The sequence below is a fragment of the Onychomys torridus genome, chromosome 16 (genome assembly GCF_903995425.1).
Source record: "Onychomys torridus chromosome 16, mOncTor1.1, whole genome shotgun sequence".
In the NCBI taxonomy this organism is placed as follows: Eukaryota; Metazoa; Chordata; class Mammalia; order Rodentia; family Cricetidae; genus Onychomys; species Onychomys torridus.
The window spans coordinates 65,330,466-65,577,457 of NC_050458.1; the positions used below are offsets into that span (position 1 = coordinate 65,330,466).

General features: G+C 48.6%; 7 protein-coding genes across 19 annotated transcripts; 1 reads left to right on the forward strand and 6 right to left on the reverse strand.

Annotated features, from left to right (window-relative positions):
• Nucleotides 1-7,205: 7,205 nt before the first annotated feature.
• Nucleotides 7,206-45,614, reverse strand: Tfcp2 (transcription factor CP2). 4 transcript variants are annotated; one of them, XM_036208629.1, is made up of 15 exons: nt 44,983-45,614; nt 31,096-31,247; nt 30,580-30,656; nt 28,391-28,496; nt 27,067-27,173; nt 25,132-25,284; nt 23,554-23,664; nt 23,099-23,187; nt 20,258-20,306; nt 19,580-19,673; nt 18,730-18,820; nt 15,109-15,263; nt 14,557-14,699; nt 9,329-9,380; nt 7,206-7,621 (listed from the first exon to the last, which is right to left on the reverse strand). In XM_036208629.1, exons 1-15 carry the CDS (start codon nt 45,102-45,104, stop codon nt 7,587-7,589), a joined length of 1,536 nt encoding a protein of 511 aa, XP_036064522.1. In that variant the 5' UTR covers nt 45,105-45,614; the 3' UTR covers nt 7,206-7,586. The 4 variants fall into 4 exon arrangements, with proteins under 4 accessions (XP_036064522.1, XP_036064521.1, XP_036064524.1 ...); XM_036208628.1 differs by having other exon boundaries at nt 7,206-7,624; nt 44,983-45,613; XM_036208631.1 differs by lacking the exon at nt 9,329-9,380.
• A 24,295-nt stretch (nt 45,615-69,909) lies between these two features.
• On the reverse strand, nt 69,910-90,885 carry Pou6f1 (POU class 6 homeobox 1). 5 transcript variants are annotated; one of them, XM_036208088.1, is made up of 12 exons: nt 90,199-90,885; nt 85,324-85,457; nt 84,989-85,081; nt 82,731-82,926; nt 79,999-80,120; nt 78,650-78,875; nt 77,877-78,130; nt 77,180-77,308; nt 76,320-76,523; nt 73,330-73,471; nt 72,420-72,588; nt 69,910-71,721 (listed from the first exon to the last, which is right to left on the reverse strand). In XM_036208088.1, the coding sequence occupies exons 3-12, from the start codon at nt 85,034-85,036 to the stop codon at nt 71,376-71,378; spliced, it is 1,836 nt and encodes a 611-aa protein (XP_036063981.1). In that variant the 5' UTR covers nt 85,037-85,081; nt 85,324-85,457; nt 90,199-90,885; the 3' UTR covers nt 69,910-71,375. The 5 variants fall into 5 exon arrangements, with proteins under 5 accessions (XP_036063981.1, XP_036063978.1, XP_036063980.1 ...); XM_036208085.1 differs by having other exon boundaries at nt 84,989-85,145; nt 90,199-90,882; XM_036208087.1 differs by lacking the exon at nt 85,324-85,457 and having other exon boundaries at nt 90,199-90,884.
• A 12,628-nt stretch (nt 90,886-103,513) lies between these two features.
• On the forward strand, nt 103,514-108,357 carry Dazap2 (DAZ associated protein 2). Of its 2 annotated transcripts, none has more exons than XM_036208886.1 (4): nt 103,514-103,640; nt 104,846-104,964; nt 105,647-105,815; nt 106,953-108,357. In XM_036208886.1, the coding sequence occupies exons 1-4, from the start codon at nt 103,628-103,630 to the stop codon at nt 107,276-107,278; spliced, it is 627 nt and encodes a 208-aa protein (XP_036064779.1). In that variant the 5' UTR covers nt 103,514-103,627; the 3' UTR covers nt 107,279-108,357. The 2 variants fall into 2 exon arrangements, with proteins under 2 accessions (XP_036064779.1, XP_036064778.1); XM_036208885.1 differs by having other exon boundaries at nt 103,521-103,640; nt 105,647-105,892.
• A 1,050-nt stretch (nt 108,358-109,407) lies between these two features.
• LOC118597371 (small cell adhesion glycoprotein) lies at nt 109,408-128,916 on the reverse strand. 4 transcript variants are annotated; one of them, XM_036208889.1, is made up of 4 exons: nt 128,763-128,916; nt 127,767-127,835; nt 110,607-110,687; nt 109,408-110,057 (listed from the first exon to the last, which is right to left on the reverse strand). In XM_036208889.1, exons 2-4 carry the CDS (start codon nt 127,798-127,800, stop codon nt 109,876-109,878), a joined length of 297 nt encoding a protein of 98 aa, XP_036064782.1. In that variant the 5' UTR covers nt 127,801-127,835; nt 128,763-128,916; the 3' UTR covers nt 109,408-109,875. The 4 variants fall into 4 exon arrangements, with proteins under 4 accessions (XP_036064782.1, XP_036064781.1, XP_036064780.1 ...); XM_036208888.1 differs by having other exon boundaries at nt 128,638-128,916; XM_036208887.1 differs by having other exon boundaries at nt 128,354-128,916.
• Nucleotides 128,917-135,743: 6,827 nt separating this feature from the next.
• Nucleotides 135,744-163,853, reverse strand: Bin2 (bridging integrator 2). Its single transcript, XM_036208402.1, has 12 exons — nt 163,719-163,853; nt 156,347-156,427; nt 150,957-151,011; nt 150,654-150,748; nt 150,101-150,196; nt 146,967-147,074; nt 146,150-146,235; nt 145,113-145,188; nt 144,154-144,236; nt 141,097-141,796; nt 136,570-136,644; nt 135,744-136,090 (listed from the first exon to the last, which is right to left on the reverse strand). The coding sequence occupies exons 1-12, from the start codon at nt 163,797-163,799 to the stop codon at nt 136,061-136,063; spliced, it is 1,566 nt and encodes a 521-aa protein (XP_036064295.1). The 5' UTR covers nt 163,800-163,853; the 3' UTR covers nt 135,744-136,060.
• A 3,799-nt stretch (nt 163,854-167,652) lies between these two features.
• Cela1 (chymotrypsin like elastase 1) lies at nt 167,653-181,120 on the reverse strand. Its single transcript, XM_036208970.1, has 8 exons — nt 181,081-181,120; nt 180,385-180,467; nt 178,187-178,287; nt 176,371-176,496; nt 174,636-174,772; nt 173,260-173,405; nt 168,426-168,575; nt 167,653-167,870 (listed from the first exon to the last, which is right to left on the reverse strand). Exons 1-8 carry the CDS (start codon nt 181,118-181,120, stop codon nt 167,853-167,855), a joined length of 801 nt encoding a protein of 266 aa, XP_036064863.1. The 3' UTR covers nt 167,653-167,852.
• Nucleotides 181,121-186,094: 4,974 nt separating this feature from the next.
• On the reverse strand, nt 186,095-224,968 carry Galnt6 (polypeptide N-acetylgalactosaminyltransferase 6). Of its 2 annotated transcripts, none has more exons than XM_036208640.1 (12): nt 224,831-224,968; nt 216,834-217,059; nt 211,071-211,659; nt 209,326-209,498; nt 198,725-198,874; nt 197,146-197,380; nt 193,128-193,245; nt 191,714-191,914; nt 191,150-191,281; nt 190,569-190,670; nt 188,586-188,738; nt 186,095-187,752 (listed from the first exon to the last, which is right to left on the reverse strand). In XM_036208640.1, the coding sequence occupies exons 3-12, from the start codon at nt 211,562-211,564 to the stop codon at nt 187,639-187,641; spliced, it is 1,872 nt and encodes a 623-aa protein (XP_036064533.1). In that variant the 5' UTR covers nt 211,565-211,659; nt 216,834-217,059; nt 224,831-224,968; the 3' UTR covers nt 186,095-187,638. The 2 variants fall into 2 exon arrangements, with proteins under 2 accessions (XP_036064533.1, XP_036064532.1); XM_036208639.1 differs by having other exon boundaries at nt 216,834-216,939; nt 224,831-224,967.
• Between the last annotated feature and the right edge of the window lie 22,024 nt (nt 224,969-246,992).

Here is a 246,992-nt window from a genome sequence, read left to right on the forward strand (position 1 = left end):
GCTACACATCGGCACTAACTAAACGAACTCTCCTATAAAGCCCTCCTTCTCCCCGCACCAGGACCCCATGCCCATGCCCCAGGAACGTGATACTCACGTTCACGGGCTTGTCCCCATATGACTTGCTGCAGCTGGCCTATATTAATCAAAGAAATTACAAACAATGACCTTTTTTCTTCTTGTTCGTGTGTGTGTGTGTGTGTGTGTGTGTGTGTGTGAGAGAGAGAGAGAGAGAGAGAGAGAGAGAGAGAGAGAGAGAGAGAGAGAGAGAGACAGGGTCTCACTATGTAGCCCTGGCTGTCCTGGATCTCGCTCTATAGACTAGGCTGACCTCAAACTCACAGAGGATCCGCCTGGCTCTGTCCCCACCTCCCCCAACCCCTCCTCCCCACCCTCGCATGCTGGGATTAACGGCATGCGCCACTTTGCCGATTTTTCCGTGTTCTTAATTCTTTGCAGCTCATCTTGAGAATGGGCAAGCAAGATAAGGACCAAGAAGTTATTTGGCACTTGTCCGTGACCTATAGCCTTTCTTACCGTTTCTCCGTTGACGTAAGGCAAGATCTAGGTCCATCCTGTGATACCGCCTCCCATAATCCCATCCTATATCCTGCTACTCTCCTCGCTTCATACTTTGCTTCGATAAACTGGCTTTTCCTGTAGCCCCTTCAACAATCATGCTTCTACCTGGTGCTTTTAGCTTCAACGGTCTTATGCCAACCAGTCATACGCTGGCTCATTTAGTAACTATTCAAATGTCTCCATATTAGCGAGGTCTCTCTCTCTCTCTCTCTCTCTCTCTCTCTCTCTCTCTCTCTCACACACACACACACACACACACACACACACACACACACACACACACACCATCCACTCCGTTTTTGTTTTGTATAAAGATGGCTTTGAATTTTTCTTTTTCTTTTCCCTTTCTTTCTCCTCAAAACAGGGTTTCTCTCTGTAACAGCCCTGGTTGTCCCGGAACTCACTCTTTAGACCAGGTTGGCCTCGAACTCAGAGAGATTTGCCCGCCTCTGCCTCCCGAGTGCTGGGATTAAAGGTTATGTGCCACCACCGCCAGAATCAGCTTTGAATTCTTAGTGCTCCTGCTTCATCTTCTTGAGCACTGGAATCGTAGCCATAGTTGGAAACAACTGCGTCTCCTGGTCTCTTTCTTGTACTTCTCTGGCATTACTACTGATTGAGTTTGTTATTTTTTAGTCTTCCATCACATGACACCATCACATGACACCACAAGACTAAGCAGTTCTTTGTGTCCTTTATTCCCAAAACCAAGTTTTAAAAAAGCTGGTTCTGTGATGTTTAGGATCACAGTAAATATTTATGGGCTCCATGGACGGACGGCAGGATTACATTGCGTGTAGGTGTGTGTGGTGGTTCTAAATCCTAGTGCATTTTTCCTGTAGCCAAGAAACTATGACGCCAGCTCTACCAGCTCCCAAGCCATCTCCCTTTTGGAACTCAGAAGTTAAGGGCTTTGAAAAAGTGCCATGAATTCTAATGTTCTTCCCCAGGTGACATCGGAGACTTTTACATTGTCTAGGGAAAAACAGCAGACCATGGAAAAGTATCTTTAGGATCGCACGCACTGATCATCTACCTGTCAGAACTTTAGAAGAGACAGGATGAAAGCCAGGGATCCTTGGGCTGCACTACCTGAAGATGAACCTGTGTGCTCGACTCTGAACAAGCTTCTCTATCTTAACACCCACATGGTGACTTACAACCACCTGAAACTCCAGTTCCAGGGCATCGAATACCTCTGGTTCCTGCAGGTACCTATGCTCATGTGTACATACCCACATGCATGGGATTGTGTACCTGTGTGTGCACACACATCTATACATGATTAAAAATAATAAAAATAAACCTTAAAAAAAGAAAAACAATTGGGCGGTGGTAGTGCACACCTTTAATCCCTGCACTGACCAGGCAGATACAGGTGGATCTCTGAGTTCGAGATCAGCCTGATTTAGAGTGAGTTCCAGGATAGCCAGAGCTACACGGAGAAACCATCTCGAAAAATGGATAAGAAAACAAATGAACAAAAGCCCAAAATGTCGGGCTGGGAGTGGTGCCACACATCTTCAATCCCAGCAGAGGCAGATTTCTGTGAGTTTGAGGTCAGCCTGGTCTACATAGTGAGTCCCAAGCCAGCCACAGCTATAGAGGAGGTCCCTGCCTAAATAAATTAATTAATTAAATATCGGTCATTTACATGAAAGGCTGGGAAGATAGCTGTCAGTGAAGTGTTTGCATTGCATGGGGAGAGATGTGTGCCATTATGCCCAGCTAAATCGCTTCTTATTTATGTGAGCAAACATTCTCTTTTTAAAAAATATTTTTCAAATTGTTTTTAAGGATTTTATGTTTATGGGTTTGCCAGCATGTATGCACACACAAAGATGTCAGAAGAGGGCATGAGATCCTGAAGCTGGAGTTATCAATGGTTATGGTCTGCTGTGTGAGTGCTGGAAACCAAACCGCAGTCATCTGTAAGCACGGCAAGTGCTCTTAACCATTGAACCCCCTTCCCAGCTGACAAGGGAGTCAGATCCCCCAGAATGGGAGTTAGACAGCTGAGAGCCACCAAGTGGGTGCTGGAGGGGCAGCGTATGCTCTCACCACTGAGCCAACCCTGCTGTCCCTGGGTAAACAGTCTTATTGGGCCATAAAAATCAGACAATCTTATTACTGACAATCAATGCACTTAGTGTTAGTGCTGGGCAGTTTTGTGCCAACTTGACACAAGCTAGTCATCAGAGGAGAGAACCTCAAAATTCAGAAAATGACTCCATAAGATCAGGATGTAGGCAAGCCTGTAGGGAATTTTCTTAATTAGCAATTGATGGGGGATGGCTCAGACCATGGTGGGTGGTGCCATCCCTGGGCTGGTGGCCCTGGGTTCTAGAAGAAAGCGGGCTGAGCAAGCCATGGGGAGTAAGCCAGTAAGCAGCACCCCTCCATGGCCTCTGCATCAGCTCCTGCCTCCAGGTTCCTGCCCTGTGTGAGTTCCTGTCCCCAGTGATGAACAGTGATGCTGAAGTGTGAGCCAAATAAACCCTTTCCTCCCCAGTTTGCTTTGGTCATGGTGTTTCATCGCAGCAATAGTGACCCTGCCGAAGTGAGTCACTAACAATTCTTGGAGTCCTGCAATGACCCTCTTTCCCCTCTTATTTCCCAGGAAGTCTCATTCGACTATTATGTTTCTATACATCTGTTTCTACAGGGATCCCATTCTATTTTGGGGAAAATATAGACAACAGTAAGTCAAAACAGGGCATGATTTCATTTTTCACATGTTCTCTTTTGAATGGGATGGTTAAGCGTTAATATCTATATCAATCAGTCACATAAACATAAAAGTCCACTTTTCTTTCAAAGCAGGGTCTCACTGGAGCACAGGATGACCCCAAACACTGGCAGCATTTGAGCTTTTTGCCTTTCTGCCTCCGTCCCCAAGTGCTGGGACGGCAGGTATGCCTGCCTGATTATATGTGGTGCCAGGGATTAAACCCAGAGCTTCCTGGATTCTCCGTTTTATCTCCGGCCACCATCAAATCTTGCTTCCAGAATATATCTGAAATACGTGGAAAATGTATGAGGAAATCTTTCCAAATGTATTTAACTTAAATGACATCCTGAGAATCTGCTCTTTACAAAAACACAAACAAACAGAAAACTCAACAACCCACTCAGAAATAGGGGCAGTTTACTTAGAAGGAAAGAGGTACCTCTAAGAAGAGAGGTGGGTTAGTGAGTTGGGAAGACAGGTGCTTAGGAGCAGAGAATTCACTTCACAAAACAATAATGTAGAACTATCAATTCTAGTATAGAGAGATGTTCAAGACGTGTTAAAAACTAAATCATGGTTTACTAGCATCTCTGAGATAGATGTGCATAAATGTGTTGAGGAAAAATTTCTTGCAATGATTTTCATTTACTTACTTACTTACTTATTTATTTTTTAGGCTTGAATGAGAACGGTCTCCACAGGCACCTGTGTTTGGATGTCTGGTCCCCAGTGGTGTGGCCTGTCACTGCGGTGGGTTTTGAGGTTTCAAAGCCCACATCATTCCCAGTTAGCCCTCTCTCAATGCTTCCTGCTTGTGGATCAGATGAAAGCTCTGAACTACGTACGGTTCCAGCCCCATGTCTGCCTGTCTGCCACCATGCTCCCTGCCATGATGGTCATAGAAAACCTTCTGGAACTGTGAGCCCCCAAATTAAAGGCTTTCTTTTACAAGTTATTCTGGTCATGATGTTTTGTCATGGTAATTAAAATAAAAATTAAGACGGTCTTGTCACACAGTCTTGTGCCTGTTTCCTGAGTGTTGCGATGAGGAAACCACCCCAGTCAATGACTACCTCTTTAGCGTAGGACGAGGAGAAAAGAAAAAGTTGTAACCTTATTATCCATATTTATAATAATTTTACAATGGAAAAGCCAATGAAAATTGTTCACTGAACTGAAAAGGTCAGTCATGGAATGTATTTTGTAAGCAATCACAATGGTCTATCACTAAGCAGTTACCCAGCACAGGCACGGGGATTCAAAAGCAGCCCAAGGGGGCTTCTGTTAGTTTAAAGTTCCGAGCCAGGTGCGACACAAGTGAGGAACTCCAGAATCTGGGCCGAAGAGACAGAGGGTCAGTGCAAGTTCCAGGCCATCCTAGCTACAACTGCAGTTCCTGGATGTCCTAGCCTTAAAAAACAAAAACCAAACACAATCTAACAATAGTATATACAGTCACTTCTATCATTTTGAAGGCTGCTCCAATAAGAAGTAACTTGAAATAAAAATTAGAACTACAAATTATGACCAATGTTAACAGAATCATCATTTGTACTTCACAAGAACATGAGAACCACCCATTTGGAAGGAACCTGAAGTCACCGACTGATCCAAATCCAGGCATGGTGGCAAACACCTTTAGTGGGAGGCTGAGGCACAAGACTGGGGCCAGCCTGGGCTGTATATCATGTGCGAAGCCAGCCAGAGCAACAGATCTTGTCTCCCACAAGTCACCCACCTAGGGAACTCTTCACTATCCAGACAGGGCAGGATAGTAGCCCACAGCAGCTTATGAGGACAGAAGCAGCTGTACAAACTGGGAAACCGCCCCCATAACACAGCTAGAATGTCACCTCAAAACGGGATAACGGGTAATCACGCACTAGGAAAGTCAAGCTGTTTGCGTCAATGCCAGCAATTTCCAGGGTTTAAGGTTTTAAACTTGTTTCAAACCAAAAGAAATTAGAAACCACATTACAGGTTGATTTTAATGAACATCAACAACAAAAAACTCTGTACATATAAAAAGTAAGCTTTATCAAATGCTTCAAAAACACACATAAATTCAAACCCAATACAGAATAGTTTAACATTGTCTTTGTTCATCTCAACAAAATCTGAGGAAATTTCTAGATAAAACTTTATATGTGGCCAGGTGGTGATGACACACACCTTAATCCCAGCACTCAGGAGGCGGAGGCAGGTGGATCTCTGAATTTGAGGCCAACCTGGTCTACAGAGTGAGTTCCAGGACAGATAAGGCTACACAGAGAAACCCTTTCTCAAAGAAACAAAACAAAACAAAAATCCAAATGTTACATGTGAAAAAAGAAGACCCATAATGCTTTACAAGTCTACACATGCACACAGACATACAGTCATTTGGAAGGCAGAACATAGACACAGCATGAGTTTGAATGGGAAAACAATGTATTTTCTGTAAAGCCTAAAAACATAAAAAAACACACTATGCCAAAATAAGATGGGAGGGGAAGGTGGAGTTGGAGTAGCTCACTTACACACAGTGTGAGAATGTCATCCAAGAGCAGTGAGCTCTGGCGGTGAGACTCCAGCTCTCCACCTCCAGCTGTGTTTCAGCTGCATGGTGACACTGAGCGGGCACTGGTTTGGTTTGTAGGTCTCAATTATCATTACTTATGGTGATATTTTATTTGTGCTGAAATGTGACTTTATTTGTATGTTAATAAATAAAGTTGCCTGGGGATCAGAGCTAAGAGCAAGCCATTTGGCCGAAGTCCAACAATGGTGGCACCACGCCCTTAATCCAATCACATGGCAGGCAAAGTCTCTGAGTGTTCAAGGACACGGCCAGCATGGTTAATCCCAGTACCAACCATAGAGACCAGAAGTCTGTATAGACAGGCAGTGATGAGGAAGTCATGTGGTTGGGTTTAGAACCAATGAGAAGGCTGAACAGAAAGGCAATAAAAAGACAGGACACAGGAAGAAGGTCTCTCTCAGGGGAAGGAGAGCAGCGAGTGGTAAGATAAGGTGGTCTTAGCTCTTGGCTGCTGCTCCACCTCTGGGCTTTTGACCCTTATTTTGACTCTGTTTCTTATGTAATAGGACTGTTTAGAATTTCACCTACGTCTACTGAGGTGTGCTCTTCCTCCTTCGGTAGCTAGTTTATCGTCTCCAGCGTGGCCCCCGAGAAGTGATGAGAGTGGCATTTGGTGGAGTGAGCCATGGAGGAGTGAGGGCCCCGAGAGCGCCACTGCCTGCTGGCTGCCTGTCCCGCTATACCGCCACTTTCTCTGGGTTTCCTTATCTTCAGTTAGGGGTCACTCTCTCCCCTAATTGTTATGGGTTTATTAAGGGAATGGAAACAAGAGACTCCATCTACAGAATTCATCACTCTGCCCACTCCAATAAATATTAGCCCAATACTCAGTGTGGTATTGCAGGTTAACAAAAACATAAAATCCTGAGACGCCGTCCTAACATAAAAGGGAAGGGCCTGCTGGAGTTCAGCTGGAGGAGTGCTTGCCAGCATACATGAGGCCCCGGGTTCAAGTCCAGTCCTGTAGAAATAGGCAAGGTGGAGAATGCTTATAACTCCAGCACTTGGGAGGTAGAGGCAAGAACATAAAACTGTCTCAACAAAAAATCTGTATTTCTCCTCACTGAAGAAGCTGTCAAAAAAAAAAAAAAGTGAACAAAGCAGAGCTGACCACATGCTTGAGACAAAGGAATCGATGACATCGTCTTATGAATACAGACGTTCACTTTCATATTAGAAAAATGGCAGGGGGTGGTGATGCACACCAGCACTCGGTGGCTGCCAGAGGCAGGCAGATCTCTGTGAGTTCGAGGCCAGCCTGGTCTACAGAGCGAGATCCAGGACAACCTGGGCTACACAGAGAAACCCCGTTTCAAAAAACAAAATAAAATGGAAAAAAAAACCCAAACAAACCAAAGGAAAGGACAACGGCAAGAGCTCTGTCACAGGATTAACGTCACACCACTCCACGGTCACTGTGCCCTCGGTACCCCCTAATGATGGGAGTTCACACTGGTCTCCAACAGGGGCCAGCACCAAGCAGACTCCAGTCTGGCAGGATCTGAGGGTGCCACACAGCTTGGGCCAATACAGGGGGCTGGGATTCCACTTTAGGGCCTGGTTGCCCAGCATGCCCTCTCCAACATTCACATCGCCGGGTTCCAGAAGACCTTCAGTCTCCAGTCATGACCCCTTCAAAGGGCAGCCATCAAGAGGAAGGAAGCAGCAGCCAGCAAGTGTGGAACGCTCCTCCTACTTCAGAATGACGTGATAGCTATCACTGGTTTCTGCTGTCAAAAAGATGGGAGAGAAGGAGTGATCTTTGTTGTTGTTTTTTCGAGACAGGGTTTCTCTGTGTAGCCTTGGCTGTCCTGGAACTAACTATGTAGATGAGGCTAGCCTCAAACTCACAGAGATCTCCCTGCCTTTCCTTCTGAGTGCTGGGATTAAGCAGTATTGATTTCAGTATTTTCACCTCATATGGGGCCTCACTGTAAATTAGTAAGGAGTGATACAACAACACGCCTTGATTTCCTCATTTGCTAAGGGAAGATTTAAGGCAATGGTGGCGTGGCCAGGTGTGCTTTCCTCCTATTCCTCAGGAAGCCACTTCACACAGAGAACCATATCAACAATAATGCCTCTCTCTCAGATGTTCTTCCCATCCCCCTTCTCAAAGGGAGACTATACCTCCGGAAGTGATGTGATGTGAGTCAGGAGTTTGCTGGTCTGAAGCCAGCCTGCACCTCACAGAGACCACATCAAAAAAAGTCCCCACATTTTACCTCAAAACGGTAAAACATTAAAGATCTTTTTCATTGTTTAGGAACCAGGATCCATCCCAAGGCCTTGTGTATGCTAAGCATATATCTACCCAAGTGAAAACCCACAGTCTGGAAAACCTTTAAAATTCCTTACAAAGGGGGCTGGGGAGTTAACAACCTAATAAACTACTTAAACTTAACTTAAAAATGTCTTGCATTGATGGTGGTGAATGATTCTAATCAGAGTGTTAGGAAGGATAGAAACTTGAGTCCCTCTGGCCAGCTAGTCTAACCTTCTTGGCAAATTCTAGGTCAGTGAGAGAGCTTGTATCAAAACAAACAAAACCAAACAACGCAATGGAGCTGGAAAGATGGCTTAGTGGTTAAGAACACTTGTTGGCCAAGGTTCAGTTCCCAGTGCTCATAGGGCAGCCAGCTCACAACAGTTTTTAACTCCAGGTCTGACCGACACAGTCTCCCTGCTTGCACATGGTACACATTATATATACTCAGCACACAAAATAAATAATTTTTTAAGGGCTAGAGAGATATCTCAGTGGTTAAAAGCACTGGTTGTTCTTCTAGATTCACAGTTCAATTCCCAGTACCCATTTGGTAGCTCACAACATTTGGAATTCTCATCCAGGGTATTTGAGGTCTTTTTCTGGCCTTTCAGGGCACTACACACATGTGGTGCACACATATACACGCAGGCAAAACAGCTATACACGGGTTGGGGATTTAGCTCAGTGGTAGAGAGCTCACCTAGCAAGCACAAGGACCTGGGTTCGATCCTCAGCTCAAAAACAACAACAACAACAGCAACAACAACAACAAAACCAGCTATACACATAAAAAGAAAGCTTTAAATATAATTTTGATAGATTTATATTAAAGTAGAAAAATAAATTTAAAAAGGTGGATAGTGCCTAAGTAACATACCTGAGACTGTCCTCTGGCCTCTACACATACATGTGCACCCAGATGCATGCACTCACACTCTCTTACAAGGACATTTATTTTGGGTTGGCAATAAGGTTCAGTGGAGTAAGGGAACTTGCTGCCGAACCAAATGACTTGAGTTTGGTTCCCAGAACCCACAAGGTGGAAGGGCAGAACCAACTTCTGCAGGTTGTCTAATGACCTGTGTGTGCCACGGCACGTAATAACCCACCTCACAGACATGCCAACAGATAATAAGTGCTAAAGTATGTTCTACTATTTTATTACCTTTCATTGTGTCCAGAATAAAACAGGCTTCTTCCTGGAAGTTCTGTATCATCTGGAAAAAGCAACAAGATTTGTGATCATGCCAGGCAGTGGTGGCACACACCTTTAATCCCAGCACTTGGGAGGCAGAGCCAGGCGGATCTCTGTGAGTTCGAAGCCAGCCTGGTCTACAGAATGAGTTCCAAGACAGGTGCCAAAGCTACACAGAGGGAAACCCTGTCTCGAAAAACAAACAACCCAAAACAAACAAAGAAAATCAGATTTGTGATCATTTACACCCTGGTGTGCAGGTTATTTTGAATATGAGGCTTTTCATGACACTGTTCCGAAGTAGAGATTTAGCTCCCTCGGTTCTTCTGAATAGTGTACGAATTCTGTTTACAACTAAGCTTGTGGACAGAGTGAGGATGACGCTGAAGCTCTAGTGGTTTAGTTCAGAGACATCTATAGTCAGCAAGCTCCAAATTAAAGAGTCTGTACATCCTGTAAGCCAGAACAACTGACGCTGAATAGTGCCTTAATATTGCTTACTTTGGAAGGCATTGGTAACATCTGAAACGAAGTCAAGAATTTTTCAAAATAAATTATAATTTTACAAACTAGTCTATTTTAAACTAAAATAACTTTGCTAGGGCCTTCCTTCTAAAACAACAGTAAAAGAAACAAAGCATTTTGGAAAATGTGGTGCTTAACATGCCATGGTAAAAAAAAAAAAAAAAATCAATGTACTTAACTTCCACCTCCACTCCGACCACTTTCTGTTCCACAGCCTTGAAGAAAGGCGAAGCACATCCTATCAGCAACCCAGGGCAGCAACTGCCACAAATAAGCTCTATCAGCTGACCATGGACACCTTACAAGGTTTGGGGAGCATGACCAAAGGAGCCAGATTAAAAAAAAATTACTTATTGTTCATGTTTGACTGTTCTACCTGCATGCCTGACTGTCACATGCATGCCTAGTGCCTGCAGAGGTCAGAAGAAGGTATTGGATCTCCTGGAACTGGAGCTGCAGGAGGTTGTGAGCTAACATCTATCTGAGTGCCTGGAACTGAACTTAGGTTCTCTCAAAGAGCAACGAGCGAGCACTCTAAACCACTGAGCCCTCTCTCCAGCCTCTGTCCAGACTCCACCTTTCAAACTGATGCGGGATTGAAGTGGCCCCCCGGAAGTGCTGCGGCCTCCAAACACCTTTTCTCGACAGCTCTCTGATGATGTGGTGAGGTCGGCACAGGTCCCAGGAGGTGAACACTACCAGAGGATCACAAACTCCAGGGCTGCTTGGGCTACAGAGTGAGACTGTCTAAAAAGTAGAAGAAGGGCGGGGCTAGAGCTCTGAGTGTGGGCCCGCCATGCACGCCTGTCCCGGGCTCTAGGCTCAAAGCCAGCACTTCAAAGACAAAAATCAAAGACACTCCTTTCTTTCCTGAGACAGGCTTTCTCTGTGTAGCCCTGACTGTCCTGGAACTCACTCTGTAGACCAGGCTGGCTGCAAACTCTAAGATCTGCCTGCCTCTGCCTCCAGAGAACTGGGATTAGAGGCTGAAACACTTCTTTCTAATTTCTGTGTTCCTTCCAACCACACCACATAGAGGGTTTGTCTACATGAGAGACTCCTCACTCCATGACAACATATGGCTAGGCCCAGCTGTATGTAGGTAACCACAGTTGCTGAGAGAGATCAAGGGTGTAAGAGCCTTGTCATAAAGTCTGGGGTTTGGAACAAGTTCCTCCTTAGGGCTATCTAGAACAGTGGTTTTAAAAGTGGAGCATGCACTTCCTTGGGTGAACCCCAAGACTTTGCAAGAGGTACAAAGACATGAACAGGCCCATATAGAGACCTGACTACCAGATCTCCAACTTCCATATACCTTTCTCAGACCTCTACATGTGAGTGTCATGGTGTCTAACTTGAGTGACCCAATCACAGTTGCCAAAACATGAATGACTTGAAGCAACATTATTATGTAATTTTTGGTACATAATGTAGATGTTCAAAAATAAATTCAGTGATTCTGTCATAGCAAAACCCCATCCATTCCTGCCTCTAAAAGTCCAAAGCACTATCCACTGCGCAACAGTCACCTCCCGTCCATCCCTATGTATCAATTTAGGAAATCAAGTTCACAGTGCTTCCATCCAGAGCAGAAAGTGGGACGGATGCTGAATTGTGTGCCATCTTCAGAGTCAGGGGGCAGCACTCAACTACAGATGAATTAACCATGTTCTACTAGCATGGCGAAGGGAATGGAGTCACTCCATCAATTTCTCTAATAGATGACGAGGGGCTGGGATGAGGCCTAGTTGGTACAGTAATGGTCTATCAGGCAGTAAGCCCTAGGTTTGGCCCCAGCACTGCATAAACTAAGCATGCTCGTGCGTGCTATAATCATAACCACAGCACTTAAAGATGGAGGCAGGAGGACCAGGAGTTCAAGATCATTCCAAAGTGCACAGTGAGTCTGAAGCTGGCCTGCCATGAGATCCCATCTTAAAAAAACAAAACCAGAAACTAACCACACCCACACAAGAGATGCATGTCTAATTTCTTTTCTTCTCCTCTTTTGAAGTTTTAAGGATTAAATCTAGTGCCTTCTGCATGCTAAGCATGTTTTACCTCTGAGCTAATCCTCAACCCTTTAACTTGAGGTCTCATAAATACCAACTTGCTATTTTTGATCACCTCTGTGTGATAATTCTGTTCAGAAGATGTAAGTTTTCAACTTTCATTGAAGAAAGTTATTTGGTTGAAACAAATTTTTGCTTCAAGGAAGTATAGCAGGACAAACAATGAGATTTTCAAACATAAAATGTAAATTTAAAAACACTGGAGGGCTAGGGAGTGGTCACGGGTACTTGCTGTTTTTCCAGAGGACTCAGGTTCAGTTCCTACCACTACCAAACAGCTCACAACCACCTGTAACAGCAGCTCCAGAGGCCGACACCCTCTTCTGACCTCCACTTGTACCCACACCACACCCACACCCACCATTTAAAAAACAAGAACAAAGACAACTCTGTGGGAGCCAGAAAGCACACACGTATAATCCCAGCATTTGGGAAGCAGAGCCAGGAGGATTATCCTTAGCTACACAGGGGGTTTAAGGCTAGCCTTGGCTACAAAGACCTTATCTTAAAAAATGTAACGCCAATAAAGACTGGCAAGGGGCCTGGGAGACATTAAGTCGGTGGTAAAATACTTGCTGTGCACTCTAAGGACCCGAGTTTGGACTCCTAGCACCCACATGAAAAGCTGAGCACAGTGGCATGTGCCAGTAATCCAGCAGATCCTGGAGCTCAGTGGCCAGCCTAGTGGAACTGGGAAGCTTCCAATTCAGTGAGAGGGAGAGAGGGCTCAGGAAAACACTCAAACTCAACCTCTGATCTCCACAAGCATATGCATGGGTGGGGACACACCTGCATGCACACGCACATGACAGACAGACATGCACGCACACACGCATAGAGCATACTTTTATTTTTTAAATGAATAATTGTATTAAATCATTAAAAAATAGATTTATTTATTTTATGAGTATGAATACTTGCCTGCCAAGTACATCTATGCATCAGGTGCCTGCCTGGTACCCATGGGGGGTCAGAAAAGTGTGTCGGATCCCCTAGGATTGGAGTTATGAATAGCTATGAGCCACCATGTAGGCTCTGGAAATCAAACCTGGGTCCTCTGGAAGAGCAGCCAGTGCTATTAACTACTGAGTCACCTCTCTAGCTCCTAAATTACTATTATAATTTTGATTACAGTTCCAGTACTGGGAAAAAACAAAGATTTGTATTTAGGTTAAAAGGAATGTAACCAGAACAATACAATCTCTCTCTTGCTCTCCCTCAGGCTGGCACTAAACTGGCCAGGGATGGCACTAAACTCCTAATGCTGCTGCCTCTGCCTTCCAGATGTTGAATTACACATCCTCTCTCCCTGCTTAACCATTCTGTGTGGGGGTGGAGGGTGTGCCAGCATGCACATGTGGAAGCCAGCGGTTAACATCTGCTGTCTTCCTAAATTGCTTTTCATCTTTTTGAGACAGTCTTTCACTGAGCCTGGAGCTCACCATCTGAGTAGACTGAATGGTCAGTCATCTCCAGAGATCTTCCTGTCTCTGCCTCCTTAGTGTTGGGATTACAGGCACACACTGCTGTGACTGGCTTTTTACATGGGTAATGGGATCCTAATTCAGGTCCTTAGATCTGCAAGCTCTTTGAGCCGTCTCCCTAACCCACCATCTCTTATCAAAATGGTGTGTGTGTGTGTGTGTGTGTGTGTGTGTGTGTGTGTGTGTCTAGGAATGACAATTTTTACATATTTACTCAAGTAAGAAATTACCATTGTTCAAACTTTTTAAAATTGACCTAAAAATGTGCAAAGGATAGTTGTGTGTATGTGAGTGTGTGTGTGCAAGCGTGCACATGAGATGTATGTTTATGTGTGGTATATTGGTATATATGTGCATGTGTAGGAGTACACAATCACACAGAGGCCAAATTCCAATATCAGGTAGTCTCTATCCCTGATCACCTCCTCTTTTTAAACAGGTATCAAGCTTACTTCCCTATCTAGCCGTACCAGCTAGGCTGGCGGAGTGCAAGCTCCCATGATCCTCCTGTGCTGGGGTTACAGGCATGGGGACCATAACCATCTTTAAAAACAAAACAAAATAACACAACACAACAGTGCTGGGATCGGAACTCTTGTCCTCACACCTGTGCAGCAATTACTCGCCACTGCTAAGCCACCTCGCCCTCACCAGTTTTTGGTTTTGCCTTTTTTTCTTGGGGAAGGGGTGGGTGACGACACCATCTCATGTAGGCCAAGTGGGCCTTGAGATGAACTTGAATTCATGATTTTCCTGCCTCCAGTTCACCTTGTGCTGGGGCTATAGGGCTGCATCACTACCCCCAACTTTATACATAAAATTTTTAAAAATTAAGAGGTACAAGCAAACAATAAAATCTAAGCCAGACATAGAGTTTCATGCCAATACTCCCAGAAAGCCAGGATGCAGAGGCAGGAGGATCATGTAAACCCACAAGTTCATGGTCCATCAGGCCAAAATAGCAAGACCACATCTGTTAAAATTTTTACAAAGAATTAAAATAAAAAACCTAAGCCTCTCTGTAGACAACGGAGTCCAGCCCTGGCAGAGTGCTCTTGGCCTTGCCACATGCCCTAACAAACTATGGATGGTAATTCAACAGGACTGAGAAACTGACCTCATCACTGATGAGCACATGGATCCCTGTTGGCCCTTGTTTGTAAATCTGGCTGATCTGGTGAGGAGAAATACTGAAAAGCTGAGCAATTTTTTCTGTTAATTCAGCAGCTGTCAGTTCTTCTAGATAGATAGCGTGGTATACTGCAAGAGAAAGCACACAGTCAGTGCACGGGCCGTCTGCATCTGCAGGCAACCTGCTCATTTTTCAGAGACTCATAAATCATACAGCCTGGCTTCAGATCCTGCCTCAGTTACTCTTTTCCAATGTGAACTGGGCAAAGTTACTCAATACACCTAGCCATTCCCTCTTCTAGAGATGGAGAGGAGAGAACCTACAGCACTGTGGACATTACTAGCTTTAAGAATTTAAGCATACAAAAAGTACTGGGACTACCAGCATTCGGCACAGGTTAAGAGCTCAAAAAATGTGGGCAACTGCCATGACTCTAGAACTCTAATGCTGAACTGGTCTAAACTCCCATCACACCTGCCCATGGGTTATTGTTGCCCCTTTCTTCCTACCTGTCCTGGGCTGCCCAGAACAACCTACCGAAGAAAGTACCATCTGAATCTCCATCTTCCTGCTTCTGCTGTGGTGGCGGCGGTGGCGGCGGCGGCGGCTGCTGCTGCTGCTGCTGCTGCTGCTGCTGCCTCAACTGCAACGATTCCTGACAGACATAAATGGTTAGCCTTGGACGAACCATCCTATGTGGGAAGAAAAGGGACTGTCAGCTTTCTTCCCACGGTAAGCACACCCATGGGTAGGGTTTGAGTCCCTACATCACTTTAACGAGCAGAGATGAACTCTATTAATGCCACTTGTCTCCTTATCTCCCAGGAGGGGCTTTGTTTTTTAAGCTCATTGGTTCCAACAGGAGGCGCCTAAATTTAAGCTTCTAAACTCTGCTTTCCCCAAGAAGTTAGATGCTGAGAGAGGGGCTCAGGAGTAGACTGTTGGCCGGGCATGCTTCAGGCCCTGGGTTCTGGTCCCAGCACTGAAAGGGGAAGGGTAGATGAGGAGCCGTAGGAGAGAGGGAAGAGAACCCTGGTGCTAGCTTAGACGTGGCCACTCAGGGTCCTCATTCTCCCAAGATTTGTTCACTAAACCCTGACTTTGACTATTGGTCCTTTACAGGACCATGTAGCTCCTGGAGTCAATGGAGTTTGGGAGCTTTGGAGTTATGGTTAGAACTATTTAACATGCAAGAGTCACTGTTTTATAAAAAGGTCAGGTTCTAGATATGCTGTTTACTTAAAAAATACTAACATATGGTGGGCAAGATGGCTCAGCTGGTAAAGACCTTGCCAGTTGATTTTAATCCCTGAGACTCCCATGGTAGAAGGAGAGAAATGACTCCTGCAAGTTGTCCTCGATCTCCATATGACCCCAGACACCACCTCCCCTGCCACACACAAAACCTAAGAAAGAGGGGAGGGAGGAGGGAGGGAGGAGGGAGGGAGGAGGGAGGAGGAGGGAGAGAGGGAAGGAAGGAGGAAGGAGGGAGGAAGGAAGGAGGAGGGAAGGGAAGGAAGGAAGGAGGAGGGAAGGAAGGAGGGAGGGAAGGAAGGAGGAGGGAGAGAGGGAAGGAAAGAGGGAGGGAAGGAAGGAGGAGGGAGAGAGGGAAGGAAGGAGGAGGGAGAGAGGGAAGGAAGGAGGAGGGAAGGAAGGAGGAGGGAGAGAGGGAAGGAAGGAGGGAGGGAAGGAAGGAGGAGGGAAGGAAGGAGGAGGGAAGGAAGGAGGAGGGAGAGAGGGAAGGAAGGAGGGAGGGAAGGAAGGAGGAGGGAGAGAGGGAAGGAAGGAGGAGGGAAGGAAGGAGGGAGGGAAGGAAGGAGGAGGGAGGAGGGAAGGAAGGAGGAGGGAAGGAAGGAGGGAGGGAAGGAAGGAGGAGGGAGGGAGGAAACACTGGCACAGTGAAGTGGATGATCTGATCTCCCTCAGGCCCCCAGCAGCCTCTCTCCCCATCTGCTTCCTCCCTCAGGGCTTCTTCATCTGGTCACCCCGCTCTTTTTCATTTTGAAATACTCCTAGGAGAACACCCTTACAAATAAAGGATCTATTACTAACCTTTAAATTCTTACTTCTATTACCTATTATATTTGATTTGTGGTGCCAGAGATTGAGCCCAGGGCTTCGCACATGGAGGCAAAAGCTTTTCCACTGAGCTACATTCCCAGCCTTTGAAAGATCTCCTTCTTTCCTTAGGTCACTAACCCTCGGATTTCTAGCCACTAAGTCATCTTTCCAACCCCATCCTTGAATTAAAAACAAACAAACAAACAAAAAGGTGTGTGTATGTGTCTGTGTGTATACCTGTATACCCATCGAAGCCAGAAAAGGGCTTCAGATCTCCTGGAGCTGGAGTTCTAGGTAATTGTGAGCCTCCCATAGTGGGTGTTGGGAACCAAACACAGGTTCTCTGTAAGAGCAGAAAGCACTATGAACTCTGAGCCATCTCTCTAGCCCTTAATCCTTGAATTTTTATCTATCTCTGTGGTGGATTGAAAGAAAATGGCCCCTAAAGGGAGGTGTGGCACTATTAAGAGGTGTGGCCTTGTTGGAGGAAGTGTGTCACCGTGGGGGTGGGCTTTGAGGTCTCAAGCTTCTCACTGTGTCACTGAGACCATTCCTGACGAGATCAGACGCATTTAGGGTGGTATGGCCGTGAGGCCATTTCCTGTTGCCTGTAAGATGTAGGACTCTCAGCTACTTCTCCAGTACCATGTCTGCCTGCACACGGGCTGCTCCCTTCTATGATAATGGACTGATTCTCTGAAACTGTAGGTGAGCCACCCCAATTAAATGTTTGCCTTTAAAAGAGTTGTCATGGTCACGGTGTCCCTTCACAGCAACTGAAACCCTAAGATACTTTCCTTTAAGTTTTCCAATACTGCCAAGGTGGTAGCACACTCCTGTAACTTCAGCATCAGGAGACAAAGAAAGGAAGACCAGGAATTCAAAGCTTATCCTCAGCTACATACACAGTTTGAGGCCACTGAGACATAATGAGAGCTTCTCTCACACAGAATTCCTAATGCAGTATGTGTGTGAGGGATAAAATACAAATCTTTCTCAATTGATTCGGTCCTGTTGTTGTATATCTTATTTTCCCCCTATCAATTATTATTACTAAGCCAAACATGGTAACACATGCCTGTAATTCCAGCACTTAAGTGGTTGGGGCTGGAAGTTCTGAGTCCAAGGCTAACCTAGGTTACACAGCAAATTCAATTCCAGCCTGGGCTATGTAGCCAGACTCTGTCTCAAAAATAAAAAACATTAAAAAACAAAAATAAAACAATACCCCCCCCACACACACACACACACAAACTCAAAAAGGACTACAATTACTCTTTTTTGTTGTTTTTTCAAGACAGGGTCTCAGTACATAGCTGGTCTGAAACTTGAATACACACACACTCCCCCCCCCCTTAGTGTCTTTTCTGACTACATCAGGGTATTCTATAGACCACAAACTTGCTTCATTCTGTGTTTATTTTGTTGAGATGGAGTCTCTGGTAGTCCAAGTTAACCTTGAAGCTACTACAAAGTCCAGGGTAGCCTTGAACTCTTGATCTTCCTGCCTCAGCCTCCTAGGTTCTGGGATTAAGAGCTGAGCCAGCCACACCCAGTTGTCTGTCTGGTTCCCTTCAAAGCTGCTAGCACTATCTACACTGCTCACTGGTTTTCTTTGTGGGTACCTCCAGAGCCTACAAAGTACCTATCTTACCATGAGGACAGGAGCCATTGATGGGAGGAGCTGGAAGCAAGAACTGCTATCACAAGGCGCTCTTGGAATCAAATGTAAGAAACGATATTTTTCATTTGTGTTTATTTGGTACATAGTGGGATTTTTTTTTAAAATAAAGTGTTTTTTCCTTAAACCAAAGCATTGATTTAGCATGTACACATGCTGTGTGTATGTTTGTGTGTTTGTAGTGGAGACACATATCAGAGTCCCTGTGGGGTGGAGGCCAAAACTTCTGAGAGTTGACATTTCCCTGTACCATTTGCCTTTACCTACCCAATTCACTGGCCCACAACTAGAATTTATTTTAATGTTTAGACAAGATATATTTATCTTGCAGAGTATTGTGAAGAATTCAGGATATAAATACATCTGAAATCCAATCTCACTGGTATCTTAACCATGGGTATCTTGAAAGTACATACCGGCCTTTTAATGCATTGAAAAGTCTGATCCCATCTGCGGGGCCGCAGATTTGGATCACATCGTCTCTAGTTAGTTTCAGCAAATCTGCCCCTGGAATAAACAGGGGAAAAAAGGTTAATGATAAAGGCAGAAATTACTTCTGTAAGAGATTTTAAAATGGGCTCTACTCTGAGGACACCTCATCAGCAGTCTGTCACAGTCTTTACAGTAGACACAGCCCTGTGCCTTGGCCTCTGCCTCACCTTCTGTCTCAGTTCTCAGGCAATTAACTTCTTCACTTAACCCTACGCTTTCATCAGATGGAGGGTGCTGAGCAGCCAGTGGCTCTTCCTGTGAGAAACACCCTTCCACAGTCTGACAGACTCCCCCCAGATCCCCCCAGTCTCACCCATCCACTCCTGCTGTAGTACTTATCTAGCAGGTTCCATTCTGATGGAATCTTTCTTCTGCACAGATGATGACAGGTTCTCACCAGTACATCTCATCACCTGCATGTTCCTACTCAGAGTACACAGTACACAGAGGCTGCATAAGGCGGACTGTACAAGTAATACGGACAGTCTGTCTGTGAATGTCCCTTGGTCAATCACTGCATGAACACACGCTTTCAGTGCTATACAGAACAAACATGTTCAGACTATGAAACTGCTTCTCCCTAGGAGTCTCCCAGTATGGCTATAGACAGCTGAAAGTCTGAGGTGATGAAATTCATTTTATTTAAAAAAAAAAAAAAAAAAAAAAAAAAGACTGAGACACCCCCCACCCCCACACTCATATAGACATCAAGAGGCCCTAGAAGGCACATGAATACCCCATGCTGGAGAAGGCAAAAGGAAAAACTAATCTAACCTGAGAAGTTGGTGAAGAGCCTTGTGAATGTGGAAAACCGGTTTCGATGCAACCACTGTTGGGCTTCCTGAGGCGTGGTTGTTGGCAAGAGGTTCTAAAAGAGAACGTGTTCTTTTGTCTCTGAACAGTTCACCTGCTACCTCACTAGATAACATCACCAAACTCTTCTGCACCCTACAACCACACAGGTAGTGTCCAGGAACTGTTTCTATCACACAGGCTCTCTGCCACAAGACACTTCACTGGCAGACTGTAAGCTCTTCACAGTCTAGGGATCCTGCAGTGGCAGCTCTTTCAGAAGTCACAAAGCTCACACTAGACCACCCCGGGCAACACGATGAGCTCCACAGAAAGAGAAGCAGCAGCAGCCAGGTAGGGTGGTGTGACCTGCAACCCCAGCACTTGAGAGGCTGAGGCAGGACGACCACTCTGCATCCTGGGCTGCACAGTGAGTTCAAGGACAGCCTGTGATGCACAGTTAAAGTCTGGCTAATAACAAGCAAACAAAACTGCTTTCAAGGTCCTCCTCTTGTCTCTATTCTGTTTCCAGTCCCTTGTACAATTTCAATAAGGAAGGGAATGAATGAGTAACAGTCTCTAGTCCACTAGCATCTGACAGAATCATGGTCACCGCAGTAGTACTACCCGTACGAACAACTGACATTGGCTTAGACTTACGTCAGTGACTGGAGGGGGCGGCTCTGGCTGATGGTTTGGTGAGCCATTTCTAGGAGAGATATTGAAGATGAAAGGATGAGTCCATGGTACGTTCTGGTCTATTACCTCATGCTTCAGTTAGAGAGCTAAAAGACTCTCTACTTTGTCTCCAAACACGCTCTCAGAGTGCTGCTTCAGGTGTGAGTGTGTGCTGATTAACTCAGGAATTTCAGGGAAGGGGAGAGACTATGTCACTGAAACTATGACTGAGGACCTAGGAAAAATACCAAAATTTCAGTAAACAGAAACTGACAGATTAAATTATGGCATACAAAATAGCTGTGAGGGGCTAGAAATATAGTTAGCAGTAAAGTGTCTGCCCAGGAGGCACAAGGCTGAGTCCAAAAGAGGAAAACGAGCACTGGACACGAAGTCCTGGCACTTTACTGCTGCAAGCATGCACCAGTCCTGTATTAAACACACAACACGAGAGAGTCAGAAGAAAATACATGCTATGACCACACACTGGACTGGGCATGGTAGTCCAGCCCTTTAATCCCAGCACTCAGGAGGCTGAGGCAGGTGGTCTCTGAGTTCAAGGCCAGCTTAGTTTACAGACTTCTAGGTCAGCCAAAGCTAAGTGAGACCCTGCTAAAAAAAAAAAAAAAAAAAAAAGACAAACAGCAACACCAAACTATTTTGCTGTCCTGGGTGGAACCCAGTTCCTTCCTTGCATGTGCTAGCAACTGCTATCCCACTGCACTGCCTCAGTTCTGAAAAACAATTCTTTCTGTGAGCTGCCATGTGAACTGAACTGGGTCCTCTGCAAGAGCAGCCAATGCTCTGACTGCCGAGCCATCTCCCCAGTCCCTACTTACTGGCTTTGAAATTTTGGTTAATTGTTGCTGTGTGTGTACAGGTGAGAGGTCAACTCTGTAGGGTCAGTTCTCCTTCCATCCTGCTGACCCAGTTCATTTTACATCTACTTTCTCTCTCTCTCTCTCTCTCTCTCTCTCTCTCTCTCTCTCTCTCCCTCCCTCCCTCCCTCCCTCCCTCCCTCCATCCATCTAATGTTATCTATCATCTATCTTATCTTTCTATCTGTGTGTGTGTCTGTGTGTCTCTGTGTGTGTGTGTGCCTGTGTGTATACCTAATGTGGAGTCCAGAAGAGAGCTAGATTACAGGAGTTGTGAGAAGTCTGGTTGATTTCATGGGTGTAGGTATATCCAAGCTCTTGTTCTCACAACTGAGAAGCCAGCACTCTTACCCACTGAACCATATCTATAGCTCCCCAACCATTATGGTTAAAGTTGATTCAAAATTAATTCTAATTTGTTATTCAACATTTATCTCCACACTTTTGGTTTTCCTTACAGTTTCTTTTGTTTAGTGTTTATTTTCTTTATGAGAGAAAAAGTTGAGGGAAAAATGTAAAACACAACCCTTAAACTGCAGATATTTTAAATTGCCTCCAAGTGGACAGCATCACCCCCCTAAGGATAATAAGAAAACCCTTTATTCCAAGAGCTCCTCTGGGCCAGATGGAGTGGTGCAAGCCTTTAGTCAGCTACCTGAGGCTGAGGGAGGAGGATTGCTTGCTTAGAAACACAGCTAAGACCCCCAAACCCAAACAAACAAACAAGAAACATGGTGTAGCAATGGCAATTCATGCCTGTAACCCCAGGATTAGAGTCTGGCAGCAGGACTGCTGTGAACTGAGGGTAGCCTGGAATATACAGCAAGACCCTGTCTTGAACAACTGACAACCCCCCTTTCTTCTTTATTTCTGTCATAGTTGAAAAAAAATTTTTTTAGTCTCAAAAAAAGGTATATTTAAACAAATAGAAGTTAGAAAACAAAATGGAAGAGACAATTCAATTTATGTGAGTAGCTGAAAATTTCAACCTTGATATTCAAACTTAGCAATGACATCGGGGTTATAGACAGAGATATTACTTTTATAACTAATACCAAAAAAGGTATTAGTTCTTAACTGTTACTTTTCAAATATTTAAGCTACTTTTTAAATCTTTTAAGAAGTAGGTTGAACATAGTATAAACAAATCCAACTGAAACATCACAGCCAAACAGTTTGTTCCTTCTTTTATGTGCTTCTTAATTGTGATACCAAAGAGCAAACCTAAGGCCTAATGCACTACAACTGAGTTATACCTCAGGCCTCACAAGGATTTTTAACAAGAAAAAAAAAGTGTTCATACAACTGTGCTTCCATTTCCCAGGCCACTCTCTGAGGCAAACATGAAAAGGAAGTGCAATAACTACAAAACAAACAAAACACAGTTGACAAGAAACCAAACTATCAGTCTCATCACAAGATTGTCCTGTAGAAGACACCGTCTGATGCTACCTGTCACTATGTGATGTTACCCGACACTGTCTGATGCTACCTGAGGCTGTCACCGTCTGATGCTACCCGACACTGTCCAGTGTTACCTGACACCATCTGATGTTACCCGACACTGTCTGATGCTACCTGAGGCTGTCACCGTCTGATGCTACCCGACACTGTCCAGTGTTACCTGACACCGTCTGATGCTACCCGACACCGTCTGATGCTACCCGACACCGTCTGATGCTACCCGACACCGTCTGATGCTACCTGACACTGTCCAGTGTTACCTGACACCGTCTGATGCTACCTGACACTGCCTGAGGGTAAAAGTTCTTAGATAAATCTCCATCTCTTTTCAGGAGAGTGCAAACCTCAACCAGTACAAAAATTGGTCAAAGGATGGCCAAATGGAAGCACTTACTAATCTGGAAAGAACTTGTTGATGGAAATGTAATCAAAGAACATATATTTAGTACAAACACAATCCAATTACATTTCCTAGACTTACCCTTCCCCAAGAAAGAAACTGCTATGGGAACTGTTGAAGCCAGGTGATGGGGAATTGTTGACATAGGTGATCTCAGGCCATGGGGAACACTAAAAACAAAGAAGAACTTAGGGAACCAGAAAGCGTGTTCTGTCTCTTCAAAACACTCACTTTACCAGCACATCTTCATCAGTCAGGAAATATGCTCAGGACCAAGTTCAGACTAGGCTGGAAAGGAATATATACACATGTGTTTTCTTAAGTTTATTTTGTCTTTTGGGAATGGCACTTATAGGGACGGAGATGCGGTTCAGTAATAGAGAGCTTGCCTAACACACACAAGGCCCAGGTCTGGTCCCCAGCACCACAGACCAACCGACCGACTGACTGACTGACCGACTGACCGACTGACTGAATGGATGGATGGATGGATGAAGGAAGGGGGTTACAAATCATGAACTGGAAAATCCTTTCACCTCTGTGAGTATGGTTGTCTCATAGGAAGGCTGGTATTTCTCTTTTTCATGGGGTGTTCGCTTCTCCATTTTCTCTCTGTCCGTTTTTTGTTTTCTGTCTGCACCTTTAGGCTGAAATGATAAACAGGCTGAGTTAAAGTACTCACACTCTGACCCGGAAATATGACTTTAAAACACTTATTCACACATAAAACACGTGTGTGTGTATATAATGTAAAGTATGTGCATCACACTCACTGTCTGAAAATAGGATGTTTAAATATTTGATGCAGTTGGAAAGATTGATAGATAGAAAGACCACTAAAGTACATACCTAACTGGAAAAAAAAAAAAAATCAAGTCTCAAAACCACCCCTACAGTACACTCCCACTTACATTTCCAAGAAAGGAAAATGTATATGTACCTATGTATGCAGGCTCACTAAAGAGCAGAAGGACCAGAAGCACGTTTAACAAGTATGACAATGTTACCTCTAGAACTGGGAAGAGTAACTGCAGTGGAGCAAACCAGGGCCATTACAGGACACTGACCCCACGGCCTCACCCTCCCTGCTTCCTTCTTGTTTGCTTTCGAGAAGGAGGACGTGCTGTGTTCCCCAGGTTCATCTGACCTTGATACACAGCCCAGGGCAGTGCTGATCTTGAAGCAATCTTGCCTTAGGCTCTTAAGTGCAAAGATTATAGGCCGGAGCCACCAGGCTTGCCCTGAATTTCTTGCAATGAGAATTTATTTATCCATGTGATAAAAACAAAGACTAAGCAGAGAGTGGTGACTCATGTGGATAGTCCCAGTACTTGGAAGCAGAAGCAGAATTATTCGGAGTTCAAGCCTACCTTGGCTACTTAGCAAATCTGAGGACACTCTAGGCTACCTCAAAACCTATTTCTGCCTCATGACTGTCTCAAAACAACAAAAATAATAAATAAGTAGAAACACAAACGATTAATGTACCTAAATCAGTCAAGTTTGCATGATTTCCGAGGTATAGAAAAGCTTACAAGTCAACAGGCTTTAAAGAGAACCCGGTTTTGCCTGCAGCCTGCTTTACAAGTTCTTGTTACCCCATGCCAATCCCCATGTAAACTACCTTAAGTGGCATTCCAGAGGTTGCCTAAGCATCTAGCTCAGACAATTTGCAGTTTTATTTTATTTTATTTTTTAAATTTATTTATTATATACAGTGTTCTGCCTGAACATCAGAAGAGGGCACCAGATCTCATTACAGATGGTTGTGAGCCACCATGTGGTTGCTGGGAATTGAACTCAGTACCTCTGGAAGAGCAGCCAGTGCTCTTAACCCCTGAGACATCTCTCCAGCCCCAATTTGTAGTTTTAAAAGCATACAAGTTGACTTACTACCTAGACACCTCCTGTTAAAATGGAATGATAAAGAGGTTTTAGCTGGATGTGGTGCTGCACACCTTTAATCCTAGCAGAGGCAGGCAGATCTCTGTGAGTTTGAGAACAGCCAGGTCTACAAAGTGGGTTCCAAGACAGCCAGGGAACCCTGTCTCCAACCACTCCTACCCCCACTCCCTCAAAAAAGAGGCTTAAGGCCAGTGCATGGCCCGGGACACCTTGAAGACTTTGATCTGGCAGCTGGCCGAGTGCAGGTGCTCAGTGTACTCCCCGTTCTCATTCTCCTTGAAGGTATCAATTTGTACTCGGAAAGGCACCCCCTTCTCTCCACCGTGCTTCCTCATCGTGAACTCCGTGCTGATGCAGTGCACCTGGAAGGAAGGGACACCAAGGCTCCAGTGCCACCAGCCACACCAGCCAGCAATGTTTGGGGCAGCTGACAGAGGCAAACCTTCAACAGGCGTTTATCAATTCATACTAAATTCTTTTCATTTCTTACAGTCTAATGGGGGAAATTAGAAACATATTAGTAATTCACAAATGTAAGCAAGTAAATGTACAAACCTAATGCCTCCAAAAAACTAACAAAAATGGCTGCTTGAGGGACGAAAATCAGATGGAATGGGGGAACACTGGTTTGGTTACTGCTGAAGTCTAAGGCTGCAGTTCATAAGTGGAGCCCTGTCTAGCTGGCCACTTACTACCTTGGATTAGTTGCAGACTCTCTCTAAGCCTCAAACTATTCCAGGGGCTACGGAGATGGCTCAGCAATTGAGAACACACACTATTCTTATAGAGGATCCAAGTTCAGTTCCCAACACCCACATCAGGTGGCTCACAGCTGCCCAAAACTCCAGCTCTAGTGAGATTAGATGCCTCTGGCCTCTGTGGGCACCTACACTCATGCACAAATCCACACTCTAACACACATAAACATAATCCAAAAATAAATATATATATATTTTGGTTTTTTTGAGACAGGGATTCTCTGTGTAGCTCTGAGCCTTTCCTGGAACTCACTCTGTAGCCCAGGCTGGCCTGGAACTCACAGAGATCTGCCTGTCTCTGCCTCCCCAGTGCTGGGATTAAAGGCGTGCGCCACCACCACCTGGCTAAAAATAATTTATTTATATTTACTTTATAAATATAAAAGTTAAAATTAAATATTTCAGAGACTATTCCTGTTCCAAAGGACTATTGTTCAAAGTCTTAAAATAATGTTTACAAAGTATTAACATAGCGACAACCTCAGTTGTAAGTATTTAATGAATTATCGGTTGAAATTAGAAGATTTCTAAGGAATTTACCCAAAGGACATAATCACATATGCAAATCAAACTTTATGTACATTACAAATAACTATGGATGACAATATAAACAGAACAATTTTCCTGTTAAATAATTGTTTGACAAATTATCTGCAATCAAAGAATGGTACATTATGTAAACAACAGCAAACATTCCAGAGAGATATAAGAAAATAGATTTCATAAAATCAGAAGCAACAATGAAAAAATTCTTCCTATTGAGCTGCCTGAGCTTGATTGGCTGGAACTCTGAGAAACAGTTGCAGCTCAGCAGAAGAATATGTGCTTAGCACACAGAAGGCCACAGGCTCAATCCCCAGCATGCATGTTCTTGCACAGGTGCACACACACAACTCACACTCAAACAAGATTCTTCTGTTTGTTTTGAGATGGGAGTCTCTCTGTGTAGCCCTGGCTGTCCTGGTCTCCCTATGTAGACCAGGCAGGCCTCAAATTCATAGAGATCTGCCAGTGCTGGAATTAAATGCGTGCACCACCATGTCTACCTACACAAAAGGATTTTAAGTTTAATAGATCTTATTCTTTATTTTTATTGTTGCTAGTTTATTGTTTGAGACATCAGCTCACATACCTCAGACTGCCTTGAACTCACTATGTAACTCTTGATTTTCCTACTTTTACTACGCAAGTGCTAAGATCAGAGGTGTGTACTACTACACCAGGTTTATGGGGTGCAGGGGATCAAATCCAGGACCTCATGCACGCTAAGCAAGCACTCTACTAACTGAGCTATACATCTCCAGCCCTGATATGTTTTAGTCTTTCAAAACACATGGGTAGTAACAGGTGCTCTCTCTAACTGTAATGGCAATTGGGATGCCTTACCTGAATAAATACCGATGTCCTCTTTGCTGGGTCCCACAGGAACTCCACTGTATTTAGCTGGGTGGGATTGGCCCTGGGATCAATTATACCCACAGACATTGGGATATCTGAGAAATACAATGGGAATCACTGAACAATTCTGAGGGCTCCTTGTTTTTGTTTTTAAGACGAGGGTCTCAATGTATTGCCTGGACTCAAGCAACTCTGCCTCTACCTCTAGAGTAGCTGGGACTATAGGCATGTGGCTATGACTACTGTGGTTTTATGTAAGAAAGCAACTTATATGAAGTCTACATACTAACTCTAATATGAAAATTATGAAACTTTTTGAGACATAATCCTCCTGCTTCTACCTCTTGAGAACTGGGATCAGAAAATTATAAATATTGTCAAATAAAGACAGTACTTGAATGCTACTGGTAAAAAGCAAGACAGGCATTTCTCAAAAGAAGATTAAAACTAGAACTGGCATATGGCCCAACACTCCCACTTTTTAATGCAAACAGAAGCCTCTGAGTGTGGTGGCTGATATCAGCAGTCTACACTCAAAAGACCATCAGGAGGACCACCATGAGCTCAAGGCCAGCCTGGGCTACAGAGTGAGATCTTGTTTCAGACAAACAAGAAACCAAGGCAGAGGCTCAAACAAATATTATCATGTCCGTGTGCACAGGAACATTACTCAAAAGAGCCCAACAGTAAACACTATCGGTGCCCCTCACAGGTGAGTGAGTAAACAGAATGTAGTGGACACGAGACTCTTCAGCCTTGAAAAGGAAAGAAACTCTGACATATGCTACAACATGGGTGAATCTTGAAAGGCTACTGCCAACTCACAGAAGCCAGTCACAAAGGACAAACACCCCCATGGGGTGCCTGGAGCAGACAGTGCCAGGGCAGGAGAGTGGCTAACGGCATGGGGAAAAATAGAATGCAAAGCTACTACTACATAGAGTATAGATTTTAGTCTCATAAGACAAAAAAAGTTCTGCAAACAGATAATAGTGATAATTAGACAAAGTAAATGCACTTAATATTATTCAACTGTCTAAATGGAAAAAATAAAATTTTATACTATATATGAATACTTGTTTTATATTACTACAGTTCAAAACAAAAGCACTCTGAAACAACGGACCAACTGCTTTGGAACTTGACGTTCATGTGCTACTTCAGCCCTGATGTCATCTGACAAGTGATTTTCTTATGCTTAGCAGGAATCACTTCATCCCGCTCACTTAGCCGGAAGCACACAAATCAGGGGGGTCAAGCAGGGAACCAGCTCTCAGCCAGATGTTTTCCGCGCAGCAGCTTCCCGACTCACCTATGTCAAGAATCCTGTCTCCAGGCCGGTTCCACCTCCAGCCCTCCAGTTGCTGGTGCTCCGTGTACTGCAGGCGCCTGTCGTGGAACACCACCCGGAATATGCTCTAAAGGAAGGACAGCGTCAGGCCAGAGTCCAGACAGCCAGTTCAGACGAAGGAAGCTAACCGAGTTAATGCTAGCCGGCTTCGACACACCATTTAGACTGCATGTGTGAGTCTCAGCGGCTCTCCCGCACAGCCTCTGGGTGAGTGTGGGGTGGGGTGCACATGAGCGTTCGTGGACACACCTCAGGACTCATGGGCAGCAGACAAAGGGAGGGGACTCCTCTCTCCTTCCACCACGGGAGTCCCAGGAATCAAAGTCAGGGTAGCACGTGCTTTTATCCAAAGAGCCGTCTCTCTAGCCCTGGCATCAGATTCTGGATCCTCCTTCCTCAGCCTCCCAGGTGCTGGGATCACACATCACTTCTACAGTTAACTGAGAATATACTTGAGCTGTTGACGGACTCCTAAGTGCAGCTGAGAGGGTCTCACTATGTAGCCTAGCCTGGTCTCAAACTCACTGCACAGCCCGGTCTAGCCTTGAACAGTCCTCCAATCACTGTGCCACCATAACCACTATGTCAAGTACTTTTTCTTTTTTGTAATTCTTATTATATTTCCTTCTTTATTTCCTTCCTGGGGGCAGTGTATGCACACCACAGCGTCCTTACACCAGGAGGTGTGGAGGACAGAGTTCAAGTCACCCACCCTGGGCAGCAAGCACTTGCACCTGCTGAACCATCCTGTCAGCACACAGACACCCTATAAACACCAAGGGTCATACGGCTACTCCCAGCAACTTTCCTTGTTATCCTCACTTTGTGGGGGTAGCTATCACCTTCCCCCACACTTTTACAGTGGCTGATAAAACCTCTACCAAGCATGCTGTGATTCTCCACATCCTTACCATCAGTCGACAAAGAAAACGCTATTCATCAACAGCAGCTGTTGGGGTTCTGGTTTTATTATAAATTTTTTTTAAAGATTTATTAATTATGTATACAGAAGAGGGCACCAGATCTCATTACAGATGGTTGTGAGCCACCATGTGGTTGCTGGGAATTGAACTCAGGACCTCTGGAAGAACAGTCAGTGCTCGTAACCGCTGAGCCATCTCTCCAGTCCAGTTATAAATCTTTTATTTTGTAGACAAGAGTGTGCATGGTCCCTTCAGTGGGTAGGCAGTCCTAGACAATGCATTCCATTTACTGAAGTCAATATCCTTGTCGTACTGTTGGAAACACTGTTGGCTCCTGTGCTGCCCTTATCTTCAGGTCAGACCACACAAGTCAACAGTGAGAGAACACTGAGCCCTTTTCCGTGGTGACCCCAGTAAACTGCTGCAGACTCAGCTCACATCCCAGATGCAACAAAATGAAAGGAGGGAGAGGCATCGACAGCGGTTTCGGCTTTCCCTGTTATAAGCCCAGGTAGCCAAAGAACCAGAAGCCTAACCCTTAAGGAACAGCTTAAGGAACAGCTCAGTGGCAGAGATCTGCTCAAGATACAGTAGGCTCTGGCTTCGATCCCCAGCACCAAACACACACAAAATTATCATTAAAATTAAAACCCTCAAGGAGCTGATTTTATACGACACAAAACAACTCCACTAGGAGGCTGTCCTGAGAAGGACTGGCAAGCCTTCTGCAATAGAGAAACCTGTGAAGCCCAGCAAGACGGCTTAGCAGGTAAGACGGACAACCCTGAATTCAATCCCTGGAACCCACATGGTAGGAAGAGAAAACTGACTTCATCAGGATGTCCCCTGACCTCCACACTCAAACTGTGGCATGTGTACACCTACACAGCCACAGTTAGTTAATTAAAAACTCCATATGAACAGCACGGCTTAATCTGACCCCAAAGATTGTCAGTTTATCTCTCAGTCAGCCAACTATGGCAGACAAAAAGATATCATCGAGCCCTGCCTGTAAGGATCCAAAAGAATATGAAACAGAAAGACTAACAGCTGTGCAGATGGTGCATCCTGGAATCCCAGCGTTAACACTCTGCTCAGCTGGGGCAAGACCCAGGGCTCAGGCCGGCCGAGACAGAGGAGGAGACTGCCAAGAAAACGGACAGCCACAAAGGAAAACTGAAAGGCGCAGTGAAAGGCTTTTAGTGGAAGAACAGGTTCTTGTTTTACCTTCACCAACTTGCCATTGATTTCTGGAAGTTCTCCAAGTTTCCTATTGTCTAACATTCGGATTTCATAAGACTGTCCTAGAAGAAAATTACAAATTACACCCATCACAATTCACTTATCTAGACTCAGAAAAAAAAAAAAAGAACACGGTTGCTGAATATACAAATAACACCATTAATACCAAACAGTGGCTAGGCACTGTGCTAGCACTTTCCTATCCTATTACATGTAATAGACACAACTTTCTAAGTTATCATCAATGCCATTTTTTACAGCCAAGGAAAGTAAAACAAAAAGCCAACGCAACCTGTCCAAGGCTGGGTAGAGTAATACTAATGGGGATAACCAAGGATCATGAATTGGAAATGGGCAGACAAAATGAGTCGGTGACAGCATCTCATAAGGCTCTAGAGTGACAGGTCACACTACACAGGTCTACCCTCTGTCATGTAAGTATCTACAGTCACACGTCCTAAGCCCTGCAGTCTCCACGGTCCGAAGGGGAAAGCATCTGACCTTGGTTGAGGTATGTCAGGGTCTCATCGTGGAGCTTCACTGCTGGAGAGGTGGCCGCACAAAGCACATACTGGAAAGGTAGGACCTCATTCTCATTATCAAGAGGCAAACTTGACTCTTCTTGCTTAAAAATGGGCAATGCAAGGACATCACTAAAATAAAACAAACAACTTCTATTAACATCTGATAACAATGGTACAAAAGCAGATTCACTGACTTAATAAAAGAATTAACCACAAAAGTCTTTGAAAAGCCATGAACACTATTTACCTGGTGAAACTGTCCAAACCACCAGTATGATTACCGTGACAAAGACTGTAATTAATGACAACATCCTCTGCTAGCACATGTGTGTCAAGACTGTGTTACAGGACTCACAGAAAATGCCAGTCTAGGACGTCAGGGGCAGTGTTTAGCGATGGGCAGTCTCCCCAGCTGTGTGTTTGCTCCTTGTGTGGGAACACCGAGACAGCAGAATTGTTGAAAATGAATCAGACATAAGGCTGAGGGCTGCACACTGAGAGAGAAGCAAAGTCCTGTGGAGCAGTTCCTGACAGCATGGTGTTTTACAAGGGCCTTCTCTAACTCCCTGTGTGATGCTACCTACCAAGCAGCCCTAAACAGAGCAGAGCAGGTGCCAATACCTGACTGGCCAATCCCGGAACAGTGTACTAAGTAAAGCTCGTTCTTTATTCACTATCCAGCACTGGGTACTGTTTAAGCAACATTCTGAGATGGCATTTGGTCTCAAAAGCAACTACAGCAACTTTATATAAACACATGAGCTGATCTACAGTAAGGACTTTGTAGTATGAATTACTAAATGGTCTTTTAATTAAAAAAAAAAAAGAAAAAAACCCCAAACCAGATATTGGGGTGGATGCTGAAAGATCAGAGAGACAAAGGAACAAGCCACAGCCATCTCTTACTTCCTGTTTCAACCTTCCTAATGCTGGGATTAAAGGCGTGTGACTTTCAAGTACTGGGATTAAATGCATGTGCCACCACTGCCTGGCTTTGTTTCTCTCCTAGACTGAAACCATCTCATCTAGTCTAGGGTGGCTTTAAACTCAGAGATCCAGACAGATCTCAGCCTCCCGAGTGCTAAGATTAAAGGCATGTGACATCACTGTCTGGCTTCTTTGTTTAATCTAGTGGCTTGTTCTGTCCTCTGATCTTCAGGCAAATTTTATCAGGGTACACAATATATCACTACAGGACTTGTCTCTGCTGTTTTGTCTGATTAGTTTTGGTTTTTCAAGACAGTCCTAGATGACCTGGATCTCACTCTGTAGACCAGGCTGGCCTGGAACTCACAATATGCACACCACCACCACCCAGCTTTGTTGTTGTTGTTTTTTATCTTATGTGTGTGGGTGTTTTCACTACATGTATGTCTGTGCATTGCATGTCTGGTGTCTAGAGGCCAGAAGAGGGTGTAAGATTCCCTGGAACTGGAGTTACAGCATGTTATGAGCAGCCACGTGCACACTGGGAATCAAACTGTCCCTCTGGAAGACTCTGAAACTACTCAGCCATCTCTCCAGCAACAACAACAACAATAAAACAGAACAAAATAGGGCCTCACCATACACCACAGACTGGCCTCGAATTCCCCGTGTCACCAAGGATATCCTTGAATTCCTGACGTTGTTATCTTTACCTTCCAAGTGCTGGGTTTACAGGCACACACTGTCACACCCAGCTACAACATTTATAATTCCTCAAAAGTCACAAGAAAGTCTGCTTATGCCTATCTCAGCTACCAGGATGCTGAGGCACGTCTGTGAGTTCATGGCCAGCCTGGCCTACACTGTAGATACTATCTCATAACAGATCAAGAACAAATACATCAGAAATATTTTAGAAACCATGAAATAATAAAATAGATGTAAACAATCAGCAAAATCTTTCTCTCACAAACTTTAACTATAGATACTATGGGTATTACTCTGAATCTTGATGAACAGTCGCTCTAGTTTGTGTTTTAAATGTTCTTAGAATCTACCAAATCATAGTGCATTTCCAATGATCTGAAGACAAATCATAAAACTCTCAAAATAAAATGTATTTCAATTTCCCCTGAAGAATATGTACACACTAGAACCCTAAGATTTAAATGAACAAGAACTCGGGCTAGAGAAATGGCTCAGAGGTTAAGAGCACTGGCTGTTCCTCCAGAGGTCCTGGGTTCAATTCCCAGCAACCACATGGTGGCTCACAACCATCTGTAATGAGATCTGGCTTCCTCTTCTGGTCTGCAGGTACATATGTAGACAGAACACTGTGTACATAATAAATATTAAAAAAAAAATGAACGAGAACTCAAAGTGTTGGTGAGAAGATGAAGCAGCCGTGACTCAGGTCTACCAATGGAAATGTACAATGATAACGTCTTTAGAAAAGGCAGTGCCAGTCATCGGATCCCTAAAGGATGACTAGTCAGGAAGTCTCTGGAGGCCCCAAATAACACAGGCTACTGACATTGCTCTTTATCGCCCCTAACTAGATGATGAGACCCCGCTGAGAAGACACCACACATTTTCACTGAACGATAAAGAAACATCGATCTGGGACTGGTCTCGAAGCTCCCGACTCACCTTCATGGGGCTGAAAGGTGCTGTGTGGCTGCTGAGGAGGAAAGTTATCAGTCACCTTCCTCTCAGCCCTGGACCTACCCGGGAAGATGTGCCCAACGGAGGAATGATGGCATGAAGGTTATGGTGGCGACCAAGTGCTTTCTGAAGAGATCTCACAGCTGCTCCACAGGAGGAAGTCACCCCTGTACTGTAAGTCTGGTCAGAAGCCTATGGTGAGGCGGTCACAGGCCCTCAGGGAACCTCCTCCTATTGCTGTTTTGCTAAATGGCCATACAGTCAAACTGCTTTCTAAGTATGATAGTCACAGATTTGTGCTGCGATCAACCTTTGTCATGGAAGCTTTTTACAGCAGGCAACAGTCAACACAGAAAGTCACAACTGGCCAAAGTGTGGGAATGAGTGGCTGTGCTCACTAAGTGGGACATTTATACAACCCCCCATCCCAAGGCTCAGGGAACATCACAGGAGGCAGGAAAACATGTAAGAGACACAAAGAAGTGCTCTGAAACACTGTCTTCTGGACATGCCATGGCTGTTGCACTCATGAGCTCCACAGCAGCCGTGGTGAGCACAAGACTCAGATGAGACCAGGCCAGTCAGGACTCCAGCACGTGTCAGGAGGTGTGCACAAGGCCCATGGCTGGCTGCGGGGCTACGGTGGTGGCTCTGAAAGAGGGCAAGACATTTTCATTGTGGGGTGTGGCCATGCTCTAGCAGATGATCCCACAGTCCATGTGCACACAGGCAGAACTATCCAGACTCACTGGGGAAAAGGATGCGAGGTAGGAAAGTGGGGGTAGAAATGGAGGTGACCATGATCAAATACACTGTATACATGTATAAAATTGACAAGAAAAAACAAAGGAAGAGAAGAAAGAATTTAAGGGGCTGGAGGGATGACGTAACAGTTAAGGACAGTTAAGGACACTGGCTGCTCTTGCAAAGGACCAGGGTTTAATTGACAGCACCCACATAGTGACTCACAACATTTTGTAACTCCAGTTGCAGGAGATCCAATGCCTCCATAGGTACCAGGCACAACACGTGGTACACATACATGCGTGCAAACATCCATATACATAAAATAAAAAATAATTATTTTATTTTAAAAAATCGAGAGTAAGAAGGGAAATTGGCAGAGGTATAAATGATACATTTAATGTTAAGGGCCCCCAAACAGGGTTCTGAGTATATGGTGCTTATTATCTTATATGTTTACTTTGTTGTGTATTTGAAGCTTTCTACGATAAAAATTTTTTATAAATAAGAAAAATCATAGTCAAGTGTGGTGGTGCATACTTTTAATCTCAGCACTCAGAGGGTTGGCCTTGACCTCCAGGTCTGTAGTTCCAATCCAGCCATGGCTAGACTGTGAGACCCTGTTTCAAAAAACAAACAAAAAACCTACCCCAAAACAACAACAACAAAACCTCTGGAAAAAGGGGATGGTACTGAAGAATTTAAATACTCAATCTTTTTGTTTGTCTACATTAAAAAATATTTATTTATTCTATAAATACGCTGTATTTAAAGGCAGAATCTCCTACATAACCCAAGCTGGCCCCAGTCTAGAGATCCTCTTGTTTCCACCTCCAAGAGCTGGGACAGAGCCCAACATCACTACATCCAGTTGTGAGTTTTTTGTTTTTTGGGTTTTGTTTTTTTGTTTTGTTTTGGTTTTTTTTGTTTGTTTGTTTTTTGAGACAGGGTTTCTCTGTAGTTTTGGAGCCTGTTCTAGACTATCTCTGTAGACCAGGCTGGCCTCGAACTCACAGAGATCCACCTGCCTCTGCCTCCCGAGTGCTGGGATTAAAGGCATGCACTGCCACTACCACCCGGCTACACCCAGTTTTTAATGAAAGTTGCTGGTAGGTAAGAAGTACTGAGAAGAACAGACATGAAAGGTGTTCTCATCTCCCTCAGGCCTGTAACTGTATGTATTCTGTCCAAATAGGTCAGTTAAAAGAGGAAAGTGAGGCTGGAGAGAAAACTCAGGGGTGAGTGGCCGCTTGGGTTGGACTCCCAGCACACCCATGGTGGCTCACAACCATCTCTAGCTCCAGTCCTGGGAATCCAACACCTTTCTGGCCCCCACTGGCACCAGGTGCACACACAGCGCATACATATATGCAGGCAAAACACTCCTACATGTAAAATAAAAATAAATAATACCTGTCTAAAAAACGAGTGGAGAAGCCCAGTGTGATGGTGCACAGCTCTAACCCAGCACTAACTAGGAGGCTGAAGGAAGAGGACCATAAACTCAGAGCCAGGCTAGGCTGTAGGAGACCTAATGAGAATGAGCACATAAGGTGGGAAATCTCCATCCTAGGCATATCAGTCAGAGAAAAACACTCTTGTTCCCTGGAGACTATTTCAAACCACAGAAGTATGGAGTTTTCTAGAAAAGAACTCTGTCACAATTCTCAAGATCAGCTACAACAAATACTGTGGAAAACAGAAAGCAAGGTGACAAAAGGCGTTGGGAGACTTCACTGTGACAAACGTCACCTCTGCTGATTTCTATGAAAGATTAATGAAGGGTACCAGGAATCGAGGTAAACTGGACTCTGACATGGCGACAGCTCAACCCTCATTAACGTAGGTTGGTATCTTCTTCCTCCAAGCTCAGTGCCTAGGTAGGCTAACATACAACAACAGGTCCTGGTCTGCACTGTGTGGCACCTCACTTAAGTCTCCATGACTAAGCAAAGATCTGTCACTTAAGGCTGAGATTCTAAAATTTCCAAAGCACAGTACAGCTGCCCCAAATATATCTATATTTACACACACACACACACACACACACACTCTGCACATATGAGGGAGAGCGGACAACTTTCTGGAGTCTGTCCTCTCCATCTATCATGTTGTTTCCAGGGACAGAACTCAGATTATTAGACTTAGCAGTAAGTGTCTGTACCTACTGAGCAATCCTACCAGCCCTTCATCAGAGATTTCACATTCTAGAATTACCTATGTTTTTCTATACTACATTTCTTTACTGCTGGAGCAAAAGAAATCCAGTTCCACAATCCTAGAGATGGAGACTAAAGACCCCTGGTAAACACAGTCCAAGGCCCCTACTTCTTTTTTTAGTTTTATTTATTTATGTATTTTGTTCTTTTAGGTACGAGTGCTCTGTCTGCATGTATGCCTACATGCCAGAAGAGGGCACCAGATCCCATTATAGATAGATAGTTGTGAGCCACCATGTAGTTGCTGGGAATTGAACTCAGCACCTCTCTTAAACAAAATGCATTCAAAATAAAACCAATTTGGAAGTATAAAAGCCAGTGTACTGGCTAGCTTTACGTCAATTTGACACAAGCCAGAGTCATCAGTGGGGAGGAAACCTCAATTTAAAAAAAGGCTCCACAAGATCAGGCTGCAGGCAAGCCTGTAGGGCATGTTCTTAGTGATTGACGGGGGAGGGACTAGCCCCTTGTGGGTGGTGCCATCCCTGGACTGGTGGTCCTGGGTTCTGTAAGAAAGCAGGCTGAGTAAGCCATGCGAAGCAAGCCAGTAAGCAGCATCCTTCATGGCCTCTGCATCAGCCCCTGCAACCCACCCTGCTTGAGTTCCTTCTCTGGCTTCCTTTGGTGATGAACTGTGATGTGGAAGCCAAATAAACCCTTTCCTCCCCAGGTTGTTTGGTCATGGTGTTTCATCAGCAGCAATGGTGGCCCTGACTAAGACACCCAGCTCTTGTCGCATACTCACACACATGACATGAAATAGGATTAGCTGGAAAGAGGGAAAAGATCAGTGGAGTACAAGAGAGAGTAAAGCAGGGTGAAAATTATCAAAATGAACATGTCAGAAGAAAACCTATTACGTATAATTAATACATGCTAAAGCAAGGGGAAAGTCTGCTCTGTTCTCAAGGGTAAGCTGATTACAATTAGGAAAACCCATTCTGGAAGACTCTCTGTAGTTTCTGCCTATGCATAAGTAAGCAGTTTATTACATTATCAAATTGCTTCATTCATTTAACCATTTCAGGGAAGCTATTTGAAGGGATGACTTCTATGCTGTGATAGTTTGAATGTAATTGGCCTCATAATCTCACAGGGAGTGGCACTATTAGGAGGTGTGGCCTTATTGGAGTGGGTATGGCCTTGTTGGAGGAAGTGTGTCACTGTGGGGGTGGGCTTTAAGGTTTCCTATGCTCAGGATACCACTCAGTGTCTCAGACCACTTCCTGTTGCCTGCAAGATGTAGGACTTTCAGCTACTTCTCCAGCAACTCTTCGCCTGCACACTGCCATGCTCCCTGGCATCATGATAATGGACTGAACCTCTGAAACTGTATGCCAGCCCCCTCAGTTAAATGTTTTCCTTTACAAGAGTTGCCACGATCATAGTGTCACCTCACAGCAATAGAAACCTAAGACTTAGGTGCTTAGTAAATATTACTGACGGGATTTTATACTTCTGTTTCAACTCTGCAGAATCAGTGCTATATATACTGTTGTCAATTTGGCACATCATTTTCTTTTTGTTGTTTTTTTGAGACCATCTTTCTACACAGCCCAGCCTGTCCTGGAACTCATTTTGTAAACCAGGCTGACCTGGAACTCACAGAGATCTACCTGCCTTTGCCTCCCGAGTGCTGAGCTTAAAGGTGTGTGCCACTATGCCTGGCCAATTTGGCCTATCTTTAATCAAACATAAGGTATAGAAAGTTCAATTTTTAAAGGATGAGATGGGTACTGGAGATGTGGATCAGCTGGTAGAGTGCCTCTCTAGCATGACAAGACCCTGTGTTTGGTCTGTAGCGTAAACTAAGCATGTCAGAATATTCCTACAGCCTACACTTGAGAGGTAAAGGCAGGAGGAGCAGAAGTTCAGGCAGACTAGTGGAATGGCTCAGCAGACAGAAGCACTTATCATAAACACACATACATACACAAATAATTAAATGTTAAAAAATAGATAGTCGTTTGGATCATCCTCTACTACACAGAAAACTCATGGCCAGTCTGGGACACAGGAGACCCTATCTTGAAAAACCAAAAGAAAAAACAGAAAGAAAGAAACATAGGTTTTGCCTTAAAGTAAAACAAAGGATGAACAAAGTACTCCAATCAAGCAGGCATGGCTACCCTACTGTCTGACAAAACAGACTTCAACCTAAAACTAATCAAAAGAGATCAAGAGGGACACTTCACTCCAACCAAGGGACAGTTAACCAAGAAGACATCACTATCCTAAACACATGTACACCTCATCTCATGAAAAATGTTAACATCAATCCATTAATAGTAGTTGGTTTCAATACTCCACTCTCTCCAGTAGACAGGTCATTTGTACAGAAAAGGAAGAAGAAACATCAGAAATAACTGACATCAGACTTCAAATGAACTTAACAGATGTCTACAGAATATTCTATCCAAACACCAAAGAATACAATACACATTCTATTCAGCAGCACATAGAAGCTTTTCTAAAACAGATCACATTCTGGGACACAAAACAAATCTTTCCAAATTCAAAAAGACTGAAATCACTCCCTGTATCCTATCTGATCACAATGCAATCCAACTTAAAATTGGCAGCAAAAAAATTAAAAATTAAAAAAAACTCTAGTAAATATGCAAATTCATGAAGATTAAACAACTCATTACTAAATTATGAGTGGGTCAAAGGAATCAAGAAAGAAAGAAACTCCCTGGAACTAACTGAAGATGAGAACAAAGATGCCCTGCAGACAGTCCTCCATGAGAAATCTGTTCTACATGCCCACATTAAAAACCAGAAAGAGCACAGATAAAAATGGCTTAATGATGCAACTCAAAAAACTGGAAAAAAAAAAAAAAACAAGAACAAAACAAATTCAAACCCAGTTGGTGGCAAGAAATATCAGAGCAGAAATCAACAAGACAGAAACAAAGAAAACAATGCAAAGAATCAGCAAATTGTAGAAACCAAGAAGTCAACAACCTAAACAGACCCCTAACAATGAGAAGTAACAGTAACCAAAAAACCTCCAACTATGAAGAAAAAAAGTCCAGGGTCAGACGGGTTCATGGCAGAATTCTATAAGACAGTCAAAGATCGACAGCCAGCCCTTCAACTATTAAAATAAAGAAGAGAAGAAGGAAACAGAACACCCCCAAACTCCTACTGCGTCAATCTAATCCTCAACCAGGGAAAGAGGCAACAGAGAAAGAGAAAACCATAGGCAAAAAGCCCTGATGAACACAGACTCAAAAACACACAATAAAATACTTCCAAACAGAATATAGAATACATCACAATTATACACCATGACCAAGTAGGCTCTATACCTGAAATGCAGGGATGGTTCAACACATACAAGTCAATAAAGGCAATAAACCACATTCATGGACCTAAAGACAAAAATCACAAGATCATTCAAGGGATGCAGAAAAAGCCTTTTGTAAAATCTAGCATACGTTGATAATAAAGGTCCTAGAGAATGTAGGGCTCAGAGGGAACACACTTCAAAATAATAAAAGCTACATACAAGGAACCCACAACCAGCATCATCCTAAAGCAGGGGTTCTCAACCTTCCTAACGCTGCAACCCTTTACTACAGTTCCTCATGCTGTGGTGACCCCCAACCATAACATTATTTCATTACTACTTCCTAACTGTAGTTTTTCTACTATTATGAATTGTAATGCAACTATCTGATATACAACCCCAAGGGGGTCTCAATCCACTGTCCTAAATGAAGCCAAGCTTGAAGCAATCCCACTGAAGTCAGGAACGAGACAGATATCCACTATTCCCATTCCTTTTCAACACCGTTCCAAGTTCTAGCTGGAGCAGTAAGACAAGAGAAAGAATTAAAGCATACAAATATGGAAAGAAGCAGTCAACCACCCCTGCTTGCAGGGAATATGATGCTATGAGATCCCAAAAACTCTACTAGAACTTCTAGGAATAATAAACAAATTCAGGAACGTGGCAGGCTGCAGAATCAACTTGCACAAATGGATAGCTTTACTATACACCAACAATAAACATACAGAGAAGAACGTGGACATATTCCCATTCACAACAGACTCAAAGAAAATGGAATGTCTAGGAATAAATCTGACCAAGAAATGAAGGACCTCTACACTGAAAACTTTAAACCTCTGAAGAAAGAGCTAAAGATACTGGAAAAAAGGAAAACATCCCGTGCTCATGGATCAACACTGTGAAAATGAGCACTTTACCAAAAGCTGTGTACAGATTCAATGTAATCCCAATCAAAATCCCCAGCTTCACAGAAAAAGAAAATAAAAACAAAAAACTATCCTAAAATTCATATGGGACCATGAAGACCCCAGACAGCCAAAACCATCCCGAACCAAAAGAATGATGCTGATGGGAATATAATTCCAGGTCTTGAGAGCCATCAGAGAGCACGGCAATAAAAACAGCATAGCACCGCACAGAAGAGACACACAGACCCATGAGGCAAAACCGAGACCCAAGCGTCAAACATGACATCAGCTACTTTATTAGACAGTGATGCCAAAAACACGTGCTAGAGAAACGAACGCATCTTCAACAAATGATGTTGGGAAAACTGGTTGTTCACAAGCAGAATGAAATTAGACCTGTACCCATCACATTGCACAAAAACTCCAACTGATCTAAAACCTACACATCAAACACTGGAACTGCTAGAATAAACAAACCATGTACCTGCATTTCCTATTCCTACATGACATAGGTATCGGAAAGGACTTCCTCAATAGGACTCCATTTGCCTAAGAATTAGTGACAACTGACAAGTGGGACTTCATGAAACTAAGAAGCTTCTGCACAGTGAGAGAAACAATCAAGCCAGGCGTTGGTGGCGAATGCCTTTAATCCCAGCACTCGGGAGTCAGAGGCAGGTGGATCTCTGTGAGTTCAAGGCCAGCCTGGTCTACAAAGCAAGTCCCAGGAAAGGTGCAAAGCTACACAGAAAAACACCATCTGGGGGGGGGGGGGAGAAAGAAAGAAAGAAACAATCAGCTTGGGCTGGGGAGATGGCTCAGCACTGGCTGATCATCCAGAGAACCTGGGTTCACTTCCCAGCAGCATCCACATGGTGGCTCATAACCATCTGTAACTCTAGTTCCAAGGGATCCCACACCTTCTGACTTCCATGAGGAAAACATGACATCAGCCTCTGACCTCCACCTGCATTTACACAGGCATGCTAGTCAGGTCCCAGTGATCCTGGGGTAGGTAGGGAGTGCTCTGAGGCAGCTGTACCAGCTTTTCCATGTGCATGCTGAGGATGCAAACTCAGATGCTCCTGTACAGCACAGGCCTGTAAAGCAGAATCCACTGGGCATCTCCCCAACCCTGAAAATGCATTTTAGATAGTAGTATGGTCCTAAAGATTTTTCCAAAAAGGAAACAGAAAAAACAGTCAAAAGAAAACCAAATTTAAGCACGTCCAAAAAGTCTGATTAGCTTACTTTAAAAAAAAAAAAAAGGACTTATAAAAGATAAACCCTATAGTTTGGGACTTCTGCTTCCTGGATAGCTAGGGTCTGCAACTTTATCCAACACCAAAGTAGTTCTAGAAAACAGATTTTTAGCCTTAAAAGTGTCAGAGGGAGCCGGGCAGTGGGAGAGCATGCCTTTAATCCCAGCACTTGGGAAGCCGAGGCAGATGTAATCTGTGAGTTCCAGACCAGCCTGGTCTACAGAGCGAGTTCCAGGACAGCCAGGACTACACAGAGGAACAAGCCAGGAAACTACAACAGGAAGGGGAGGGGTGTGGCTAAAGCTCCAGGCATTGAGAGCCCATGGCCAGTGAGTCCAGGCCCTGGCCACCGAGTCTGAGGACCTGAGTTCCATCCTGGAACCCACATGGTGGAAGACCAGTTCCTCAAAGCTGTCCCGACCTCCACAAGTGCCATAGCATGTGTACACACACACACACACACACACACAAAATGGGGGGGGGGGCTTCTAACACAAGCAACCATATTTGGTGTGAAGACTAGCAACACAGAAATAATATTCTCTTTATATAAGAAGACTGCTATCTCCTCCCAGGTGTAGCAGCTAGAAGTGAGTTTACTTCAGCTGTGGTTAATCATTCGCCTCTATGAAAAACACAGGTTTTTCCCTTGTGTGGCCTGTCTGTGTGATTGGACACCTTATTCATAGGATTCCTCTTAACTCTCAGGGTGTAAATTGCCTGATGCTTTAAATGAAGTTGCTATTGCTTGAGACTTTAGTCCACTTCACCTATCATTTATTATCATTTATTCTCCCAGGCCCCACTGCCTTTAGAGCTGTAAACAGTAGTCTACACTGTCCCTTCACCTGGATCAGCTAAAGAGGTGCTTCTGATAGATGCCTCACTGCCCAGCCTTTGACTAGCCTTTCAGCCTTCCCAGGCTCTGACAACTGATGCCCCAATTTCAGCTGGAAGTAGTTACAGAAAAGAGTACATCATCCCTGCTTCCTTAACATCCTGATGTTAAGTCAAAGGCAAATTCCTTTTGGGGAAACCTGTTGTTTTTATGCCAATCATTCTGAAATAATCCTAGACACCTTAGCAAAACCAAAACAAAACCTATCAGATAGGAAGGAACAGAGGAGCCACGCTGGCAACCGGTTCCTGACCCTCTGACTGGCTAACCCCCTGGCTAACCCCCTTGCTCATGCCTTAGCAGGACAACTGTTCCTTCTTTTCCTCCTGCTCCCCATAAGGCTTTCCATCCTGAATGCTTTAAGCTTGTTCAGTCTAAAGTTAATTCAGTTAAGCCCAGGGTCCTAAGGACCCAGTGCAATCCCTTTTACTCAGAAATAGTCAATCAAGGATTTGAATAATGTACCAAGACAAGGAGGGAATAAAAGAAGGAACCAGACTGGAGCCATTTTGAATCAAACTTCCATCTTGAATAGGGGCCAGATAAAGTTTAAGTCCCAAGACCTCCCTAGACTTCTCTGGGTAACTGATGTCACTGACATCCTGGTTGGCAAGTGGAAACATGAATGGTGGGCAAGCTTGCTCCAGGCAGTGTGGGGTACAGTATAGTGATATTTGTGCTGAAATGTGATTTTATATGTATGCTAATAAAGTTGCCTGGGGATCAGAGCTAAGAGCAAGCCATTAAGCAGAAGTCTGGTAGAGGTAGCACATGCCCTTAATCCGATCACATGGCAGGCAAAATCTCTGTATGACACATGCCTTTAATTCCAGTACCAACCATAGAGACCTGGAGGTCTGTATAAACAGGCAGTGACGAAGAAGTCATGTGGTTGGGTTTAGAACCAATGAAAAGGCAGAACAGAAAGGCAATAAAAAGGACACGCGCGGTGGTGGCGCACGCCTTTAACCCCAGCACTCAGGAGGCAGAGGCAGGTGGAACTCTGTGAGTTCGAGGTCAGCCTGGGCTACCAAGTGAGTTCCAGGAAAGGCGCAAAGCTACACAGAGAAACCCTGTCTCGAGAAAAAAAAAAAAAAAAGACAGGACACAGGAAGGAGGTCTCTCTCTCTCAGGGGAAGCAGCGACAGCGAGTGGTAAGATAAGGTGGTCTTAGCTCTTGGCTGCTGCTCGATCTCTGGGTTTTTAACTCTGCATGTGGCTGTGTTTCTTATTTAAACAAGACCGTTTAGAATTACATCTACAGCATAGCCGCCACCCCACCTTCCCTGACAATGAGTTCAATACACAGGTGTCTAGAAACATCTAGACGTTACCTTTGCCACATTTTTTGAGACAAGATTTCATGTAGCCCATGCTGTCCTTGCTATGTAGCCAAGGATGGCCTTGAACTCCTGATTCCCCGAGTGCGGGGGGAGTTGCTGGTATTTCAGAGCTACACTAGTACACATGGCTTTTTGTCAATTTTAAAAAACTTCTCAGCTGAAGTTTCTAAAGACAGAAACCCCGGAAGAGAAGCCTTATAACAAGTTTGTCGTAACAGCAGCTATGTGTGGACTTCTTGCCCAAGCAGTCAACTTAAGCCCCAGTTCCCAACTCTCCTACTTCCCAGATACCCCTCACTTGCTCAATGTAACCCTTTTCCTCACGTGAATCCAGGCATACCCACATACACATACACAGCCAGTGCCCGAGCCTCCCACACCTTCTGGATGCTAATCAAGAGGCATTCCGTCTCCTTCCAAGGGCCCCGCAGAGTTGACACTTCCTACAGTCTTTTTCCAGCTCTCCTACACCTCACTACTCAAACCCACAGGAGAAAAAAGAAGTCTCGGCAGCTTCTTAAACTCTGTACCCCCGCCTCCCCCACTTCCAAGCCTTTGTTATTCAGAAGGTAAGGAAGGTCTGAGGAAAATGGCACTCACCTCATGCTATAAGCACCGGCACCCAGTTCCTGGCCGATGCCGGACAGGCTAGCATCAAAGTCCTGCACCAGCCCCGACTCAATCACTTCATCCGCCAGCGGCAGCTTCAGAGCCCAGGCCATCCCGGCTCCTTCCTCGCCCTGTGCAAAGGCACGGAGCGTGTCTCTACGCGCAGGGACACCGCCGGAGTCGCGTCCCTCGCGCAGCGCACCGGAACGCCAAGCCTGAGCTGCAGGCTGCACCCCGGCTGCTCCTCGGGTGCCCCGGCGGCAAAAACCCCTCCCGTTGGGCTCTCGGGAGCGTGAGGCGCCCGGGTCTCCACTCCTCCGGACTTGCCAGAGCTCAGCCCCGCTGCTCCTAAGCGCCCTCCACGCAGCCTCTGCGCCAAGACGCGCAGCCACGCCAACTGCTCCGAGCCTCCCCTCCGTTCCCTTCCCCCGAAAGCTCCACCCTCGGAGGGGCGGGATCCGCACTTTCCCCTCAGGCCTCGCTTCCGGTCAATCAGATCACTTCCGGCTAGCGGTTCTCCGGGAGTCGGCCCTGAGAACAACACCCAGGTTTCCGCGGAGCCGTCTCCACGCCCTCCGCAGCCCCTACGACCGCGGAGAAACCTGGACGGAGAAAGTTCGGCGCAGACTCGAAGCGCAAACCCCACGCGCCAACCAATCACGGTGCTCTCTTCCGCCCTGGCGTGACGTCACCTTGCCTCTCACCAATGAAGAGGAGACTGGCTCGGCCCCCGCCGCGCTGATAGGCTTTCGGTGCGAAGGTTCTCCGCCCCCGAGGCGGTGGGCGGTCTCCGTGTGAACCCGTGTTGCACGCACCTAAGGGATTGTAACCTGTGTTCTAGTCCTTGTCCGCTTCCATCCTTGGAGGGACTTTCTGCCCCAGCCCTCCGTCTTGAACTATCTGCACTTACTGCCCCTTATCTTCACCCTTCTCCCTAATGCATTCGAGCAGGAGAAGGGGAAAACTCGTGTTTTCGTTTTTGTTTTTTGGTTGGTTGATTGGTTGGTTGGTTGATGTTTTGATGCAGGGTCTCTACATAGCTTGGACTGGCCTGGAACTCAGAGATTCGAAACCTCTGCCTACCTCTTTTTTAAGGCTATGGTGGAGGAGGAAAAGATCTGCAGAGCAGGGTCAGGGTTGGCGTCTTTATAGTTCGATAACTTCAGAATAGTCTCACAGAGATTGAATTTACTTAATTGTAAATAAATTAACCATGGCCAGACATGGTGGCTCATGCCTTTGATCCCAGTATTCTAGAGCCAGACGCAGGCTGATCTCCTGATTTCCAGGCAAGCCAGGGCTACATATGGAAGACCCTGGAGCAGGTGGATGAAATGGTACCAGCTCTACCTTGCTATTTTGAAGATTAAGCAATTATGGCCATTTTTATTAAGCATTGGCTGTATATCTGTGTGCTATGAACTTTACTAGAACGCCTCAAGACAGGGCTGTAATTAGAACGCTAATAGGGTGTGGGGGTGTGCTCCTATAACTCTAGCACTCGGTAGGCTGAGGCAGGAGGATTACCACAATTTCAAGCCAGCCTAGCCTACATAGCAAATTCCAGAACAGCGGGTCTACTTAGTGTGTTAAAACAAATTCTAACGGTAAATGGCGCTTACTTTACCCATCAGAAAACAGGCTGAGGGCCAGAACTAAATTGTCATGATAGACTTGCCTCTCACTGGAAGATACTGCCTGTGTGTGAAAGTGCACTTCACTGTTGAAATTCATCTTAACATTTTACAGTCTGCTTTGACTTATAAAACTACTTCTCCCTCTGGATTTCTACCTCCTAAAATCGGGAAATTACTTAGTGTGGTGGCCCACACCTTTAATCCCAGAATTCAGAAGGCAAATGCAGGAGAAACTATGTTTGAGGCCAGCCTGGTCTACAAGGGCTACTAAACTCTGTGTTAAAAAGAATAGGTAAGGGGCTGGAGAGATAGCTCAGAGGTTAAGAGCACTGGCTGCTCTTCCGGAGACCCTGAGTTCAATTCCCAGCAACCACATGGTGGCTCACAACCATCTGTAGTGAGATCTGGTGTCCTCTTCTGGCCTGCAGTCATACATGCTGTATGCATAATAAATAAATAAATCTTTAAAAAAAAAAAAGAATAGGTAAAAGGCCAAGGCTGGTAGCACATACCTGTAGTTCCAGCACTTGAAAAAATGAGGCATAAGGATCATGAGTACTTGCAAGGCCAGCCTGGGCTATATAGGAAGCTGGTGGCTAACCTTCACTATAGAGTGAGACTCTATCTCAAAAAAGAAAAAGAAAAAAGGAAAGAAAATGGGGGAGTGGCTGGAGAGATGGCTAAGAGGTTAAGAGCAAAAACTGCTCAAAACCTTGTGTAACTCCAGCCCAAGAGTGATCCAATTCCATTGACTACTGTGGGTGTTCACATGCACCTATCCCGCCCCCCACCCCATGGTTAAAAATAAAATTTTAAAAGGACATGGAGTGATGGCTCAGTGGTCAAGAACACTGGCCACTCCTCCAAGGACCAGGGTCCAATCTCCAGCGCCGATCAATATGACTGCTTACAACAGTCTATAACTCCAATCTCACGAGATCCAACATCCCGTCTGGCCTCCTGAGGGCACCAGGAACACACATAGTACACAGATACACATACAGGCAAAACATCAACACACATAAAATACATTTTAAAAAAAATTTTTTTAAAGGGAACAGGTATTGACCCTTGCTCTCCATCCATTCCGATGGCTGAAAACTTACTCTCCATCCCTAGGAGTTAGGGTCCTCTGGTGGAAGGGATTTCCAGTGCAAGAGCATCTTGGCTATTAGGAGCCAAGGAATACCACAAAGTCACACCATGCAACAAACTTCACACAAGAGATTTATTGGGGAGAAACACAGAATGTCGGCTGCCTCTGAGTAGGAACAGAAATAACAGTGGGCTGGGCACGGGGGCGGGCTTTTATGAGGTCTTTGGAGCATGCACAGTGAGCTAGTGGAAAAGGACAGCGTGGGTGAAAGCATTGCTTGCCTTTAATTGTGAGTCATGGGTTGGGGGTTTCCAAGTCTCGGGTTTGGGCACAGCCAGGGGCAGGGAGGTTTTCCACCAGCCTGTTAACCTACATTCCACACTTTTTAGTTTACTATTGATAACTAATCAGGGGTCAGGAAAGAGGGCAATGTTATAATTAGACTACTTCCTGCTGTGTGGAGCATCAGGGTCCTTGGGGCAAGCTTGGTCTTCGCTGTTAGGGTGCAATGGGGGTTGTGGGCCTCTGATTCTGTAGGTAGGGGCTGCTAATCCTGTAATAACAACCGATTAAAGGTTTGGTTAGAAGTTTTTTTTTAATTTGTCGTTGAGGAAATCTAGATAAGAAGTTTATAAGACAGGGAAAAGGAGAAGGGAAGTTAAGAAACGTCCATATTGGAACATCAATGATCTACCAGCCAGAGACATTGAGTTGTTCCTTATGACTTGGAGATCTGTCTGGAGTGTTGGGTCTTCTTGTTTTTTGCTACACTCTCTTGATTGACACAGAAGTAACATTCCTCCCTGAGGAGAAGGCCACCCTTCCCCAAAGTCAGAAGATCTAATCCTCACGAATTTTGTGGCCCTGTGGTGGCTCGTGAGTCTATTTGGTCCTGGAGGGTAAAGATGGTCTGAGCCACCGGTTGATGAAATTGTGACCCAGCAAGGGTTCTTTACTGGGTATCACCCCTAATTTAGGGAAGAGAACAACAGGGTACAAGTCTCAGACCATTCCTGCAGGTAGGCAGCAGCAAATTTGAGTGCTGTGAATAGTGGAGGCGTTGTGAACATTCAGGGATATGGGCTGGATGGTGGTGCTGAGGGTTGGGGTAGTACTACAGTCTGAAGAATCCAGTGTGCCCATAAGATGAATCCCTGAGGAGTTAAAGCAGTCTTCCATACTGAAGAGAGAGATGTGGGAAAGATAAGGGGTGGCAGTGATAACTGGTTCAGAGCAGTTAATGAGCAGCGAGGTAAGAAATTCTAATAGGCTAATGGGCGAGGCCACTAATGCCAGCTGTGAATTTGACCCAGGAGGGACACAGAACCAGCATTCTCCAAGGTGGCCAGGCAGAAGTTAAGTTCTGAATCGAGATAGAGTGACCATGGGGACAAAGAGGTGGGATCAGTGTCATCCACAAGGGGAGCCATTAGGGAGGTAAGAAGCTTTGATGAATGCTAGATCACAGCTTCTATTTTTTTCTATACCTAGGTGTTGGCGGAGGGATGTTCTCTTTGTATTTAGACAATGCTTGTAGTCTACTTACTGAACAGGTCATAATACAGTTTGCCAATGACACCTCCCATCTGGTGTCCCATAGGTCTTGAATGTAGAGGTGGATTGCTCCTGTATGTAAAGATGAGAAAGGGGAGTTAGGACGGCCCAGATTTGTCTCGTGGTATTTGCGGGACAAATATGGGCAACATCCATAAGTTTCTGGCCATTTCGTACGTAACATTCCCTTTGGTCATAGAGAAAACAGGCATGAGGGTAAGCCCCAGTGAAGGAAAGATGGATTGGCCTTTGATAGCCTGATATAAAGCAATCTCCCAACCCTTATAGGGTGGGCTGTTGGTTAGAGGTAGAGGGGTCTTTTGGACGTTAAACACCTAATATGTAAGAGCCACCCCAGACAGCTATAAATAAGAAATAGAGGAGGAGAGAGCAAGTTTAGATATAAGAGATTTTCGGATCATCTGTTTGTACGGTAGCAGGAAGTGTTACCATATGAGAGAATTTGAAAATTGAGCATGCCAATTTTGGTCATTGGGCTGTACTGAGATCAACCTGTTTGTATCAGAGCAAGCCTTTAATAAAATCCGAGTCTGTGGAGGCAGAGAGAAAGGGTCACAAAATGAACTCCATGGAAGGGAGTTTCTATAAGCTCCAAGTGGGAGCTGAGAGACAAGAAAAACTCCCAGGAGGGCATAGAGAAGCTGTGAGACTTCCAGGAAGGAGCCGAGAGACAGGAGGGATAAGATGGAAGAGGCCCAGAAGGGCTTAAGGAAGCTGCAGGACCTAGCAGTCAGCTCCTAGGGGGAGCAGGCAGGGAAACAAGGAGGGTTCAAGTAAGGGGAAAGGAGCAAGCACCACAGTATCTAGACAGTGTCCGATATGGTGGGGCCTAGGAAGGCACAGCAGGGAGATGCCCGTGTGGTGGGTGTTCTGGAGAGCATGGCAGGCTCCAGGAGCCAGAGAGACAGCACACTTGTGCTGTGGGATGCTCTGTATGCTGTGAATGTGTTGCTCTGATTGGTTGATAAACCAGTAGCCATGCAGGATAAATGGACAAAGAGAATTCTGGGAACAAGAAGGCTGAAATGGGAGATACCAGCCCACTGTCCAAGGAGCATCATGTAAAGGCACAAGGTAAAGCCACAGAACATGTGGCGACATATAGATTAACAGAAATGGGCTGAGTTTAAGTGTAAGAGCTAGTCAGTGGTAAGCCTGAGCTAATGGCTGAGCAGTTTTCATTAATATAAGCTTCTGAATGGTTATTTTATAAGCAGCTGCAGGGTCTGTGGGGCTGGGCAGGACCAGAGAAAACTGCAGCTACACAATTGCTGAGTAGGCGAGGTGGAGGGAAGAAGTGGCCGAAGAGGCAGACTCTAGAACGTGGAATCAAATGTGGTGGGTGGCAGAGGGCAGCAGAAACGAACGATCCGTACACACCTTAGGTAGCTCGAATTGGATCAGAGCTTGGTTCGGAGCAGCCAAGTCCCTTTGTGAGTTGAAAGGTCCAGGTACAAGCTTTTAGTTCAACCTGTTGATCAGTGGTTTGGGCTGGTGGAGGGGAGCGCAGAGGACCCAATGAAGTTTACAACAAGGCTTGGCAATAGACACAAGGATGAGCTTGTGTGAGGGGCCAAGGAACACCTCACATAGGAGGTGAGCAAGAAAGGAGGAAGAGGGGATCCAAGAATGTAAGAAGCCAGCCACCCCTAGGAAGGCTAGAATCTTGTCCTTGGTGGTGGGGACTGTGAGTGACTGGATCACGCATTTGCTGTCTAGGGTAATGGCCTAAGGGTGGACAGCTGGACCTGAGAAGGTGAGACCCTGTATCCCCGACCAGGCAGGAGGATTAGCAGAGTAGAGGTGTCAGCCTGACTAGTTTGTAGGGACGGACTACAGACAAGATTATCTACATATTGTATAAGCTTGGATTTGGGAAGAGACAGAATCAATCAGAGGCCCAAGCCTGGCGTAAATAGATGTGAGCTGTGCTGGAACCCCAGGGCAGGATGGTCCAAGTGACTTGGGTAGAAAGGTGAGTGTCTGGGTCAGTCCAAGTAAAGGCAAAGATACTTTGTGATTGGGAATCAAGAGGAACGGAAAAGAAGGCATCCCCCTGAGGGGATGGTGGAGAGGAGAGCACAGGGGTGGGGTGATATGAGGTGAAAAGGAACCGCTGCAGAGCTAGGAGACCCTAAGCCAAGCAACAGGTTCCATTGGCTTTTTAACCCACAAGTATGGGAGTATTAAAGGGGGAGAACGTGGGGTGCAAAAGGTTTTGTTTTGTTTTTTGTTTGTTTTTTTCAAGACAGGGTTTCTCTGTGTAGCTTTGGATCCTGTCCTGGAACTCACTCTGTAGCCCAGGCTGGCCTTGAACTCACAGAGATCCACCTGGCTCTGCCTCCCGAGTGCTGGGGTTAAAGGCGTGTGCCACCATCGCCCAGCACAAAAGGTTTTTTCTTAAGAGGTCAGAGATAAGAGGTTTAAGTCCCCTGAGACTTTGGAGAGAGAGTGGGTATTGGGCCCGGGTGATGTCACTGGTAGGGTTTTGTAATTGGATGATGAGAGGGGCGTGATGTTGGGCTATAGAGGGGTTTGGGTGTCCAATACTCAGGGCTCCACCAGGGAGGCCAATAAAGGATATGACTGATCAGATGGTATGGGGAAGGAGGAGAAAGGAAGCAGCTTGGAGCTGAGAGTCAGATGGATGGGAGAGAAGGAAACAGAGGTTCCCACTTTGTTCTTTTCCAGTAAGAGGATGTGTTGTTGTTTTTGGTCTTTTGGGTTTTTTTTTTTCTTTCCACTTTGTTCTTTGCTCCCAAATAAATTGCACACAGAGGTTTATTCTTAGTTATAAATGTCCAGCCTTAGCTTGGCTTGTTGCTTGCCAGCTTTCCTTAACTTAAATTATCCTGTCTATCTTTTGCCTCTGGGCTTTTCCCTTTCTCTTACTTCTGTAAATCTTACTCTTTCTCCATGGCTTGCTGTGTAGCTGGGTGGCTGGCCACTGGGTCCTCCTCTTTCTCTGGATAGTTCCTCCCTTTTCCTAGATTTCTCCTTCTCTTGATCCTCTCTGCCTGCTAATCCCACCTATCCTTTCTCCTGCCTTGCTATTGACTGTTCAGTTCTTTATTAGACCATCAGGTGTTTTACACAGGCACAGTAACACACCTTCACAGAGTTGAACAAATGCAACATAAACAAAAGTAACACACTTAAAATAATGTTCTACAATAAGAATGGGGCATATTGGTACCACTGGGAAGAAGTGGGTAAGGAAAATACCCCTAAAGATACAACTGAGTGGCGGGGTTTGGTGAGGTTGGTAAGGCTGTCCCCCCACCCCAATAATAGGGGAACTAGAAGGAGAGGTGGATGCCCAAACTCTGTCAGGACCAAGTAAATCCAGAAGGAAAAAGATGGGTCACCCAAATACCCTAATAAGTACCTCAGGCTTCCAGTTAGAGATGACAGTGGCCAGGCCAAGGGAGCTTCATTCCCAAAATGGTGTCATGTCACATGGTTCCTTTAAGATTACCTATGTATAGATTTTTAACTATCATCCCCTGTGTTACAAGTTTTAAATTAGCCCTTTTGTTAGAGATTTTACAGATTTTTAACCATACCCAATATATTGATTACAGAAAAAGTTTGTATAATAGTTTTACAAATCCTAAAATGCATACCTGAGCAAAAGTCTTAGAGACTTAAACCAAAAGCAGGAAGAATATGAGATGACTAGCAGTGGTCCCCAAGGGCATCGTCTGTCCTTTCATCCTGCACTGCTCTCCGATCTCCGTCACATAGTCGGATGACCCACCTGACATGGGACAGAGATTTTGGAGGAAACTTTAAACAAGCACACTTGGGTCGAGAGGACAGAAAGCCAGAACCCAACTCTAGAGCCAGCTTTTCACTGAAGTGGAACAGCAAAAAACAACAATGTAATATTCCCCAGACCTGAAAACACCCATATCCCTATAAAACTGAGTCCAGTAACCTGAGAACAGAGAGGGCTTAGGGAAAATTTTTGAGCCCTGGCTATAGAGGACCCTGCAGGAGGGAGGGAAAAGAGGCGCCAGCCCACCAGATGAGTGTATGTGGAGTGTGTGCATGCCACAGCTGGCCTACGCCCTTGCTCTCTCCTTCACCTGCCCTGTCCAGGTTCCAGCTCCCATCTGCAGATCCATCAATAGTAACTTAAAAAGACAGACCATCCACACAGCGGGGTGGGGGTGGGATGGACAAAAACAAGCAGGGCTTGGAATGGAGATGGGAGAAAGCTTGAACATAGGGAATCTCTTTCCATTTCCCAATTGCTCCCAATAGTTGTAAAAGTGCTGAACAATATTAGGATCTGGGGTGCAGTTTGGAAGCCATTTGGATTAGTTATCTAAGGGATATTGAGGCCAGATTTAATTGCAAAAGCAAATATATTTGGGGCCCTTTAGGTCAGTGCCAGGTGGAGGTGTAGAGGTTTTCTAAATGGCATCCCAAGGGAAAATGGGAGGGTATGGATGATGCTCTTCCCATGGATGAGAGAGACAGAGATCAAAGTCTGTAGTTGAGGGTGTCCTAAGGACTCAGAGAAGACCAAGAAAGGCCCAACCAATAAGTGAGTTTTCGCCATATTAATGAGTGTTAGGGTTAATAGTCCAAGGACATTTGGTGCCTGCTGCCGGGGCTTTCAACAAAGCAAAAAGGCAAAAACAGGGATGGGGGCGGGATGAGCTCAGGAATGAAGTCCCATCCACAGGAAAGGATTGGGGACATGGATGGTGAAGAGGGCCAGCTGTAGCTTTAAAGACAGTGGTTTCGGGGTACCTCTGCCTTCAAGAGTACTAGAGGAGTGCTGGATACCCAACTCCAACTTCTTTGGACTCAGGAAAGCATTTCCACTAACCAAGAGGGAAGCTTACTGAGCTGCTGCTGGTGGACGAGGTGTAAAGTGGTAGGTGAGCTGGAAGGTGAGCCTGTTGTAAATGGACTGGAGATGAAGGACAGGGTCCCAGTGCAGCTCTGATCCCGAGATGGGGCACAGGCACCTGGAGAGCCTGTCCAAGTCACAGAACCAATGAAAGAGTTTTCCAGAGCAAGGGTATCTTAGCAACTGGGAACCAAAGAATACCACAAAGTCACACCACCCAACAAGCCTCATACAAGAGATTTATTGGGCAAAACCACAAAATGGCGGCTACCTCTGAGTGAGAACAGAGATGGCAGCAGGTTTGGGTGGAGGGGCGGGCTTTTATAGGGCCTTTGGAGCATACACAGTGGTGTAGATGTAATTCTAAACGGTCTTATTAAATAAGAAACACAGAGCCAGGCTGGAGAGATGGCTCAGCGGTTAAGAGCACTGGCTGTTCTTCCAGAGGTCCTGAGTTCAGTTCCCAGCAACCACATGGTAGCTCACAACCATCTGTAATGAGATCTGGTGCCCTCTTCTGGCCTGCAGAAATACATGCAGACAGAACACTGTATACATAATGAATAAATAAATCTTAAAATATATATATAAAAAATAAAAGAAACGAAACACAGAGCCAAATAAAGAGTTAAAAGCCCTGAGATTGAGCAGTACCCAAGAGCTAAGACCACCTTATCTTACCACTCGCTGCTGTCCTTCCCCTGAGAGACCTTCTTCCAGTGTCCTGTCTTTTTATTGTCTTTCTGTTCTGCCTTCTCATTGATTTAAGCCCAACCACATGACTTCCTCGTCACTGCCTGTCTATACAGACCTCCAGGTCTCTATGGTTCGTACTGAGATTAAAGGTTTGGGTCACTGCTTGGCCCACACAGAGATTCTGCCTGCCCTGTGATCGGATTAAGGGCATGTGCCACCACCGACAGACTTCTGCTAAATGGCTTGCTCTTAGCTCTGATCTCCAGGCAACTTTATTGACATACAAATAAAATCACATTTCAGCACAAATAAAATGTCACCACACAGTGGAGCTAGTGGAAAAGGACAGCATGGCCAGAAGTATTGCTTGGCTGTTAATCCTGAGTCCCTGGAGCAAGGATCTCCAAGTCCCAGGTTTGGAGATAGGCCAGGGGCAGGGTGATTTTCCACTAGCCTGTCACCCTACACTTAGTCTGGCCAGAATGTCTGAAGAAACCAAAAGTACTACTAGCTCTTCCTATTCCAACTGAGGAGATGGAAATTCCACCTGCTTACATCCCAACCAGACCAATGGGAGGTGCTTGAGAGACCGGGAAAGACAGCCTCTCTCAGAAGGGGAGCTAGGAGGCTAGGTCTACTACACCTGGTCCCTTCTTCCCCCACCACACAAGGAGCAGCTTCACATATGGATAACGCCCACATAGGCAGGTGTCATCTGAGGTTGCAGGAACAACCCTGTTTTCTCCTTAAGAGAAGCATCACCAACACATTCCAGTTACAGGCAGGCAGATGTGGAGAAGAATACTAATGTGTGGCCTAGAGATAATTTTTGTGATATTTTGGTAAAGAATGTGGCTGCTTTTTGCCCTTGTCCAAAGACTCTGCCTAAGGCTAAAGTGAAAGTTTTGGATCAATTCCATTGGTAGATGAAATCTTAAAACAGCCTAGTATAGACTCTGCCATGTGGTTATTAGTGGTAACTCTAATGAAGATATATGATAAAAAGGAGCAAGGTGAGCAAGGAAAAACACAAGATGTACAATTTGAGGAGGAGAGAAGCACCAGGAAGTGGAATAGAGTCAAGACCTGTGGTCAAAGAGATAAACAGAATAAGAAATGGAATAAAGGGAATTGATGACCTTGGGGCAAGGTCCCACCCAGCTAAGTTTCCAACTTATAAAAAGGAATTAAAGAACAGCTTAGGTCCAGGTGTGGTGGTGCAGGCCTTTAATCTCAGCACTTGGGAGGCAAAGGCAGGCAGATGTCAGTGAGTTTGAGGCCAACCTGGTCTACAGATCCAGTTTCAGTATAGCCAAGCTTATGCAGTGAAGGAAACCATGGAAAACAGAACACTGGTGAAGATGTAATTGAAAGATCTCTGAGTTTGAGGCCAGACTGGTGTACAGGGCAAGTTCAAGGACAGCCATGCCTAGGCAGTGAAGGTAAGTATCGAGAGGAGAAAGTCAGTGAAGATGTAACTGAACAAGTGGGTCATGTGCCAGCCCCAGCAAGCAGCAGAACTCGGCAGCTTTGGCCATGTGGTTCTGGCTTTAGAGTCAAGGATAGAAGAAACGGGTTATGGAATTTGCTCCCAAGACTAAAGAAAGCCACAAAGGCCAGGCAGGTGTCAGGGGTGTCCCTGAATGCAGGCCTAGCGAGGCCATTGTATGAAGCTGTGAAAGAGAAACCTGGATTGCTTTGGAGACCCCAATATGTTGGAGATGCCAGAGTCATGGGTACCTGCCAAGGAGAGCTGCTAACAGGGAATGGAACCAGCTCAAGAGAGAGAAGTGTGCTGTAGTCAACAAAGCTGAAAGGGGCTGGAGATCTGAAGAGCGCTTTGACATCAGACATGGAGATCTGAAGAGTGTGTTAACATCAAACTTGGAGATGTATAGTTTGGAGTTTGCCCAGCTGGTTTTCAGTCTTGCTTTGATCAAGTATTTCCTAACTATGCTCCCTTCCCTATGTTTTAGAATGGTAATGTATACCCTGTGGCATTATATGGTGAAAGTATGTGATCTTCCTTTGGATTTTGATTTTACAGGGGATTACAGTTAAGAGATTGCATGAATCTCAGAAGAGACTTTGAACTTTAACTTCTTAAATAAGTTTGAAGCTGTTACAGACTATGGGGACTTTTGAAGTTGGACTAAATACAGTTTTGCGTTATGATATGGCTACAAGCTTTTGGGAGCCAGGGAGTGGAATGTGGGTTTGAAAGAAAATGGCCCCTAAAGGGAGGTGTGGCCTTGTTGGAAGAAGTGTGTCACTGTGGGGTGGGCTTGGTGGTCTCCTATGCTTAAGCTGTGCCTAGTGAGTCAGTTCACTTTCTGTTGCCCGCATATCAAGATGTAGAATTCTCAACTCCTTCTCTAGTGTCCTGTCTGCCTGCATGCTGCCAAATCCTACCATGAGGATAATGGACTAAACCTCTAAACTGTAAGCCACCCAATTAAATGTTTTCTTTTATAAGAGTTGCTGTGGTCAGCTGGGTGGCGGTAGCGCAAGCCTTTAATCCCAGCACTCAGGAGGCAGAGCCAGGTGGATCTGTGAGTTCAAGGCCAGCCTGGTCTACAGAGTGAGATCCAGGACAGGCACCAAAGCTACACAGAGAAACCCTGTCTCAAACAAACAAACAAACAAAAAAGAGTTGCTGTGGTCAAGGTGTCTCTTTACCATAATAATAGAAACACTGACTAAGATATCCTTGCTGGTAAAAGAAGCCAACAAACTCATTTCAGGGTGAGAATTGTGCCTGACGGCCTCACACTCTGTTGAAGCCCTCTTGAGGGGAACATCTGGGTGACCCAATACAAGCCCCGCTTCTAGATTAAACTTCAGTTTGTTTCCACAGATCATTGGCCCTCAACCCTGACAGACAACGAGCCCATGGAACCCCTGCATGACTGCCTTGAGGTGACTTTCTGAATCTAGTTCATCTGACTTGATCTGCATGACATCCTGTTGGCAACACCAGATGAGGTATTGTTTACAGACAGGAGTTGTTTCATCCAAGATGGAATCGGGTATGCAGGGGCAGCAGTGGTGACCCAAGATAAGATTATCTGGGCACAGTCTTTAAGCAGGGGAACCTCAGCTCAGTGAGCTGCATTTCTGACTGAAGCGCTCTGCTTGGGGAAGACAAGGCTGTCAGCATATACACTGACAGTCCATATACTTCCACTATGGCTCCTATTCATGGAGCTCTATACAGTGAAAGGGGATTGCTAACCTCAGCCGGGAAATAAATAAAAAACAAATCTTACCCCTATTGGGGGCTGTCTGGTTACCTAAGAGGTTGGTCAATGTCCATTGCAAAGGACACCAAGAGGAGGATTCCCCTGAAGCCAGAGGCAACAGAGCAGCTGGCCTGGCCATCTAGGAAGGGGCCCTCGACCCAGTAGAGCCTCTCCAAGTCCTGGTAGCCTGCTGGTTTACTGAAACATCTGGAATACACCCAGGCGAGAATGACAGGGCAGAACAGGAAGTGGACACACAGATGAAGAAGGATGTTGGACACTTCCAAGTGGCAGACCCATCTCATGGGTCTGGGAACATGCCTGGTTTTGGGTCTTCACCAACCACCCACCTAGAGGACCCCCAAAAACTGCTGAACTCCTCAGACCCAGGTATTATGTTCCAAATTTGGAGAGACTGATTAAAGACACCACCTCTCAATGTACTACTGTGCTCAGGTAAACCCCAAAGGGGGCAGGAAAATCCCTCAGGGGATCTGGGCTGGAGGGAATGGACCTGGGGAGCACTGAACATCAGACTTCACTGAAATCAGGCCTACTGTTTTGGGACATAATTACCTTTTGGTGTCTGTGTACATGTTTTCGGGGTGGGCAGAGGTCTACACCACCTGTGCAAAGAGCAGTCCATTTGTTACCAAAAAAAGCTTCTTTGGAAATTAATCCCCAAGCCTGAGGGTCTGACAATTGCCCAGCCTTCATGGTCAAAGTATTTCAAAGTTTGCCAAAAATGTTAAATATTAATTGGAAATTGCATTGTGCATATAGGTCACAGAGTTCTGGTCATGTAAAAGGAAGGATAAAATTAAAAGATTGACTCCGTTGTTCCCAAACTCTGAGATATCCCCCAGCAGAAATGTCTATTCACGCTTGTCTCAAGTCCTTACAGGCTTTGCAGGAAGCTCGCCAAGCCATAACTGCACCATGAAGGAAGTCCTGCTATCTCCTACCTCCAACACTCCCCTCAACACACACACACACACACACACACACACACACACACACACACACACACACACCATGCACACACACCACGCACACGCCAATTCCAGTTGGGAGACTTGGTTTAGATAAAAAGGATCCCAGCCTGGACCTGGACCTGGAACCTGTCTGGAAGAGATCCTACGCAGACATCCTCACCATCCAACTGATGACAAACTAGGTGTGCCATCCCTTGGGTTCATCACTCCCAGCTAACATAGACCATGGAGGACGATGACCAGAGAACAGTCACAGAACCCCTGACCCCCTAAAGACAAATGCAGACATCCTGTTTCTTTTCTCCCTTCTCCCTGGCGGATGGGCCTATAACCCTACAGACCTGAAATTAGGACTTAGGAACCGAGAAAGACAGAAAACGGAAAGATTCTCTTTAACATAACTTCAGATGACTGAACCACTTTTCCAGGTGGGCCTTTGTGCCCTCTCGGCTGTGCCTCTTAGAGGGCTAGGAAGAAAAGGGTGTGTGTGAGAGAATCAGTTGTGGTACTATTTTTCTGGAAAAGGGGCTTCAAAACCTCCAATTATTTGCCTGTCCTATGAATGGTCCATCCCCCTGTCCAGGAAGCTGACAGTATCATTGTGAAGACATGGGTTGTTGAACAGAATCCTCCTGGGGACACATAGGTCCCTATATCCAGAAAGAAAGGAGAGACTGCCTTCAATCTGTGGCCCTGGAAGATGTAACCCTATGATCATTAAAATCAGGGCGTGCCTGGGGCTGATACCCACTATTGGCTCACAAGGAGAACCTGGGGATTGGTTCATATGCCTCTGAAAGAGACCTGGGTGACAAATGCACCGTACAAAAAAACACCCACCCAGGGAAAACAGACCAACTGGTCCCAATAGGAACCTCTATCTGCTGGTCCTGATGGAAATGAAACCCAGTCCTGGCCCCTTAGCCCATAAGATGCCTGTGTTCCCCAACTCCACATGGGGAGGCACCTAAGACCGCCCTAACCCCAAATCAAGAGGCCCGTCTGTCTGTGTTGAAACTAGTGGGAAAATTACATCAACCAATGGAGTCATCAGAGGAGAATTCTGAGTGCCTGTGAGAAGATTCCAAGAAAACAAATTAGAGTCTTGTGACCTCACTTTCTTCACAAACACAGAACTGTCCTTGGAATGTGTTTTCATGCTCCTTCCCGGTGTAGTGGATGGGAGTGAGTTGACTTCAGCTGTTGGCATTCATGTCTCTATGGAAAAACATGTTTTTGCCATGTGTGGTAGTATGAAAGAAAATGCCCCCCAAAGGGAATGGCACTAATGGGAGGTATGGCCTTGTTGGAGAAAGTGTGTCACTGTGGAGGCAGACTTTGAGGTTTCATATATGCTCAAGTCATGCCCAGCGAGACAGACCACTTCCTGCATATCAAGATGCAGCCAGCACCATGTCTGCCTGCACACTGCCATGTTCCCCACCATGATGATAATGGACTGAACCTCTGAAAATGTAAGCCACACCAATTACGTGTTTTCTTTATAAGAATTGACATGGTCATGGTGTCTCTTCACAGCAATAGAAACCCTAACTAAGACACCACATGTGGCTTGTCCTTGTGATTGAGCACCTTAATTATGTGATTTTTAACCCTCAGAGTATAAATTGCCGGATGCTCTGAATAAAGTTGGCTGTTTTGTGAGGCTTTAGCCTGCCTCATATTTAGGCCCTGTTCTCCCAGGTTTATGCTGCCAACTAGAGCAATAAACACCCAACTACTCTAAACCCTGATCTAGGTAGGTAAGACTGTTGGCTGTCAAGCTGGGTGGTGGCGCATGCCTTTAATCCCAGCACTTGGGAGGCAGAGGCAGGCAGATCTTTGTGAGTTTGAGGTCAGCCTGGTCTACGGAGCGAGCTCCAGGAAAGGCACAAAACTACACAGAGAAACCCTGTCTCAAAAAAAACAAAAAACAAAACAAAAAAACAAACAAACAAACAAACAAACAAAAAAAGACTGTTGACTGTCTAGATCCCAAACCCCACACTACATAGGAGTTAAATTAAACCAGACACTTACCCCTTCAAGAAATTCAGCAGGCTGTGATTGGTGTCAGCCAAGGGTAACCTTGCAAGATCTCCAAGGAAAAGGCATTTGCACAGTCTCCTCTAAATATGACTTAGCCAACCACCCTTTCACCAAGAGTTGTAGTATCAGCTAGCGACTCCCCCAGCATGAAGGATTGGATATTCTACCATGCTCCTGAGACCACCTGGCTGGCCAGCAGCACCAATGGACTCAGTAAATGTGCCTCCTCAGATCAATGTGAGGGCCACGGCCACCCTCTATATTGTTCCCCAGACGTGTTTATAGTGGAGAAGAAGGCAGGTCACACCTCAGCCTAGACTCAGGACTAGTCAGGACCATAAGATGTCCCCATCTTGATCCCACTCTCAGTAGGGGCAAGAATAGCTCGGTCAGCCACAGTTCACATCTCTGCTGTCCTCATAGGAGATAAAAACTTCAAATAACTCAGTGCCCAAGTAGATCTGGACACTGGTCACTGGAGAATTCCATCTCCAGATTAGAAAACCAGGTAGATGTCTCAGCTGAGGTGAGCTTTCTTAGAAAACCAAAGGAACTTAGGTCTCTTCTTCATGAAACAGGGAAACAGACTGGCATGGCTCCGGGGAAACCCGCTGTTTCTATGCCAACCAGTCTGGTGTCATTAAAGAGAGCCTTGCCATGGTCAGAAACAACATGAAGGAGAGAGAAAAGAGAGCCATGACTCTGCCAACAGTTCTGTAGTGGGTAGCCATCCCAGCCTTGGCCTGGAAGTGCCAACCCCCATTGAGGCTTCGGTAATGGTCACGCCCACAAGGCGGGGCGGAGGGAGGAAGCTGAAGACCCAGGATCGAGAGGAGAGGTCTCTCTTGGCTCTGGGACCCTGGACACTGGAGGTAGACCGAACAGAGTTCTCCAGAAAACACCGCCGGACTGCGCCATACCTTTGCCAGACCCTACAACCAACCCCTTCATTTGTAAGTTACCCCACAAAATAAACCTCCCTTTTAACTACGTGGAGTGGCCTTAATAATTTCACCAATACAGTCCCTATTTTCCTGGTTGCCTTGGCTGACCACCTGGTCTTTGCCAACACCAGCCTCTTAACCCTCCTCCTCTTGGCCTTAACTGTGGCCCTTGTACCCTTAACTGCATGGCTAGCTATGTTAAAAAAAAAACTTAATTGGATAAAACTCTTAATCCTAAAGGACAAGATAGTCATCTTCTCCAGAAGGAGTCCACAGCAGACTCATGCACACAGAACCAGTGGGGAGTGTGACAAGGACCGTGGTCTGTCTTTGGTGACTATTTTGGTACCTCGGATGAACTTTGTCTTGCTGAGTAAAGTGCCAGCAACTGCAAGGGGGAACTTAAGAAAACTGGTCCTGGGATCACAGCTATGGGCTGTCTGGAATGGTCAGCCCGACCCTGTCTTTTTTGTGCTAATTGCATATTTTGGCCTGTGTAAGTATCTGCTTAGCTTACAATTTCAGAAAGGGAACCTTGGGGATTTTTCAGACAGGATGCCAGGTTCTTGCTTAAGTATGGACCCCAAGAAAAGGTGTGGCTCCTGAGTACCCGAATGTAGTCACCAGCCAGCTGGAATAAAGACTTTCAGTTGGCTCATAGACTGTGTCTGAGTGGTCTTCTTTAGTGGGGGCTCTGCAACAGCACAGTGCAGGCCCTGACTGTTCTAGCAGGCCTTTGCCTACAGTGATGTCCCTACTGCAACTCCATAAGCAATACTAGTATCAACAGTCTCGTGAGTTCTGAGCCCTCCCTAAGTATTGACCTAATGGCTTTAAAATATTATCTCCTCCTCACCACCCTCCATAAAAAGGTTAGCGTTAAATTCATTTCATAGGCAAGGCAACTCAGGCTTAGGAAATTAAATGATGAGGTCTGGTGTATTAGTCAGGGGTTCTAAAGGAACAGATGACTTGATAAATATGTTCACTAGAAAGAAATGTATTAGACTGACTTACATGATAAAGTTTGAGAAGTCCAGCAAAGGCTTTCTCCCGCCAAAGAGGCAGAGAACCCAGTCGTTGCTCAGTCCATAGGCTGGAGCCTCAGTGGTCCTCATCTGGCACTGGATGCCTGAAGGATTCCTGGGGAACTGCTGATTGCCAGGCTACATGGGAAGCCTAAAAATGCTGGTTCCAATGTCAGCAAAATCATCAGCAGCAACAGCAGTAGATGAACTCATCCCAGGCGAGATCGAAGGCTTTCTCTCTCCTTGAAAATGGCTCTCCTGCCTGGCAGTGGTGGTGCATGCCTTTAATCCCGGCACTCGGGAAGCAGAGCCAGACAGATCTCTGTGAGTTCGAGGACAGCCTGGTCTACAAAGCAAGCTCCAAGACAGGCTCCAAAGCTACATGGAGAAACCCTGTCTCGAAAAACCTAAACAAACAAACAAATAAGTGTCCCAGCCAGTAAGATTGAGCTTGCCAACCTGATTTCTATCCGGGAACTCAGAGTGTAAGGAGAGAACCAATTCCCACAAGCCAGCCTCCACATATACACTATAGCATGCACATATGCACATACACACTTACACATGAAAATACATCTTTTAACTTTTATTTTTTAAAAAGATTTATAGACATGAACTAATGGGAGCCCATGGACTCTGGACCGACAGCTAGGGAGCCTGCATGGGGCCGACCTAGGCCCTCTGCACATGGATGACAGTTGTATAGCTTGGTCTGTTTGTGGGGCCCTAGCAGTGGGATCAGGACCTGTCCCTGGCTCATGAGCTGGCTCTTTGGAACCTATTCTCCATGCAGGGATGCCTCTCCCAGCCTTGATGCTGGGGGAAGAGCTTGGTCCTGCCTCAAAGTGATATGCCATGATCTGTTGACTCCCATGGGAGGCCTGCCCCTTTCTGCACAGAGGAGGAGCAGATGGGGTGGGGGTAAAAAGGAGGTGGGGGAGGGAACGAGAAGAGAGGAGGGAGGGGAAACTGTGGTTGGTATGTAAAATAAGTGGAAAAATTTAATTTAAAAAAAGATTTGTAGATTTTATATGCCTGAGTATTTTGCCTGCATGTATGTCTGTGTACCATGTGCATGGTTGGTGCCCACAGAGGTCAGAAGAGGGTGTCAGATCCCCTGGAACTGTAGTTACAGACAGTTGTGAGTCACCAGGGGATGCTGGGAACCCAATTCAGGTCTTCTGCAAGAGCAGCCAGTGCTCTTAACCACTGAGTCCCCAGACTGGGTTCTCAGCACTCACATAATGGAACTGTCTATAACTCTAAGTCCAGGAGATCTGATGCCCTCTTCTGATCTCTGAGGACACCAGGCACACATTTGGTAATATAGGCATGCAGGCAAAACACTCAGTCACATCATGACAGGCACAGTGGCACACACTTTTAACCCCAGTACTCAAGAGACAGAGGCAGGCAGATCTCTGTGAGTTTGAGGCCAGCCTGGTCTATAGTGAGTTCCAAGTCATCGAGGGGCCAGGGCTACATAGTAAAACTCTGTCTAAAAAAAAAATGTGGGAGAGGGAAAGAAGAAAGAAAGAAGAAAGAAAAAGAAAGAATTATGCTCATGAAGAATTAATTAAAGGGGGGCTGAAGAGATGGCCCAGTGGTGAACACTTGCTGCTCTTTCTGAGGACCTGAGTTCAGTCTCCAGCATCCGTGTTAGGCGGCTCATAACCACCAGTAACTCTGGGTCTTGACATTTTCTCTTCTCACTTATGTGCAAGAACACACACACACACACACACACACACTCTCTCTCTCTTAAAAACAATAAACTAGAAGAGAGAGAAATGTCTCGGTGGCTGATATCAGGTATTATTACTCTTGCAGAGGACCTAAGTTTGGCCCCCACACCCATGTCAGATAGCTCATGACCAGCCCTCTTCTGGCCTTCCAGGAACATCTGAACTCACAAACACATATGAACCCATACTCAGATACACTTTTACGGGGTTGGGGATTTAGCTCAGTGGTAGAGTGCTTGCCTAGCCAGCGCAAGGCCCTGGGTTCGATCCTCAGCTCCACATACAAAAAAAAAAAAAAAAGATACAAATATACATATAATTAAAAATAAAATCCAAGAATGGTGGTGTACACCTTTTATTATTTATTTACTTACTACTTTTTGTTTTGACTTTTCAAGGCAGGGTTTCTCCTTGTAACCTCCTTAGCTGTCCTGGAACTCACTTTGTAGACAAGGCTGGCCTTGAACTCACAGAGATCTGCCTGTCTTTGCCTCCCAAATCCTAGTACTTGGGAGGCAGGAGCAGATGTATCTCTGAGTTTGAGACTCACCTGGTCTACATAGTGAGCTCTAGGTCAGCCAGAATTTCACAGTGAAATCCTATCCCAAAAAAATAAAAAAATAAAAGAAAAGAAAATCTTTTTAAAATATATAAATCTTTTTTAAAAAGACTTATTGGATGCAGCTATTTTCTCATCCATAGAAGGCAATGGATTTCCCAAACCAGAAATACTGCTAGCATTTTAGAAGAGAGAGCTCTGCCATATTCAGGGACATCATGGGACTTTATCCTCAGCAGAATATTTAGAGAAAGATAGACATGTATTTCTTGGAAATGTCTGAGCCTAAGTTTAAATTTTGAAGCACAATTAAGATTTCACAAGGGTATTCCTATTCATAATCCTAAAACAAACTGGGATGGTAAAAAAAATTCCTAAGCACTGGCCCATCCCAATAGAACACAGCCTGCCTTGAGACCCAGTCCAGGTCCACCTCAGCCTTACAGACTCTCCTCCCCCTCCCTCCCCACTGCAGCTAGAGTGAAGTTGGAGCTCCAGGGTTGGAGACCAGGGTCTCAGGGGCCCAACACCCTAGAAATTCAGCAATAGGTACTATCAGGCCAAATTTCCAAACCCATTAATTCAACCTATAAAAGCATAGTTCCTGTTCAACATAATGACTACAATAGCAAAAGGTCCAAATCCACTTTTATGGACTGTGGTGAAGGTAGAATAATTGCAGGTCTCATAGGTGCGTGCCTATCTCAAACCTCTTTCCCAAAGGAAAAGTACTGTGAAGGTTTTGTCTCCCTAGCTCAGGTCCTGAAAGGGGACACTTCTTACATGAAAGGTGTCATCCTCTATCCAGAACGAGGTGTTGGTTAAACACAAAAAGAGCTCTAGAGATTGCACACCCAGGTTCAAGTCCCAATTCTGCCGCTGGGAAACAAAGTGACTCTGAGTGCCTTCACTCTCCCTGAACCTTGATTCCAGCTGTGAAGGGACTGTGATGACAGTTCTGAACTTCGTGACATTATCCTGAGGATCAGCTGAGACAATGCACGTTGCAAATTTAGAAGAAGGCGTAGCACGTAGTGATGGGTGAAGCTCAGCTAGTCTAATCAACAGAAAGAACACCGTGTAGCTAGCTAGCTGTCTTATCAACACCCTGAGACAAATCAGTCATCTCAGAGACGTAAGAACTCTTGAGGCCTTGTGGATCAGAACCTTTCTATCCTCCAGGCATCCCTTCTCAGTCAGTTATTCTGGTCCATCAACGTTTCTGGGTTCTTAGGTCAACCCCTGGCATTTTCCTCCAGGTACGGAAAGATCTAACCCCCGGAGACTCTTTCAGGACGACACAGCCTTCACTCTCCCCAGCCTTGCAGAAGCAGCCTTTCAGGCCTCTCAGCACCTTGTGGCTGAAGAACTAACTAGACGTTTCTACTGTCCTACAGTTCCAGACAATCTTGGCTTTCTCTCTTCTCCCCAAACCAGCCACTTCTCCCGTGCATTAAAAAAAAAAAAGAAAATTCCCCAGAGCAATGACCTTCTCAAGTGTGGGAATAAAAATGCAGTCTTGTACATATCTACCCCCTTTCCTCTCAAGTCTAAAATCTTCCTGGGCCAACTGCCAGAAACCACTCTCAACTGGTCTGAGCCAGTGCTCCCAGCTCCCAGGAGCCTCCTGATGCCGTCTGTCTCTGTTCAGACTCTGTTTACTCTCAAGTTTCACAGTCCAAAGCTTCAGGGCTAAGTCGAATCCTTGTGCCTGCATTCCCAAAGCCAGGGTCTCAGGCTTCATCGTTTCCTTGAAGGCAAAGGGAGGAAGCACGTTTACTTTTCCATCTGGCAATTATCAAGATTATCAAACACCTACCTTGTACTTGACCACTTTACTGATCCCACAACTTGTGTGGGTAGTTAATACTAAGTATCACGGTTTGAGATCAATGCTAGCATAATGCTGGTGCCCCATTGTTTCAGGGTACTGCAAAATTCCTCTCAGCCCAAGCCTTGGGTTAGAATCTTTGACATCCATTAACCCCTTGAGCTTAGGCAGGGAGTTGGAAAATGATCTAGAACCCAGTGTAAAGGGGCTATCTCATTCTTGCCGGTGTAGAGTACACAGTTCAGACTCATCCACACCAGCAGGTGAAGTGAGGACACAGCGAGGAAGATGGTATAAATACTGTTCCTAGGAGATGGACAGGTCAAGAGACGCCCTCTCGGCAGCTGGGCTCTCATAGCGTTAAGCTCAGAGGCAGGTCTGTCCTGAACATTTGCAGACTTCGGAAAAGAGTACAAAATAAGACCCATGTTTTAATAAAGAGCTATATAAATCAAGCTATTATTACTGTTATGATTAAGTCATGAGGGTAGAGAGCCCTTTAAAAAGATGCCTGAGGGAGCATGTTCCCCTCTACCACATGACATTCCATGTAAAAACATCCATCTATGAGGAAGAGTCCTTCACCGGATCGACTCCAGGCCTGCTGGCTCCTTCCAGGTAGACCCCCTTATTAAAAATTTCTCGGGTTTGGGGATTTAGCTCAGTGGTAGAGCGCTTGCCTAGCAAGCGCAAGGCCCTGGGTTCGATCCTCAGCTCAAAAACAAAACAAAACAAAAAAGAAAAATTTTTCTCAAGACGGGGGATTTCTAGGCTGTACCAACCCCCACCCCCGTCTGTGCCAGTGCCTGTCACTGGGAACAAGAGAGGCTCAAAAGCAGCCTCAGCAGAGGATGCTGGGACCCTAAGTACCAGAACAGTTTAGGGAAAAAGGGGCATGCCCCCTTAGCCCTGCACACACACCCCAGACCCAGAGGGAGAGTCGAGGCTTGGGAGGCCCAAGCAGGATCATCTGAAGTGGGAGCCAGGTGCTGACCGGTACGCGCCCTCTGCCGGTTCACTAGGCAAACCTGCAGTGGCAGCTCTGAAGCAGCCTTGGCCTCTGGCCCTGGTTCCCTCGCATTTGTGAAGAAACAAGACAGGCAGAGCCATACAAAAGAAAAAATACTGTTTATTCACACAACTACATCAAGTACTTCTCCCTTTCTCCTCCACAGCTTCCAGGGGGCAATGCCCCATGCTGGGAGATCCTCCAACTTCAAGGCCTGAATCCGTCCTAGGAGGCAGGGAGGGAATCCTGGGCACAGGAAGGTGACTGGATTTTCAAAAACACAAACATATCAGGCTTTCTCATTCCAAACTCAAGTGCATTTACAGTTCATGTGACCAGTTTCTTCTCTGGACTTTGCTTGGACCAAATGCCATAGTTAGCGCAGGGTCAAAGGGCCCAGCTGATTCAGTGGGCCATAGAAAGTCCTAGTTTGCCGTCACTTAAAACTAACGAACCATACAGTTAACCGACTTCTGCCCATTCCCTATCTTTCAGGGCAAAAAAAGCCACTGGGGTCCAGGAAGGTGCTTTCAAAATAAAACTATTAATTCTTTTTTAGAGCCCAATGCCACCCAACCTCCAACAATAACAAAAACTGCCTTGTAGATTAAGTGGCTCAGGCTGGGGAAGCAGAGGCAGAGTTCACAGACCAAAGTGAACTATACTTTGGGTACACTTTATGCATACCTCGCACCCCACCACACACACACACACACACACACACTTTGAGAAATCCATCCTGTAAACATCCAGGCTCTCGTACGTACTGTTCTTCTGAATGACCAATGTGTCTTTCCTACACAGGCGAAAACAGTTTACTCTAGCATGGCATAGCCAGGCTTAATTTAGATCAGTGATTTGCTATTTTGTTTGTTTGTTTGTTTCCTGTCATGCCACAGAACAGATGGTATCCTCTTGTATGTCCACAGCATGGCCACACTTCATATTACATGCTACCCCACACACATAAAAGCACTCCTGCGTGAAGGTTTTGAGCAAGAAAAGCTGCGTATAATTCCTCCAGTGAGTCGCTTTGATAAGCCCCAGGATGTATGCATCCCTACTGAAAACTCACATACAGCGCCCCCTCCTGACTGCCCATCTCAGGGAAGCAGGTTGACAAGCACAATCTAGGATGTGGAGCCTCTCCCTCTGGGGACAGTCTGTCCTAGTAGGTGAGTCAGGAAAGCTGCCCACCTGCCTCCTTATTCCCGACAGACTCCAGCAGGTTTGGTTGATTCGAATGCAGTGAAGTGTGTGTGTGTGTGTGTGTGTGTGTGTGTGTGTGTGTGTGTTGATTCGGCACACACTTGTCCCCATCTCCCTGTCAGAGCTACCAGGAGGTCCTTCACACGGCCTTTGCAGGACCCAAGAGGGACCAGCAGTCATGAGGAAAGGAAACAGAGTGTCAGAGGGAAGCTAGGCTCCCGCATCTGCACTGTGACCGACCGGGAGTGTCTTTGTTTGACTGTCATCTCCTCGAGCAGATCACATGAGGTACAGGGTGGACATCAACTAGAGAGCAGGCTCTGTAAGGCTAAGAGCGGAGAAGAGCCATGGTGGCACATGACTATCATCCCAGCACTTGGGATGTGGAGACAGGAGGATCAGAGGAGTTCAAGGTCATTTTCAACTACAAGTTTGAAGTCAGCCTGGGCTAAGTGAGATCCTATCTCAAGAAACAAAACAGCAAACCGAACAAAAAGTAGTGAAATGGTTGACCCCTGCAGCTTGCAGCCTGTCAGAGACAGTCTACACGGCAAGTCTGGGGTCATTTGGGCAAACATCTTAGCTCTCCCCCCACCCCTCCCGACTCGGTGCTAGAAACTGAATCTGGAGCCTTGCACATGCTAAGTTCTCTATCACTGAGCTACACTCCCCAGCCAACACACTGCAGTGAAAGGGCTGGAAGCTCACAGTGACTTACTTGGATAGGATGCCAGCCCTCAGTGTGCCTTCACCTACAGAGGCAGAGTCCATCCTGACCTGGGGCCCTCTGGGCTCAGAGGAGTGTTGCAGGGGTGGGGTAGGGACAGGAGCTGCTCACACACAGACTTGGTCTTCAATCGGACAGAGTGAGAGGAATCCAGCGTCCAAGACTTAAAGTTACAGAGGAAACCAGAGGTAAGTCAGCCTCGGCGAGACCTTCCTGGACCACCATCTTTCTGGATACTGTCTGGCTTATCATTCAAGTTGCTCCTTTAAAGAGGCCTCAATACTGGACTGAGATGGGTGTGGGCATAAGAGAGAGGGAGAAAGCCAGTATCTGTGCCTGCGTAAGTGGGCAGTGGAAATGTCCCCAAGCTGAACGCTCTCTTTAGAGAGCTTTTGGGGAGGGGGGACAGCCATGGACGAAAGTTAGATTAAAACCTGGGCAGATGGCCTTATTTACTCAACTCCAGACTTACAACAGACCCAAGACTCTCCAGGACCGGAGAGTTCGCCGTTGCCTCCCTTCCAACTTGGTTTGCAGAGGAAAAGGTTCTGCTTCGTTCCCGCTACCCCCAGGACCCCGGGAGGGACCTCACGGCACCTGACCTCACAGCTTTGGGGACCTTCTGCCCTTGAGGTCAAGGCAGACAGTGAGTCACACGTCTCTGAATTCCATCTTCTTGGTCCTTTAAAGGGTTCAATGTGCCCGTGTACAAAGTAAAGGAGGGCAGTGTGCGGCTGAGATCTCCCTGGGTGAGCTGTCTTACCAGTACAACCACAGGGGAGCCAAGGGCAAGGGTGGTGAGTGCCACCAAAAACAAGAGCTAATGCACAGTGGCCCCCAAGAGTTGCTACAACCCTGTCCCAAAGACAGAGCCTTTCTGGTTCCCAACCAGAATTCACCCTTCAGAAACCATGTTGGCAAAGTGCTTTTCGAAAGGACAACACAAATCCCCTCCTTCCATGTGCCCAGCCCAGAGCCTAGGTCTCTCATGCAGCCCCTTGGGCCTCCCCAGGGTGTGACATATGTGGGCAGAAGAGGCAGGCATTGACACACATGCACAGGGGAGGTCTCATGACCCAGGGCAAGCACAGGTGTGCGTGGGACTGTCATTGCAGCCACGGCAGCCGGTAGCTGAGGGGGGTACAAAGTGCTGGAATGAGGGCTGAGGCGAAGCCCTAAGGGATCTGAAAGACATTCAGCTTGCTGGTGTTTTTGAGTGTCTGGCGTCGATTACAGAACCAGACCCGTACCACCTCACGGTCATAGTTGAGCTCCTTGGCGATCTCGGTGATCTCCTGGCCTGTGGGCAGGGGGTTCTTCTCAAAGTAGGCATTGAGAGCCTCTATGGCCTGTGGTGTGAAGGAGGTGCGCCGCTTGCGTTTCTTGGAGGGCTCGCCGCCCACAAACTCCATCAGATTCTGCTGGCCTTCCTGGTTCCGGAGCTCCGCTTCGTTCAACCACTTCTCCAGAACTGGCTTCAGTTTCTGGGCACTCTTGGGTGTGATGTCCAGCTTCTCAAACCTGGAGGAGGAGCAGAGACAGTGCGGCGATCTCTTCCCGGTACATTTACTCACAGGGGCAGCTCCCTCCTACTCAGTGTCCCCACCCTCCGGGCCCCTCAAAGCCCAGATTCCTCAGACTTTCCATATCCCAGGCCTGAAGAAGACTACACCCACAGTCTCTGCTAGGCAGGTAAATGACAAGTGTGCTCTAACTTGACATGAACTTTGCCCCCAGACGACTTCTGTCCTCGGAGGAGTCATCTTGAATGCCTCCAGAGATGAGGGCAACACCCCTCTCACTATGCTCCCACGGCAGCATCAGAACAAAGACCTCTGTACCTTCAAGCTGAGCTGACAGGCAGGCCTGGGAGGCAAGACAGCCAGCCAGGAGCATGCCGGGAGCATGCCAGAATACTGACTAGCCAAGGGCCAAGACAGACCAATTTCATAAGTGATAATCCTTTCCTGCTAGGATTCATCAATAGCCTCCCTCAGATGAGCTGCTGAATACTCAGGATTGGAGTCTATCTAAACTTGAGAAGGCTGGTTCAGTCTCTGGCTACTCCAAGTGTCCACGCTCCCCACAGGACAGTCTTCCTTGTCTGGAAGGGGGCAGTATGAGGGAAATGTGGAAAGGGACTGGATGCCCGGATTCCCATGAGAGCCGGCTACGGCACGGAGCAGGCCCTGGCTTTGTCCTGGGGGAGTCACACTTACCGGCAGATGGCCGATTGGCTGTAGGCTGGACCCTCTGTCGCAGTCAAAGCCTGGCCCACCTGGGTCTGTGTGAGACCCAGGGAGAGCCGCCGGATCTTAAAATTCTTGGCAAACTCCCGAATCTCCTCTAAGTTGATCCCGTCCTCATCCAGGCTTGGAGTGTGAGGCTCTAGGCCAGAGGGAAGGTTCAGAGATGAGCACATGGAGGAGACTCATCACTGCTCCTCTGGTGTAGTAAAAGGGACAAGGGCCTGTATCCAAAGACCCTCATCACCGTATCCCCCAGACACGCAGGACTTGAGGAAAAGGCTCTAGATCGACCTGTGGGGGTAGTCTGTTTTTAAATTCTCCCAGGACTAACTGCTGACCCTCTCCCATGCTCCCTACTCTAGTCCCAGGCACACCTGTCGGCCATCTATATCCCTCAGAACTGGCTGAGAGACCACAATGAGCCAGCCAGGGGCACACTGTAACCACACAGACGGCTAAGCGGCCTCTACTTCCAACATGCTCACAGCCACCCCAACAGGAAAGGGAGTAAGAAAGTCATCTCTTGGTAGAGGACAAGAGACTCACTGGTAAAGACACTTGCCACTAAGCGTGTGAGGAGGACCTGAGTTCAATCCTCGGGACCCACATGCACACTGTGGATGCTCATGTCCCACCCCTAGCCCCAAACAAATAAATAAATGTAAAAGAAAATGGAAAGTTACCATCTTTCCATTTGGGCCTCTACTCTTTCCTTTTGGATACCAGGGAATTTAAGGGTTTATTCAAGACAGGGCCTCACTGGTCTGGCCTTCAACTCCTGGGCTCAAAAACTCTTCTGGTCCCAGCCTCTTGAGCATCTGGGGCTGGAGGTGTGTGCCAGGCACCCCAGATCCACATTCCTCCTCTAAGAATCACTTACTTGATACCAACTGACTGACAGTTGGGGTCTCTGAGCAGGTGATCGGGATGGGGGCTGAAGCCAACGGCTTGGCGCCTGGGGCCGGGCTGGTGACGACCATGGCAGGCTGGGGTGCAGCTGGTGTCGGCTGGATAGGCTGCACCTATGAGAAAAGATGCAAACCTCAGGACCCTTGCCTAACTCGGGTCACGGTCCCCAGGCAGACTAGCACCAGGACAGACATGGCCATGAAATTCTTACCTACCCAGGCACTACCACCTGTGGCCATCAAAAAGCAGAACTAGCCAGGCACTGGTGGCGCACGCCTTTAATCCCAGCACTCGGGAGGCAGAGCCAGCTGGATCTCAGTGAGTTCAAGGCCAGCCTGGTCTACAGAGCGAGATCCAGGACAGGCATCAAAACTACATAGAGAAACCTTGTCTTGAAAAACAAAACTAAACTAAAAACAAAACAAAAGAAACAAACAAACAAAAAAGCAGAACTAGAAATTGCCATTCACATTCACAAGAAATGGGTTCGATATCTGTGTCCAAGGCTGACCCTGAGTTTATAATCCTCCTGCCTCCACCTCCTACTAGTGTGCATCACCACACCTGTCTTATTCTTACTTTTTCTCTCGTGTGTCTGTGTTATGTGTATACAGTCAGCACATGAGTGGGTATACATCTGTGCCACATGAATGTGACAGCCTGAGGCTGACACCCAGGTTTCCACCTCACTCAGCGAAACAGTCTCTCTCAGTTGAGCTCAGAACTCACTGATGTGGCGGGCTAGTGTGGCTACCAGCCTGCTTCTGGGATCCTCTGCCTTTGCCTTCTGAGTGCTGGAATTACACATGGGCTAGCACACTCACCTAACATTTACCTGGGTGCCGGGGATCCAAATTCCAGTCCTCAGATACGCACAACAACCTTATCCTATCCACCTACCCAGCCCGATTTTTACTTTGTATATGACACATAATGTTGCGATGTTAATTAAAGTTATATATCTTATTTATGATCAAGAGAAACTACAAATATCTGGAATTAGCATTATTAGTATGATTTTAAAACAAAAACAGCCAGGTGTGGTGCCACACCTTTAATCCCAGCACTTGGGAGGCAGAGGCAGGTGGATCTCTGTGAGTTCGAGGCCAGCCTGGTCTATGGAGTGAGTTCCAGGATAGCCAGGGCTACACAGAGAGACCCTGTCTCAAAACAAACAACTAAACAAAACCAAAAACCCATAAGCTTTTTAGAAAATGTAGGTTTTCCTGGATTTTCAGTTCCTTGGATTCTGCCTACTGCCAACTCTCAAACCTGTCTCGTAGTCCCCAGAACCTGGCTTTAGTCTTTCCCTGGAACGACCAGGGCCTAGAGAACAGCACAAAAACTGGGCATGAGCAAGACCCTGGGTTCAGTTCCCACCACCACGGATAAAAAGGGAAAAATATAAACTGCCTACTACCAACAGATCACAGCGTCCAAGCATCACAACAGATCCTTGACTCCACCTAGGTCTGGGGAGGTGGGGAGCCACCTCTAAGATGCACATCTCAGTCCCTGAAAGCCTGGCAGCAGCTCCCTCTATAACAACCATCAGAAGCCGATTGTATACCAGAGTGCCGACTCCTTGGTGTAATATTCATAAACCTCTGAAGAGATTTTTTTCCTCTGTTTCATTTTTGTTTGTGTGTTTTGAGAAAGCATCCTATGACCCAAGCTGGAACTGAACTCCCTACAGAACCCAGCCTGGCTGAGATTACAGATGTGCACCACCCCACATGACAAAGGTAGGAATTCTTTTTTAAAATTTATTTATGTGCATTGGGGGTTTGCCTGTGTGTATATCTGTATGAGGGAGATGGGTACCCTGGAACTGGAGTTACCAACGGTTATGAGCTGCCATGTGGGTGCTGGGAATTGAACCTGGATTCCCTGGAAGAGCAGCCAGTGCTCTTAACTGCTGAGCCATCTCTCTAGCCCCCAAACTTAAGTAGTTTTTTTGTTTTGTTTTTTTGAGACAGGGTTTCTCTGTATAGCCCTGGTTGTCCTGGAACTCGCTCCTGTAGACCAGGCTGGCCTCGAACTCAGGGATTTACTTGCCTCTGCCTACCGAGTGCTGGGGTTAAAGGTATGCACCACCACCACCACCCAGCAGAAGTAGGAATTCTGATAACCACTGTCTTACAGCTGAGGCTAAGGAGTCATTTAGAAGCTTCTTGGAAGCAACATATAGTATTAGACAATCATGGCCTAAATGTCATCTGGGAACTCAGCATATCCTTGGATCTCACTTCAGATCTACTGGAAAAGAAACTCAGCCCTGCAGGAGACCCCAGTGCACAAGTCTGAGAACCACATGCTGGCTACCATGCTTGTCCCAGTTCCCAGGGACAACACACACTACATCCAACTCACCCTTCCTCTCTGGAGCTATCCTGACCCCAGTCTGTCAGTCATTGGTGGGGTACCTCAGCCCCTTGTCCATGCCTCCCTCACAGTCTTTTGAATGCTGGCCTGTAAATATCTGCAACACTGAGCTACCGAAGGCATCTTAGGTACCAAGCAATCTCAGTCATCTCTGCATCCTTAGCATCATCTCTGCATCCTTAGCATTTGGAATATAACAGGCACTCAAAAATCTCTTCTAGAATGGGAACAAGAGTTGAAGGGCCTGATGCTTGGTGGTGGGGTACAGAATTCACCACCCAGGGTTTTCTTTAGCAGTTTGTTCGCCCAAAGGATGATCAGTACCCAATATGCTTTGCTCACTTATTTCCCACCTTCTCTGACCTCTGTGGGCACAGACACATGTTGTGGTATGTGGTGGGCTGAGAATGGTGCTGTTTCCTGAGGCAAGGTATGTGTGAAGTCATATAAGCCTTCTGCGGGGGTGGGGGGGGGGGGGTGGGGGGCTCCTCCTGTTCTCCCAGAAGTTTCTGAGGGAAGTAGCCATGCTACGCAGCATCGCCTTCCCGTGCCCATCCACACCCCCTGCCCTGGTACCTCACTCTTAGCAGGGGACTCCGGTGTGTTAGGCTTCCGGACAGCCACAGGTTGAGGCAGGGGGCTGCTGGCTAGGGTTGCGATCACCTGGCCTTGGGCATTCAACAAGAGTTGGGGAGTCACAGCTTGGACCTGCAGGCTCTGTGCTGGTGCTGGTGCGGCCACACTAGCCGAGTTCACTACCCACGGAAGTGCTCCAATAACCTGGGAGAAAATAAGGCATGGTCCCCGCATATGAAGGGGGTGGGTGGGTATCCAGGACCACCAATCCAAATCCCCAAAGTTGCAGGCAAAGAGACTAACTTGAGGAACTTTAAGCATTCTGGCCTCTTTAAGCATTCTGGCCTCCACTTCCTCAACAGAGTAAAGGACTCACCACCCCCCCACACACACACACACTCAGGGGTTCCTTGCTCTGTCCCTGGAGCTGTGGTGGGTCAGGCAAAGGCTTTTCTGTGTATCAGAGAACTGGAAGCTAGCTCTTTGCTAGTCTGCCACATTTTAACTGTGCACAGTTTAGTATTTCTGAATTTTGCTCTTCTCTCCCATAAAGCAAAAGATCCCCTGTTAGGTGGTCTGTACTCCAAACCAAGTGAGATAATACGTGAGAAAGCCCCAAGCACGGGAAGTGGGGAGTGTGTGAATAAAATCTCACAACTAGAACTAACGTAACGCTGCCGGGGCAGAGTGGTGTCAAAACCCCACCTGGACTTGTACCAGCAGAGCTGCTGCAGAAGCTATGAGCAGCAGCCTGATACCCCACTTGAGCTTCTCCGACAGGACCGAAGGCCAAGTCCTCACCGCGACCTGGCCAGCTGCCCCAGGACCACCACCCCTCAGCCCCGGCTTTGAACACTTGCCTGTCCCTGAGCATTGGTGAGGATCTGACTGCTGATCCCCGGCATGCTGGGAATGGCGTTGGTAATGACTGGAGCTGTAGTGAGGGAGCCCAGGATCTGGGTCTGTCCCCCGAGGGAAGAAGCACTGATCTGTGGGTAGAGGAAGAGCCTTGCTCAGAGGCCAAGAGGCAGAAAGACCAGAGAGAGGCAAGGGGGCTGAGGGCATTGAGTGGTGAGTGTGGGCTGCAGGACCATGTCCACTGGCTGAATATTCGAGGCTAGGGGGACAAGCACAGAGGGACAGCTGGGGAGGGGCACAGTCCCAGAACAGTGACTCCTACTACTTTTTCCAACTAAGTCTGAGAGGGTAGATGGCCAGACTTAGAGGGGCAAATGTACTCCGAGTCATGCCTGACAAGTCTCCCAGACCGACAGCCACACTGGATAGATGCCAGCATGAAGCTGTGATGCTCCTGTGCATCCCACCCCCAAGGCTGGTCCAGTGGTTCCTGCTTGGAGCATCTCCCCAGCCGTCGCTTGCTTTAGTCTGGGTAGGACAGGTTGGCAGGTGTAAGGAGACCTCAGAGGGAGCCCATCTTTGCAGATGTGTAGGAAATGGCTGTATTCAAGGGGCTGGTCCTCCACTGCGGGGGAGGTTCCACCCTTGGCCCAAGCTCTGATCCATCCCTCGGAGCCCTGGGTGAGGGCAGCAGCTTACGATCCCTGGGCTAAACGCGAAGCCAGCGGGCTGGACGGTGATCTGCGGGGTGGTATCCACTGGCTTTGGGGTGGGGGCGGTGACAGCGGTGGCAGTGGGCTGTGGGAGTATGGCAGGCGTGGTCTGTAGCAGCGGCTGGGTCTGGAACAGCGTCTGGGGCTGAGCTGGTGGCCGGGGCTGGGCTGGCGAGGAGGCCTGGACTTGTGGGGCGGCTTGTACAGGTGTCGGGAGGGCGGTGTTCAGCACGGCAGCTGCTACGGAGCAAGGCAGAGACAGAGGTGCTCAAGCGCCTAGCCACGACCCGGCACGGCTCCAGTCCCAAGGGATCTGGCACAAAAATGGCAGGGCACTGGGGGCAGTGGGCGTGGGGCAGCTGCGATTCCCTTGATGCCTGAGGGGCTGGCACATGCCAACATCTCTCATCCCCCCCTCCCGTGGGCCAGCAGCAGACAAGTAGGTTCGAGAAACAGACGCCGACTCTTCTTGCGGTCCTTCTTGCTGGTCATGGGGTGGATGCTGGTGGGGGGGAAGGGGCAGTCTCAAGCAGCTGGCTGAAGGAAGGCAGGCCTGCTGGCCAGCCTGGTGTCCTGGCCTAGAGTCCCGAGGAGGTGCAGCGGCTCTTTGGCTGGGTGCTTATGACACTGGATCCAGAATCCAGGGTTGTTGCCCTGGGTGGGCTGCAGGTTCTGAGTCCAACATGTTAAGCACTCGTGCAGGGGTGGCAGTGTAGGGTGGCGGGGGCCTGGTGCAGTCCTGGGGAGAGTTGCCGTTACCTTGGAGCCCAGCTAAAGGTGATTTGAAGACTGCCCCTGTAGCAGAAGCAGCGGTCAGTCCAGGGAGGGCAGCCACGGCTGCTGTAGGGATTGTCCACACGGCCAGCCCCTGCTGCCCAGACACTTGACCTGCAATACTGATGGGGATAAGAAGAGGTTGAGTAACCGCCCCTGCCGGAACCACAACTCCTGTCAGAACTGTGGCTAAGTTTTCCTGAGTCAAGACCTGCAAAAGCAAACGAGATTTCAAAAAGAAAAGAAAAAAAATCAACATCCACAGCGCAAACGAGGGGTCTCTTGGACCCAGCTGAGCACAAACAAGCATTCTGAGGGCAGTGGGGCAAAAGCCAGAGGAACGCAGGAAGTGCCCGGCTGAAGGCCTAACCCCGCGGGTATCTGGATCGGACTACGCTGCCTGCAGAGAAGCTGCCCAGGAAAAGGCCCGGCCGGCCCTGCCTCCAGGACAGGGCAGGGTGCAGGGACCTCCTCCATCCTGCAGCCTGCTGCCTCTCAAACCTTCCCCGAGATGCACTTGTATGTCCGGTGTTTGTTATTTCTTTTATTTTCTGAGATTATAACATAATCGCCTCATTTCTCCTTGCTTTTTCCTCCCTCAAAGTCTCCAATACGCCCCTCCTTATTCTCTTTCACATGGCCTCTTTTTTTCATTAATTGTTGATACATGTCATGTATACATGTGTGTGTATGTACACTCCTAAATCCCTAGGTGCGACCTGTCCAGTCTGTGTGAGGTCCCTTGTGTATGCTTTCAGAGCTGGCCATTTGGTGTGTCCACTGTTTTGTGGTCAGGGAGCAGGGACCGGAAGCTGCTACCAAATGCTCAAGGGTCCACAGAGGCCTCGGAGAAACTCTAGTAAAGGGCACGCTGACCGGAAGCCTTGGAGGTCAGTGTACGAGCAGAGGTCGCCCAGGCTCTGCTGGCCTGCGGGATTCTACAGGCGGCTTTTCATCGGTTGGGCAGTTTTATAACTTAACTGAAGACTGGACAATTCATTAACTCTTCAAGGCATTAACTCTTCCGCTGGGTGTTGGGGGGGGTGGCTGACAAGGGTGCTTACTCATTCCATCGTGAGATAGGTACAAACTCTCTCAGGAAAGAGTCAACACCAGCCCTCTCTGGACCCAGGGAAGCTGTCGGCAACCACATATTTTCTTTCCCAATGGGCCTGATCTGGGTCAGGGGCAGCCTAGGGATACCTAGTGGGAGATGCCCTCCCTCAGGCCACAGCCTCTTTCCTGCCCTGCCTCACACAGTTCCCAAGCCCATGGCCACCCTGTGCTTGCTCCTGCCCACTGCCCTCTGTCTGGCTCCCTGACGTGGCCCTTACCTGGGGGGCAGCTTGTACAGCCAGGGGCGTCAGGGTCTGTGATGCTTGAGGCTGGCTTGGGGCTTGGCTGAAGGTGGTGATGGCTGAGGCAGGACATGGAGGGATCCCGGGGAGAGACTTCACTTCACACGGCATGGAGAGGGAAAGAAGGATGGGAGTGAGGCTGATGTAGGTGGAGCAGGGCATCTCTGCAAACCCACGCTGTACTTCTGCATATAGTCTAGGGCCAGCTGGTTGCCTTCCACGGCCCATGGGGCAGCTTCCCAAATGCGCCAGTAATGACTAGGAGGCTGGAGAGCCCTGGGCCAGACCCGGAATGTGGGTACTCTCTTCCCACATCTAGTGGAAGGAAATGCCGGGCTCTGCTCATTATTTCCTGGCTCTGTAGGACACTGTGGTCTGTCACATGGCATCCGGGAGCCTGAAGCAAATGTCTGTCAGTCAGGGAGGGGAAAGCCAAACCTGGGAGCAAAAAGCAGTTGTCCTGGGCTCAGCCAGCAACTGACCTGTTTCTTAGCCCATCCAGGCCAATTTTTTAGACACTCGGGGAAGGGGCAAGTCCCTAAAAACTGGGCAGGCATACCATTGTCACACTGTAAGTGACAGGAGCTCTTCAGGCCACTCAGCCTTTCCCCACTATTCTGTAGTCTTTAGTCAAAAAAAGGCAGTTTCTATGAGTTTCCAAAAGAATGTTCCACGAACTGCCATTTTTCACCTCTTCTTGCTTGGCCAATTCAGGAATTGGCTCTGCAGGAAACCTCACCCCAACCACACAACAGGGAGATTAAAAACTGTCATTTCACAAGCCAGACAATAATATGAATAAGGCTGGGGTACAGCATGATGGTAGACTGCTTGCCTGATTCAATTCCTAGCACTGAAAAATGATAGACAGACAGACAGAGAGACAGACAGATATGATAGATAGATAGACAATAGATAGATAGATAGATAGATAGATAGATGATAGATAGATAGATAGATAGATAGATGATAGATAGATAGATAGACAATAGATAGATAGATAGATAGATAGATGATAGATAGATAGATAGATAGACAATAGATAGATAGACAATAGATAGATAGATAGATAGATAGACAATAGATAGACAATAGATAGATAGATGATAGATAGATAGATGATAGATAGATAGACAATAGATAGATAGATAGATGATAGATAGATAGACAATAGATAGATAGATAGATGATAGATGGATAGATAGATGATAGATAGATAGATAGACAATAGATAGATAGACAGACAATAGATAGATAGATAGATGATAGATGGATAGACAATAGATAGATAGACAATAGATAGATAGATAGATAGATAGATGATAGATAGATAGATAATAGATAGACAATAGATAGATAGATAGATAGATAGATAGATAGATAGCCAAAAAAATAAGTAAACAAACAAATGAACAAACAATGAAAAGTAGAATCTAGTTATTGGGTGATGGATGTTGGACATATTAGTGTTTTTTGTTTGTTTGTTTGTTTGTTTTTGAGACAGGGTTTCTCTGTGTAGTCCCGGCTGTCCTGGAACTCACTCTGTAGACCAGGCTGACCTCCAACTCAGAGATCCACATGCCTCTGCCTCCCAAGTGCTGGGATTAAAGGTGTGTGCCACCACCATCTGGCAGGGCTTCTTAATATGCCCTAGTTGGGCATATATTTTTAGGCCCAGGCCTGAATTGGAATGTCAGGAATAGAGACTGGTAATCAATCAATCAATCAATCAATCAAAAACCCAGAAAGTTGAAAGAACTGGAGACACACATATATGACACAGGCCTTACAAACCAGAAAAGGAAAAGCAAGTGTCAAGGTTCTCTCTCCCGTGAAGGGAAGTCAGGCTGTTAGCTGTCGTGGAAAACCAGGGCAGTCAGGATCATCTGAACATAGGAAAAGTGGAAACCATTTGTCAGACAGAAAGTAATGAAACATGAGAAAATGGGGGTGTGGGGCTGGCAAAAGGGCTCAGCACCAGAGTGTTCTTGCCAACAAGTCAAACCTGAGCACCACCCGCAGAACCACCTGGAAGCTGGACAGAACCGACTTTATATGTCCTATGGCCTACACACACACACACACACACACACACACACACACACACACACACACACGTAAGTAATAAATCAATCAATGAAAAGAAGCAAAGAAAATGGGCTTGTGATAGGAAGAAAAGCCTACCGTAGAGAAAGAAAACACTGATTTTTATTAGGGCCTAGTCCAAAGCTGGACCACAGCCAGCAGTGTGATCCCTGCCTCTAATCCTAGTGTGCAGGAGGCCTAGGCAGAAGAACAGAGAATTGAAAATGAGTTCATGACCAGCCTGGGCTATACACTAGCTAGCAAGACGAAGCCAGACTTGGCAGCACACCGAGACTGGAAGTGCCTGCGATCGGCTCCCGGATCTCCCAGCTCTGCTACAAATGGGGTTCAGTTGGAAACCCGGTGGGGTCTGGAGGCCAGCCTCTCCTACACTGACTTGACAGTCTGGTGTGGACCTAGGACCCTCTCTAGGCCGAACACAACACGGCAATCTTCACTCTGGGCCATCTCAGTTCAGGCATGCAAGGAACCCAATTCCAGACACAAGGAGGGCGAGGTATTCCTGGAAACTGGCCAGAAGTATGGACTGTTGCCAGAGGCTGCCAAGTGGGCCCACACGGGACACGTGAGAACAGTAGTGGATTACAGCATTAGCCTCATACCAGTTGATTCTGCAGAACGGTCTGGGTCATGTGGCCCAGCTTCACCAGCAGGTTCACTGGCTTCGGTAGAGCCCCCACTCTGGGTGCCGTCAGCGGCCACACTCTCCAGTCCTTTGCTCTCCTCCTCAGCCGGGAGCTGAGCATCCACTCCGACTTCCAACACTCGGATGGTCTCGTGGCCAGACATCACAATGACCTGCAAGTGGAGGGTGTGGGACAGTGCTGAGGAAGCGGCCCGAGCTCTGAGTATGACTAGGAGAGGGATGGGGGATTCAGGACGCAGCTCTTGTCCACAGAATGGGGCATTCTGAGAATGCCAGAATTTGGCCCAGGGCACTGTCCCTGATTCCCAGCAGGGAGCTGCTAGAAGCAAACAGGTCCTGGGAGCAGAAAGAAAAGTCCCACAGAGCCAAACTGGAGGTATTTCTGTTTGCTACCCATCTTGGACTTAGCTCAGGAAGTGGAAAATGGTTTGTCCCTTGAGCTTGCAAGAGCTTCCTCCAGTACTCAGATATGAGTACTCTCCATAACAGAGGATGGAGACCCAGAAGAAATCTGTCCTAACTTCTGGTAGAGACCACCTAGGCTCCCAGGGGTGGGGTGTGTGTGTGGGAAGTGAGTGCTCCACAGTGCTCAGGAATTTGGGATTATTTTCTTCATTAATGGTGTGTGTGTGTGTGTGTGTGTGTGTGTGTGTGTGTGTGTGCGCGCGCACACATACACATGAATACACATATGCCACAGTACTCATGCACCTTTCAGGAATTCTCTCCTTTCACCTTGCTGAGTTGGGGTCTCTTCCTCCTGCCAGGCTGGGTACTCACTTCAGTGTCCAGGAGGTTCTCTTGTCTCGTGGGCGGAGGTTTGAGATTACCAATACACACCACCACCTCCAGCTTTCTTATGTGGGTTCTGGGGCTCTAACTCAGGCTGTCTTATGCTGCAAATGCTTTGCCCATGGAGGCATCTCTCCAACCCTTGAGTAACTTCTAAACTCGGGATACTAGATGTTCCCTGCAAGCTTATTTCTCCAAAGAAGGGTCAAGAACCCCCAAAATACAGTTCTTCCTGCCTCACCCTGACCTGTTCAAGGTCCCCATGGTCTCATTTCCGTAGGTGTTCTCAAACAGACAGGGCACCTTCCACAAGCCCCTGCTCAAACATCCTGCACAAAGTTCTTTATACCACCACCGAAATGTGCCATCCTGGCCCTTAAGAATCCCAACTGGGGCCGGGAGGTGGTGGCACACGTCTTTAATCCCAGCTCTCTGGAGGCAGAGGCAGGCGGTTCTCTGTGAGTTCTAGGCTAGCCTGGTCTACAGAGCGAGATCCAGGACAGGCTCCAAAACTACACAGAGAAACCCTGTCTCAAAAAAAAAAAAAAAAAAGAATCCCAACTGGGGGTTGGGGATTTAGCTCAGTTGTAGAGTGCTTGCCTAGCAAGCCCAAGGCCCTGGGTTCCATCCTCAGCTCCAGGGGTGGGGGAAAGAATACCAAATGAACCCCACACATGAAAAAGCTTTGCATCAGCCACCCTTAGCCAGCAACAGTGCCTGGAACAACACTGTACCCTGAAAACTGGCTGCGGCCATAGACTGTACCAGAACAGGCATTGGGGAACCCATCAAGAGGAATGAAGATATGGCAGACTCAGTTTTGATCTATGAGAGATTTCACTACGATTACATTACAAGGGATACTAATTTGCTTTCTTCTTTTAAGGTATAAGTAGTCATTTCAGAAATGACTAAATATATAGAAGCATAAAAAAGCATTTAAAAAAATCAACCTTTTCAAACACATATAGGTATTTGTGTACTTCAACAGTTTGAGATCTTACTTTTTATTTTATGTGTATGGGTATTTTGCTTGCATGTGTGCATGTAAGCACACCACATGCATGTAGTGCCCTCAGAGGCCAGAAGAGGGCATCAGATCCTCTGAAACTGGAGTTACAGATGGTTGTGAGCCGTCATGTGGGTGCTGGGAATCAGGCCCACATACTCTGCAAGAGCAGTCAATGCTTTCAACTGCAGAGCCATCCCTCCAGCCCCCAGTGCAGTTTAACTTTAACTTCAAAGTTCCAACTTAAAGTCCCAAACTCAGCCCCTGGGAAACCCTAGCTGATACAGCTTTTGGGCAGGTGGAGTGATCATAAATTTCAATGAGAGACAGACGACGAGAGGCACTGTTATGTCTTTCTCCCTTGACCTCTGTCCATGACCCTTGCCACCCTCACTTCTCACTCCTGAAGATACCTGCTCATTCACAGTCAGAGATGAGTCAGAGCCAGCTCCAGGATCCATGGTCACTGCGGCGTGGCGTGGGGGCCAGCCCACACCTAGTGCATCCTGGGTAAGATAGGAGCAGGAGAGCAAAGGCTGGTGTGACACAGTGTTGGAGTTTCCAGACTATCTAGAAAAGTCAGAAATAGAACGGCAAGGGAAGAGAGGCTGAGCTCTCGCAAGTACACAGAAAAGGAAAGACGCTTCAACTTCTGAAGACTCTCTCTCTAGCATCCCAGGACAACCCACACCCAGGGAGACCCAGAAGATCTGTGTTTAGGAAGGCAAAGGACAGATAGGGTGGGCACCTGTCTCTGGGGTCCCCTAGTCCAAGGGGGTGACGGCACACCCAGAAGAGCCCAAGGTGGAGCTAAGAGACACTCAGAACCTTAGGCAAAGGTTGAGAGGGGTCTGGACATCAGTGTTTCCCTAGACAGGCTTCCTGAAGAGACAGTAGAGAGAATTTACGAGATGCTCTCACACTCCAGAGCTAGTCCTAAAAACGCCACTTCCTAGACCTCTTCCAACAGGCCTTGGAGCCTCTGATTCAGTGGCAGATTCTACAGAATCCGCAGCGATGGCCCAAGGACCATGTTGTCCTGTACACAGGAGGTAATATGTTTCCACTGGTGGCATGGCCCGCCAGGTGCAGGAAGCAAGAGTGGGTGAACCCCATGTGAGGACAGGCTGTCTGGCTGGAGCCATTTTTTTTTTTTAAGTAGGCAAACAGGTTAGACATTTGTGTAGGAGAAAAGGTAATTGACATTTCGTTTGGGTACCTGCTGTAGGATGAGTGTTTTACGTGACTCTAACTGACATTACTCATCTCGACTCTGGGGATCAGGGGCTGTTATTGTCACCAAGTCACACTTGAGGAAACCCAGAGCGCTGTTCCAAACCCTTACCTTGATTTTCTTTTCCTTTCTTTACTTTTTTCTCCTGTAAGGTTTTTGTTTTGTTTTGCCGGGGGCGGTGGTGGCACACGCCTTTAACCCCAGCACTCGGGAGGCAGAGGCAGGCGCATCTCTGTGAGTTCGAGGCCAGCCTGGACTACAGAGTGAGTTCCAGGACAGGCGCAAAGCTACACAGAGAAACCCTGTCTCGAAAAACAAACAAACAAACAAAAAGATTTTTGTTTTGTTTTGTCATTCTGGGGACTGAATCCAGGGCCGTGAGTTGACTAGTCAAGTGTTCTACCATTGAGCTGTCCCACAAACATTTTATATACTGACATAAAGTTCTGCTGTGGTCTGAACGTTAGCATCCCCTCTCAGTTCATCTGTTGGAATCTTTTTTTTTTTTTTAAAGAGATTTATTTATTTATTATGTATGCAGAAGAGTGCATCAGATCTCATTACAGATGGTTGTGAGCCACCATGTGGTTGCTGGGAATTGAACTCAAGACCTCTTAGCCAGTGCTCTTAACCTCTGAGCCATCTCTCCAGCCCCATCTGTTGGAATCTTAAGCCCTGAGGTGTGAGTGTCCAGGAGATGATCAGGAAGGCAGTCTTCCCATCCAGACACCCCTTGTCTCTGAGGAAACAGATGCACTCGATAACTTGACCTCGGCCTTCCCGGCCTCCAGCACTACGAGTGGTGAACTTCTAATGTTTAGCAGCTACCTGATTGATGATATTCTGTTGCAGCAGCCCCAACAAATATAAATTCACATGGCAGAGAACTGATCAGGTTAATCATTTTATTGTAACATTCACCTCCCTTTCTGTGATGCCAGGGATTGAAATCAAGCCTTGGTGCGTACTAGCAAGTGCTCATCACTGAGCTGCATTCCCAATACCCACTTCAATAATTTTAATTTTATTTATATTTTGAGAGAGATTCTCACTAGGTAGCCTTAGCTGGACTGGAACTCACTGTGTACATCAGGCTAGCCTAAACTTCAGAGAGTCACTTGTCTGCTTCCCGAGAGCTGGGTTTAAAGGCGTGGCCACCACTGCAATGATTTTGAAGTGTACACTTCAGTGGAATTTGTACATTCACAATGTTGTGCAACCATCAACACTTCTAGTTCAAGAACATTCTGAAGGACCTAAAAGGTAATTTTACATCCATGGTAGAAACGCCGCTGGCACTGCCCCTCCCACCTCGTGGAAACTCTTACCTGCCTTCTCTACGGATCTTCCTACTTTGGATTTATAGGCAGTAGGGAGCTGCCATATGGCTGCTGGGAATGGAATGTGGGTCCTCTGTTAGAGCAGCAAGAGCTCTCCACTATTGGGCTTCTCTCCAGCCCCACGGTAAAGTTTTTGGATTGGGTAATCATGTAACCACTACCCTCTTGTGCTATTATGTCCAACTTTAAATTGGTAACATTTATGTAAGGCATTTACAATAGGACCTAGCATGAAACACTATATGAGTGTTACTTTATTTTTTATTTTTATTTTTTTAGGTTTTTCGAGACAGGGTTTCTCTGTGTAGCTTTGTGCCTTTCCTGGATCTTGCTCTGTAGATCGTGCTGGTCTCGAACTCACAGGTATCTGCCTGGCTCTGCCTCTCGAGTGCTGGGATTAAAGGTGTGGGACACCGCTGCCGGGCGTTGAGTGTTACTATTGTTGTTTAGTTTGTTTGTTGAGACAAGGCTGCATGTATTCCAGGCTGGCCTGGAATCCCCTATGTAGCTGAAGATGATCTTGAACTTCTTGTCCTCCTGCCTCCCAGTCCCAAGTGCTGGGGTTTCAGGTACACTTAGTTAATGGGGCCTTAGGACTGGAACCCAGGGTTCCATGTACGCTAGGCAACTATCCCAACTGAGTTACAACCCCAGTTCTATTATTGCTATTATATTAACTGAAATAAAGCACGTATAGAAAATGTTTCAAATCATAAAGTATTATGAAATGTAAATGATTACTATTATGATTTTATTTACTTGTTTACTTATGGGACAGGAAGTTGGACCCCGGGCCCCTTGCATGCTAAGCATGTGCTCTACCACTGAGTTACAGCCCAAGTATAAGTATTACAATGGCATAGTAATTAAGTCTTGGAGGGCAAATATGATTTTTTTCCTTCTCTTCTCGTCTCTCTCTCTCTTTGGAGACAATGTCTCTTTGCATAGCCTTAGCTGTCCTAGAACTCACTATGTAGACCAAGCTGGCCTTGAACTTACAGAGGTCAGCTTGCCTCTGCCTCTCCAGGGCTGGGATTAAAGGCATGCACCAGCACATCCAGCTTTTTTTTTTTTTTTTTCCCCTTGAAGCAGAGAACCATTAGGAAACAAGTTTCTTCTTTCTTAAATTTTCAGTCCTGGGTTTGAATTTGCCCTTGTACATGCTAGGCAAGTGCTGCACCACTGAGCTCTACACATAGCACCAATTTCTTCTACTTTGTGATATGTATTTTCTCCTTATTAGGATGTGTGTGTATGTGTGCATGTTCAAGTGTGTCTGTGTGTGTGTGTGTGTGCTTTCGGGTGTGTGTATGTGATTTGTACAGATACAATACTCTCTACTGTTGAGCTGTACCTCCAGACTTTCTTTCCTTGACTTTGTTTTTTGAAGACAGGGTCTCTCAATGTAGCCCTGACTGTCTTGAAACTTGCGTCACAGACCAGGCTGGCCTCAAACTCAGAGATCCACCTGCCTCTGTCTCCTGAGTGCTGGGACTAAAGGTGTGTGCCACCACCAGGCTTCTTTGTTTCCTTTGCTGTTGCTACTGTTTTATCTTCTTTTTGACATTTATTACTTAGTTTGTATCTGTACATCTGTGCCAGGGCCTGAGTGCCACAGTGCACACATGCCACAGCTTCTCTGCTGCTATCCTGTGAGGTTCAGGCATCCAGTGGCAGGCTTGGCAGCAAGGGTCTTCACCTGCTGAGCCATCTAGCCAGTGCCCCCTTTCTGATTTGTATTTATTGACGTTGGTGTTTTGTTTATGTGTTTAGTTTTTGAGACAGTCTCACTATGTGAATCTTTGATTCTCCTGCTGCTGAGGTTACAGCTGTGCACTACAGCCTCACTTTTCTTGGTTGCCAGGTAGTGCCTCAAGGAAAAGAGAAAACCAGGGTTCTCTCTCTCTCCCCCCACCCCTGCCCGGCTCCCCATTATAATTTGATTGTTTTTGTGTTTATGATCCGTTTGCTCACTCCAGGACAGGTGGGGCTTTGTCTTAGTGTGGCGCTTGCTCGTTATTTTATAGAATCAATAAAGGAATGAATGTAGTTGTACTGCACGTATGTAAAGAGATCCCAGGTCACAGAAACATCACCCTGAGCACCAACTTCAATCAAAAACGGAACACATGCCACTATACCCAGAGTGCCTTTTACCAGTCAGTGTTGATTGTTGGAGATTACCAAAGTGACAGGAGGATGAGGTATACACACACACACACACACACACACACACACACACACACACACACACACACACGGAACTGAGGATCAACCATCTACTTTACGAACAAGGAATTAGAAAGAGCAAATCTCGGCTAGGAGCTTCCTGTGTTTGGCCTAGCGAGGCTTCTTGACAAGCTTTTATTTCCTCCTGCCCAGCCTCAGAGACTATTCTGTAGAGGTTTTAGGCTTCCCATCCCAGCCGAGGGGGCGATCTCGGCGCTGAAGTGGGTTACACGCCACTCTGGAGATCCCTGGGCCTTGCCAGGTGTACATGTCCCGGGGGGACACATGGGGCCCGCTTTATGAGATTATTAATACTAATACTGTCATTAAATATTTATGAAGTGCTCACGCTCTGCTCGACGGGGACCCTCCTACCACTCCCCCATCCTTGCAGCAGCGAGGTGTCTACCCCAGAGTCCCACCAACCCTTTCCCGGCAGGAGAGGTGACGGGTCGCCGGGAACCCAAGCGTCTGGGTCTCCAGGGCTCAGCGCGCCTCTTCCCCGACCCCACCGGGGCTCTAGGGCAGGACGTCCACCTGGCGGCCGCCCCTCCACCGGTGTCCGCGGGGGACGGGGACCAGGGCGCGGCCCGGGGGTCTGCGGCCCCAGGTGGGCAGCGCGCGGCCGTCCGCTCCCACAGCTCCCGCCTCCCGGGCCGCAGCCCGCCGCCCCGGCCCCGCGCCTTTTCCCTCTCTTTATCATAAATATATAAATTATGCTAATTACGGGCATTGCATATTAACCAAATCCGAAACCTCCCCTGCCCGGCCCCCTCCCCCTCCGTGCAAAGCCCTCCCCGCCCCGGACCCCGCTACTCACCGGAGCCCGAAGCCCAGCCTCCCGCTCCCCGGCTGCCCAGCGGCCACCGACTAGACACTCATCTCCCAACCCGGGCCAGGGGGCCGCGGCCCAGGCGGCCGCCCGCAGACAAAGAAGCCGGAGCGGCTCGGCCCGGCTCGCTCGGCCCGGAGCCACTCGGGACCCGCCGCCCCCCGGGCCCCCCGCCGGGGCTGGCAGAGCGGTGCGGCGGTGGGTTGCGGGCCACGCGCGGGCCGGGACGCCGGGGGCGGGGGCGGCCAGGTGCAGTCCCCTCCTCGCCCCCTCCTCCCTGCTCCCCCCCTTCCCCTCCTTCTGCTACTTGGATTTTTTTAGCTGCTGCGTCATGAGCATAATTTATGCAAAGCGCTTTGCCGCATGCTGCACCTCCCGCGCCAGCCGCCGGGGGCGGCGGTCAGGAAAGGGAGGGGGGCCTGGGGAGCGGCGGACCGCGCGTGGGGGTGGGGAGGAACCCTAGAGGACCCCCCAGGCCCCGCCGGGACCCGGACCCAGGGCCTGTGGGGCCGCTTGACTCAGCCCTCTCTGAGAGTAGAGTCTCCAGCGGTGACCCCGTGTCACCTTCCCTTCAGCCGAGGATTGGGGCGGTGACGACTGTGACTCTGCCGGTCGTCGACTGCCCTTCTCGACGGCGAACCTCAAGTTCACGTCTATCTCCAGCCTAGGGGAGGAACGGGAACGCCGACGACGCTCAGGCTCCGCGGCGCAGGGCCTCGGGAGCAGCGGTGCCCTCGTGGCACACCCCAGAGGGGACCAGGGTCCCCAACGCTCCGTGCCGCTGCTCACCTTCCCACCTTCGTGGAGGGGCGGGGTCCTGCCCATAGCCAGCCGGCTAGGGAACAAGAAGGTGTGAAAAGAAAGACGAAGTTTGGAGTGATGGGGGAAAAACAAGTCACTGTTGGCGACCGCTGTGGTGGGGAGGGTTTAAAGGGAAGGGAAGGTTTTAGAGGCTGATTGGGGGGCAGGGAAAGAAAGGTTGGGGAGATAATGGACAACTAGGAGAAGGAAGAGCAAAGGGAAGAGAGAGAATGGCGGGGGGTGGTTTAATCCAGAGGTGGATTCCCAACAGTTAGGCGGCTTGTTATCAACCTAATGTTTCCCCTCACCCACGGCCACGTTTCCGTGGTCCTGGAGGTAAATGATGCAGAAGCAGCATTAGGAGAAAGGGAGTGGAGAGTAGAGAGCCCTGGCCAGACAGGCCTTAAAACCCCCAGTGGAAGGAAGCATAGCTTAGGAGAGGAGAGGGGAGCAGTACAAGGTGGCTTGACCAGCCGCTACACTCCAGGTTGCCTGGATCTTCCTGGCAACCAGTGGCTCTGCTCTGTGGTGGTATTGTGTTCCCCACAATATTGTGCACCCTAATAAATTTATCTAGGGTCAGAGAACAGCCACTAGAACAGAGCCAGAAATGGTGGCTAGAAAATGGGTCAGAGCAAGCCACAGCAGAAGCTAGGCAGTGGTGGTGCATGCCTTTAATCCCAGCACTTGGGAGGCAGAGCTAGGCGGATCTCTGTGTGTTCAAGGATACAGCCAGCATGGAGACACACGCCTTTAATCCCAGGGAGTGACAGCAGAAAGAGAAAGATATATGACGTGAAGACCAGAGCTAGTTAAGCATTTGGCTGGTTAAGCTTTTAGGCTTTGGAGCAGCACAGTTCAGCTGAGAGCCATTGGGGTGAGGACACAGAAGCTTGCAGTCTGAGGAAACAAGACCAGCTGAGGAACTGGCGAGGTGAGGTAGCTGTGGCTTGTTCTGCTTCTCTGATCTTCCAGCATTCACCCCAATAACTGGCCTCAGGTTTGATTTTATTAATAAGACTCTTTGATATTCATGTTACACTGCTCACTAAAGTTTGCCGCAGAACTGGGCCTGTCGCTGTTTTCCTGGGGCCAGTGAGGAGGCACTGCTGAGGGCCACTAAGTCGGCAGGAACCTAAAAGCTCGGGGTTTATCCCAGCTCTTCCGGTGGCAATCCCTGCAAGTAATGAAGCTTAGTTATAAGAGGTAGAGCCTGGCACCATCCCACCTGTAGGACCAGCTACTGGAGAAGCTGAAAATGGAGTGAGCCTGTGAATTAGGAACCAGCCTGGACAGCAAAGTCACACACACACACACACACACACACACACACACACACACTGCACACATGCATACACACACCACACACATACCACACTCACACACTGCATGCACATACCCAAGAACACCATACACACACATCTCAGAAAAAGAAAGTCTGGGGATGTAGCTCTATTGGTGCAATGCTTACTTATATGAACAAAGCTCTGGGGTCAGTCTCCAGCTACAAATTAAGCAGTGCGTGGTAGTATGTGCCTATAATCCCAGCACTCAGGAGTCTGAGGCCATCCTGGTTACCTGTGAGTTCCCAGGCCAGCCTGGGTCAGTGAAAAGATTGTGCTTTAAATAAAAGAGGGGGGGGGGGTGGGAGGAGGCTGGTAAGATGGCTTACTGGCTAAGAGTGCCTGCTGCTCTTTCCCTAACCCTAACTCTAACCCTGAGTTCAGATCCCAGCACCCACAGAGGGTGGGTCACAACCACCTGGAACTCTAGCTCAAGGGGACCTGACACCTTTTCCTAGTGGGTGCTAGCACATGCTTGAAACACATACAAATACGTAAATAAAAATAAATCTTCTTTCAGAAGTGTAATTAATTACAATTATGGTCTCAGCATGAAATTTCAAGAGGTGGGGACACTGAAGATCATTGTGGACCCAGGATCCTACTTCACAGGCAGTACCCTCACATGGTGGCAGGGGACTAGGAAATGTTCTGGGGTGCACTGATCTATTCACCTTCCAAAGGTGTTATCTCCAAATACCATCACTTGTGGGTTTGGATTTCAGCATCTGGATGGGGCTAGAGAAGTAACCATCTGGGTGTAGCAAGCTAGAACACAGGAAGTGATGGAAGAATTGCCCCAAAGGAGGTTTGGAAGACGGATGGGGCCATGTGAGGCAGGGGTTGCACATCTTGGATTCTTTCTAATTAATTGGACCTTTTTGGGGGAGGTCTGGCAGACTCTTCTGAAGATTTATTTCCTTCAAGAATCCTCCTTAAGTCCAAATGCCACATTGTTGTAAAAGGATTTTTGCTTTAATTACATTGCAGTTCCAGTAACTTTGTATATAATTTGTAGTTTGTAGATTACTTATTCTGTTTCTTTTGTTTATTACATTTACTCAGAGATGGGAGAGAGAAGGAGGGAGGGAGGGAGGGAGAGATGTGTCAGGATGCTCTATTGGAGGGCAAAGGACAACCTATAGGAACTGGCTGTCTCCTTCAACCATGTGAGTGGATTCTGGGGAATCCCTCTCCAGTAGGGAACCTAGCATCAAGCACCTTTACCCACTGAGCCTTTTGCCAGCACCTCTATTTCTTGAACATGTATATAGTTTGCCTAAAAGATAGATAACAAGGACTTTCCCCTCCTCATCTCCTATAGGCACTGAACCTGTGAGAGGTGCGGTGGACACTGAGAACCTTCTTTGGCATGTGCCTAGAAAGCCCCTGGACTCCTAGCAGATAAACCTCAGGTTCCCACCTTCTGCGACCTGAGAATTAACCCAGTTTCAAGTCGTGTTAAATACGTCATAGAACAACCAAGTTCTACCAGGATCCATGAATGCACTCTAAACGCTTCCCTGGTGGGCATGGGCAACTTCGCCCTCCCCTTTCTCACCACAGGGTTAGGGTACCCACTAGGGCAGCTGAGGGGGTGTGAGCAGAAGGTGGTCACAGCAGTGACTCAGGTTACCAGGACAAGACCTCTCAGCTGTGAAGAGCCGCGCAGCAGAGCATTGCCAAGGCAGTCTGGGCCAGTTTTCATAAAACCAGGGGAAAGAGTCAGTCTCCCAGGCCAGACTGAAGCCCTGTGAGGGGAATGGCCCATGGAGGAATCCATGCTGTTGAGAATGTGAGTCTACCATAAGGTGAAGAGCCAGAATTTCAGAAACCATGCATGAGGCCAGGGGTACAGCCAGAGCATGCTCCATTTTTTATATCCTCCTGAAATGCGTACAGTGTCTTCTATTTAATTTTAGCATGTAAGATGTAAAGCTGCATGGCTGTCAGCATCTCTGACAGATTGCCCTACAGTTCAAAGGGTAAATATGCTGGGTTTTTTTTTTTTTTTTAAGTTTTTGTAAAGTAACAAGGTGAGGAACATTTTAGCTCATAAATTATTTACCAGACCTCACAGCCATAATGGGCTGTGTGCATATTCATCAGGCAATCATCCATTATTCATAAGAAGTTCCCTTCAACTGTTGGAAGAAAATGAGGTTGTTGGTTGGAACGTGGAAGAAATGTGGTCTTTTTTGTCCTTCCTCTCCCTTCTCTGATAAGTCTCTACATTTCCACTGAAAAATAGTATCAGAGGTAAAATATCTGCCTGACCCGCAGATGTGCAAACGGAGGGAAGGAGTGGAGCAGCAAGTTAGTTGGCAGAATCCAGCAGCACCCATTGCTGTCTCCTGTTCTCACAGGCACGATGCTCCGGGAACAGCCAGAGTGCTTGCTCCCTTTTTTGGTGGGGCAAGGAGGGAAACAGGGTCTCATTACATAGCTCAGGTTGTCCTGGAACATTCTATGTAGAGCAGGCTGGCCTCAAACTTGTGACAGTCATCCTGCCTCAACCTCATGATTGGGGAGATCGCAGGTGCGTGGGCACCATCTTGCCTAATTTGGGACACCTCTTCATGCAACAAGAGAACTATTTCAACAAAACTTTGTAGAGCTGCTACTGATAACTGACACCATTCGCCTTCTGCTGCTGAAGAAGTATCTGTTAGTGAGCAGGACCAGCCTGGTCTACACAGGCTAGCCAGGGCTACATAGTGAGGCTCTGGTTCCAAACAAAACAAAACAAAACAGAAAAACAAACAAAAAACAGTTGCAGGCCAAGGCAGGCAGATCTCTAATGAATTCAAGGCTAGCCTAGTCTACAAAGCAAGTTCCAGGCCAGCCAAGGCTACATAGTGAGACTTTGTCTCAAAACAAATAGACAAATAGTATTTGTTAAAGGAAAAACAAGCCGGGCATGGTGGTGCATACCTAATTCCAGCACTCAGGAGGCAGAGGCAGGTGGATCTCTGTGAGTTCCAGTTCAGTCTGATCTACAAAGTGAGTTCCAGGACAACTAGGGCTGTTACATAGAGAAACCCTGTTTTGAAAAACTAGAGAGAGAGAGAGAGAGAGAGAGAGAGAGAGAGAGAGAGAGAGAGAGAGAGGAAAGAAAAGCAAGGGACTTAAGAGAGATGTCTTAGCTATTAATATCATGCATTGCTCTTGTAGAGGACCTGAGTTGATTCCCAGTATACATGTGGGATGCTCACAACCACCTGTAACTGTACCAGGGGGATCCACACTCTGGCCACATGGACACATGCTCCCAATTTAGACAAAAATTTAAAAAGGGAGCTAGAGAGATCATTCAGTGGTTAATAGCACTTGATGCTCTTTCAGAGGACATGGATTCAATCCCCACCACTCACATCAGGCAGTTTATAATTGCCTGTAAATCCAGTTCCAAGAGATCTGATGCCCTCTTCTGGCTTCCATGGGTACCGCATGCATGTGGTACATTATGAAGGCACATTCATATACACATAAATAAAACTAAAATTAAAGCAGCAAGCCAACAAACTACAAAGAAAAAAGAAGAATTTGCTGAAGCTAGTCCTGACCTGGGTCTGGTGGTGTAGGTCTGCAATCCCATGTAATCCCAGCTGTTACACGGTTTGAGAAATTCAAGACTGTTTCAAAAAAAAAAAAAAGTGTGGCTGGGCGGTGGTGGCGCACGCCTTTAATCCCAGCACTTGGGAGACAAAGGCAGGTGGATCTCTATGAGTTCAAGGCCAGCCTGGTCCACAAAGCTGGTCCAGGATAGGCTCCAAAGCTACAGAGAAACCCTGTCTCGAAAAACAAAACAAAACAAAAACCAAACAAACAAACAAACAAAAAAAAGTGTGTGTGTGTGATCTGCTGAGCTGGGGAGGTGGCGGTCACTCAGTAGCAGTGGCAGAACACTTGCATAGCAGTCAGGATGCTTGAGGCTGGGGATTTAGCTCAGTGGTAGAGCGCTTGCCTAGCAAGCACAAGGCCCTGGGTTCGATCCTCAGCTCTGGTAAACCAAAAACCCAAAACACAGAGCCTGGAGCCACTTCTTCTTTTCCTTTCCTTTCTTTTTTTGAGACTGGGTCTCACTGCATAGCTCTGGCTGTCCTGGAACTCACTGTGTAGAGCAGGCTGGCCTCAAACTCAGAGATCCACCTACCTCTGTCCCATCAGCCTGTCAGGGTCACGTGTGTGTAATCTCGGGACTCAGGGAGCTAATACAGGGGGCTAGCCTGGGATACATAGGAAAAGTTTTGTTTTGTTTTTTTAAGCCAGTGAGGTGACTGTGCGTGAAGACATTAGCAAACAGAGCAAAGTGTGTCAATCTTATTGTCCCTTTTGTCCAGTCCTCACAGAAGTCCCCGAGGTAAATATAATGTTCAGTACGAGAAGACTGGGACGAAGAGAAAGTGGAGTTAGTGAGAAGCAGGAGCACCGGATCACGGACTGGGCCCATCTCCGTCCTTGCCTAATGTGCTTTGAGTCCTGTCTTCCTAAATCTTCAGAATGATAAAGAAAAAGAAAAAGAAAAGAAAAACCTCCTATCTCCACCAATAGAAGCATTTCATGATATTGTGTTTTCCACAAACTGGATTTTACTGCATCGTTCATTTATTGGTTTGTTTGTTTGTTTGAGGCAGGGTTTCTCTGTGCAGCGCTGGCTGTCCTGGAAGTCACTCTGTAGCCCAGGCTGGCCTTGAACTCAAGAGATCCACCTGTCTCTGCCTCCTGAGTGCTGGGATTAAAGGTGTGCAGACTGGCTAATTTTATTTATTATGTGTGTTTTCTTTTGTTCCTCTTCCAGATCAGTGGTTGCTCCTCCAGATTTATTTTACTGGAGATGGCTTGGTGGTTAAGAGCAGTTATTGCTCTTCCAGAGGACCTGGGTTCAATTTCCAGCACCACCATGGCAGCTCACAAACACCTGTAACTCTAGTCCCAGGAGCAGCAGTGCCCTCTCCTGGCCTCTGCTGGTATGTATGTACGAGTACTACATGTGTGCCTAGCTCTCTTAGAGACCAGAACAGGGTGCTGGTCCCCAGAAACTGGCAACAAGTGTTCTTACCTACTGGGTCATCCCTTCAGGCCCTGTTCCTTTTTCTCTGTGTAACAATCCTGGCTGGAACTCTCTCTCTGTAGACCAGGCTGGCCTCGAATTGAGATCTGCCTGCACCTGCCGCTGCCTCTGCTGGGATTAAAAACATGCACCACCATGCCTGGCCAGGCCTTGTTCTTAAAAACTTTTTTTAGAAAAACTTTCATTTACTCTTCGGGTTTCTGTGACCGGGAAGAGGCACCAGTGACCTTGTAGGAGTGTGAAATTGTCTAGGGCAGGAGTGTTCCAAACATCTCAACTCTGTCCAGGCTCCCTGGGCAGATTGAGAAGCAGAGTGAGCAGCAAGTTCTGTTCTTCTGAGTGCTGTAGGTAACTCTGGAACACACATACCACACACATACACCCCCCACAGATCACATTCCCCCCACCACCCTTCAAAGAATAAAGTCAAATCTCAAACCTCTAAACCAGCAAACCTCAAGATATATCACGATCACTCTATTTAACTTTTTTTTTTTTTTTTGAGCTGAGGATCAAACCCCGGGCCTTGCACTTTCTAGGCAAGCGCTCAACCACTGAGCTAAATCCCCAACCCCTTAACTTGCATTTTAAATGAGTCTTAAATATTCTAATGCAAGGGAGCTGAGATTTCAGACAGAAAATACTGACTAAGACCAATAAAGAAGCAGCCCTGCTCCAGGCAGGCCCCGCCCGGCTGCCCAGAGGCAGTGCAGTTGGCACTAACTTTATGGTGCCATTTCTAAAATGTCTGCCGAGACTGGAAGAGAAGGCCCACTTCCCACCATACATCTTGTAATAGCTGTTCCCTTCATTACACAAAGGCCAGCCAGAGTGTTGAAAGGACCCCCCAAAGAGCCGCTGGATGCTTCCCAGAGCTCTGGCCTTCCTCTCTGGTCTAAGAGGAGGCTGTTTTATTCTCTGCCGCACTAGGATGAACACAACATCTCGTAGGTGTTCAGTAAAGGGTCACTGGAAAAACAAGAGAAAGAACTCAAGTCAGACTAATTGAGACTAGGAGGGCCAGCAGCAGGAGCCCCTCCCTGTGCGGTCTGCTTGGTTCTGCTGTAACCAAGTGCCCGGTTCGGTCCTGGTTGTGGTGAGGATACAAACACTTGATGGTTATGCTCTGCTTTGGGGTCCACTGGCTGCCTCACAATCAGAAAGGGGACCGGCTATATTCAGAAGGGGACAAGCATGTCAGTGGCCTCACTTTGGAATGACTCACCCTTGCCCTGCCGGCCTAACAGTCCCAACACTTTGGCTGACACTAGAGACCAAACTTCCAGCACTCAAGCTTTTGAGGACCGACTGTCATTTTCAACACCCTCATGTCATAGTTTACTCATCTCTAGAGCAGCATGATTTCACTGAATTATGCCAGGATTTTCCTTTCAGGATCTGTCTACTCCAAGGCACATTAGAAGAGTTCATTAGCCATCATCTCTGGCTTCTTCCCCCTCTTCATTTCAATATTACTACTGCCCCTGCCCCCACAAGATCACACTACGGAGCCCTGTTAGGCCCAGAACTCTCTCTGTAGACTAGCTGCTGGCCTCAAACTCACAGACATCCTCCTGCCTCTGCCTTCATTCCTTCATTGGTTCTACAAAATACCCAGCAAGTGCCATACCTGGAACAGCCCAGACAACATGCCTCCTGTCCTGGAGTACCTGGAGCAAGTAAGTAGCTCCTAGACATGAAAACAAGTTAGATAACACCAGAAAGACAGACAGACAGACAGATAGAGGGAGGGAGGACATGCTGATTTTTGTTTTTCATCCACAGACTCTGCCTTCTGAGTGCTGTGCTTAAAGATATGCCCACTATATCCAGTCACTGATATTTTAAAATTGCTTGAGGTGTTGTAGAATATTATTTTAAGATGCATTACATTTGTTTATGCTGTGGAACATTTAATGATGCAAAGAATTGTTGCATTTCTTCATGTTGCATTTGGTTAACTCTGTGAAGCTGTATTATTTGGACTGTCTAGGGGCCAGCCACCCAGCCATGCACGGAATAAGAATTAAAGTAAAATTATAGAAATAAGAAAAGGAAAAAGCCCAGAGGCAAAAGATAGACAAGATAATTTAAACTTAAGAAAAGCTGGCAAGAAATAAGCCAAGTGAAGGCTGGGCATTCATAAGTAATAGTAAGCCTCCGTGTGATTTATTTGGAAGCTATTTGGCAGGGCCCCCTCAAGAGCAAAAACAACCAACAGCCACACTGAGGAATATATATATATTTATAGTGCTTTGATAAACTCCACTCCTCAATTCCTTCCCTGCTAATTCCTCCCTTATCCACCCCCACGATTCCCTTTCAATTCATTGCTCTTTTTTCATTGTTTATTTTTTAAAGATTATTTCATTTTTACATGTGTGTGTTTTGTCTGCACGTCTGCATGTGCACCATGTGCATGCCTGGTGCTCTCAGGGTCAGAAGAGGGTGCCAAGGCCCTTAGGACAGAAGGCATTGTCTTCACATGGGCTCTGACCTGGGCTCTGCAAGGCCTGGGCTCTGCAAGGCCTGGGCTCTGCAAGGCCTGGGCTCTGCATGGCCTGGGCTCTGCATGACCTGGGCTCTGCATGGCCTGGCTCTGCATGGCCTTGGCTCTGCAAGGCCTGGCTCCTGTTTCCTCCTCAGCTTCATCTCTTACCATTGCCAAGCTGTCCTTACTTCTGTGATCTGGCCATACTGCCCCATTTTCATGCCCCCACGCCAAGTGTTTGTAGATGGAACTGTCTTGTTAAGTAAGAAACACAGAGCCAATTGCAGAGTTAAAAGCCAAGAGGTTAGAGCAATAGCTAAGAGCTGAAAACCTTACCCTTCACTGCTGCTGCTGTCTTTCCTCTCCATAAGAGACCTACTTCCTGTGTTTTTTCCTTTTTATAGACTTCCTGTTCTGCCTTCTCATTGGTTGTCACTCCTTGTCACTGCCTGTCTGTACAGACCTCCAGGTCTTCTATGGTTGGTATTGAGATTAAAGGCGTGTGTCGCCATGCTGGCTGTATCCTTGAACTCACAGAGATCCGCCTAGCTCTGCCTCCCAAGTGCTGGGATTAAAGGCATGCACCACCACTGCTGATGCCCTTTCTTATCTCCAGGTCGTAACATAAGTGATGTCCTCCCTTTCCCAGGGTCCTTCTTCACTTGTTTAGTGGCTGTGCATTCCTCGGATTTCATCGCAGGCATCACCTCCTACTCCACCCCCTGGAAACTTTCTCTGACCAAGCAGATGAGAGTAGGCACTTCATCTACCTGCTCTAATCACTGTACTATGAGTATCTGGGCTTTTCCAGGCTGTAAGTTTCAAAAAGGTGGGGGACTCTGCCTACTTCTTCACCATTGTTTCCCTAGTGTCTCCCACAAGACCTGACACAGTAGGCATTCAATAAATATTTGCTATGTTAATGTAAGAGTGTTTGGGGCAGGGCTGTAGTGGTGCACTTTAATCCCAGCACCTGGGAGGCAGAGGCAGGCAGATCTCTGAGTTTGAGGCCAGTCTGGTCTACCGAGTGAGTTCCAGGACAGCCAGGACTACACAGAGAAACCTGTTTTGGAAAAAAAGAAATGAAAAAGTGTAGTAGGGCAGGCCCATAGGGTCAAGGAAATTGGTTCAAACCAGTTGCCAAGGCATGCACATAATGTACTTCCTTATGAGCCAACCTGGGGTCTGCCTGAGGGCCTAGCAACAGGCGCTGTCAGAGTTCCTGATCATGCCCAGCCAATGAGGGATGACCATGAAATGCCACCAGATTAGGACACAGCTTGGGTGCTGGGAGGAGGGTATATAAGGCCTTCCCTGTTATGGAATAAATGGGTCTGCTGTTTGCCGTCACCTGACTCCCAGTGTCTGTGTCATTGATACTACGGCGCCTTCTCACCCCCTACCCCCAAGAGAGCCATTATTCCCACAACAAAAAGAAAAAAATGTTTGATAAGTGAGCAAACACCTCAGTTTAAGAATAAAAACATGAGAAAAAAAAAAAAAAAGAATAAAAACATGGGGCCAGATGGTGGTGGTGCACGCCTTTAATCCTAGCACTCGGGAGGCAGAGGCAGGTGGATCTCTGTGAGTTCAAGGCCAGCCTGGTCTACAGAGTGAGATCCAGGACAGGCACCAAAACTACAGAGAAACCCTGTCTCAGAAAAAACAAAACAAGAAAAAAAAAAGTAGGAACACCCTAGTCCCAGCACTTGGGAGGGAAAGGCAGGTAGAGCTCAGAGTTCAAGGACAGCCTGATCTACAGAGTGTCCCAGGACAGCCAAGGCTACACAGAGAAACCCTGTCTTGAAAAACAAACAAACAAAAACAGAGAGAAAGAGAGGAGGAGGGAGGGAAGAAGGGAGGGAGAGAGGGAGGGAGGAAGGGAGGGAGGGAGGGAGGGAGAAACATGGATGCTCCCTTCTGTTCAAGAAAGTAGCCAGACGCTCCCTAGCTCCACCTGGTGGAGACTGCGGTGATCTGCAGCCCCCATTCCCGGAGGCAGCTCATTTGGCCGCACTCCCTCTTCTATCTCCAAGGCTCAAGCCTAGCAAAGGAGGGATCGACCAACCAGAGGGCAGCTTGCCCTAGGAGGGCCTGGATATCAATTAGCCCTTCCTTCATGAGCCCCTAGTCTTGGGAAGGACCACCCTGTAGCAGCATTTGAATTTTTATTTGTTGTTGTTATTTATTTTATTATGTGTATGGGTGTGAAAAGATATATCAAGAAAGTGTAAATATCACTGGCTTTATGATACTAATTTAATCCGAATCAAATTTATAACACACTTAAAGGGAAATTTTAAAAATGCCTAAAAGAATTCCAAAACAGCCTTTAGAGCAACCCAGTTGCCTGTTGATAGGAAAATAAAATAGAAATACTGACCCGGAATCTGGGAGTCAGGACATAAAACCTGAGTCTGTAACCTGTCTCTCCTTAGATCAGTTTTTTAGAGTATTTATGTGCCTGTGTGAATGTATGACACACATGTGCATCCGACAGAGTCCAGAAGATGTGGGATCCGAACATAAGGGCCTCTGGAGGAGCAGTAAGTGCTCCTAGCCGCTGAGCCTTCTCTCCAGCTCACATGGATCAGGGATGCTAAAATAAGCAAGGCTTGCCCAGGGCTGCTGTGCGGAATGGATGAAGCTGCGTTTACAGGGTGTCATGCTGACTGTAACGGATGAAGACAAAAGCGAGGGTGAGCAGGAGTATGGGTCTGATCAGTGTTTGATTAACAAGGATTCTTTTGGGGCGCTGGGTTTCCCTGTTAGCCCGGGCTGTCCCGGAACTCGCTCTGTTAGCCTCGAACTCACAGCGATGCGCCTGCCTCGGCCTCCCGGGGTTAAAGGCGAGCGCCACGGCCCGCAGCGGTGTCTCCTTTACAGGGTCTCTCTCCAAGGTCTCTCTCCTCAGCAGCTTTCTACCTACTTCCACCCCGACGGGGAACATAAACTACAGAGAGCGCTGGGTCGGCCCCCTTGCCGCTGGCTCCGGAGAGCGCGCCAGCCTAACAGTGGCTCAGCAGATATTCTGGCCTGAGGAAACGGGAAGCTTCATGGCTGTCCTGAAAGACGGCAGTGAGAAAGCACTCAGAACGTCTGCAGGGAAAGGAGGACAGGTCACCCGAGGCGGTGCCGAGGCCGGGGTGCGGGTGCGGGTGCGGGCTGCGTGCGCAACCCGTCCTCCGACGTCCGTGCGCACAGCTCGCCGGGGCCCGGTCGAGCCGGGTGCTCGCCGTCCACGGGGACGCGAGGCAGGCTCAGGTTGGAGGCTTGGCCCTCGTCCTCGGGGCACTTCGGAATGTAGGGGCCTGTGTCCCCGCGGGAAGGGCAGGGCCACCTCCGTGCTCGGGAGTGGAGGTGCCCGGGGGCGAGGACACCGCCCCGAGAGAGGACCGCCATAGCCCCGGCTCCCCGGAGGGCGGGGCCACGCAGGAGAGGGGCGGGGCCACGCGGGGGAGGGGCGGGGCCACGCGGGGGAGGGGCGGGGCCACGCGGGGAGGGGCGGGGCCACGCGCGCCCTCCCTGCAGCCACTGGCGGCCTCGCGAGGGGGCGGGGCTTCCGGCGGCAGCGCGCTCGGGCGTCGACTGACGCAGCGCGGACGGGGGGGGCCACGTGACACGGAAGTGACTCCGAACAGGAAGAGGACGGGAAAAAAAAAAAAATAACCGTCCGCGACGCCGAGTGGAAGCGGACCCGCTGCCATCATGAACAGCAAAGGCAAGGCCGGGGAGCGGCGGGGGCCGTCGGGGAGGCGGGCTGGCTCGGGACGAGCGGGTCCGGGGCGGGGGCGACGGGCTCGGGGCGGGCTGGGCCGCGCTTCTGTCCAGAGGGCCGGGAGCGAGGCCGCACCCGACGTGGCCGCTGCCTCGCCCCACGCCACCGCCGCTCGGCGCTCCGCCCGGGCCGCGGGCCCCGTACACTCTGTGGCGCAGTTTGTAGCCGCGGGCTCCTGTGTGCGCGCGCGTGTGTGTGGTGTGTGCGTGTGTCTGTGTGTGTGCGTGTGTCTGTGTGAGAGCTGGGGGGGCTTTTCCGTGACGGGCACCCGCTGGAGCGAATGGGGAGCTAGAGCAGGGGTTTGGGTGGGCCAATGGAGGGCCGGCAGAGGCGGGGCGCCGCGCTTCGGAACAACAAGCCTCCGCAGAGCTTAACTAGTGAGGTGCCGGCCCCGCCGCCCGGTCCCGGCCCGGGAGGTCCCTTTCCCGCCTCCCCTGGCCTCTTCGCCCTTCCTCGGCAGGACCGGGATGTCCGCCCGCCCCTGTGCGCGGTCGCTCTTAACACCCCACCCGCCGCCCTTTGCACGGTTAACTTCACTCACTCACTCTGTGGAAGTCGACCTTGACTGGGAAGGAACCTGTGCGGTGTACACTCAGCGATGGGGCCCACAGAGTCTGGACGGGTGACACCCCCAGCCTGTAGGACACAGCCCCGAGTAGGAGTCCCCTAAGGTTCCAGCAGTCCAGCCTCGGGACCGGGTCCCCAGACCCGTCCCTTACTGGGGAGGGAACGTGGCCAAGTTAGGCTCGATTCCGTCCTCAGTATTGCTAGTGGGAGCAGCGCCCTTTCTGCCCAGGCTGAACCCAGGGAGGGGCAGACAGTCCTCATTTTCTTGGCTCCAAGAAATTCGGGCCCTGGAGGGCAGGCAGTCTGTCTGTAGCCCCCTGCCCCACTTGGTGGCCCTGTTTACAGATTTGTTTGTATGTAAGTTTGTGTCTGCGTGGGGGTACGTGGATGTGGGCGCAGGTGCTCACAGAGGCAGGAGCTACAGTTGAAAGTAGGTCGTGAGTGTCGTATGTGGGTGCTGGGAACAGAACTGGGTCCTCAGGAAGAGCAGCACTTTGTCTTAACCACTGGGCCATCTCTCCTGTCTGCCACCCTCCCTCCCAGTTTGACAGACAGCACCCCTTCCCCCTCTTGTATTCCAGGTCAATATCCAACACAGCCTACCTACCCTGTGCAACCTCCTGGGAACCCAGTGTACCCTCAGACCTTACATCTTCCTCAGGCTCCACCCTATACTGACGCTCCACCTGCATACTCAGAGGTACCGCAGTTTGCTAGAGTTTTAACTGGTTGACACACTCTTGGACCCCTAGTCGGTCTTTAAACCTGACTTCACAAACAGGAGTTGTAATTAATATTAGAGTTGAGTGTGTTGTCTGCTTATGTTATTTGACATATGCTGAAGTTAAGCTGAGTTTGGGTCCCTTGAGCCCAGTGTGGCAGCAGATGACCCAAGATACTATTGTATGCCCACAACTGTAACATACAGTGTGTGATCTACACAAACAAAGAACTGCAAATGGGCTGTGCATGGTGGTACAGGCTGGTAGTCCCAGCACTTGGGAAGCTGAGGCAGAAAGATCCTGACTGTTTTGGGCTATATAACCAAACCCTGTTATACCAGAACCAGTCAGGAGTTCAAGGTCACCCTCCACTACATAGTTGAAGGTATAGGAGATGGTTTCAACAGGACTTGATAAAATAACATTCTGGGGGAGAAAAAAAAAAAGATGTGTGACACTACACCCAGCTTAGAGAATTTCTAAGCCGGCGTTGGTGGCGCATGCCTTTAATCCCAGCACTCAGGAGGCAGAGGCATGCGGATCTCTGAGTTTGAGGCCAGCCTGGTTTACAAAGGGAGTTCCAGGAAAGGTGCAAAGCTACAGAGAAACCCTGTCTCGAAAAAACAAATAACATTCTGCCTTTTCTTCTGCTTCCTTTAGCTCTATCGTCCAAGCTTTGTTCATCCAGGGGCTGCCACAGTCCCCACCATGTCAGCTGCCTTTCCTGGCGCCTCTCTGTATCTGCCTATGGCCCAGTCTGTGGCTGTCGGGCCGTTAGGCTCCACAATCCCCATGGCTTACTATCCAGTTGGTCCCATCTATCCACCTGGTTCAGCCGTGCTGGTGGATGGAGGGTATGATGCAGGTGCCAGATTTGGAGCTGGCGCTACCGCTGGCAACATTCCTGTGAGTATGGCCTAACTGGGAGCTCAGCCCTTCTGTACTTGGACTTCTTGAAATCTTCATTCTCCCACCATCCCTGGATAGTAGTGGTCAGGCTTGGCACAGCAGCTGCCATTTCCTAGGCAGAAAGTGGATGAGGGCAGAACTGTGGCTGATTAGGGTATCAGACGCGTCCTTTGGTTTCAAGATTAATGGTTCATTTGTTTTCTTCCCTTATTAAGATAATGCTAGCTAGCCGGGTGGTGGCAGCACGAGCCTTTAATCCCACCAGGTGGATCTGAGTTAAAGGCCAGCCTGCTCTACAGAGCAAGTTCCAGGCCAGCCAGCACAGAGAAATCCTGTCTTGAAAAACCAAAAAACCAACAAAAAACCCCTGCTAGCTCCTTTTTCATTGGTGTGGGCACAGTGAAGAAGGCACAGGATTCCTTATTGAGTCCACACATATTTAATATCTGCCACAAGGGTGAAATAAATGTACTAGGAACCCAGTTGATTCAAAAGGTAGAATCAAAGCCACATTCTAGGTGAAGTGGAGTGGCTTTTAAGTATTACAGTGTTGCTGAGGTGTAACCCAGTGGTAGAGCACATGCTTAGATGTACAGAGTGCTCTCCCTCTCCTGGACAGCACACAGGAGATCCTGCGGGCTGTTTTTTGCTATTTTGGAAATATGGGGTGGAGTGGTTCTCCCCTGAGAAGGATGGGTCTGGTGTTCACAGGCTGCCTCTTAGGGCAGGAACCCTTTGATTAATGACAGGCTCCTTTCCTGTCTGTGTCTGGATTCAGAGATGGTGACTTGCTCTAGAACTCAAGCTGTCACAGAATTAGCTCTTTAAAATGCTGGTTGCTGGGTGTGGTGGCACATGCCTGTCATCTCACAGTGGGAGGCTAAGGCAGGGGTTAGCTGGGGCTACATAGCAAGAAGCCGGCAAGTCAGGGTTGCACACGGAGACCCAGGGTCAGCCCACCCTACCCCCTACAAAAGAAAAGTGACCAGTTGGCACACTGCCACCCTCTGGGCGTCTGTTTCCCCTGTGCCCACCGTGCCCTGTGCTTGTCTTCTAGCCTCCACCTCCTGGATGCCCTCCCAACGCTGCTCAGCTTGCAGTCATGCAGGGAGCCAACGTCCTTGTGACTCAGCGCAAGGGAAACTTCTTCATGGGTGGCTCAGATGGGGGCTACACCATCTGGTGAAGAACCGTGGCCACTCCTGTGCCGGGAAAGACATCACATACCTTCAGCACTTCTCACAATGTAACTGCTTTAGTCCTATTAACCTGAAGTTGCAGTTTAGACACATGTTTTTGGGGTGTCTTTCTGGTGTCCAAACTTTGAGGCACTTTTCAAATTTAATAAAGAACTATGTAAGGGTAGCAGCAGTCCCTCCCTAAAGCGTTTTGAGGTAGGGAGGTGTCCATTCTTCAAATGAATGGGAGTGAAGCAGCCTGAGGCTCTTCTTTATTCCTCTGGAGTAATACTGTACCATACTGGTCTTTGCTTTTAGTAATAAAACATCAAATTAGGTTTGGAGGGAACTTTGATCTTCCTAAGAATTAAAGTTGCCAAATTATTCTGATTGGTCTTTAATCTCCTTTAAGTCTTTGATTTATAGTAGTTGTTAAATGAACCGCACTAGCTGTCTGCCTTTTCCTTCCCGATATCTGCCCACCGGCCCGCCCTGTCCTTGGTCTTCCGTCCCTCCCATCAGTCTCATGGAATCAGTGGTGCAGGACAGAAAGCCAGTCACTCACCCCTTCTCACCTCACACCTGTCCCACTTGCCATTTTTAACTTGTCTTTCATAAGGATCCTCTGAAGCCCCTTGTGCCCTGGGCACAGACCCCATTTCTTTGGGTTTTATATAGCTCCAGGAGAAGGTGAGGTACCTTTAGGACCCGCCTCAGAGACGGCTCTGCATCACCACAAACCCAGACTTGCTGTGGTACCAGAACCTGAACTTAACAACAGTTCTTAGTGCACACTGTCCCAGAAAAGTGTCTTTAAAGTGACAGGCAGAGGAGATGCACATCACAAGCTTGGCTTGAAAGCCAAATTAAGGGCAGCGTCTCAGATCAAAACCTGGTTTTCATTTTCTGAGTGTCTAATGCAGCCGCTCAGGTTCCCCGAAGTTTCCTTTGAGGGGTTAGTGAGTCGGGTCATGTGAATGCCTCGCTATGAAATGACTTGAGTCCAGTGAGATCTCATTAGGATTAATATTTCAGGGATCCTTGATATTTTGATTTGTTTTCTGAGATTGGATTTTATTTTATTTTATCTGATATTTCAGTTCATCTAAATCTTGTGTTCTGTACATGTGATGTTTGACTGTACCATCGACTGTTATGGAAGTTCAGCGTTGTATGTCTCTCTACACTGTGGTGCACTTAACTTGTGGATTTTTTATACTAAAAATGTAGAATAAAGACTATTTTGAAGATTTGAATAAAGTGATGAAGTTGCATTACACTGCACTCCAGGCATTCTTTACTTAGCATGTGTTCACATGTCTTCATATATGTCAGGTCTTTATACCCCACCCAGAAACCAGTTAGGTGCTATTGCTGTTGCTCTGTTTTAGTGGTGTCTGTGAAATGAGTGGAGGTGTGCAAGGCTGGGATCCAGGTTTGACTCTTCTCCATGAACTCCATTAGAGGTGACTCTGGGATTCCAAACATAAACTTAGTCAAAGAGCCATGCTGGTCATGTTGGCATTTGGCTTTAATGCCAGCACTGAGGAGGCAGAGCCAGATGGCCCCTGTAAGCTTGAAAGCCACCCTAGTCTACACATTCTCTCTTGCTCTAAGTTTTCATCAAGGGGAGTCTCTTAGTGTAGGAATCTGTACACTTACTTCAGGGTCATTTCCCAATAGTTGCTCCAGAGTTCTGTGTGGAGAAATATGAAAACAAGCTACCCAGTCTAGAGACTGAGGAAAGAGGTCTGCCTATAGTTTTTGTCAGCCTGGGATAACTAGCAAGATCATGTCTCCAACCCACAAAGCAAAAGCCAACCTCTACACTACAGCATCTGCAATCTACACTTAGAGTTTGATATCTCAGAATGAAGGCTAGCTTAATTCCAGAGTATTCAAGAAGCTTGGGTTGAAAAGAGCCTGGCCAGGCAGTGGTGTCATACTCCTTTAGTCCCAGAACTCTGGAGGCAGTTTCAGGTGGATCTCTGAGTTCGAGGCCAATGTGGTCTACAGAACATGTTCCAGGACAGGTAGGGCTACACAGAGTCTTTCTAAAGAAAGAACTTTACTGGTGGGAAATGTAGGGTTTTTGTATATACACAGGGATCTGGGAAATTGTGGTCCTTGCCAGGATTAAGGTCAAACCCACTTAGTTGTCATGTGTTTCTGATGGGACAGTTAATGCTTCTCTGGGACAAACTCCTGAGATTGTTCTGGGAACTTCAGAACATCCCTTAAGAGTTCTTACTGAGAGACAACACATACAGACGTTAAATAAGCAAAGAAAATGCTGTAAAAAGTTTAAGCAGAAACAAGTCAAAATTTAGTTCTTGTAAATGAAAGTCTGACTTTCATAATAAGTTTAATCTGGATAAAAAACAGTAAGTTTGAGGCTGTTGGGGGAAATGGTAGGGCTCAGATCAAAAGAGTAACTAACATTCAGAAGCCTATTCCTCCTGCCCCATCCCTTCCTGTGGGATCGAGCCTCCAGGAAGCTAAACTGGGGCTATTACTGGGCAACCAGGAGAGGACAAAGTGGACCAGCCTGTGACCTCCCTCTACATCTCTCAACTCAGGCACGACCTCGCGCTGTTGGCCAGTTGTGAACACTGTACTTATCAAGGTCCAGCTATAGGTGTCATAAGCAGCTTTCTCCATGTCCCTGGACCCTGGAGTCAGTGACGGTGTTGGGGAGTGTGTCCAGGGAGGTGACTGGATTTGCCATCTCACTTAATGCCACTCACTGGCTTCAGAGCAATGTTCCCTAATTACAGAGTCAGTGTGTTAGTGCGGAGACCATTAGATGAAGTACTCTTCCTTTTCTCTGCCCTTGGCTGAGTCACTCTCCATCTGCAGGACGGCGCTGGGCTCACCGCCTTCTGCAGGCTCGTAGGTGACGTAGCTGCCTTTGTTCTTGTACAGGTAAAAGAAGATCAAGGTCACCACGGAGAGCAGGGTGAGGAACACCACAGTGATAACGACTGGGAAGGGAGAGGGAGACATGTTTCAGCACTTCACTGGGCCACCTGAATTAGGCCATCACTTCCACCGGGTCCCCTCAAACCCAGCTTCCCCAGGACATGGCAACTAGTCTCTTGGTATTTAGCTACCAACACACAGTGCATGGATTTCTGACAAAACCTAACTCCCTCCCAAACCAGTTCCTGATGATCAGGCTAGAAACCAAGGAAATAAATAGCTTACGCCAACAGGAAGGACATTTTAAACACATAGCTTCCTATGAGAGTTTCTCTGGATTGCCCCGCTCTTCCTCACCCACTCAACAAACCACATGTACCCTCCTTCTAACCCACGCACTCCAGCTGAGCGTCCACGTGCACCAGAGCCTGCTCGTGGCCACTCCCAGCCTGTCATTGGTCAAGTCTCCGCAGCTTGCACAGCTCTGCATGTGTGAGACCTACATGCCAGAATGAGCCCCGCAATGGAGTTGGCCCCTGATGTGGTTTTTCCTGTGGGGAAAACCGTAGCCGTCACACTGGGTTCCAGGATTGGCACGCTGGCTTTGTTACCTGCAATGAGTGCTGTGCTGGCCTCTTCAGCTTGTGGGGACAGGGTCTCATGGGCCTGGAGGACTGGCGTGGTCATCAGTTCTGGGAAGTCAGAAGGCAAAGGAAACGGTGAGGTCCTCATCTCGCCATTCTGTTACTTTACCTTCGCTGTTCAAAAGCTCAGTCTCGGAGAGCCTGGCCACTCTTCCAGGGACCTAGATTTTATCTCCAGCACCCATACGGTGGCTTATCATCATCTGTAACTCCAGTCTGAGAGGATCTGAACTTCCAGCCTCTGGGCAGCAAGCACACACGCAGTATACACACAGACACACAGGCAAAACATTCAAATACACACAGATTAAAAAAAAAAAAAAAAAAAGTTCAGGGCTGGAGAGATGGCTCAGCAGTTAAGAGCACTGACTGTTCTTCCAGAGTTCCAGAGGTCCTGAGTTCAATTCCCAGCACCCACATGGTGGCTCACAACCATCTGTAATGAGATCTGGTGCCCTCTTCTGGCCTGCAGGGACACATGCAGGTGGAATACTGTATATATAATAAATAAATAAATCTTAAAAAAAAAAAAAAAAAAAAGTCTACAGAAACTCCAAACAGAAATTTTGGACACAAAGATTAAAACAAACCATTTCCAAAAGACAACATTTTGATGAATTTCTCTCTGCCTAATACAATGGTTAAAAACAGGTTTGAGCCGCACATATTAGTGTACGCCTTTAATACCAGCACCTGGGAGGCAAAGACAGGTAGATCTCTGTGAGTTCAAGGCCAGCCTGGTTTACAGAGTGAGTTCCAGGACAGCCGGAGCTACATAGTAAGACCACGTCTTAAAAATCAAGCAATCAAAGGGTTGCTGGCTGGGAGTGGTAGAGCACGCCTTTAATCCCAGCACTCAGGAGGCAGAGGCAGGCAGATTTCAGAGTTCAAGGCCAGCCAGCGCTATACAGTGAGACTCTGACTTAAATAGGAGAGGGGGTTAGTTCTTGCCAGGTGTGGTGACACATCTGTAATCCCAGCATGGCTGAGAATGATTGTTCAAAGACCTCCTGTGCTATACAGAGTTCCAGGCTAGCCCGTCCTGCACAGGGAGAGCCTGTCTCAAATATAAAACAAAGTGAATAGGGCCTTTTGAGCCTGGACTGATTTTCAAATGTGATCTCTATCCTTAACAAACTGTACACCCTTGGGTAAAAAAAAAATCACCTAACCTCTGCTGGTATCACTTGGGATGCTAACGGGAGACTACAGTACCTAGTTTATAGGGTTGTAATGTAGTGACATAAGGATATAGCAGTCTAAGGAATGCATCAAATATTGTGTGTGTATGCATGTATTTATATCATGCATTATCAGTGTATCTGTGTCCTACAGACTCTTTAATCATGCGTGTGGGGTGTACTCGTCTGTATGTGTGCACATCTGTGAATTTTGGCACATGCATAGCACGGTGCACTTGTGACGGTCGAGTGACAAGTTCTGGTATCCATTCTCCCTTTTTCTCTTTGGTACAGTCTTTTGTTTCCTGCTGCCTAGGCCAGGCTAGCTGGCCTTCTGAGGATTCCGTCTCCACTTCCCATCTCATAACAGGAGTGCTGAGCCAACAGGTGAACGCCACAGCCAGGCATGGCTCACCTTTAATCCCAAAATTTAGGAGACGGAGGCAGGCGAACCTCTGTGACTTCCAGGCCAGCCAACGCTAGTGAGGATCCATCTTAAAAAGAAAAGTGCGCTGTGCACCTGGCTTTACCCGGGTTCTCGGGTTCTGGGGATCTGAACTCGGATGCTGATGGTTGTACAGGAAGTACCTTGCCAACCAAGCCATCGCCTCAGCCCTACACACCTGTTTTAAAAACATCATTTTCAAGTAATAAAGTAATACTTACCCTGCCCCCATCCTTTTTGTTGTGGAATATGACTTTAACTGTGTAAAGATGTGTTACATTTGTTTATGCTGCATTTGTTTAACTATGTAAAGGTGTGTTACATTTGTTTATACTCCATTTGTTTAATTATGTAGACAGGTTGCTGTTTCACCTTACCTGCCTAAGGCACCTGATTGGTCTAATAAAACGCTGAACAGCCAGTAGTTAGGAAGTAGAGAGATAGGCGGGGCTGGTGGGCAGAGAGAGTAAGTAGGAGAGAGAATCTAGGCTGGAGAGAAGAGAATGAGGGGAGAGAACGAACAAGGGAGGAAGAGAGGGAGATGCCCCCGGCCAACCGGGCAGCCTCCAGCCAGCAAGACACACATACAGATGGGGAGAAACACAGATGAAGAGAAACAGGTTAAATAAGTTATAAGAGCTGGTGGGACAAGCATAAGATAAGGCTGTGCATTCACTCATAACTAACACTAAGTCTCAGTGCCTTTGTTTGGAAGCTGGTTGGAGGCCCAAAAGCAAGCCTGCTACACCTTTTATTTCTAGGACAGGCTCTGCACTTGGCACAGGGCTTTTCCCCAACACTGTGTCCTGTACCCTACCCTGAATTTGTCTGCCTGGCCCTTAAGCTCCAAGGCCCAAGTCATGACTCAGAGTCAGGGCATTACTAAACTGTGGTCTGGGACCTTATAGACAAGTCTTCTTAAAGGTCCAGGTCACTAGGTAGCCCCAGCGAGCCTAGATTTGCTCCATAGTCCAGACTGGCCTTGAACTCACAGAGATCTGCCTGCTTCTCTCTCCCCAGTGCTGGGGTTCAAGGCGTGTGATACCACAGTCTTGTCCGAGTTAGCATTTTGATGGAAGTGTTGGAAGAAACTTGATAAAAGGTCACTGCAGGATAGAGGTATCCGGGGCAGGCTGGCCAACTCTGGAACCACCATTTTCTTCAACAAATAGTTTATTGAACCTGGCTAGTGCTTGAACTTATAATCACAACCCTCAAGAGCCCAAGACATGGGATTCCTAATGAGTAGGGGGGGGGGAGGGGGGAGAAGGGGGGGGAGGGGGGAGAAGGGGGGGGAGGGGGGGAGAAGGGGACGGAGGGGGAGGGGAGGGAGGGAAGGAGGGGGGAGGGGGAGAGGCCGCAGGATGGGCAGGCACTAGCAAACCAACAGCACTGTCCCACCTGGCTTTGCCAGAAACCACGCTAGGCATGCTGGGAACAGAGCAGAGCAGGACCAGCTCCACAGTGCTTACACTTTACCATACCCCATGGGTCACGCTGTTCTGCACTGCAGAGTCCAACAGAAGAGCACACCCCAGGGGCACAGGAGTACCAGCAGGGGCAGACCTGGTGTTCCTGCCAGGGCGACTTCCAAGGAAGCAGTATTTTCTGTCACCAGGATTGGGACTGAAGTGACAATTCTCAGCAGAGCCCAAGTCCAAGCAACAGGCGGGAACAGGATTCCTGCTGAGGGCCTGATGTGGTACCACTGTGCACAGGGGAAGTGACATCAGCCGCTGTGAGCTGGGCCCACACAGGTCAAGAATGCTGAGGGGTCTTTTTCCACAGAGGCTAACAAGAGCCTCAAGAATTGCCCTTCCAGTCCCAAGGCCAGGCCAACCCTTCACACTTTTTTTTTTTGGTTAGGTTGGGAGGTGGGGGGTGTAGACGTAACCGTCTTGTTCAATAAGAAACACAGAGCCAATGCAGAGATGAAAGCCCAAGAGGTCAGAGTAATAATCAAGAGCTGAAAACCTTACCCTTCACTGCCGCTCCTGTCCTTCCCTAAGCAAGAGAGCTACTTCCTGTGTGTCTGTCTTTTTATTGACTTTCTGTCCTGCCTTCTCATTGGTTGTAAACCCAGCCACATGACCTCCTCGTCACTGCCTGTCTGTACAGACCTCCAGGTCTTCTATGGTTGGTATTGAGATTAAAGGCGTGTGTCGCCATGCTGGTTGTATCCTTGAAGGCACAGAGATCTGCCTGTCACGTGATCTGGATTAAAGGTGTGCGCCACCACTACCTGGCTTCTGCTATGGCTTGCTATTAGCTCTGATCCCCAGGTTACTTTATTTATTAACATACAAATAAAATCACATTTCAGAACAAATAAAATATCACCATGGGGTGTGTGTGTGTAAGGATTATGTCCTTAATTACATCACTAGCCTGCGATGGCGTCCCAGCCTAAAAAGCAGGTGTTGCCCTCTGTGCCCTCTCTCCATATTCTCTCCTTCTGTATTCTCCCCCCTCCAAGTGGGGTCTCTCTCTCTCTCTCTCTCTCTCTCTCTCTCTCTCTCTCTCTCCCCCCCCTCCCTCTCTCCCTCTCCTAATAAAGCTCTAGAAAGGTAACTATGGCTCGTGACTCTTCCGTCACCAATACATCCAGCACTCTCCTCTGTTGGCATGGCTGCCTCAGGTGGCGGCCAGCCGTGAGCGCCGCCATCATTTGGTGCCATTCAGACTTGGATACACCACCGAGGACCTGCTGTGACAGCTGCCGCTTACCACCTCCTCCCCATCCAGCAAGACTACGAGACCACGAGCACGCACATCCCTCGCCTCCGCTGGACCCCTACACAGCAACTACTACTGATACCGCCATGATTCTTCACAGTGAGTCTGCCGTTCTCCTGGCTGTAGTCTGAGCTATATTCTTGGCGATAGACACCCCAGGGGTTGTCCTCGGGCTGCACTGACAACGGCAGACACATTTTCACTCCTGACAAGGGGTTCAATGCTGTCTAGGGTCCAACGGTGGACCACCTGCAGCGCATTCGCAGCCCTCACCATCCCTTAACAAAGAGGATCAATAACTTGAGCTGATTCTTAGATCTCTCTTTACTCCCGGGGATGCCTGAGATTGGAGTCTGATCCCTGTTTGTTATTTTAATTTTTAATTTTTCTCTTGGCTGCAGCCATGAGACAAAGGGGCGGATACCACCCACTTACAGTGGCAGATGGGGCGGGTACCGATAATCTGGCCACTTAACAGCGTCACAGGAACTTCTGCCAGCAAATGGGCAAATAAAAGAGTTACTTTATCCCCAAGCTTTCTGCTAAAGCTCTAAACCCTTCTCCCTCCCCACTTCTGTGTCTGCCATGGGCAACCTTTTCTTTCAGACTTCCACTGGCAGTGGGCAGGCTCAAATGCTCGGGCTTGAGCGGCTTCGATGACTCTCATCCTAACTCACCTTAACTCCACCCACTCATTCTCAACTGCCTTGAGGTGGGTCTGGTAGCAGCTAAGATCCATACAAATAAGTTTACAGTAGTCAGGATGTCTCTTAAACCAAAAATCAGCTTATAGCCTCAGGCAAGTCTTCCAAAAGCATAGGTTTATAGTCTGCCTCCTAGCAGATCTTCCAAAAGCTGTCCTTAAGCTAGCAATCATCAGAAAGAAAAAAAATATTCAGGACACAAAGTAAAATCCATCTCTTGTTCCCCAGACCTCCACGACTAAAACTTCAGCATATGGAGAGCAAGGCTCCTGACCCCACAAGCAAAAGAGTCATTTGTGGCATTTAAGGTGTGCCAGGGAAGAGATAAAAGCCTAAAACAAAATTGCCAAGTGCTGGCACTTGCTGACTCCCGAGAGCTGTTGGGTCCCTGTTTTAAGTGAGAAAAAGGCCACGGGCTAGCAAATGCCCTGCCAGGTCATCAACAGCCTTGTCCTTGTACTGCCTAGAAAGACAACCAGTCAGCTGACTGCCCCCAGGCTCCAAGACGCATGAGTACATCAAGCTAAGACCTCCAGCAGACCTAGGCTTGGCTACAGACATGGCAGGGAACCCAGAACACAGCAGGGTTCCTTTTTCTTCTGGACACCAGAGCCACTGACTTGGTCCTGGGAGTTTTGGGATGTCACCTCTCCTTTCTCTATTGTCGGGTACAGAGGACAGCCTTACCCACCTCACCAGATTTAATTGTACTTTCAGAGTTACTTAATAAAAAAGGATTTCCAGCTAAGATAAGAGCTCATTGTCTCACTCCAAATCCACTGCCTGTGTTTCTCATGTGCATACAGACAGGGCCCTGATCTTTGCCTTGTCTCTAATTCCAAAAAAATAAATTCTCATACACCACAAGTTTTTCTCTTCCCAGTTCCCTGTTCTGAACTCACTGTTCAGCCAATGATACAGGACCACCACAGAACTGGAGTCCAAAGATCATCAAGTAAAAAACTGTAACAGCTAAAAGGTATTTACGCCTCCAGACCCAAAAGTGTCTAGGCGCTACAAAAAAAAAAGACTTTAATGTAAACATCTATTAACTGTGAGATGCTTTTAACAATTGATCACCTGTCTCCTGGATGCCAAACTGGTAAAGGAAACAGGTGCTTTAAAATAATCTGTCTCTGATAAAGCTTAACATGTTTCAAAATCCATCTGGACAGGCCAGATCTGCATCAGATAAATGTCAACATAAAATAATGATTCTTTTCTCTCTAAGCTTTTTTCTGTATCACCAGCATCTTGTCAAACAGAAGGTTCCCCGCCACAGCCAAGAGGGATACATGTCTCCAGAGCAAAGAGATGACAGATAGTAAGTATCCCACAACACCTGTCTACCTCGGAAGACTCCCCTTCCCCATTCCTTCCAGAGCCAAATGACGTCCACCAGTCAGCTGGAAGCAGCTTTTGAGAGAAACGACGCCCTTATTCCCATCTACCTGCTTTTTTTTTTTTTTTTTTTATAATAAGTGAAAGTCTGGGATATAAGAATTATGTCCTTAATTATGTCACTAGCCTGTGACGGTGTCCTAGCCTAAAAAGCAGGTGTGCCCTCTGTGCCCTCTCTTTCTGCACTGTCTCCTTCCATATTCTCCTCCCTCCACACTGTCTCTTTCCCTCTCCACCCCTCTCAATAAAGCTCTAGAAAGGTAACTCACAGAGATCCGCCTAATTTATGAGAGGTGAGAAGACATCTTGAGGGAGTAGGCTCTCCAACCACAGGGATTCAGGAGACTGAACTTGGGTCACTGGGCCTGGCGGCAAATGCTGTCATCCCGATGGTCCACTCACACCTGTTACTCTGTGAATTATTAGATCAACATTACAAGGCTATTACGTGAATAAAGTAAGGGAATACCTAAGGAGCTAGGATGAAGCTCAGTTGTAGTGTGTGCGTGTGTAACTCCAGCTCCAGGGGATCCAACACCTTATTCTAGTCTCTACAGACACTCATAAGGGCACACACATGTCAGTGTGCACACACACACACACATTTTTAAAAAATTATGTTAATAGCGTTCTTAAACTATGACAGCCAGCAAAATGGCTCAGCAGGAAAAGGCACTTGCTGTATAAGCCTGGCGACCTGAGTTCAAACCCTGAGACTCCATAAAGGCTTTGAGAGGAGTTCTCTAGCCAAGAATGACCTTGAACTTCTCACCCTCCTGCCTCCACTTCTGGAGTACTGTGATTGAGGCACTCATCCTATGCTTGTTTTTATGAAGTGCTGGGGGCTGGGGTAAAACTCAGGGTTTGTAAAGACTCTACCAACTAAGTAAGTACGTGCCCTGCAATAAGGTTTTTAAATGTACTTTTTGTTAAATTTTTATTTATTTATTTAGAGACAGGGTCTCACTATGTAGTCGCTGTGGGCCTGGAACTCAAGAGTTCCTCCTGGCATGTTAGGATTAAAGGTATGTGCCACCATGACTGACAGATTTCTTTCTTAAATGAAGATGGTCTCTATTAGAGGTGAAATGGCAGAGCAAGGTATTGCATGCCTTTAAGAGAGGGAAGGGCAGGAGGATCCCTGTGAGTTCAAGGCTAGCCTTATCTACATAGCCAAGGCTAAATAAGGAGCCTGGTCTCAAAGAAAACAAAAACAAAAAGCGAAAGCTCTGAGATGAGGGGTCTCCCAGCACAGGGGAGAGCTGGAAAGGACTGACCAGGCTCAAATGCTAGTCAACATCTGTACAGAGGTTGCTACCGTATTACTTGGAGCCTATTATAAAGGTTCAGAAGTGTTAATGGTCTGCCCATTCCCGTGTTTCCTGTAATCCTCTCATTTCCAGTGTGATTTCAAAATGTGAGTCATTTTAAAAAAAAAAAAAATGCACATCAAGCTTTCTAGCAGAAATGCCCAGGTTAGAAAAACAGCATCGGGAAGCTCCATGCAGCTCAGGGTGGCAGGCATATTACAATAACAGTTTCAAAAGTGTCGTGTGTGGACTTGAAGGTATCAGGTTAGAGACAGAAAGCAGGATCCCGTCTGTCTGTCTCCAAATAGAGAAGGGCTTTTTCAGTAGGGAGCAGCAGGGGTCACAGGACGTGAGGAAGTGGACTGAGGAGAAGAGAAGCTGAGCTGGGTGTGGTGGCACAAGGACAGTAATTCCAGCAACTGGGAGGCCTGTGAGCTGTTTGAGGCCAGTGTGGGCTACATAATGAGACCTTGTCTCCAAATCAGGAAGAAGAGAGAGGAAATGGCCCAGGAAGTACAGACACAAAGGCCGAATGACAGCCGGAGGCACTTACAGAACCTGTTACCGATCTCTGTCCCTGATGCTGGGGGTTCTGAGGCGCCTGAGCATCAGAGGCTGCAAACCAGCGAGCTTGATGGGGTCAAGTTACCACGGCCTGCTTTGGGGGTCTGGAACTGGGGGCAGCAGACACTGAGTCAGAATGAGGACCTCACCAGGAAACTATTGCAGACTTCTTAGGTTCAGAGTGCAGGTTGATAGAGAAATTAAAAAATTAAGCCAGGAGTGGTGAGGCACACTTAGAATCCATGCTGAGGCAGGAGGATTGCCATGAGCTCAAGGCCAGCTGAGGCTCCACAGAGAGGTTTCGTCTCAAAGCCTAAACACATGAATTCAATAGCCAGTAGTGGTGCATGCCTTTAATCCCAGAACTCAGGAGGCAACAGAGCTACATAGTGAGACCTTGTCCCCAAAACATTAAATAAATAAATTAATTAAAAAGTTAATTCAGTAAGAACCGAGTGATTGAGTGTGTACTCTGTGCTAGGTTCTGATCACGGACCAACAAACGAAACAGGCAAATTCACCTGGCCTGTAAATCCACCGAGGAGCCAGAGACAGGGGTGGCTTGGTGGGTAAAGGTGCTCACTGCATGGTGACGGAAATCTGATGACCAGAGTTTGATTTCCGGAACATGTATAAGGAGGCAGGAAAGAACGGATTCTACAAAGTTGGCCTCTGACCTCCACAGGTGTTGCCCACACACGCTCATCATACACACACATACACACCTGCACCCACCCATCATACGCACACATACAACTAAGTTGTTCAAAAATGAAAATAAAATAAATCCATTGAAGTCCCAGTACTCAGAAAACTAAGGCAAGAAGATTCAGAGTTCAAAACCAGCCTGGGCTATAAAGGAAAACCCTGTTTCCAAAAATAAGAACAAATCAAATAACAATCCCCCCCCCCAAAAAAAAACCCACCACAGTGGGGTTGGGGATTTAGCTCAGTGGTAGAGCACTTGCCTAGCAAGCAAGCACAAGGCCCTGGGTTCAATCCTCAGCTCTGGGAAAAACAAAAAAACAAAAACCAAAAAAATAAACACCACAAAAAATCCACCTCCAAACCATCACCTTCACAGGTTCCCTAAAATTTAAAAAGAGCTCCAATATGCAGTCTGACTTCTGAGTATGCACTTAAAGGAAATGATGTCACTGGATGCTCACAGTAGCACTGCTTCTGAACCCCAGCGAGGAAGCAATCTCAATGTCCATCAGCAAACAGATAAACAAAATGCAGCAGATGCAGACCTGGAGCTTTATCCCGACTTAAAAAAATGAAGGAGGTGGGGGTGGGGGCGGCTCAGTGCTTAAGAGCACTTGCTACTTTTGCAGGGGACCAGGGTGTAGTTCCAAGCACTCACATGGTGGCCCACAACCACCTGGAACTCTAGTTCTGGCTTCTGAAGGCACACACACACACATAAAATAAAAATAAAGGAAGGGAGGGAGGAAATTCCGTGTGTGGGACAACACAGATGGACCTGGAGAACCTGCTGGTAAGTAAGCAAGGCACAAGGACAAACACTGGACAGGCCTGGTGGCACACAGACTTTAATCCCGGCACTTGGATAGGCAGAGGGATCTCAGAGACAGAGGTCAGTCTGGTCTACAGAGTCCACAACAGCCAGGGCTGCACACTGGGGACCCTATTTGTTTTAAAGACAGATATTGTATGATTGCATTTATATTATTGATTTTGATGACCTGGAGTAATCAATTTCCAGAGGCAGAGAGACAGAACATTTAACAGGTAGAGATTCAGTTTGGGATGTTGAAATGTCAATGGTAAATGTCCTTCAATGGCACAGACTGTAAGTTTAGAATGGACTGAGGACAGAGTGCTCGCCCAGTGTGTGTATGGCTGTGTTCATGGCTCTGTGTGCAGTTCCCAGCAACACAGATACACACAGAACATTTTGTTACTACGATTTAATCACAGTTTAAAAACCCTCTCTTCGCCAGGCCGTGGTGGTGCATGCCTTTAATCCCGGCACTAGGGAGGCAGAGCCAGGCAGATCTCTGTGAGTTCGAGGCCAGCCTGGTCTACAGAGCGAGATCCAGGACAGGAACCAAAAACTACACAGAAAAACCTTGTCTCGAAAAACCAAAACCAAACCAAATCAAACCAAACCCAACAAACAAACAAACCAAACCCTCTCTTCATAAAATGTATGCTTTCATGTGTATGCGTACGTAGTGTCTGCCTGTGCACTATGTGCATGCCCAGTACCCATGGAGGCCTGAAGAGGGCTTTGGATCCAAGACTAGAGTTACAGAAAGTTGTGAGCCTCCATGTGGCTCTGGGAATTGAACCCAGGTCCTTTAGAAAGGCAGCCAGTGCTCTTAAGCGCGGATCCATTTCTCTAGTCCCCTTCCCTCACTTAAAGACAGGATGCATAGCCCAGACTGTGATTTGCACAATAAACCTGTGATTCTCCTGCCAGCACAGCCTGCACAGGTGGTGTTCGGAGACGCGCCCCGCCCCATGCCCGCCCTGCATGTACACACTACAAGGGAAGACCAGAGGGAGGCTCCAGGCTCTGTAAAGCACAGGGGAGCCCATGGGATTGGGGAAAGAAGTTAAAGGAATGGCGGGGTGGTTGCTGACTGGAGATATGTGGAAAAACAAGCCGGGAGAGGGCAGGGTGCGACGTGGGGAGGAGCTGAAACTTTAAATAAGATAGTCGGGGGACTTTCCTGAGAGGCGGCCTGAATAAAGACATGGAAGATGGTGAAGGGGCAACCATGCAAGCAGCTGAGACAGCAAGGTCAAGGTTAGGCTGTCTGTAGTGATGGAGGGCACCAGGGCTGGAGTGTACACAGCATCTTAAAGGGGCCACGGGAGGCAACGTGGAGGGATCAGCAGGGAGAGAGCGATGAAGCCATGGACGATGAAGCCATGGACCTGGGCCCGTGGGCTGCAATACGCCTGCAGCTGTCCACGCTTGGAAGCTGTTACAAGGTCATTACATGACATGCTTGTTAACCGTTCATCTTCTACAGATCTTGTTAAAATCAGACCGTGGGGGCTGGAGACGGCTCAGCAGCTGAAGTACCTGACTGTTCTTCCAGAGGACCCGGGTTTGAGTTCCTAGGAGATCTGACACCCTCTTCTGGACTGAGCAGGCACTGCGTGTGTGTGGCACACACACATGAAATGCAGAACATTCATATACATAAGACAAAGGTGAAAAAAAAAAAAAACCCTCCATTTTTAAAAATGTAGACAATGCTGCAACATATGCGGACAGAGGACCTCAGAATTCTAAACACTGTACTTTTGAAATCCTAAGAGTATCATATCCTGAAGAGGTTCAATCTGGTCCACTGGAGGATGAGAGAGAGAGAGAGACAAAGAGAGACAGAGAGACAGAGACAGAGACAGAGACAGAGAGTGTGTTGGGGGGGAAGAAACCAAGTTCCCAGGCTCAGCTAACTGACAGCCAGCAGCACCTCTCAGGCCTGGGGGGAGGGCACCGTGGACTTTCCGGTCCACTGCAGCTCCATGCATGAGTGCAGGAGACACCATCACCAGAGCTGTGAGGAATTATAACCTATTCTGATTTGTTTTGCAGGGCTGGCAACTGAACCTGGGTTCGTGCACGCCAGGTGAATGGTCTCTATTCTGGGTAGCAGGTGCTCAGCTCAGCCCAACTCTTTCAAACCCCAAGCGGCTGCTGCTGTTTTAAACTAATGAATTTTGGGTTGCCTTAGGCGGCAACACATAATCCAAACAGATTGATTCTAAGGGATCCCTTTGACTGCGGCTCGGAGGACAGGCTGAAGGCAGACACTGATGCACACTAAACACCCAAATGGGGGAGCCTGTTCCTATCACCAGAAATCCTTGACTGGGTCTGCCAGGAACTCGGTGAGAAAGTGGCCAGATCTGTTTGGAAGCAAAACCTGACAGGATTGGAGGTGGGGTGGAGCCACACATCTGAGGCCTGAGTAACGAGAGAGAGAGAGAGAGAGAGAGAGAGAGAGAGAGAGAGAGAGAGAGAGAGATGCTGTTACCTGGGATGAGGGTGCTCTCAGGAGGAGCAGAGCGGAGACGGGACATGACTACCTATCCGATATCCAAGATATCAAAAACAGTGGGTTGGGGAACACGGCTCAGTGGTAGAGGACTAGCCTACCATGTGCATGCCCCCGGTCTGATCCCCAGCACTGTAAGAAATACATATATAAAATTTAAAAAAGTCAGGGCTGGAGAGATGGCTCAGTGGTGAAGAGGACCCAGGTTCAATTCCCAGCACAGCACCCACCCGGCAGGCAGCTCACAAATGTCTGTGACTCCTGTTCCAGGGGATCTGACCACCTCACACAGACAGACACACAGACAAAATACCAATGCACGTAAGATAAAAAATGAATTATAAAAAAATTAGAGTCATTAGCATACTCAAGACAGGAGGCTGGGGGAGATCACGCAGGTGGGTAGGTCGGTACACAACAGCCAGATCAATCGAGCACCTGGGCTTTTGTGCATTTACCACAGATGACCTTCACAAGACAAGTGCTGGGTGAATGCAAAGCTGTGGTTTAGGGTAGGGAAGGAACTGGAGGGAGAATATAAATTCTGTGTGTGTGTGTGTGATGCCAAAGGTCAATGTCAGGTATATAACCCCATCTTATTTTTTGAGACAAGGTGTCTCCCTGAACCTGATCTTAGGAGTTAGCAGGGCTGACTGTCTTGCAGCCCAGCCCCAGGGATCCCATTTCCACCTCCCCAGCACCAGAATGACAGGCGGGCTTTGCTAGCTCTATCTGCTTTTTCCCTGAGTGCTGGGGATCTGAACTTGGGTACTCATGCATGGTGACTGAGGCATCCCCACTCTGACCCCATGACTGAACTTTTTTTTTTTTTTTTTTTTTTTTAAATAGCATTTTACTATATAGCCCTGGCTGGCCTCAAATTCAGTGAGATCTGCCCGTCTCTGTCTCCCAAGTGCTGGGTTTAAAGTATATACTCTTACAAAGGTTTTCTGTAAAAATGAGTAAAGATATGGAGCTGCTGCTGGAGCCTGAGAGAGCGGATTGTTTTGCTTTTAGAATAGGGAAATGCCAGCAGGCCTCTGTATGGACTCAGGAATGACTCAGACAGAGCAAACAATTCATAGTGCACAGTCGATGGGGTGTCTAGAGTCATGACTTTGAAGTGATAGGGATTAGCTGCAGACAGCTAATCCAATGTCACAGAAAGCAGAGAGCCTGGACAGGAAACGGAGATGGTGGAGGTGGACACCTTCAGCAGGAAACGGAGATGGTGGAGGTGGACACCTCAGCAGGAAACAGGGAGATGGTGGAGGTGGACACCTCAGCAGGAAACAGGGAGATGGTGGAGGTTCCTTTCTGGGAACTTTTATTTGTTCAAGATCATCCTTATGAGTGAGGATGGGGAGGGCTTATGGAGATTCAAAGGTTCAACACAAGGTTTATCCACGATGGTTTGACTCAAGGTGCCTTGTTGACCTTAGTTGCCCTTGAATCAATATTGCAAACCAGGGCATGTCCACAGCCTCCTCTGAGTTACATGCACACTCGATCACAACTGGTTATTTATGACTCTTAAGATGAAAACATCAACAACAACAATAAAGTAATCTAAATCCAGAATGCCTGGTACCCAAAGGAGGCACGTGGGCTATGGGTGTACCTGCTGCTAGTGTGGGTTCTGCACCTGTACGGCCCTTAACTTGGATCCCTAGTTCCTATCAAGTTTTCCCAAAGAAAGAAATATACCACACTCCATCTCCCCTTCATAGTAGGCAGGCAGCCAGGGCAGAGGGCCACAAACTTGAAGGCTCCGCCCAGATCCGCTCACACACCTTTCTTTTTGTTGACCCAGATACAAGCTGATTTCTTTGTGTGTCTTGTCTCCAGGCTAGGCCAAGTCTCTTATCAAGGAGGTATCAGATCCCCTGCCACCTAAAGCTGCCAACCCACTTATTTGCTCTAGACCTGCCCAGACAGGGGCTGTTCCCACAATCCTCCTTTCCATGGGAACCCACTCTGGAATTCTGTCCCTTTCCCCTGCCTCTCATGTGCTCTGGTGGCTGGCCGGGTGAAGGAGACCTGGGGAGCAGTAGGCCATGAAGAGGGGACAGGACTTGGGAGCAGCTCTGACTTGGCACAAAGCCCTGTGCCTTCTGCTCTGATGAGCTGCACCATGGGAAATCTTTCTTTTAAACTGGGAAGTGTTCTTGATCGCTGAAAACTTCAGTTTTTGCTTTGATAAAATAATAAAACCTGCTTGGTGTGTGGAGAAATAAGTTCGGTACATGGTGAGGACCCCCTGGGAGGAAGCCACTGTGGTTATGGGGTGGCAAGGCTTTCCCTGGTTGGGTGGGCAGAGATCCCACAGCAGGGCTCGGTTCTGCCCTATTTGCAATGGGGCTGACACATGGTCTAGCACCTTGGTCCACAATCATCTCAGAGGCTCATAGACATGTCTTTTAATGACTTCATTTTAATGACTTAAATTTCCTTTAAAAATCAAGATAATGAACTTTTAAATACTATTAAGATTGCCATATCAGCCAATTAATTATTCATTACAATATCTTCATCCACAAGTACTCATTATAAACATTATTATATTTGGGGGAGATGGTGGTTACTGAGACAGAGTTTCTCTGTGTACCCTTGGCTGTCTTAGAACTCATTTCTGTAGACCAGGCTGGCCTTGAACTCACAGAGATCTTCCTGCCTCTGCCTCCCGGGTACTGGGATTAAAGGCAAACATTATTATATTAATGCTACCATAGTCTTATCCTGGTAAGGTTGAAAACCACACATTTTAAACTTTTCTTTTAATCAGAGGAAAGAGTCCACAGCACAGAGGAAGAGCCTCAGGGTGCGGTGCGGTCCAGCATTCCTGAAGGGCTCCTTAGGGAATCCTGCCTGAGGAGGGGGGATGTGAAGGGAACACCACAGGAAGGCAGGGGTGCCCCAGGACTGGACCCTTGTGTCCCTGCAGGGAATCCTGCTGATTCTTCTGCTCTCCACTCCTGCGCTTGGATGCCTGTTTGCTCTGACCCAGTGAGCAGGGAACTGGTATGGAACCCGCTCCCTTCACTTATTGAACCAAGAACACAAATACACAACTCAACAACAACAACTCAGTTAAAACCTGGGCAAGGAGCCAGCTCAGCAGGAGAGGGCACCAGCTACCAAGCCTGACAACCTGCGTCCCTGGAACCCACATGGTGGAAGGAGAGAACAGACCCCAAAAGTTGTCCTCTCACCTCCACATGTGTGTTACAGCTTGTGTGAGCTGAGGAGAGGGAACATACATGAGCACATGCACATACATGTGCACAACATGAATAAATAAATGCTTAAAAAATGAGCGTAGTGAGCAGACGCTTCTCCAAAGACACCCAGGTGATCGATCACCAAGTATGGACATCACCAGTCATCGGGAAACAGTCAAAGCCATAGCTTCACACAGAGACAGCCAGCATCACACTCACCCAAATAACAAGTGTTGGAGAGGACAAGGGGAATCGGAACCTTTGCGCACTATTTGTGAGGTTATAAACATCTGGATGTATAACCAACAGGATGGAAAGCAGACAGCAACCAGATAATCACTTATGCGTGGCTAAACAAAATGTACACATACATGATGGAGGAGAGTCTGACACACGCTACAACATGGAGGACCCTTGCAGGCTGAACTGAGTGAAATAGACACAAAAGGGCTGAACCAACCCTCACCTAGAAAATTTGGTGCATAGCTCCCGCCCTACTAGGGAGCCTTTGCCGACCGGTCTGGAAGTCTGTTCTCTCTGCTCACCTCTTCTCACCAGATATGTCTGAATCGTATGCCTCAGATTTACTAATCCCAGGAGAAACTGCCTTAGATTTGCCTTCCCTGGGGTTCTCTATCCTGTCTTGAGATCAACCAAAGCAGTATCCCTCGAAGTGAACGTTTGTTCTCATGACAAATGAGACTATATTCAAGAAAACAAAGGGATATAGATCAAGGTGTGTTCCTCCCACACCCTGGCTAGCACAAGGTGGAAACAATCAATATGTAAATATCAGCGTGGGCCAGACTCAGCCTGATTAGGAAAGAAAAGTAAGAATCAACTCACCACCTGAGACCCCTGCCCAGCACACCTGAATTGTGCTAGAAGTGAATTATAAGGTAGGGTCTCTTTTCCAGGGGAGGCCACCACCACCTGCCTCTGGGCATTTTAAACACTCCCCGCCCCACCCCTCTTTCTGACAAGGTCTTATGTAGCCCAGGCTGGACTCGAACTCACTACATAGCTGAGGATAACTTGGATTTCTGGTACTCCTGACAAAGGCAGCAGCCATCGCAATGGGTTCCATCTTGCAAGATTGATTCCATACAGGGGACTGAACCATGCTTGGCAAGCACACTACCAAACGACATCCAAGCCCTCGCAGTTTCCTTTAGAAGATCCTTTCCTGCCTTTAGCTACAGGGGTGAACGTAAAAAGGGCTCCTTTGGGCTTAAAAGAAGGTATTAAGTCCAGGTTACTGTCAGAGCCTGGAACTGGCCAGGCCCAAACCTTAGAACAGAGCCTGCCAGCACTAAAGGGCACACAACAGCTGAATCCTGCTTCCTCCGGGGGCCTTTTCCTGTGTGAGCCCGGGAAGGAGGGAGAACAGTCTCCCAGTCTACACTGGGACCTCGCGGAATTCCGAGACTGGTTCAGGGGTAGGGTGGGGTGGGGTGGGGTGGGGTGGGGTGGGGTGGGGATTGTTGAACAGTTCTCTTATCCCATTTATTCCATTGCTTACCTCCAGGAGAAGGTGTAGCTGGTAGGCTGGTCATCGTTGCCGAGGGGAGAGTATCTCACAGGGTCAGATCTGTGGGAAGAGCAGAAAAGAACGCGGTGGATGGGGTCCTGGGGTTTCGTGGCCTGGAGATCCCACGAGAGCCTTTGTCGCCAGGTTTTCCCGAGTCCCTTCCCCCTGGATGTGTCCTCATTCTTCCTTTTGGTTCTCCCGGAGGATCATATCAATTTCCATAAGCAAATCCCTCCCCGAGAACATATCCCCACCCAGGAGTATATGGGGCGTGTCACGTTGGCGACCCTTTCCCCAGGCCTGGGAAAGTTAGCGAGGGTCGGCAACTGAGCAGCCCAGCGGGTTCCGCGCCAACGCGATCCGGGTACCTCGGCCACCTGCATGACCTGGGCTTCCAGGGCCGGGAGCGCCGCGGAGCCGGCCACTGGGTCCGCGGCGCTCCCCCGGGGACCCCGCGCAGCCCGGGCCCGCGCCCTCGCGGCCGTCGAGGATCCCCGCAGCCGTGCGCTCCCCGGCCCGGGTCCGGTTCCAGGCGCGGCGGCTCCCGGGCTCCCCAGGCTCCCCGGCCGCGCGCTCACCTTTCCAGTCCGACGGGCGGCGGGGCAGGGCCGGTCGCCGCGCGTCCTTTTGAACTCGCCGGGGTGGGAGCGGCCGAGATTCGCCCAGGCCGCGCCCGGGACCCCGCGCCGAGCGGCCGCCGAGCCCGGGCCGCGGTGGGTGGGACAGGAAGGAGCGCGGGGCCGCCCTCGGCAGGTTCCCCCGGGAGGAAAGGCCACTGTCCGGAGCCGCCCCTCCCGCGTGCCGGGCTCGGCGGGGGTCGGCACCGCCCGCGGGCTGGGGGCGGGGAGCGACCCGCGGTTACCTGCGGTGGCAGGTCCCCCCGCGCGGATCCGCCGGTGTCCCCGACTGCAGGGTGACTTCCCCGGGAGCACCTCCCGGGGCCCAGGCGCGCGGGCGAGCCCAGCGGGGCGAGCAGCCAGGCCCCACCTGCGCCTTCCGCGTGCGACCTTCGTGGGAGGCCGCGGAGCGCGGAGAGGGCGAGAGGTGTGGCCCAGATCTGGGTGAGGATTCAAAGCCCCAGCGCAGCCGCTTGCCAGCTGAGTGGCTGTGGGCAAATTCCTGAACGCCTCGATAGTCGGGCTTCCTCATCCCTGAAATGGGAGCTGAAAGTGGTCATTCCTGTCAAGCCTTTCACAACCCAGGTTCTAGCCCAGAGCAAGCGTCTTCATATAAATATTCATCCGTGCTGCACTTAGCTGCCGCTTGACTCACATCAGTGGCAGGAAATGCTCCAAAATTAACTAGAGGAACTGAGTGACTAAGAGGACGTAATTCTATATAACACGGGCTCTGGAGTTGGCCCCGCTGTGTAAGCTAACACAAGTTAACTTCTGATTCTCTTCTGGGGCAAAGCTGGGTGAATCCGCAGTGTTACTGTGGGGCTGGAACGAGTTGATGGAACCCTCCCCTGGCACGTAATTATGTGCTCAGTCAACATTGGCTAGTGTTATCTGGGCTACCCACTGAGGTTCGGACCTGACCAATCCCACCTGGCTCTCATAAGTGTCTTTATTCTTTTAAAATACAACCTTAAAATGTTTGTTTGGGGGCCGAGGGTAACTGGAGAAGGTCTGGGAGCTCAGCTTCCAGCATCCACATGGCGGCTCACAACCATCTGAAATCCCGATCTCGGGCATCTGAAGCCCTCTTCTGACCTCCACCGGCAATGCAGGCACGCATAAAGTACTGTTTGCTGGGGCTGATGAGGCACTCGCCTTCTAAGCTTGACAGCTGAGTTCCATCTTGGAAACCACATAACGATGGAGGACAGAACCAGCTTCACAAAGTTGACCTCTAATCCCCACATGCATGTTTTGCCTGAGCGCACACACACATCGTGCACACACACAAATACTATTTTTCTTTTTTTGTTACTTTGTTTTTCAAGACAGGGTGGCTCTGTGTAACTCATAATAAATATTTTTCAAAGGTTTACTGATATATGATTTTCCCATAGGCATTTAAACATATTAAAAAGCTTAAGGCTGCAGGAAAAAAGCATTCAATATGCACATGTTGAGTACCACCTGACTTAGCATAGAGTGAGGAATTTGGTAAGTATTTGTGTGTTACGCTCTTGGATGTACCCTGTCCATCCAACTGTGTCATGTCTGTTGGTTCTCTGCGTCACAGGCTGGCCTCAGTCTGTCCTGCTGCCTCAGCTGTGGCGGTGCTGGGGTTCCAGGTTGGTACATCACACCCAGCTCTAGTCCTCTTACCCAGACCGTCAGGAACTGGGGGCATCTGTCGTCAGTCCTCTGTGGAGAGGCGTGGGGACAGATAATGGCTGTAGCCTCATGTGGACCTCCAGTGTTCTCCAAGGATGAAATGTAAGCTTCAGAAACTGGAGCAACCAGGCTTTTGTCCCTAGACCTCCAGGGACCTCAGGGCAGGCAGGAGACAAGCGATATTCATCTTCACCTCATTTGAGTGGCTTGTGTGTGGGGCTGCTGGGGTGGTGGTCTTCCGTGAGCTCGCCTTTTTCCAGGACAATGTCTGGATAAATAGTTTGCTTCCCAGCTGAGACTGTCCACCCTCACTAAGCATATGGGCCTTTTCCCCGGCCTCCTTGGAGATGCTAGTAGGGTCACATGCCAACAAAGTGCCACGTTCACAACTGAGTGCGTTTTCCACTCCAGCTGTGCCTCTGCTGTAGCAGCTCCAGACTTCTCCCTCCCAACAGACTGGAACTCCTACAACTTGGCTGTGGCCCACTCCCCGAAAGAGTTCCCATTGTCTGGGAAGGAGCCAGCCAGCAAACAAGCCAAACCAAAACAAAAGCAAAAAGCCAAAGCCCTGTAACCGAAGGCTTGAGCTGGATTTCACAGATGTTTTGTTTGTTTCTTTTTTTAAAGACAGGGTCTCATGTTTCCCAAAGTGGCCTCAAACCTTTCTATGCAGCATGTAGCAAAGGATGACTTGAATCTCCGACTATCTTACCTTCATCTCCTGAGGACTGGGCTGACGTGTATGCCCACGTCTGGTTTATGTGGTGCTGGGGACCAAATCCAGGGCTTTGTGCATGCTGGACGACACTCTACCAACTGAGCTCCATCTGCTGCCCCGAGGGTTTAGCCAGATGGTGACTATGGAGGAGCACAGGAGGAGCCTGCATTGCCAGCTTCTACTCTACCCTCCGACGACCCCCAGGTACACCTCGAAGTGGTGATTCGGAATGCCACAGGAGGGCATGTTTTCTAGGGAAGCTAGTAAAAGCGGGCAGTGGGGTCATTTGAAAACCTCTCTCTTGGGAAGCATACACACTCCCTGACCCCTGAAGTATAGTACAGATTAGAGAGAACCTGTGAAGGACATGGTTTTTAAACAAAAATAACAGGTCTTGATTTTAGAAAAATGATTCCTAAGGGTTTGGGTCCAGGAAAGTATGCCTAGATGGGGTTTGGACTCTCCCTGGACTCTCTTGCTTGCTCATCCTGGTGGCCACTGTGTACTCCACAAGTTCATCACAGGGCAAGGAAAGACTGCCCACCACCCTGCAGGGGTGACTGCATGCTGATGGAGAAAGCCGGGCACATCTCTGGGCACAGTCCTCTGGGTATCAAAGGGTTTGGGAGGCATTGATTAGGGAAGCATTTTCCTGAATGATGAAAAAATAACTCAGTTACCAGCCTCTCCCTTTGCTAGATTATGCACTATACATGTAAGTAAAATAGAAACAATCACTCCCAAATAGAAACACAGAGCCCCAGCTCCCGAGTGGACACACCTACTGGGAAATCCTGTACATAACCTAAAATTCTGTGTCCTGTGTTAGGGGACTGTGGGCCCCCTAGAATTAGTGTTTATAGCTCAGGACATAATTGATGTATAATAAACAGTCCATAATAGTCCTGTACAGTTGGATAAGCCTCCACCCATGCACATACCCATTAACAGTAAGAATCACAGTGGTTTGTAATTACCATCATCTGTAAAAGGCCGGCCTCACCACCCCCCCACTTTGCTATTCATCATCATAGAAACGGTGATGTCAAGCTGCCCCCCGCCCTGGCAGTGGCAGCCATGGTTCCCGTTTCCTTGCTGTGGAAAGGCACACTGTGCAGAAGGAACCAGCCGGCCTTTCTCCACTGTACTGGAGGATCTGGAGAGGACATGGTCCAGGTAGGTGCCTGGTAGCTACAACCGCGGCCAGGCCAGCAGACCCCCACCCTCCACAGATTCCATGAGCTGGGCTGGTCTTTCTTGCACCGAGCTGTTCTTTCAGCCCTGTGAACTGCCCACCTGTCAAGGTGTCCTCCATTGCTTCATTGCAACCGGAGGGTCCAGATAAGCAAGCTTCCCCAGCTTCCTGCTGGAGTCAGTTTCAGAAAGTGAAACTGGCAGACTTGTTTCTCAAGATTAACCTTGAATAACTTCTCAAAACTAGTGTTCACCGTGTGTCCTCCTGTGAGCACTATTAACCTGCGGGTCTGCTCCTGTTCACCATGTGTCCTGTGAGCACGTTAACCTGCGGGTCTGCTCCTGTTCACCGTGTGTCCTCCTGTGAGCACTGTTAACCTGCGGGTCTGCTCCTGTTCACCGTGTGTCCTGTGAGCACTGTTAACCTGCGGGTCTGCTCCTGTTCACCGTGTGTCCTGTGAGCACTGTTAACCTGCGGGTCTGCTCCTGTTCACCATGTGTCCTGTGAGCACGTTAACCTGCGGGTCTGCTCCTGTTCACCGTGTGTCCTGTGAGCACTGTTAACCTGCGGGTCTGCTCCTGTTCACCGTGTGTCCTCCTGTGAGCACTGTTAACCTGCAGGTCTGCTCCTGTTCACCGTGTGTCCTGTGAGCACTGTTAACCTGCGGGTCTGCTCCTGTTCACCGTGTGTCCTGTGAGCACGGTTAACCTGCGGGTCTGCTCCTGTTCACCGTGTGTCCTGTGAGCACTGTTAACCTGCGGGTCTGCTCCTGTTCACCGTGTGTCCTCCTGTGAGCACGGTTAACCTGCGGGTCTGCTCCTGTTCACCGTGTGTCCTGTGAGCACGTTAACCTGCGGGTCTGCTCCTGTTCACCGTGTGTCCTCCTGTGAGCACTGTTAACCTGCGGGTCTGCTCCTGTTCACCGTGTGTCCTGTGAGCACTGTTAACCTGCGGGTCTGCTCCTGTTCACCGTGTGTCCTGTGAGCACTGTTAACCTGCGGGTCTGCTCCTGTTCACCGTGTGTCCTCCTGTGAGCACTGTTAACCTGCGGGTCTGCTCCTGTTCACCGTGTGTCCTGTGAGCACTGTTAACCTGCGGGTCTGCTCCTGTTCACCGTGTGTCCTGTGAGCACGGTTAACCTGCGGGTCTGCTCCTGTTCACCGTGTGTCCTGTGAGCACTGTTAACCTGCGGGTCTGCTCCTGTTCACCGTGTGTCCTCCTGTGAGCACGGTTAACCTGCGGGTCTGCTCCTGTTCACCGTGTGTCCTGTGAGCACGTTAACCTGCGGGTCTGCTCCTGTTCACCGTGTGTCCTCCTGTGAGCACTGTTAACCTGCGGGTCTGCTCCTGTTCACCGTGTGTCCTGTGAGCACTGTTAACCTGCGGGTCTGCTCCTGTTCACCGTGTGTCCTCCTGTGAGCACTGTTAACCTGCGGGTCTGCTCCTGTTCACCGTGTGTCCTCCTGTGAGCACTGTTAACCTGCGGGTCTGCTCCTGTTCACCGTGTGTCCTGTGAGCACTGTTAACCTGCGGGTCTGCTCCTGTTCACCGTGTGTCCTCCTGTGAGCACTGTTAACCTGCGGGTCTGCTCCTGTTCACCGTGTGTCCTGTGAGCACTGTTAACCTGCAGGTCTGCTCCTGTTCACCGTGTGTCCTCCTGTGAGCACTGTTAACCTGCGGGTCTGCTCCTGTTCACCGTGTGTCCTGTGAGCACGGTTAACCTGCAGGTCTGCTCCTGTTCACCGTGTGTCCTGTGAGCACGGTTAACCTGCGGGTCTGCTCCTGTTCACCATGTGTCCTGTGAGCACTGTTAACCTGCGGGTCTGCTCCTGTTCACCGTGTGTCCTGTGAGCACGTTAACCTGCGGGTCTGCTCCTGTTCACCGTGTGTCCTCCTGTGAGCACTGTTAACCTGCGGGTCTGCTCCTGTTCACCGTGTGTCCTCCTGTGAGCACGGTTAACCTGCGGGTCTGCTCCTGTTCACCGTGTGTCCTGTGAGCACGTTAACCTGCGGGTCTGCTCCTGTTCACCGTGTGTCCTGTGAGCACTGTTAACCTGCGGGTCTGCTCCTGTTCACCGTGTGTCCTCCTGTGAGCACTGTTAACCTGCGGGTCTGCTCCTGTTCACCGTGTGTCCTGTGAGCACTGTTAACCTGCGGGTCTGCTCCTGTTCACCGTGTGTCCTCCTGTGAGCACGGTTAACCTGCGGGTCTGCTCCTGTTCACCGTGTGTCCTGTGAGCACGTTAACCTGCGGGTCTGCTCCTGTCACCGTGTGTCCTGTGGAGCACGTTAACCTGCGGGTCTGCTCCTGTTCACCGTGTGTCCTCCTGTGAGCACGTTAACCTGCGGGTCTGCTCCTGTTCACCGTGTGTCCTCCTGTGAGCACTGTTAACCTGCGGGTCTGCTCCTGTTCACCGTGTGTCCTCCTGTGAGCACTGTTAACCTGCGGGTCTGCTCCTGTTCACCGTGTGTCTCTGTGAGCACTGTTAACCTGCGGGTCTGCTCCTGTTCACCGTGTGTCCCTGTGAGCACTGTTAACCTGCGGGGTCTGCTCCTGTTCACCGTTGGTCCTCCTGTGAGCACGGTTAACCTGCGGGTCTGCTCCTGTTCACCGTGTGTCCTGTGAGCACTGTTAACCTGCGGGTCTGCTCCTGTTCACCGTGTGTCCTGTGAGCACGGTTAACCTGCGGGTCTGCTCCTGTTCACCGTGTGTCCTGTGAGCACTGTTAACCTGCGGGTCTGCTCCTGTTCACCGTGTGTCCTCCTGTGAGCACTGTTAACCTGCGGGTCTGCTCCTGTTCACCGTGTGTCCTCCTGTGAGCACTGTTAACCTGCGGGTCTGCTCCTGTTCACCGTGTGTCCTCCTGTGAGCACGTTAACCTGCGGGTCTGCCCAGCACTCTCACAACTGTCTTAGGCCCCCCCCTCACTGTGTTTCTCTGGTACTTAGTGCTGTCCTTGGCCGAGGAGGTCCTCATTCCGTGCTCAGGAAAGACAGTGGCTGGTGACTGTCCATCGGACCAAGAACAAAGGCAGGTTGGGCATGACAGCACACACCTGTAATCTTAGGATGTGGAGGTGGAGGCAGAGGAGCAGAGGTTCAGGGCCAACCTGGGCTACATGAGTCCCTGTTTCAAAAGATCAAAAGGGGAGAGGAAAAAAGGCTAGCGGGTGGTGGCGCATGCCTTTAATCCCAGCACTTGGGAGACAGAGGCAGGATCTTTGTGAGTTCGAGGCCAGCCTGGTCTACAGAGCAAGCTCCAGGAAAGGCTCCAAAGCTACAGAGAGAAACCCTGTCTCAAAAAAAAAAAAAAAAAAAAAAAAAAAGCGAGTGAGAACAAAGGTAGCCTGGTGACAGGAAGGAGTTGAGGGTCACTGTGTTTACACGAAGTTTGCACTGAAACCAAGCGATGAGGGGGGGGGGGACACACCACGGGGGGATGGGGGACTGGACTCTGATTCTGCATCAGTGTCGTCCCCACCACGGTCCTGTCCACACCTCCCTCCTGTGTTCGTAGCTGCCTCTATCTGGCTCAGGTCCTGACTCTCCCGGCACTAGACCGTACAGGTGACACACGGCTCTGGAGGAGAGCCCTTTCCCAGTGTCTGCTCCTGGAGGAATTCACTGGGACGGAGAGGCACTTAGACAAGCCTTCGGCCAGGAGGTTAGTGAACAGGGCTCAGATGTATGACTAAACCCTTCTGAACCCGGGGCAGGAATCATTACCGGAGTCTAAGTAGAAAACAGTGCTCAGGGCAAGACTCCACACTTAGTCATAATCACACTTTATTCAGTAATCTGAAAATCTTTAAGTCTTTGCCAAGTTAGTGGATAGCTGGACATATGTCCTCCTCTGAGAATGCGTGGACATGCCTATAGATGCTTGGCGTTAGCATTATTACAGCCCTGCTTTTATTAATGCTCCAACCTTGAGTCAAGTGTTCCCTCTCCCTATGGCTGCTCCTCAGACTCCAGCGAAGACAGGTCCGAGGCTAAGGAAGCACTCACTGCCTGAGAACATGGAGTGGGTGTGGCTTGCGTCCTGGACTTCTCTGGGCAGATGGGGTTACGTAGCTTCGTTTCTCTTCAGAGTTGTGCAGTTTCACTTGTCAATGCCTGGGAGGTAAACGAGGTTGCATTAGATGCTGCCCTACTCAGGAGGAGTAGAAACTCCAACTCACTCTCTCTCTCTCTCTTCAAGACAGGGTTTCTCTGTGAGGTCTTGGCGCTGGTCTTGGATCTCGCTCTATAGACCAGGTTGGCCTCGAACTCACAGAGATCCGCCTGGCTCTGCCTCCAGAATGCTGGGATTAAAGGTGTGCACCACTGCTGCCCGGCCCACCTCTTTCTCTTTCTCTACTTTACTTCAAGAACTGCTTGGGTGTTTCTTGGGACTTACAGAATCTGAGGCTCCATGTTACGTCACCATTTCGGCTCAGATCCTGAGTTACTGTGCTGCACTGCATATGTGAGTAAGTTTACGTCTATTTTTGTATATTCTGTATACCTTTTTAAGGAAGTGCTGAGGAGTGAACCAGGGCTTCTGCGTGCTGAGAAAGCACCCCACTGACTCGGCTGTCCCCAGACCTCCTTACCTCTTCCTGAGGCTCGGGTGCTGTGATGCTGTTTTCTCCTGGATCCGCACAGAGGTGAGGCTCAGGGCCTTGGTCCTACAAAAGCAACAGTTCTGTCAGTGAGCAATAGTTCAGCGTCCCCAGTCTCCCATGGAAGGTCCTCTGTGTCCTACATTTTCCAAGGGTCATAAACAACACAAAGGGTGAATATCTGAGACCATTTCCCTGGAGCATCAGGATGGGCTTTTATCTGTGCTCTTTTACAGATTAAAAGAAAAACAAAAAAGATTTGAAGGGCGACATGACTCGCTGGCCAGAAAGGTCTTTGGTTCTAGATTTTGTTCCCATGACCAGACACAACTTGCGATTGTGATCTGTGTGGCTGCTCTTGCATATGAGGGAGTCTTCCAGCCACTACGGTCACTTTGAGACTGTCTTCAGGACCATACTGCAGCACTCACTTGTAAGTGATCCTAACAACAAGTGGTCACAGATCAGCAGAGGCAAGAGGCTTAATCATGTCTTTAGTGTGTCTGCACATGTGTGTGTGTGTGTGTGTGAGCACACACGTGTGTGTGCATGTGCAGGCCAGAGGCTGATGCTGAGTGACTCCCTTTATCACTCTCTACCTTTTTTCTCTTATTTTTTTAAAATTACATTTTAGTGGGTTTTGTGTGTGTGTGTGTGTGTGTGTGTGTGTGTGTGTGTGTGTATGTACATGCCATGGTGTACACATCAGAGGACTGGGTTCTCTCCTTCCTCCATGTGACCCTAGGTATCTAGGTCATTAGTCTCAGTGCCAGACATCCTCACCTGCTAAGTGGTCCTCCTGGCCCCTTGAGGCAGAGTCTCTCTGAACTTGGAGCTCACTAATTTGGTAGACTGAGTGGTCACAAAACACCAGGGCTTTTCTTGTCTCCAGTTCCCATATGTCACCATTCACGTAGTGCTGGGATCCCAACTCAGGTCCTCAGGCTTTACTTACCACGGAGCCCCCATAATGGGGAAAGTGAGGAACCCAGGCCACAGCCAGCACTGCCAAAGCACCCTGTCAGGAGGACCTTCACACTTACTGTCAAGCATGCTTTCTCCTCTGATCGGGGGCATAGGTCAGAGTGGTAGAGTACTTGCCTAACATGCGTAAGTTCTGAGTTTGATTCCATCAACTGAGTAATACACACACTATAAAACCCTCCTTTGAGGGACAGAGAGATGACTCAGAGGTTAAGAGCACTGGCTGCTCTTCCAGAGGTCCTAAGTTCAATTCCCAGCAACCACAGGGTGGCTCACAACCATCTATAATGAGGTCTGATGCCCTCTTCTGGCATGTAGGTACCCACGCAGACATTACACTGCATAATAAAACAAACAAACAAAAAACAAAAAAGATCCCCAAAAAACCTCCTTTGAAAAACAGATGCAATTACTAGCCACATGGTAGCTCACAACCTTTACAACTCATTCCACGGGATCTGACAGCCCCTTCTTGCCTCTATGGTCACCAGGCATACAAGTGGTGCACAGATATACATGTAGGGAAAACACTCTTTCACATAAAATAACTAAAAACTGTTTAATTACAATAATTTGGAATCTTTGTTCTTTTCACGCACTGTGGATCACACCCAGAGCCTTGCCTATGCTTAGATAGTTTTCCACCAGTGAGCCGTACATCCTCATCTCTGAGTGTGATTTTTCAAAGAAGAAGAGTGAGACATGGCCGTACTTCACCTGCTCAAACACTTGTTCTAATCCTACTATTTAGAACTGGCCAGGGTCCTGCACCTTTGTTACCCGGCAGACTGCCAGGTAACTGAATGCTAACCTGGACCCTGTCTCAGACAAGGAAGTCTCCCAAGGTAGCCTGGCCAAGCTGCAGGAGTAAGATGGTATTACTTAAGGGGTATCAGGAATCTCATTCTCTTCTCTCAGATATCCATATGGCCCATGTCCTGGCCTTTTTCATGGTTCAAATGTCACCTTCTCTGGCCCCCTCTCTTTAAAACTGCAATTTAGGCCGTGTTTCCTATGTCCTTTCCCATTTAACATTTCTTCTTATCTTTTTTTTTTTTTTTTTTTTGGTTTTTCAAGACAGGGTTACTTACTTGGTAGCCCAGGCTGGCCTCGAACTCACAGAGATCCACCTGACTCTGCCTCCCGAGTGTTGGGATTAAAGGCGTGCACCACCCGGCTCTTCCTATCTTTTATCACCACTAAATTTTATTAATTTCTTTCTGTTTTTTCTTTGCTATTTAAAAACGTGTGTGTGTGTGTGTGTGTGTGTGTGTGTGTGTGTGTGTGTGTGTGTGTTCTCCAGTATAAAGCAGGAGGTTGCAGATACCCTTCTCTATCAGCTCACTGTCTTCAGAGAGCCTTTCCCTAGACAAGTCTCACTGCTTTTAGGTTTGACTGGACGCCCCAGGGATCTTCCCATCATGCCCCACTTCCCCTCCCCTGGAGCTGGGTCACAGGCTACATTTGATGCTCAGCCTGTTATGTGGATGAGGTAGGTATTTGAGCTCCAGTCTTCATGATTATACAGCAAGTGCTTTTAATTGCTGAGATGTTTCTTCTCCAGCCACTGATTTGTTTAGACGGGGTCTCACGTAGCCCAGAGTGGCTCCAAACTCACCGTATAACTGAGGGTGACGTTGAACTTCTGATCCTCCTGCCTCTGCCTACGAAGTACTGGGATTATAGGCCTGTGCCACCATGCCTGGTTAATGGAGCACTAGGTGCCAAATCCAGGGCTTATGCATGCCAGGCAAGAATCTAATTTAGCTAAATACCAAACCACTGTTCAATGTCTTAACCCATCTTCCAGAAAAGTGCCTGGACTATTGTATGGGCTTGCTTGGTGACTGCGGCTGGTAAGTCATCTCACGTGACCCTCTACAATGCAGCTGACCACAGACCATTTTTTCAAGGCAGCCCATCCTAGTCTGTTTTCCTGTCAGCCTTTGTGTACCTCCCTTCCCAACATGTTTTCTTTCTTTCTTTCTTTTTTTTTTCTCAGCCTCATTGCTTGCTTCGACTTTTTGAGGCAGGATCTTGTTATAAGTAACCATCTGGCCTTGAACTCTGGAGCACTCTGCCTTAATCTTTTAGGTATTGTCACCAGGATCCAGGCATGTGCCAACGTGCCCAGCTCCATCCACTTTTCAATTTTTTATTACATTTATTTACGTGTGTGTGTGTGTGTGTGTGTGTGTGTGTGTGTGTGTGTGTGTGTCTGTGTGTTTGTCAGTGTGTGCGTGTGTGTGTGTGTGTGTGTGTGTGTGTGTGTGTGTGTGTGTGCGCGTGTGACTTCAGGGAGTCAATTCTCTCCCTCCACAGCAGGTCCCAGGGATTAGACTCCAGCTTTCAGAGCAAGCACTTTACTGCTAGTCCATCTTGTCAGCCCAGTTCTCTCTTCCTTACGATAAGCTTTCCATATGATTTAAATAGGGGCTGGAGAGACGGCTCAGTGGTTAGGAGCACTGGCTGCTCTGCCAGGGGACCTGCACCTACACGGCAGCCCCCAACCATCTGTTACTCCAGTTCCAGGGGATCCAATGCCCGCTCTGACACATAGGCACACACACGAATGGTGTACAGACTTATATGCAGGCACCCCCCCCACCTCTCTCTCTCTCTCAACACGCCCAGTCGGCCTCCACCACCCAAAGCCCCTCCAATCCCCTCCCTCCTCCTTCTCTCCTTCCCTCCCTCCCTCCTTCTCCACATATGTGCACACCAGACAAGCACTCACATGTCCTACAGACTAACCTGTGTCCCCAGCCCATCTAGAAATGTGGAGAACATGAAATAATGACGTTCCTTGGCTCTGGAGCAGTTTGACTATAGCAAAGGAACAAAGACCCAACAGAAGCCAGGCATGGTGGTGCTCGGGGAAGCAGAGGCAGGAGCATTGGGCATTCGAAGCCTGCCTGTTCTACATAGTGAGCTCCAGAATTGTAGGCCAGCCAGGGCTATGTAGTGAGTTTCTATCTAAAAAAAACAAAACACACAGGGCTGGAGAGATGGCTCAGCGGTTAATAGCACTGACTGCTCCTCTAGAGTACCCAGGTTCAATTCCCAGCAATGACATGGCAGCTCACACCTGTCTGTAACTCCAAGATCTGACACCCTCACACAGACATACATGCAAGCAAAACACCAGTGCACATTAAATAAAAATAAATAAAAAATTATTTAAAAACAAGACAAAACATAAAACAAACAAAACGCAACTCTCTCGAAGAAGCCCACACCTGTGTTCCTGAGCGTCCTTAACTGTCTGTCTGAGTGGCCCTCTTTCTTAAACCTTAGGCTTAAGCCAAGATCAAAATACTTTTATTAAAGCTGGGCTCGGTGGTGCAAGTCTTCGATCCCAGCACTCAGGAGGAGAGGCAGGCAGATCCCTGTGGGTTCGAGGCCAGCCTGGTCTACACACCCAGCTCTGGGACACCAGAGCTACAGAGAGAGACCCTGTCTCCAAAAACTGAAACGAAAGCTTAAAAAGCCAAACCAAATAAAACAGAAAAAGGCCCAGCGGGCCTCGCTTGCCTGGACAGGGCTCGCAGGGGAGGAGGCACATGGTTCTTCTGGGCCTGGACAGCTGGTGCTTTCCTTTTCTACGGCCTCAGGGCTTCTCAGTGGCTTCTCCGGTGCTTCTGGATTGGAAGAGGCTTCTAAGGGGGCCCTGGGGCTGAGGGGTGAACCCTCTCCAGAGGCTGGAGGGCTGCAGGGCCCACTGCCCGAGGCAGGCCTGGGGCTCGGAGGGGCTTTGGGTGGTGGAGGCCGACTAGGGGGTGCCGATGTCCTCTGGATAGAGGCTCCTTTTTTGGTCTGCTCAGCTCCTTCACTCGAGGTGCGGGTGCGGAGGACTACTTCTGAGGGGGAGGTCTGCTCCGTTGGGGTCTGACCTCTGCCCAGGGGCGGAGCTGGGAAACTCGGGGCAGCTTCCTCCTGGGATGCAGGAGAGGGTGGGGCCTGGGTGGGGCCATTGCAGGCTGGCAGGGGCTCTTCCTCCTCTGAAGAACTTGCTTCAGACTGGCTTTCCTCCACTTCCTCATCTTTTAAGGACTCCTTGCCCTCACAGCTATCCTCTCCATCTACGGGGTGAGAGGTCAGCACTTCTGTTGCTGAGACAGACTCACTCTCACTGGTCACAGAGAGAGCCGAGGGGCTGGTAGGCGAGGTCACAGGGCTGGAGGCTGTAGAGGTTCGAACTGGGGGAGAGATGACTAAGGAGCGTCTGCTGCTGCTGTAGAAGGAAGGGCATTCAGATTCAGAAGAGTCACAGAATGGCTGTTACCTAAATGACCACAGTAACTGTCACCCACGAGAAGAGTGCGGTGTAAGTGGTAAGAAAGTGGGTACAACTGTCAGTTACGCACACTGAAGATGAAGTAAAAAGTACCACACGGTTCCATCTGCCCCACAATCTCAGTTCTATACAAGTATGGAAAGAAAGAGACCCGGGAGACACGCAGTTTGACCTGCTCCGACCCTGCTGTGTCCTGGTTGTGCGGGCAGGGCAGGAGAGACACTGCTTCAAATCCTGATGGGGGAAGCTTTGTGTGATCTGAGGCTTTCCAACAGTAAGTTTAGAAGGCCGAAAACAAGAAAAGAGTTGCTATCTCTTCAGCATCCTGGGACATTAATGGAGTTGACAATAAATTTGGGGAGAATGGACAGAGAACTCTGACTTTCAGTGCTGGAGAAAAGAAAAATAGTTTTTGTAACAAAAGAAAATATGTCTACCAAGGTGTCTACACTGACCCATTAGCAACTGTTTTTGAAGTCTATAATCCTCCCTCAATATGAGCCCCGTTCTTCCTCTGGTCGCAAGGCTGGTCTCGCTGCCACCCTGAAACCTTCACCAGGATCTGCACACAGGCCATCACTCATCTTTGCTGAGTCCTGCTGGCTCAGTGCCCAGTCAGCACCGCCTATGGAGACAGGCTTCCTGTGCCAGCACCATCCTGTAAGCACACTCGGGAAGGCCAGGTCTCCTTTGCCCTTAGATCCCTAACACCCATATCAAACCTCATCACAGAAGGAGCTGAATGCGCCTTCAGGACTTCGGTGAGAGCGAGCAGTCGTATTCAAGGGCCACTATCCACGATGAAGAACCCATGAAGGAAAAAGACAGAACACACAGAAGTGACGGAAGAAGTCAAGGAAAAGATATTTACAATGTGTGTAGTTAACTGCTTTTTCAGGGAAGGCTAAACTGTTGAAAAGCAGGAAAAGAATCAACGGGGTGTCACAGAGCAGGAACCCCGAGCTCTCCAGCAGCCCCAAAGGCCACTCAGGAGAGCTAGCAATCTGGAGCTGCAAAGAATTCCACCTCACGCCATGGCCTGGAAGGATGAAGGGGCATGATGAAGAAGGACAGGCAGTTGCTGAGGGCACCTGCGGCTCCTACCGAGGGTCTGAGTTTGGCCCCAGCACTCATGCCGAGTAGCTCACAACCGCCTTTAACTCAAACTCCAGGGGATCCAAAAAGTGGAGGCAATCACTCTGAAGGGCAACTTGGCAACATCTAATGAGGCTAATGAAGCCCACTGACGGGCCCTGTGCCTTAGCAATCCATTCCACAGAGACGGTAAAGAAATTCAGGGAGAGAGATGGATGTGTTTATCACAACAGTATTTGCAACGGCAAAAAACTGGAACGTCGTCACCCAAAAGGCAGTTAGGAGACACCATGAGTCACGAACGTGTACACAGTGGCACCACCAGCTGGGAAAGCAAAGCCAGTGACAGGGAGAAACAGGATCCATCTCTCAAGATCACGGAGGACACAAGAGAAGCTGCAGTACAGTGGGACCTGAGACCCCGGGAGGAGGAGGAGACCCCCCTGAGCAACTAGTGAGACCCCGGCTCAAGCATCTGCAGAAAATACAGACGGAAAAGTCCATTATGTAGAGTTTAAATGAGGCTGGCAAGGCTCTGAGGCTCTTGCTGTGCGCCCTGATGACCTGAGTCGGATCCCCGGTCTCACCCGGGAGAAAGAGGGAACTAACCTCCACACGTGTCCTCTGACCTCTCCAGGTACCTCTGTGGTGTTCTCTCTCTCACACACAACAAATAAAAAAGTGCAATAAAAAGAAAAAATGTGTAGATATCTTTCTTACATGTGAATACATGTATGAAATAAAAGAAAGACATATGTAGACACAGCAAGACCTGGATTTAGGACATGGCCACCTTCGGCGGGGGTGGGGCAGAAGGGAAGGGACACTGGGCTTCAGTTATGTTTATAGTAGTCCTCTGTCCATCCCATTCCCCATGACAAGGTCTCACTCTGCAGCACAGGCCAGCTTGAGACTCTGTTTCACTATGTGGCCAGGATGGTCTCAAATCTATGACTATCTTGGCGTAGGCTCCCAAGAGCCAGGAGTGTGGCATTGTGCCCGGCTACAGCAGCTGGTCGCCTGAGTTTGGTGGTAGGCATGTGATTGCTATTATTCTCCATCTTTGTTATATCTGAAACACTTGATGAAAAGACAAATAACTTCCATGGGGCAGAGTAAACAATGGCCAGGAGTCAAGAGGCAGGCCTGGTGTGGGCGTGGGGAAGGCTGCCGAGTCTGTCCAGAGTCCCATCGCTCACCTGGGCAGTCCCTTCACCACAAAGACTTTGCTGGAATGCTGCTTCTCCAGCTTGCTCATCACGTCATAGAGATTGTGGTTCAGCTGGAGCCGGGAAGAAAGCAGAGATGCCAGACACACGGGAGCCCATGGCATTCCCTCCCCAGTCAGCGTTCCCAATCAAAACCTCCCGATCCTTGTCCAGCAGCCTTCATCCCCCAGCACTACCCATCTGGCCCACGCTACTCCCTTTCTCCTTGGTCCATTGTGCCCTGAGGGCAGCAAAGGCAGCTTTCCGAAGGCGGGGTCTTGTTAACATGAAAGCTCATGTTAACATTCACTAAGCAAATCCTCAGTTAGCAGTAAACGGTGGAGGGAACCTGTGGCCGTCCGTGACTATAACACGGAAACAGAATCCATGTTCTATGGCTGCCTCTCACGGGTACTGGTCCTCCTCTGGAGCACCGACCTGAGAACATGACTCATGCTCCAACAGCTCTCCCGACTCGCTAGCAGCAGCGAGGGGCTTCCCTGATCTGCTCTCCCGTCAACTCCCTAGCACAGGCCTAACCTCCTTGTCCACGCAGGAGCTTGGGTTCGGTCAGTTAAGGGCGATGGAGAAGACGCTCTGATAGCGCGCACAGATGTGCACTTAAACAGCACTCAACACGATCATTTCGTCAGGCGATAAAGCCAAACTCTGCGCCTCCAACACGAGTATCTAAAGACATTGTGGTGGCCCAGGCCTGTAATCCCAGCACTCGGGAGGCAGAGGCAGGCAGGTCTCTGTGAGTTCAATGCCAGCCTGGGCTACCAGTGAGTTCCAGGACAGGCTCCAAAGCTACACAGAGAAACCCTGTCTCGAAAAACCAAAATACATACATACATACATACATACATACATACATACATACATACATAGTGTAAACGAGGCCCACTGTGGGTTTACTAGAGAATCCCACTGAGGCCGGGGTTTCTCACCTTGCTCATCTCTCTGTAGAACACATCTCTCAAGTTGGAAATGTTTTGGAAGACAGTCACGTAACAGCTGATCCGACTACAGGGAGACAAACAAGTGTGGTTAAGGGCAGTGGGGGGCCCAGCTTGCCACCAACAGGGCTCCAGAGAAAGGCATCCTGGATGCAGATGGTCTGGAATCTGATTCATGGCAGCTGGGCCAGGAGTGCAGAAAGGTGAAGGGAGACAATATTAGCCCAGGCTGACACAGACGTAATCTGGCTGGGAGTGGTGGCACATGCCAGCTCTTGAAAGGTAGAGGCAGGTGGATCTGAGTTCGAGGCCAGCCTGGTCTACAGAGTGAGTTCCAGGACAGCCAGGGCTACAGAGTGAGACCCCCCCCCTCTTTTTTTTTTTTTAAAGTTATCTGTTTTGGGCTTCTGGGGTGTTAATATAGAAACTGCTGTGCAGAATTTTGTTTAATTTGTTTTTTTTAAGACAGGGTTTCTCTGTGTAGCCTTGGCTGTCCTGGAATTCCATAGACCAGGATGGCCTTGAACTCAGCTCTCCTGCTGCAATCTTGCAAAAGCAAACTTGGTGCAATGAGAGGAAGATACAAGTCAGGTTTCAGTCCCTGCCTCTCCTCCACTACGGAAGCTTTAAATCTAAACACTTTTGTCTTCCATGATGTGCTGACAGGTTTGTTAGTGCGGGTCACCATGCCATCCATGGTCTATGTGAATCTGGACGCCTGTGAACCGTGGTGGTTTAAAACAGACACCTCTGTGCAATGAAGGTATGTCCTTGCCATGTGAATGACAAAGCGCTTTGTTAGACAAGATCTCTCCTACCTAACCAATACCTTGTCCTCAAACCCAGAAAAGCTGGTGGGGCAAGGATGGTTATTTGTGTCACAAGTCTAGAGAGATAAGGATGCTTGCCTAATCACACAGCAAATTAGTGGCAGGGCTGAGGCTCCACCCACATCCCACTCTGGAACAGGGCTGCAGGTGAGTTTGTGCTCCATTAGCAGCTGGCCCGCCTTGAACGTCAGTCATTACCTATTATACAGAACAGGCAGTTCCTCCAGCAGGTCCTGATTCAGATCTTCAAACACAGCCTGGGCTTTGCCAAACTCCTCTTCTGCCTGGGGGATAAAAAGGGGCTAGAGGCTGCCTCCATCACCCACACCTGCCTCCATCACCCCCACCTGCCTCCATCACCCCCACCTGCCTCCATCACCCCCACCTGCCTCCATCACTCCCACCTGCCTCCATCACTCCCACCTGCCTCCATCACCCTCACCTGCCTCCATCACCCCCACCTGCCTCCATCACTCCCACCTGCCTCCATCACTCCCACCTGCCTCCATCACCCTCATCTGCCTCCATCACCCTCATCTGCCTCCATCACCCTCACCTGCCTCCATCACCCTCACCTGCCTCCATCACTCCCACCTGCCTCCATCACCCCCACCTGCCTCCATCACCCCCACCTGCCTCCATCACCCCCACCTGCCTCCATCACCCTCACCTGCCTCCATCACCCTCACCTGCCTCCATCACTCCCACCTGCCTCCATCACTCCCACCTGCCTCCATCACTCCCACCTGCCTCCATCACCCCCACCTGCCTCCATCACCCCCACCTGCCTCCATCACCCCCACCTGCCTCCATCACCCCCACCTGCCTCCATCACCCTCACCTGCCTCTCCTCTCCTTGCCTAGACTCAAGTCCTCCTCAGCAAGACTCCGACTGCCCTTACAGTAAGTAACAAGGCAGAGGAAAGTAGATTTCCTTCAGGACACAGGGATCCATCATTCCTGCACTCATCTTGGCCTGCTACCACTCGGGGGAGGGGCAGGGTTTTTTTTTTACCTTGGAAGTCTTAGCCTCATCTTTCTTCTTAGCATTCTGCACGGCCTCCAGGTGGTGTCGGGCACTATCATAGTCTACCAGTTTCCGGCCCCGCTTGGCAATTTTCTCCTAGTCCAGGGTGATGAGAAAGGGTATAGATGTGACTCAGTTTCCAGTGGCCAGGATGTGTAATCGAGTACCAAGCAGAGAAACAAGATTCTTGAACCTCGGGGTTGGGGATTTAGCTCAGTGGTAGAGCGCTTGCCTAGCAAGCACAAGGCCCTGGGTTCAGTCCTCAGCTCCGGCAAAACAAAACAAAAGATTATTGAACCTCACCACTGAATTGTGCAACAGGGTCCCCCATGATCTCAGGAAAACTATCTATCAGGGATTCTCAGGTAGAGAAACCTGTATTAAGACTTAAAATTTCCTACAAGCCCATCATAAATTGGTTTATCTTCCAGGAGAACCTTGAGAATCCCACTAATCTGAAAGTCAGGACTCTGGGTTTTAGTGCGCTATGTACCACGTACTGGCCTTGTGGCTTAGGGTGGGGGCATCTCTCTGAACCTCGGCAGCCTTATAAGCCCCACACAAACACCCTTTAGAGACCAGATGCCCAGCATGGGGTGCCCTAAGAGACCCAAGCACAAGGAAATCGCAGTGTTCTGGGCAGTGAGAGTTTACGTAGTCTGTGTTGAGCAAACCCCACCCTGCCCAGCTCATCTGTCAGGAGTTGACGAGATCTCCATGATCTACTGCCTCCTCACGCCTGTTTCAGTATGAGCCTGCGTGAAGTGCCTCTGTGAGTTCCAGATGAAAAGTAACTCAGAGGTCTGGAGAGAGGACTCAGCTGGGTTCAGTTCCCAGCACCCACATCAGTTGGCTCACCCTAACTTCAGTTCTAGGATGTCTGACACCCTTTTCTAGTGGTCAGGCACCTGTGCTCGTGTACACACACACACACACACACACACACACACACACACACACACAAATAAATAAATAAAGTAAATGAATCTTTAAAAAAGGAGGAGGAAGCTAGGTGTGGTTGTGCATGAGCTTAATTTCTAGCACTTAGGAGGCAGAAGCAGGTAGATTTCTGTGAGTTCAAGGCCAGCCTGGGCTACTCTTTCTGCTGGTTACTTTTAGGTCAACTTGACACAAGCTAGAGTCATCTGAAATAGGAACCTCAGCTGAGAAAAATGTCTCCATAGATCCAGCTGTAAGGCATTTTCTCAATTAGTGATCAATAGGGGAGGGTCTAGCCATGGTGGGTGGGGCCATCCCTGGGCTGGTGGTCCTGGGTTCTATAAGAAAGCAGGCCAAGCAAGTCATGAGGAGTAAGCCAGTAAGCAGCACCCCTCTACGGCCTCTGCATCAGCTCCTGCCTCCAGGTTCCCACCCTGCTTGAGATCCTGTCCTGACTTCCTTCAAGGATGGACCATGATGTAGAAGTGTAAGAAAAATAAACCCTTTCCTCCCCAAGCTGCTTTTGGTCAGGGTGTTTCATCATAGTCATGGTAACCCTAACTAAGACAGCTACATAGTAAGACCCTGTCTCAAAAAAACAAAACAAAACAAACAAAAAGAAAAAAAAAGTGATGTAATTAATTTACCTTCTGCTTGGACATAGAACAGAAAACTATCTCAGAGTGTATTTCATCTTATTTTCTGAAAAGCTTAAGCGTAAAAGTTAAGCTTAATCATTAACATGAATTTGGAAGCCAACGTTAGCTTCCTCTTAATCTAAAAGCAGCACAGTGCCAACAGAGTAGATGATTAATAAACTCAGTTGAATAAATAAAAAAAAAAATCCCACTTCTGAGGCCAGAGAGATGGGTACTGGCCTCCATCCCTGACCGCCTGAGTCACATGGCTGAGACAGTGTGGGAGATGAGAGAGCTGATGCCCAAAAGCTGTCCTCTGACCTACACTGTTGTGCTGTCACACACACACACACACACAGACACACACACACATGCACGTACATACACATCACGCATAGCAAATAAATGAATAAATGGAATAAACTTTTTGAGAGCAACTGAAGAGATGGCTCAGAAGTTAAGAGCAAACACAGGTCTCAGGGAGGATGGAGTCTGGCTCCAGCACCCATGTCACGTGGCTTCCAAGCACCTATAACTGTAGCACCGGGGAACCCGATGCCTTCTTCTGGATGTTGTGGGACCCACACATGTGGCACACAGACACACATACAAGTAAAAACAGCAAAAATATTTTAAAAGTTTGTTTGGTTTGGGGTTTTTTTGTTGTTGTCTGTTTGGTTGGTTGGTTTTTTATTTGTTTGTTTTTTGAGACAGAGTTTCTCTGTATAGCTTTGGAGCCGGTCCTGGAACTGGCTCTATAAACCAGGCTGGCCTTGAACTCACAGAGATCCGCCTGCCTCTGCCTCCCGAGTGCTGGATTAAAGGCGTGTGCCCCACACCTGCCTAAATTCTCATTCTGCTTTCTAGAACACTTTGGCTCTTCCCACCTGTCTGAATTTAAAGTATTTGAAGATAATATTAAGTTTCTTCTATACAATGGACATCTGTAGCTCCATTACCTGTTTCTCACATCCAGAAGGGATGCCCTAGCCAGGCATGGTCATATACATCTGTAATCTCAGAACTCAGAATGCTGAGGCAGGAGGATGGCAAGTTTCAGGCTAGCCTGGACTACATAGCAAGATCCTGTTTAAAGAAAATAAAAGAAATGGATGCTTTGGGGCAGGAGAGATGGTTCAGCAGTTAGGACATTCTGCTCTTTCAGAAGACCCAGTTCAGTCCCAGCACCCATGTCAGGTGGGTCACAGCCACCTGTACCTCCAGCTCCAGGGGCACTGTACCCATGTGCACACACCCCAGTCAAACACTCAGGCAGATACATGATTGAATATAAGAAAAATAAATCTTAAGGTTAAAAAAAAGAGACGGATGCCTTGACCTAGCTGGATTGGGTCCACTCATCAATTGAGCCCAAAGTGTAATTTACTGAAATCTAAGTGTAAACACAACCTCACAGCACCTCTGTCAGCCTGGACTCTTGTCTAACCCTCTCCCAGCTCCATGTCTAAGAAAGTAAACCTGATGTGTTTTCTAACTAGTGTGGACTGACTGTCTCCAACCCCGTCCCACAGCAGACTGAGTTACCTTAATGTCGCTGAACTGGGCCACATAGTTTTCCATGGTCCTCAAAGCCTGGTCAGCCAGTTTCTCTTCATAGTCTTCCCAAAGGAGGTCATTGTTCTGTGGGATCCAGGCAGAGGGTGGTGAGCACCTGCCTCTACGACCACCTCCCACCAGAGAAACACCCAAATTCCCCCTGCAGAGAGCCAGCTCTCCTGCAGCACATGTTTGGAATATCATGTCAGAGTCTCCAGAAGAGAGATGGGCTCTGCCTAAGGAACTGCATTCAGAGGGTGAAGAGCAGGCCCTGGCCCCAAGCTTAGGGACATGGAGCAAGCGAGTGAGCGGTTAACGGCATGCAGTTGTTTTTCATAAACAGCCCATCTTCAAGGAAGGGACATTTCTGTGACCTTATGGGAGGGAAGAGGGGAGAACCAGCTGCAATCTCCTGCTTAGAGGTGGATGCTGAGCAACAGAAAGCGAACCAGCCCGGTCCCCCCTTTTCCAGGAATCAGAAGCTCAGCAGAGGGGAGAGGGAGCGCACCCCAGGGGAGTGTCATGCCCAAGCTGCCCTTACCCCCACGATGTCCTTCAGCTCCTCATGCCCATCCCAGTCACTGCTGTAGACCTCCTTCAGGGTCTCAGATACTCTCTTTGAACTCTCATGCATCACTGAAAGGAGAGAACTCAGTCAGCCTACCACCAAGTGTCTCAAAAAGCAGATGATGTAATCACAGGGTGACAAGTCAGAGTGAAGGATTCTCAGTAGGAGAAGCTGGCGGGGCTGGGATAGGAAGTCACTCTGAGGCCCATGTAGTCTCAGGTTGTTCTGCCCACCTCAGCCGGCCCAGCTCCTGCGTCATCTAGGCTGGACACTCACCTTTGACCGCACTAAGGAAGTTCTTCAGATCCTTGTACAGCTTGTAGCCTTCTGCCTAGAAGCAAAGAGCAGCTTTGGTAACTAACAAGATCTACTTGGAAGACCATGGAAAGCACGGTAAAGCCAGAGCTCACGCCTGGAATTTCTTAAGGGATTCCCAGTGACCAGCGCTGCCGTCCATCACTCTGCCAGCAAGCTGCAGGTCGTCCCTTGGGGATCAACACATGAGCTGGGATAGAGGAAGCCCCCGTGGCCTATCTTCTGCCTTTTCTCTTTTCCAAGGCACAAGAGCCCGTACCCAAGTCCTGGAAGGAGTGTCCTGTCTGTGGCTGCTGGTGATCCTCGCCGCCGCCATCTGTACAACAGGACCCTCTCTTCTCTGAACCTTCACAGACATTTCCTGCCTCCCATGTACTCTTCCTTCCCTTGCCTCATCCGCCCCTCCCCCAGGCCGTGGCTGACCTCCTCCTCTCCTGCTCACTCAAGCCCATCTGCCACGTTAGGTCCACACCTTGCTCTTGGGGCTGAATTCTGTCTCTTATTCCTCTCCCACCCCTCTTTTATTTTTTCCCAGACACAGTTTCTCTGTGCAGCCCTGGCTGTCCTGGATCTCCATCTACAGACCAGGCTGGCCTCGAACTCACAGAGATCCACCTGCCTCTGCCTCCCGAGTGCTGGGATTCTTTCCCCTCTCTTCCTTAAAAAGAAGGGGAGCCAGAGAAGGAAGGTGGAGTTAGAGCTCAAGCTGACGAATCAGCTGCGACTCTGACATCTGCTCCTAGCCTCTGCTTTGTTGCTGTTAATGACAAAAATCTTTCCTCTTAGTCCAGGCTGCCTTGAACTTGCAACAATGCTCCTGCCTCAGCTTCCTAAATAGTAGATGTTCTCTTCTTCTTCTTCTCCTCCTCCTCCTCCTCCTCCTCCTTCTTCTTCTTCAATGATTTATTTTTAGTCTTTTTAATAGTCTGTCTGTCCACCTATGAGTGTGAACTTGAGTGCAGGTATCAAAGAGGCCAGAGGAGTCAGGTCTCCCTGGAGCTGGAGTTACAGCAAGTGTAAGCCATCAGATGTGCATGCTGAGAACTGAGCTCCGGTCTTCCAGAAGAGTGGTACCTTCTTCAGCACTGAGCTATTTCTTCAGCCCTATTCTCTGCTTCTTATGTCCCTCTAGAAAACAGAAACTAGGAATCCCTGCCAGAAGTGTTTCCTCATATTAAATAGCTCTTAAATAAGGCTGCCCTTCTGTATCCACACAGGAAATCTTTACAACAGTTTATGTGTGAATTAATGTCTTGCTTGTCTATATGTACATGTGCTGCCTATGTCCAAAGATGCCAGAAGATGGTGATGGATTCCTTGGTACTGGTGTTTAGATGGTTATAAGTGGCCATATGTGCTGGGATCCAAACCCCGTCCTCTGCAAGAACAGCAAGTGCTCTTAACTGCTGGGCTATCTCTCCAGCCCCAGGAAATTTTCAAAAAATTATTTATTGCCAGGCAGTGGTAGTGCACACCTTTGATCCCAGCACTCAGGAGGCAGAGGCAGGCGGACCTCTGTTAGTTCAAGGCCAGTCTACAGAGTGAGTTTCAGGACAGCCAGGGCTGCATAGAGAAACCCTGTCTCAAAAAAAAAAATCTATTATTATTAAGTATGTGAGTGTCTTGTGAAGTGTGTGTGATCAGACATGTGCTTTGTCACATGTGTGGAGATCAGAGAATAACTTTTGAGAGTTAGTCTTACCTTCTACTTTGTTGAGGTGAAGTCTCTCATGCTGTTTCTACCTCACTACGTACTCAGGCTAGTACTCCACACTCCACGGAATCATACTCGTGATTCTCCTATGTCCACCTCCCATATCACTGTAAGAGTGTTGGGATTAGCTGAGCAGTGGTGGCGCACGCCTTTAATCCCAGCACTGGGGAGGCTGAGGCAGGCAGATCTCCGAGTTCGAGGCTAGCCTGGTCTACAAAGTGAATTCCAAGACAGCCAAGGCTGCACAGAGAAACCCTGTCTCAGAAAACCAACAAGACAAAACAAGAGTGCTGGGATTATAGATGTGTGGCACTACATCCAGATTTGTTTCTTCTTCTTTTTTTTAAAGATTTATTTATTCATTATGTATACTCTCATTACAGATGGTTGTGAGCCACCATGTGGTTGCTGGGAATTGAACTCAGGACCTCTGGAAGAGCAGCCAGTGCTCTTAACCTCTGAGCCATCTCTCCAGCCCCCAGATTTGTTTCTTTAACGTGGGTTCTGGATATTGCCCTCAGGACATTGAGCCTGCCTGGCCGGTACCCACTCAGCCACTTGCCAGCAAGGGATCTAACTTTTCCTCCATGCTGACTTGAGGGCAAACCCTAAGCTGTGCTCCTCAGTTATTCCTCGTTGAGCTGTTTATAGCCTCCTCCTGCACTCTCCTCTCTTCTGTGTGAGTAAACTCCAGTTTCCAGGATCAAGAAGGAGAGGACGTGAAAGGCCAGATGGCCAACATTTGGAGCCTGACTTGGGACGTGGGAGAGAACTAAGGTGTGGCCCACTTCAAAGGTATGCTGCAGGCCAGCCTATGGGTCAGAGCAAACCAGCTCAGGAGACGAGTATTTGAAACCTAAAAGATGTTATATAGTACATCAGGAATTACTTGCTGTGGACTTCTCATTACTAGAAAGGCTAGTGAACTTTTAAAGTAAAAGATAAGGGGAAAAGGAAAATTCTATCTAATAACCGGTGCATCTGGAGGTCGAGGGCAACGGTAGAAGGTGGTTCGCTTTGCCGTGTGGGTTCTGGAGACTGAACTTACGTCATCAAGCTTGGCAACAAGTGCTTTCCACCCACAGGGCCATCCTGCCAGCTCAATAATCAAGATTTTAAAGGCTTTGAAAGAGTTTTTGAAGTTATAAAAATTAATATAAGGGTTGGAGATAGCTCAACATTTCAGATCAGTTATCACTCTTAACTAATGAGCCATCTCTCCAGCCCCACATATCATTCTTTCTTTACACCCTGTTCTTTCTTCTGAAGAGATCGAGTATGGGAGTGAACACAGGGAGGCGGTGGCGTCGGAGGTGGGCTTCAGGGCGGTGGAACCAGTCCTGAGCACCATTTCATTTCTCAGACCCGGCCATGCTCCCTTGAAATGTCTAGGCTAATTAATCCAGCCCTGTTTTCTCACTTGGCTGGGTGTCTGGTGTGTTGGCTCTGTTCTCAACTAGCAGGTTACTCCACTTCTCTGGCTTCAGTTCCCTGTCTATAAATGAGGGTAAAGCCACTTCTATCTCCAGATCTGCTGACCTCATCACTACTGCCCTCTGAAACTTCTCCATAAAGAGCCTGAGTTAGTGCTTTCCCCATCATACAGACAGCCCCCAGCCTGCGAAAACGAACCACTCTCTGCAGAAGCTCCACCAAAGCAGTCAGCTATGCAGACCTGGGTCCCAGCAGACTCAGGATGGAAGGTCCTTGCTGGGGCCTCTCAGTCACTCAGCACAACAACAGCAGATGGCACCCCCAAACCTTAGCGAGTGTTGTCAGTACTACAAAGGAAAACACTACATGCAGTACTTCCTGAGGAGAAACACCTCTTCCTGTACTGTAGAGGGAGGCTTGAGGGAGGCAATGAAACAATACTTAGAGAGGGGACTCGACAGAGAGGGCTTGCCAAGTGTGCACAGAGCCAGGCTTGACACCAGCACCATGTTAACTGACTGTGGTGATGCACAGCTATAATCCCAGAAGCCAGGAAGAGGAAGCAAGAGGATCAGAAGTTCAAGGCTGTCCTCAGCTATATAGTGAGTTCAAGGCCAGAATGGGCTTCATGAGATACAGTCTCAAAACAAAACGATGGAGGTCACTCTGGAACCCAGGCAAGTGGGAAGGCCTTAGAAGAACTGGGCAGCTGAGTGTGACAGCTGATGTGGAGCTGAAATGGATGGGTGAAATGATCAAAACACAGTACATACATGTGTGCAAAAGTCAGAGAATGAATTTCAAATGCTGAAAATAAAGAGCTGATTCTTCACCAGTAATGACTCACAGCTATTCATATCATATGTGAAGGGAGACATGATGTGACTCCTGACGGGAGAGTTTAGGGACACCTATGAATATTATTGCTACCAAACAAAAATGAAAACCTAAATCGAATCAAGCTTCCACATCTCTACATCTACAGAAAACATTCAACAGCTAGCAAAAAGCTGGGCATGGTGACACATGCCTTTAATCCTCACACTTGGGAGGCAGAGGCAGGTAGATCTCCGAGTTCCAGGCCAGCCTGGTCTACAGAGTGAGTTCCAGGACAGCCAGGGCTATGGAGAGAGACTCTGTCTCAAAAAACAAAATTAAACAACACCACCACCACCACATCCAGCAGAACATCAATTGCAGGCGACTGTGGACTAGCTCTGCTCTCCACACATGCTTCAGGGAGGAAGGTGGAGAGACACGGGAGCAACCAAGACTGGCTGCTTTCCGGACGACCCGGTTCCATTTCCAGCCCGGGATGCACAATTAGTACCAGGCCAACCAGGTCAACTAACTAAGAAGATTTTGGTATAATCCAACCCCAAGAAGAAACAACCCTAAAGTCATCTTTTTAGAAACTGCACACTTAACCATAATAGATTATATTTATACACCAGATATCACAACTGTAGGATATGAAACACGGATGGCTAGAGCCTACAGAATCATTGTTTTAAAAATCATTTTCTTTTTTCTTATTTTGTGTGTGTGTGTGTGTGTGTGTGTGTGTGTGTGTGTGTGTGTACACGTAGGTTGGTCAGAGCCAAGGAAAACATGGAGATCAAAGGACACCTTGTAGGACTCGGTTCCCTGCCTCTACCCTGTGGGTTCTATCGTTGAATCTCTCCAGCTTTATTTTTGTTTTTGTATCTCAGGCTAGTCTTGAACTTGTGACCTTCCTGCTTCGGCCTCCCCAGTGCTGAGATTATAAGTGACCATGCTTGTTCCCTTTCTGCATATACTTTCTGATTTGTGCTCATGAATATATGTTTTATAGGGAAATAAATGGGGTAGGGGCTGCAAACAGCTGCTGGAGTCTGGTGTGGGCCCAGCAGTCCTGTGCTCCTGGCCTGTGCCATTTGACCTGAGACTCAATAGTGTTGGAAGTGCACCGCCATGAGATGGCCGTTTAAGTGAATAACCTGTGTATTATCAAGAACCTCAGCAGTCTCTGTGCTGAGGCGAGAGCCACCATGCCTGGCTAATGTAGAGAAGAGTGGGCCCTTGTGGACCAAACAGGGCAACAGCCAAGGCGAGTCCCTTGCTCCTCAGAGAAAAGGAGGAGCAGCAGGGCTATAAGATGCCTGCCTCTGGAGTCTTCAGGGACTCGACCCTCCATACTTCCCTCCTCCACCCTCCAGGGTACCTGTTGTTGGTAGAAGTTGCTGGCACTTAGTTCAAATCGCTCATCTTTGGTTTCTACAGTTTTCCCCAATTTCTGCAGAACCTGGAGTAAAAGACAGAAAGGCCACAGGGTTACAGTCAAGTCTCTTATCTGTTGGACTTGGGTGTAGTTAAAGGTCCAGTCTCCCCTCAGCTCAGCAGGGTCAGGAATGTGACCCACTGCCAACAAAAACAAGGTTTGTGGTTCTTCTCAAAGTGGGAGACCTGTGTGTGTGTGTGTGTGTGTGTGTGTGTGTGTGTGTGTCTATGTCTGTGTCTGCCTGTTCATTCTCCATCACAGTCTCTCCTCTCTTCCCTCCCTCTCTCCTGCTCGCTCTTTCTCTCTCTCCCCTCTTTTGATAAATAAGTCGTATCTTTCTGGAATCTCATTATTTGAGCAATGTGTTTTGAATGTTTGCTCCGGTGCTGGGCTGAACTGCACCTCTAGCCAAAAAGTGATTTGTTTGTCTTTTGAGACAGGTTTCTCTGTGCAGCCCTGGCTGTCCTGGAACTGTAGACCAGACTGGCCTTAACCTCAGAGATCTGCCTGCCTCTGCTGGGATTAAGGCCCGTGCTGCCACACCCAGTTCTTAAACTGATTTTTAAAAGTGCATAGAAGATTACTGTCCATTAGCGACCACTGTAACTCAAGCGTGGGGACAGTCCCTAGTGCTCTGACCCTTCGTGAGCTTCGGCTCTCCACATTCCTCTCAGCAGGCTTGACTATGCAACAGTTTATTCTTTGTCTCTTAGTTTGCTTGTTTTAAGATTCTCAAATAAATTCACGAACTTTAGACCCACAGCTCTGGAACCTGCACAGGACCAGACTAGGCCCTCTGCATATGGGAGACAGTTGTGTAGCTTGGTCTGTTTGAGGGGCCCCTGGCAGTGGGATCTGTCCCTGGTACAGGAGCTGACTTTCTGGAGTCTATTAACTATGGTTAGACACCTTGCTCAGCCTTGGTACAGGGGGGAATGGGCTTGGTTCTGCCTCAACTGAATGTACCAACTCCCCATGGGAGCCCTTACCCTTCTGGAGGAAGGGGTGGAGGGTAGGTTGGTAGGGGTAAATCTGGGATGGGGTGGGGGAAGGGATAGGAGGGGATCTGTGGTTGATATGTAGAATGAGTAGAAAAATTTCTTCAATTAAAAAAAGAAAGAAAGGGGCTGGAGAGATGGCTCAGAGGTTAAGAGCATAGACTGCTCTTTTAGAGGTCCTGAGTTCAATTCCCAGCTCCCACATGGTGGCTCACAAGCATCTGTAATGAGATCTGGTGCCCTTTTCTGTATACATAATAAATAAGTAAATCTTTAAAAAAAACCAAAAACCAAAAATAAAAACAAAGGAAAAAAGGCAGTTAAAAAAAAAAAAAGAAGAAAGAAAGATTCCTGAATAAGCCCCACTGTTAATTGTTACAGACTCCCATTCCCTTTCCTGAATATCCTAATGACTTCTCTACTTTGTCTGCTGTGTAAGTACAAAACAAATGTAAATAAGTGAGTGATAAGCACCAGTTCGCCTTTCTCACACTAATCTCTCCTTGCTTTATCCCATCAACAAGCCCATCCCTCACTCCCAAGTGCTTGACGCTTTGGTACTTGCACGATTTTCCATCATTTTTAATTCTTTGTATCCATCTGTCTCTGTTCCCTTCTATCCTCCACTCCTTGGGTACTTACTCTGCTTTTTCAGTCACGTTAGTAGGAAGGAGGTGAGGCAGGTGTGCCTGGATGTGGGGTTCTGCTAGACTGAGACAGAATAAAGACAGCGCAAAAAGGGGTCCTGACTAACAAGCGAGAACATCTGGGTGTGTGTGCAACTTCATACAGTCTTCTGGGAGGGTGTGGCTCGTTCAGGGTGTGTTATGGGGAGTGGCAGGGAACGGAATTAGATAGGTTGACTGGGATCTCATTGTGAAGGGATTTGAATCACAGAGCTGTGTGCTTAGGCCTGTGCAGAAGGCTCTGTGTGGATACTCTGACCCGCCTCTGCAGTCTTATGGGAGAGGGGAGGTTAATATTGCTCACATCTTAGCTCTCTTTGTGGTGATTAAGATCCAGGCTTCTGCCGGCAGTGGTGGAACACACCTTTAATCTCAGCACTGGGGAGGCAGAGCCAGGTGGATCTCTATGAGTTCGAGGCCAGTCTGGTCTACAGAGTGAGATCCAGGACAGGCACCAAAACTACACAGAGAAACCCTGTCTCAAAAAACCAAAAACAAGGCTTCTGCAGACACATAGTAACTCATACCGTGGCCTTCCTATTACCTGGCTATAAGATAGTTATGCCCAGGGATACACAGTGAAATATTTTTGTCTTGAAGCTCCTGAGGGATTAAAAGAGACTATGTATGCAGGCTGCTTCCTCTAGCTGCCTGCTAACTGTGTCTAGTTTTTGTTATTGTTTTGTTTTTGTCTTCTTGAGACAGGGTCCCACTATGTAGCCCTGACTATCCCAGAACTATGGCCTCAAACTCAGAGATCTGAACTCACAGAGATCTATCTGCCTGCCTCCCTCCAGAGAGCTGGGATTGAAGGCGTGCACCACCATGCCTGGTTTTGCTGGGTCTAGTTTTGTTTCCCTGCCTATGCACGGCAGGTGTTTCCTTTCCTTCAGCCATGTCTGTCTTTGTTGGTCTCTAACTCTACCTCATTCTTTACCTCCCCCCCCCCTGATGTGCAGTCCCCATCCTCCCTGGCTCCACCCTCCCCCTCACCAACAACAAACACAGTTCTTCCCCAGAAAGTTGCAAAACCACCTTGGTGGTGGCGCACAGTCCTCACTTCCTTTTCGCTGCTCCTCCCTTCCTTTGCCCTCTTACTGTTTCTTAGGTGGGGGTGGGAAGCGAGAAAACTCAATCCAGAGTCACTACAGAGCACAGCTAAGGGCACAGGCCACAGGGCTTCATGGGGCACCAAGGCTGAGAATCTGCTCACCATCGCTTTTTTTGTTGTTGTTTTGTTTTGTTTTGTTTTTTTGAGACAGGGTTTCTCTGTAGCTTTGGAGCCTGTTCTGGACTAGCTCTGTAGACCAGGCTGGCCTCGAACTCACAGAGATCCACCTGCCTCTACCTCCCAAGTGCTGGGATTACAGGCGTGTGCCACCACCGCCCGGCTTTTTTTTTTCCCAAAGACTATAGCGCACACCTTTAATCCCAGTGCTTGGGACGCAGAGGCAGATGGGGATCTGAGTTTGAGGCTAGCCTGGTCTACAGAGCAAGTTCCAGGACAGCCAGGACTAAACAGACAGCACCTGGAATTCCCAGATGGTGTCCCATCCAATTTCTAACCAGGATGGACCCTGCTTAGCTTACCAGATCAGATGGGACTGGGTGTGTTCAGAGTGTGACCACAGACCCACCATTAACTCTTAGATGGAAAGGTGAAAGAGATAACCTGGAAATATTTATCATCTCTCTGGGCCTGAAGTCACTTGTTGCTATAGCAACAGGTGTCTGTGTTGGGTCACATACCGCAGTGGAGATGTTCTTAGACCCTTGGAGGAACAAGATGTGTCTATATGCAACAGATGTCTGCTGAAAGAATACATCTGTATGCATGTCTGTTAGAGTATTTAAGACAGTCTTAATTTGTAGCCCAGGCTAGCCTCAAACTTACAGTGACTCTAGTCTCAGCTTGTTGAGAGCTGGAATTACAGGTGTATACCACTATACCTGGCTAAATTCTACTTCATGATCTATTCCTAATGAAAGCTCACAGTACCAATCCCTAAAGTCCTGCCCTGAGAATTCTACTCTAGTTAGCCTGGCCAGGCAGCTGACGAGCTAGATTTCAGATACTTGAAGAGCAGAAGTAAGGGCTAACAAGTGAATGTAAGGAGATGGTGAATGTGGGTGGGACATGTTCCAGGGTCACCTGACCCATTCTCCTAACTTTTCTATAGAGTAGAAAGGACACATCTTTAAAAATATGCAGCCTACTTCTTTGATGGCAAGAACCTTCGCCAGAAACAGCACCCCCCATCCTCCAGCCCTGCCTAATGCAGTTTAGTTAATGCTGTCAATTGAGGTAATGTGAGTAGGGCTAAATGATAATGTGTAGGGTTGCCAGACCCTTGTTTCAGGTGTAATGACTCTAATGGAGTTATGAAGAAAGTCTGCAGACAACACTAACTGGAGGCCCTCCCTAAGAACCCTCCTGTGTTCTTTTAGGCTTTTCTCCCAACACTCTCCTGATCCAGCTGCATTTCTCACTATTCTGCCTTAAGTGATCTGCAGGCTCAGGCCACGCCCATGCTAGCCTCCCTCTCCCTCAGCTGCAGGCTCAGGCCACGCCCATGCTAGCCTCCCTCTCCCTCAGCTGCAGGCTCAGGCCATGCCCTGCTAGCCTCCTTCTACCTCAGCTGCAGGCTCAGGTCACGCCCTGCTAGCCTCCCTCAGCTGGAAGGCACTCTTACACTTATCGGAGGGAACTACTGACCACCCATGTTCCCATTTTAAACTCTGCCTGTACTAGAAAACCTTCCACCCAGTCTTTGCCCTCTAAGTTCCCACAGACGTGCATATCTTAGGCAAACAAGTAGACTCTAAGCTTCCGGAAGACAGGAGCTCCTCTAATTCACCTCGTAACACCCTCTGGGTCCGGCTCAGCCTCCTGAACAAAAGAATCTATTGCAAATATTTGATACATTAAACTCTTGGGGATATAAGCTGAATATTAACAGGGAAAAGAACAACAGAGGAGTGGTTTTTAAAAACACCCTTGCTCTGGGGAGAACCGAGCAGTCCGCCACAGAGAACTCACAGACAGGGAAGCAGCTAACGGAATGTGAGGGTGCATCCTCATGCTGCATTCAGCGGGAAGTGGGAAACAGAACCAGAAGGGCGCTTCATTCCATTGTGTTTAATAGTTGGCAGGTCTCCCCGCTTCAAAGGACCATGAGCCTGTGTACAAGTGTTTCCTCCTCAACCAGCTCCTCCACCGAAAGGGTTTGCGGGGCCCGGGACCCGCACAGATGGCAGAGAGGCCCATCAGGAATGTGGCAAGGGGAGAAGAAGGAGGTAGGAACTGAACTTGGGCCACCAGGCTTAGCAGCAAGAGCCGTGAGCAGCAAGCCACCTGCAGCCCAGAGTGTCTTCTTCACTGGGACATTCTCTACCTTGCTCTCAGTAACTTCCCAATACTCTAGGACTCTGGCTCTCCCATCCAGGCCGTTTCTCCTGTAAGTCCAGTGCCTGCCTAGGCCAGCCCTGAACTCACAAACTCCCAGTCTCAGGTGCAGGCTACCTAGCAAGTTCCTCAGGGCAGACTCAGTTTGCGCCTCTCTCCCTAGCTCGTCAGGGTCCAGAAGAACAGTGTGCTACCCGAATGACTCTGAAGTTCAGGGCCACCTCCTGTTTTCAACTTGGTCTTAGTATATAGAGTTTCATAGAGAACATCAACCTCCTCATTTTATAGATGAGAGACCTGAAGCCAAGAACAGAACATTACTTAGGGAAGGTTTTGAGATCTAGGCTTCAAGGACACAAAGAGCTCTAAACCCAAAGGTATCGTGTTGACAGCAGGCCAGAGGAAATCAGGCAAAAACAAGTGATGCCTGTGGATTTCAAACATGTTCTCTTTCGTGGTACCCAGGATTCTGCTCTCACACTAAGCCGCATTTGCCAGCCCTCACCTCAACAGCTCACGTTGATTTGGTTTTGTCTTTTGGTGTTTTTTTTTTTTTTTCTTTTGCTGTGTACATCTTCAACCCCAGTGCAGCTTTCTCTAGGCGAGCTCCCTGACCCCACTGATAACTAGACCTTCCCACAAGCACTGTGCTCAGCTCTATCGGATGTCCAGTTAGACGGCCTCCAAGAGGCAAAGTTACGGCAAGTGAGGTAACAAAGGCTGGCCACACAAAACCTTTATTCTCCTCCTGTCCTTCACATGACCTCAAAGACAGACCGATATAGAGCCCTCCCCTCCCTCTCGGGAACTGAGCACCAAGAACAGCATCTACAATGGTGTTCCACCATTGGCAATGGCCTGTGGAGAGCCGGCTGCCCTTAATCTTCTCCAGCGGCCAGTGTGCCACCTCCAGACGGTAACAGATCTTTCCAGTGTTAAGTGTGGTACGTATTTAACTGCTCCAGAGATCGTACGCTCTTGTCTTTTAGCTTCTGCGCCTCCCCACAACCACCTTTTCTATAGGGTGTTGGTAGGTGGTGGCTAAGCAAAGAAAATGCTCCAGATGTTAGAATCAAAATACCTTTAAAATGTGTAGGGAAAGGGGCTGAGATGGATCTCAGTTGGCAGAAACTCTGGGTTCAACCCCCAGCAGCCAAAGGTGTGAGGGCACACGCCTGTAATCCCAGTATTCAGAAGCTAGAGGGAGGCAGGGAGACTGGAATTCCAAGTCATAGTGAGTTTGGGAGTGCAGGAAACTGTCTCCAAAAATAAACAACTGAAGCGTGTTGAGGACGGTGGCTCACACCTGTGACCCCACAACTCTGAAGACTGAGGCTGCAGGATGAGCGTTGTGCGTTCAAGACCAGCCTGGGCTACATTTTAAGACCCTTTTCTCAAAAAACAAACAAGCAAATAAACCGTGAAGAGTGTCCCCATAACTCCCCCCCCCTCCATGTAGTCCTGGCTGTCCTAGAACTCACTCTGTAGACCAAGCTGACCTTGAACTCACAGCGATCCGCCTGCTGCTGCCTCCCGAGTGCTGGGTTTAAAGGCCTGTGCCACCACACCTGGCTGTCTCCATAGTCTGAATGCATGGGCAAGTTATAGGGGTCAGCTGAGTAGGGTGGCTATTTCGGGAAGGGCACAGGGAGGCCTTGGGTCACCACCAAGGCAGAAGGGAAGGTCCAAGAAGCAGGACTGGCTACTGGGCACAGCTCCTCCTCACCCCAACATAGAGTCTCTTGTAGCTCAGGCTGGTCTTGAACTCAGTATACATACAGCCTAGGATGCCACAAATTGTCCATCCTCCTGCCCACTGGCTCAATTCACCCCAGTTTAAACAGCTCTCAGGGGTAAAGGGAACTGTGTAGACTATCCTGGTCCTCAGTGAACCCCTTAAACAAATTAAGTGGGGCGACTCACTGGCACCACGGCCGCTGTCACTTACTTTGGGGGCCAGGACCCTCTGATGAATTCATCACCTGGGAAACGCCCTCCTTGCTTTACGGCTGGGACAAATCTGCGACTCCGTGGGCTACCACCATTGTGCCTTCCTGTCGCCTTTTCTGGGCCAGGCCGAGGGTTGCAGAGGGCTGCGGGGACAGCTGTCTCCCCGGCTGCTGCTGCTCCCACCTCGGCCAGTGTTCAAGGACACCCACTCCCCGCTCGGGGCCTGGGCACAGGACCCTCCTGCTCAGCCCGGGCCCCGAGGCAGGGCTGCCTACCTTCTCCTGAGCCCTGCTGAACTTCTTCTGCACTTGCTTGGCGAAGAGGCCCGCGGCTCCGCCCGCCTTGCCCTCTGCCATCCTGCCGGCTGCGGGGCCGCTGCCCGGTCCTGTGGTTTCTAGAGGCCCCCGAGAGGAAGTGCGGCCTCCCAGCATGCCTCGCGCCAGGCCGAGAGGGCGGGCCTTCACACCCTGCCTGCAGCCTGCAGGACCTGGGCGGCCTGGACCACCCCACCGCCACCCTGCGAGGACCAGTGGGCACGCCACCGTCCAGCTAAACCACTGGGCACGCCACCGTCCAGCTAACCACTGGCACGCCACCGTCCAGCTAAACCACTTGGGCACGGCCCACCGTCCCAATTCCTGCGAGGACCAGTGGGCACGCCACCGTCCAGCTAACCACTGGGCACGCCACCGTCCAGCTAACCACTGGGCACGCCACCGTCCAGCTAACCACTGGGCACGCCACCGTCCAGCTAACCACTGGGCACGCCACCGTCCAGCTAACCACTGAGGCACACCACCATCCAGCTAAGCACTAGGGCACACCACCTTCCAGCTGCCTGGGAGGACCACTGTGGCAGACCACTGTCCAGCTCAAGTGCTTCCCCAGGCAACAGGCTGGCATCCACGGGGGCATTTGGAGCTGAGAGGGCAACTGGGTTGTTCTGAGGAAGTTGGCCAAGAAGGGATTGTTAACGGTGGAGTTTGGTTGGTGCACAAGACCATCTTGGGAACGCTAGCCCTGGGGTGGGAAAAGAATGGCCCCGTTGAACAGGGTCTTCGAATGTGTGCCACTGGTTCCCAAAAGCTGAACATCACCTGAAAAGGACTGAAGTGAGGGACAGATAAGATTGAGTTCCACTCAGTGAGGACATTCAGAGGACCAGAAACCACCGATGGGCTGTACAGGTATTGATGCTGGGTGACTATGTCTCAGCCTGGGTTGCAGTTTAGATGGCTCTAAGCCTGGAAATTGTAGGGACAAGGGGCAGAAGGTGGGCAGAATCCAGATCTGGATTTGAAAGGAAGACTGGAAAGAGAGATGAGGTCCTCAGGAAAGGGGATGTCATGAATAAACACGAATAAAGTACTGAGGAGGAGGAGCCAGCCAGGCGGTGGCGGCACACACCTTGGATCCCAGCCCTTGGGAGGCAGAGGCAGGCAGATCTCTGTGAGTTGGAAGCCAGCCTGGTCTACAAAGTGAGATCCAGGACAACCAGAGCTACACAGAGGAATCCTGTTTCAAAAAAAAAAAAAAAAAAAAAAAAAGTAAATAAATAAAGTGCTGAGGAGGAGAGCACCAGAGAAGCCTGAACTGGGCAATGGCAAACCATCCTATCCAGTCAGCACAGCATGTTAGATGGACATAGGGCAGGAATTTAGACCCAGATTATGCAAACTGGGGTGGGCCAGCAGAGATTACAACTATGGTTTCTCTGGGGGATAGGTCTTCTTCCAGTGAAGTTCCGCCTGATCACTTAGAAGGGAATAGCTGAAAGGTATGAATGGATATGAGGTTTGGGGTAACCATTTATTCCAGAATCTCAGAGAGCTGGTAAAAGCCCCTCAAGGAAAGGAAGATGTCATAATTGACTTCCTGTGGGATGCAGAGGGAAGCTGGAGGCCTGCCAAAAATCTCCTGCCATTGTTTTCAATTTCTTTCAGCCAAATAGACACTGTACTCAAGGTCAGCAGTGCACCAGGCATTGCAGTACATCCGGAAGCCAAGCATGACAGGCAACCCCCACCCCCACCCCCGTCTCGAGGGGCTTAGTGTGGCGGTAGATTGGCAGATGATCGTCCCATAATGCGCTTGATTCGTTTATGGGGGTGGATACAAATTTTTCAAGCAATAGGTGGTTAGGGAATGGATGTTAGCTTTGATAATGGCCTGGAAAAGGCAGATTAAGAAGGCGTTCATATAGACTAGGAAAGAGCAGAGAAATGCGGAGACTCTTGGTCCTGCTGAGATGCTGGAGGAGATGGAAATGGCATCCAGGTGTCATTAGCAGAAGCCTAATCCATATGTCCCTCCCAGGATGTCACAGAACTTCAGCAAAGTGCCCTGACTATTACCTTCTAAGAAACACTTTTCTTTCTTAGTGTTTGCTTGAGACAGAGCTGTAGCCCACGCTGCCTGGAACTCAGGCACTCCCGCTTTGGCCTTCCAAGTGCTGGGGTTGCAGATGTGCACTACTCTGCCTGACTAAGAAGCTGTTTGGTGCAATTGACTCATTGCTACGGAGGGGAAAGTAAGATCAAGCTTGGGAACGCGAACGGGTCATGCAAACAGGCATGCCACAGATGGCATAAGCTGGTTTAAGGACTATGGGCCTTTGTTGGGCTAACTACCTTTGATAAAAAACAAGAAAATAAAACAAAAAACTGTTTCTCATAACAGGAGGAACTGATAATTCTCCTGGATTACCCCAACTCCCCTGGGGTGGAGTTAGGACAGGACTTCAGGCATCCTGACTCCAGTCCAGCCTGTCATAGAACACACAGTGATGTAGAGGTCATTGCACACACAGTGATGCAGAGGTCATTGCACACACACTGATGCAGAGGTCATTGCACACACACTGATGTAGAGGTCATTGCACACACAGTGATGTAGAGGTCATTGCACATACACACAGTGATGTAGAGGTCATAGCACACACACACACACTGATGCAGAGGTCATTGCTCACACACTGATGCAGAGGTCATAGCACACACACTGATGTAGAGGTCATTGCACACACACTGATGTAGAGGTCATTGCACACACACTGATGCAGAGGTCATTGCTCACACACTGATGTAGAGGTCATTGCACACACACTGATGCAGAGGTCATTGCTCACACACTGATGTAGAGGTCATTGCACACACACTGATGTAGAGGTCATTGCACACACACTGATGTAGAGGTCATTGCACACACACTGATGTAGAGGTCATTGCACACACACTGATGTAGAGGTCATAGCACACACTGATGTAGAGGTCATTGCACACACACAGTGATGTAGAGGTCATAGCACACACACAGTGATGCAGAGGTCATTGCACACACAGTGATGCAGAGGTCATAGCACACACACAGTGATGTAGAGGTCATTGCACACACACTGATGTAGAGGTCATTGCACACACACAGTGATGCAGAGGTCATAGCACACACACAGTGATGTAGAGGTCATAGCACACACAGTGATGTAGAGATCATTGCACACACACACTGATGTAGAGGTCATAGCACACACAGTGAGGTGGAGGTCATAGTGCATACACACTGGTGTAGATTCTGTCTCTCCTGCTCCAGGAGGAGGATCTGCCTGGGCCTGCTCCCCTGCTGTGCCGTCTACTCCCCCAGCCCTCCAGTCCTCTCTTTAGTGATTGCTGTGAAAAGCCGCTTCTCACTAGCCAAAACTTCTCCTTCCAGTTCCCCTCTATTTCTCCCAGGCTATTCCTGACACCCTGAGCCCTGGTCAGGACAACGGAGTTATCAGTTTCCTGGCTGTGTGGGGTTTATAGAGCTCAACATCCGGTTGCCTATTTTAGTCTGCATCTCAAAGTGCTGATTCATGCTGAACTCCAGCCCTGAATGGCGGCCTCTTCCTTTCTGCTCTCCCTCCCTCTCACCCCTTTTCTTCCTTCGGTGTTTCCTCCTCACTCCCCTTCCTACTTTGTCTGGGCTCCTCCGTCTGCTGGCATCTGACCTCCTAACCCCTCAGCTCCAGGACATCCTGAAGCTCCTGTCATCCAGGAGCCTGGAGTTAGCTCCTGTTCCAAATACAGAGCAAAGGGAAGAGCCAGGCCATGGTGGTGGTGAAATTCATCTTAGGACTTACAACTGGATTTCCTGCAGGGTGCTTGATCATAAATACAAACACACACTATGATAATACAGTCAATTTTATTTGCCTTTCTGTATCTGGTTCAGTACTCTCAGAATTGTTTTTCATGCCCCTCTTTGCCCCATTGGGGATGAACCCAGGGCTTGGCACATGTTAAACAAGTGGTCTACCGCTGAGTGATGACCCCAACCCTTTCTCCTTCTTGCTGACTTCAAGTCTTATCGCAGAGCTAAGAACCATCTTGGGAAGGCAAATGTTGACTCATTATCTTGACTCAGGAAAATGTTCAATTGGAGGCTATGACCTGAAGGAAAAGACAGTTATGTTCTCAGTCAGTAACCTCTGCCCGCTTTATTTCCTCACTGATTCTAGGTGAGTATGGCAGTGCACTGGGTTTATGGGGTGCTCAACAGAAAACAGGTTTCATATGTGGCAGGACACTTCAGTGTTAGCCATATAGCCAAGACGGGCAAGGACTGATCTTAAAATCGCAATGAGCCAAGATTCATGGAGCAAGGCTCCAGAGTGTGTTTGGTGGCTGGAAGGCACAGTGACGTGCAGTGTGGCTCCATGGCTAGAACAGCTAGGCAGTAAGACATCTTTCACAGGTGAAAATTAGGGCATGCTTCAGGGAGAGGTGGGTGCTTGGAGTGCAGGTCTTTCTGAAGCCCTCCCTTGGCTTTGATTCAGGATAGCAATGTGTGTGCTTGATTCGGATTAGAATAAACTATAAAGAGCATGGTGGGGGGTGTGAAGGGGGCCCCTGTGGAGGGAGGGAATGGAGTTAGGGGTTCCCTGCCTAACGCGGACACTGCCTGGATCACCAGGGAGCTTCAGCTCAGTGTTTTCAGGAACTCACATTATTCATCCAGGAGATGTAAGCAGAGACTCTCGTGAAGACTGTGGGCTTCCTAGAGACGTTACAGCCCAGGTTGGACACAAAGCTGGTCACTCCATGGACAGAATACTGGCCATTCACCAAGCAGTGGAGGGGACCTCCAGAGTCACCCTGTCAGAAAGAGCAACAGAATTCTAAAACTGCAGCTCACTTCCTTCCCACCTGTGCACCAGTGTGCGCCTGCACACACACACACACACACACACACACACACACACACACACACTTAAAAAAAAAAACAATAATAACCTAAAGTTATATGCACAACTGTGGAGAGGAAGGATAGCAATAAGACATCGACCCCACATCCGAGGCAGGAGGTGAGTGCTGCAGGGGTGGGGGGTGGGGGTAGCGGTGGGGGTAGGGGTGGGGTGGGGTGAAGGATGGCGGTGAGAAAGGAAGACTTCCATTGTGTGGATGCAAAGGAAGTGGAGGTCCGACTCAGACCCCGCGGTGGGAACAGGGTGGCCTGCAGTTTTAGATCTCTGCAGCTCTTCCCCAGGGCTGTCAGAGGACGGCTTTCCCGAGGCGCTCTCCTTCCACACGGGGTCAGAGGACTGGACGCAGGCCATGAGGCTTGCTGAGCCAGCTTGCTGGCAGGCTCTAACATTTGCTGCTGTTTGCTAGAAGTGGACCCCATGGTTTCCTTCACACAGGCTAAGTCTGTCTCTCTCCCCTCCTCTCTCCCCGTCCCCACAACCCTTCTCTTTCTTTAGACAGGGCTTTGAGGGGATCAGAGAGATGACTCAGTAGCTAAGAACACTTGCTGCTCTCAAAGAGACTCCCAGTTCTGTTCCCAGCACCCATGTGGTGGCTTCCAACTGTCCATGACTGGTTCCTCTGCAAGTGCCAGACACGCCCGAGTGCCCATACATACATTTATTTCAAAGCAGATTTCAAAAGGTTAGCTGAGCTGACATGGTGCCACATGCCTGTAATCCTAGAACAGGAATCTGTGAGTTCCAGAACAGTCTGAGCTTCATAGAGAGTCCCTGACTAAAAAAAGGTTAGCTGAAAGTGGTGTCCCCTGGGGAGGGGACAGTGTTAACACGACAGACGACTGTCCCGTTCTTTTCTACCATTCACTATTAAAGGTTCATAGTCTCATTTGCCAACACAAGCAACACGTTTAGCATCCATAAAAATTAAACTTAAAAAGAAAAGGAGGCAGGGGAGATAGCTCAGTTTGGAAGGTGGTTAAAGCCAACACAAAGACCTGGATTTGATCCTCAGAATCCAGATTAAAAAAAAAAAGCCTCATGTAATCTCAGCCCTGAGACGATGAAGGCAGGCAGCCCTGGCCCTAGCTTATTGTGTAGATTAGAGGATAGTAAGCGACTTCGTCTCAAAAATAAAGGTAGACAGTGCCTGAAAATGACATCACAGGTGTCCTCTGCCCCATCCCCGACACACACTTGTACACACAGATAAACACGCACAAGAAGAACTAGGGAAAGTGACCAAATTTAAAACTGGAGCTAATTCTTCAAAGAGCTCACTATAACCCTGAGTACTCAGGAAAAAATGTTTTTAGATCATTTTACTTACATATACACAGAAAAAAAAATCGCTCCCACCCATGTTCTAGCAAAGCAAGGGGAGGAAAGTTAAAATTTATTGCATGCACATGTTTTGCCTGTGTGTACGTCTGCATCACGTGTCTGCCTAGTGTCCTCAGAGGTCAGAAGAGGGCATCAGACCCCTTGGAACTGAAGTTAAGGAGGTTGGGCTTCCAGAGAATCATCTCTCCACCCCACCCCTCAACAATTTTCTTGAGAATATTTCAGAACTAATGGAATGGGGGAGAATTGAGAGTGTATAATACTATGACTTTATGCTAATTGGCACGAGAAGGGAATGAGCTGGACAAGATGGAAGGTGTGGCTAGAGATTTAGGTCAGAAGTTCTGAGAAGGCGCAAAAGAACCCAGTGTGGATGTGTAAACTGAAGCCAGAGAGAGCCGCAGGTCCTCTCGGAGAAGGGAACTCACTCAGGCCTCTGAAAACCTCAAGGCCTACTATCTGGGGGATCTCCAGTAAGAAAGGATCTGGAGACACATGTATTACAAAGACTTGTCAGTTTGGGGGAATACAATTCTCTAGCTCTTCAGAATTGAAGGCCCTTTGGGAGCAGAGGTGTGCGAATTATTCAGGCAGGCTGGACTTGAGGAAGGAAAGGAGACCTGGAAGAGGTTGGTTGTACTAGGCATTAGCCTGTCTCTCTTTTAAAGTACTATCATTCTTATTATTTATATTTATTTTGAGATAGGGTCTAACTAAGTACCCCAGGCTGGCTTTGAACCCTGAGGTCCACCCGCCTCTGCCTCCGAGTGCTGGGATTAAAGGCATGCGCCACCGCGCCCGACATTGTGGTGTTTAAGTTTTAGCAGTGAAAACTGGAAAAGCAATGGCTGCACAAAGTCCTTTGGTCCTTCCATCCCGTTGTAACTAGCACTCCAGCCTCCTAAGGACTTCTCTTCCCCTTCCACAAAGCTGGGGCCCTGCAATCAAACCACATTCCTGAGCCATTGCCACGAGCAGGTAGAAAACCCAGCCCAGAATTAATCTATCCCCTCTTACTAGGTCTCTGAGAAAGAGTGAGTGAAGTGAGGCCAACCTCACCGCCTTGAAGGACAGTCCTTTCCTGTTCACTGTAATTATCTTAGGCATGCGAGCAACCTTTGCCCCTTCATTTTAAGCAGTCAAGCTGACTTCCTAGTTCATGAGTAACCAGAAGCAATAAAACAGAACACCTACCTACAAACCTGTTCCCGTTCTGGGAACATCCGCCACCTCCCACTCCCCGCCCCCAGTTAAAGCCAGCACCACCTGGGCTCTGCCTTCCATCCTTCCCTTCCTTCCTGGGATCGTGGGCCGCCCATTATCCTTCTCGGTCTCCAGGACACCTTCCTCTCTGGCCATTGTCACCCTCAATTTCCTTCCCACTGAAAGATCCGTCTTTCCATGGCTTCTCTCTCTAATGCCACCAGACTGTCCTTTCCCTCGTCCAGGTTCTTGAAGAGTGACCCACATTCCCTGAAGAATGTTGTTTCATCCTTACCTGTGAACGGTGTTGCTGACCTCACCATCTACAGATACTCTTGCCATGGCAAACAGTTACCAAATGAGCCACTTACAGCCCTCATCCATCGCAGCTAGGGGATGACCTGTCAGTCACTCCCCAGCTCTGTAGATCCTGTTGAATGCTTTTCTGTCCCGTCTACAGCCCTTCCTAGGATCTGGGTGTGTTCTCTATCCTCCACCCACCCCTGCAACAGCCAAGCCTTTCTGTTCTTGTGGATCTCTCTCAACCCACTCTCTTTACTATCCTGCACCTTTTCCTGAGGTCAGGGATCACATGTGTTCCCAAGGACATCTCACCTGGCTTTCTCTCCCGAGCTCCATTTTTAAAAATTTTATTTATTTATTTTTCTATTCTCAAGATAATCTCAGGTATCCTGGGCTGGTCTTGACCTGGCTTTGTAGAGATGATCTTGATGCTCTGGGCCTCCGTCCTCTGCCTCCCCAGTGCTAGGATTATAGACTCGCACCTCCATGCCTCATCTGTGTGACACTGAGGGAACCCAGGCTTTATGCTCATGTCACTGTGCTCACAGCTGAAAGATTATCCTTTGGTTTTTTGTTTTTGTTTTTGTTTTTGTTTTAAATGTTTTAAAAAAACATTTCCAGAGGTTATAACCATAGCCAACAGCTCATCAGCCATACACAACCAGGCGGCAGGCTGGACATGGCTTGGGGGTCTCTGATCCTAGCTAGTTCTAGCAGAAGGGAAGACCTCTTGTTCCCCTGGTGCTGTGGGCCGGATCCATGTCGCCCCTTCCTCTGAATGACTCCTCTCTTTTCACCTGGTTCACTGGTACTGAACCCTCAAGACTCCTTGCAGGTTCCACTATCTCGGGGAAGGTAGGTCTTTCCTGACTATCTGGGGATCTCCATGTCACTCTGCTTGTCTTTACCCAAACGTTTAGCCACAACGTTACAACACCACACTTGGTTCCGCAGCGCTAAGACGCCACACTGCTCTAGATTCCGTCACTTGTTATTGTTTTTTTCTTTCATTTTTTTTTGAGACAGAGTTTCTCTGTGTTGTTTTGGAGCCTGTCCTGGATCTCACTCTGTAGACCAGGCTGGTCTCGAACTCACAGAGATCTGCCTGCCTCTGCCTCCCGAGTGCTGGGATTAAATGTGTGCACCCTCACCACCTGGCTCACTTGTCCTTGTTTAACCCTCTCTGGATTTCTAGCACCCAGCACTGTTCCTGGCATGTAAGAGACATGTACACAGGTTGGAGGGTACTGAGCAACCTGTGACATGGTTTACTGTGCGTTAATCTTATCTCAGTTGAGAATGCTCTGCATTGTATAAGATTATAGAACGGCTCAGTGCAGGTGCCTCTGCTGTGCCCAACTGCACCCACTGCTGCCAACACCAGAGGAAAGGGCAGCGGCGAAGAAGTTCAAGAAACAGGATTGGGAGCTGCCTTCCACGCAGTTAACCACCACCCTCCCCAGGCCCAGCCCCACAGCTACCGTTAAAAGAATTTAGGTCACAAGCAACTTCTAAAGACTATACACGTACGTAAACACGGGAGTGTTACGGCCACAGAGCAGCTTTTGAGGTAAGGCTATTGAACAAGTCCCTTTCATAGTCCTTCCCACTTTGAGGTTCTGTGATAGAGTAGAAAGCTGAGTCCATCCACGGGTGGAAAAGTACGTGAGGGACTTGAGGGTGAGCAAAAGGCAGAGAGTCAAAAGGGGCCCACTGCGTGTACTCACCTGGCATCCCGAGCGAATCCCGTCTCCCCCAGCACACACCATGGTCCTCTTCACTGTAGAGCCCCAGTAAGAGGAGCTGGAGCAGATGGCATAGTCCACGCTGGGCAGGTATGCCTGCTGCAGGGTCTGAGACAGCTGCCCATTGGCTGAATGGGATTGACATTGGAAGTCAGCACAGGGAAGAATCCTTCCACATCTCATGTAGCCAATGTCTTATTGCTCTCTCCTTCCTGCTCCTCATCCTCCACTCCCCCCTCCTCCTTCTCCTTTCTCTCCTCCTCTTCTTCTTTCTTCTACAGGGTCTCACTATGTAGCCATAGCTGTCCTAGAACTGGCCTTGAACTCACAGAGATCAGCCTGCTTCTGCGCTCTGACTGCTGGGACCAGAGGCCTCTGCCGCAGTGATTTATCTCCACTTCCTAAGAGCTGAGTTCAGGGGTTGGAGAGATGACTCATTGGTTAAGAGCCCTTACTGTTCTTGCAGAGGACCTGAGTTCAGTTCCCAGCACCCTTCTGGGCAAGCACCCTCTTCTGAATTCTGCAGGCCCTGCACTTCATACATGTGTAGACACATACATGTACACATAGTTAAAAACAATAAAAATGAATCACTTTTGAAAGGAGCTCAGTACAGCTTTCCCGTATCTGGCTCTCTTGAGTCTTCAAAACCTTTTTGCATCTGATGCCATTTCTGTAGGTCTTTACAGTTCTTTCCCGTTGTAGAACCACAGTGCTATTACAGGAATTGAGAGCTGGATTAGAAGCCTGTCTGTGTCTGCCCCTGGCTTTCCCAATAGACTCTGCTCAAGTAAGGCCTCGACTCTTCTCCAGGAGCCGACTCCTGCCTGTGGCTGCCAGGCCTCTGTTTCCACGTTCCTAACCGCCTCTGTTCACAGCTCTCCCATATTTTCACGTCGTTTGGGTAACATTCCTGCCTGAAACCGTCCCATGATGAGGAGAGGGGAGCAGAGGCCTCCTCTGCCCTGTGACTGGATCTGCAGCCACCCAGGTCTATTTATTCCAGATCAGCTGGCTACCTGTCTGTGCAGGTGCAGAGACCGCCACAGTGAGGCGCAGGCAGATACCTGTAACCAGTCACATGACCCGGTGCTTTACTTTCTTTTGTGCCCAATTTCCTAATGAATAAGATAAGGGCCAGCACAAAATAATTTCTCTGGTAAGTTTTTCTTTTCTCTCTTCTGTTATAAGAGTCTGTGAACCTCTGGCTCAACTGTATCAGTGATTTGATCTGTGGCTCTCTAGGTCGTCGTCGGTCTCTGGCTGTAAATGTCTAGGATCACAGAAAATAATGCCCAAGGGGCTCACCCATGTCATCAGAATCTCGGTGGTGTACGGTGGGAGCGTGCACAACTTACTTCTGGTCTTTCCCCAGCCTGTGATGTAGCAGGGAGTGTCGTTTGCCAGGATGGTTCCCTCCTGGGGCAGAACACCCAGCTGGATGTAGTTATTGAGTGTAACACTCTGGGCCAAGCGCAGCAGGGCAATGTCATAGCTGCAGGAAAGAAGGAGGTGGTTTCCTCACCAGTCAGGTCTGCTGTTCACAGGACTCAAGTCCAGTCCTGAGCACCAGGTGCCCGTAATTCCAGCTCTAGGCAATCTGCACACATGTGAACACACACACACACACACACACACACACACACACACACACACACACACACACACACACACACACACACACACACACACACACACACACACACACACACGCACACACACACACACACACACACACACACACACACACATACACACACACAGGCACACAAGCACATTTAGAGGGGGCAAACTTGGATACAGTTGAGCTGCCAGACATTAGGTGTGTACCAGCACCACCTGCTGGTGGGATGTTGGAATTGCAGCCTGGCTCTGCTTCGCAACCTGGGGTGGTGGACAGCCAGAACCATGAACACGCAGGTAGTGTGATCTCCGTTTCGGAGTTCTTAACAGGTACAATTCCGAAACATCTGTCAGTATCATACCAGTTACTTGAAGCCACCCCTACACACTCTACAGAACAGAACACCTTTTTAATCTTTTGTGGTGTGTGTGTGTGGGGGGGGGGGTCAAGCTCAGGGTCACATGTAGGCCAGTGTTGGACCAGGATCACAAACTTGCACCAACATCCCCTTCCGTGACCACCATTTTTTCCTAGTTCGAGGAATTGAACTAGAGCCTCAAGCATGCCAGGCAGGCACTTTGCCACTGAATTATGTCCCCTGATCTTGTTTTACTTTTTGGCAGACAGGGGGCTAGGTGTTTTAGAAACTGGGTCTTTCTGATCCCAGGCTGTCTTTGTTCTAACTATGTAGTTGATAATGACTTTGAACTCCGATCATCCTGCCTTAGCCTCTCAAGTGCTGGGCTTACAAGACTGTCCCATTAAGGGCGGCTCCCTAACCACCAAGTTAATGATTGCCTTTCCAAAACTTTACAACCCACCTTTAAGAAAATTCCCCAGGGGCCAGGGTGGGGCTCAGGGGTAGAGTACTTACTTGCCTGGTATGTTCAAGGCTCTGGGTTCCTTCTACACCAAAACCAAACCAAAATGAAACAAAATTTCCTTATATGGATGAAGTATATTCCATAGAGGGAATAAATAACAAAGAACAAACAAAGCTCTGGGTGGTGCCGAGATCCTAGAATCCCAGCACTGGGAAGGCAGGGTACAGGCAACCTTGGCTACACAGTGAGTTCAAGGCCAGCTTGAGTTACAGGAGAGACTCTCTGAAGACCAAAACCAAACCAAACTACCCACCCCCAGAAAAACAGAGGCATTAAAACAGACACGTCCTCCCACAATGCAACTGTGCAGCCCCACCCCATCCACAAGAGATAAACTTGGAGCTCTTCAGGCATTCAGGTGTGTTCTTGGCCGAGAGGCCAGCACATGGCCTGAGGCAGGACATGGGGCTCTCTTCTAGGCTCCACCCACGACTCAACAAGGCCAGGCTACAAAAGCCACACACAGGAAGTTTCAGGCCATCCCTCCATTCTTCCCACTCCCGCCCAGAGAACAAGTGAGGGAAACAGGGGCCCAGGGGCCAGGCGCCCCACCCCAGCGCACAGCCCCTCTAGTGTCCTGCATACCCCGCAGCCACGTTGTCCCTGTTCCAGCTGGGGTGCACCACGATCCTCTGCACGCTCACGTACTGCTCCGTGCCATCGTTCTGGCTCAGGTTGTGATCTCCGACCACCACACGGAAAGTCATCTGGCTGGAGAGAGAGAGGGAAGCTGAGGGACCTCCTCCCCGCTTAGAGGAGGAGGTCAGTGGTGACAGTTTACTTTAGGACAGGAACTCAGTTCATCTGACCCAGACGGGAGGGCAAAAGGTGAGGACACAGCGAGTCCCCCCATCCCCTAAAGTTACCAACTTGTGGCAGCAGAAAAAAATACAACCAGCTGCACATTCTCAGTTTATTAAGCTAACAATATAAGTCGAATATGATAGTACTCGATGGCACCTATCCATAAGGGAAATAAACCTGTTGGTCTCTCTCTCTCTCTCTCTCTCTCTCTCTCTCTCTCTCTCTCTCTCTCACACACACACACACACACACACACACACACACACACACACACACACACGTGTTGTTGTTGTTGGTTTAGACAGGGTCTCATCCCAGGCTGGCTTCAAACTCCCAATCCTCCTGCCTCAGCTTCCTGTACCAGGGTTACAGACGTACATCACTATATATGACTTAGACCTGAAACTCCTAAAGTGTAGTCCAGGACCAGCACCTTTACAGTCAATTGGGAACTTGTTGGGGTCTGGGGAGACGGCTCAGTGGGAAAGGGCTCACTCTGCAAACCTGAGGAGATACCTCTGACCCCAGCTCTGAGGCAGAGATGCGTCCCAGGGCCTCGATGCTCAGCCTAGGGAAAACATCAAGTTCCAGGCTCAATAGTGACTCTTCCAAAAATCAGATGAAGTGATTGAGGAAGACTTTCTGGTGTTGACCTCTGACCTATACACATGCCCATATGGGCAATCCCACACCTGTGTACACTCGTACACACATGCATGCCCCCCCCCCCCCAATACAACCTCAGGCCTCACCCGGGACTTGCTGTATCAGAACTCTGCTCAGGGGACTCTGATTCTATGTGCTTCCCATGTGATTCTAATGTGTTCAAATCTGGGACCTGGGCAGGCAGGATGGTCCAGTGGATAAAGGCACTTGTTATGCAAGCATGCAACCTGGGTTCTATGCCTGGGATGGGAAAATCAGCTCCACACAGATGTCCTCTGACCTCTGTATATACATCATGCTGTGGGCCCCCTGTATCCTGCACAGACACATTCACACATACAGACACATACAACAACAACAATACTACTACTACTACTACATTCTAACTTTTTAAAAAGGAAACTAGGGCTGGAGAGATGGCTCAGAGGTTAAGAGCACTGCTCTTCCAGAGGTCCTGAGTTCAATTCCCAGCAACCACATGGTGGCTCACAACCATCTGTAATGAGATCTGGTGCCCTCTTCTAGCCTGCAGGCAGAACACTGCATACATAATAAATAAATAAAATTTAAAAAAATAAAGTAAAATAAAGGAAACTCTTGGTTGTTACAAGCAGGGGAAAATGACCAGTGCTCAGACGCTGAGTCAGCGTTGAAGTGTCTCCTCCGTTATCTGTATTATTTCCCCACTTCAGAGATGAGAGACTGGGAGAGCACAGAAGGTCACATGGCCATAGATACTGGAACGAGATTTGAATCTGGACCTGCTGGACTCTAAAACTTGTACTTCCTCTATACTGTCCCCTCGGTGACCCCCAAACACAACTGGGCTCAGCGATGACCCTCTGCCAGCCCTGCCCTGAGAAGTCCAAGTTGCACATTCTTCCAAAAGGATCAGTCGCTTCCTCCCAGGGGCTCAGGAAACCGATCTCACCTGTCCACACAGTGAGCAGCTGTCATCACCCAGTTGCGACGGATGAGGGTTCCTCCACAGGTGTGGTACCACAACCCTCCGGAACGGTACTGGAGGGAAATCTAGTCGGGAAGGAAGAAAGCAGGGAGGGCTGGAGTCATCTTCTAAAACTCCGGACATTATTCATCTCTCTCTCTCTCTCTCTCTCTGGTTTTTTGAGACAGGGTTTCTCTGTGTTGCTTTGCCCCTTTCCTGGATCTCGATCTGTAGCCCAGGCTGGCCTCGAACTCACAGATCCGCCTGCCTCTGCCTCCCGAGTGCTGGGATTAAAGGCATGCGCCACTACCACCCAGCTCAAAACATTCTCTAACTTCCTGCACCGGGGATAGCAAACCAGTTTCCCCCTTGGCCGATGGCTCTCTACTGGCTGGAAGGGGCTTGCTGAGGAGAGGTATTAGTTGCTTCTGGGGTTGCTGGAAAGAGTCTCTACCATTTGATGACTTTTGCTACACATTCATGAGAAAGCAAAGGCACACAGGCACCTTAGTCATCTCTGCACTAGGATGTTGCCATGGGTTAAAACTCAGGTTCTTTTATGGTCTCCTTTCCAAAAGGGAGCCAAGCATTGCTCCCTCGGCCAAGTCCTACAGGTTCAGGTCTCAGGGTCCCCTCTTCAATGTCTTCTAGAAGTACCCCAGCCTCTCACATCGGGGAGGACTTAGAATGCCAATGGAATACTCGTTTTTTAAAAAAAATCAGTTTGTGCCGGGTGGTGGTGCACACCTTTAATCCCAGCACTCAGGAGGCAGAGGCAAGGCGGATCTGTGAGTTTGAGGCCAGCCTGGTCTACAGAGCAAGATCCAGGAAAGACGCAAAGCTACATGGAAAAACCCTGTCTCGAAAAACAAAAAAAAATCAGTTTGTATTTTCTCATTTTGCACAATAGATCTACTTCTGAAAATTGGGTTCAGACTGCTGTAAGTTAAATTTAATTGTAATTGCAGAATTCCTCTGGAAGTTATGACTGGTGAGCAGCTATTGTGCTGACCTTATGTATTCATATCTGCATTGAGTCAGTCCTGTTGAGGATGTGAAAATATGGGGCTGGAAAGATGGCTCAGTGGTTAAGAACACTGGCTGCTCTTCCTGAGGACCCAGGTTCAATTCCCAGCTCCCACGTGGCAGCTCACAACTGTCTGTAGCTCCAGTTCCAGAAGCTCCAACACCCTCAGACACACATGCAGGCAAAACACCAGTGCATAGGAAATAAAAATAAATACAGTTTAAAAGGGTGTGGAAACGTTAGCCCCTGTGTGAAGTGGTGGATGCATGTATGTTTTAGGGCGTGTGGCACTTTGGGGTCTGCCTCGAACATAGTCTGTGACTGGGTCACACAGGCTGTCGCACAGGCTGTCACAGGAATAATGAAAACAGGTTGCAAGGAGAGGATGTAACTCAGAGGAAGAGCATTTGCCAGGCACCAGCAAGGTCCTGGGTTCAAGCCCTCACACTACAGAAAGAAGGAACGAAGGTCGGGTCACAAGTAAAATCACTCGCTGTGCAAACCTGATGACCTGGGTATGAATCCTCAGAATCCCCTGGGTTCATCCCAGCACCTAGGAGGCAGAGGGAGGCAGATTCTGTGTGTTTGAGATCGGCCTGGTCTATATTGCCATGTCCAAGCCAGCCAGGGCTAACATGGCCAGACCCTGTTTCACACCGCAAACCCAAACCTGGATGTGGTGGTGAACACCTGTGATTCCCAGCACTCTTGTGGTGAGGTGGGAGGTGGAGACCGAGAGAATGAGCTGGAAGCTTGAGGGGTCAGTGAGGGAGGGAGGGAGGGGTCAGTGCTAGTTGGAAGTACAGCACAGAGGCTGGAGTGTGGGAGCCCCTGCTGCAAGCATGGTGGAAGGCTCTAGCTGCCCTGTGGCACTCTGGCACTTTCTCTGTGTCTGTCTGTCTATCTTTCTGTCACACACACACACACACACACACACACACACACACACACACACGCGCGCGCCCAGGAGACTGGTGTATAAGTTCCCTTTTGCTTTTAGAGTTCCACCTCAGTTTGGTCCCACACATCCTTAAAATTCAGAATTAGACAGCAAGTGAGCTAGCAGCCTGAGGGTAAACACACATACACGTGAAAACAAAATTTTTCGGGGGAGGGCATACACGGCATTTCTGGCCTGGGCAGGGGGACCACCCACCTGAGATGGCCAAGAATTCCTCTGGACCTCAGTCCCTCCAACCACCCGTGCGTTAGTTTCTGGAAAGTCCTGGGTGCTGTGTCCTTTGTGGGGCAGAAGAAAGAAAAGTGGGTGATGACTAAGCATGGGGTCAGCGGGGCGGGGGTGGGAGCGGCAGCTCGGCTTTGAAGACTTAGCTTTGTCTGCAAATTCTCAGCTCTCCGGGGGCCCAGGCCTGAGCTGTCTGCGCCTCTCTTGCCTCTTTTGAAAACAAAACCTCAGAGCACCTCCTGCTTCTTCTCTGGGGTGTTCGAGAACTCTGGCTGGCAGGGGGAGACCTTTGCCAAACTACCAGGCAAGGGGCCCACAGGTGCCCATGCTCTTCCCTGGCTCAAGGTCACCTTGAGGGCCCCCCTCCCCATGCTTTGGGAGGATTCTCCAGAAGCCGTGGACGGCAGTCCAGAGGGTTGGTGGGGAACCCCTGAAGGGGCTTCTTTATGCTTCTTGGCCAGGCACCTGCCACCCAGCGGGCACCTGCACGGCAGTCAGTCAGAGCTCCTCCGTCCTGCCTCTCTTGCTCCAGAAGGTTTCTGCTGGACTGACAGGCACAGCTTTCCGCCTTCCTCTGAGACAGAGAGCTAGCCTGGGTTTAGAGACTTGCTGACCGTCCTGCTCAAATCCCCCTCCCTCAGAGCTCCGGCCAGAAGACCCACTCACCATACAGGACCAGGGACACGAACACCAGGAGGTGCAACATGTTGCCGAGAGAGCAGACCACTGCCCCTTTGCCATGAGCTGAACCCTCTTTATATCCCTCTTATCAGCAGCTTTGCTGACCTTCCTCCTGCCAGCTGGGCAGGGCTGTGGGTAGAAGGCAGGAAAGCACAGGTGCCATGGAAGTACAAAGGAAAAGTTTTCAAGTCAACTCATTTATCTGTTATTCAAAGACAGAACAAGGTCAGCACTCAGTTAACCTGTTTCAGTTGAAAAGCATCCAGAAGATGCTTTTTTTTTTTTTTTTTTTTTTGAGGAATAAGATGGAGGGAGGGCGTACCATCAAGGTGGCTGAGAGGGTTAATAGTCTTTGCCCACAACTGTCGACCCCAGTTCAATTTCTAGAACTGACACAACAGAAGGAGTGAATGGAATCTTGCAAGTTGTCCTCTGGCTTCCACGTACATGTGCTCACGTATGCTCGCACATGCAAACACACACACACACACACACACACACACACACACACACACACACCATAAATACGTAGATAGGTAAACATGATAAAAATTTCTTTAAGATGCAGAATGAGGGGCTGGAGAGATGGCTCAGAGGTTAAGAGCACTGGCTGTTCTTCCAGAGGTCCTGAGTTCAACACCCAGCAACCACATGGTGGCTCACAACCATTTGTAATGAGATCTGGCGCCCTCTTCTGGCCTGCAGCCATATATGCAGGCAGAACACTGTATACATAATAAATAAATCTTTTAAAAAAAAAGATGCAGAATGAGGATTGCTTTTCTTTCAGATGTACCCCACATTGTCAGAATCCCTCTCAGCATCCACTGCTGCCCCACTGTACACTGTGGAACTATAACACAAAGACCTGTCTGGTGCACGAAGGGATTGGGGGCAGGGGAGAATCGGGAAGGAGAGTCACAGCAGCTTCGAGATGGGGCTTTGAGCCCAGCAGCAAAGCAAAGAGGGCGCTATGGAGAGAAGCGGATTTGGAGAGGCTCCGTAGGAAAGCCCCGGAGTTCTGAGGGCAAGAGAGCGGGCAAGCTGGAAGAGGGAACCCTCAGGACTGGGAGGATGAGAGCCACAAGGATGGAGGGCAGAGGGTGCACAAGAGGAAGGGCCAGAAGAGGAAGGAGGCGGTCAGAGGCCAGTGTGCCCCAGAGAGGAGAGAGGACCATCAGCTGGGCATGTGATGGTTGGGGTCATTGCAGGGGTCATTTCAGGCCTCAGCAAAGGGAGCAGCAGTACAGTGGAGCCTGAAAGCTGCCACGACTTCCCTAGGCCCTTTGCACCTGTGCACCTCAGAGTCCAGGCTTTGGGGTTGCAGGGCTGAGAGAGGCCGGGGAAGGCGTTTGCAGAGCTCTGCAGTCTGGCCCCTGAGCCTTCAGGATAGCGGGTGCCCAGGTAGGTCGAAGCTCTTTTTCTTCAGTCTGCCTCCAGCATCCAAAGAACAACATCAGAGGCTCACTCTTGAGAGGGCTGAGCTGGCCGGAGAATCCAGGGCAACTTGCCATTCCTCTCCACCTTCTTACTTCTCTGGAGACTGAGAGGCAGTTGCTGGTCCAGGATGAGGTGTGTTAAGAGAAAGCTTGAGAGCCTCCCCTTGGGTATAGCCTGGCATCACAGACTCCAATGTCCTCAGCCTTTAAGGGCATGGTCAGTTCCATCTCTGTGTCTGTTCTTGGCCTGGCCCAGAGAAACCTAGTCCATGGGCCCTTGAAAACCAGCCTCCTGCCAGGAGCGGACAGACGGGTAGGGTGTGTAGGGGTGTGTGGGGGGTGTGTGGGGGGGGGCAGGGAGGGCTCACATCTGCAATTCCAGTGCTTAGAAGGTGGGGGAAGTAGGAGGCTGGAGAGGAGTTCAGAGCCAGCCTGGGCTAGAGGAGACAGACCCTTTCCCAAACAAAAACAGGAACAAGCTCTAGGCTTCCAATTAAACCCTTCACAACTGGTACTTCATCCTTAAACAGGTCAACCTTCCTTTCTCTTTGAGGTGCGGTCTGGTCTTGAACTCCGATTCTTCTGCCTCTGCCTCCAGGTGCTGAGGTTACAGGTGCCCACCTCAGGCTCTCTCATTCTCATTTGTGGGTTTATTCATAGACAGTGACCTCGGTTGCCTTCAATGTCAAGACATTGCTCCCCCCACCCCCTCCAAATAAGCCATTCCAATCCTAGGAACACATCCCTTTCTTTCTTTTTATTTATTCATTTATGTTGTTGTTGTTTTTGCTTTTTTGTTTTTCAAGACACGGTTTCTCTGTGTAGCCCTGGCTGTCCTGGACCTCGCTCTGTAGACCAGGCTGGCCTTGAACTCACAGAGATCTGCCTGCCTCTGCCTCTCGAGTGCTGGGATTAAAGTTATGTACCACCACTGCAGGGCTGGAACACATCCTTTTCAATTAAACAAAGACGCGAGGCTGTGGCATATAGTTACACTATGGCTAGTATAGTGAACTATACTGCTGTGGTACAGTACAGTATAGTATAGTATAGATAGTATAGTGAACTATACTGCTGTGGTACAGTACAGTATAGTATAGTATAGATAGTATAGTGAACTATACTGCTGTGGTACAGTACAGTATAGTATAGTATAGATAGTATAGTGAACTATACTGCTGAGGCATATAGTATAATTCACTGCAAAACTTCATGGCTGGTCATGACATTCCCCACAAAGTTTGGAAAAATCCATGTTGACTCAGAGGAAGTTTGAATAAATTGGATCGAATGGTGGAAAAACTATTATTAGACACTGACTTGTTGATTTGTTTGGTGATCTACTTAAAGCACTGTTTGTTCTGCCTACTTGCCAAGCATGATTTCACTTGCTACCTGAAATAGAAGGACCTGGAGAAATAGCTGAAACAATGGGTCGTTGCCCTAACAACCTGCTCACTTCAGGTAGGCTTCTGGGAAACCTTGCTTGTTGCCAGTTCCACCTTGTGGTTTTAGAATATAAAAACGAGAATGCCAACTGACCCCGAGCAGACCTTTCAGGAGGTGTCCTGGTTTTGGATACCCGTGGCAGCTCCTCTCTCCCGTCCCCACTGGAGTCAGAGCGCTTACTCCGGGGAGCTTCCTGAAGCAGCGGTACAAGGACACATGAGAAACACGGCAAACCAGGGATCCCAGCGTGGGGAGGTAGGGCTGAGAGCTGGAGGCCAGCCTGGGCTACACCTCATGTTTCTATCTGGAAAAAAGGAAGGAAGAAGAGGAACTGAAGGATGTAGGGAGGGGAGGTGTAGAGAAGAAAGCCAAGCCTTTATTTTTCTTTGCTTTTGAAAAAGTTTTTTGAGACAGAGTTTTGCTATGTAGCTCAGGCTAGCTTCTATCTGGTAATCCCGTCTCAGTCTCCCAAGTGCTGGGCTTATAGCAGCAATACTACACAGCTTTAAAGAGGAATGAGGTAGATTTAAATAAGCTGATGTGAAAAGACATTGTTGGCATGCTAAGTGAAGAAACAATTTATAAAATTTATTAAAAAAATGCTTTTGCATATTCATAGAAAAGGGCATGGGGGGATCTATGTTCCATGCTGAAGACAGTTATCCCTTCTAAAGAATAAATAGGACGATGTGTGGTGGCCCATGCATTTAATCTGAGTCCTCAGGAGGCAGAGGCAGGTGGATCTCTCTGAGTTTGTGGCCAGCTTGGTCTAGAATATCAAGTTCCAGGTAACTAGGAATGAGATTCTGTCCAAACAACAACACAGGTATCTGGGGCTATATAAGTGATATTCTCTCAAAACACACACACACACACACACAAAAAAAAAAAAAAAAAAAAAAAAAAAAAAAAGGAAAGAAAAGAAAAGAAAGCAAATCTAGCTAGGTGTGACGATGCAGGCATATGATCACAGCACTCAGGAGGTAGAGGTAGGAGAGGCAGATTTTCAAGGTCATTCTCTGCTGCCTAGTGAGTTATCAAGTTTGAGGCCAGACTGAGTTACTTGAGGCCCCTTTCCCTTCCTGAGGCAGCTCTTATTTTCTGTGAGCTCTTCTCAGCTGGAACTGAACCCCTCTAGCCAGTAGGCACAGTGCTTAGGGCCAGGACACATTTAGGGGCCACGGAAGTGTTTACGATCCGAAGAAATGAATAGACTCTGGATGTCATCTTCATGCCAATGTGACCCACACCGCTGTCACTGTAGCCCAGGCTGGCCTCCAACTCTGTAATTGATGTGAGAGTCTCATCTTGCTTCTGATGAGACCTCCTGAACGCTCTCAGTATTGGCTTGTGCTACCTATCACATCCACGTTACCTGGCTTAGGGGACCAAACTCTCCCCAGCTCTTAAATTTAACTTAAAAAAAATTTTATGGGTATAAGTGTTTTGCTGCATCTATGTCTGTGTACCATGCATGTGCCCAGTGTGCTCAGAGGCCAGATGACATAGCTCTTCCAGGACTGGAGTTACACATGGTTTTGAGTCACTGGGTGGCTGCTAGGAATGGAACCCAGGTCCCCTGGATGAGCAGACAGAGCCTCTAACCACTGAGCCATCTCTTCAGCCCCCCTCCCTTTCTTTGAGACAGGGTCTCACTGTGTGGCCCTGGCTGGCCTGGAACTTGCTATGTAGACCAGGCTGTCAGACTGATATCTGCCTGCCTCCACCTTGGAACCCACTAAAGTCACCTTCCGGCTTCTATTCCCATGACTAGCTCTCCTACATCTCTGTTTCCCAGGCTCCTCTACCTTAGCCTGGGGTTTGGCTCATGCTGAAGAGCTGCTTGTGTGACATCTGTCAAGTCCTTCCTTTGATGGGGTCGACTGTCACTGTATGAGGCCTTCCCTGACTCCCTTTAACTCCTTCATTAGCACATTCTGGGGATCGCTTACAGAGTGGGAGTCTGTGGGGCACACACCTACACACACTTTACACCCAACACACTGGCTAGAGGATGCTTGCACTTGATGGTGGCTGTAACAGAACAACGTGGTTCTTCCCAATCTGTTTCAGCCAAAACAGAGTATGTGGAGCCCAAGACGAACACCCTCTACCAATACCATAAAACCTTTATTTCCACCGGGTCCCCATGTCAGGCTCTCTTCCCTTCCCCCACCCTGGATCACAGCTTGGCCAGTTTCCTTCCTTTTGGCTAGACCACCCCTGTCACCGAGGGAACACGGGAGACTTCCTGCACTTCCTGCAATGTGCAGGTACATGGAGTCCGAGGCAGCTGTGATCCCATGGCACCCTCATGTGGTGACAACTTGCTACTGAAGTCCCCCAAAGCCTTCCTGGACATTCCTACTTTCTTCCAGGCAGAACAGTGCGGTCCAAGTTGATTGTAAAGGGTTGGCATCCTCAGGTCGGCTCCACACAGGGCACTCATGCAAGGACAGCTGGAGGGGTTCGTTCCCCAGTCAGTACTGGGGAACTGCACACTGTTCCCGACCCCTCGGACTCGCTAGGACCCTCAGAGCTGCCAAACATCTTGCCAGGGACCTTGGACAAAACACCTGCCTAGCTTCTGCTGAAAAATAAATTAAGAAATTGGTCTAGCATAGTTCAGGGGCGGCAAGGCATTGCCCTCATATTCTTCATGCTATTTTTTTATTGCTTTCAAGATGAGGTTGAACTCTGTAGCCCAGGCTGGCCTTGGATTTAGGATGTGTTAGTCTCTAAGTAGACTGCAAGCCTGGGCCTTCATGCCTAGTTCCTGCTTTGATTTTTATCTCCTTATGTATGGGTTAGAACACAGGGGCCAAAGCCTTACGCCTCGAGACTCACCGGCACCTGAGCCTGTGAACTTCTTTCAACACTAACAGCCCAAGATTCTCAACGTGGTCTCCCATCTTGCCACCTGGCTTTCTGGAGGCCAGCTGGCCAGTCAGAATGGTCAGAGAGAGGTCGACAAATGGCAAGGCTGGCAGCAAATACATGGTCTAGTGTTCTTGCGCGCTGGAGGGAGCCCTGGTTCAGTACCAAAGATGGGGCCTCAGCCCTAGCTGAGCCACCTACCAGCTGTGACTGCAGAAAAGGCCCCTACTTCCTCTGGTCTCTGCTCTCCTCTCCTTCCTTACTTTCTGTTTTCTGTGGTACTAGGGAGTCAAACCCAGGACCTTTCCCTGAACTATATCCCAGCTCTGTCTCAATCCTATTGGTACAATGGCGGCTCCTTTCCGGCCACTCCTTTCCTGTCTCGTCCATGCATAATTGTGCAAATACTACAGGATGAAGGCACTCGGTATAAGTCAGAACGGTTTGGCACTAGGGTGTGCTAACAAGGGAGGGTCTCTACACTTCCAGTTCTTCTGTAGGATGTACTTCCAGTCTGTTTTGGAGGCCATTGTCTCTAGGAGATGTGGAAAGCCTTGGGCCAAGTACTATGTGACCTCCTGGTCTCTTCCAGTGGCATGGAGGAAGAACACAGGACCCCCATTGTTGCAAGAATTAAGAAGGTCCTGCCTTGATGGCCACTGGGCTTAGAAATCCAACTCTCAGGCCTCCAGAGGAGCTGGGGGAGAAGACTTCCAGATGTTCGGTGACCCCACCTCCTGAGGCCCTTGTTGGATGCGCACTGGGGATGATCCCAGGCCTAGACAAATAGCCAGAGCTGGCGTGGGTCACCGGGGTTACAGGGGGCCATGGCTGGCTTTTTGTCCTGGGATATCAGGCAGGTGCCCGATCCTGAGTTTCTGAAGAGTTGATCCTGAAAGGGAACACAGAGAAGGGTCAACCTGAGACAAGGGCAGTGGACAAGAGGCAAAGGAAACAGTGAGATACAAAGAGGGCACTTGCAATTCCTTCCTGAAGATGCACCCATGGAGACGCTGGGCCCCAGGCCAGCTTTAGCCTGATGGCTGTCGTGGAAGACTGCAAGACCATGGCTGATAGAAAACGAAACAAAACAAGACAAAACCCTTTCAAGGCCTCCCTTTCCCCAGGATGACCAGGCTCAAAAACCTGGGGCCACCGTTGCTGCCCCCCTTTTCTGCTTCTGGTTAAACTTTGGCTCTGTCCTTTCTGGTAGCTCCATGGTTAGGCCATTCTTTTTCTCTGAGCTTGGGCTTAGTGAAGTGAGTCACCACCACCTATCTCACAGCGCTGTGGTCAGACTTAGGGAGGCCTGAACCCCAGCCTGCCATCGGCCAGTGGTGGGGCTGGGGCAGACAAACTTGTTGAACTTCATCTGGTCACTTTGTAGAAATGCGGACGTAGTCCTTTGGGATGGAACCCCTAAACTATAAAGAGAGACAATTGCTTTGCACACTGAGGCAGGTTAGCACCATGGGTGACTCTTCACTTTCATCTATGTGGATTCAGCCTTAAAATGTGCCTTGGGAGAAGTTCCTGGATCATTATCTCTGCTCCATTTTTTTTTTTTTTAATAGCCAGAACCAGACACTGACCGAGTCCACACCTACTGCGCACTCTACCCTGCTCTAATCCCATGATGCCCAGGCAGGAGAGGAAGAAGATGAAGAAGAGGCAGATGTGGTGCTCAGGACTCATGGTCCCGAGCTTTCTGGGCCACTGACTCACCTGGGTCAATTCCCATTCCTCGTCCTTGGGCACTTTGCTGTTTTTGCCAATGAACCGGCAGCTCCTAAGGCCCAGCGTGCTGGCACTGGCATGTAGACACAGCTGCTTCCCAATGTTGTGACGAAGGTCCCTCTGGGAGGTGTACTCAAAGTACTGGAAGTCAAGACAAAGATGTCCTGTGAAGCAGGCAGCCAGCCTCCTCACTACCTCCCTATGGTGCTCACGAGACAGCTTTCTGGGGGAGGAAGCGAGGCTGTGCCGAGACTTTTGGTGATATGTGTCATGATTGTTGCCACATCAGGTTATACTGGATTAACAGTGCATATAGAACTATAAGTTAGAATGTACCTTAGTCTTATTTTTTATTTTTATTTATTTATTTATTTTTGCCAGAGCTGAGGACCGAACCCAGGGCCTTGCACTTGCTAGGCAAGTGCTCTACCACTGGGCTAAATCCCCAACCCCTATCTTAGTCTTATTTTAAGCGCTATCATGAAGTCATATGCTGGAACACTAGCCCTACTCTTTTTTTTTGGTTTTTCTGAGACAGGGTTTCTCTGTAGCTTTGGAGGCTGTCCTGGAACTCGCTCTGTAGACCAGGCTGGCCTTGAATTCACAGAGATCCACCTGCATAGGCTGGTCTATATCTCTTGTCATGTAGACCAAGCTGGCCTCAAACTCATGGTCTTCTGCCTCAGTCTTCCAACTCCTGGGACACTGAGCCATTCAGCCCATGGCATGTGCCATCTCAGTCACCTGCTGGTTCTGGGTTTGCTGGTAAATCACCACTGAAATAAAAGATATCCACCAACAAACCACCTACAATCATCTCGCAAGCTGGTTGTATCTGAATCTGCCTTCACAGGGCTGTTTTCATTTGCACATTTCGGCAGTCGGTTCGGGCCACCTTTATCTTGTGTCCACTCTGTTTTTGTTTACCAGCTCTGGGTACTGGATGGCTGAGGGGCAGTGGACAGGAGCATGCTGGTTTGTTTTTGTTGCCTTGAAACAAGCTAGGGTCATCTGGAAGAAGAGTCTCGATTGAGAAAATGTCCCCATCCGCTTGGCCTGTAGGGCAAGGCTGCAGGACATTTCCTTGATTAATGAGAGGGCACACCCACTGTGGGAGGTGGTACTCCTGAATAGGAGACCCTGGTGGGTAGGAAGCCTGCTGAACAGGAGCCTGGAGAGCAAGCCAGCAAGTACTGTTTTTCCATGCCTCTGCTTCAGTTCCTGCCTCCAAGTTCCTGCCCTGACTTCCCTGCATGGTAGACTGTGACATAGAATTGTAACATGATACCTACCAGGCAGTGGTGGCTCATGCCTTTAATCCCAGCACTCAGGAGGCAGAGTCAGGTGGATCTCTGTGAGATCGAGGCCAGCCTGGGCTACAGAGTGAGTTCTAGGACAGCCAGAGCTGCATGGTGAGACCCTGCGTCTAGAACCCTTCCCTCTTTTTGTCATGATGTTTTATCACAACAGTAGAATTCAAAGTAAGACAGGGAGTACTAGTTACCCCTCAGAGATGTGCCAGGGCACTGTGGGGTATGGGTAAGTTTCCAGGACGTTGGGAGGTGGCTGTCTGGGGGGTCACTACTGGAGGTGGAGTCAGTGTGGTAGTTTCTGGTGATGGGGGCATTAAGGATAAAAGCCTGAGTGCAGGTATAGGTGAGCAAGAGTGCTCCACAATTCTCCACAGCCCCCAGCAGCTAGTCTCACCCACAGCCCTCTGTTGGCAGTGCCCCCTCATCCTCTAGCGCCCAGCATGATGCCAGCTCTGTGTCCCAGCTTCAGCTGTCTGAGCCCATCAAGCTTTCCCATTCAGCCTAGCTGCTTCCTGCCACAGGGGCGACGCCACCTTCTGTATCTCGACTGCAGGCCTCAGGAAAGGACTATTGAGTAGAGAAAGGGGGCCCATGGGAAGAGAGGGTGCCTCAGAGATGCTTCCGTCGGGCCTGCCCAGGACGAGTGTGTTTTCTCTACCTGATTGCCACCAAGGTTGTGGCAGTCATACATGATGAGGGGTTTCCCTCCGTGGTTGTTCTCGCCCACATCCAAACACTGATTGGTGCCAAGATTCTTGATCTGCACAAAGGGGAACAGAGGGGAATCAGGATAGCTCAGCTGGGTGTGGGACACAACTGGGTCCTCTAGGCATGAACCCCAGATGCCTGGCGCTAATAGCAATGTGTGACTGAAGAGCCCTGAGAATGGGCAGGGCGGGGTTGGGTGCCCTCTGTGGGGAAAGATGGCAGACCCTTAGGATGCCAGGTCCTGAGAGGTCTTCAGCACACAGGAGCTGACTCTACCCTCAGCATCACCTGGGACTTGTTCAAGATCTGGATGGAAACAGTGAGCATGGGGCCCAGTGATGTGTACTGACCCTCCTTCCTGGGTATTCTCCCAGACTTAACACTTAAGAATCACTACTCCCAGGTTCCCCCTTTATCAGGTTTTAACTATTGGAGGAAGCCCCAAATTGTCTCCCTCATCCTCCTGGCTTGGCTGCTCCTGGGCTGCGTGGTCTTAACGTCTTTGAGGTTCTGATGGGCAGGCTAACTTACGGCTCCATAGAAGGTGGGGTTCAGGTCAGGGACAAACATCTCCGGGTAGACATTTTGCAGATACCAGGAAAAGTTGTGGCAATGGAGCCGCTCCCTCAGCTGCAGCCGCTCCGAGATGTCACCAAAATTATTCTGTCAACCAAGTCAGTCCCCAAAAGGTCAGTGCCACAGCCCAGGCAACATGGAGCATCGAGGCCACTCTCTCCTGCTCATTGTGGCTACTGGCTCAGCCTCTCATGCAGTATCTGATCCCTTGCCTCACCATGGGGAACTCACCACCTCACAACACTCCCTCATGTCCTGTGAGTCTTCAATTCTGAGCCGGTCAGAACCATTCCTCCAGGGACGGCTCTCCTTCCTCCTTTCCCCTCTAAGCGATGCTGGGAGTCCCCCCCTCCAAGCCCCAAAGCACAACAAAAGCTCCCCCCTCTTTCCTCTAGCCTCAGAGCCCTGTGTTCACTGGGCTAGCTTACAGACTTCTGAGGGATGGAGGGAGGCAGGAAGGTAGAGATGGGACATGATTCTCTGACCAAATGCCACCCAGGCACCAGGTCGGTGTCTTACCTCCTGGACCATCTTGGCTGCCTGCAGATTCCTCCTATAGAAAATCTTCTTGTAGCTGTCCATCCAGACCTCAGCCAGGCGCACCTGATTGCGCGCGATGACACTGGTGCCCTTGGGGAAGGTGTGAGGACTCTTGGTACGGAACACGTGGCCTACCACAGAGCAGGGGATGATCTCCAGCTGGCCCCCACACTGCCACACCTGACACAAAAGGAGACAAGGCTGGATGATAAGCTCCCCCAAGCAGTTCTGTTCACTTCCCAGAACACCAGACCCCAGGTCCTAGGACGTAAGTAAATGTCGCCCTTTCTACTCTGAAGAAAGAGACATTGATGGGCTTCCTCCTACGACACAGCTACCCGTGTCCAGGCTGGCTGTGCTGCTCACTCTGGGTAAGTGAATGTGGGTGTGCAGAGTCCTGAATCACCAGGGCTCACGTCAGAGAAGAGACAACTGGTTACTTCTGTGCTATGCACTTACTCTCTGCTCTGGGCTCTTGGCTTTCTGATCTGGAGACGTGAAAGCTTACCCAGGAGTTACAGAAAACCTGGCCTCCCCCACATCAGAGCGCCAGCGGGCACTGGACCTGGAGGATGCCAGGTTTCCAGGAGAGATCCTGGATCCGGGTCAGAGGCTCACTGAAAGTGTGAAGCAGATCCTGGCTGGTGGCCCTTCTCTATGCCAGCGGGCTGGCTGGAGACATCGCTCCCACTGGTCTCTTCGGGGTCTTGTTTTGGGAGGTTCCTGTCATTCACTTTGATATGGCAGCAACAGAAGGCCACAGTAACATCAGAAGGCCATTATGTGCTTAATGTATGCCAGACACTGAGATGGCCCCGCTAATGAGCCCATTTTCCTACTAATTATCGAGCTGGGGATTCCTACAGCTTCCACGACAATCCTTCCTGACCTCTCTTGATTTGCCTCATTCTCAGAATTCCTCAGAGTTCTGCCTCCATCAGAACTGGGTTCCACCTCTTGTCTCTCGGTTATGAAGAGCTTGTTGAAAGCACATGGGGAAAACCCAAAGGCCACCAGGGCAGGTGTCCTTTGACTTGGGGGGAAGAGGAGCCGGATTGTTCAAAATGGAGGATGGTAAACTGACTCCTGGCCAGGTTTCATCTTCACCCAAACCATTTCCCACATTCTGCATAAATCAGTCCATTCCCCTGTCCTGCTCCCGTGATTCCCTCCCTCTTAGAAGTTCTGCCCTGGAATTCGGTTCAAGCCGACGGACTCATCTCCAGAGCCCCATCGTCCTCACAGGGAGAGTGGAGCCCTGGCAGCAAGCAGACACCCTTTGGAGTTCAGTTCCAAAGATGACACCCTTGAAGTTATCAATGCCTGATAAACAGCTTGTCAAGCCAGCCCCTGGGATGTGGAGGTCCCCCCTCAAAGCCCTCCTCATTCTCACCCGGAAGGACATTTCCACATTCTCCCCTCCCCAGATCTCCATCTGGTTGTCATAGGTACCGATGTGCTCAAAGTAGGCTTTGGAGATGGAGAACAGGCCGCCGGCAAACGTCGGAGATCTGGAGAGACAGGGAGAAGCGCATGTATCATCTGTGTATCCTCACTTAGCCAGGCACCAGCTGTCTGGCGGGGAAGGCTGGTGGCTGGCTCCCCTCTTAGGCCTCCTACTGCATGTTCTCCTAGCCAGGTCACGTAGCCCCTCCTGCTAACTTCCACTGTGCCAGCTTCCCCTTCTAGAACTGGGCCCCAGAGAGAGGCGGTCAGCACTACTCGATTCTAAATGAACTTCTGCATCTGTTCAACTAGGGACACAGGAAACATCACCCAGAAGGGCCTGGGTGCCATGGCTGCAGCTGGAGCTGAGAAAGGCAACCGAGCTTCTGAGACCAGAGTCTAGAGAGAGGAGAAGCCCAGCTCTCATTTCATGAGACTAAGGCAGAGAGGTGACCACCTCCAGAAGCCCTGTGAGTCAGATTCTGCAAACAGGCAGGATTTGGGCTTGGGCTGGCTCCATTCTGTGTCAGGGACCTCGTCCCTTCATGGCCACAGTGTCAGCTGAGGCCTAGCCTGCTCATGTGTTTCCAAGAAACTTAAATTTGGAGGAAAGCTGCCAGTTGCCTTGAACAGGGGACACAATTGAGAGGTGTTCCTGGCAACAGGGTAGGTGGAAAGGAGGATGAGCTCAGTCTGGACTGTGGGGAGACTGCCAAGGTTCTGGCTTTCAGACGAAGGCAGAGAGGTCGAGACTGGGCCAGTGTAGCAAGGTGGTGTCACAAGTCCGGTGAAGTGGAGGATTTCCTGGACCTGCTCTTGTCTCCTTGATGTTGTTCTAAAGCCACATCCCAGGAGGAATTTCAGTTGGGAAGCCCTCATGCTTGGGCTGGCTCCCTGTCACCTCTTCTGTCTTCTTCCAGGGGTCGCTCAGAGAGCCCTGGAACTCCAGATGAGCACTCTGTAGCTAACCTGCACTTGAGAGTATCTGAGAGGTTCCCAGACTGAGGGGAGCGGGTCACTGACAAATTAACCACGAGGACAGATGCCACTCAGGAACATCACTGTGGACTCATCCCAACAGGTAGCCTCGAGAGACCCCTGTATATCCTGGCCTACTTCCTGGGACCCGGTGTCCCCTCGCTCCCTCTCGACTCGGCCATCCACGCTTTGAGAATGAGCGTGAGCTGTTGAAGGACCACCATAGGAAGAAGCGTTTCTGGCAGGCCACGTGTGCTGCCAGGACACCTGAACTAAAGGGCACATTCATTCCACAAACACTGGCGCTTTGTCCTCCCACTGAGGGTCTCGCAGAGGCCAGGACGTTATCGATGGGTGAGGGCAGGCGCCCTGCCCTTAACTGTGCTGCTGTGTGCCTGGCCCCGGGGCCTGGGTGGGGAAGGGTTTGTTGCTAGACCTGTCAAACAAAGGCTCCTGTGAGACAGTCAGCAGCCAGTATTGATTCCTTCCTCTCCTGTCTGTCTTTCCGCTCTTCTTCTTCTTTTTTATTTTTATTTTTGTTTCTCAAGATGGGGGTGGGGAGGGCGAGTTGTCTTATTCTATAGTCCAGGCTTTCCTGGAACTTTGAAGCTCAGGCTAGACTAAAATCCATAACGATCTGGACAGGAGAACCATGGCACACAGTGGCTAAGGTACTTGTTATGTGAGTGTTGGAGGCCTGAGTTCAGATCCTGAAACCTCAGGGAAATTCCAGGTGGGCACAGCAACCTGCCTGCAACTCAAGCCTGAGAGACAGGACCTCCAGATTAAGCCAGAGCAACCCCAGCTATGTTGGTGAGTTCTGGGTTTGACTGGGAGACAGTGCCTCGGTGAATGAGGTGGAGGATCAGTTAAGGATGGCTCCCATCATCAACCTCGGAAACATGAGCACACCAGCAGAAGCCCTCACCTATACATGTGCCCACAACACATGCAAATACATGTGCACATGGGCACCTACACACACACACACACCTGCACTCACACACGCATGCACATACTCAGGTGCGTGGGTATGCATGTATGCGTGCGTGCGCATACACACACACACACACACACACACACACACACACACACACACACAGCAGAAAAGGAAAACATTCCCTGCAATCTGTAGGAAAACATTCCCTGCAATCTGTAGAGGTTTGGACAGGCAGGGAACATGAGAGGCAAGGCTCCGTGGGCTTTAAGCACGTAAGCTCTCATCTATCTGGCCTGACTGCTTGATTTCAGAAGACTCAGTAGCTGTGGTTCTTAACCCATGGGTCATGACCCCATCAGGGTGCATATCAGATATTTACATAACAAGAGCAAAAATCACAGTTATGAAGTAGCAATGAAATAATTCTATGGTTGGGGGTCACCACAGCATGAGGAACTCTATTAAAGGGTCACAGCATTAGGAAGGGTGAGAACCACCAGGAAAGAACAGTTTTTAGTTGGTTTTTTTTTTTTTTTAGGTAAGGTCTCTCAAGGCTGGCCTACAGCTGGCCAGCCAAGGATAACTTGAACTTCTGATACTGTTATCCCTCCCAAAGGTGGGCTTCAGATGTACACTCTCAGGTCCAGTTTGGTCTTCACATTTTGAAATGATTGTAAAAAATAAAAATAAAAATAAAAAAACAACCAAAATCTAACCCTGCCTCCCTCTCCCCACCTCCCCCAAATAGAACACCACAGACTATATGTAGGTGGCTGGCAAAGTTAGACTGTTACAATGTGTCCCTTTAATGAAACTACAGGGCCACCATAACAAGCTTCAAACTGATGTGGATAACCTGTGTGTTCATTTTCCCTCACCACACCCTGCCCCAGACTGAACTAGGCCTCTGCACTGACCACTGGTCCCAGGCCTCTGCACTGACCACTGGTCCCAGACCTCTGCACTGACCACTGGTCCCAGACCTCTGCACTGACCACTGGTCCCAGACCTCTGCACTGACCACTGATATATATCTCAGCACCTTAAACATTTTAGTTTTGAAACAAGGTCTCACTGAATTGCCCAGGCTAGCTTTGAACTCACACTGTAGCCCAGACAGTGCTGGACTTTGTTATCTTCTTGTCTCAGCTTCCTGAGAGGCTGGGATTATGTGCTGGATAGTTTTAGCTTGACACAGGCTAAACTCATCTGAGAGGAGGGAGCCACAATTGAGAAAGTACCTCCAGGACATCAAACTGTAGGCAAGCCTATAGGGCATGTTCTTAATTAGTGATCAATGGGGGTGGGCCCAGCCCAGGTGGGTGGGGCCATCCCTGGGCTGGTGGTCCTGGGTTCTATAAGAAAGCAGGCTGAGTAAGCCATGGGGAGCAAACCAGTAAGCAGCCCCCCTCCATGGTCTCTGCATCAGCCCTGCCTCCAGATTCCTGCCCTGTTTGAATTCCTGCCCTGGCTTCCTCCGATGATGGACTATGACGTAGAAGTGTGAGCCACTTAAACCCTTTCCTCTCCACCTTGCTTTTGGATGGTTTTCTGTCGCAGCAATAGCAACCCTAAGGCAGAGCACAAGCATTCGTCACAGCCCAGCACTTACTTTCTTTTTCTGAGTCTTTTCAAAGACAGTGAGCTGGGAGCCCAGCTATTCTACCTATTACAAAGGTTACTCACCAATAACCTCCACACAGCACCTCTCACCTGGCCTGCAAGCAGGTACAGAGAGCAAGAAGCGAGACATAGATAAAAAGGCCGGCAAAGGGCCAATGGTGAACAGGAGCAAGCTACCATGGTGTGTGGTGGTATGGTCCATGCTGCGTTGTCACACAGGTCCTTGCCTGCCCTGTGCTAGCTGCACCTGCTGACCACCTTAGGCTTCTTATTCTCACTTGTAAAACAGGCTAACCAAAGGACCTACCTCACAGGGAGTGTGGCTTCATAAATCACCTAACAGATGTTGGTGTGGGATGGTACAGGTTCCCAGAGGTGAGTGGGCGGAGGCCAGGGTGGGGGCTCACCGGGATGCAGTCCTTACTTGATGGGGTAGGTCTCATCCTTGCGCCTCTGCTTCTCATGTGCTGGCAGCACCTCCCAGCCGAAGGTCAGGCTCCAGTCAAAGTTCCCACGGCTGTGGACTTTGCCTTTCTGTACAGGTGTGGAGAACTTGAAGGTGTTAAGGTCGATGGTGACGATGTCTGGACTCACCACCACTGTCTTATCCTCAGCAATTCGAGCCAGGAGGGGCTCCAGCCAGCCATGGAAGCACTCACCTGCAGACCCAGACCAGAAGGTGGAGGTCAAGGACCTAGCTGCAGCTGAACCCTCTAGACCCAGGAGGATGGGGGGTGGGTGGAGGTGGCGGGAGGGGGGGGGGTACAGCAAGATCCACAGTAGGGGACACAGAGCATCTCTGAGAGCTCTCCCTCCACCTCCTAAAAGGTGGGCGTGGCTTTGGAAGGGGGATGGTAGCTTTGGGGAGCAACCTGGTCAGCATAAATCAGATGCAAACTACCACAGACCTGGAGGGGGTGTCTTCAGGGTTTCCAGACCCCATCTGAGTGTGGGATTTGGAATGGCTCTAAGTCCTTCAGATCACCTCAACTCCCAGCACTGACTGTAGAACTACCCTCCTCCTGGACTCTGGGATCTTTTCTTTCTTGTCTTTCCTTCCCAGAGCTTTGTTACACAGTCTCCACTGGCTAGAACTCACTATGCCGAGCAGGGTGGCCTCAAACTTGCAGTGATCCTCCTGCCTCTGCCACCAAATGCTGAGATAACAGGCGTGTGCCACCATGCCTAGACAGTTTTGGGACGTTAAATGAACATAATAAGTTCTACATTACTTTATTGTTTTAGATTTATTTATTTTGCCTTATGTGTATGTTTTATTTGCTTGTATATCTGTGTACCATGTGTGTCTTGTGCCTGCAGAGGTCAGAAGAGGGCATCAGATCCCCTAGAGCTGGAGTTATGGATGGTTGTGAGCCGCTATGTGGGTGCTGGGAATCAAACCCTGGTCCTCTGTAAGAACAAGTGTTTTAATCTCTAAGCCATCCTTTGAATCCCTTATTCTAATTAACAGTATTTTGTGAGGTGAGGGAAACCGAGGCTCCATTAATGGCCAAGTCAGAGGGGAACCTGTTACAAGCTGGGTTCCTGATACAAGTCTAGAGTTTTCCAGTTTCTAGGCTCCATTAATGGCCAAGTCAGAGGGGAACCTGTTACAAGCTGGGTTCCTGATACAAGTCTAGAGTTTTCCAGTTTCTATTTTTCTTTCAGGAAAAGTCAAGAGGGGGGGTCTTTTTAACCCCACCTAGCCCTATAGAAAAGTCCCACACAAGTGTTCGCAGTGGGGACAGGAGTTTCTCTTCAGGATGCATAAGGAAGGGTAAATGGGGATCAGGGCATACTGCCAGCTATTCTGAGTCACCAAGCCTCATGGCTGTGTCCTCTCAGGAACCATGCCTGGAGTCGGTGTGAAGGAAGGGCAATGTGGAGGAACCCTAAGCCTCTAACTCCTGAAACAGAAGGACAGGGTGGTCTCAACCCTTCCTCATCCGCTAGTGGTGAGGGGCAGGTATCCAGACCCCCACCAGCGGGCATCTCCTACTCACAGTGGGCGTCCAGGAACGTGAGCACCTCGGCCTGCGCCACACTGGCCCCCAGCAGCCGGGCTGTAATGAGTCCTTTCCGCTCCCGTTGCCGCACCACCCTCACGATCTGCAGGTGTTGGACATACTGCTCCAGCCTCTCCTTCAGGTAGTCTGGAAGGGACAAGGCCACTGTCACCAGTTTCTCTGCTAATCCCCTGTGGGCACCAAGCCCAGGTCTGGGTGTCAATCCTCCCACACACCTGTGCAGAGCCATTACACAGGAGGCGAAATGGGAGAGGGAGACATGCAGAGAGGAAGCCCTGCCTGCGGCCGGGTCCCCTGGAGGACAGGTCTGTCATCAGGGTCCTGGTCATCTTGCCTCCACCTCCCCTCCCCCAAGTGCTGGGCATGCCCAGGAAGAATACACGCTTTTCACAAGAGAGCACTATATAAAAAAGGAACTGTGCTCCAGGTGCCCACAGGCTTGCACAATGCTAGGGACCCAAGAACGGTGGGGAGCATGGCAGACATGATCGTATATCTTAAGGAAAGACAGGCTGCCTGGGAGCAAGACAGATCACAGGGATCACAGTGGGAGCATGCTGCCTCCTTCCTCTTCTTTCTGCTCCACACACACAGACAGAGCCTCACGGACTACCCTTGGCTCTTCCCTTTATGGGGAACACCTTAAGAGGCTCTTTCTGGCTATAGTGGGTAGTGCTCCCAAAGGACTCTGGGATTCCACCTGAAATCCTCAGGACATCAAAAATAGTTTTGCCAGGCGGTGGTGGTGCACGCCTTTAATCCCAGCACTCGGGAGGGGGGCAGAGGCAGGCGGATCTCTGTGAGTTCAAGGCCAGCCTGGTCTACAGAGCGAGATCCAGGAAAGGCGAAAAGCTACACAGAGAAACCCTGTCTCGAAAAAAAAAAGTTTTATTTTGAAGGATTCCATCTTGAAACATCAACTATCTTTCTATTTTAACTTATTTTTGTTAATGAGTTTCACTGTTCTTGGCTGCCCTGGAACTCACTCATGTAGACCAGGCTGGCCTTGAACTCAGAGATCTGCCTGCCTCTGCCTCCAAGTGCTGGAATTAAAGGTGTGCACCACTACACCTGTCTTACTGTTCTATTTAAAGAAAAGATTTTAAATTATGCATACATGTGCATGTCTGTGCATGTGAGTGCAGTGTTGCAGGGCCCAGAGGGTTCAGGTGCCCTGGAGCTGGAGTTAGAGGTAGGGTTAAGCTGGCCAGTGTGCCAAACTTGGGTCTCTGGAAGAGCTGTGCTGCTCTTCACTCCTGGGCCATCTCTCCAGCCCTCTGCCCTGTCCCCAACGTGTAAAATGGAGTTGCTCACAGTTTTAGCAGCAGAGGACAGCTGTGACAACTGTATGTGTCCTTTACCTTCCAATTGTGGGCTCACAGTGGGTCTTGCTCTGGACACCGTGCTTCATAAATCACAGGGCTGGAGAGATGGTTCAGAGGTTAAGAGCACTGACTGTTCTTCCAGAGGACCTGGGTTCAATTCCCAGCAACCACATGGCAGCTCACAACTATCTGTAACTCCAATTCCAGGGGATAACACTCATGGCAAAACACCACGAAAAAAATTACTTAAAAAAATAAATAAAATAAAACAAATCACAGGTCCTGTAAACAATTTACTAGGCTGGCACTGATCTCTCTCTCTCTCTCTCTCTCTCTCTCTCTCTCTCTCTCTCTCTCTCTCTCTCACACACACACACACACACACACACACACACACCACCCAAATACTTGAACACCTACTATGTACCAGTCTCTAGAGCAGGTGACTTCGTGTCCCAGGTCACCCCAGCAAACACAATGGCGGTGACAGGCTCCCACGCAGCCTGTGTGTGAAGACTTATCGCCTCCAAGAGCTGAGGCCACTTACCAGGACTCAACGAGTGTGAGTCTTGCTTTCCCCTGTGTGGACCCCAAGGGGGAGAGAGAAGACAGGGACTTGGTCAGGCTGCTCCTTGGTCACTGTCAGGGAGAGCAGAGCCCCAGGGAAAGAAACTATACTTTGAAACTTGAACTCTTTGTTTTTCTTTTTCAACCCTTTTGGTAGACAAGTGTCCCTGACCCTCTGCCCTGGTGAATGAAATCCTCTGGGCAGTCACCCGAGAAGAGGGCTTGTCTTGCTCCAGAAATGGAGCGTCTTGTCTTTGGTGCCAGGACCTGACTGTTCCAAGCCTCACGTGGTGGCTTCAGCCCAGCAGTGACTTAGTGTCTGCCATGCACTGTCCGGGGGTGGGACACTGGCCTGTGCAGGGAGGGTGCTCCCGTACCACAGCACATCCGAGTCCCAGCATGCGAGCCCCAGCCAGGTGTTGCTGACAGGAAGGAGGAGCCCAGCTGGGGCGTCATCTCAGCTCTGCTGAGGTCTCCCAGAGACCCTGCTCACCGGAAGCTCATGGTGGAGATGACCGCAGGCGAGCCTCTCAGGAAGTGGGTTGTGTGGTAAGACAGAGAGAAGCTCTGAAGCGTGACTTCCAGGGCCCCGTGCTCTAGAGTTCTCCCACGCCTTCCTTCCAGTCTCAGAGGGCCAGGCTGGGAGTTCCTAGTTCTGGGCCTCAGGTCCTTGCAGGAGAGCCAGACATCTCCCCACTTCATCCACTGTCTGTCCCATCTCTGGGATTACAGGACCCAGGACCCAGGACAGAATATAGCACAGCTGAGCCTAGAGACAGGCACATGGTCTCATGTCCCTCAGATGACAGCTTGTGATTTAGGTTCCATAGTCTGTCACTCACTGCTCAGGACAGGGGCAAACCCCTCTCCTCCACCCATGCCACCCACACTCACAATGCTATCTATGAGAGACAGCTCCACCGCTTTCCCCCAGCCCTGAAGAACTCTGCACCTTAGTGCACGCCTGCTCCTTCCCAGCCTCACCTCACGACCCCTGCACCAGCATCCTTTAGCTACTCTACCCGGAAGCCAAGCTGGGCTCTCCCCGACCCGTCCCTTCTTCAGAGCTCCTCTGTCAACTCCACAGTTCTTATCACATTCCTACTCTTGTTACCTCAGCTAGAACAGCCAACTGCTCTCCCAGCCTAGGGTTCTAGAAACGGAAGCTACCTTAAACTGCAGTTTCCTTGCTGGGTGGTGGAGGTGCATGCCTTTAATCTCAGCACTCAGGAGGCAGAAGCAGATGGAGCTCTGAGTTTGAGGCTAGCCTGGTCTACAGAGTGAGTTTTAGAACTACACGGAGAAACTCTGTCTTGAAAAACAAAACAAAACAAACAACAACAACCCCCACCCCTGCAGTTTCCTTTCTCTTTCCTTACTGTTTGAAGAAGACAATTGAGAACCTCAAACATGCTAGACAAATGCTCTACCACTGAGCAATGCCATAACCCCAGATCGCCCCAACGTTCTCTCTCCAGGGTCTCTAATCCAGGCTGGTCTCAAAGTCGTATTTTATTCTTTCATCTTTTGAGTCTCTAACTTTTAAAAATTTGTGTGTATGGTGTTTTCACCCGCATGCATGTCTGTGCATCATATATGTGTGGTGCCCATGGAGGCCAGAAGAGGGTGTCAGAGCCCTGGAACTGTAGTGACCTGCCAGGTGGGTAGTGGGAACTGAACCTGGCTCCTCTGAACCAGCAGCCGGTGTTCTTCAGTGTTGCATCCTCTTTCCAGCCCCTGATCTCAAACTTATGAGGATGACCTTAAATTTCTGAGCCTCCTGCGTTCACCTCCTGCACACTGGAATGACAGGCATGTGCCACAATGCTTGGCTAATGTCTTGCTATGTCTTGCTATGAGTTGAACCCAGGACCCTGTGCATGCTAAGCAAACACTCAACTGAATTATATCATCCCCCCCCCCCCCCCCCCCCCCCCCCCGCCTCAGAGGTTTTTGTTTGTTTGTTGGTTTGGTTTTTTTTTTTTTTTGACAGGGTTTCCCTGTGTAGCTTTGCGCCTCTCCTGGATGGACTCAGGCTCACAATTCTCCTGCCTTAGCCTACTACAATCAGATAATTTTACTAACAGTGTTTCAAACGTGCATTAAAAACAAATCCAGGGTGTGGGAGCCCATTTTCAGGTTCTTTGTGGCTTTACCCAGCAGGTCCACATAGAGGATGATTAGGACCACAGGCCTGAGTGCAGGTGTCTGAGATGGTCTGCACTTGGCTGTGCTGGGGGAGGTCTTTTGCTCCACCCCCTTGGTGTCAGAGACAGTCAGGGCCCATTGGAAAAGGTTCCAGGCCCTCTCGAGGCTATCCTGTGTTTTCTATCTGTTTATCTTCACACTATAACTCATTCTATCTAATATTTCCTGCTGCTCACACTCAAGAAAACTCTGGGGGGCTGTGGGGTTGGTGGGTGAATGCCCCGCACCCAGGGCCAGTGAGCCGGAGTAGTGTGTGAAGGTGCTTGCTATGAAAGTCTGGCAACCTGAGTTGAATTACTGGAACACAGAATGGAAGAAGAACCGACTCATAAGTGCAAAGCCCCGGGTTCAGTTCCCAGCATTCAGATGGAGGTGGGGGGCGGAGGGGGGGGAGAAGAAATCCAACCAACCAAACAACAACAATAAATAAAAAAATAACCCACCTCAGAATTAGAATATAAACCTAGCAATTTCACTTTTGGGTACAGATAAAAAAATTAAAAACAGGGACTGAAACAGATATTTTTATACCTGTTCGTAGGAGGATTAGTCATAAAAAAACCACTTGTAAAACCATCTAAATGTCCACCAACATATGCATGCATAATGAGGTCTATCTACACTAGGGAATATGATTCAGCCTGAAAAAGAAAGGGGGTTCCGATGCATGTTCCACAGACAGATCTTGAAGACACTATGGAACGTGGAAGAACCGTCCCAGAAGACAAGCGCGGTATGAGGTGCCTAGAATGCACAAACTCAGCAGAGAGAAGGTAGAATGGTGGCTGCCTGGCGCTGGGGCAGGTGGCGCTGTGGTTTTAACGCGCACAGAGTTGCAACATGGGAAGATGTAACAGGTCTGCAGATGGAGTGGTGATAGCCGCGCAGCAGTTGGGTGGGTCTGATGCCAAAGGACTGTGCCCTTAAAAATGCAAAGATGGGACCAGTGGGGGATGGTTCAGAGGGCAAAGGCACAGTGCTGAGGACATGAATTCCATTTCCAGAACCCACGTTAAAAAAGTCAGGTGTGTGTAGGGGAGGTGTATCCAGAACTCCGACAGTGAGATGGAAGGCAGAGGCGGGAGATTCAGAGGAGAGGGGTGCCCAAAAGTTGTCCTCTGACCTCCATACATGTACCATGACATGGGTACCTGTACTCAATCACACACATGCATGCACATACAATAATAATAATAACAACAATAACAATACATTTTTCTAGACATAGTTTCTCTATTTAGCCCTGGCTGGCCTAGAATTCATTGCTATGTAACCTTTGCTTGCCTGGAACTTGTTATGTAGACCAGGATGGCCTCAAATTCACAGAGACTCGCATGCCTCAGCCTCCCAAGTGCTGGATTAAAGGTGTTTGTCATCATGCCTGGCTAAAAGAAATCTTTTCAGAAGAGAAAGGAAAACATGAGGTGGGAGCCTTGCCTCTTATGCACAGGGTCCTAGGTTTGACTCTCAGTTTGAGCATGCACACACAAAGGAGCTTCTCATATATTTAAAAGAAAATATTAAGTTCATATATTAAAATTAAAAGTGAAGCACAGAATGGTGATGCCAGCCCCTCTTGCACTATGCACACTCGCTTGCCACTCCTGACACAAGTCTCGTGACTCACCTTTGTTCACAGATTTTATATTCGTGTTTTTGGCTGCCTTGCCCACTTCCTTTCAGCTGTGCCAGGCTGCTTTCTCACCAACACACCACACCCAAGGGCCCTCGTGCTGGCTGTTGTTTTTGTGGGGAACAGCCTGGGTGGCATCTCGTTGAAGGCGCTCCCCGACTCGGTAGCCTAGCACCTCTTCCAATTCCTCTCTTAGTGGAATTGCTTCATAGAACTCATGGTTTTCTGAAATTACTCTCTGGGGGCTGGAGAGATGGCACAGTGCTTGAGAGCCCTGGCACTCTGGCAGCGGATGTGAATTTGGATGCCAGCACCCACTTCAGGTAGCTCACAACTACCTGTAACTTGACCTTCGGCCCTCTTCTTGCCTCTGTGGGCACTATACTCTTGTGCACATTTCCATACACAGACGTATTCACATATACATCCATACAAATAAGATCCTATTAAAAAATAAAATAAAGGTATTGGAGAGAGAGGTCAGCAGTTAAGAACACTGGTTGCTCTTGTGGAAGTCCTGGACTTGACTTTGAAGACCTACATGGTGGCTCACGACCACCCTTCACTCCAGTTCCAGGTTTTCTGGCCTCCACAGGCACCAGGGATATACATGGTGCACTTTCATACATGCAGGCAAGGTGCTCATAAACATAAAAAACCCTAAACATCTAAAATAATTTTCTGTCTTTTCAACTAAAAAAAAACCTAAGCAGCTAGGTGGTGGTGGTGCACACCTTTAATCCCAACACTCAGGAGGCAGAGGCAGGCGGACATCTGTGAGTTCAAGGCCAGCCAGGGCTACAAAGAAACCCTGTCTTGGAAAAACCAATAAATAAAATAAAAAAGATTAAGCTCCAAGAAGACAGGGCAGTAAAGGGTGAAGTATGGGATCTGGTTCTTACTTGTGGCAAGGAATTAAAAGTCCCCCAGCCTGGCACAGGGTCTCCTCCCCCGAGTATCAAATGCCCATATAATCAGGGTCACAGGCTGTGGAGAGGCACCTGGATAGGAGGACAGAGACAGGTACACTGTCCTTCAGAGACACAGCCCTTTTGTGTGTGTAACAAGAGCCAGTTAATCTGATCAAACAGTCAAACGTGTGGGAAATTTTATCCTGTGTGGACAGACACGCAGCAATTGCTGACCCCACGGTTCTGTTCCCCACTGAAGGGCACTCAGAGTCCTCCCGGGGAGGGGTGTGGCTTCTGGCACGCACACTGCCCCTAGGATTACATGTAGAGGGGTGCCTGTGACTACCACTGTGGACAATGACATCTGTCCAGTCAGGGAAGATAGCATACGGTCTCAAAGCAGGACTCAGAAAATGAAGGGGACCAGCCAGAGTTCTCAGGTGAGAATTTAGAAATAAAAGTGGCCTTAAGAGGGAGTATGTGTGGGTGCTGGAGAGGTGGCCCAGTGGTTAAGAATTCTGGATGGTCTTACAGAGGACCTGGGTCCAGTTCCCAGCATCCACTTGGAAACTGACGATCATCTGTAACTCCAGTTCCAGGGGATCCTCTGGCCTCCAAGGGCATCAGGTACACACATGGTGCACAGACATACATGCACACAAGACACTTATACACAGAAGGAAAAACAAAACAAAAAAGAATGAGCCCTGGGCAACAGGAGGTGACCAGAGAAAACAAAGGAATGTGGTCTGGAGAGATGGCTTAGTGTTTAAGAGCATGTGATGCTCTTCTAGAGGACCTCAGTTCGGATCCCACATCAGGTTGCTCAAAACCACCTGTAATTCCATCTCCAGGGGATCCCCTAGCTTCCTAGGGCATCTGCACTCACATGCACATACCTACACACGTACACCTATAATTTAAATATATTTAGGAACACAGGCCCGACGGCCCGCTGTGAAAAGGAACTGTCTTGGTTGATCTTTTCCTTTCTTTTTTGTCAACTTGATACACACTAGAGAGATTAGCAGTTGAGAAAAGACCTTCCTAAAATGGGCCCGTAGTTCAAAGCCGACTGGACACTTTCTTAATTAGTGATTCATGTGGGAGATCACTGTGGGCAGTGCCACCCCTGGTCATAAGGTCCTGGGTTCTATAAGCAGGCTGAGCAAGCTATGCAAAGCAAACCAGTACATAGTGCTCCTCCATGGTCTCGTCTTCAATTTCTTCCTCTGGGTTCCTGCCTTGAGTTCTTGTCCTGACTTCCTGTCCTTCATGCTGAGCGACACCTATAATCTACAATAAACCCTTCCCTTTCCAAGATGCTTTTGGTCATGGTCTTTTGTCGCAGCAAGAGAAAACCCAACTAAGATAGAAACTGGTATCAGGAGTGGGGTGTTGCTGGGACAGACCTGACCATGTCTTTTTTGGGAGGATTGTGGAAGGACTTTGGAACCTTATCTAGAAAAGCCAATGCGTGTTGAGATTTTACGGAGCTGTCGTGGGAACTAGAAGGTAATGTTGAGAGCAGCAGATAATGGAAGCCTGGCTTGTGAAGTTTCAGGGTCCCTTAAAGATTATATTGGGGCCATGAGATATTTTGAATTAAGAATCAGTGGTTCTGGTCAGCCAGGGCCGAAGACTCCGCTGTGATTTAGAGGAGGCCAAAATCACTGAGATGAACTCTGCTAGGAATGTTTCCTTGGGGTCATCACACAGAAGCTGTGGTCCAAAGAACAAGGCTGGAGCTCGTCCTGGCAGCTGAACTTGGTCATGTGGAAGAGTCACCCAGGTGGTACTGGTTTTAAAGGCACAGCAGATGTAGAGAGCAGCTGAGGCTGGGCACCATGAGAGGCCAGGGGCCATTACTGGTGAAGGTGCAGTCTCAGTTTCAGAAGAAGCCCTGGGCTTGAAGGGGTCCTGGAGAACAGCTGAGGCTTGGACTGGGTCAGGGTCCCAGAACAGAGCCCAAGAGACACTACTCAAGGAGTAGCCCAGCATGCCAGAACCATAAAAGCACCACCAACAGCAGCAGCAGCTGTGGAGAGGAGCTAGCCTGAGCCTACAGGATGAGCTATGCGTGCTGTGAATGGCAAAGCTACAGAAATGGGGCTTTTCGGAGCCAAGAAGACCGTGAGTTCCAGATGTCAAGACACTGATATGTTTACATTTCCAGACTCGGGCTTTGTTTGGATCCTATTGTGACTGTGCCCTGATTCTTCCTTCCTGGAGTCCTTAACTTGATTTTGTTCTTCTAGGAGCCCGCCCTTATGTGCCTGGCACTTGCCCACGACTGGGACCTTCTTGCTGCAACCCTAATGCTTGTGTGGCCAAAGGGCCTGTCTTCCCTGGGAAAGTGAGAGCTCCTTCAATGAAGCTTTAACAGTGCTCATGCCCAGCCCCCTCTTCTGCTGCCTCATGCTCTTGCGGGATCCTTCCTAGCCCAGGGCAAGAGGTAGGAGAACCAGGGCTCTGGCTGTAGCACAGAGCGTGAGCATGGGTCCCCAGTGATACCTCATTTCTTTTTACATAGATATATTGAGCCTGGCATGAACGCCACTTCAACACGTGGGATGGTTCATTTTGTCAACTTGACAGGGCCCAGAATCATCAAGTGATGAATCTCTGGGCATGTCTGTGAGGGATTATCTTGACTAGCTTAATTGAAGCAGGAAGCCGCCTGCTATGGGCGCCATTATTCCTGGTATCCTGGACTGTAGGAAAAGCACACGTGAGCCGAGCACAAGCGTTTAGCGCTCTCTCTGCTTCTTGACTGTGGATGCAGCGTGCCCAGCTGCCTCCGGTGCCTGCCACTGTGACTTCCCCACCACAGTGCACCATAACTTTGAACTAAAAGCCAAAATAAACCCTTTCTTCCTGAACTGCTTTTGAGTCTAATTTTTATAACCCCCCCCCCCACCGTGTATATGGGTGTCTTGCCTGCACATATACCTGTGCACCATGGAGCTCAGAAGAGGGCATCAGATCCCTTAAAACTGGAGTTACAGACAGTTGTGAGCTGCCGTGTGGTTGCTGGGAATCGAACCTGGGTCCTCTGGAAGAGCAGCAGGTGCTCTTAACCCCCGAGCCATCTCCCCAGCCTCTGGACAGGTATTTTACCACAGCGATGGGAAAAGAAACTATGACATCGGTAGAGAACCTGCTTACTGTGCAGTCCTTGGTGTGAGCATCTCAACAAACAGAACACAAACTCTTGCACCCTGTAATCTCAGATCCTATGACAAGCCTAAACTGCAGCTACACCCAGGCTCCCCAACAAACATGCTCATGTCTCTAGGACCCTACTTATGCTCCTCTCTCTTCCAGGAATACTCTGGAACTGATGGGAGGGCGAAAACTTGGTGAGCAATCTCCTCTATAAGCAATTAGGACAAAAAGGGCTTCTGGAGGGAAGGGGGCTTCAGTAGCAGAGGAGTGGTCTAGCAGAGGGACACCAGGAAGGCCCTCCAGCCATCTGTCCGCCCTGCCCTCCCCTGCCCTCCCCTTCCCTTCTCTTCCCTCCCTTTAAATAGTGTGTGTATTTTCACACACCTGTGTGCACACACTCACAGCACTCAGGTAGAGGCGGTGGTGTATGGATCTTGGGGTTCAAAATCAGGTCACCAGGCTTGGCAGCAAGTGCATTCCCCTGCTGAGCCACTTTGCTGGCCCTCTCCTGAGTTAGGGATGCGCTTGGAGGCCCCGCTGCTGTGTGGTCAGATGAGTTCCAGGCTCTAGGAATGTGGCCTGTATGCCCTGTCCCCCCCCCCCCCCCCCGCCTTCTTCGTGTCCCCCCCAGCCCCCCCACCCCCCCCCCCCCCCCGCGCGCCTATGGGTCAGGTGTGATGCGAAGCAGAAGACCGGATCCTTAGAGAGGGCCTGACTTCCTTGGAGCCCCTGGGTCCCGCCCCTCCTCAGACCCGCCAGCCTCACCCTCTGTGCTGGCATCATCCACCAGGATGATCTCCTTCAGCAAGACGGCAGGGCTGGTGTGCAGGACGCTGTACACCGTGCGCAGCAGAGTGGACCAGGCTTCGTTGTGGAACACAATGATCACGCTGGTGGTGGGCAGTGGGGGACAACGCCGGAATCTCTGGTCAACACACCTGGAACAATGGAAGGGAGGGCAGAGCTCTAAGTCCTGGGGGCGCGGGAGGGGAGGAGTTCCAGCCGGGCAAAGAGCTCTAGAGCTCCCTAGCTCCCCAGTTTCCCTGCCCGCCCCCCCATCTCCATTCCCTGCTGTACTCAGTGGCTCCACCCTCCTACCCTGTGCAGTACTACCCAGCCCCCTCCAAAGCCACCCCTGAGCTAGCTCAGTGCCCATGCTCAGGTACCCCACCCCTCCCCCAACTGCATTTTGCTCTCAGGCCAGGTGTTCCCAGAGCTGACTCACTCTGCACCTTAGACACAGCACAAGGTGTGACTGTTCAGAGGTCCCCAAGGGCAGAGTCATTAAGGGCAAACGTTCCGCTGAGGAATCTTGCTATTCAGTATGAGGAAAAGGTCCTCCCTAAGAGTTCCAACTCACACTTCCTCTCAAAGCCCTCTCCCGGCTCCCTGTGATATGACTCTAGCAATTTTCTGGGACCTTCCCACCTCCACCCCCCCCCTTCTTCTCCAGCAACAATGACACCTGACTATCCTGCCCTCTGGACACTGTAAGGGTCGGGGCCTGAATCTCAGGGAACACACAGCTGAACATCCTTTTTGTTTTGTGGAGACAGGGTCTCCCACTGTAAACCAGACTGGTCTCACATTGGCAATCCTCCTGCCTCAGCCTCCTGAGTGCTGGAATTACAGACTTTCGATATCAGACCCAGTTTCCTTGACACATGACTCTTTCCTGCTTGTCAGGGAGATGTTGTACGGGCCTGCCAGGGGGCTTCCTCAACTTCCTGCTCTGGCTGCCCCTATGACAATGCCCTTCTTTGCTGAGAGGCTCCTGATAGCCCAAGCTACACTTCGTTGGGTTGTAATACAAGGCTCAAGTCTGGGGAACCCCAGGCTCACAACCCTTTAGGATCATGACTTTTAGTGGGGCCTCTGGTTTCTTTCAAACTCATTGGCTAAAAAAAAGGACAATGGCTAAGTGTGGAAGACAACATAATACTTCATCAGGACAGAGGATACAGCGGGGACATATTAGAGGTGAGGGCCGTTCTAAGACTCAAGTACGTGTCTTCTTTCCAAAGCCAAGAGTACAGTATCAATGGCTTCAAGTGGAATGACTTTATGGGGCCTGTGGCCTTCACTAGAGGGGACCCAGTGGTGTGGGGACCTTCTGGACCACCACAGCAGCAGTCAGGAAATGTTCGCTCTCTCAGATTAGCATCAGAGGCCTAGATGGCAGGGGCAGGCTCAGCATCTTGAGGGTACAGAAGCCACAGCTCTGCCCAGCCCCTGCCAGTGCCCTGTGCCAGATGCTGGTCTGCAGCCCTGCTCCCTCCTCAGCTGTGTTTTAGTCTCACAGGTCCCAAAGGGCCTCTGCCAGACTATAGTATTCCTGAAATCCAGCCTGTGGGGTCAGGGCAATTGGCCAGCAAACGAGAAGCGGAAATCCCTGCCTAGTTTCAAATCTCCTCAGCTTGCTTCCTGACAACTGGCCGGTGACTGCAGGCCTCCTGGCCACACTTCTGGGAAAGCTCTGGCCTCCTCGGAGAGTTCTGGATGCTACTTACTCAGGGGGTCGGGTGTCTGGCCCCAGGGACCTCTGCAAGGAAATGCGGTCGCTGGCAAAGGCATTGAAGCAGTGTTTGTTGTAACCCTCTTCCTTTTCCTGGGTCTCTAGAGGGGTCCACTCTTTCTTCTGAAATGCTTTTCCATCTGCCCCGGGGCTGTTGGGGTCTTGAGGTGGCCGTTCCCAGAAGGGCTTCAGCTCAGCAGCGGTATAGAACCCTGGGAGGCAGGAGCGGTTTGTGGAGGCCAGAGTCTGCTGGGGTTCCGGGGCCCTAATCTGCAGCTTCGGCATGACGTCTCTAATGTTGTTTACAGCCCCTAGCATGAGGTCCAGGACATGGTCCTTCTGGCCCACCAGGGACTTCAGCCACGGTTTCTCCATGGCCTGCTGCTGGCTTTTGCTTACGTCCCTTTGCCGGATGAAGAGGAAGAGCATGAAGACGCTGCCCAGCATGGCTAGGCGCAGGGACATGTGGCGTCTGCGAAGAAGCCTCATTTGCCCGACTGGAATCCCAGCAGGGTCAGCACCAAGTCTTGGGTCACTTTGGAAATAGCTTGATATGTCAGGGTGGCCACGCCAGGGGCCTCAGCCTGAGAAAAGAGGGGATATGAGAGACAGGAGTCACTGCAGAGATGGGGAGGGAGGGGCGCGGGGCCTGAGATGGCTCATCAAAGAAGGAATGGTCCCAGTGCACATCCAGCATCCTGGCACCTAAATTTCCTCTTGTTGTAAACGAGAAAACTGGGTTCGGGTCTTTCCTGCCAGAAGGAAACTACTTTGGGAAACACCTTGCCACTAAAATAAAGTTTAGCTGGAACACGCTCATCAGTGCCACAGCTCAGAAGATAGGACTGGACAGCAACTCCATGAACCCCCTGCAGTTACATTCCTAAGTGGTTTTGGTTTTTGAGACAGGGTTTGCTAATTAGCCCAGGCTGGCCTTCAATTCCTGATCCACGGCCTCCTGTGTAGTGGGATTACAGGCATGGACCACCATGCCCAGCCCACTTTGTATGTCAGGTAAACCGGTTTGTGTGACCCTGGAGGCCTGGGCAAGAATGTCTATAGCAGCACTGATCAAAAATGGTAGCAATGTGTAATCAGACTTGAACAGTGAAGTGTGAGACCGCCACACTGGGAAGCCCTCCAAAGCTGCAAAAGGAACGAACCACCTGTCTGTGAAATGCTGCTGGAGCAGTGGGGTGAAAAGGTAAGCTGTGGAGAGCTAGTGTCGCCATTTACCAAAAATTATAAAATATTCGCATGTTGAAGATGAAGGTGTGCAAATAATTGTGGCAAAGCTATAAAGAGGCTAAAAGCAAGAAAGCCAATGTTTCTGAAGAAAGACAAAAATGTATGAACTGGTCAGGCATGGTGGCACACGCCTTTAATCCCAGCACTTAGGAGGCAGAGGCGGGTTGGTCTCTGTGAGTTCGAGGCCAGCCAGGGGGTGAAAAGAAAAAGAGGTCCAGATTAGAGGTAAGCAAAGGAGGACTAGAAAGTCAGAGACACAGTCTTCTTTCTAGAGGTGAATGGTGATGCTGGTGGCATCTTACCCCTTCCTCTTCCTTTTGAGACAGGGTCTCTCGGTGTAGACCAGGCTGGCCTCAAGCTCACAGAGATCCTGCCTCCCCAGTGCTGGGACTAAAGGCGTGTGGTACCACACCTCGCCTACTCTTCTCTTTATGTCTGACACAGGTTTCATAAATACAGTTGACACTGAAAAAATGCAGGGGTTAGAGGTGTCAACTTCCTATTCAGTTGAAAACATAACTTTTTTCTTTTTTTTTTTTAATTTATTTATTTTCATTTTATGTGCATTGGTGTTTTGCCTACACATACGTCTGTGTGAGGGTGTTGGTCCCCTGGAACTGGAGTTACAGACAGTTGTGAGCTGCCACACAGTTGCTGGGAATTGAACCCTGGTCCTCTGGAGGAGCAGTCAGTCCTCTTAATTGCTGAGCCATCTCTCCAGCCCCGAAAACATAACTTTTGACTCCCCTAAAACTACCACCAGTGGCTATTGACTGGAAGTCTGCCCGATAACAAAAGCCCTCAATCAATCCGCATGTATACTCCATATGGTGGCCAATGCACATTAACTATGAAAGGTCACTGTGTACCATGATGTTAGATATTTCTGGAAGAATGAACAGCTCAGATAGAGACAATCAGTGTCCAAGGACATTGTAGGCTGCTACTCTCGATGCCTGAGGTTACCACAGGAGCACAGGAGAGGAAGCTATGAGATTATCACCACAGTATGTTTACACACATTTCAGTACTGTACATATTACAGTTCATTTTATGCAATTATGACTTATTTCAGGTTTGAGGCCTCAAGTGTCTAAACACATTCTTCACAGAGCTTGCTCCCCACCTCCAGCTGGGACTGACCATGTATCTTAGATCTGATGCACTGTTCTCAGCTTCAAATAGCACCACGTACACCGAGTGCTTGTGTGCCCAAGTTCTGATAAACTGTTCATAGTAGATTTATGAGGATGGGGGTGTAGCTTAGTTGGCCGAGTGTGGTGGACAAGTCATCTTAACACTCAAAAGGCAGAAGTAGAAGGATCAGAAGTTCAAGGTTATCCTCAGCTACCTAGTAAGTTCAAGGTCAATTTGGACCAAATGAGACTATTAAAAAAACACACACACACAATAGGTTGTGTATCTTTTGTGCCAGATACATTATTATCTACATATATTTTATGCATTCATAACAAAGCTAATTGAAGTACATTTCTAGGTTCATCTGTTAGTTTTTCAGATTGTCAAAAATTCCCTGCCCCTCAAAATGCACATATGGGTGGGCCCATGGAGTTCAAACACTTGTTATCCAAGGGCCAGGTGGATCCTTCTGTATTTACTCGCTTAGAGTATGTGTGAGTGTATTTTGGTTTTTCGAGACAGGGTTTCTCTGTGTAGCCCTGGCTGTCCTGGAACTCACTCTGTAGACCAGGCTGGCCTCAAACTCAGAGAGATCCACCTGCTTCTGACTCCTGAATGGTGGGACTAAAGGCGTGCTCTACCACTGTCTGGCAGTTAGTTTTTGACAGGGTCTCACTATGTATTTCATGGGCCTAAAACCCATGATCTCCTGCCTCAGCTCCCACAAGCTGAGATAATGAGCATATGCCACTAATTCCGGACGAAATGATGTTGTTGCTGTTTTCAACCTAAGATTCTGTGACAACACCCTCCAGGCAGGACTAGACATGGGGGTGGGGGGTTACCAGGCAGCACCCCAGTGGGAGGATGAGTATGAAGAACCTTCTGTGGGAGCTAAGCTATAAAGATCACTAGCTGATAGACGCTGAGGGCAAGAGGCATGGCCTCAGGCTCCATCCCCCTTAGAGGAGCCTCTACGGCTGCCGTTAGTGCAGGATTAAGGGAGAAAAGGCAACATTTCTCAGAAGTCTGGCAGTCTTATCAGTGTGCACAGTCAGTTTTCAAAAAACAGTGTTTCTGCCATTAGCCACGTGTGACCCGTGGGAGATTTATTTTATCTGCCTAAGCCTTGATTTCCTCATCTATAAACTAGGCGTCACTAACACCCAACTGGGTTGGCTGTGTTGAGGATCAAGTTAGGTGATGTATGTAAAACCTACCGCAGAGTTCATGTCGTTTTCTAAGCCCTCAAGTACTTCTATTGTTAGCGTGAATAAAGCCCTGTGCAGTTTCCCAGCAATTACCCCAGGCATCTTGGCCAAAGCCACATCATCACATCTTGCATGCTTTGCTTAAAAGTGATCCTCCTGGATTGGTGGCAGGATAGTTACCCGCTCCCCAACACACACTCCCCGTTCCTCGCTATGTACACAGTAATCTACCTGTTCAGTCTACTCTGAAGAGAAGACAAGCAACTCAGCTTGAGCTGTTTAGTGCCGTTAACTAACCCCACAGCGTGTCCTGCCCGTGGGAAGCCGGGTGTCGGGAGTCCCTTGCATGTGGAGAATAAGTACATGGTCAGCCTGGACTCAACGGCCAACAAGCTCAGTCTGTGCCGGGGAGACAGGTGGTTCCTCTCATAGCATGACCAAAAATCAAATGAAAGAAATCCTCATTTTGAGGTTGGAGAGATGGCTCAGCAATTAGGAGTGCTTGCCGTTTTCGCCGAGGACCTGGGTTCAGTTCCCAACACAAACATGGCAGGTGACAACTCCCTGTTACTCACACCAGGGGATCCAGTACCCTCTTCTGGCCTCCAAGGGCATTTCCTTCATATGGCACATACCCATACATGCAACCAAAACACCCATACCCACAAAATAAAAACCAATAAATCTTTTTTCCAACCCTGTTTTGTATTAAGGATTATCTAGAATATGAGAGGCATTTATTGATTCTGTTGATATGAGCAGCAGACCTGCTATGCACCAGGGACTCAGGAAGGGCAGGGGTGAGTAAGACCTCCTCTTGGGGAGTGCATGGTTGGTTAATCAGATCCCAGAGAACACAAAGCAAGAATGGAGCACAGGAGGGGTGTCACTGGGTGTTAGGAGGGTGTATCGGAAACGGTAAATGGAGGAAGACCAAAACGCCACATGGGGAAAAGCTTGGGCTGGGCACCCAAGTTCATTCACTTTAGTTGTCTGAACAAGCTGAGCATATTTTAAGCAAAGAGCATCATCCCAGGCTGAGATGGAATGGCCAATCAGAGCAGCAGCTCAGGATGGTGGGAACAGGAGGTCAGAGAGGAGGAGCTGTCCTTGGCTGGAGGTGGTGGGGCTGAAGCCTAGCGCCAGTCCTAGGCTGTTTGCCCTTGAGAAATGAGGGACAGTTTTCCAGGAAGGTTTTTCTAGGAACACAACAGCTGGTGGCCGATGAGGTGGGCGGGCAAGGTGCTGCTCAGCAGCTGGATGTGCTGCTCAGCAGCTGGATGTGCTGCTCAGCAGCTGGATGTGCTGCTCAGCAGCTGGATGATCAGGTAAGATCTGGACCTGGAGATCCGACCCAAGGAGCAGCCAGGATCTCAGGGTGGGACACAGAGGTACACAGTGGGGTGTGAGACTCAACTCTTTCCCCAAGGAGTGTGAAGGTCTTCCTGTAGAACAGGAAGTGGGAGAAAGAGTCCTTGGGGAAACAACTCAGCAGTTAAGAGGGCTGTGTGCTCTGAGGACCTGGGTTCAATTCCCAGCACCCACACGACACCTCACAACTGCTGTAACTCCAAACTCGGGGAGATCTGATGCCCTCTTCCGGCCTCACAGGCACCAGATACCCAAGCGGTATGCAGACATACACGCAGGCAAAACACTCATACGCATAAAATAAAGAAATTAAAAAAAAAAAACAAAAAAAAGAAAAAGAAAAAGAAAAGAAAATTAAGTGAAAGAGGTGGTTCCACAGGGGAGGCCAGAAAGGAGTGAGCACCGAATGCAGGCTGGTCCTGTGAGGCCACGCCGCACTGCCTGTTCAAGTTCATGGACAGTAAAGGGTAGCAAATAGCGCAGACAGCAGAGAAAGGCAGCGCTTCCTCCAGGTCTCTCAAAGGCTTCGAGGAGGGAAGCGGGATGATGAGTGGAGGCTCTTTCCCAGGGTCTGAGATGCTGAGGGCCAGGCCCCAGGGGCTCTGCTTGAGCTGCAGACCTCAGTCTAGGGGCTGTCAAGAGCAGACCAAGCTCTGCAGACTCGGGCAGGTCTGCTGAGCTACCTGTGGTCTGCACTCTTCGGCAGCTTTCTGTTTACTTCCCACTCCATCGTGAGACACAGGCATGGTAATGCTGTGGTGACTAGCCAGAGCCAGGCCAGAACTCACCTCCTCCAGGAAGGCCTCCCGGAGCCACCCCTCACTCCAGCACCCTCATCCAGGCGCTGTCTGTGGTCCCTTGAAGAGGCGGACACCGTTGTTCCTTTTATTGTCCCTGGAGAAAGAGACCTTGGGTTAAACTGAACTCCTCTGAAGCATCCGCTCTCTGGATCCAGTCTGGCTGCCGAAAGTGTTCTCTCTGGAACCCGCAGTTCCTCAAGGTTCTAACCACATCCTGAAACGAAACGAGACACCTGTGATTAGACTTGGCAGGAAGAGACTTGTTCTCTGCAGTGTTGGCTCAGCATGCCAGCAACAGGAAGATATCCCTAGAGAAAGACCAACTTCATGGATGCCACGGGGCTTTGGGGTCAAGGGTTCCTGCTCCATGCAGATGCAAGGCCTAGAATCATGGTTAGCAAGGCCAAGAGGTTGCACCCCACAAGCCTTGGGAAAGGAATAACCCCTCCTGTAGTAGTTGGTTAAGTTCAGGGCCCTGCAGGACCCACGTCCCTACTGTTCAGGCCTGTGCAGCCTGGCCTCCAGGCCACCAGCAGCAGGTATGCTGACAGCCCTCCCTTGGGTCTGTTGCTTCTCAGACTGCCAGAGCTAAGATGCCCCAAATCCTGGTTGAGGAAGCGTTCCCAGACTGAACAAATGGGACGGACTCCACTAGACACAGCATGGATTCACTTCTCTCACTGCCCTAGAAAGCGAGCCCAGGGTCTACCCAAATACTGATTCCAACCTGTCACTGTATGAAAAAAGTCTTTAAATGACCAAAATTGGGGGGAGGGGCATTAGAAGGGGCTGGAGAGATGGCCCAGCAGTTAAGAGCACTGGCTGCTCCTGCAGAGGACTCTGGCTCTGTTCCCAGCACCCACATGAGGGACCACAACTGTTCAGAACTCTATCTAGTTCCAGGGGATCCAGCACCCTCTTCTAGGGCACCAGACATGCATGCAGACAAAGCAGTCATACACATAAAATAAAAATTAATTTTAAAGAAGGCTAGAATATGAAAAGACAGTTATAGTGGTGCATGTCTTTAGACCCAGCACTCAGGAGACAGGTGGATCTCTAAGAGTTAAAGACCCTCCTGGTCTACATAGTGCGTTCCAGGCCAGGGCTACACAGTGAGGGACCGCCTAGAAAAAAGAGGAGAAACAGGTGTACCACATGTCGACCTGGGGACATCGCTCAGTAGTGGAGCGCTTGCCCAGCATGTACCGTCTCTAGCGTGACAAAAACAAACAAAACAACAACAACAAAAAACCCCCAAAAACTATTGGCATTGTTTTATTATTTTCCTCTCAGTTATTACTTATGGCTACAGCATATATCAAAGTCTCAGAATAGCTCTTAGCTTTAAGGTTTTCAGAGGCACAAATGCTACAGATTTAACAAGGATCTTTGGAAAACTTTATTTTTGCTTTTAGTTTATAAACTTTGAATAATCAAAATTTAGTATTATTTCATCCTACTGAAGGTGACACATATTTCTTGATATAAAAATCAGAACTTGGGGTGGGGATGTAGCTGAGTCAAGGGCTTGGGCACGTATAAACTGGGTTAGGCGACATCTAACCTCAGCACTCAGGAGGTGGCAGCAGGGCTCAGAAGTTCAAGGTCATGTGGCTATACAGAGTGTGTAGCCAGCCAGGGCTATGTGAGGACTTGTCTCAAAGATGAGATGCAATGCAATAAAATAAAAACTAAAAAATGTGTTCTTCAAAAATTATACTTCTAAATGAAGGTAAACACGTTTAAATGATCCCATTTTCGGGTAATTTTTGTTACTTCACATACTTTATACTTCTGATGTTATTACAAGTGTAAAACTGCTCTGAGACTTTTAAGCTATACTGCCACGCTTACATGAGTTCCCGGTCCAGGAAAAGGCCCTTCTTCGTAGTCACACATTTAAACTTGTGTGGTACAACCCCATCCTACTGCTGGCCTCTTCCGGAAAAGTCTTCTCTGGTTTTATATCATCTTCAGTAAAGCAACATGAAAAATCGAGTATAGAAAATTCCTAAAACTAGAACAATATTGACCTGCTCCCCTTACTGACCTGTCTTTGGCTTTCTCCCTCCCCCACAACTCCCCGCCTTGTCCCCCAGCGCTGAGGATCTAACCCAGGGCTTCATAATGCTAGGCAAGGGCTTTTTACCACTGAGTCATACTTCCAACTCTGGCCTCCTGTCTTTCCTTGTTCTTGATTCTCATCCTGACACAAGCCTGCCTTGTGTCAACGTGTCTCTATGCCTGGACTCCTGGACTTCCAGGGCCATGCCATTTGTACCGTTCTGTCCCTGGCAAAGTCTGAAGTACCAACTGTATGGAGTAAGTGACCCAGCCTCTTATAACTGGAATGAGCCAGAGGGGTTAAATGTTGGACAGCGGTTTTCTAATGATGCCGAGTGCACTTCCCGAAAGGGTTTGAGTTAGGTGGCATTCTGCTGTCACACCTCGCTTGCTGTCTGTACTATCTGGGTATCCAGCAGCCTTGTTTTAGAGCTGAGCCAGCTTGGCGGGATGGCTTCACTGGTGACACACAGCTAGCAGCTCCTGGCAGCAGGTCCTGGTTTTCAGTTTTTAGACCATTGCTATGTTCCTGCCACTCTGACCTCCTCATGGAGGGACGGGGCTCTTCTGAGCCTCCCTTCCACTCCTAACCCCTCACTGCCATTCCCTCCTAACTCCCACTCAGGGACCAAGTCTTAAAGACGCCGAAACTAGGAAGTACCAAGTGAGGTCTTGGCTCAAGAGAAAGACAGGGCCAGCCGCCCAGAACACAGCCTGGCTGGCCAGGTGGCCTCTTTGTAATGAAGTTTCTTCCTGTTTATTCAAATGGACCACACACCTCAGGGAGAGTATAGACGTGGCCTGCAGGAAGAGAGCTGTCGCCTGCAGGAAGAGAGCTGTCACGCCATCCCCACAGGATATTTGCTAAAGTTAATTGGCTCAATTACAAATCTCTTAAAAAGCATAGGGTGGAGTCACTCTGACCAGGTGCATAGATGCATGCAGGTGGACATCATGGTGGAGAAGGAACAGGTTGGTTTCAAGATCCTGGAGGGGGAAGGGTGCGACAAGGCCGTCTGGTTAAATGGCTATCCCTTCTTCCTCTGTAACATGTTCTTATCATCAAGCCAGGTAGCCTCCCCTGGCCTGTAGTCACATGATGAGAAGCCACTCTCCAAAGCTTTCCTTCCTCCTCGGATGCCTCTGGTCACAGACAGTGGGAGATTTCCACTCCCTGTCCCTGGGTTACCCGTTAATGCACACTTTGCTCTTCCTGAAGACCAGCACTACAGCGATGTGGTTCATTCTCCCAGAACGGTGTGACCAGTTATTTCTGTAGCCAGCCCGTCAAACCCCCCCCCCCCCCCCCCCCCCCCCCCCCCCCCGCACATCTAGGTTCATTTTAGGTTTACATAAAATGCTGAACCGAAGTTATCCGAACAGATTTTCTTCTGAAAAACCAACGAGTTTTTCTCTCACCACCGTGGAATAGGATCAGGGTCTGGCATAAAAAGGCGTTTGTTACACTTTTGTTGTCTTTACCCCAAGCAAAACTCACTGAAACTCAGAACAACAGGCAGCCTCATGGGCAGTTCAGCAGCACACAGGCTTTATCCCCAGGACTCCAGGGACAGGGACGGAGGGTCTCGGGTGGGAGGAGGTGGGCCTCTCTAACCTCCCAGACCTTGAATTGAGTTTTGCTACATGTTCCCTGTTGAGGGAGGAGACAAGTGTGGGGTCATGGGACAGATGGTTCTAAGAGCTGGGGCTAGGGGTTGGTGAGCTGAAGTGTGACCCTCTCTTCTCCCTGGCATCCTGCCCTTGGCTGCAGGAGTCCTGCCCAGGACGGCTGGATACTTCCTCCAGCCACAGCACTCAGGTTTGCAAGCAGCCAGCTAAGCCCACTGACTTGAGCAGGTCCCCGCTGCTTCCAGTACCCCCAAATCCTGGTCCACGACAAGATCTGTTATGTTCAATCCCTTCACAGTGCCAAGGTCACCAAGCACTTGCTGATTATGCCCTGCCTCCTGGGTCCCCTCCCCCTCCCCGCTGCAAGCCCTCCCTCTCCACTCAAAGCTGTTGTCAAGAGCTGTTCTCGCCCTGGAGGGCGGGATGTAGTGCCTGCCTGCCAGATTCCTTTGGGCTTCCCCACTTCATGATGAGCAAAGCCCTGGTCACGTTTCTTTAGACGAAGGCTATTCAACGGTGGCAGAATCATCCAGTAGCCAGCTTCCCATCTGCATTTACCTTCCAGCCTAACCAGACGCTTGGCATGGCTGCCTTTCCCTTCCTAAGATCTCAACAAGGCAAAAACAAAGTAGACAATCTAAACTCTTGCTTCCACTTTTTTTTCCGAGTTATCTCCTGAGGCTGGAAAGATGGCTCAGTAGCTAAGCGTGCTTACTGCTCGCCCAGAGGACCTAAGTTCAGTTGCCAGCATCCACATCTGATGGTTCACAACTGCCTGGAACTCCAGCTCCAGGGGGATCCAACTCCTCTCTGGCACACACACATACACATAATTAAAATTAAATTAAAAACAAATAAAAAGATGTCTTCCTAGTAGGAAGTGTCCTATATTCTTGGAAAGCATAGAGCAGAGGATCAAGAGTTCAAGGCCAGGGATTGGAGAGATGGCTCAGTGCTTACAAGCATTTGCTGCTCCTGCAGAGGACAGAGGGGTTCACGACCACCCGTGACTCCAGCCCCACGGGATCTCATCTGACCTCCGTGGGCACTGGGCATGCACAGGGTTCACATACAGGAATGTAGGCAAGAAAGACCTTTGCACACATAAGATTAAATCAATAAATAAAAGAGTTCAAGGCCACGTTCATTTACATGAAGAATTTGAGGCAACCGTAGGCTACATCGAACCCAATCTCTAAAAAAAAAACAAAAGAAAACAAGGCTTCCTAGGTGTGCCACTGCCTCTGGGGACTGGTGTGCATCTTTGTCCCCAAAGCCACCTACCTGTCAAGCTTTCTCCACGTGGGACTTTCCCACTAGATTCACAGAGGACAGTGAAACAACAAGCCCACACACCCACATCCGCAAGGCCTGTTTCCCAAACTTCTGCATCCAGATGTGTGTTCTGACTGTTAGGCCAGCCTCCCAACCTCAAGGTATCCATCCCTCTGCACTGAGGGGTGTGTGTGTGTGTGTGGGTGTGTGTGTGTGTGTGGGTGTGTGTGTGTTCATGTGCACGCATGCATGTGTTCAGGAGTATGTGTATATATGTGTGTGTGCATATTCATGAGTGTATGTTTATGCTCATGCATGTGTGGGGGAGTGCATGTATGTGCATACATGTGTGCACGTGTGAATGTGTGTGTGTGCGTGCATGTATGTGTGTGTGGAGTCACTTCCTTCCCTGTCTGTCTTTTGCTTGCACTAGATGCAGAGCTGCAGGTAAGAATGGAGTTTCGGGACCCTGCTGGGCCGATCCCACAGGGCTCTCAGGTGCCAGTGGAATCCTTCTCTGAGCCCTTTTCTGCCTGGGCTGAACCCACCCTTGTTTACCACACCAGCCTTTCACCCAGCACAATTACAGCATTGAGATCCGTGCAGAGACAGGCACTGCCCTGCACTTGACCTCTTGCTCATTGAAACCCTTACTCTGGTCCCATTGGCCACAGTCGGGCATTTTGGGCTTTTCCAGAAGAAAGGCTGAGGGTCTATGAAGAGCCAAGTTCACCCAAGCTCTGGCACAGCCAAACACCCGATGTGGTGCCCAGCTTTGCTTCCACAACTGGAGACACTGGAATGTGTCCATCAGACCCAGGAATGTTTAGAGAGATGCTACCATCCTCTTTCATTTGCTTTTTCAAGCAAAAAAGATATTGCTTACAAGGACCCAGGCTGTCACTTCGGTATGTCACCCAGGCTGCCTTCAGCCTGACTCCTGGGCTCAAGCAATTCTTTTGCCCCATCCTCCTGAGTAGCTGGGAGTGTAGTGGTGGTGCACACCTTTCATCTCAGCACTTGGGGGTTGGGGGCAGAAGCAGGTGGGTCTCTAGGAGTCTGAGGCCAGCTTGGTCTACAGAGTGAGTTCCAGGACAGACAGGGCTATGTAGAGACCCTGTCTGAAAAAACGAAAATAGAATTAAAAAACAAAACAAAACAAAAAAACCCTCACACAAGTTATGTTTTCTTTTTTGTTTGGTTTCGGTTTTTGCTTTTGCTTTGAGACAGAGTCTCCTGTAGCCCAGGCTGGCCTCAAACTCATTATGTAGCCAAGGATGACCTTGAACTTTGGATTCCCCTGCTTCCACCTCCCCAATGCTCAGGTTACAGGTACGTGCCGTCACACCCAGTTTATGCCATGCTGCAGACTAGACCCAAGGTCTTATATATACTAGGCAAACACTCTGCCAACTGAGCCACATGCCCAGCTCCTGCCTTCTGTTTTACCCAGAAGGAAACTGATGTCCAGAGCCGTGACACATTTTACATCTGGTTGGCCCCTAAAGCTCCAGGAGCACCTCCTCATTTGCGTCCTGCCCAGGGAGTGTTGACATGACCAGACCGAGGTTACACAGCCACATTAGTGTGGCAGAGCTGAGTCAGCCACCTGCAGCCTTCATATACACTGCCTCCCTCTGGGAGCTCTCTCAGGTGAGGATGAGGCTGCCCCTCCCCAGCCTGACCTGTTCTAGGCAATGGCTACAAGAACTCAGCCGTGTGTCGGGGTTTCTCCCAGTTGTACTTGGACTATTCTGATCTCAGAGGGCGCCAGACAATACCCAAGGGGCCTCGCCTTCCTGGACTCTTCTGAGGGCTGGAGGCAGTACCAACATGGGCAGTGATTACTCAGTAGCCAATTTCCTTCACAGTGTCCCTTGCTCTATACACTTCCTTTTGACAGCCCTGTCTTGCTCTTGGATCCTGGTGCTACCCCACTGGCAGCTCTCTCCTGCCACCTCTGGGCTCCTGAAACACGTGGCATGGCTGAGAAAACGGAGCCGGGGGATGCCTGCCTGTGATGATGCACGCTACTCTTGAGTAATTTGAATGAAGTGTATTTCAAAACCCTGATCCAGTCATCACATGAATTTGCCTATCTCATCCTTCTTTGCTTTTCTCTGATGACAGGGGCACAGCTCTCCCGTCGGGAGGAGAGGAGGGCCTGTGTAATGCACACACATCTGCGGTTAAATGAACATAGCCCTGGAGGCTCTTTGGTGTGTCTAGAGTCTTTAACCTCGGCTGGTGCCTGCCCTTATGGGTGTGGGGATGAGCTCCCTGGGGTCCTCTCCCTGGGGCCACTGTGGTGAATTCCTGCTTGAGACAGGGGTCCTCTTTGGGCTCTGGGCACGCTCTCATCAGCAGAGCCCCCACGAGCCAGCCGTGGGCTGGAGTCCGGGACAACTGGCCCTTGGGCAAGTCACAGGAGGACTCTCCTTATAGTCATCACGAGGGATGGAACAAGTGAGGAGAGAATCAGGAAGTTGGTGACAGTCACAGCCGCCGCCACACACTCCCTACCCAATATCACAGAACTCTGTTCTCTACTCCTCAAAAGCGCCAAGCATGGGGGCGCCGGGGTGGGGGGAATCAATCAGGCAAGGGCTCTGAGGGGCCCCACCAACGAGGCTTCCCCAGGTCTGTCCCTTCCGCGCAGGGGTGACACGGCAGGAAGGACTCTCTCGGAAGGACTTCCCGCGCTTGAACACACGAGGTGGTCCAATCTGGGGAGGCGCACGGTCGGAGCTCCCGGCTCGCCCCCCCGGTTTCTGGACCATAAAGATGGGGAAGGTCGTCCCCCCCCCCCGGGGGGGGAGGCGCTAGCTGCCACCCGCCGGACAGACGCAGACGACGTGTCTGGCTCGGCCCCTTCATTTTACTGCCGGTCGGAGAGGAGGGGCGCGGGGTACGGGGAGGCGGGGAGCCGGGGCTCAGAGCGAGCGCGAGTCCCCAGGAGCTGCGGGCTGCCGGGTCCCAGGGCACCCGGGGTTGCGCGCACCACTGCTGCTTACCTATCGCGCGGAGACCGAGCCGTCGCCCGCCGAGCCGCTCGCCGGTTTCCCGACGGCGCGGCCGGGAGGGCGGGTCCGGGGCGGGTCCTGTCGTGGGTGGCGCCCCGCCCCGCTCGGGCAGGTGCAGCGACTCCGCTCGGACCCGGGAAGCGCGGGGTCCCAAGCTGCAGGGGCCACGGCTAGACCAGATCTCAGGCCCTCGCCACCCCAGGCCACTGGCACCTGGCACCGCATGTTCCAGGCGGCGAGAGCAGCCAGCCACGGCGTGCCTGCCTGGAGCCCGAGGCCAGCAGTACAGGACGTGCTGGGCATAACCCCAAAGGCTCATCCGTGTGTCTGAGACAGATAATGTGTGGATACATCAATTCCTCTCCCTGTTGTGGAATATTATTTAACTAGACAAAGATGTGTTACATTTGTTTATGGTGCAGAATATAACTTTAACCGTGTAAAGGTTTGTTGCTTTTGTTTATGTACATTTGTTATGAAAAGATGTGTTGCATGTTTCTCCTTGACTGCCTAAGGCACCTTAGGTCTAATAAAGAGCTGAATGGCCAATAGCTAGGCAGAGAAAGGATAGGCCGGGCTGGCAGGCAGAGAATAAATAGGAGAAGAAATCTAGGCTCAGAAGAGAAAGGAAGAATGAGAGAAGATGAGGAGGAGAGATGAGGGACAAGAAGCCGGGCTGACACCAGCCAGACAGGAGAAGCAGTAGAAGTGAGGCGTCCAGAAGTAAGAAAGGGAACAAGCCCCGAGACCAAAGAGATAAAGAGAAACGGGTTCCTTTAAGTTAAAAGAGCCGGCCAGAAGCATGCCTGAGCTAGGCCGAGCATTTAACTAATAAGTCTCTAAGTCATGGTTTGGGGGCTGGTTGGTGGCCCAAAGGAAAAAGCCTGGTACACCTCCCATCTAACTGCCTCTGTCATTGTGTGTATGTGCCTTGTAAACTAGAGGCGATTGTCTGGCTTGTTTACAGGGGTGCTGGGACCCGAACCCTGGACCTTATCCCTGAGCCACAAGTGCCCTTTACTGCTGAGCCATCTCCAGACTTCGTGTGTGTGTGTGTGTGTGTGTGTGTGTGTGTGTGTGTGTGTGTGTTTGAGCCAGAGTCTCAAGTGGACTAGGTTAATCTTGAACTCTCTCTATAACATAGTTGAGGCTGACCTTGAACTCCTGTCCTACAGCCTCTACCTCCTGAGTTCTGAGATTACAGAAGTGTACCAACATACCTAACTTGGATGCTCTTTTCTGGTAGACACTGGTGACTATGGTCCCAGCATTGGGGAAGCTAACTTGGGAGGATCTGGCATTGGAGGCAGCACAGTCAAGTCAGCTTGACACATGCTCTGCCTGAAAAAAACAAAAAAAAACAAAACAAAACAAAAACCCCAAAACCAAAAACCAACCAACCAACAAAAACCACAATGGAAGGCTGGCGTTGATAGGAAAATTATTTTGCATTTTTGACTCTCTAAGACTCAGGGACAGGGGTTTGACCTAAACCCTGTGGTTGAGTTGAACCGCTGAGAGGTGTTCTGGTAAAGCCAGCAGAACACAGGCCAAAGCTACCCTAACTCACTTAGGGGAAGGGCTGCACTTTCACAGGAGTGGTTAGGGAGGTGCCCCACATTCTTGGCATAGTCACCCCACCACTGCTCAGGAGCCAGCTCCACGTGCTCCATTGGCCACCCCTCCACGCCCGAGACCAGGACTGAGGGTTCAGGCTCCATCCCGTGTGGCTCCTCCTTAGGTCAGGGCTCTCAGCCTCCCCAACAGCTCTCCTGCCTGGGATCCCAGCGTTTCCACCCTCAGATGAGGACGTTGTTCCTATTTCTCTTTCCTTGGCTGTTAGACTCCCTGCCTAGGTCTGACTTATCACCTTTGCCCTCTCACCCAGCTGACCATCAGGGATATGTGTGATCTTTGTCAGGTCCCCACATGACCTGAGGTGAGGGACTCACACTTCCCCGTGGCAGGCTCTTGACCACTGACTCCACCTTGGAGCTCGAAAGAGGCTGTGCTTGGCTTTCCAAGAAGCTGCGCCAGGCAGTGTTGTGTGCCTCACATTCCGAAGCTGTTTTCAATGACTTAACTTTTAAAATAAGAATTGGTGCCAGGCGGTAGTGGCGCACGCCTTTAATCTCAGCACTCGGGAGGCAGAGCCAGGCAGATCTCTGTGAGTTCGAGGCCAGCCTGGGCTACAGAGTGAGATCCAGGAAAAATGCAAAGCTACACAAGAAACCCTGTCTCGAAAAACCAAAAAAACAAAACAAAACAAAACAAAACAAAACACACCAACACTACTATTAATAATAAATAAAATAAAAAAGAAATTGATTAGCATTTGTTGTGTAAAATAATGGGTTTCATTATATCACTTCATAAATATATACATTCATTGTAACACATCATATTTGATCATCTTCAATCAATTTTTTTCTTTTTTATACAATTCATGTGTGTGTGTGTGTGTGTGTGTGTGTGTGTGTGTGTGTGTGTAGGCCAGAGGGCAACTTTTAGAAGTCAGTTCTCTCCTCCCACTGTGTGAGTCCTGGGAATTAAACTCAGGTTATTAGGTTTGTATTCACTGTATTTTTCTAATCCTTCTCCTCCTCCTCCTCCTCCTCCTCCTCCTCCTCCTCCTCCTTTTCCTCCTCCTCCTTCTTCTTCTCCTCCTTTTCCTTTTCCTTCTCCTTCCTCTCTTTCCTCCTCCTCCTTCTCCCTCTCCTCCTCCTCCTCCTTCAGACAGGGTTTCTCTGTGTAGTTCTGGCTGTCCTGGAACTCACTCTGTAGACCAGGTTGTCCTCAAACTCAGAGATCTGCCTGCCTCTGTCTCTCTAGTGCTGGGATTAAAGGCGTGAGCCCTGCCCCCATTTTTGTTTTTGAGAAAGGGTCTCCTGTAGCCCAGCTGGTCTCAAATATGGGACAATCCTCCTGCCTCAGCCTCCCAAGTGCTAGGGTTAGAGGCCCGAAGCACCATGCCTGGCTATGATATTTTTTTAAGCTGAGGATCGAACCCGGAGCCTTGTGTTTGCTAGGCAAGCTCTCTGCCACTGACCTGAATCCCCAACCCCCAGCTAAGATTTTAAATGTGACTTAAGGCCTCACGATGACTAGCTGCCGAACTTGGAGGTACATGCTATAGACCTGTCCCTAAGGCATCATGCCTGAGTTGTTCCCTCCTAGCAGGGGAATGCTATTGCTCCCTCCACTGAATCAGGAAGGTTCTCAGCCACCAGAGCACAGGAGCGGCCAACTTGACCTCCAGTGGGGGCCGTCCACAACTGGTGGCACACACCTTTAATCCAAGAAGTTGGGAGAGGGAGGCAGCAGGATCAGGGGTTCAAGGCCACACTTGGCTAAATAACAAGTTTGAGACCATCATGGGCTACTACACAAGACCGACCCAAACTCAAAGAAAGGTGAGTGGTGGGGGTGTGTGACGTGGCTCAGCAGGTAAAAATGCTTGTAACCTCACTCTGATTCCTGCGTTTGGTCCCCAGAGCCTATGGAGAATCGACTCCCAAAAGTTTTCCTCTAATCCCCACACAAGCACCCACACTCACACACAATACTTCCAAATAAAGTAAAAACAAAATTAATGATTTCCCTTAAGTGACAAGTTTATATATGCATGTGGTAAGGGGAAAAACCGTCCCCAGGACAAGGAATGGAGTAAGAGTTGCACTTCCTGCCTTCCCGACCTGCAGGCCTGCTCTTGAAATCATCCACGCATGCTCGCAACCATCCCTTCCCTTGCTGGCTCTTCTGCGGACGGGCTGCAGAGACTTGAGATGGTCCCTTCTGAGGAGCCTGGTGAATTTCATCCTTTTCCCTCATGAGCTGGTGTTTGTTGCTCAACCATTTTAGGTTCTAGTTCGGGGTGCTATGCATTTCCCTTTTCATGTCAGTGTTTTTCAAGGGGTTTCCCCACCAGAGCGCAGGAAGCTCAGATCCGTTGAAGACAAGGGCAGCTTTGTGAGCTGATGACATCAGTTCTGCCCCTTATCAGGTCCCTTCCTCCCGCACGCAGGCCTTGGAGAGACACAGCTACTTCTGGGGGCGGCAGACGCGGGGGAGGGGGAATCCTGCCCTTCACAGAGAGGGGCTGGCGCAGCTTACCTGGAAACATGGCACCATGAGCTTGCCAAGGGGCACAGGGGAGGCCTGGATCACGACCCCTGACCTCACCAGTAGGTGACTCCTGCAAGTGACTAGTGTGATGGGTGATGCCCAGACCAGCCTGGGCTACTGAGCAAAGCATGTTGGGTAATGTGAGAGCGTGACAGTTCTAATGCCACTGGCTTCTTTTTCTTTTTTTTTTTTAAAGCTCTTTTGTTCCTGTGCCCAGGTGGGAGTCGCCAAAGCAAGGGATAGGTTAGGAAACCAGGCTGTTCAAGTTTTGACATCCTCACTAAGGATTTACAATTCACTTGTCTCAGTGTGCCTCGGTTTCTTTATCTGTCAGATTAAATGGGATTATTATTTCAACCATTGTGATAATAGATTGGTAAAGCCATCCCTTGCATGTTTTGTAATCCCAACATTTGGGAGGTAGAAGTGGGAAGATTACTCAGACTTGGAGGCTAGCCTGGGGTACTGAGTGAGACCATGTCTCAAAGAAACACATGATGGGAGCTGATTAGATGCCTCAGTGGGTAAAAGCACAAACCCAAAGAGCTGAATTTGACCCCTGAATGCAGTGCTGTCATGGGCCTGAAATCCCAGTACCTGGAGGAAGGTCAGGAGGTTAAAGGTCCTTCTTGGCTACAAAGTGAGTTCAAGGCCAGCCTCAGATGCAAGAACTTTTCTCAAAACACCACACACAAACCCTAAAATCTGAAAGCCTTGGTGTGTTCCTGTAATCCCAGCCCTGGGGGGAAGGGGCAGTGGGGAGGAGAGAGAAAGGGAGGTATCAGGAGTTCTCTGCTATCTTCAGCTACATAACAAGTTCTAGGCCAGGCTGGGGTACACAAGACCCTATCTCAAAACCCAAACCAAACAAAAAACAAAACCAAAGCAAACATAAGTTTTAAAAACCCTGCCGAGCCTTTAACCCAGTCCCTGGTAAACAAACAGTAATGCCCTCAAATCTTATCATCTGCTCAGCGCTTTTTTCTTCCTTCCTTAAATGAAACATTGTTTTGTTTGTGTTGTTGCTTTGAAACAGGGATTGATATGTAGCTCAAGCTGGCCTAGAGCTGTTGTGGGGTATTCGCCAGGGACCACTGTATAAACAGGGGTTTAAGCCAATAGAAAGTCTGTTAGTTAGCCAAGACTACACTGAGTGTTCAGGATCCCAGAAAGGCCCTGAGCCTTTCTTAGAATAAGTTTTTAAGCACAAAACCATGTCCTGGGTTGACATACCTCAGTTAACAAGAACAGTTAGCCAGAAGCAGAACCACAGAAGCCCAAAGCAAGGTTAGTACATTTAGGGACTTTCTCAGAACTATGGACTTCGGTGTATTAGGCCTTTGTTTTAGTTCTGGCAGGTGGTGCTGTCTACATGCTGAGTTTTACAGCCTGAATGGTACTTCCACCATGGAGTCAGTTGTGCTAAGGTCTGGGGGCCTGTTACAGAGCTTCATCTTACCTCTCAGACAGTGGGGTTAGAGGTGGGCACCACCGTGTCTGGCCTCTAAATGCTGTAGAAGTTGCATGGAAGTACAAAGGTGGACAAGCCTTGGCTGTCTTTTCTAGACCCAGTGGTCAATCTGGGAAGCCTGATGGATGTAAAAAGAATTATGACTGGGGAAGGCTCAGGACTAGATTATAACAAATGAGGTATTTGTCTTAAGTGCAAAATTCAAGGGACAACATATTCAATACAAGAGGTCAGACTCCACACAGATATTGGCGAACTGTTCTGGGCTATCGGAACTACTGAGGGGTGCCTTGAGAATGAGGGTGAAGAAGCCCCGCTGCGGGTGGACACTTAGAACTCTGATGGCTTCTGCCCTGTTTTGTCCTGGCCCGTTGTCCCTACAGGTGCAGAGAGACTTAGAAGAGCCATTGACTGCTTGGCATTTGCTGGCCCTTTGGCGAACAGTATAAGCTTAATCTGGTGACACTGCTGTCCTTGTCAAGACAGGCTTTAGACATTTCTTTTGGGCTCTGGAAAAGTTTTCACTTCTTTGAAAGAACAGATACTGTTATGCCCAGATCCAGATCGCGGGGACCCCAAAAGACCACCATGGGGACTGAATCCTGTATGTAAAAGCAAAGGGCCTTTATTTTCAAGATCTGGGCTTGGTCCTTCTGTCTGTCCAACGCTTCGATGAGAGCAGAGAGCCCTGAGCCCAGGCATGGTAGGGTTTTTATCATAACAGAGGTTGGGGTGAGGGGATTTCCAGGGTTCAGGACCCTGATTGGCTGACATTTGTCTTGGGGTATCTGTAAAACAGAAATAGGCGTGTGCTAGACTCAGGGACATTTGGCCACCTTATCTAACTTTATTTAATGGTTGGAATGTTTGGGATGTCAGGTACTTAGATGTAGGCCCTCCCTGGGTGGGGTCAGTTTATGGCTGTTCCTGGGTCTGGGTGTTGCCTGCCACAGAAGCTGTGCCTGGGTCTTTAGGCCTGTCCTGGCAGCTGTGTGGTCAAGCTGTTTTTGGGCCCCTCCACAATACAATAAAGCACAGCGGGGATGTAGCTCAGTAGAAGAGCATTGACTGGGACGTCTGAGGCCCTGGTACAAAGCCCAGCACCAGAAAAGGGGAAAACAGGCAGGCTTTCAGGAACTCCCTGAGGGCAAAGCCCACAGGAGAGCTGGGACAGTGAGAGTGTGAAGGGATTGTGCCCTGCTGATCTGCAGAGCTGGAGTTCACATTGTTCGTAGGGTCCACCCACCTCGGTGTCTGTTACATGAGATAACTCACAGCCAGCTGTGACAGCCAAAGCCGAAGCTGAAGAGGGGGAAAGGGGGAACATCGGCCCCAAATGACCGCTTTCTCCTTCCAGGGCTGTGAGATTGTGCTTAAAATTAAGATCTTCTGCAGAATCTGCAAAGAAGCGATGGGAATAACTATGTGGTTGGATGGCTAATCTTGGTTGTCAACATGAGGTGCCTGAGAAGAGAGAACCTCAATTGAGGAATTGCCTCCATCAGATTGGCCTGTGGGCATGTCTGTGGGGCATTTTCTCCATTGCTAATTGCTGTAAAAGGGCCCAGCCCATTCTTGTCCCACCACCCCTGGGTGGCCGGGTCTGGTTGTCTATGTGAGTAGGCCGGTAAGCAGCCTTGCTCTGTGGCCTCTGCTTTAGTTCCTGACTCCAAGTTTGTATTAGTCATTTTTCTGTTGCTGTGATAAAATCCCACAATGGAAGACAATCATGGAAGAAGGAGGTTTGCTTGGGCTTGGGTTCCAGAGCGAGGAGAAGTCCTTGGCAGGGAGGCGAAGCAGAAAGGAGCAGGCATGGCGGCGGGGCAGGAAGCTGAGAGAGGGTATAAAATCTCAGAGTCCGTCCCGAGTCACCAGCAAGGTTACACCTCCTAGACCTCCCCAGACAGCGTCACCAACTAGGAACCACGTTTTCAAACACCGGAGACTAGGAGCCTCCGGGACATTTTCCATTCAAACCACCTACCTGAAGCTTCCTCCTTGGCTTTTCTCAATGATGGACTGGAAGAAGCAATTCAGATAAATCCTGTCTTTCCCCAGGTTGCTTTTGGTTGTGGTGTTTATCACAAAACAGACCCAACAGGGACACCTGGGGAACCAGTGAACATTTATGTGGTCTTGAAAGCCATGTGGGTGGGAGTGGGGGCTGTGCATATCACTCTAGATCCCAGAAAATGGGTAAAGTCCTGGAGCTGGGGTTTGCACCCATCTTGAATTTGGAAACAGACTTGAGAACAAGGGAGCATTCTGGAGGTTTTAGGTTATTACAACTGCCTGCCACAGGATTATGTCTCAGCAGATGCTATAGGAGAGAGCCCTGCCTGGGGATGGGGAACTTGGGAGAACTCCTCTCCCCTCCCCAGTCAAAGGTGGTTCTGTGGGCTCCAGGAAACCCTTCAGTTACCTGCCAGTTTTGTGTCTGTGGACAGGTGTCTTAACCTGTGCTCTTTCTTAAAAAGAGGTTATGGATATGATTTGTTATGAAATTTAGGTGATACAATGTCTGCATGCCGTGTGGGACAGTGCTCAGAGAGTAAATGTGTGTCCAACCACAGCAGCAATAGAGGCAGCCTGTAGTCGGACTTTCTTTTCAGCCACCCGCTCACAGATAACAGGGAGGCTTATTAATTACGAAAGCTCAGCTTTAGCTTCGGCTTTGCCCCAGCTAGATCTTAAAACTCAAATGAACTTGTTTCTACTAATCTGCATTCTGCCACATGGCTCCATTACCTCTCCTCTGTTCCTTATATCCGACCTCTTGAATGTCTTGCTGGCGTGTCTTGCCGGCCTACATTCATCCTGAGTTCCTCTCTTTCTCTGGAAGTCCTGCCTAGGCTCTTCTGCGTGGCTATTGGTCATTCAGCTCTTTATTGGACCAATCACAGTGACACATCTTCACCCAGTGTAAACAAACATTCTGCAACAGCACTACTTACCCCTCCAAGGAAACAAAAGGCCAACGAGTATCCTGGGCCTGAGAAGAAGGCTCTGAGGAGCCAGTGCATAGAATTTGTGCCCATGATTCTAACTGAAATCTTTTACTTCCTCATTTTCAGAGACTGAGCAGATCCTTCCACAGCTTGCTGGTGGGCTTGGCTGAGCTTGGAGGTTAGATTGGACAGGTATGAACACCAGGATATGCCACTTAAAGTGCTGTCCCTCGTGGGGGTGGGGCTGGGGATGGTTGAGCTGTCTGGATTGTCTGCCGCTTTTGTAGAGGCCTGGTTTCCATTCCAAACACCCGGGGCAGGTGGCTCAGACTCAGAGCTGCCTGTAACTCCAGCTCCGGGAGATCTGGCATAAACACACACACACACACACACACACACACACACACACACACACACACACATAAAAATAAAAAATAAATCTTAGAAATAAAGTTCTTTCGTTTGGGTTTGCTTCCAGAGCAGCTAACACAGAGGACAAGATGGGGGTACATTTAAGAGGGTGGCGTCTGTTCCCCATGGCTGGTGTTTTTCCTAAGTTGTTCTATTATCAGTAAAGACTCAGGAGTCAGATGTTGGGGTGAAAACCTTATAGATCAAAGAAGTGGCAGAGGGGTGGCTAGCTGACCATACTTCCTAGACCCAAAAGGCCCACGAATCTCCAAGTCCCTCCCAACTCTTTCCTGTGCCTCTCTATGCATATCCTGGGTCCTCCATCTTCTCTATGGCTAATTCTTGTCAACTAGTTGCTGGCTCTGCCCCGACTCAAGGTTAACTCTATTAACACAGTCTTGGGGTATCACAGTGTGATCAAATATTGTGTAACACATGACCTCTCATGTCACTTCCCAGAGAAACACCCCTTAGGGGTTGGCGAGGTGGCCATTGTTAGGGGGGATGTCGAGGTACCTGCCAGGATGTCCCTGGTTCTGTACCCCAGGTGTGCCACACCTCATAGCAATGAAAGTTCCTTATCACTCTGGCTTTGCTACCAGGTCTGAAGTCCAGGCCTGGCCCTTGTTAGCCAATAGACTACCTCACCGGGTTAGTAAAGATAAAGTTAATCCAAGGCTCAAAAATACCTTTGAAGGGAAAAAAAGCACTATATAATGCCTTATAATCATCTGTGACATCATGGTTCATCCCCCTTCCCACACCAGCTTGTGTGTGAACCCAGAATTTTACACTATCTCTCTTCTGGGCTCAACTAAGGATCTAACTAAGTGAGGCAGGGTAAGAGTGTAGTCCTGTGGGAAGCTGTGTAAATTACAATCCAGTAGCTGCAGCTTAAGCAAACTGGAAATAACACAGACTAACATGCAACCAGGATGCACTGCAGCCCACAGCAGAGCAGGGCGGCATTATCAGATGGGCGTGGCTGCATAGTCAGGAAATGAGGTGTCAGATGCCACACCGGCACACACACAGTTATCTGAGGCAAAGTGGCGGCAAAGAAGAGTTATTGGCTCCGTATTGTATAAAGGAGAAGATTCATGGGAATCCATGCAGAAGCATCGTACATCACAGGTCTGTCCAGCTGTCCACTGGGAATACCCTATCGAGAATGAGTGTGCCCACAAGTCCTCAACCAAGGAATAGCTCCATGCTAAATCTCCTAGCTAAAACACAAACCGGTACCATTATCCCCGATTGGATAATAAATAAAATGTCTTTGAAGGTGAAAAGTTATGTGGCTTTTTAGCTTTTCTTCGAGATCTACTTTGGATTCTCCTGCTTTAAGACCCAAAGAAAGTTATATTGAGTTTTTATTGGCGATTCTATGTGCATGTGTTTATAACATTAAAGTGTGATGAGTGGATTTAGTATATTAAAAGTTTATAGCATCTTTTCAGGAAATATTATATACTATACAAGCTATTCAAGTGATACAAAACCAGCTGAGAAGAATCCTATTCTGCACGCTTCTCCTCCTGAGGTTGCTCATCCTGAGCAAGCTTTGCTTTCAGGTTTTTATCTTCTTCTACTGTAGCTTCCTACTTCTCTTTCATATCTGCCAATTCTGGGCGAAGCAGCTCTATGTCTGGTTTTCCAGGGTAGCAGCTACTAAGTGATGCTTTTAAAAATCCAGAGCACCGGTGGGGTGGGCTTCTCTGGTTCTTCATACAAGGCTACCCAAACTTCTGTCAGCGGTTCAAAGCCCCCCCCCCTTCAACTTCTCCGCAAGGACCTCCGGAACTGCTCGCACTTGAGTCGGTGGCTTTGTAATGGGCCGTAGTGACAGCCACAGCGGCGGGCGTGACTGGCGCCCAGACACAGCCTGGTGGTCTCCGTGACTGGCGCCCAGACACAGCCTGGTGGTCTCCAAGCAGCACTCGACGGTGCAGCACAAGTTTTATAAGACATTTTTATACAAGTCCCCCCCACAGCCCTACTCACTTTCCCCTCCTGCCCCCCCCCCCCCCCCCCCGCCCCCCCGTTAGTCCCCTTCATGTCCCTCGGCAGTTAGTTTTCTTCTACTGTCATATGACAGAGACATGGACGGTTTTATGTATTTATATTGAATCTATGATAATAGAGAAGCATTTGAATAGAGAACCAGATAGAGAAAACATTTGAATCTGGCTTATTTTGCTTAACACGATAGCCTTCAGTTGCATCCACTTTTATGCAAATGACATAATGTTGTTGACTGATTTTTTATTACTTACAGTGATTTCCCCTTTAGCGACAGCTGTCCTAACTAGGGACTGCGACTTGGCAGCTACCAGCAGAGATTAGGCTGCAACCTGAGGGCTTCTGTTCCCTCAGGCATCAACTCTTTCAAATCTATTAAAGGAAACTTTATCTAGATCTCTACCCCTCTACGGAACTCAGGATTCAAAGGTTGAGGTGGAATTCTGCTCGTTCAGAGAGGCTGAGTAGCAAGTAGCTGACCTTCTTCTCCCTCTGCCACAGTGTCCTTCTTCTCGGCCCTCACTCAGAGCCCTGGCTGCTCATGCTTCCTCCCTACTGCTTCCTGTCGACTACTTGCTGACTCAGCCTGCTGATCCCAGGTTAATTTTATTTAATCAAACAAAAGTAACACATCTTTGCATTGTTAACAAAAGCAGCAGGAAAAAAATGCAACATACTTTAAAATAATATTCCACAACAACATAATTGTGTTCTTATGACTGAACAAATTCCACCATGTGCATGTATGTATGTGAGTGTGTGTGTGTGTGTGTGTGTGTGTAATATAGCTATGTGTCATATTTTCCTTACCTATTCTTCTGTTGACGGACATCTGATGTTATCTATTGTGAACAGTGCTGCAGTAAATGGATCTGCAAGTATCCCGGTGACATGTTGGCTTGGAGACCTTTGGGTAAATGTCCAGAAGTGGTGTAGGCGGGTCGTATTTTTTTTTTTAGTTTTTTGATAAATCACCATACTTATTTCCATAGTGGCTGGACTGATATGCACTCCACCAGCAGTGTATATACCAGCAGTGTATATACCAGCAGTGTATATGCATTCCATCAGCAGTGTGTATACCAGCAGTGTATATGCCAACAGTGTATATGCACTCCACCAGCAGTGTGTATACCAGCAGTGTATATGCATTCCACCAGCAGTGTGTATACCAGCAGTGTATATACCAGTAGTGTATATGCATTCCACCAGCAGTGTGTATACCAGCAGTGTATATACCAGCAGTGTATATGTACTCCACCAGCATTGTGTATACCAGCAGTGTATATGTACTCCACCAGCAGTGTGTATAACAGCAGTGTATATTTCACAGCACTGTTTATGCCAGCAGTATATATTTCACCAGCAATGTATATATCAACCGTGTATATGCCAGTAGTGTGTATACCAGTAGTGTATATTCAACCAGCAGTGTATATGCCCACAGTGTATATACCAACCGTGTATATGCATTCCACCAGCAGTGTATATACCAGCAGTGTGTATACCAGCAGTGTATATGCACTCCACCAGAAGTGAATATGCACTCCACCAGCAGTGTATATGCCAACAGTTGTGGTATTGTGTTCCTCAAAATATTGTGCACCCTAATAAACTTATCTGGGGTCAGAGACAGAACAGCCACAATATTAAACATAGAGGTTAGGCAGTAGTAGCACACACCTTTAATCCTAGCATTCCAGAGGCAGAAATCCATCTGTTCAAGGATACAGCCAAGCATGGTGACTCATGACTTTAATCCCAGAAAGTGAGCCTTTAATCCCAGGGAGTGAAGGTAGAAAGCAGAAAGATATATAAGGCGTGAAAACCAGGAACTAGAAGCTTTTGGTGGTTAAGTTTTTAGGCTTTGGAGTAGCAGTTCAGCTGAGATTCATCTGAATGAGGACTGAGAGGCTTCCAGTCTGAGGAAACAGGATCAGCTGAGGAACTGTTAAGGTGAGGAAGCTGTGGCTTGTTCTGCTTCTCTGATCTTCCAGCATTCACCCCAATAACTGGCCTCAGGGTTGATATCATTAAGACCTGTTAAGATTACTGCTATATCTGGCGCCCAACATTCATGGTACGAATTCATGAAAAAGCCTCTTGCCTGTGGCCTTGCGGGCCCCAGCTCAGGTCCAAGCTACCCTCAACCAGTTGTGGTGGAGCACGCTGGTTGGATTTACTGAAGGAAGCAGAGGCAGGAGGATCCAGAGTTTGAGGCCGACCTAGGAGGCTTGCTAAGGAGAAGCTTCGGCTGGGGCCCAGACACACAAACGGTGGCAGTGGGACCAGGGAGGCAGCGGCTGCTGCTCCGGGTTGCCGGCTGCTTCTCATCGTGTTGGTGACTGTGGTGATGCTGCTACCTGGGATGAAGGGTTTACTACTGCTTGTTCAGAGAAGAATTGCCAGGAACATCAGGTTACAAGAAAGCATCGGCAAAGGTCAGTTTGGAAAAGTTTGGCAAGACAAATGGTGGGGAGAAATTGCTGTGAAGACATTCTCTTCCAAGGAAGAACGTTCATGGTTCTGAGAGACAGACATTTATCAGACTGTGATTACTCCAAACCACAGAGGAGGCAAAAAAAAAGTCTACAGGGAACCATGACCATATCTAACAGTGACTTTGAAATCTTCAAAAACGGTGACAGGATCCCACAATGATGATTACACATGGACTATGAAAATCCATTAAGCTGATTAATACCACGGAAAGATCGACTTTGGACTACAAACTGGTCAGGACAATTTCGAGATGGCTAGCTGAGATGATCCAGCCTGACAGACTACTTGAACAAGGACTTGTGACAAGCCCTGCACTTTCTCATTATGCAGCGACTAGACAAATGATACAGGACTTGACAATTAACCCAAAAATTTTCTTTTCAGGATCCCCTAGAAAACAAGAAGTAATTTTAAGAAAACAATGCCCACATTCCCAAGTGGTGGGATGGGAGGTTTTGGCCATTTAATGAGTTTTGGATATTGTCATTGTTTACAATGGTTGGTTACAAGTTGTTAATTGTTAATGGTCAGGAGAAAAGCTGAACAAGGAGATTATATCCAGAGGTTTTGTTGAAAAAGAAAAAAGAGAATATAGATATGAGGTAGATTTGAATCTACTCTGAGAAAAAAGATAAGGAATAATAGGATTGCCCCAGCCAGCGGAGTTTCAACGGGGGCAACCCACCTCTGGGAGCAAATGAAAGGACAGGGGACACAAGAGACAGCAGCAAGACAGAATTCTGACCAAGCCGCCGAACTTTATTTTCCTCCACATGGCTTATATAGCATAAGCGGGGAAGGGGCAGGAAGGAGGGAAGGGGAAGGGACGTGGAAGGTGTGCAGAACGTGGGAGACGTGCAGGTCGTGCAACTGCAAGAAGTCTGCTAAGGTGACTGGGCAGGAGCCATTTGTTCTGTTGCTAGGCTACCTGACCATGGAATGCCCTTTACATTCGGTTGCCATGGCACCTGACCATGGAATGCTCTTATCTTTGGGAGCCTCCAGTTATCAACAGGTGTTATTGCTCTAAGGTGGGCTTATGACTTGTTCTCTGGCTTAGCTAGTACTTTCCATGGTTCATGTTTGGTTCTTGAAATCTTGGTCCCTAACATCCCCCCCTTCTATACATATAGCAAAACAAAGAAAGGAGGCCCAAATCTTTTGCCATGACAGGGGAGGGGTGACAGAGGCTCCATCCCTATTAAGTTTGAGTTCTTTTGTTAATCGATCGGTTCATATAGGCATCTCCACATGTCCCGAAGGAAGCTGGAACGATGCAGTTTTTTACAGGGGGTGGGTTTTAATCCGGGAGGGAAGAGTATAGGGTCTGCATAACCGCCATGCAATAGAGCATGTCATCCAAGGCACCCAGGATGGTGGAGCACTTTAGTCTCCCTGCCTTCTGCAGTCCTGGCTGCATCCTCAATCCCTAAGCAGTGTGCTCCAGCTCCCAGGCACAGGTGCATCCTCCCCTGGGCAGAGGGGTCTGTGCTGATATGGAGTCTGTGTCTGGTTCATTGAGACCTCATTCACGGAGGTCTAGGCGATGGTAATGATCCTGAATTTGTTTTGCCTGAAGTTCGGCCAGCTGACCACGCACAAATTGAGTTAGTTGAGACAAAGCCCAAAGGGCCGAATGTCAAGACAAGAATGAGGCCAACCAAGGGTTCCAGGAGGGACAGCAGGAGGGTGGTTAGCCAGGGAGATGTAGAGAACCAATTTTGGAACCAGCCTAGCTCTTGATCCCTCTCTTTTTTACGCTTCTCTAAGTCTTCATGGACCTTAGCCATGCTATCTCTCGATACTCCTGTGTGATCAGTATAGAAGCAACACTCTTCCTTAAGAGCGGCACAGAGGCCTCCTTGCTGTATAAAGAGGAGGTCTAACCCTCAGCAGTTTTGGAGGACCACCTCTGAAAGGGAGGTGAGGGAGGATTCAAGGGCAGAAATGCCTCACTCAAGCTGCTCTATATCTTCATCTATGGAAATTCTAAGCTCTGAATAATTTTGATTAGATAAGACCAGGGAGGCTAGGCCCGTACGGGCCCCTGCAGCCCCCACCCCCAGGAGGATGGCTAAAGTGACTGCAGTCACAGGCTCCCTTTTCCAGCGATGGGGGGGCACAAGGGCAGCCATCTCTGCCAGAGTCTTCTCTTCCCATCTTCCGGAGAATTGATCTGGAGAATAATAGGTTAGCCTAGGGATAAGCTGAACCAATATGCACAATAAGGGGGCAGAGAGTAATTTAAATGAAGAGAAATGCATGGTGTTAGGCCATCAGTACAGGCCCCACCAAGTATCATTGGCAGGGAGAAGATATCCAGACTTAAGGGAAGTACTTAGGTTGTCTGTGACATTGCAAAGTGGTTGATAAACAAGGGGAATGATAGTGCCTCAGGTGATAAGGCAGTGGCCTGAGCCCATAACTTGGGAGAGTGTAAGGTGAGATGTGGGTGGCTGTTGCCAGCGACAATCATGTGGGTCAGTGGTTAGGGAGAAATCTAAATTAACAGCCACTCCTTCATAAAATGGTGGGGCAGAATGATAGCAAACAGGAGTCAACCAAATCAGGCTTGGAGGTATTAAGTACCTGGTAGGTTTTTGCGATAAGGGTGGTAATCATATCTTTGGTAGTTGGTGGGGGAGGTGGGAATGTGGGAGAAAAACCCGTGGATGTCTGAGATATATTGGTTGTAAGAAAATCATTGTTGCTGAGAAGAGAGTTGGGACCGATGGCAACAGCATTAGGGGAATTAACAGGCTGTTTTAAAAGTTTAATGATAAAGGTGGCGCCTGTATCTCTTCCTTACTAATATAGGCAAAGGCCCCAAATGAGGCTAGCCTCCCAGGCGGAATGAGCCTTCCCAGCCTCGGTGACGGTAACTTTTAGGGGGTGGCACCAGGAGGAACAATCAGGGGTGCCGTGATAAGTATGAATATGTCCAGTGGAATAATTACTGGTAACAGTAATAAAATCCCAAGAAGAAGATGTGTGCCAATAGGTATTGCCCGTAGTTTCACATCCCAGGACTTGCAAAAAAGCTCTCCGGGTCCCCCACATTTGTGGAGAAACTTGCGAGGCCGATGATGACCAGGGCAGACATAAAAATGGAGGGTGGCGGGTTCAGCAGAGTCACTTCACCACCGACCAGACACCACGGCCACTGCGGCCGCCGCCACGCCGTTTTAACGGAGCGCTGGGGCTGGCTCGGCTCTTTCCGCCCAGGTGAAGGAGCCGAGGAGAGGCGCCGCGCTCTCATTCCTCTGCCCTCCGCCTCTCACCGCACACGCATACACACACACACAAATGCACACACACAAACACCCCGCACACCACACACCTCACACCCTGCCAGAGCCACTGGCCACCCTCTCTTTTTTCAGCATTTTTCATCAATCTTCCCTTCTTGGGGAAAACAGTTACAACAGTCCTCTAAGTGACTAAAGAATTTTATGAAGTCCTTTTTTTACGAACCCTTATCCCTTGTGTCTGGAGCGCATCTTTAACGCCCTTTAGGAACAAGTCCTGAGAAGTTCCCTGTCCCAGGGTGAAGTCTATAGCTCAGACTCACCTCGTCCTTCCCGTTCCCCCCGCATCACCAGGATGCCAAGTCGGGTGGTCTCGATGGGCAATCGCTTAAAATCTCCACCAGACCTCTGTACTTTCCTGGAGAAGGACGTTCAACTCCCTACGAGGCGAGTGTCGAGCCGCACGTTGGGCGCCAGATGCCCCGGCCAGCGGGGTTTCAACAGGGGGCGACCCACCTGTGGGAGTGAATGAAAGGAACAGGGGACACAAGGGATGACAGCAAGACAGGATTCTGATCAAGCCGCCAAACTTTATTTTTCTCCACATGGCTTATATAGCATAAGCGGGGAAGGGGCAGGAAGGAGGGAAGGGGAAGGGACGTGGAAGGTGTGCAGAACGTGGGAGATGTGCAGGTCGTGCAACTGCAAGAAGTCTGCTAAGGTGACTGGTCAGGGGCCATTTGTTCTGTTGCTAGGCTACCTGACCATGGAATGCTCTTATCTTTGGGAGCCTCCAGTTATCAAACAGGTGTTATTGCTCTAAGGGAGGGCAGTGGGCTTATGACTTGTTTTCTGGCTTAGCTAGTACTTTCCATGGTTCATGTTTGGTTCCTGAAATCTTGGTCCCTAACATAGGATAAATGGGTAGATCACTGAATCTACTGTACAAAGAAAAAGGGGAAGATATAAAAATGACAAAAGGTAGACTACTGAATCTATTATGAAAAGAAAAAAGATAGAATATAGATATGATAAGATAAAAAGGTCAATTATTGAATCTACATTTAAAAAGGAACTACTTGTTTTAAATAGGACAAGTAATGAAAATTTTTTTGTTTGAGTTTATCAAATGTTACTGGACTAGACATTGTTAATATATATAATGGAGTTTTCTGTCTGAGTCTGTCAAATGTTAGTGGACTAGACATTGTTAATGTAATTTTTGACTGTATATACTTATTGGATAGTTTTTCTTGTATTAGTTATAAGCTTTTTAAATTTTAGACAAAAAAGGGGAAATGTGGTATTGTGTTCCCCAAAATATTGTGCACCCTAATAAACTTATCTGGGGTCAGAGACAGAACAGCCACAATATTAAACATAGAGGATGGGCAGTGGTAGCACACACCTTTAATCCTAGCATTCCAGAGGCAGAAATCCATCTGTTTAAGGATACAGCCAAGCATGGTGACACACACCTTTAATCCCAGAAAGTGAGCCTTTAATCCCAGGGAGTGATGGTAGAAAGCAGAAAGGTATATAAGGTGTGAAGACCAGGAACTAGAAGCATTTGGCTGGTTAAGCTTTTAGGCTTTGGAGCAGCAGTTCAGCTGAGATTCATTCTGGATGAGGACTGAGAGGCTTCCAGTCTGAGGAAACAGGATCAGCTGAGGAACTGTTAAGGTGAGGAAGCTGTGGTTTGTTCTGCTTCTCTGATCTTCCAGTATTCACCCCAATAACTGGCCTCAGGTTTGCTCTTATTAATAAGACCATCTAACAATTCTGCTACAAACAGTGTATATACTAGCAGTGTATATGCACCCCATCAGCAGTGTATATGCCAGCAGTGTTTATACACCCCACCAGCAGTGTATATGCACCCCATCAGCAGTGTATATGCCAGCAGTGTTTATACACCCCACCAGCAGTGTATATGCACTTCACCAGCAGTGCTATAGGGTTTTGTTTCTTGGTGTTCTCACTAGCATTTGATGTTTATTTTTTAAATTACATTTATTCATTTAGTATGTATGAAGGTGTGTGTGTACACACATGAGAGCATGCATGCCACAGTGCATACAAAGGACTATGTGGGGCCTGAGGACTTGGTGGCAAACAACTTTACCCATGGAACCATTTTGGTGGCCTGTTGTTCGTTTTCTATATTTAAATTTTTTTATTTTATGTGCATAAATGTTTTGCCTGCATGTATGTCTGCACACCACATGTATGCTTGGTACCTATGGAAGCCAGAAGAGAGCATCAGGTCCTCTGGAACTGGAGTCACAAATGGTTCTGAACTGCCATGTAGGTGCTGGGAATTGAACCTGGGTCCTCTGGCAGAGCAGCCAGTGCTCTTAACCACTGAGCTGTCTTTCCAGCTCTTGCTTGTTTTCTTTATGATTACCATTGTAATTCGGTAAGATGAAATCTCAATGTAGCTTTTAATTTTCATTTCCTTAGTGATGCTTAGTGATATGACCATTTCTATATGTTCATTTGGCCATTTATACTTTATCACTGGAGAACTGTCAGTTTATTGATTACCTTGTTTTTTATTGTATTGTTTGATTTCTTGGTGTTTAGTGGTTTTTTTTTTTTTAGTTCTTTAGATACTTTAGATATTAATCCCCTTTCTAGTGTATAGTTGGCAATTTTTTTCTTGTTCTATAGGCTTAACTTGATTATTTCCTCAGCAGTGCAGATGTTTTTAATTCCATGAAATGCCATTTGCCAATTTATTTGTGTGTGCATGTGAATACACATGTGGGCCCGTGTGTATTGCATGGGTGGGTGCATTTGTGTGGAGGTCAGAGGACCACCTCAGTTGTCATTACTCAGGAACTGTTCACATTGATTCTTGAGACAGGGTCTCTTATTAGCCTGGAACAAACCAAGGAGGCTGGGCTGGCCGGCCACAGTACACCAGGGACCTTGTCTCTGCCCCCTACAATGCTGGGATTATGAACTTGTGCAGCCAACTCTGGCTCCTCCCACTCTCCAAGCTCCTGAGCTCTGGGGCTCTTGCTCAATTTCTTATCTGTTGTGGGAGATTAGTTTGTATTGTTGCTCCGAGACCATCAATGGGGTTAAACCTTGTTTCAGAGGGCAGAATCCACGTGCTGGAATAAATCATAGAGTTTTCTGGTGGGTCCAGAGGAGGACAGAGAGACACAGGGAGGGCCTTGGAAAGATTTGAGGCCCTTTTCCATCTAGGGAGGTGGAGAGGAGGGTCAGCTGAACTTTTTCTCTGTCACTCTGTAGGACTAAAAGTACCCAAAGAAATGGAATTTGGCAAATGGATGTGCTTCATTTTGTAGAGTTTGGAAAATTAAAATACTTGCACCATACTATTGATACATATTCATGATTTCAATGGGCAATTGCTTTGAGTTCTGAAAAGACTGATTCTGTAATTACACATTTATTAGAAGGTGTGGCCATCATGGGAATGCCTGTACAAATTAAGATTGACAGTGCTCCAGCATATGTCACTAGTAAAATGAAACCGTTTTTTGCATATTACAACATAAAGCATATTACAGGTATATCACACAATCCTACAGGACAAGCAGTTATAGAAAAATCTAATCGTACTTTAAAAGATATGCTTAATAAACAGAAAGGGGTAATAAAGACCTCCGGAGACAGATTACACGATGCTCTATTTAAATTTTTTGAATGCTAATGAGAAAGGAATGACAGCTGCAGAGAGACATTGGATAATAGAGAAAAAAAAAACTGCTGAATTAAATCAGCCTGTATACTTCAGAGGTGTGTTGACCTCAGAATGGAAATCAGGGTTATGTGTTACATTGGGGACGAGGTTTTGCTTTTGTTTCCATAGGAGAAGAAAAGCTATGGATACCATCAAAATTGATAAAGTGTAGATTTGAACAAGAGAGACCTCTTGATTAGAAGAGGTGATAATAAACAGCATGGCCATTCCATCTAAATTAACTTATAAGACTAACATGTCTTTCATTTTATCAACATAACCTGCCAAAAAGGAAAACTCCCCAAAGTTAGGGTTGGGGTAGAGTTTTGTTTTTGTCTTTCCAGGAGAATAAAAGCATCCAAATAAAGAATCTGAAGACCATTGGACAAGTAAGACGTCTGAAGAAGGATGAATCATCCAGAGAAAATGTCTCAAGAAAGAGTAAATTGGCTTAATGGCATAGCACATTTATGACAGGAAAAAATTTGATGAATCTTCCCAAATGTTTGTTTCTGCTGTTCTCTACAGACATATAAGGGGAATGGTCTTTTGGTAGTCCCAACTCAATTAAAAATTCAGGCTGGCTTTGGAGTTAGAGTGAGGCTCTCTCCTTTAAATCCAAGCATGCTTGTTAAAAGAAAATCCAAAGTCTCTGTCTCATGTCAGAAGAGCAACCTGGTATGGGACAGAAGAAAGTTAAAGGACTATTATGTTGTCACTAATCTCATAATCCTTTGATTTTATTTTGACTCTTAAATTTAAAACTTTTCTCAAGGTATAAATATCTCAAAATTTATAAGATTTGTATATGTATATATATTTAAAAATTTTTGTCATGATATTAATGGTCATATAGAGCACTAACTAATTCAAGAAATAGGCTTCATCTAGTTTCCTGTACGCGATTTTGGGCTTGAGTCTAAAGCAGGTAATTCGGAATTAAGCTTGTGTATCTGGGTGTATTAAATAGATTGTGGTCCTTTAGCCTCTCTGAGATCTGCTGCATATGACTTTAAAATGTTTAAGTTTTCTGCAATGAACCATGACTCGTCCCATAGTGACCTCTGAAGTATCCGAGAGAATAACGGGGCCCCACCGTGACAATTCCACTAAGCTCACAAACACCGCTCAAAGATCAGCTTTGGACTATAAACTCTCCAGGACAATTTCAAGGCAGTCAGCTAAGATGGTCCGGCATCACAGATGACTCCAGTCGGGACTTTGCCGTCACACTGAGACTGGACAACAGCTAGCTCTCCCTGGACTTGATCTTTATCTCAATTTTTTCAGGGTCCCCTGAGGATGCTGTCCCTCCGAGACAACAGGAGGTAATTTTAAGAACATGGCATCCACATTCCCGAGAGATGGGGTGAGTGGTTTTTGGTAGTTCAGTGGATATTTGTCATCATTTAGGTGGGTTGGTTATAAATTGTTATTGGTCATGGTCAGAGAGGAAACTAAGCAGAGATTAGATTCAGGGATCTTGTTCTGAAAAGAAAAAGGGGAGATATGGGGATGATAGGATAAAAGGGTAGATTACTGAACTAAAAAAGCAACTACTGGACTCAAATATTTTACATTGGTATGGATCTTTGTACATTAATACAAATTTAAGGTTATTTTGTTATACTGTATGTATGTTTCTATTTCTTGTTTAAGGTATTGTACCTATGCAGCTCATTTAAAAATGGAACATAAAGTTCTAGTC

Excerpts from the sequence above, each read along its gene's own strand:
- Tfcp2 (XM_036208628.1), bottom strand. The coding sequence starts at position 45,104 with ATGGCCTGGGCTCTGAAGCTGCCGCTGGCGGATGAAGTGATTGAGTCG. Across the intron at positions 25,285-27,066 it reads GGACATCGGTATTTATTCAG|GTGCACTGCATCAGCACGGA; the intron begins GTAAGGCATCCC and ends CCTTCCTTCCAG. Across the intron at positions 14,700-15,108 it reads TTCAGATGGTACTTTCTTCG|TATACCACGCTATCTATCTA; the intron begins GTAGGTTGTTCT and ends TTTCTCTTGCAG.
- Pou6f1 (XM_036208088.1), bottom strand. The coding sequence starts at position 85,036 with ATGGATCCTGGAGCTGGCTCTGACTCATCTCTGACTGTGAATGAGCAG. Across the intron at positions 73,472-76,319 it reads AGTCCCCTGCTAAGAGTGAG|GTGCAGCCTATCCAGCCGAC; the intron begins GTACCAGGGCAG and ends CTTTTCTCATAG. Across the intron at positions 71,722-72,419 it reads AGCCAATCGGCCATCTGCCG|GTTTGAGAAGCTGGACATCA; the intron begins GTAAGTGTGACT and ends CTCCTCCTCCAG.
- Cela1 (XM_036208970.1), bottom strand. The coding sequence starts at position 181,120 with ATGTTGCACCTCCTGGTGTTCGTGTCCCTGGTCCTGTATG. Across the intron at positions 176,497-178,186 it reads GCTGCTCACTGTGTGGACAG|CCAGATGACTTTCCGTGTGG; the intron begins GTGAGATCGGTT and ends CTCTCTCTCCAG. Across the intron at positions 174,773-176,370 it reads AGGGACAACGTGGCTGCGGG|CTATGACATTGCCCTGCTGC; the intron begins GTATGCAGGACA and ends TCTTTCCTGCAG.
- Galnt6 (XM_036208640.1), bottom strand. The coding sequence starts at position 211,564 with ATGAGGCTTCTTCGCAGACGCCACATGTCCCTGCGCCTAGCCATGCTG. Across the intron at positions 198,875-209,325 it reads GGATGATGCCAGCACAGAGG|ACTACCTGAAGGAGAGGCTG; the intron begins GTGAGGCTGGCG and ends TGTCCCTTCCAG. Across the intron at positions 191,282-191,713 it reads CAGCCAAGATGGTCCAGGAG|AATAATTTTGGTGACATCTC; the intron begins GTAAGACACCGA and ends CTTGGTTGACAG.
- Bin2 (XM_036208402.1), bottom strand. The coding sequence starts at position 163,799 with ATGGCAGAGGGCAAGGCGGGCGGAGCCGCGGGCCTCTTCGCCAAGCAA. Across the intron at positions 150,197-150,653 it reads AGCTGAAGGACATCGTGGGG|AACAATGACCTCCTTTGGGA; the intron begins GTAAGGGCAGCT and ends TGGATCCCACAG. Across the intron at positions 144,237-145,112 it reads TCTACAGAGAGATGAGCAAG|CTGAACCACAATCTCTATGA; the intron begins GTGAGAAACCCC and ends TCCCGGCTCCAG.
- Dazap2 (XM_036208886.1), top strand. Across the intron at positions 104,965-105,646 it reads CTCCACCTGCATACTCAGAG|CTCTATCGTCCAAGCTTTGT; the intron begins GTACCGCAGTTT and ends TGCTTCCTTTAG. Across the intron at positions 105,816-106,952 it reads TGGTCCCATCTATCCACCTG|CCTCCACCTCCTGGATGCCC; the intron begins GTTCAGCCGTGC and ends CTTGTCTTCTAG.
- LOC118597371 (XM_036208889.1), bottom strand. The coding sequence starts at position 127,800 with ATGACCAGCCTACCAGCTACACCTTCTCCTGGAG. Across the intron at positions 110,688-127,766 it reads AGCTACACCTTCTCCTGGAG|AACTGATGACCACGCCAGTC; the intron begins GTAAGCAATGGA and ends CTGACTTCCCAG. Across the intron at positions 110,058-110,606 it reads CAGCACAGCACTCATTGCAG|TCGTTATCACTGTGGTGTTC; the intron begins GTAACAAAGCCA and ends CTCCCTTCCCAG.